Source organism: Salvia hispanica, chromosome 5 (genome assembly GCF_029641045.1).
Source record: "Salvia hispanica isolate PSC_SH4W2 chromosome 5, Shi_PSC_v1, whole genome shotgun sequence".
In the NCBI taxonomy this organism is placed as follows: domain Eukaryota; kingdom Viridiplantae; phylum Streptophyta; class Magnoliopsida; order Lamiales; family Lamiaceae; genus Salvia; species Salvia hispanica.
The window spans coordinates 43,469,815-43,752,329 of NC_142696.1; the positions used below are offsets into that span (position 1 = coordinate 43,469,815).

Here is a 282,515-nt window from a genome sequence, read left to right on the forward strand (position 1 = left end):
GTAGAGGAGAGTCTTCTCTACATAATTCTTACTCTTACTTTGCTTTTTCTCCACTTCAACTATTTTGTATTATTTTGCTTCTGAACTTAATAAAATTCGTGCAAGATGTTGCTTTGATTTTATTTTCGAAGAGTTCTTATTTTCGCCAAATGCAAAATTCTCTACTAAATTGCCCAGTCTATGTTCTAGTTTAATTGCTTTCTTCTAATTGTATTTTATTTGCACTTTTAGTTCCCAATCTTAGCTTAAGTGTTATTTATATTTCGTACTTTAGTTCCTATCCCAAATTTAGAGCGTGACGGCATCGCCAAAACTTTTCTAAGGAAATACATAACGGATGCTACCGTTCTTCGTGGGTTCGACATCCTAACTTACCATATGCTAATTAATAGTATTTTGGAAAGTGGGAACTTATAAATCTTGTTGAATATGTAGGGACACGTGTCTACCACACACGTGCAAAACCCTTCTTAAAACCAAAATCTAAGTTGGAGCTATGAATACATATGTTGCACTGTATGTTGGCCACTTAACTCTTAGATCTAAAACCAATACAAAGACAAGTGAATAAAAGAGAAAAATAATTGTAGTAATACACTAGTTAGTGATTAGAGATAGAAGTAGGGAGTGGTTGTGAAGAAAATGATAGAGAAAAACTGATGTGAAGAATGACCATCAAATGACATGATTCACTAAATGACATTATGTTTTGACAAGAGTGCTAGTAATATTCTTACTATGTCAAGAATGATTGTCTCATGACAACAGACAAGGGTGCGTCCTTTATGCGACCATTCTTGACTTCATGATAGAGTGTCAAATTTAATCAAGAAAGTAACTATCAGTATAGAGTAACAACTTCAGTGGACTTCAATTTTTACTAAAATGCATTGCAACATTATGAGGAATGTTCTTAATAAGAATCTTTTTTGGTTTATTGCTGAAGATTCAGAAAATTAGTCTATATGTACAATTCAATGCAAAATTTGTAATTTTAGTAATTCTCTTATGATACAAATTGACATTAATATAGTATCTGGCCTATTTAACTTAGTAAAAAAAAGTCCACTTGGCCTGTTGTGTATGCATGCATTGATGTGCAACAACTAAAAGGTTCGTGACAAAAATGTTAAAGTAGCTTTAGATCAAACTGTTTAAATTAACACATATCTTCCGGTTTACATGTTTATTGATTATATGCATTTTCTGTGATCTTTTTCTGATGTGAAATCTCTGTTTTTCCTCATCCATAGTTACTAAAAACCTGTGTTTTTCTTGAGAGGACAATTCTGCTTTATGCACTACGATCTGTGAACTTCTTATATATATTTATAAATTGGATTTCTTTAACATTTCTCACTGTTCATTATGACTATTGGGTTTTACTATTTGTGTGTTGATTAGTTATGCCTTGTTAGTTTCTACATCTCTTTAGATGTTTGGTGTTGGTTTCTCTCAACTGTTTCTATCATCTGGACCATATAACATATAACAGATCATGCAATATATGAGATATCATCACAAATGGGCCTTTACCAATGGTGGCGAATGACGGGCTCCGGTTGTTTGGTACCAGGCTAACCAGCAGCTATCAGTTGTCACCTGGGCTTTTACTTGAAATCGAGTTGGAGAAAATGGAGCCCAATCAAGCCTGAGACATCTCAATTGGACCGGATGGCCCAAGCCCATAAGGGTTTTTATCATTTTGGTTTGGCCTGTTCCATGCATCTTGAAACTCCTTCGGGCAGAAAATCTATTGGCCCGAGCCCGGCTTATACTGGGTTAAATGAAGGCTTATTTGACCTAATGCGTTTTTATAATATTAGGTCATTGAACTTTTGTTAATAGGTTTTATATGATTTAATCATTTAATCACATCTTCCTATCCCATTTCATTTATGGTAGTATAAAATTATAAGTTGGTCACAGTGGATTGTTTTAACAAGGGGTGGTTCGGTACGGTAAACTGTACCGTGAGCGCCGTACCGTACACTGTACCAAAGTTACGGTATGACAAAACACCCTACCGATACCGTACTATATTTTTCGGTATACCAAAAATTCTGTAAGATAGTTTTTGATACCATTACCATACTGTATTTTCGGCATGTCGTACCACATTTTGGTATATCGTATTTTCTCGGTATACCGAACTGCAATACGACATACCGTTATACATGTTATACCGAATAAAATCTATTATACCCAAAAATATTCAAAAAAATAATTCCAGTGTTCAACTACTTCAAAATGTCCAAAACAATTAAACTTTATTACAATCAAATCTTGTTCATACGGTCATTCTTTTTAACTACTCTCTCCATCCCACAAAAGATGCCACACTTTTTTTTTTAGTTTGTCGCACAAAAGATGTCACATTTCCATTTTTGAAAAAAGTTCTCTCTCACATTAATATAAAAATTATAATTTCTCTCTTCATTTAACACACAAAATAAAACCTCCTAAAATCTCGTGTCATCCCACAAGTGTGATATGTAGTATATATGTAATAATCATTCGGTATACCGAGCCGTCGGTATATATCGACGATTCGGTATGCCGGTATATACCGGTATTGTCACACCTCAACCCTTATGACTTATACACGTACTATAAGTAAATTCAAAAATTTAAAATAAATAATCCACGTGTCAACTACATAAAATCCACATATTAAATCAGGTACATATTTCAAAATATTCTAAACTGTAGTGGGACCCTCTCACCACTCTATATACTACATTTATCTACATACAAAAATGATGAGGAGGAAAAAGTTGCCAAAATGCGTCAGCCGCCGACCCTTATAATAACTGTAACTCATGTCATCCCACGCATCATTGATATCTTATTTCTGAAAAATATTAGTGGTTTATATGAGCCACAACTCAGTGTATATAAACCTTACCTTTAATTCCACATCTCAAAATCAAACATATTCTTTAATCAATATATATAATAATAACCCACAAATATTGGAAACAATTTTATATACATATGCATATGCCACTCTGTTCAATTTATTATTCTGTGACTGGTCAAGCCTGGTATCTGCTCGGGATTTCCATTGTAAACGACCCAAAGGTCCCTTTTTATTATTTGACCTTTCCACGAAGGCCCCTCTTTGCATCTTGACCTTTCCACGAAGGCCCCTCTTTGATTTGACCTTTCCACGAAGGTCCCACTTTGCATATTTTCTTTGACCCGTAGGTCTATTATCATTGTATATGACCCGTAGGTCTTTTTCCATTGTATATAAGATCCAGAGCAAGACAGTCACATATTCTCTTTAATCTCATGATTCGAATAATTCCAATACCATACATCAAACATATCCATTGCACCAATTACATATACATATATTCCATCAATAACTCCAATACTATCAATAAATATATCCATTGTACAAATCACATATCCACATCATATTACACCATTGTTGGGAGTTTGGCCTAGGTTGTTTATCCTCGATGGTTTCGTATGTGAAATTGGAGTGTATCCAACTGATCAGGAAGAGATTCCCGACCCAGCTGAGTCGTTGATACGACGACCGAGACCTGACTTCAAACAAATTTCCTCAACCCACTTCTACTGATTAGTATAGCGGAGGTAAGGGTCGAATCCCACGAGGATGGACACGTTTAGATAACTGTGGTGACTTTCCTGGGTGTTTGGTTAGCTACCACGCTTGGGTTGAGATTTACCTAGACAGGAAACAAAGGTAGTACTCTACTGACTAGTAGGCGGAAAAAAATAACAGACATGTGGGAGTGTTCGTGAGAATGGGGTCAAGGTGTATCAGAGACATATGAAAGTGGACAGTTACTAAAAGAGGAAAGTTAGAAAACAAAGTGTATCTGATGGCTGGGGGCTTTCTGACAAGTCTGGATAGTACCTCTGAAAAGTAGGGAACAAAAGTAAAAAGTAACTTAAAAGTAAAAGTGGTTCAAAATAAAGTTGATTTTGACGTTTTCTTCTTCACCAAGTATTGACAGAATTCAGATAAACACAAACACCATGACAGAACTTCAGATTCACAAATTCAAACTTAAGATCCATCGATTAAAATGCTTAAACTTGAATTAAACGGTAAACTGCAACTTTTACTTCTACTGACTGACATGCAAGGTGGTAATCACGGTGCAGAAAAGAAACTCATGCACGCAAACTTGACTAACTTAGCTACAACTTCGAATCAACTGCTCTCGACAAGAAATAAAACTTAGAAATTGAAAGCAATGACTAAATCTAACTTTCCTAGGCAGAATGAAGCAAACTCAAACCAAAGTGACATGCGAAATAGAAACTTCATAACGTAGAAGCTGGAATTTAACAAAGTACTTCAAAAGAGCACTAACGATGAGTGTTTGCAAAAATAACTAGCGACGAAAACAAGTAAACTTTAACTAAGAAAGCGATTAAGATTGTTTGTGCCACTTCGGGCGATGATACTACTATACTACTGCGATAACTGGCTGGAAAGGCGAACTGATGACTTCTCCGGCAGACTCTTGGACGTCAAGTGACCATAGCTGTGGCGAGGAACGAGAGGTAAGATAATGCTGAAGGATGGATCTTCTAGAGAGAATTCTACTAAGTGTGTTTTTCAAACTCCGAACCGAACTGCGAACTCCTTCTCTCTCTCCAAGTGACTTCTTTTATAGGGAGGCTTGCCCTTGCTTTTAGGGTAGACTTCTCCCGCACTTTGACCTTTTTGCCCTTGTCAATGATCATCCCAGCTATCCTCCTTCTCCATCTCGAGCCTTTTCTCTGGCATGCATTCTGGTCAGTATCGCACCCTTCTAGTGCCCTTTTCACTTGCGTCACCCGAATCGTCGCCTACTGACTTGGATCCTTCAATCCTGCACACTTTAGCAACTGTTTTGCAGATAATACATGTATTTCACGACATACTGACCAGTAACCAAGGCTTAGAATACGACTTCATGTGGTAGCCTCTCTTCTTTTTTTTTTTTTTTTTTAAGTATTTAGTGGAAAGTGGTCCCACCTTAGGCTTTTAACTCACCTTATAAGAGGGCTTTCGTGTCTGACCTAAGGGTTGGGTTTTTCCTTTATACTCGCATCATCTATACTGACTAGGGGTTACTGGAGGGGGTGGTTTTCGTTTTCCGGCATGTCTTATCTCCCTCAATTCTCCTCACCGTCAGTTCGAGGCAGTTGAGTTTTAAGCCCATTCATAAAACATAACACATAATTCCTAGACCTAAACAAACCCTAAAAAAAACTAACATGTACTGACTCAAATAACACGTATATACATGTCATACTGGCCATTAGCTCCCCCCTCTCACTTCACAAGTGTCTGCCCCAGATACGGGCTGTGAGGTGAAAAGTGGGAATGGCTAGTATGACGGACACACACTTATAACAAACACATATTATATTTAAAAACTTCTCACACTTAGACTATGCAATAGGCTAAGTGGGAGAGTTTCAGATATAAACATAGATGTACAAAACAGAACAAAATATTTACAAACATGATATATAAACATATAAACTCCTCACACTTAGACTACGCAGTAGGCTAAGTGTGAGGTAACATGCTCACGACTAAATACAAAGGAAGACATAATAACATATGCACCAAAGAAAAACATAATAACATAATAAAAGAAACACTAAAAAAAATCAAAAAAGAAAAACTAACTGGTCAGTTGGGGTGGTTCGATCAGATGTTCCTCCTGCTCCTTCGTGGTGCAGGGTTCTGTGCAGGTGGGTCCGTTGGTTCTTCCTCAGCAGGTCCGGTTTGGTTGTCGTCATCCTTCTCTTGCTCATCATCTTCCTCTTCCTCAGGTCCGGTGGTTCCAGCATCTTGTCCTCCATGTCCGCTTGGTCCAGCTTCATTGCTTGCTTTTCCTCTTGCCAACTCCTTTAGTACGCTCTCCATTAGGGCTGTCAATTTCGCCATCTCTGCCCGCGATTGTCCATTCTCCTCAGCCAGCTCAGTCACTGCCCGCTCCAGATTCTCTTGCCTCAGCCTCTGCGCTTGGTCGATCGGGGCAGCTTGCACCTCCTGGCCTTGTTGTGCCCTTCCCCCAGGGGATTCTCCCATTGGGTAGAACTGAGGTACTCCTTCTCTGTAGTATACCAAGTTGGTGCGGACAAAGAAGGGTACATCAAATAGGCCAGGAGCGTCGACCATGTACATTGGAGACAAGTCCTCTGCCTCCGTTATGATTATGTTGTTGCGCACAAAAGCTCCCAAGATGTTGTAGAGAGACAAGTTTCTGGCTGGGTAGGTGGCTATTAGATGGCATTGGTAGGCTGTCCAAAATCCCAAGTGTAGTTTTCTTCCACGCTTAGCACACCACACTAGGTACAATTCTGTCATGGACGTTCTGGCGGCCGAGTTACTCTGCCCCAGCAGGTTGTAGCCTAAGTAGAGCTGCACCAACCGTAGCATGGAATTGTTGAAGTGGGTGGATCTGGATTTTGTAGAGGCGAACTGGCCAGCATTGGGGTGGGTTAACTCCTCCCAGGCTTCCTGGGGATCAAATTCTATATGACGCCTCGGTACCCCCCTCTCACGGCTTCTCCAGTCCGGCCCTATAGCCTCCTCCAGGCTACACATTCCCAATCTGACAGTCCATTCTATCAAACTCATCGACAGTTCACCACCGAATATCCTAAAGGAGATTGACACCTCGTCTAGGTCTGTGGTTACTTGGAACCTAAACGTGGTGAAAAACTCCTTCGCTAATCTCACGGATATCTCTGGGTCCCTATTATCTAACAGCCACTCAAAGCCCAATGCCTCTATACTGGCCAGGAAAGAATCACGAACAGACAACTCATCCAGAGAGGGTATATGGAGTATCTTTCCGCATTTGACTTGCTTGCTACTGTCATCTTTGTCGTCAAATGCATCTTGAAGCTTTTGGGTGTCGAAGTGCTTCATGTCCTCCATAAGCTCATCGGTGAGCGTTACCCTCCACCGCCGGTACACGATCCTTTCTACCGGAGGGTAGACTAGTTCAAGGTGGTTGTCTGGGAGCTGCTGCTCGTGATAGTCTTCTCCTTCCAGAGAGATATCACTCTCTGAGTCAGAATCCTCGCTGGAAGTGTAGTCTGTGTCACTTGATCTCTCTTTCTCTTCTGGCTCTCTGATCACTATGCTTGCATTGGCAGTGCGCTGCTTCTTCATCACTTGTTTCGTTTTGACAGGGGCTTTCCCTTTCCTCTTCCTTTCCTGAATTCTCTTAGTTTCTTCGACATCCATTGCCTCTGCTTCCTTGTTGGTTTGTGTTGAAGTGTCCTCCTGGGCGGTAGGCTCGGCCACCATGCGGGTACTAGTATCACTTCTTGCTGCCTCCTCCCGACCTACTGACTCTGATGCGAGGTCCAGACCCTCAGCCACCTTGTCAGTATTTTCCTCATGGTCAGTCGGCGTTGCTGATACTATCCCTGTTTCCAATTGGGCGTCCTCCTGGCTAGCATTCGAGGGCTTCTCCCCAGGTTTTGTAGGAGTAGTCTTCTCGCCATCACTCGAAATCTCCACTGCATCTGCGGCGGTGTTTGCTCCTGCCTTGTTGGACGTCCACTTTCCCAAACATCTCTGTGACACTCTTTGGGGTTTCTGCCTTTCCGCCTTGGGGTCGTTTTTCAACACTAGCCTCCTCTTTACTGGTTTGGGTTTAGTCACCACTGAGGCTTCCTCTTGAGGTGTTTCTGGGTCTCGTCTCTCCTCTTCAAGTTGTTCGGCTCTTTCCGGTTGTTCGTCTGTCTTCATCTCTACTGACTGGTGGGCTACCCCTTCCGACCTTTCCGCTTTCTTTGTTGCTTCCTCCTTCCCTACTGCCTAGGATGCGAGATCCAGTACCTCAGCCACCCCTTCAGGGTTTACCACGATCCTATCCCCCTTGCCCAAAACCGCTTGAAATTCTTCCTCTGTCATTATCCCTTGCTTCCTGGCCGTTTCGTTCAGATCTATCTCCTCCTTCGCTGCATCGATATCTGCTTCAGTGTCCCTAATCTCCTCTGCTTCATCCTTCTTGCTCTCGCTTGCCTTCCCTCCACCTTCCTCATCTTCCGTTCCGCCCCAGTTGGGATCTTGATAGGCGGAAAGAGGGCTGACGTCCAGCGGCTCTGTTTGGTGTGTGAGAGAAGGGTGGGAGGGTTCTGCTTGTGCAGCAATTGTTGGGGAAATATTTTCGGACGTCGGAATTAAGGTTTTTGGGGTGGTGGTGGGTGGATTTTCTGTGGTTATGGTTGGGGTAGGGTTTGATGTCGCCGGCACTCCTCCGGTTAAGCCAAATCCTGCTAGGGTTGCTGCCTAGTCTCTGTTGGAACCATCGCCGGAGTTTGTATCGTCGGCGGTGGTTGTGCTTGTTGTGGGCTTGGCGGCCTTGATTCGGCTGCTGTCTGGGGTTCAGACGAGGCCCCGCCGGCGGTAGATGCTTGGTTGACGGTTGCTTTCTTCTTTGCCATGGCTGTGCCGGTGTGGTTTGCGGTGGTTTCTGTAGTGGGTGGTGGTTTTTCGGAGTGGGGTGGTGGTTGTGAGAGAGAGAGTGTAGGTAAGGGTTTGTAAAGTGAAGGGGAGTAGGCGGTGGGGTGTTTTATAGAGGGGTGGGCAGTTGAGGGTTTTGACCGGTTGTAGGCGGTCGCTCGGTTGAGACGCTTCGTGTGGGAGGCGGTTGTGCTTGCTGGCAGCCGATTGGACGTTGCTTGTCACGTCCTTGCCTCACGCGCCTCCCAGCCTCTACACTCGCCTGCAAAGCTGCAACACGCCCAAAATTCAAACTTTACTCAACTCCCTCTTCTCAATTAGCTAGAAATAGAAAAAGTAGATAAATGGCTCTTTAATATAATTCAGAGTTTCACCCAAGTGGCATTCTCGTGGTCAGTACGAACTCCGAATTAATATTTAAGATCCGAAAAAAAATCTTTTTGTTGTTTTTCTTTCTTGACTTAAATTAAAATAACAATTATTTACAATATTTACATCCTTACTAAGGGTATTTGAAGTTTTACCCGGTCAGTAAGTACAATACTATGCCGCTGACCAAGTGAAACTTCAAACCCCTTTCCTACTGATCATTTAGACGTTCTTAAAGTGTAGTGGAATTTCTTCCACTACACACACTTCTTCATTTTCCCTATATATTTTTTATCTATGTCCATTAACGACAAAAGGTTCAGAGTTAGGGATACTCCCTGAAATCTCGACCGCTCCATTAACACGTAATGCAGTGATAATATAAGGTCCTGCCCATTTTGATTTGAGCTTCCCAGGCATCAGCTTCAATCTTGACTGGAAGAGTATTACTTTCTGGCCAGCTTGGAGATCCTTGGTTCTCAGATTTTTGTCGTGCCACATCTTTGTTTTCTCCTTGTACCACATGGCTGAGTCGAACGACTCCAATCTGAGCTCTTCCAACTCTTGCAGTTGCAGCTTCCTTTCCTCTTCACAGGCCTTAGCATCCACATTAACCTGTTGTACTGCCCAGTATGCTCGGTGCTCAATTCCTACTGGCAAGTGACACATTTTCCCAAAGACGATGCGGTAGGGGGACATCCCTATAGGAGTTTTGTATGCTGTCCGATATGCCCACAGAGCAACTTCCAACCTTATGCTCCAATCTTTTCTGGAGGGGTTGACTGTCTTCTCTAAAATGCTCTTTATTTCCCTATTTGAGATCTCTGCCTGCCCGTTGGCTTGGGGGTGGTAAGGACTGGATAGGCGGTGATGAACTCCGTACTTCTTCATCAATGTTTCGACCGTTCGGTTGCAAAAGTGAGTCCCTTGATCAGAGATGATTGCTCTTGGTATCCCAAACCGGCTGAATATATGACTCTTGAGGAACTTTGTGACTTCTTTAGATTCACAAGTGCTTGTGGCCTTGGCTTCTATCCATTTCGACACGTAGTCAACTGCCACTAAGATGTAGGAGTTTCCATAAGATGAGGGAAAAGGACCCATGAAGTCCATACCCCAGATGTCAAACACCTCACAAACTATTACTGGAACTTGCGGCATTTCATCTCTTGCGGAGATTCCACCGGTCAGTTGGCAACGGTCACAACCCTTGCAGAACTAGTATGCATCTCTATTCAGGGTTGGCCAGTAGAATCCGCTATCTAGCACTTTTCTAGCAGTCTTCCTAGGTCCGAAATGCCCTCCACATGCCGAGGAGTGGCAATGCGTCAGTACATCCCGTTGCTCCCAGTCAGGAACACATCTTCTAATGACCTGGTCTGCTCCTGCCTTCCACAAGTATGGGTCGTCCCAGAAATAATACCTTGCCTCGCTCTTGATCTTCATCCTCTGAGCCTTTGTTACGTTTGGTACCATTGGCAGCTCTCCTGTTACCAAGTAGTTTGCCAAGTCCGCATACCAGGGTTCCTGTCCCACTTTCTCCTTACCCTTGGTTGTTGCATCCTGACCAGTAAGTCTCATCACTTCTTCCCAATTGATCTTCCTTGCGGAGAAAATTACTTCACATAAATGCTCTTCCGGGAATCGATCCCTTACATCTTCACTGTTCCCTTCTTGTATTATTCTGCTCAAGTGGTCCGCTACCTTGTTCTCGACTCCCTTCTTGTCTTCTACCTCCCAGTCAAATTCTTGTAAAAGCAGCACCCATCTGATTAGTCGAGGCTTTGACTCCTTCTTCGCAATGAGATAATTGATCGCCGCATGATCGGTATAGACGATGACTCTGGATCCCAGTAGGTACTGCCTGAACTTCTCGAATGAATAGACAACCGCCAACATCTCCTTCTCGGTGGTGTCATAATTCCGTTGGGCTTGATTCAGGGTTTTTGATGCATAGAATATCACGTACCTTTTTCCGTCTATCTTCTGACCCAGCACGGCCCCCACTGCATAGTCACTAGCATCGCACATCACCTCGAAGGGGTGATTCCAGTCAGGAGCCTGAATGATTGGTGCATAAATCAATTTTTCCTTAAGGAGGTTAAAAGCAGCCCTGCAATGCTCATCGAAGACGAATTCCACCTCGTTCTGGAGAAGCCTGGTGAGTGGTTGGGCAATCTTGGCTAAATCCTTGATGAATCTTCGATAAAATCCCGCATGGCCAAGGAAACCTCTTATTCCTTTCTGATCAGTAGGGAAGGGTAGTTTGGATATGACATCCACCTTAGCTTGATCCACCTGGATTCCTTTTTCTGACACCACGTGTCCTAGAACAATTCCTTCTGTAACCATAAAGTGGCATTTCTCAAAGTTCAAGACCAGACTCTTTGCTTGACACCTTCCTAGCACCATATCCAGATGTTGCAAGCACGAGTCGAAAGAGTCTCCATAGACGGTGAAATCATCCATGAAGATCTTTATACAATCTTCAATCAAGTCTGAGAATATGCTCATCATGCACCGCTGGAAAGTACCGGGGGCGTTGCATAGGCCAAATGGCATACGCCTATATGCATAGGTTCCAAACGGGCACGTGAACGTGGTCTTATCCTGGTCCTCCGGGTTCACATAGATTTGAAAGTATCCACTGTACCCATCCAAAAAGCAGAAATACTTCCTCCCAGCCAGTCGCTCCAGCATTTGGTCTATGAATGACAGGGGGAAGTGGTCCTTCCTGATTGCAGCGTTCAGCTTTCGGTAATCTATACACATCCGCCAACCAGTAACTAGTCTGGTGGGCACTAGTTCATTCCTCTCATTCTTAATCACCTGGATCCCTGACTTCTTGGGGACCATATGGATTGGGCTAACCCATTCACTGTCTGGCACCGAGTATATAATGCCCAGTGAGAGCAACTTCAAGATTTCCTTCAGTATCTCTTCTCGCATGTTTGGGTTCACCTTTCTTTGAGAGTCCCTATGCACCTTGGCTCCATCCTCTAGCCTAATGTGGTGCATGCAGACGTCCGGGCTTATACCTACCAGGTCCGTAAGGCTCCATCCAATAGCCTTCTTGTTTTTGCTCAGCACGGTCAGTAGGCTTGCCTCTTGTTGTTCAGTCAACCCGCTGTTGATGATTACGGGGAATGAGTCTTCCTCCCCTAAGTAGGCATACTTAAGGGTTGCTGGCAATTTTTTCAACTCCACTTGCGGGGGTAGTGTGTCTGTAGGTAAAGGGTTCTTCTCTGAATCCTCCTCTTGTTCCTGTTCAGCATCTGATTTTTCCTCCCTACTGGCCGGTACCACGGCCCCTACGGATCCTGCTAGCTCTGACTTCTGACATAATTCCATAATTGCTTCCTCGATCTCTTCGTCAGTCAACCCTCGGCTACTGATCAGATCACACCATGCGGCTGCTTCCACGTCAGCCTGGGCTTGGAGCTTTTCCTGCAATAATTCGGTCTCAAGAAATTCTTGGACTAGGGGGTCAATTACATCAACATAACATAGATTTTCAGAATCTATTGGTTTCTTCATGGCTTCGTTGATGTCAAAGACAAATTTCTCACCATTAAAGTCAATGCATATTGTCCCTTCGGCCATATCCACAATTGTCTTAGCCGTTCTTAAAAATGGTCTTCCTAACAATATCCCGCTAGACTCCCTAGCTTCTGGTTCACTCATTTTAATGACATAAAAATCAGCGGGATAAGTAAAGTTCTGTATCCTGACCAGCACATTTTCTAACACACCCTCAGGGTTAATACACGACCCATCAGCCAATTGGATTAACACCCTAGTATTCGACAATTTTACCCCCTTTAACCGATTATAAATGGATAACGGCATAACATTGATAGATGCCCCTAAATCACACATTGCATGCTCGATTTTCACATCTCCAATCGTTATGGGTAGGGTAAACATCCCTGGGTCGGCTCTCTTGGGCGGTAGCTTCTCCTGTACAATGGCCGATGCTATTCCCTCCACCATGATCTTTCCATCTTCCTGGGCCGTCCCGACTATAAACTCCTTTATAAATTTCCCCAGGGGGGGCAGTCTCACGGCTTGGAGAAATGGTATGGTGACATCCAGCTTCCCAAAGATTGACATGAAATCCACAGGGTTTTCCTTCTTCCTTTTTGTCACAAACCGGTATGGAAACGGTTTTTCTCCTTTAGCCTCTCCAGTCAATCCTTGTGGCTTTCCCGTTTGAGCCTCCTGGGTTGGAGGATCCGATGTGGGCATTGCTCCTCCCGGTTGTGTTTCTCCCTCCTTTTCTTCCACCGCTCCTTGTCTAGAAACGGATCCTCTATCCGAGGCAGAGGTCTCGTTAGCTCTTCTGCTGGAATGACGTCGCTCAGCACCCTTTCTCCCCTTGACTCCCCGACAGGGTTCTTAAGCTGAGGTCCGTTGTAAGCTGTTCCTGACCGCAGTGTAATCTTGCTCACATTTGCCTTTTCCGGTATATGGACTGTAGATGGGAGTTTCCCTGAGTTTCCCTTCATTTCGCCCACTGAGTTAGCGAGCTGGGCCAACTGCCTGTTCATCATATCCATATTTGCCCTATGCTCCTTCTGGGCACTTTGCATTCCTTGCATTGTTTCATTACTGGACTGCAAGTCATTTTTAATGCTTTGCTGCGAGGCAAGCATCTCTCCCATCATGTCCTCCATAGACCTCCTCGACCTGTTTGGGTGATGGAATTGGTTCGAGCTCTGATGCTGGTTATACTGAGGTGGTGGGTTTGACTGGTAGCCTGAGAAATTCTGTTGGTTTTGGTTCGGTGGGCACTGGTTATACTGGGCAGGAGGGTTATAATGGTCGTTGTTGTGCTGGTACTGACTTTGGTTTTGGTGGTGGGTGTTATGTTGAGGCCCTGGGTTAAATTGGTTTTGGTTTTGGTTTTGGTTTTGGTAGTTTCGCTGATGGGGTGGCACATAGGCAGGGTTTTGGTTCGAGTTCTGGTTTGAGGATGCTGGTTTCTTCCTACCCAGTTAGACCGGTAGTCAGGGTTTGTTGGGCCACGGTTGGGATATTGATTCGGTTGGGGGTTGGGTTGATTTGGAGCCTGATTTTGGTTCTGATTCTGATTTCCATCCCCCCATCGGAAATTTTGGTGGTCCCTCCACGGTGCATCTCTTTGTTTCCCCGGAATCCAATTGCCGTTGGAATTGTAGTAACCTGCGGCATTCGCTTGCTCCACATCCGGCGAGTTGTCCGGTTGATCATACGGTAGTACTGGGGCTTCTTGGCTTCTAGTTGGAGAAGGCGGTGGAGTGTTCTGCTTGATTGCAGTCAGCAGTTCCTTCTTCAATTCCTCCATCTTCAAGTCCATCCGTTCCTCCTGGTCAGTAGCCGAAGCACTCGCTACCCTTTCTCTGCTGTACCCAACTCTCGCGTTATCGTACGTCTTCTTCGCATTCAAAAGCTTGCGTAGCACCTTTTTGGCTTCACTCACTCTCAACTGGGTGAAATCACCTCTAGACGATGAATTTGCCAGATCCTTGGTTTCTTTGTTCATCCCCTCATAGAAGGTGTGGTGCACCTCTATCTCCTTCATGCGATGGTTGGGGCATGACTCCAGAAGGCTCATGTACTTCTCCCAGTACTCGCTCAGGGTTTCATCATACTCTTGCCTTATGCACGATATTTTCCTCTTTAATGCACTTGTCTTCGAAGACGGGAAAAATTCAGCTAGGAATACTGACTTGAAGTCGGCCCATGTATTGATAGAGTCGGCTGGCAGGCGCATGAACCAAGTGTTGGCCTCTCCTTTTAGGACAAAAGGCAGGGCCTTCAATATGTAATCGTCCTCGCTCGCTCCTGCTGGCCGCCTCTGTGCCTTACAGATTTTGCAGAACTCATTTAAGAATTCGTATGGTCCTTCATAACTCTTCCCACAGTAAGTCGGTAGGATTGCAATCACGTGGGGTTTCACATCACAGGCGGTCTGGCCTGGGGTGACCACTATGGCTTGTGGGGGATCTCCGTCGGCATGTGCGGTAAGTGTCGCGAGCTCGGGATCGTCCTCACCAAGGTCAGCCATCCTCACTAGTGTCCTTACTGGTTGGGGTGGAAGCTCCGGGAATTGGTACTCTAGCTCCTCTTTTTCTTCGTCGCTACTCGTGCCTAGGTCGGACAGTGCTGTCGACAGGCCAGAACGAGTGGTAACGAGTATTGTTCCTCTGGGAAGTATCCTTGGTCTCCACTGGCCAGGAGCCGAGCCACTTCTCATAAACTGAAAACGAAAAGAAAAGAAAAATTATAAACAGTATGTACACCAAAATGATCACACACAATAACAGGTATGAACGCCATCCATCCCCGGCAACGGCGCCATTTTGTTGGGAGTTTGGCCTAGGTTGTTTATCCTCGATGGTTTCGTATGTGAAATTGGAGTGTATCCAACTGATCAGGAAGAGATTCCCGACCCAGCTGAGTCGTTGATATGACGACCGAGACCTGACTTCAAACAAATTTCCTCAACCCACTTCTACTGATTAGTATAGCGGAGGTAAGGGTCGAATCCCACGAGGATGGACACGTTTAGATAACTGTGGTGACTTTCCTGGGTGTTTGGTTAGCTACCACGCTTGGGTTGAGATTTACCTAGACAGGAAACAAAGGTAGTACTCTACTGACTAGTAGGCGGAAAAAAATAACAGACATGTGGGAGTGTTCGTGAGAATGGGGGACAAGGTGTATCAGAGACATATGAAAGTGGACAGTTACTAAAAGAGGAAAGTTAGAAAACAAAGTGTATCTGATGGCTGGGGGCTTTCTGACAAGTCTGGATAGTACCTCTGAAAAGTAGGGAACAAAAGTAAAAAGTAACTTAAAAGTAAAAGTGGTTCAAACTAAAGTTGATTTTGACGTTTTCTTCTTCACCAAGTATTGACAGAATTCAGATAAACACAAACACCATGACAGAACTTCAGATTCACAAATTCAAACTTAAGATCCATCGATTAAAATGCTTAAACTTGAATTAAACGGTAAACTGCAACTTTTACTTCTACTGACTGACATGCAAGGTGGTAATCACGGTGCAGAAAAGAAACTCATGCACGCAAACTTGACTAACTTAGCTACAACTTCGAATCAACTGCTCTCGACAAGAAATAAAACTTAGAAATTGAAAGCAATGACTAAATCTAACTTTCCTAGGCAGAATGAAGCAAACTCAAACCAAAGTGACATGCGAAATAGAAACTTCATAACGTAGAAGTTGGAATTTAACAAAGTACTTCAAAAGAGCACTAACGATGAGTGTTTGCAAAAATAACTAGCGACGAAAACAAGTAAACTTTAACTAAGAAAGCGATTAAGATTGTTTGTGCCACTTCGGGCGATGATACTACTATACTACTGCGATAACTGGCTGGAAAGGCGAACTGATGACTTCTCCGGCAGACTCTTGGACGTCAAGTGACCATAGCTGTGGCGAGGAACGAGAGGTAAGATAATGCTGAAAGATGGATCTTCTAGAGAGAATTCTACTAAGTGTGTTTTTCAAACTCCGAACCGAACTGCGAACTCCTTCTCTCTCTCCAAGTGACTTCTTTTATAGGGAGGCTTGCCCTTGCTTTTAGGGTAGACTTCTCCCGCACTTTGACCTTTTTGCCCTTGTCAATGATCATCCCAGCTATCCTCCTTCTCCATCTCGAGCCTTTTCTCTGGCATGCATTCTGGTCAGTATCGCACCCTTCTAGTGCCCTTTTCACTTGCGTCACCCGAATCGTCGCCTACTGACTTGGATCCTTCAATCCTGCACACTTTAGCAACTGTTTTGCAGATAATACATGTATTTCACGACATACTGACCAGTAACCAAGGCTTAGAATACGACTTATCAACCATCAATATCAAATAACACATAACTATTTTAGGCTCACATCATATAATTCAAATAATCACTCCAATTTAACACATAACAATCAATCACATAAAATATGTAAAATTAAAAGTGTGATTTATACACACCTGGTTAAGATAGATAAACTTATTGAGTTCCTGATTCCAACTCTTTGATTTATAATTCTCAAACGAAAATTTTCTCAATACTTCTGTTTTTCTATAAACTCTTTTTAAACCCTTTTTCTAAATGATAAACTATATGCATATTTGTACACATGTACGTCGGCTATTTTGCCTACTCATACTAACTATAATGAATTTCATAACTACAAGTGTCATGTCTTTGCTAACTACGTGACACGTCAACTACATAAATTGTAATACAGACTATATACTAACAACACATACATGCACACAATTCATACATGCATAATATATATTTATATATATACTATTTATATATATATATGTATGTATATAAGTATTAGTAACACATGCACATACACATTTACGTAAATATTTTACATATATATTAATTTATAATATAAACTATATATACACATTCATTTAACAATTTCTATAAATCAAAACTATCTATATATATTCGACTATATTGAGTCATCATAACAATAAATATATTCTCTATGACATGCTTAGTATCTCTATACTAAAAATGACAATATAATATGATAATATGTAAAATAATGCATGTTTCGAGTTAGGGATGTCACAGGTATACCACAGTATACCGCGGTATAGGAAATCTAATACCGTTACCGTACCGAATCTTTCGGTATGATATCATACCTGATAAGTCGTATTCTAAACCTTGGTTACTGGTCAGTATGTCATGATCTGCATGTATTATCCGCAAAATAGTTGCTTAAGTGTGCAGGATAAAGGGGTCCAAGTCAGTAGGAGACGGTTCGGACGACGCATGTGAAAAGAGCGCTAGAAAGGTGCAATACTGACCAGGATGCATGCCAGAGAAAAGGCTCGAGATGGAGAAGAAGGATAGCTGGGGTGATCATAAACAAGGGCAGAAAAGTCAATTCGCGAAGGAAGTCTACCCTAAAAGCAAGGGCAAGCCTCCCTATAAAAGAAGCCACTTGGAGAGAGAGATAGAGAGAGTTCCGGAGTTCAAAAGTCCAACCACCACACTTAGTTAGAATTCTCTCTCGAAGATCAGTTCCTTTAGCATTATCCAAGTTCTTCTCGTTCCTCGCCGCAGCTATGGTCACATGAAGTCCAGACGTCCACCGGAGAGTTATCATCCCACCGTTCCAGCCAGTTTGTTACCGTAGCAGTTTCCTCGCCCGGAGTGGCATAAACAATATTTAATCGCTTTCCTAGTTTAAAGTTTACTTGCTTTCTTCGTTGGATCTCTTGCAAACATTTAATCTTGTTGCCTTTTGAAGTATTTCGTTAAGATGCGATCGTTTTAATTATGAAGTTCTTATTTCACATCTCTCTTTGGTTTGAAATTGTTTCATTCTGCCTAGGAAAGTTAGATCTAGTTGTCGCTTTTAATTTCTAAGTGTTGCGCATGTTCTCGTTTGAGTAGGCTAAATCTGGAGTTGTTGATCGAGATTTCAAGTTCATGTTTCAGTTTAAGTTTTCGTGCATGAGTTTCCTGTTTTGCGTTGTCATCGCCACCTTGCATGTTAGCCAGTAGGAGTAATCTGCAGTTTAGCCGTTAATCTTTAAGTTTAAGCTTTTTAATCGATGGATCTTGTGTTTAAATTTGTGATCTGAGTTCATCCATGGAGTTTGAGTTCATGTAATTTCTGTTAATACTTGTTGAAGAAGAAAGCATCACAATCTACTTTTGCTTTAGACCACTTTTACTTTTTAGTTACTTTTTGCTTTTGTCTTTTACTTTTCAATTGTACCCTCCAGACCTGTCACAGTAGCCACCCAGTCACCAAATATACGTTGATGTTCTAAGTTTCCTAATTTAGTAACTGTCTACTTTCCACATGTCTCTGAGATACTTTGTCCCCTACTTTCACGTACACAACCACATGTCAGTCACTTTCACTCCCACTAGTCAGTAGAGTACCATCTTTAGTTTCCGTCTAGATAAAACCTCAACCCAAAAGCGTGGTAGCTAACCAAAACCTTCCCAGATTATTACCGCGATTATCCGAACGTGTCCATCTCTATGGGATTCGACCCTTACCTCCACTAAACTAGCCAGTAGAAGTGGGTTGAGGAAATTTGTTTCATACACCAGGTTCCGGTCATCGTGCCAACGACTCAGCTAGGTTAGGACTTTCATCCTGATCAGTTGGACGCACCACTTAATTTAATACAACACGAGATCAAAACCTGAGACTATCAATAACGTACCAAAAACTACGGTATACTGAAAAATTGATATTTTCGGTACGATAATTTTGGTATTCCCCACCCCCAGTTTCAACTGCATCTTTCATTGCAATTTCCGTCTTTATTCATTCCAGTTCATTCTCTTCGATTTTACTAATAATTTTCTTCGATTATACAATTAGAGTTTCGTCTATACGCTTAACAGTGAATCATAACCACATATATACTAATGCACAATTAAGAATGCTAAGAGTTGAAGTTAATAATTAATTTCAACTTAGTTTAATTGCGTCATGGCTTTTATTACGGCGTAACGAACGGAAAATATTATTTTTTCTGGACAAGGGGAAATATGTGTGCTTGTGCGCAGGCCACAAATTTATGGACCTCCAATATGTATAAGTGGGAGCAATTATTAACAATTCTATCTTTACATTTTATTCTACTAATTAGATATACTAATAATTTCTTTTCATAAACTTTAGTGTAAAATGTAAAATTTCGTTCCATAGAGTTCAAAAAGACCCTTCACTTAAAAATCAAGTGTTATTTACATTCTTGTTAAAATATTTATGATTCAAGTAACTGAATTATCTTTGCAATTCGTCACTGAGTTTTGATTTACTTCAGAAATCAGAATATTCACTACATGATACTAATATGATGCAGGAGTTTACCTAATCACACAAATTAGGCCATCGACATCTTCGATTTCGCAAATTGATTATGACTTGACTATGTAAAGTGTAAACTAACCTTGAACGTACCACATGAATATGTTGATGATCACGTATATATACTTAAATTGCGAATTGATTATTTTATTGTTTAAAATATGTAAACTTTAAATGATCATAGTGTTTAAATACCAATTGGGCGCTACTTTGGCCCATCTCAGCCAAACTAGAATATTACTAACATGAATTGACGAAGTGATGGAATTATTTTTTTGGATTTTGTATTCGGTAATTTTCCATATGATCTCATGAGCTTGCTAATTCTTGACTTCTTGCGTCTTTGAGTTGTCTTCAACTTTAGGGTTTCCTCCTTGGTCAAGGAGTTTGAATTAATTACAAGTTTGTTTCCTTCACTATAAAAAAAAAAACTTATCTTTGAATGATAAAAAAATAGATTTGCTTTGAATTTTTTTGAAAAATAATCCTTTTTAAGCAGTTCTATTTGTATTCACTAATATTAGTTGAGATATTAACAATAAAGACATTTTTTTTATTTATAGACACAAATTAACATTCTTAATTGCATTAAAAAATAACTTAGTCATATTTTTTGGTAGTACCTTCAAAAGAAGAAGAAAATTAAGGATCATATATATGCAAAAAATAAGAAACGTATGCAGTAGCTAGTATATCTGTGTATGGAAAGTTTTATGAAATATTAACGAGTGTGTTTCTAACTAATAATAAAAAGTTGGAACTGTGACTTAATAGTAGAAAATATTTGACTTTTTGTCAATTCAGATCATGCGATGAAAACAACGTTGAACAATTGTTTTTTCATAATTAAACTTTTCGTTGACGAATGGAGTCTTACAATCAAGCCTTTATTCCAAATCAAAATATATAATTGCAATTAGGAAAATAATAAGAATGAAAAGGGCAACTTAACCAACTTTGCTGTCGACTACACAATTTCGACGCCAAATAGTTTAAGGCCTTTACACCAAAGAGAGAGTACATATTCCTTCACTTGTACATTGTCAGTATCCATTCTCTCAATGACATCTACTGCCTTCATCTCCATCAACACCAATAGTATTTCTCTTCATAAGAAGATAAAATAATCCTATCCCTTGATCACAAACCTGTTCCAATTAACCCTTAGTTAACTCAAAGCTTTGGCTACTCTTCCAATAACAATATCGAATCTTCCAAGATTGCATAGAACGATCTAAGAACAGAAGCTCGATATCATGAACAACGCTATGTACCTCTTTCCCTACCTGACAGGGAAGGATTTTAGGACAGCAAACTTCTTGGGAATGACAAGCCAACTGAGCTTGCCAGCGTCTCTAGGCGTGAGCTTCTTCTCGAAGAGAAACCTCAACCTAGCCAGAGGCCCTTGGGTCGTGCAAGGATGCCACACCGATTACACTGCAGCTGTTGGAATCAGAGATTTCACCAAACAGATCTTTGGTATTACCACTTGATTCTTCCATCATAATCTATTCAGTCAAGCATCGCACTAAACTTGATATTAGAATCAATCAGATGATCATAACATAAAAGGCAGACAGTCAATCAAACTCAATTTTTCTCTCATATATATAAATAACAGTATTTGTGCATTGTACAAGGAATCAATCAATTTTTAAAAAAATGGATCCACTAAATAAGCCAAGCATGAGAAACCTATGTAGAGGAGAGTGAAGAATTAACTCAAATTAGATAATTAAATGTAAACAAATTGAGAGATCAAGTATGGAAGTAAAAAGTGAGACATCAAAATGCAGCATATTTCTAACTGGAGAATTTTTTGTTCCATTATTTTGTTAACTTGATGAAATTAAAGAAAAGCAAATCAGATTATGTACTAGTAATAGTGTTATCCTTATATGTAAAGTAGAGTAAAGATGATGAGGACCTCCCACTAAAGGAAACCCAGATTCATGTCTGGCTTGGATATCGGTGAACGAAAATATTAGTCCATCCAAAATGTATGCCGACTAGATCTCTTAACATAGAGCGTGGTCTTAGTGCACCGTTGAACGTCTCCTAATAAATACTAAACGAATATGGATAATGATGGTTTTTAAATTCAAACATATATAGTTCACAGACGATTGATAAAAAAGGGAAGATACGAAAACAAGTTCAGGTTCAAAACAACGGTCAATTATTAGCATATTGAAATTGGGTTCTATGCAGTTCAAAGATACTTAAGGAAACACAAGATGCTAGAATGCTTTATTTTTCCCAAGCAAGAGATTTTTCTAGAATCATACTTCAAACGAAAATAATAAAATCACCCCACACAACAAGTCCCGTCAACTCCAACTCCACGCCCTTCCTAACTCCATAAAGAACAAAAGAAACTCAAAATAACTCAGTGAGATCTGCCCGAGGCTGCAACAAAAATAAGCCTAACAACCTTAAAAGAAAATTTATACTTCAATCTTTTCCTGCATGACGCATCCATTCCATATAACAAATGATAAGATAAGCGACACAAGTTAAGATATTGTATTACCTTCTAAACACTAGCTCATTCAAAGAGAAAGAAGAAGAATAACAATTTAAGTGAGCCAGTGACGACAACAAGGTACACATCAAGTTTCCAACATAAAGCTAGTAAATATGAGTGCCATATATAATTGTACATTACATACTCGCTTATTCAGTTGATACGTTCTTTTCTAATATAAGAGTATATCCTTGAGGTGATGCATATCGATGAAAACTGATAGCTGGTGGATTACTGAGAAGACCAAGAATTGTACTACTCCATTTGATTGGGATAATGTGATTCGCTCTTAAATACTTCAGAGAACTATCCCAACCTTTGAAAAAACAATTTTTACAAAACTTTGTGACAAGCAAAAATTCTTCATATGTTATACTCCCTCCGTCCACAAAAAAATAGGGCACATTTACCATTTTTGGCCGTCCACAAAAAATAGAGCACATTCATTTATGGAAAGTTTTCAACAAATAATAACCTCACACATCATTCCACTAACACTACTTCTTACTTACTTTTTCTCCTTCTCTCTAACTTTTTTCCCTTCTCTCTTACTTTACCAATTCTACATTAAAAACTCGTGCCATACACCAATTGCTCTATATTTTGTGGATGGAAGGGGTATAATATGACTGAAAACATCAACAAAATTAGATGCTGAAAAAAAGCAAGATGTTGTAATAAACTATGGGCATCAAGATTTGATTTATGACAATCTTTAGGTATCCTCCACATATACACAAATTCATGGAAGCCTTTATCAAGGACGTTCCAGTTAGAACAAAAGCCAACATTAGGTAATCTTTTTTTTTCAATTCATAAGGGAACTTACTAGCAACACAAAAATTGATCAATGCATCCTAATAGTCTATAAAATTTGAATATCCATAAGAAACCTTATCCATCAGCAGTTTCTCTTCATAGGTTCTGAACCACAATTCAACCTATACATAGATAGATATCTTTATGGAGTATAACGATTAAATATACCAACAAACATAATTGTGTTCCAAATCTATCATGAAAGAACATGCACCAAATAGCAGGATAATAAAGCCAAAAAGATAGTTCAGTAACACACAAAAGAAAAATCAGTAACACACCCAAAGTGGAGCTTTAAAATCAGATTAGCTAGTTTACATAAAACAAACACTAACTAAGCAATTAACTTTCGGGAGTTTCTTTTTCAGCAGCATCACTTGCTTCCTACAAATCTCGAATATTCTGTGACAAATAGTAATAAAATTAACATGAAAAGAGAATACCTGGAAAATCAACTTTCAGCCTCCAGCAACAAGGGCTGTCCAAGAAATTGATTGCAAGAAAGTAAGAAAAAAATATAGAAACGGAATTAACCAAATCTATTAGAGGGGATTCTTGCAGTAAGGAAACAAAATAAATAAATAGTACTCCATATAATAAAAAGATCCAATATTCCTAACCTGTGTAAGAAAAATTTTCATTCTTGATGACACCCATAATTCTATGCGCATCAGCTTCACATATGAAATGGAGTACTAAAAAAACCTTTTATTTTTCTGGGCTGCACCCAAGCTTCATAGGAAAGGAGTGGTTACCATAACCAATTTCAAGAGAGAAACAAACCCAGAAAACCAATGTGGTTGGAACGAACAAATCACATAAAATATGGTAATGTAATCACAAATCCCATATTTTCTGTAGAGGCGAAGATACAAAAGAATCAATTTTTCTAAATCTAAAAGCCAAAAAAATCCAGATATTGCTCTCTAAGAATTAATTTGAACTTGGGTATGGCATAAATGTTGATTTTTTTGTTGATAAAGTATTTTAATGAGGAAAATGAGTATGGCTCAAATGAAACCAACAAACACTTTGCCGTTATTTCAGAACAGTGGCCAGGCGTACCTTACCAAATCTTCAACTCCAACAATGACAACATCAAAAGTCACGCCTCTGAGTATAAATTTTTTTTTAAAAATGAAAGTAGTAGCAATCTAATCACTGCATAACCTCTATCCTACAATAATTAATTATATACTACTACTACTTGTATTAAGATTCAAGACTTTGCTAATAAAAAAAAAAAAAAAAAATTCAGGCTTTAATTTCATTTTCTTCCACATAAAAATACAAAAAAAAAAAATTGTCAAAAAGATGATTTGAAGAAACATATACATAGAGGTAGTAAAAAGGGTTTCAAGATCTACAATTTATTTTCATGATTTGATACATATGATCAGAAATTTCCTCCAACATAAAAGAGAGAACAAAACAACAGTGAAAAAGATAATTTGAATAAACGATATACATTAGATAAACCTAGTTAAGAGGGCTTCATCAAGATTCAAACTTTTATTTTCAATTTGTAATCTAAGTCATAACTAGATCAACGAAATTTGCTTCCACATGAATTAATTATACAAAAAAGATAACTTGAAAAGACAATTTACATGAGATAGAGCTAAGAGGGTTTCAAGATTCAAACTTTCATATACATTTTGCGAAAATGTTCTTCTAAAAAAAAATCTCACTGTGTGTAGGTGTGTTTTGCAGAGTGAGGCGTGTGACACTTGAGATGTTCTGCCTATTTCCCTTGATAATTATCTCTTGAATTAATGAATAAACACACAGAAAGAGGCCAATCTTGAAATAGGTGGTGCAGTGAAAGTAGTAATGATGGAAAAAAGTGGGAGTGGAAAGTTTTATGACAGAAAGAGAAGTGAGCACACGTCTAAACAAATATATATACTGATTATAGAAATGCCTGCGTGTGCTCACTCTCTTCTGTCATGACTCTGCAAACTCCCCTTCCCCATCTCCTCACTGCACCACACACACCAATTTTGATCTCACGAGCTGAATCAATGGCTTCAGATCTGAGAAAAACAATAATTAGTATTAGGGTTTTGTGGAGTGTGGAGGTGATTGGATAGTCAACAATCATACACAATGTACTTTCAACTTTTCAGCAAAGTAATCTTTTTGCATATTTACGGCTATCATCACAATAGATCTCTTCTCTCTCTGGTTTTGTCTTTGCATGCTCTGCAAATTGAGAGCTGTTAGCATATTTATGTTTGAGGCGATATGTGGGTGAGAGAGTGACGAGGGCATGTGACTTTGCATCCCCACCACTTGATTGTTTTTGTAGTTGCGTGTCGATATTTTCTGGTCCATCAATTGTAGCGCACCAAAATAATTAGGACAAATCAGGAAATATACATTTTCTCTCAGGATTACTATTTCAACTACTACTACTATATATACTACTTATAAACGTATATAATTAAACTTACTTTTCTTTGTGTATGTTGAGCTTCATCTTAGCTAAATTTCGATTATTATTGTCAGTGTTTCGGTATGGATTTTAATAAATGTTATTATTAAATGTGTTAAGAAAATTAATAAAATGTAAGTCCTACTTTTATACTCCCCCTTCTATAAAAAATAGTTTATTTTTTCCATTTTGAGATTTCCACAAAAATAGTCTTATTTCTTAAAGTGAAAAATTCTCACACTTTTCTCACTTTTTCCCCTCTCTTATACTTTACCTATTTTTTCTCCCTATCTTTCTTACTTTATCATTTTTTTCTCCTCATCGCACTTACTTTACCAATTTCTTATTAAAACTCGTGCCGTATGAGACTATTTTTTTGGACGAAGGGAGTATATTAGGGGGGGTGTAGGGTCCACTAGTATATGGAGTAAAAGTTAGGGGAATGTCGGTCTTACTTTTATACTCCTTTTGTCTCCCAATGTTGTCCCACGTTGATCTGACACGGATTTTAAAAAATGTAACGAAAAATGAGTTGAAAAAGTTGGTGGAATGTAGGTTCTACTTTTATAGTAGTATTAGTTTTATAATAAAATGTGAGTAGAAATGAGTTAGTGGAATATGAGGTCCACTGTCAAAATGGTAAAAAGCGAATGAGACAAATTTTGTGGGACGGACAAAAATAGAAAAATGGGACAAACTTTCAGGGATAGAGGGAATAATAAAATATGTATGGTCCACTACCAAAAATAGTAAAAGTAAAAGGGGATAAATTTGGATAAATAAAAATAGAAATAAGTAACAAATTTTCAGGGTAAATAATATACTCCCTTCGTCCCACTTTAGGAGTACCAGTTTACTACTTTCGGATGTCCTACTTTAGGAGTCCCGATTAGAATATTTCATAGTTGGTAGGCCCCACATTCCACTCACCTTTTTCCACTCACATTGTATCATATAACTAATATATAAAAGTAGGACTCACATTCAACTATCTTTTTTCACCAACTTTCCTATATATATTTTAAAACTCGTGCCGAACTCAACCGGGACTCTTAAAATGGAACGGAGGGAGTATTTGTTTGGAAATTGTTTAACTCTTAAAAGTGCATTGTAATGAATATATACAAAATTGCCTATATTTTATTGGTGAAGTCTGAGATATATGCTTAGAGTAATTGATTTATGACAATTTTAATGAAACTAACAATAATGTCACTCATCCAACGTACGATGATTGAAGAAAGTTGAAAGCTATATAAGTATTGCACAATTTTAATTAGCGTGAGGTCTTTTGGAAAGACCCAAAAACAATCTAACAAATGATACCAAAGTCGAGGTGAATTGGTCAGGTCTTGGATGACCCATGTTCGAGTTGGGTCCAAATGAATCAAGTTCGAGTCAAGTCCGTAACGAAAATAAACAGAATGGACAATATTTTATGGATGGACTAAAATGAAAAATGTAGACATTATTTGGTGGATGGAGAGAATTTTTTTATGGAAAATTGTACTTCATTTTGTTGTATCAAGAGTATCTAGTCGTGAATGATTGGAAATTTTAGTTATAATGAGGAAGTAAATAGCATTGGAGATTCTACTGCTAATGTTGCATAAAAGTAATTTATCCAAATATTACAATCTATTATTTTACAATTATTACGTTAGTATTTTTTAAACATTATAATATGCTAAAGCGTGATTGTTTTTCTTTGTATTTTTCCGTCTTTGACTAAGTGATTTGATTTGAGATTTTATTATTTAAGTGAAGAGAATAAAATTTGAGAAATAATAAATTATGGAGAAAATAAGTAAGAGAAAGAATACCAAAAAAGGAAATGAACCACTCGTATTAAGACGTTGAATATGAATTAGAAAGAATAGTAGTATCTTAAGTATTATATACTGATGTTTCAAATTTTCAATTAATTTTCTGAAAAGTTATTTAAGCCATGCATTGTATGGAGTACTATATATATTATACAAATATGATTTTAAAATTTAAACAATGCGACATCTACTTAAAATCGATTGGAATGTAACGAGACAAATCTGGACTCTCGGGCCAACTGGGCCGCACCGCGGAATCCACCATGTGTCATCAGAATTTTTATAGTGAGACATTTTATGAGGAAGTTTTAACGTTGGTGATTTTTACAGTATACTCTATTAAATTAAATACTTAAAAGTTGGTGATTTTTACAGTATACTCTATTAAATTAAATACTTAAAAGTTGGTTATTTTTTACGGGAGTGTTTAAATTGTTAGAGTTTGTATACTAGAAATCACGTTTCGAGTGATTGAATACTGTAAAACTCTTATTTTATTTTTCAATAAATAAAACAGATTGTTTTTGTCATAATGTTGTTATGTTTTACATTTAATGGATGTTAATGCATGTTTAAATGTATAAGTTAACTTAACAAAGTCTAAGTCTTTGTTTTAGTAGACCGGTTGTGGGCGTCGTCCACTTTAAGGTAACACAGTCAGTTCTAAACAAATAAAAAGATGAATTTCACAACCTAGTTGGAATTTGACTATCCATCGAGAAAGGTTGCAATGTCAGTCCGCATATTTCTAAACCTTACTGAAATCAGATGACATTGGTGTGGTATAGCACTGAACGGATCTAACAGCAAGACTTGCCCTTAGGCTATCTACTGAAAGGCGAGGTCTTGATAAATATTTATTTCTTAATCAATGTAGGTTAGCATTGAGCATACGGTATTGATTATGCACTACTTTGACTTATCAAATGGTGTGGGTTTTTCGTAACCCAATTATCCTGATATATTGGGTAGTGGTGATCAATATCTAGCGGTGCTAGGATTGCTATTATATTGAATCGTGCACGAGCTGAGTCTCGTTTGATAATGTCCTCAAGAGGAGCGTGAAACAAGGTTTTATTATTCAGAACCTAGCTAGTTGGAGTTTGATTACTCTATGAATAATAAATAAGCGTTTCATGCTAAGTCCACTCTTGAAAATAATAAGAAGTTAATTAATTAAGTCAATAGCAGACATTAATTAATTAATTTTAATCTTAAGCACGGGAAATAAAAGTTAAACGGAAACCCGGATTACTTGTAATTTCGGATTTGGATGAGGAGAGTTCAATATTACTTCTGTAGTGGTTGCTCGTAATATTTCAATTATAACTTATATTAAATTGTGGGTTCAATTTAATTAGTAAAAAGTAAATTGGATGAGCCCATATCCAAAACCTTCCATAGATCCCTGTCTGGACCCAAAAGGAACTTAATATAAATAGGAGAATAAAGGAGACAGAAAGAACACAATTTTCATTATTGTAATTTTCGAAAATTCCCTTCCCCAGCTGAGGAGATTTTCGAATTCCTCTCCTATTCCCAAAAGGATTTATTCTGTCTTCTTTATTTAAGTCCTAGTATTCTAGTAAGATCAGCCCACACTGATATTGGGATACAGTTCGGGAACCAGAGAGAAGATTTGTGGTCTAGTACTCAAAGCATCACGTGGAGAAGAAGCTAGCCATCTTCAATTCTTTGGAGAATTAATTAAGTATTTTTCTGCTCCGTAGAAAAGCATGTTTTAGGTTTCAATATTCTTAAAGCATGATTAATTTAAGTTATGAGCATGATACATGTGATAATTACGCGAATAGATTTTGTCTAAATAATCTGCTAAATAGATCTGATTATTATGTGATTGATTTATGTGAGCGCTTCTGCTGCCAGTTCCAACATAAATTAGGGGCGTTTTCTGGATTACGCTAAAAATGGAGACATGTAGCACTATTAGTCACTTTTTACTAAAAAGTTCACCTCATACTGCTCAGAAATCAGATTTCAGTCATTGAATTGTGTACCAATAAATGTTAATATAAAATGCTGAAAACTAGATGTATTTGAAGTTAGAAATATTTTAAAACAAAATACAAGATGTGAAGCATAGATAAAACTCAGAAAAAGTTATAATGGACCGTGGGATTTAATTTCGTTCTAGTGCGGTCTGATAATTTTTTATAGTCGATGTGATCATGTGAGTTACACAAGATGGAATTATTAGCCAATACTCCAAAAAAGATTTAAAAAGGCATATATTTGGATGACTAAGACATCGATAGATTTTTAATATAATGTGGGCTGCCACCATGTTCCGTCGATGAAAATGGCCCATCACACTCTGTACTGTGAATTACAGACAGGCCCACTCGATTTAGCTATTTCATAGAAGGATATATGTTACTATTGATAATACTACTTTAAACAATTACATATATTTAAGAAATTATATTTGAGTTAAAATGTCACGGTTCGTTAGCATATTATGAAATTTAGTCCAACCCAAAACATATTCAAAACTACTAACTAATCTTCAATGAAGTTAGGCTTCAAAGGGAAGTAATTAAAGAAATAAAAATACGATGGCAGTGCCAGTGGCGAAACAAATGTGCACGAAACTCAATTACGATTTGAAAAGAAAAGTGGAGTAGCATATTTGAGGTAGGTTCTCCTCCACAAATGAGGGCGGAATGGTTTAGAGTCTGTGGCCTCGCCTCTCCGTTAAGAAGAGGTTTGGGTGGAGGAGGAAATGGAGGTGGCGAGAGAAATGGGCATGAGGCAAAGACCCTTTCCTTGAAGATACTGCATGGCAGAACCCATGTCCTCCTCTAGAAGCTTCGCCACCTTCTGCTCTGCCGTCGCCATTCCTTCCTTTTCAGCCATGTCGCCTCCGTTATCCTTCTTTCCCTGCAGTCATCACACCACCCAACTTTTAGCGTGTGCATATTTCTAGGCAAGTAGTAACATATATTACAGAAATAGGTTATGCTTATTGAGATATGTAGCTTAAATATGATACACAAGCCTGTTTCCAAATTATCATCTAGTGTAAACTGAATGTATGTTGATGGGGTAATGATTATGAGTGTTAGATTCCTTGTAAAAATTAAAGAGAATAAAATTAGGAAGTTTAACAAGTGGACCTAATATTTGGTGGAATTCATATGAGGTTTCGTGCAAATTCAGGATGTAACTAGTTGAAGTTGAGAGAGCAAAAATAGGGAGTAATATTTGAAGATAAAATTGGGTCAGATTTGTCACTCCAAAGTGGGGAGAAAGGGGTTTTGGTATGAATAAAAAAGGCGTTTAAAGGAGGGGTGAGAATATGAGGTGGTATCTGAAAAGTGGCACGCGTGCTACCTTTTGGTTTTGTTGTTTTCTGGTTCAACATGGAAATGGAGATAATTCAAATTTATTTTAATACGTACGGATAACAACCACTCGTGGGGTTGGGTTTCTTTATCAATACATATTTTTTGAAAGATGAATATGCAAGAGAAAGTATGGCTTAAAGGTAAGTAGAAACACCTCCAAAATAGTAACACTCACTACTCTTAATTGACCTTATAAATGTCTGTTACATCTAAACTAAAATATAAGTAGAATGGTAATAAAGTATTTCTGTGAATTATATAACCTAGTACTAGCTTTTAGGAAATGTAATGATTTTATACTAAGCTTGTCAAAATTTACAACAAAAGGAGTGAAAAACTTCATCAAAAGTTCTCCTTTTGTTCAACTAATCAAGTGTAAGAATACCAATTTAAACATAAAAGTATTAATCATTTTATTAATGAGATTGTGTGCGGAATTTTGTCTTAACACGTGGGGTTTTCACTTCATAATTTTGGAAGATGGGGATTTTCAGATTTTCTATGGCTACATCTGCTTTTTTTTGCTTTATATAATGCTCTTTTCCCCAAAAGATTACAACTTCTAGCCTAAGACACGCAACTTCTTTTCTTGTCACAGTTATTAAATACGATAACGCAATTTCATTTAATTCGTCCAACTCATGATAAAACTTTTAGCCTATATGACGACATAACTATTTAAATCTATTAAATAGCCCCTTCCCCATATTCTCCAGAATAAGACCATTCCCTAATCACTTTTTCATTTCAACTAAATCATGTTTATCTCTAAATAAATGTATTTTACATTACCTGAGAGGATGCATCACCAATTAATGGGGCGACAGCTCCAACCCCGCCTAATCTGCTCGTACTCAGTACCTACACGTAATAACATTTGGTTAAATACATCTATATTAAATTATTAATTAAAAAATAATCTTAATCAAAAAAGTAATTTGCAGATTGAGAGAGAGAGAGAGAGGAGAGGTACTTTGACTTGGAGGCGTAGAAATTTGACATAGTCGATGATCTCATCCAACATGGAGGCTTTGTCCGTCTGTCAACCAATAATGTAAAATTAATAAAGCTAATCTTTCAGTGTACCAAAGATTATCATCTCATAAATTATTCAAAAATCTTCCTACCCAATATTCCAAACAATTTTTTATCCAATTAATAATTCCTTCCTCCCCTATCCCGAGGCTTATTAAATCATAAGCCCCATCATTATTAAAGTGATTAATTATTAACAACTCCCCCTGAGTCAGCATCAGCTGATAATGATTTCCTCTGCCAAACACTTTCTCCAATCGACACGTGCCACATGTGACTTCTATGCTAATCATTCACAAAACAGCACGTGCCGCTGGATTGATTTAACCAGATTAGCGTCTTCTCGAGAGTAAGAAGAATTTTCAAAATTTTAAAAAATGGGTTCTTGTTAAAAGCTGTCAGCTTATCGCTCGCCACACGAAGTTTCTTCCACATACAGTGATATGGAGTAAAATATTTATTTACTTTTTTACATGTATTTATGTTAGTTAATGAATGGAATTCCGAAACTGAGTCGTGCAAGAAAAATAAAATCGAGAAAATATTTGGTTTCAAATAAAAAAGAAAAATGAAAGTATTACCCGGTTAGCATTGGGTACAAGCTCCTGTAAAGCCTTCATTCTCTCCGCAATTCGCTCCCTTCTCAACTGCCCATATTTGGTTTCACCGGAAAGCAGGAAAAATCAAAACCAAATATTCGCTCAACAAATACCAGAACACATTTAATAATTTAATACTACTAATTATTATAAAAACGACAATAATAATAATCCAAAGGAAAATGATTTTTTTTTTAAAAGTGCCTTCAACAAACACTCACCCTTTCGGCTATACTGTGAGGGTCGGTGGCCTGCCCTCGCCTGGCCCTCACCCGCTGCCGCGGCTGCCCAGTCGCCGACGGTTGGCTTGGCGCCGCCGCAGACGCCGACGCACCAAAACTCTCAGCCTGTAATAATTCGACGTTTTAGTAATTTATATTAGTAGAGGGGGGAAAATAGGATCTGAGAAAATGATAAAATTGGATTTAGATCAGTTGCCAATTTTGCATAATTATTGACTGCAAAAGGAAATTGTAGGGCAAACCTGAGAGTGAGTGAAATGCTGATCCTGATTTGTAGTCTGACCTAGGGAGCCGGTGAAGCCATTGAAGAGAGCTTGAATGGAGGCATCATTTTCCTGCATCAATTAATAAATTAATCAGCATCAATTTTGTCAACGACGCGTAAACAATTAAAAAAGCCGACCGCGATATCAGGCTTGAAGGAGGGGCCGTCAACGACGTCGTCGCGATCGCCTCGGGGAAGGGGGAAGAAGGCGTTGGCGGCTTCCGTGGGGGAGCGGAGATCGTTGGCGTCGGCGAGGCTGCGGGAGAGGAATAACTGCTGCTGGAGCATCATCGCTCTAGCGCTGATCTGGTGGTGCTGGTCGTCGGCCCAGGGGAAGGCGGCGGCGGCGGGGGAATTCATGGATAGCATTTGCTGGAGGAAGTCGTCGTGCGAGGGGGGCGGATCGAATTGGGAGTCGTCGTGGAGAGATGACATTTGCTGCTGGTTCAAGAGAGAGTTTAGGTTGTTCATGGAGTCAATCGGCGGAATCTGAGTGGGGATTGGAGTTGGTGAGAGGGAAGTCAGCGAGAGAGGAGACAGGGAGCAGAGTATCAAGTTTGGGGTTTGGGAATTCGGGAATGTTTTGTTTTTGTGCAAAAATGATTTGGAATCCAACTGGGCCTAACAAATTTATAGACTATATTCACGGCCCATATACTTCTTGTTGGCCTATTTATTGTGAACATTTAGGAAAACCACTTAATGTGATATTTCAAATAAAATAATTAAACAATCATTTATCTCGTGGTGGATCCATAAATTTTAAATTGGGGGTACCGGTTTTATTAAATAAATACTTAACACAATAAAACTAAATAGTAGTAGTATTTAATTGTATATCTTAAATACTCAAATTCAAAAAATTCTAATAATATAAAAATATAGGTGTGATAAAATATAAAAAAACAATAAAATATAGTACTCCATAAACTACCTATGTACTACTGTACTTAAAATCCACAAAATATAAAAGTTAAAACCAGTTATATAAAAGTACAATGAGAATACAGGGGAGTGAAATTCAAACTCTGGTCAACGGCCGAGAAATAACATAATCTACTACTAGACCACCAATCCTTTATGTAAAATTTATGTCATATCTACATTAATATATATGGGGTTATAATTGTACCCTTTTATTGACCGTTGGATCCGTTCCGTCAGTGTTAGTATGTGCACGGCCATGCAGGCGAAAGACTGCCGCACTGTGTGTCTGTGCATGGTGTGGGCTTCTTCATAATCCAAACTTCGTCCCAAGTCCGTTTACTCGACTCTCCACCTATGAAGGGAAATACTACATGTTTATTGTGAGTATAAAAACATATGAAAATGTGAAATTATTTTATTCACATCAATATTAAGCTATTAAAGGTGGCATATGTGAGAGGATGATTCTAACTCAGTTATAACCATTCAAACGTTAAATGAGACACATGCTCAAAACTTACAAAACTCAGTTTTGGTCGATTATACTCTATAAAAAATACTTCCTCCTCCTTTAAAAGATACTATCTCATTTTTATTTTTAGTTTATCCAACTAAAAATGTCACATTTTCATCTTTAAAAAAATTATCTTTTTTGTTAATATAAAAATTATATTTTTTATGTCTATTTAACACACAAAATAAAACCTTCTAAAATTTTGTATTGTGATTTTTTTATGTGACGGAAAAAGTAATACTCTGAACTAAAATACTTTTAAGTTTTAGACAAGATTATAGTGACAAGTTACATGTGATTGGTTAACCCAAATAAAATGATGATCAAACCTTAGTTAGTCATTGAAATTCCAAATAATTTAATATCATCGCAAGTCTGCGAAATGCTACACAATTAATATGATTATATCAATTATTTAATTTAAATTTCGGAATTCCATGTTATAAAATCTGTTATAATTCTATAGTTTGTAATATTCAGTTCTCAAATTATTTTGACAGGTTACATGTTATAGGAAATTTAAAATTCGTCTCATTGTTATTAGTCCAAAATTCGTCTCATATATTGTTTATTAACTCCCAAATTTTTCGTATTTGCTGCAATTTTATTTAACTTTTGATTTGATGCAATGCAATTTTCAGCAAATCTGGGTTACTCGTCAATTGATATAGCAAGATTTAATTAATGTCATGAAGTGATAAAACATGTATATTTAAATTCTTTGGTCAATAAATAAGTACAATATGATCAGTTATTATCTTGAAATTATTAAGATATTATAAGAATCAATATTATATAGTAGTACTAAACTAAAGTGGATACTAATTTCATGTTAATGTGTTGTCTAAAACACTGTCATAATAGTAAATAGTAAGTAGGAGTATATCTTTTTATTGAAAGTATCATTACAATATATTTACAAACGCGAACACCAAAGTAGATGAATCAACCACAACATTAAGTGGCTGTCAAACTAGTGTATAGAAAATGATGAATTTAAAAGAATTACGTTTATAAGTTACGTGGATCCAATTTTAAAATATTGGTGTAGAATTAAATTTGATGGGCCAAGGCTCGAAGCCCAACACAGGAGTGGCATAACTTTCATTTTTCCCACATCGAACACTCACAAGCTTTAGCTGAGGTTTATAGTTGCGAAAACAGCAAGAAGTGTTGTCCCTTCGGGGACATCCGATAAAATTGGAACGATACAGAGAAGATTAGCATGGCCCCTGCGCAAGGATGACACGCATAAATCGAGAAATGGTCCAAATTTTTTTTTAATTAGTGTTTTCGGATTTGTATTTTGCCCTTTTTTGCCCTAAGATCAAAAAAATCTGGAAGAAGCGATCACTGGCAGCGATTCAGCATTTCCCCCAATTTTTAGAACCCTAACGGTATGTGCTCACTCCAATTTCTTAACGGCGTTTCAATTTTGTGTTTCTTCGAACATGTAAAATTATGTGTGTTACATAAGCGAAGGAATTATGTTCCTTTAATGCTCAAATCCAGCCCCAGTGTGAAGATTTGGGTTTTGTATTTTTGTGTTTTTATGAAAATTTGATGCGGTGTTGGACTACTACTTGGCTATTGAATCGTTTATGCATCCAATTTTATGATTCTGGTTTGCTTCTACAGATTAATTGCGTATTTTAGTTGTTGAAAATGAACAAAGGAGGAGGGGGGATGGGAGGTGGAGCTGGCGGCGTTGCTGGGCCGACTGCTGCTGCCGCAGCTGCAGCGGCGCAGAAGCAGAAAACCCTTTTGCAAAGGGTAGATACAGATGTTGGAGGTCTCATCGATAATTTTGGATTCCTGGTTAATGTAGCTCGGGTATGCTTAGTCTAATATCTCTACTCATGGATATGTCTGTGTTTGTATGCTTTTTTCTTTGCCATAGGAAAATAACATATTTCAACTCCGAATTCAGATTCGTTTTGTATGTTTATCCTTCTAGGCTTTTTGCAGCTTCATGTATCCAATATATCCCTTTGTAGAGAGTCGGGATCATTTAAGTAGTGAAACAGTGAGCAGAAATTTGATTCTAGATGCTAGACTTGGATTAATTTGCTTTCCATCCAAAATGCTGATGATCCCTAAAGAATTTTGTGAACCAGATGGACAGTAATGATAATTGACTGGTATATCACTGCAGAGTTGATTGTTGTTATTATTGTTATTGACATTGAAGATATCGTGTCTGCCTAAACTTGATGCACCGCCTAGATATTTGGAAAAACAGTATGATCATTTACCGGTGTATCTCTGCCAGTTTAGCTGGTCTACTTGAGGGCTCAGGTTCTTACACCTATTAGTGTTTTCTCTCTATCAATGTAGGCAACCAATTTGCTATGGAGTGTCTTCAATAAATGGATTGGTACAGTTGGCAGATCTTCTGTAATACATATCTAGTTTATGAGGAATCACTCATTTTTCTTTTTACCATTTCAATAAAAAATCAAGTTTAGTGTGTTGATGAGTCATGAACCCGTAAATAGACAAAAAATTGGGAGAAGTTAGACTCCTGCCCTGGAAAGAAAATATATAAAGATTTAGGAACCTTTTATTCTGTTTAAAGAAAATGGATATATGGTTTTGCAACTATTATTGAGTTCCTTACATACACTTTAATAAGAGGTTATGTGGTCGACTAACTCCATAACTTTGTTCTTTCACACTTTACTTTACCTTACCCCTTATATAAGTCTTTTTAGATTTTTGCCATGCCTCTTGCTCAAATACATTTGAAATTTGAGAATTTGATTTAGCTAAAAATTAGCTTTTGCGATGAATGCACATGTGATGGAAATCATACACTTCAGGTTAATGATCCACCAGTGCGAAACTCCCAAGAATCTTTCATGATGGAGATGCGCGCTGCCAGAATGGTAAGGGATATTGTTAGAACTACTTCCCTTATAACGTCAGTGTTGTAGATTTCTGATATCCATTGTTCTTCTACTTAAAATGCTAGAGCATGCCAACTGGTACGAGCACCATGACTCTTTGTGAACTGAAATTTTTAAGAAATGCTGCAACAGTAGTGCTTTAATACGTAGTGCCAAAACCCAAATGAACAAGATTTTCCAGGCACTGATATTCTTTACAGTATAATTATTCGGTCATTTTTTAGTTCTTCCATGAAACAACATCATTAAGTATACAGTGCCATATTGAATAGTTCTATCAATTCCTCACCATTTATTCTCTCTTCCGCTTGCTCTATGCTTGACTAATTGGGGACACAAATGTCAGGTTCAAGCTGCTGATTCTCTGCTGAAGCTGGTGTCCGAGCTGAAACAGACAGCAGTCTTCTCCGGGTTTGCGTCTCTTAACGATCACGTAGACCAAAGAACTGATGAGCTCAATAAGCTGACGGAAGATACAAATAGCATATTGACTAGAATTGGAGAAGAGACAGCTGCTAGCCTGAAGGAGCTCGAGCACCATTACTACTCTTCCACAATTAGAACGCCTCAACCTTGAAACAAGTCCTCGAAATGTATGTTGTATGAGAATTTGGCTGTAGCATTTTTATTGATTCGTAGCATTAATTTTGGTGCAAGTGCAGGGCTTAATTTTTATGTATGTGAAGGTGCAATGATATGATATTTGTCTATAACCTTTACATGTTCGATTTTCATGCCCATATATTCAAGCATATGTTATTAATTGGCCGAATTTCATTCTAAAATATGTTTTCAATTAAGAGTTCTTTTAATCATATGAACATTCTTTTCTGTCAATACATGGTGAAATAAAAGTGCATACTCATTTGTTTTGTAACAAATAAGTGGAAATTAGTAAGTGGAAATGACGAGGCTGAGATCGTCATTTCCGATATCCAGTTGTTCTTGATGAATTATCCTTGCCGATTCAACGAGTGAGTCCAGGCACTGCCCTCTCACCTCAATCATCACCAGCGGCCCGATTTCTCCGATTTCGGTTGGAATCTCTTCCAGATTGGGGCAATAGCTCAACACTAATTTTTGAAGCTTAGGGAAATGTTCGGTCGATTCCACCTTCCATTCAGAGATGCTTATTCTATCCAATTTCAAGAATCTAAGTTGTTGGAATTCACCATCTCTCGTCTCCCATGCTTGGCCCACCATTGCCCAAGATCGCAATTTGAGAACTTCTAGCTGTTTAAGTTTCCCAACTATCGACATCTTCTCACTTGAAAACTTGGAACCGTGTAGGCTCAGCTTCCTGATGTTGTAGGGGAACTCAAATTCCTTCATATTAGGCCAGAATCTTGCCGTGAGCGAGTCGAGGTGTGCGAGGAAGCGGAGATCGAAATGCTGGTACGCGTCGTACCAGCATTTGAGTCTGCTGAGATGGGGCGAACTCTTGAGCATCTCTTGGTGCTCGAACCTGCTGATCCGCACACGCGACAGGGATTCTATATTGTTCCTCTCGGAGCTACTGCAGTGTTTGTCGTATATTGCTTCGGTGTTGACGTGGATGCATCTCAACTTGAGCATCTTCATCACTGCGGGAGGAAGGTGCACTTCCTCCTCTGTCTCCACGCGGAGATACTCCAGATTGGTAAGCCTGCCTATAGATGGCGGCAAGTAAGTGATAACCAGGTATCTCAAGTTCACTAGATACTGCACTCCCATAAAATATATTGGCCTATAACAATAGTAGAAACTCAACACTCGGAGTGATCTCATGTCACGAACATAGAACGTCGAGATTAAACCGCGTCCATGGAAAGACCGTACGTGTTGGCAATAGTAGGATGTCGACGAGTGTTGGAGCGCTTTAAGACGGTAGCCTCTCTCGCTTATTAAGTTATCACTGATGAGAAAAAAAATAAGGCTTATAAACAACATAAGCACATATTATGTGCAAAATTAGTTTTAAATGCAGAACGCATAACTATAATACATAGGTCATTATTAGGTAACACATTGTATTATATGCAAAATTAGTTTTAAATGGAGAACGCAGAACTATAACACGTAGGTCATTGTTAGGTAACACGAAGTTCATCTAAGTTTGTTTGTAGTACTAAAAATAAACAAATAATGAACTACTGTCCGTTATCTAACAATGACCTTCCGTGTTTTGGTTCAAAGTTCTGTATAGATGAAGAGACTTACTTGCTCTTAACAGATTTCAATAAGTTATCTTCAGTAGATCTTCTGAAGCACAAGTCGCGCCATAAATCATGTAGAGTACAAGATTTGACTCCGCCGTCTGATCTCCGTTTAGCAACCATGACAAGACTTTTGTCAACTAACTCAATCAAATACTCCTCAGCAATATCCTCCACACCCTTGTCACCTACCTTATGAACGAATCCTTCAGCCACCCACAGTCTCGTCACCTCTCTAACTGAGATTTCTTCGTCTTCTCTAAATGCCCCAAAATAAAGAAAGCATGCCTTGAGATGCTCTGGTAAATGCTTGTAACTGAGCTCCAGAACTCGCATTACTGAATTGCTTCCACCATCAAAAATACACGAGGCAACATTTCCTCCTACTCGTTCCCACGCTTGCTCCTCCAAGTCCGTGGATGAAAGAATCCCAGCAATAGCAATTACTGCGAGTGGAACTCCGAAGCAATTAGCTGCAATTTTCTTTCCAGCCGCTCGCAGTTGAGGAGGGCAGGCTTTGCTACCCAACACTTTCTTCCTTAAAAGCGCCCAACACTGGTCCTTCAGCAAACAAGGCATTGCATAAATCGTGGTGTCGGGTGGAGCTACATCTCTGATTCTACTGGTAAACAATATCCTGCTTCCATTCCTATCATCTGGGAAACATGTCTGCAAATCGTACCACACATCTGGATCCCATACATCATCCAACACAATCAGGTACCTACGGCTCTTCAGAGTCTTGTATATGTGCTCCACTAGACTTTCCTCTTCCAGCTGCAAGACCAACTTATCATCTAGCTCGGTCGCTATATCAGTCAGAAGCTTAATCAACACCTTCTTTTTATGAAATGTTTGACTAACTACGCACCACGAGAGCCTGTCAAACCAACATTGAACTGAGGGGTAGTTGTACAATTTCTTAGCTAAAGTAGTCTTGCCAAGTCCAGCCGTTCCAACGATTGAAATAACTTGTCGGCCTTCTGACCTACCTAGTAAATGATCTAACAGATATCTTGTCTTCTCCTCACAACCAACTACAACATCATTGACCTCGATACTACTCTCTTCAGGTTGTATCACTGGTTGCTTGCTAAGACACTGGACAGTTCTGAGTCTCCAAATCATGGTGATCTCGTGAAGCTCGGTCCCCATTTGCTGAATCCTGTTGTTTACATCAGTGAGCCTCTTGGCAATGTACCAAAGGGGAGCATCTCCACCCAGAAAAGAGATTATCAAATACTCAGCTTCATGAGCCATATCTCCAATTCGCATCAGCGGATCTCTAAATTCTTCAATTTCTGATGGCCGTAGCGCCCTTATATCTTTGAAACAAGACTGCAGAGAGGTGAGCCCCTGGTGCAGCTTTTCGATGTGATCAGCTATCCCGTTGTCCTCCGGTTTCATGGAACCCTCCTTGAGATCGTAAACTAGAGAATCGACCATATGGAGCGAGTCGGCCACACAAGTCCCTGGAACCCATCTCCCCATACAAGGCAAAAAATTCAATAACTCACTGATTCCAGCTGCCATGACTTGAACATTGTCGAAAAATGCAGCAAGCCCCTCATCCAATTCCGCAGATTCGAAAAACAAGGAATGCACCAAAGCTCCAGCTTCATTTGCGATGGCTTCAATTCCGGCCAAGAGTTTGTGGAATTCTTGACGTGCGTCACACAACAACATCAGTGATGTGTCGGAAAGAACGGTGAGGAGAAACCTCAGCTCCTTGTCAAGACAGTCAAAGCTAGCGCAGTTTGAGCAGAAAGACAAGTCCCTTCTTAGGTGTAGCAATTGAAGAAGGAAGCTCACAAAGACTTTCAGAAGCTGATGTCTCTTAACGTCGGTGTGGCCATCATACAGCTTTTCAAAGCTGGGCACCGTGAAGAGATGGCGAAGCTCTCGTGTGAAAGAAGCGACGATGTTGGTAAAAATGGAGGCCTCTCCCAAGTCGGAGGTGCTTGAGAACTTAGAGAAGTAGTTGCGAACAACTGAGAGATGTAGATCGTTCCAGTTGCAACTGTTTTCGGTGGCCTTCCTCCACCGTATTATCATTTGAAAAAGTCCCAACAAGTTAGATCTTGATGAACGCTCCATTTTCGTTCGCCCAAGAGATAAGGAGCGCTGGCTATTTGGTCAGGGAGGCGTCGGTGCTGCACACCACAGTGTAGTGTGTCCCTTGACCAAGTGGAGTATTATTTTCGATTCAATATTCCATCTAGAATACTCCCTCATCCACCGTTACAAAGTCATATTGACTGGATACGAGTTTTAAAAAATGTAATAGAAAATGAGTGAGAAAAAGTTAGTAGTATGTGTACTTTCCATTTTTTTCCATCCCACAAAAATATGTGCATTCAATTTTTGGAAAGTTATATCAATTTAATAATATAGGTCTCATTATCCGTTAACACTACTTTAACTATCATTCTCATACTCTCTCTTACTTTACCTTACCAATCCACTCCTCTTTCTTACTTTACCAATTTTGTCTTAATTTTTGTGCCATATCCATTGCCATATTTTAATGGGAAGGAGAGAGTATTAATTTTAAATGATACGCGAGTGAAGTGAGTTAGTGGATTGTAGAACCCATTTACTGTTTACGGTAATTATGAAAGAGGACTTCTATTCGCGAATAGAATGAGTATTAGTTTTATAATGAAATATGGGTGAGATAAAATTAGTGGAATTTGGGGGCCATTACAAAAAATGGTAGTAAAAGATAAATAGGACTAGTATTGATGGATTGATAAAAAGATAAAAATGGAACGTTTATTAGTGGACGAAGGGAGTAAACAAAACATATTCTCCATGTTCTTTTTTGTTTTGATAAATTCCCCATGTTATTAACTCAATCGCATATTGGATACATTTACTGGGTTTACCCTTAGTCAACCCGATATCCGTCGGATATTAGTTGAATATCCGATATCTGATTTTATGTGATTGGATAATCCTAGAATTTAAAAATTATTGGGTATTGAGTATATCCGGTTAATACTCGGATTACTTTCTTTGTTTCCTACAAGAAGAAATTCTTTTTTTATGACCGCTCCTAAAAATAGAAATTTTATTTTTAGAAAATTAATTTATCTCTAATGAGGTGAGATTTATTTTCCACTAACACACTCTTCTTCGTATCTCTCTCTTACTTTACCAATTTTACATTAAAATTTATGCGGTTTCAAAAATTTTATTTTTAGGGGATGAAGTGAGTATTGTTTAAAGCTCTTTCGTCTATACAACATTAGTCACCATCGAATGGAATCATTTAAATGAGAATTGCACATAATTAGAGTGTGTGATACTTTAGATACTTGATGATTTATAATTAATGACAGAAATGTCAGGAACTGTATCACTGTTACTTCTACTATATGTTAATCAGATGGATAATCACTTTTGCATTTCGCATAGTCAATTCTAGTAAAGTCACTCATGTGTTTTAAATTGAACGTTTCCTTTTTTTTAGTTTTATACTACTATAAAATACTCCCTCCGTCCACGAAAATTCGTCCCGGTTTGACCGGGCACGGGTTTTAAGAAATGTAATGGAAAGTGAGTTGAAAAAGTTGGTGGGATGTGGGTCCTACTTTTAAAGTATTAGTTTTATAATAAAATGTGAGTAAGAATGAGTTAGTGGAATATGAGGTCCACTACTAAAAATGGTAAAAGTGAAATGGGACAAATTTTGGGGGACGGACGGAAATGGAAAACTGGGACAAATTTTCGTGGACGGAGGGAGTAAATGTGATATATACATATTAGTCCATTTGAGTATTCTACATATTCACATTAATTTTAATTTATTTTAAAATAAAAATGAACACAATAATTGAATATTCTGAATATTCACATTAATATTAATTTATCTTTTCCGGTGTTGTATTGTATTTTGTTTTATTTGGGTCCCAATTCACCATGTTTAAATATTCGTGTTGCGTATGTTTGGGTATCCCTAATGCACTTTGGGTCAGGTTCAAGTATGCACTTTAGACAAATCTTTTGGATATGAGTATTCAATTTTTGCGGGTCAAGTAAACGGCAAATATCTGTATTCTTACCATATCTCAATTCATGATCTAAAGCGATGTTTGATATAATGGAATAAAATAAAATATATGTGAAAATGAAATAAAAAGAGGATATTTCTCTAGATTTTCTTTATATATTTATATAATTTCTACATACCAAGTAAATAAATAAATAAAATCACATTTCATTTCACCATCCCATTTCATCATAAAATAAATAAATAAAATCACATTTCATTTCACTATCCCATTACATCATATAACATGAAGTGGTCTAAAGATAAGCAATAATTAGCGTGAGCAATAGTTGAATACAACAAGATGTGCCCACGGTTCCGGAACCAGCAGTTACAGTTCGGAACTGTTGGTTCCGGTTTTGGAAATTGCGGAACCGGAACCGAACCGCGCGGTTACGGTTCCGGTTTCAAAACCGTCAGTTTTGGTTTCGGTTCTGAACCAACGGTTTTTTACGGTTCTGGACTGCCTATTTTTTTTGCGGTTCCGGCTTGATTTTACGGTTTTTCGCAGTTTTGATTTGGAATCGTCTGGAACTGGCACGGTTTCAGTTCGAAATTTTTTGAACCTAAACCGAACCACGGTTCAAAAATCGACCGTTTTAATTTGGATAAATTCTCACGGTTTAGGTTTGGAATAATAACCGACCGTTACGATTTTGGTTTTAACTATTGGTTCGATAAACATTGAGCAAGTCTAAATACAGCCGAGTGATGTTTATCATTATTGGTGAAAGTGGTGATACTCTAGCAGATTATCATTTGTAAATGGGTCAATAAAACAATAGTAACATATTTTTGCTCGAATTATTCGCCGCCATTGCAGACTTATAAATTAATACTCATGTTATCACTATCAATGGTCCCATGGTATATGTTGTAATCTGTTTCACATTATTTCTCAATTGCATAATTATATGTTAGCCGGCAATTGTAAGTCAGCTAAGTAAGAAAAAGGATCAATAAAACAATAGTAACATAATTTTGCTTCAATTATTCGCCGCCATTGCAGACTAGTAAATTAGTACTCCCTCCGTCCCAAGGAAGATGACCCCTTTCTTGGACGGCACGAGATTTTATGCAAATTTATTTTGTATGTTGAGAGGAGAGAGTAAAGTACGAGAGAGAATAATATAGAGATAAAAGTGTTTCCATTTTAAGTAATGAATCATCTTAGTTGGGACAAACTAAAAAGAAAAGTAAGTCATCTTTAATGAGACGGAGGGAGTAGTACTCATGTTATCACTGTCAATGGTCCCGATGTATATGTTGTAATCTATTTCACATTATTTCTCAATTGCATAATTATATGTTAGTTGGCAACTGTAGTCAGGTAAGTAATTAAGTTTGCTAGAGTTTGTCAGAGCATCCACAGTGGGGTGGATGATGCTTCGGACAATGCATCGTCTGCTACTGTAGGTGGGCGGATGATAGAAAATCCTTAGAGCGCGCCTAATCAATTGTCCGCGGACTAAGAGGCGAACGATATATCGTCCGCCCCATTGCTGAGGTGCAGACGATAGATCCGAATGATGTAACGCGTTTTCCATTTTTTTTATTTTTTATATATAAATATAAGTCTTTTCCATTATTTTACACATCACTCTTTCTTTCCCCAACTCAATTCTCTCTCACTCTCTTAAAATGAATCTCAGCGACGAACCAAACATAATAAATAATTACAAATATTTTATACTCCACTACATGGTCTTTTAGAATATTCATTGTATGGACATGGACCGCACTCCGTTTTGGGCCATTGTTTGACACCTATTTCGAGTGGGCTGGCCCGGCTTGAGCACGACTATATGCATATCAGCCGTGTTATTTGACACCCAAATCTTCTGATATTCTATGTGGTTTTCTATGAATTACTGTATTAGTAAGAATTGAATAGAATTTGAGAGCGTATGTCCAATTCGTGATTCTGGGATTGAGATGAGCTACGGCAATCTTAAAGTATGGCGACATAAAGCCCTAATTCTTGTAAAAGGGGTTAGAAATTACAGCTCAAATTCGCGTCTGAGCGTGAATCTGGAGAAGCTGGGGCCTTTGATAATGAAGCGAATCGCGCAAACCAAGAATGATCCCCTCAAACAGACGCTTCCGGTGGCGCGTGAAGTCCTCCGAGCACGAAACGCTCTTTACGACGGCGTATCAATCCTCATTCGCCACATTCCGGTCTGGACTTGCAAGTACTTATACTAATATTACCCATCTTCTTCTTTTATTAAAATACAAATGAATTTGCAGCTCATTTCTGCGCCTCTTTTCTCCTTAACTATTATTGGTCTTTGGGAGATTTAATAGTGACTTCTGATTAATTGATGAATCAAATTGGTTGTCTCCCAATAAAGTATTTCTATTGACAACTAAGATTAGATTGATTATGTTGGATGACATTAAAGTATGACTAAATTGTTGTTTTTCTAGTTAAGATAAACTGATTGAAAATGAACTTGTTTGGTATTGTCCGGTTCTAAAATCTCTTACTTGCATCCGCTGCCATATTTTGCTGTCTCTGTTACTTGTATTGAAACGTTGTGGATGAATTGCATTTATAGCATTTCACATTACTCCCTATGATTCTAATCAATCGTGTAGCTATATTCTGAATCACATTCTCTGATTATTTCAGTTTGTTTGTGTTTCTATTGTTGGAGATTGGTTGCATAATTTGACATGTGAAGCTTTAGCTCTCAACTTCTATTTGTTGCACAAGAATACATTTTTCAGCTTGTTTTAGTATTGAACATAGAAATTGATTGACTAGCGGTGGAAGAAATTGTTTCGTGTTAAAACCAATTTACTTCTCCAATGCAGTATAATTCGCTGTTCATTCTTATAGGAGTATTTTCTTGTGGCAGATATTGCCCGGAAGTTTATATAGGCGAAAGTGGTCACTTGATCCGAACATGTCATGGCTACCGGCATCGTACAAATAAAAAGTTCCACGAATGGGTAAAAGCAAGCATAAACGATGTTATAGTCCCTGTAGAGGTTCTCCATCTGCAGAAGAAGATATTCCCGGATGTCAATGAAAGATTTGATCATCAATGCATTCCTGCAGTTGTGGAGCTTTGCCTGCAGGTTGGAGTGGATGTCAACGACCCAAGTACTACTTCATCTAGTCTGATTACTCCACCATTTCCACATTATGGTCAGACACTGATAGCCCGACAAACCATGAATGCATGGGAGGTGCTTCGGTCTGGAGTCCACAAGTTACTGTGTGCTCATCCGGTGAGAGTGTGCAAATTCTGTAAGGAAGTGCAGGTTGGGTCATCGGGGCACAGAGCACGAGCATGTGGGGTGTTGAAGGATGAGAGTTCTCATTGGTGGAAGAGGGCGTTTGTGGAGGACTTAGTCCCGTCTAATGTGGTTTGGTCCAGACGCCGACAGGATGCAGCTGTGCTCGTTGATCAGGGTCGCAAGTATTATGGTCACGCCCCTGCTGTTGTGGATCTGTGCAGTAAGGCTGGTGCATTGGCCCCATCTAAATACTTCTGCATGATGAAAGTTGATGGATTCACTGCTCCCCCTAAATCGTCTGTGTGATCTTATATTCAACTACCGTGGCCGGCGACGATATGGTGGTTGATTGATTGGCGTGATTTCAAACAGTTTGTTAGAACTTGGAAGAGAAGAATTGAGAAGAATGAGGGTTTTAGAGTAGAAATTGGGATTTTTTTTACCCCAATGGTTGGTTTATCCTATAGTGATTTTCTGCAAAACATCAAGAGCAACAGTTTTTGTATACAGTATATACCAGACTACCAGTAGTACCCTCTGTGTCATTTCGATCATTAATTATTTTTAGGTGTAATTTGAAACTTATTATTTTTTAACTTTGTTTTGATTTATTCATCATGCCACCTTAGACCATATTTCACCAATTACCACCCTAATTACGATTTCAGCAAAATTCAATTTTATAAGAAATTAACTACTCCACACTAAATTATTTACTCAAAATTGGTGTTATATTTTTTGGGTTTGAAATGAGTGTGCTATGCTTATGAGCGAAGAGATTGGAAACTTTGTCCACAAGATTCAAATTCCTTTAAAATCATTATTCAGGAAAATATTCGAGTAGGTTCTCAATTATTCAAGAATGTTGATAGAGTATAATCATAAGGCTCTCAACGCTCCACGTCCTCTTTCAAAAAACCCTATCGACAAAATATATACTCCTCCTTCCCCAAATTCACAAAACCCATAGACATTAGACGCAGAAGTAAAATACAGTCAGAAACAATGGCGACGAAAGAGATGCAAGTAGTGAAGGGGCTGGACATCGAGAGATACATGGGGAGATGGTACGAGATCGCATCGTTCCCGTCGAGATTCCAGCCGAAAAGCGGCGTGGACACACGCGCCACCTACAGTCTGAACCCCGACGGCACGGTTCACGTGCTGAACGAGACGTGGACGGATGGGAAGAGGGGCTACATCGAAGGCACCGCCTACAAAGCCGATTCCAACAGCGATGAGGCTAAGCTCAAAGTCAAATTCTACGTTCCCCCCTTTCTGCCTATCATCCCCATCACTGGTGATTATTGGGTTCTCTACCTCGATGCTGATTATCAGTATGCTGTAGTTGGCCAGCCCTCCCGCAATTATTTATGGGTATGCTCCTTCTTTCATTTTTCTGCTGTAGAGCAACACAAATGCTAATTTTTTAATTTTTAATTACGAATATTCCTTGATTGTTTATAATAAAACTAGTAACTAGATCTGGAATTTGGGCCCCCCTTGGAAATCGGCAATATATAAGATCAAAATTATTTTTGGATTGGATAGAGAACACAATTTAAAAGAGTGTGATTTTTAAGATCGGAAATGTACCAGAATTCGCCTAAAGTTTATGGTTTTAGGACCTATATTACCAAACATTAGTAGTGTGGGAGGAGTAAAAGGATTAGTGAATTTGTGTTGCAGATTCTGAGCAGGAAGGCTCATATTGATGAGGAGACATACAATATGCTGGTGGAGAAGGCCAAAGGGGAAGGATACGATGTGAGCAAGCTCCACAAAACGCCTCAATCTGATACCCCGCCCGAAACTGAGAACGCCACCAACGACACTAAAGGCATCTGGTGGCTTAAATCCATCTTTGGAAAATAGGATGTAGTATAAGATAGTACTCCATGTTGAACAAGAAGACTATGTATTCATATTAATATTTCGTCTTATTTCCTCCTTGTGCATAATATAACATGCTAAGAGTTTTTATCTAGTACTCCTACTTACTATGCTCTTTTGATAAGTGGCTTACAAAATGGTCCAAATTGTTGAATGAAGTTCCACCACTAGTGGTTGCATCTTGTGCAACTTTGCTCAATGCCATCGCACGAGCCCTTCTATCCATCCACTTGTGCGATGTAGCTTCGAGTACATGTCGTGCTAACCCATCCGAACTAAGCAAGGCCTCGTCGCCTACACATACCTGAACCCCAATATCGAGTTCGTTCTCTATTAATGTCGCGTTGACAAATTGGTCAGCGCCCATAGGCCATGCCATCATCGGCACTCCAGCAGTGATACTTTCCAATGTCGAGTTCCAACCACAGTGCATGAAGTAGGCACCCACCGCTTTGTGTCTCAATATCACAACCTGTGGAGCCCATCCCCTGATCACAACCCCTCTCCCCACAACTCGGTCCTCAAATCCAACAGGAAGCACTCCATAATCACTCTCTATTTTATCCTTCACCACTAATATGAACTTGACTCCACTTTTCTCTAATCCCAAGCATAACACTTCCAATTGCTTGTTACTCAATAATGTCTGGCTTCCGAAACATACGAACACCACCGTTCGATCTTGACACGTGTCGAGCCACGCGGATATTCTAGAAATGGGTACCGAACTCGATCCGCCCCGGCCGACTGCCCCAATCTCAATAGGAGGCAAAAGTGGCCCAATGGGCCATATCCGATTATGGCCCAACGCCTTAGCCAAATAGTCCAAGTAAGCACCCTCCAACTCCGTAAACGTATTCAAAATCAGCCCATCACTAACTGTATTAGCGCGGAAGGAATCTTTAACGAATTCCAAAACTAGGTCTCCCTTCACGTAGCTCTGATAGAGAGGGCTCAGCTGCCACCAGGGGTAAAACGGGGAATTTGGAATCTTTGGAAACCGAATGACCTCGTGGTCGTCGTCTTGGTTTCTCCTCGTCGGAATCTCACACCAGAGTGAATTGATGATGGAAATGGCGAGAGCGCCGCAGGGGGAGAAGACGTAGCGGGGGATGCTGAGCTGGGAGGCGAGGTGGTGGGTCCACCCGAGAAAGAGGTCGGAGATGATGGCGGAGGGCGGGGAGGGGTGGCTGCGGAACCAGCGGAGGAGAGGGTCGTGGAGATCGCCGAGCGCGTGGAGCATGAAGCGGAAGGCGTCGGGGGGGAGTTGGAAGAGATTCTCGACGCCGGCGGGGATGGCGGGGTGTGGCGGGAAGGGGAGGGAGAGGGCGGAGATGGAGGTGGGGTGGGCGGCGAGGAGGCGGTCGAGGAAGTGGAGGTTTTTGGGGGTGACGACGACGGTGACGGTGAGGCCGGAGCTGGCGAGTTGAGCGGTGAGGTCGAGGAGCGGTATCATGTGGCCCTGAGCAGGGAATGGGAATACTAGCACGTGTGTGTGCATTCTGGATTTTGATTAAACTTAGACAAGAATTGAATGAATTTGGTTGAACATGTGAAGTCTGATAAGCCAGTATTTGTACATAAATTAATTGGAGTTAATTACATTTAAAAAGTATTTTGCGATTGACAAATTGTGATTGGTAAACGTGTTGGGCACGATTATCACCACCGACTACCTAATATAAATACAGTTCTAGTTGTATTATGATAATCGAATTTGTTAACTTATATATTTTCAATAACTGAGAGTAAAATTCTTAACAAACTCTATACATATGTACAAGCAAAATTTCTAACCGAAAATTCTAGATCCTCATATTAACTACTTCGTGCTGGGTCAATATAACTCAAGGGAATCAATTTCATTGCGATTCTTCACATCTTAAACGATTAATTATAAACACTCTTCCAATTGCTTATTAGTCGATATTGTTTGGGGCATTTTAACATGCAGAGGGCTCAGCTGCCATCAAGGGTAAAATGGGGATTTCGGGAGCAGTATCATGTGCCCTGCCTAGAACGTGCGCATGCATGCATGTGAGAACTTAAACAAGAACATCAAGTTTGTTTTCTATTTTTACACATTAATCTAATGTGCTTTAGAAAACAATTAATTCATATGCAATTGATTACTGGTAACATAAGTACCCTTTTATACTATATATCAACTGTAATACTCCATCAATTAATAAAAGTAAGCTGATTATAGCTATAAAAAAGAACAACAGTGTTGCATTGTGATATTACCAACACTGCCAACGTGATTATAACCTTTAAACAATGTGGTGACAGAGAGGAGGAGCAACCAAAGATTTGAGCCTCAAAACAGTATACAAGCAATATAAACACTGCCAAACTTCACATTTTATCAATTCATCAACACAACTTAGCCACGTATGAGATCATCCCCTTCTTTCTGAAGCATTTACAGTACAGTACAACATTGATTAGTCTTCTTCGCCTGCTTATAAAACATCTGTTTCGAAATAACTTGCATCAGAATGATCAGCAAAAAAAGAACTTCACATTTATCAATTCTTTAACACATAACAAGTCGAAGAAAAGAACACTTCTAACTACATTAAGCATCTCATTAAGGAAAACCACCATGTCTACCCCATCTACACCAAAGAATAAAAACTTAACTGATAAAGTCAAAAAATTTACAACTCCCAGAAAGTTAAAGCCGGAGGAGCAAAATGAGCTTAACTTCATTTGGGCTTTTATAGGGTCATGTACTTTTGAAGATTACCTTAGATATATAAAATTGGAAAAACTAATCCCTAGTTTACTTTGAACTTTGAAGGATTGGAGTTTTTGGGATATCCCAAGGGACCTTGATAATTTCTATCATTTGAGTTTATTTTGTTTGATTCATATCTCATTCATGTAGAATTGGAGAAATCCTACAAATGAGGATAAAAATTCCCAATCTATCTTTAATAATCATGAAAAGTAAATGCCCACTAAGAGTATTTTTGCTTATGCTCATCACCAGTAACCATGATGACATCATCTTAGGGAAAAATTCAACCACTGCTAAACTTATTCAACATTTGATACAGTGCAACTTATAGAATTTTCAATACGGTTTGAGATCAAAGATAAGTCAGGTGGGGATGGCAATGGGACAGATTATAAAAAAAAACAGAAAAAAGGCCAGGTCGAGGTGGGTCTAGAGTCTCAACTCGGTCAGACAGGTCCCTAGAAGGGTATGACTCCAGTCAAACAGGAACAAAACGGATCTGGGGTCAGTGAATTTTAGCAGACTTATTCCACATATTTTAATCATTTTAATACATATATTCATTCTAGACACTATCCAACCACTTCCCTTCCTTTCCCTTCATCACATCACCACTTCTCTAATGCATATACATGCTACATTTCCCTGTGACTCTTCTGTCATTACATTTTCTGAGAGTCTCAGCAGCTACGTCTGCCCAAATTCTGCACTTTCACCCATGGACACACCCACCACTCCAGATGCTAGTAATAGACACCATGAGCCCTCCTCATCCCTGCCATTGGTTTTGTTCCCCTACATATTCCTCTTCTTCCCACTTTAAAGTCACTAAATATACTGACATATTAATGTTCTATTTTCTCAATTTTCTTCCACTGCCATCAATGCAAGAAATTCTATTTTCTTGATTTCTACTATTGATTTGTTTACTTCATTCTTGCAGATCGGCAAGTTCTGTAATCCAACTTAAATTGTGAATGTAAAGAAGAACCCTATTTTAAATAGTTGAAAAATAAAGGAAACAGTAAACTGGGGGTGCAGCAGACTAGACACGCTGGGTTTCATGACAGGGCAGGGCCAGACGGGAGCTACTGAGCTGGCCCACATGTTTCCCAGGCTGAGTGGATCCTAGGAAAATCCCATCCCATCCCAGACCTCCCCATTGCCATCCCTAAAGCCAAGGATACTATATAACAATAGTATAACATGCAACTAGACTCATTAATAAAATATAAGTACATTTTAACGTTATCGATTTTCTTCAGGGGGAAAGATAAATGTTTTTTCTTTTTTCAATTTATTAAAACATATCCTAAGAAATCAAATAAGGATGAAAGGGTGCTCTCGGTGTAGATCGTGTGGAATCATATGCACTGTAGAACACATACAACAGATTAATGGTTCATGATTCAATTATGTCAGGGAAATAAGAGACCATTTGCTCTTGGAGATTTATTTTAGAGGCACCAGATGATCCAACAATAAACAAACCTGAGAAGCTGCACTGAGATCTGAACTCTTCTCAACCAAGCTATCAAGCTTCTCACCTCGTTCTAGCACACTGTCAATAGTTTTGTGCTGAGACAAAAACCAAATACAAGTATATCATTATAAAAAGGTTAAGATAGAGGATCAGGTGAAAATATCACAAAGATCTTAGTGTATTAACTTGGAAGCTTAACTAAACCAACAGTATCTAGCATTACGAAAATTCTAAATACATGCTAGAGTAGACCGTGCAGAGTAGTCCCCGTACAGGCTTTCAGTAACTACATGGTACAATCTTCTAATCTTCAATATATCACACGAAATGAGAAATGTGAATTTAAAATCTCAAATTATGAGGAGCATAGTTGAAAAAAACAAGTGAAAGAAAAAAATACACCTAAGTAGTTAGAATGTTGAGAAGTTAGCAGAGTTAGAAGAGATTGGTGACAATTTGCAACTCAGGTGGAAATGTGCTTCCCCTCTAACTAGTGCATTGTGAGTATGGTGTGTGTGAGTTGTAAGCTGTAACTCAAAAAAAAAAGTTATAAGAGATTACTTACAAGAATAATTTTAGTTTCATCCAACTCCCGCTGGATTCTTAACAGCTTGTCCGCCTCAGCGGGATCCTGAACAGTTACAGGGGTACTAAATTAGTAAACTACAATACATGGAGAGAAAAAGAAAACAATGTTCACTGAGAAAAATTGCAATTCTTGACTAGCATACCTGAAATTTGGTAAGTGCCTCACTTAGATAAGGCCATTCTTGACTGTTGTCAGCTTGGGCTGTTTGCCATGAATCACCAAAATTCTTTAGATATTCATCGAAGACCTGCCAAACAATAAAAAGTTCATTCAATTTCATACTACGAAAAAGGTCTTTTTCCTTGCAAAGTCAAAACATTTTCACTGTAGCATGAGCCAAGAAGATTATGGATACCTGGTTGAGCAGTGAAAATGCACTTCGAACAGGATAGTGGTCATCCATAAACCCCAATACACACAAGCCATTTCGATTATAAGAATGAACCTTGTATTCTGATAAATAACAATCAAAGAAGATGTTAATTGATTGTATCTATTAATAGACTACCTTGCATAACAAATTGAATAAACAAGCAACTACATGTTCTGCGCACAGCATACACATCAAAATAAGTTATCAGTAATCAACAACAAAGAGAGACAAAAAACATAAACCAGCAATTCGAAAACAAACTTGAGGGAATAATACACACCAAAGTAAAAGATAGTGTATAAGCTAAACAAAGCGCAAAGCCCCTCAAATCACTAAAATCCGCACAATCCCTAGACAAATCGAACCAAAAACTAATCAATCAACAAATTGATGAAGAATCGTATGAGACTGACCTTCATGCTGCACCGATTGGCGTTGTCCGGGCGGCGTCCGTTTAGCTACGGTCCGACCAACAAAAACAATGAACTCCTTAACGCTGTGGCGTTGGAAAAATCCGAAACTGCTTAGATCCGTGGCGTTTGCCAATATAATCGGATCCGCGCCCTCCGGGATGCATTTCAGTACCGTCAGCGCCGTGATCTTCACCATTCTCTCTCTGCGGCACTCGTTACGGAAGGCGAGAAACCCAAATTTGGTGTAATAAAAATTTGAAATTCTATATTCTCTTATCGCAGAATTAAAAAAGTGTTTATGATGGGGGATCTGATGCTCTTCACTTTGCATTTCTATTTTCTTGCAGCAAATCGTTATTGGATTTTTGCATTACATTATTTTATTTCTTTGTTATACTACGATGTCGATTGAAGTTATTCCTTTTAATTTAATTCAATTTTTGGTTTATGTTTCATAGTAGTATTTCTTCATTATTTTGTAGTAGTATTGACTTTATCACAAAGTTTCAATGATATGTACATATTTTATTTTGAAGCAAATGTTTGCTAACTTAAATTGTAGTAATTTATTTTGATGATTAAATTGAATGTGTTTTACCATTTCAAAAAGCAAAATATTCTAACATTAAAAAGGAAAGGAGTAAATTTATGTTACACATATTTTATATTATTACAGCGCAATTTTTTTTTAAAATATTAAAAACTATAAATTTAATTATCAAAATGTCATAGTATAACTAAAAAGTTTAGCAAAAAAAAAATTTAATAGTCATATTACTATAAAATGTAGGACTCATATTTGATTAATTTTTTCATTATTTTTAAAATCTGTGAGTTAAGACTCCTATTCTAAAATGGAAAAAGTATAATTTGAGAATAATATTTTATAATTCAGACAATCAGTGAAGAGGGAAGGGGTAAGTAGATCACGTGAAGCGTAAAATAATTGGGATCGAGTGGAATTAAAAACATGAAATTAAAGGAAAAAGCAACATTGAAAAGAGGACAGTCGCTGACATTCAGACATACATTGTTGGGCTGGCATCAGTTCACTACATAGCCAAAATTAAAAAAAAAGAAGAAATAAGGACAAAATAAAAGAAGATTGATTCATGGATTAATTTCCGCATCAGACGGTAGCAACTATAATCAACTACCCGACTGCATCGCAGGTTCGCAATATTAAAGAAAGAGTAAAAAGCAGTAACTCACCACTGGTAGTGCTGCTGGATGAGTTGAGAGAGAGAGAGATGAGTGGCGGGAGAACAGTGAAATGGAGTTTGGTGATTCTTGCTGTGGTGTTATCGCTCTGCGTTTGTGGGCCAGCTCTCTTTTTTAAAGTGAAGAAGGGTTTCAACTCCAAGGGGATTTCTGCTTCTTGCGCTGAATGCATTTGCCATTGCTCCCCACCTCAATCGCTCTCACAGATTTCTCCTGGTTCGCCATTCTTTCCTTCTGCTTTTTTGCTTCTATTTTGATAAAATTGAAGTCTTGATAATGTTTCTACTCTTTTTTACTATGAATTCAGCTCTGCGTGTTTCAGCATTATTTGCCCTTTTTCATCTTCAGCTCTGTTTACTCAAAGGTGTTTTTTTTAAAGAAATGGAATAAAGGTTAATTTGATTGCGACAACTGATACTATTGGGGAAAATATAAGCATATAATGCCAATGGAAAATTTTGAAGCACTCTTTTTAGTCTCAATATACACGAGATTATCTTCATCTATTCCTATGATCTATAGCAGCGTGCGTGTATATGTGCTTGCTGTTATTGTAATTTACTCCAAGTTCTGTGTTAGTGTATGGCTACATGAAGTAAAGAGGTTATGCTGATTGACAGACTGTGAAGCTCTTTTCTCCAGAAATAAGATTATTTAGTAAATTTGCATTTTGGAGCATGTTTAAGGCATTCTTATTCCTGAACCGAGTTGCTGTGCTGCCTGAGCTACCTGTACAGTAACTTTTCCAAGCCATAATGTAGGAGGAAAGAGTGAAAATATATTGTTTAGATGCTGATATACAATGAGGGGAACCAGATCCTTGGTTGGTTTCACCTTTCCAATTGCTCCAAGGCCTTTAGAACTTATTTTCTCTGTCTTCTATTCTCTTGTAATTATAATTCTTAGTTTTTTAGTGATAATTTTAAGATCAAAATCCTAGGTGCTATTCGTCTGATTAAGGTCTTGAGCAGGTTTTGTCACAGAGACGAAAAAGTTGTTTGAACTCTTCTGGTTTGTCTGCAATATTGCTATCACCTTCTCCTGTCCAAGTGTACACCAATTTTTAGTCGCATTTGTTTAGTTCTAATTGTGTATTTCTTATTGCCTGTCTTCCCTTTCCCTTGTCATATCAACAAGAGGAAAGAGAGAAGAGCAACACGAGAATGAAATACGTTAGTGAAGGAAGATGCAAATGAACCGTTGAGTTAGGCCTTCTTTACCAACAAGCTATTTCATCCGTTATTAACTAGTAGTAGAAGTTATTTGTTCTCTGTAGAAACTTTTGGGTACTTTAGATTTCTCTTCATTTTCATATTCTTAGATTATGTTTGCTTGACTCTTAAAATGGAGAGTCACAACAATTTGTAGCTTGGAAACTCAATTTTACTGACCCTTTATGAAATTTTATAACTTGTGCGTTTTTCTGTGGTGTTTGCAGGCTTGGCTCACCTCATTGTTAAAGGTAAGAATATTGGACTGAATTTCTCTTAGTGAACATTTTTTGTGAATTTAGTTAGCATGAAGAAATCATGGTGGTCTGGCAGATTGTGGAAGAGATGATCCTGATCTCAAGGAAGAGATGGAGAAGCAATATGTGGACTTATTATCCGAGGAGCTAAGATTGCATGACGCTGTAGGCAAACAACAATCGCAACACATGAACATCACTTTGAGGGAAGCAAGGAAGTCGGCTTCTGAATATCGCAAGGAAGCTGAGAAATGCAATGTTGCCACAGAAACCTGTGAGGGAGCACGCGAACGAGCTGCCCTGCTACTTACTCGGGAGAAGAAGATAACAGCTTTGTGGGAACGAAGAGCTAAACTTCTTGGTTGGGAATAACTGTAGCAATGATGCTCTGTAATGAATTGTTTAGGTATTGTACAATGTTTTAAAGTTTGCAGAAATCTCAAAATTCTGCTGCAGCTAAGATTACAAGTGTCTAACAACAAAATTTTGAAACTTTCATCCAAAAATTCTAAACTAAACAAAATCCAAATTTCTCCATGCTCATTGTAACTGGGAGTTACAAGAAAAAAAAAAGTAACAGTACTAGAATAAAGCTTTGCTAGAAGGGATCTATCAGAAAAATGATAATTTTGAATATAGATAACCTTGAAGAGAAGCTCCTACTGCGTGCCTGCGCCAAACGAGTGATTAGCAAACGCAAGCTCATCATCTGGCACAGCTTCATCTTGTTGCTACAAATCAAGAAAACATGATAAGTACTATATATTAGTAACATATATGTATATATCCATAATCCTGCTTCTGAGCAGAAAAGAAAGAAACAAAAAAATGCAACATAATTATGGCCATAAAGTTGAATGGAGGCATCAAAGTTTTCTATGTTAGTATAGCACAAACTAATGATAATCTACGATAGTGCAGAGGAAGTGTGATATAAAAAGTTAAGATAGAGTCGAATGATTGCCTACCGGCTTGAGCATAACATTCACCAGTTCATCCATCGGATCATAACCTTGAGGAGTATATCCTGGCAGTAACTTTGGTTGCTCGGAGAAGAGCAAGTCCTCGTTAGAACTTGATCTGGATTCTGTAGCCAGCTTTACATTCTGCTGCACAAGAGCTGAAGCACCAACGCTTGATCCGCCACCAGTATGCATATCCATCTTCTGGTTCAAGACCCCACTACCCTGCCCTTGTTCTGCCCAACATTGGGCCATATTCTGCACATCGCCCGTCGACCCTACCTGGCACTGCATTTCTCTAGAAACTTCGAAGCCAGAAGAAAGAACAATAGGGTTGTTCTGTAAATAAGCCCCTGAAGAGTTATTATCACTGAAAACATTTAAAGGCAACTGACTGTGAAAAGGCTCAGCAGAAAGCAGAGGATTTGGGTGCATTTCAGATGCCTCGACTCTTTTCTGCCAATGAGAAACACCATTATTGATGGATTCCAAGGCAAAGGAAGCCGACTGATTAATAAACCCTCCACTACTCGCGTTTCCATGCAGCATCTGCGGATTATTCATGGGACCACTCGCCAAGTTGTTCAAGCTGCTTAGAGCGGTTCCAGTTGAACTCCATTTCCCTTGTTGTGTTGAAACTGACATTCTCGAATTGTTGAAATTTGCATTTCCCTTGTTGTGTTGCAACTGATCCAGTTCCAGAGACGGCTGAACTCCATGAAATAAACTCGTATTTCGATTGGAAGTTGGAAGGACGTAATGCATTTCCCCAACTGAATCGATGGAGTTGCTCACGTTTTGAACTTGACTTGGATGGACTAGAGTGGAATGAGTAAGGTTATGAATATTCACACTGGCAGGACTGTTTACTCGACCAAGCATGCCCCCCGTGCAAGGTGATAATGCAACATTAGTTGGTCTTGCTCCACTAAAATCTCCAAATCCATCCAATGAACCCATATTCATGACACCGGGATCATTATCCATGCTTGCTTGTTCGGTTGCAGGATTAATTTTTTTCAGGTAACCCCTATACTTCTGCAGGACAATAAGTAACAAGAATTACGGAGTATTAAAAGAGAAGATAATTTTCTTTGCATCTAAAATAGGAGGCTATTCCATTAGTTCATGATTTTATTCACTAAATGGTTAGATGTAATTTTCAAGGATGCAAATACTTTCATAGGCAAAGGAAATATTATTACCTGGAGATGGCTCGCCACATTTTCGCGGGTAATGCCTTCGACGTTCATTAAGTTCAATATTCTTTTGGGAACGGCCCCTGCAATGAGAAACATAATCAAAGGAAATTAGACATTAGGAAGTTCAATATCAAAAGGAGAAATTTGTGTAGAACTCACTTTCAATTCCCAACTGACTAATTGATTGGAGAAACTTCATGTGAAGCTCTTTAGTCCAGGTAACCCGGCGTTTCTTGCGTGGCACATTGTCTTCTTCATCTTCATCATCATTACCATCGTCCTCATCTTCATCATCCTTTTTCTTTCTATTACATTTTTCATCATTTTGGTCCGATGAAGACCCATGACCTTCTCCAATTGCCTGAAGAGCTTTGGTTTGATTATTCTGGTTCTTAGGCTTGCACTTCATCCTCCTTACTACATGCTGCCAAATGTTACTCAGCTCTTCAATCCGAATAGGTTTCACCAAATAGTCACAAGCTCCATTGTTAACCCCTTTAAGTACAAGCTCGGGATCACCATCTGCCGACAACACTGCAACGACATAGCATCAGAACAAGTTACAAGCTGAACAAACCACCATAATAAACACAAATTTAGGTTGAGGTGCACTTACTGATAACCGGTATATCCAACTTAAGACCAACAAGTTCCAAAAGCTTAAAGCCATCCATGTCGGGCATGTAGACATCGCTAATCACCAAGTCGAATCTGTCATTGTCTTCACTGATCATCTCCCACGCAACCCTCGCCTGGCTCGCTGTAGTGACTGTGGAAATAATAATAATATGTCTTATTCATGAAAACAGTGGATTCGGCAGTTAGTAATTTAACCAAAAGAATCAAAATCCCGGATTCATTAAGGGGTCGTTTGGTTGCTTTGTTTACTCTCGACTCGTCAAAATTTTATTGTATCTCGTGATTAACCATTTATCCCTCCCTCTATGACTTCAAAAAAATCACCAAACATGGTTTCAACAACAGAATTCAGGAACACTGACAAAACAACATAACTGAAAACGCGAATTCGACAAACCAAATTTCCATAGGCGACCAAGTAACAACTCAAAATTCAAACTTTTCAAGAAAAAACAAACCATTATAGCCGCATTTTTTGAGTAAAGTTTCCAATAACTTCAAGCAAGTTGGGTCATCATCAACAGCAAGAACACGCATCCCCGCCGGGAAATTCTCATCAATAACAGTCATTTTTAACAATTTCAAATCAGAGTCTGAAAATCAAATCTCCAACACAAAAAAGTTAGTTGCTTTAAAACTCCCGCCAAAATCCCACATGAAAAAGAGCTTCTTTTAACATCCTGTGAAGCATTGACTGAGAAGACAGGAAGTTATCACAGACACAAACAAAAATTACACAGCGTGTGCCAGCAGAGTGAAGAATTAAATCCTGTCTCCTCTCTGTCTCTCAACTAAGTGATTTGTTAGAGAATGCTGATACAGTCTCTAACACGAGTATTTATATAGGACTTGTGAAAATTATTGTGTTCCGTAGATCAAAGTTAACAACTTAAGATCTTCACCGTTGGATTTGCATCAACCAATATTTTTGGTAAGTGTTTATGGGCCTGGGTCTCAAAGTTAAATTAGGAAAAATTTTGCTCTTTTTGGAAATTTAAAAGGTTTCCTTAGCCATATTTCTTCCCTGCGCGACTGCAACCTACAAATGGTTGTTTGTGACATATGGTAATTGGTTACGGCTATTTATAGACGTTGTTATCAATTGAGAGTGGCTCCATCTAGTTATTCAGAATCGTTAAAATTATTTATAACTTGAATGCTTATTATATTACCCTTTTTCCTTTTCTGAAAATCATTGGCATCTTTCAGCACTGCAAAATTACCCTATTTTGAAAAAGGAAAGGTTATTAATAATGATATCTATCACCAAATTTAAAACAAAATCTCTTCATCTTATTTTTTTTTACATATATATCAGTTGGAAGGGTATGAATTCAAGACTCACAAATATTGTTTCTACTAATTGATTTTAAGATACAAAAAGGTACTAGTACTATGAAATAATGAAATCATTCACAATTGTAAACATCTGAATTTTCTTATCAAAAAAATTAGAAAATCTAAAAATTCTATAACGTGACTCATTTGCACTTTGCAGAGTACTGATTTGTTTTCATTTTTCAGCCACTTTACTTGTAATCTTTAAATGGCTATAGTATTCTATTTTGTAGAACTTTTTTTTGTTCCCATACTAACATAAATTGAAGCAATATAATTATTTTGGTCTTGTTACCATGTGATGATTAAAATCTATTTTAATAGAATTAAAATTTGATAATTCATAACAGGAAAAAAAGTTGACCATGTTTGTGCTTTATTTCCATTTTGGTGATTAATAGGTCAAATATAATTATGCATATGTATAAACTTTCGTAGTTTTTACTTTTTAGCTCCAATTTTATGCGATTTTAAGTTTGTAGTATTATTTACTGTATTTATGTAATCGCGATAAAAAATTCGATATATACAATGGTTTACAAAAGGAGCATCAATTTTTCATAATTCATAATGAAAGTGTACAACTCGAAAATACAGATACACATGAAAAACAAAAAACCTTCAATTTCCACTGTCCCATGTCATGGAGGCTGCAATACAGAAAACAGTTTATGACCATTATTCCAAAGATGATTTTACTTAAAAGTCTGATAAACCATATAGAAAAGTTAAAGACTGAATATTATATATACCTGTCTTAGCAAGAGTCCAGTTGCTGTCATCACCAAGTGCCCAAAAGAAATAGCCTCCAAGCCCCTGAGCCTTAGCAAACTTCACCTTAGCCGCTATCGAAGTAGCATCGTCGTATCCAACCCAATTCGTCCCAGAATACGAATACGTAGACACTGTCGCGTTGTCGAAAACCACCGTCGCATTATTCCCAGCGTTGAACTCCACAACCGCCGAATAAACCAGCACGCCGCCGCCCTGGCCCGCTCCGACGGCCGGCGCCCCGATCCCGTGCTGATCCGGATCCTTGAGCATCCACGTCCGCCCATACGCCGGCATCCCCATCACTATCTGCTTCGATCCCACCCCGCCCCTCTTCCACGCCGCCACGCCGTAGCTAGTGCTCACGTTGCTTTTACTATCATACAGCAGCGCGTGCGCCGCTGTCGCATTCGGCTCCCATCCGCCGTGGTAGTCAAAGCACATTGGACTTAAAATGTCCACATACCTTAGACGACGTATTGCCAGAAATAGTAAACATAAAATGAGAGTAATATTCTAGATTTATGGAGAAAATTAGGTAGAAATATGAAAAAAATATCTGTATCATACCTCCTGATGGCGTCCCCGGGATAGGCGCGGGGCCCGGGGTACGACAGGTCTGGGGAGTAGTAAACGGCGGCCGAGAGCAGCAGCCTCAGCTGGGCCGTGGCGAGGGACTCTTGGTTTAGAAGGGATCGCCATTCTTTGAGGAGGAGTGCGAGGTTCGACATGTCTTGGGCGTTGCTGGGGAATTCCCAGTCGAGGTCGAGGCCGTCGAAGCCGTGGTGGCGTGCGGCGGTGATGGAGGATTGGATGAAGGCGGAGCGGGAGGCGGAGGAGCTGGCCATGGCGGAGAAGGTGGCGGGGTCGGCCCCTGCTCCGCCTATGGAGAGGATAGCCTTGGATTTAGGGGTGGAGGCGTGGAGGGTGGAGGTGAAGGCGTGCATCCATTGATCGTCGTTGGGGTTGAGTAAAATTTGGAATGTGTTTGGGTCGATTAGGACGAAGGCGTAGAATAGGTGTGTGAAGTAGGCGGTTGGTATGGATGAGGGCGGGAGAGACTCTGCCTGCCACGACGGCCAGTATGCGGCTTTTACGCCGCCACGGTGAGGTGGTGGAGAGGGAGAAGCTGCAATATGATGGGACGATGCATAGAGAGTGGTGATGAGAAGAGAGAGAATTTTATGATAACCCATATTTTAGTTTGTGTTGTTGCAGGAAGTAACTATGCTGTTGCTTGTATATATAGATAGGTGGATAGATTTAGCAGTGTAAACGGAACGTTGGATCTAATTAGCATGATGTATGTTTATGTTTATGATGCCTATGAGGACATTCACAAGAACACAAAGCTGTGTGTTTGTTGTGTGCGTCTTACTATGAATAGATTCTTGTTTGAGGCACAATTTTCTTCAACTTGTTAATCTGGTGTTTTGATTTTGTAGTTTAAATTGTTGTTTGACAAAATATTCAGCTAAACAAAGGGTCAAAATCTTTTCAGTTTTGTGGTTGAATATTGAAGATACAATATAGCAGTCAATTCCTTCTTATCGAGGCATTTTTACATTTAGAAAGTTTTTTTTACAGTTGAATCAAATCTCTGAGTCATTTTCATATATAATACAATAACTTTTTACTATTTTTAACTTTACTCTCTCTTACTTTATTACTTTATTCACTTTTTACTTTATCTTTTATACGTTTTTCTTTTTTATTTTTTTTATCTATTACTCCGTAAGGGTGTCTCCAATGGCGGAAGTCCTGGTAGGACGTCGCCGACGTCCGCCGTAGTGAAGGGGAAGGGCGCCCACGCCCGTCCCATGTGCCTGTCCCATGTCCTCACCCCTCAGCCCGACGTCATATCTGACGTCCGCCACTGTGGCTTGGGTAGGACGTCCCACCGAAAATTAATTTAAAAAAAAAAAAAACTCTATAAATACGGCTCGTGTCGAAATTTTAATTCCATAAATTTTAATTTTAATTGTGAATTTATTAATTTTATTGCGGGAAGTCCTAGTGAAATGGGAAGTCCTAGTGATGACGTGGCATGAATTTTGTGTGGGAAGTCCTAGTGGGAAGAGCGCCACCGGAGACACCCCTAAGTATTTCCTCAATATTCCTTTCTTATTTTACACTCCGTGTCGAAAAATTTCACATCAATTATGAGAAAACGGAGGAAGTAACATTTTTTTCACACTTACTTTACAATGCATTGACTTTTTGGCATTTGTTTTTCAAAATTTTAACTATTTATTATGTGTTCAAAAGTTTTGCCTCAACCATAAAGTAACGGGGATTTGCAGTCCAATTTCAATCTCATTAATTAATTCGGAGCAAATATCATGAGAGAGTCGTATCACATTCATATGTCTGCAAAAGAGTCTGATACGTATTAATTCGAAGAAATACTTGGAGAGGGAGAGAGAGTAGATAATAGATTGGAATTTCACTCTTGTGAAAAACATTAAATTCTTCATTATTTTATTAAAATATTATAATATACTACTAATTCTTCATTTTTTATTCTAAGAAAATATTTTACATATATTTATAAGATATGGTATGTAGAAAGATATTCTAATAAACCAAATCAAATCATAACTGACTATATAATAGATCAAATCAATAATAATATATGAAGATTATAAAAATGAATTGTATTCTAACGGATAAGGCAATGATTAGATAATTAGTCATATGTTTCAAATTAATCTGAATATGCACGAATGTACCCGGAAAGGTTATAATAATGCCTGTAAATTACTAATACACCCCTGTAATCATTCTCCAAATGCAGCAAAATCAGTCTCAAGTTAGGGGCAAAACTAACCCATAGAATTCAGTCATCCTAGTATAAAATCGCTCTGCTACCCAAGCTCAACAACCCAGATCATCCGTAAGTATTTCCTCAATTATCTGTGTTATCTGTAATCCAGGTCAAAGAGCTCGAGTGTCAGAACTCTTTCTGTCTCCGTGCATGTGTGTGTTTTGGGATCTGCATAAGTTTTGAGTAAGCTGTAGGTTTTGATTAGAAACTGAAAAGAGTGTTGAGTCAAAGGGATTTCGAAATTGGGGGCTTTACAATTTCATCTTAACAATCAAGAACTAATCTTTTTGTGTGATGATCGGTCACTAAAATAATTGCATGTTTAATTGCTTTCAATTTTTTCTAATTCCGATTTTGTTGAATCGCTTACTAATTTCTAACTCTGGTGCAGTATTATTCTGTTTTATGAGAAATGAAAATGAAGAGCGTCAAGTTCTTGTTGTTGCTATCATCCCTAATTGTGGTGGTCTCTTATACAGCGGTAGAGTTTCTGTCTTTTTTCAGTTTGTAACATTTTTCCAATACGATTAGTTATGAAATGAATGAATGTGTGTGCAGACGGCTGCGCCGCCGCCGACTTGCCCTGCTGATGTTTCAAGTGATTGTGGTTCTGGTGAATGGGAAGGGGACTTCTTCCCAGGCATTCCAAAAATTAAGTATGAGGTGAAATTTGTGATAAGTTTTTTCTTTTCCCAATAATAGTTACTGGAATTGATGAATATGGTGATCATGGTTATCCTTTGCTAATGTAGGGTCCTACCAGTAAGAATCCTCTTGCCTACAAATGGTATAATGCCGAAGAGGAAATTCTTGGCAAAAAGATGAAGGTGAGAGTTACATTGTGGTTATGCTAAATGCTTTTCAGCAATCTTGTTTGTAGAGGATTTGTTTTGGAACCTAAAATTTTAATTTGACCTAGGATTGGTTGAGGTTCAGCATTGCATTTTGGCATACATTTCGTGGGACAGGTGGTGATCCGTTTGGTGCACCCACAAAGACGTGGCCTTGGGAAGATGGAACTAATTCTTTGGCAATGGCAAAGAGAAGAAGTATGGTTTAAGCTGCTAGTATTTAGTTCTTAATTTTGATTTAAAATGTATTTATTTTATCTGATGTTTTTGGAATTTGATTATTCAGTGAGGGCGAACTTTGAGTTCCTTGATAAGCTTGGACTTGATAGATGGTGCTTCCATGACAGGGATATCGCCCCAGAGGGTAAAACGATTGAGGTTAGTTGTTGGTGCATAAATTCAGTTAATCTGATAGACTGATATCTTTCTCCCTTTGAAGACAGTAAAATAGAGTGGAAAATCATAGCTCTTTTGTTCGAAAAAGTTACTATCTTATTAATCTGATGCAAACTTAAAATTTCAAATATTTGAGTTTGCTTATATTTGTTTGTGATTTTGTAGGAATCTAATGCTAACTTGGATGAAGTGGTTGCTCTTGCCAAAGAACTCCAGGTAGCTTTACGTATTGCCTTTTAAAAGATAATAACAAAGCAATAGCATGGCAATCTCAATTTTGATATTCATGCATATGAAGTTGAGATCATCACAATTTTCTCTATAAACAATTTGAAGCTTTTTATTGAGTACAAACTTTGTTCAAGTGTGCATTGAGTACAAACTTTGTTAAGTGTGCTCATAGACACTTTCTTCCAACATTCCTGTCTGTAAACACTAGGGCACAAGGATTCGTCCTTTGTGGGGTACAGCTCAGTTGTTCTTCCATCCAAGATACATGCATGGAGCTGCAACTAGGTACACGACCGTATATGTTTGTTCTATTTGATGACTCATTATTGAATGTTCACCGCCTGCCTAATATTCTGACCTTTTTGTTATGCAGTCCTGAACTAGGAGTGTATGCATACTCAGCAGCACAGGTCAAAAAGGCAATCGAGGTTGGTGATTGAATCACTTGGTCACAACCCATTAATACATAATATAGAGTTATACTCGACATCCCTTATTTTGCATTATGTTTGACATTCCATTTTGTGCCTATAGGTTACGCATTATCTAGGTGGAGAAAATTATGTCTTCTGGGGTGGTCGTGAAGGCTATCAATCTCTTTTGAACACAGATATGGAAAGAGAGCTCAATCACATGGTGCGATCATTATGCTATGTTATCTTTTCATGCCTATACCTGAATCATTTCACGTAGATTTCTATTTGTGTGCCTTGTATGTTTGCTTCTAGTAATTTTTTTGCTAAGGTTATGAATCAAACGATTGTCATTTTATTGCAGGCACATTTTTTTGAAGCAGCTGTTGCCTACAAGAAGAAAATTGGATTCAATGGTATTTTTATATATTACTTTGTGTAGACATTGACATTTATTTCTGAGTTGCAACACTAATATGAATGGTTGATGGTAGCTCCAACTCGACCTCATTCTAAATTTGTGCTTTACCAGAAAAATCGAACCATTAACTGCAACACTAATCTGATTGCTGTCGTTGACAATCGTTTTCAGGGACGCTGCTCATTGAACCTAAACCCCAGGAGCCTACAAAACACCAGTATGTTTCTGTCAACGGGTACATACTATGCATAAAAATATTCAGCTAACATGACATATCTCAAAACTTGCCAGGTATGATTGGGATGCTGCAACATCAGCTAACTTCCTCCGTAAATATGGATTGATAGGTAAAAGTTGTGTCCTTTACTCCTTTATGCATAGTTCTATCTTCACCGTTTTACAGAAATAATAACGGGTTTATTTAACAAGATTGACATTAGAAAGCAAAGTTGTTACTCGAGTGGAGTTGGATGAATTGATTGTGGCACTGTTCTGATTCAGCTGAACATGTCCTTTGCATTTATTTTTTTCCTCAAATTCTATGCAGGTGAGTTTAAGCTGAACATTGAGTGCAACCACGCAACTCTCTCAGGTCACAGGTATGCTGTGTTCTGTTTCAGAACTCGTAATTTAATGACATTGATTGTTTCCCACCATTCACACATGAGTGATGAGTGAATTTAGTATTCCTGACACCCAGTTGTACACTGCAGCTGCCATCATGAGATTGAGACTGCTCGAATCAATGGCATATTGGGTAATATTGATGCAAACTCCGGTGACCCCCAAGTCGGTATGTTTATTAGACTTTTCTGCTCAGTCTACCACACCGATGTTAATGCATTTTGTTCTATTTCAGCAATTAATAATATGAGTGAGGCCATGTTGTGCAGGTTGGGATACCGACCAGTTTATGATGGATGTTGGAGAAGCAACACTAGTTATGCTCTCCGTTATTAAAAATGTACGTGTATTAAGTAGTTTTTCATGCACAATGAAAGAAGTATTAGAAGTATATAAATCTAATAAACAATGTTTTTTTGTTTTATTTATGCATCACAGGGAGGGTTGGCACCCGGTGGGTTTAATTTTGATGCAAAATTGTAAGTTTTCTTTTCTTTGCCTACATTTGGTTGCAGATTGAAAATCCAATACTATATTTAAAAAAAAGAAAACTATATTGATCTGTTTTATGTTGATGTATTTGTAGGCGGAGAGAGAGCACAGATGTCGAGGATATCTTCATAGCTCATATCGCGGGTATGGATACCATTGCACGTGGGCTTCGAAATGCTGCCAAGCTAATTGAGGTAGTCATTTCTTCATTCTACATAGCTTCTTTCTCCAAGCCTTTCCATCTTATGTCAAAAATTGCGCTGTCTGTGTACTCGTGCAGGGTGGTTTGTTAGATGAACTAGTTCGCAAGAGGTATGCAAGTTTCGACACAGAATTGGGAGCCCAGATCGAGGCAAGTTTCACCGTTCCGACCTCTTTTTTCGTCTATTTTTTGTATTGTTCCATCCTATGGTTGATGATTGAATAATGCAAACAGGCTGGAAAGGCTGATTTTGAGTTACTTGAGAAGAAGACTATACAATGGGGAGAGCCCAAAGTTGGTTCTGCTAAGCAGGTAACTGCAATTGTAGATTAATTCAATTTTTGGAATGCATTTTGTAAGTTTCTAAAAAATATGTGTGGGAATGGTGGTTGCAGGAGTTGGCGGAGATGATATTCCAGTCTGCAATATAGAGTCGACCATTTCTTAGTGTTTTTTTTTCTCGTCTACTTTGGATATAGCTTCTTCTATTTTGCGCAACGGACTAAACTTTAATAAACTTAGAGACGTATACTCTCTTTCGTTTGTGATATAATTCGATTTCTAAGGAGATTGGTGTATTTGAAGTTCAGATATTTAATGTTACATTCGTTTAGATTTGACGAACTCAGTTGTAAAAGAACCCAAGTACAAAATCTTTTCTCATAATTATCCGTTAAAATAATAGCATAGAAAATTTATTGTTCTCTTTAAAAATGAACCATTAAAATAATAGCATAGAAAATTTATTGTTCTCTTTACATTAAAGAGACTATTTAATTAAGACATTTCTTTTTGGCCAAGTAATACCAAAATTAAATTAAATAATTGATCAAAATAAGTTGATTTGATTTGATTTTGGTAGTAAATAACATAATTAATACCAAAGGCAATCATAACCATATATATTCTTGACTAAATTAATGTTGATCAAGACATTATATAAATATCAATGTTCCTTATTAATAATAGGAAACATAGTACTTAGTCAACAATTAATGACTAATTAGGAAATTCCTCATTCAAATAATGTGTCTTGTACCAAATTTATGTATTATGGAATATATTAAAATTAAATTTTATTTAGGATTCTATCATATGTAACATATGTGAGACTTAAAACATATTACGCTTATCTTTTGAGTTGAAATTAATTCCAGCAATCTCTGAGTATTTTCTATTGTTAACCCTAAAATATTTTTACATCTTTCATTCTATTTTAAATGCCTTTTTGACATGGTTACTTAGGAGTAAGTTAATTAATTAGAGAGTGACATTCTATCCCATGTGTAGGAGTGTAGAGTCAAGAAAGAGCATATGGCACACAAATAGAAGGAAAATGAGATATTTCAAGTAACACGTTCATGTGGTCTATTACTAGTACAAACAATTTGATAGTAGGAGTACAAAATTAATGTCATATGAAGCCTGCTAGATAATTTTGCAAATAATCGCTACTATTACTATATACTACGAAATGACAAAATTACTAATCATGATGAATATTGATAAGGTGTTTTTACAACAATTCAAGGACGTTTTGCATCGATTAATTGTTTTATAGTATTTCACAAAATTGGAATGATATAAACATGGCATCGTTTCCAGTTAATTTTTCTTCCATGGTTTACCATTTTGCTTTTTCACTCGCTAAGAGAAGGAACTGCCGACTGCCATTTTGGTAGATATATTTGGAGAAAGAAACAAATTGGATTTTAATACCTTAAATATAAAAAAACAATTCTATGTTAAATGTAGAGATCAAGTACCATATCCTGGAGAGGCAAATCAGCCTAAAAAACCGAGTCAATAATCGATACCATGAGACCATTATGAGTGATGGTCTACCATAAATTTTTCAATCAAAATAATAGTAGTAACGAAAGCACTATGTTAAAAACGATGAACATGCAAATCACAAAGAACATATCAATCAACAAATTATCTAATTAGTTTTTCAATGGAGCGTCAAAAATCTGTGTATTAGATTAGTACTTTATGCAGGTCGCAGGATAACACCATTTTCTGCAAGCACAACATTGATGGCATAAAACCACAAAAACATTACCCTCAATAGGAAAATCAAAATAGAGAAAGAAACAGAGATAATCCATAGTTTCAAGCCTTTATCTTAATAAAAAAACACCATTATCTAAAAAGATAGGTTACAGTCTACAAATGAAGACTTAAACCTAAAACCAATTAGCATAAAGCAGTAACAAAAAAATTCCCAAGCAGCACCTCAAAACCCTAGCTTGGTACGGCGCCAATGCCTGCGCTTCGCATTGTACCTACAAATAACAACAACACTCTGCTGAATTTCCCCCAAAAATAATTATATTTCAAAGTAACTGAAAACTAGCAAAAGCAAAATACCTGATGGTGTTGTCCGTGCGCATACGGATCCAGTAAGGAATTGGCCTATTTTGCCTCTGCTTCTTCGCCAGCTTCTTCTTAATCATGAACGTCTTGTGCGACGGCTGTTCACAATTTCGTTCCGTTATTTACAAATAATGGAAAATAGATCAACAAGCTATTTACTCTATACGAAACACATATGGACGAGAGAGAGAGAATGGTCACCATTTTCGCCTAAAGATGTTCAGCAATGGGCGAAAGCCTCTGGTTGAGATGGAATAAAACCCTAGATTTGAAATAGGGATTTCGTCTAAATATGTGAACACACTATAGGAATGGGCTGAGTACTTCTGGCCCACTTAAATATGGGCCTTTACAAAATGGATATTAAAATGTGACTATTGGATCGGATCATCGCATCTAAAATTGAACACATTTTTTTGAAATATTTTTTTATCATTAATCACCTAAAAAATCCGAAGTAACAATATCCACGAGCTATATATGTTGGCCAAGTTATAAATGTGCAAATGGATTCGAGTACTAAGAGCATCCCCATCGCCATGTCCGTCCGTCCGTGCCAGCGGCAAGGAGATCCCCGTCCGCCGCTGCGAGCCGTCCGTCCGTACCGCTGAGCAGCACACACGGCGCTCTCTAATTCGCCAACGGCATAGCTGTTGGCAAAATTGATTTTTCTTTTTTTTTTCAAAAAAAAAAATTCGGAAATAATTCAAATAATACCAAAAATTAAAAATATATATTTTTGGATTCCCAAAAAATAGAGCCGATTATGGACGTTTTGGATTTTTTTTTAATCTCAAAATCATCTATAAATAAACATATTCATCATCCACTTTTCACATCAAATTATCTCTCATTCATACTTTTTCATACTAAATCATCTCCATCTTCCTCTCTCACTCAAACCCTCTCTAAAACATTCAAAAATGGATTTCACCAATCTCATTGCGGAAGCGGAGCGCGAACTGAAGGAACTGGCAGCGGAAGCAGTGCGACGGATTAACATAATTTAACAATTATTAATCGCACAAATAAATCACATAATAATCCGATTTATTTAGCAGATTATTTAGACAAAATCTATTCACGTAATTCTCACATGTATCATGCTCATAACTTGAATTAATCATGCTTTAAGAATATTGAATCCTAAAACATGCTTTTCTACGGAGCAGAAATAATACCTAATTAATTCTCCAAAAAATTGAAGATAGCTAGCAGCTTCTCCACGTGACGCTTTGAATACTAGACCACAGATCTTCTCTCTTGGTTCCCAAACTGTACTCCGATATCAGATGAGCTGATCTCACCAGAATACTAGGACTTAAATAAAAGAGACAGAAAAACTACTCCTAAGAGGAGATGGAAATTCGACCAACTCAATATGAGGGGGGCGACATTTTCGAAAATATTAAGAATAAAAATTGTGATGATTCTGTCTCCTTTATTCCCCTATTTATATTAAGTTTCTCTTTGGGCCCAGACATGGATCTATGGAAGGTTTTGGATATGGGCTCATCCAATTTACTTTTTACTAATTAAATTGAACCCACAATTTAATATAAGCTTAATTGGAATATTACGAGCAGCCACTACAGAAGTAATATTGAACTCTCCCCATCTAAATCCAAAATTATAAGTAATCCGGGTTTCCGTTTTAACTTTCATTTCCCGCGCTTAAGATAAAAATTTCCATTAATTAATTAATGTCTGCTATGGACTTAATTAATTAACTTCTTATTAATTTCAAGAGTGGACTTAGCATGAAACGCTTATTTATTATTCATAGAGTAATCAAACTCCAACTAGCTAGGTTCCGAATAATAAAACCTTGTTTCGCGCTCCTCTTGAGGACATTATCAAACGAGACTCTCCTCGCGCACGATTCAATATAATAGCAATCCTAGCACCGCTAGATATTAATCACCACTACCCAATATATCAGGTTTCTTGGGTTACGAAAAACCCGCACCATTTGATAAGTCAAAATAATGCATAATCAATACCGTATGCTCAATGCTAACCTACATTGATTAAGAAACAAATATTTATCAAGACCTCGCCTTTCAGTAGATAGCCTAAGGACAAGTCTTGCTGTTAGATCCGTTCAGTGCTATACCACACCAATGTCATCTTATTTCAGTAAGGCTTAGAAATATGCGGACTGACATTGCAACCTTTCTCGATGGATAGTCTAATTCCATCTAGGTTGTGAAATTCTTCTTTTTCTTTGTTTAGGACTGACCGTGTTACCTTAAAGTGGACGCCGCCCACAACCGGTCTACTAAAACAAAGACTTAGACCTTGTTAAGTTAACTTATACATTTAAACATGCAATTAACATCCATTAAATGTAAAACATAACAACATTATGACAAAAATAATCTGTTTTATTCATTGGAAAATAAAATAAGAGTTTTACAGTATTGAATCACTCGAAACGTGATTTCTAGTATATAAACTCTAACAATCTCCCACTTATACTCAAAACACTTTCGAGTATACAAAAAATGTGCTAATGTCTAATTCTCCCACTTACACTGAAAGCGAATTGAGGTCTTGTATTAGTCGAACTCTCATTCCTTCAACATGACTCTCAAATGGCTTGACCGCTAATGTCTTCGTGAAAGGATCTGCCAGGTTGTTTTCTGACTCAATCTTGACCACTTGTATGTCTCCTCTCTGCACTATATCTCGAATGATATGATACTTCCTCTCTATGTGCTTGCTCGCTTTATGAGCATGTGGTTCCCTCGAATTTGCCACAGCACCAGAATTGTCACAATAAATGGTGATGCTCTTGGGCATATTCGTAACCACACTTAAGTCCAGAAGGAAGTTCTTAAGCCATACAGCCTCTTTTGCAGCCTCCGAAGCGGCCACATATTCGGCTTCCATGGTAGAGTTTGCAATGCATTTCTGCTTTACACTCTTCCAAATTACAGCTCCACCTCCTAAGGTAAACACATATCCGGAAGTTGATTTTCTCGAATCTACGTCAGCTTGAAAGTCCGAATCTGTATATCCTAAAGGACAGAGCTCGGCTGTATTGTAAACTAGAATATAGTCCTTAGTCCGATTAAGGTACTTGAGTATGTTCTTTACGGCAGTCCAATGTCCTTGGCCGGGATTTGATTGATATCTTGCTACCATGCCAACAACAAAGCAAATATCGGGTCTAGTACAAAGCATAGCATACATGAGACTACCAACAGTCGAGGCATATGGTATCCTTCTCATCTCTGCTATCTCAGATGTTGTCTTTGGACACATCTCTTGAGATAAATGGATGTCATGTCCAAAAGGTAAGAAACCTTTCTTGGCATCTTGCATGCTAAAGCGTCTAAGTACCGTATCGATGTAAGATTCTTGGGATAAGCACAACGTTCTCTTTGCACGGTTCCGAAGAACCTTGATACTGAGAATGTGTCCCGCATCACCCATATCTTTCATCTCGAACTGGCTGGACAACCATGTTCATACTGATGACAACATCTTTTTATTTTTTCCATTTAGAAGAATGTCATCTACATACAAAACTAAGAACACAACATTTCCCTTTTCAACCTTCTTATACACGTAACTTTCATTGGGGCATTTTTCGAATCCAAACTTTTGAACAGTTTGACCAAAACACTAGTTCCATGATCTAGATGCTTGCTTAAGGCCATAAATGGTTTTCTTAAGCTTCCAAACCATGTGTTCCTTGCCCTTTACTACATAGCCTTCGGGTTGTTCCATGTAGATGGTCTCCTCAAGACCGCCGTTTAAAAACGCAGTCTTAACGTCCATCTGCCATACTTCCCAATCCATGTAAGCTGCTATAGACAAAAGAATACAAATCGATTTGAGCATGACCACTGGGGAGAAGGTCTCATCGTAGTCGATGCCTTCCCTTTGGGTATACCCCTTAGCCACTAGTCTTGCCTTAAAGACTTTAACTCGTCCATCGGGTCCACGTTTACGTTTGTATATCCACTTACTCCCAATTGCAGTACAACCTTCGGGTAGGATAGACAAATCATGGGTTACTATGGTGTAGCACCGGCGATCGACTTCACCGTCAACGGAATTGCATACCACATGGGTTACTATCTCGCTGATGGTATCTACCCAAGGTGGTCAACTTTCGTGAAGTCATTCAACAATGCGCATGACCCGAGACTGATTCTTTTTGCGCAACGTCAAGAGTCTGCTCGGAAAGATGTCGAAAGAGCTTTTGGGGTCCTTCAAGGCCGATTCAACATTGTGAAGGCCCCGTCTCGGCTGTGGTATGTTAGGAATATAGCCGACATCATGTACACGTGTATTATCTTCCACAGCATGATTATAGCTGACGAAGGACCGATGGCGGCTAACTTTTACGATGATGAAGCTGGAAGCTCAACCGCGAGGTCTCCCCCACGACGAGGTGTGCATACGTCGGTGAACGAGAGGATCGAAACAAAACACACAATGCGCGATACAAGAACCCACGTTGAGCTACAAAAAGACCTAATCAAACACATTTGGGCGAAATTCGGTAACGAGTAGTGGGTCTTTTTAATTTTATGAATTTAACTATGTATTTTTTTTATTTCCAAGGATTTTAATTATGCATTTTTATTTTTTAGGATTTTAATTATGCAATTTTTATTTTTTAGGATTTTAATAATGGAATTTTTAATTTTTAGGCTTTTAATTATGTAATTTTTATATTTTAATGTATTTTTATATATATTGTAGAAATGTTTTTAGTAATTGAAGTAATTAAATTGAATAATAGAATGGTGGGACACTTGAGCTTGTCCTTATGGAAGAGCACGGATGTGGGTGTTGTGCTCTTAGCTAAGGACAAGAAGTAAAAGTGGGTCCGGACTCACCTCCATGCTCTTATTTAAAAGCACGAATGTGGATGCTCTAATACTGTCTCAGACTCTCACGAATAACACAATACTATTATTTAAAGCTATTTATTTATATATTAACAATTGAAAAAAGGGCACTTTAGTAAATACCAAAAGTTGTGTATTAAAATTAGAGATAAAAATGGTGGATCTCTTTGCTTGGTGCGTTGACACAAGTTTTACCAAAAAAAAATATGAGAAAGATTGGAAGGAGCGGCATCGTAGAGAGATAAACCAATAATTGAAAGAAGGCATATATAAAGAGAAGATGTGAGAAGCAAAGAGAGGGAAGTAGCGCTAGAGTCTCCCTCTCATCTATAATTTGTTCCTCTCTCTTGAGGTTATATTTTGCATGGGGGGCAGGGACATACATCATTAATCCCTTCGTGTGATCACAACCTTTACCATTGCTGGGAGGACAAGAGAGAAGAGTTTGAATGCTCTTGATCTTTCTTCCCCAACCCACGTCTCCTTGTTTCCTTCAAGAATAATCTACAAATTAATATTTGGAATTAATATCCATGGACGCCATTAATATTAAAGATGTGGACCTTGTAAGTCATCTCCATATCTATAATTATATAATTTCAAATAAGATTCCAACCCGTGACATCGAAAACAGGAGAAAATCCCCATTGAAGAAGTTTTCGCGCATTTAAAATGTTCGAGGGAGGGTTTAACGTCGGCAGAAGCTGCAAAGAGGCTTGAAGCTTTTGGCGCCAATAAACTTGAGGAGAAGAATGAAAGCAAACTTCTCAAGTTTTTGGGATTTATGTGGAATCCTCTTTCATGGGTTATGGAGTGTGCTGCTATTATGGCCATTATATTGGCACATGGAGGGGTAATTAATCCAAACAAGTTACTCCATCTTATTCTACAATATTGCCCTATAATTTATTTGAAACTGGATGAATAATCCATCTAGGGCAAGCCTCCGGACTGGCAAGATTTTGTCGGCATCACGGTGCTGCTAATTATCAATTCCACCATTAGTTTCGCCGAAGAAAATAACGCTGGAAACGCTGCAGCCGCCCTCATGGCTGGCCTTGCTCCCAAAACCAAGGTACATGTTTTTTTGTTGCATAGCTAAACATTTGAAACGACACGGATTTTAATGCATAACTGGTAAAAAATACAAGAGATGGAATCAAAAAGTGAAGGAAAATGAGTCTCATCTCATTAGAGAGAAAAAAAGTTTCCTAAAACAGAAAAAGCGTAATTCTAATGATCCACGAAGTAAAATGAAAATAGTACTGATAAAGTGTGTGTTTTGGTCTATTCGATAACAATATGCATTGGTGATTAAAAAGGTTTTAAGAGATGGAAAATGGAGTGAGGAGGAGGCATCCATTCTAGTTCCGGGAGACTTGATCAGTGTCAAGCTCGGAGATATCATCCCGGCTGACGCCCGTCTCTTGGATGGTGACCCTCTCAAGATTGATCAAGCAGCTCTCACCGGTGAATCCTTGCCCGTCACCAAAAACCCTGGGGATCAGGTCTACTCCGGCTCCACCTGCAAGCAAGGCGAAATCGAGGCCGTTGTTATCGCCACCGGCATCAACTCCTTCTTCGGAAAGGCGGCACATCTCGTTGATAACACCAACAATGTGGGACATTTTCAACAGGTATATGCATTTTCTCCTGATGATAATTGATGTACATATATAGCTCAACAATATTTTGAGTTGTTGTTTTTTTGTTAATTAGGTGTTGACTTCGATTGGAAACTTCTGCATTTGCTCGATTGCTGTGGGAATGCTGATCGAGGTCATAGTGATGTACCCTATTCAAAAGAGAGGGTACAGGCAAGGAATCGACAATTTGTTGGTGCTCTTGATTGGTGGGATTCCGATCGCCATGCCAACCGTATTATCCGTGACTATGGCAATCGGGTCCCACCGGCTGTCCGAGCAGGGGGCCATCACAAAAAGGATGACCGCGATCGAGGAGATGGCTGGAATGGATGTGCTCTGCAGCGACAAAACCGGAACTCTCACTCTCAACAAGCTCACCGTCGATAAAAAAATGATCGAGGTCTTTCCAGGCGACTTGGACGCCGATGGCCTCCTCTTGCTCGCTGCTCGAGCTTCTAGGGTTGAGAATCAGGGCGCCATTGATGCCTCCATTGTTAACATGCTCAAAGATCCCAAAGAGGCGAGGGCGGGGATCACGGAGGTGCATTTCTTGCCCTTTAACCCCGTGGAGAAACGGACAGCCATCACCTATTATGATTCCGATGGGAACTGGCAACGCTCAAGTAAAGGTGCTCCTGAGCAAGTAAACACCAGCTAATCCTCAACTTCATCACATATATATTTATATTCCTAACTCAGTTTTTGTAAGGAGAAATTGCATGTTTTGATTAGATTATCGAACTATGTGAACTTGAAGGAGAAGTGTTGAAAAAGGCTCAAACGATCATCGAAGATTTTGCGAATCGCGGTCTTCGGTCTCTTGGTGTTGCACGGCAGGTGAGTCATTGATAGCTAGAAAATATTGATACGGGTATATGTTGTGAGGGTTCATCGATGCATATCCGAACTCATATTAGTATGACATCTTCCAACAGGCCTTATACTACTATTGCTTGCAATTTTAATTATTTTCCGTGGTTTGCATCACATCATATGTAATAAACTGAGTGATGTTCAGAGTGTGCCGGAGAAGACGAAAGAGGGCAAAGGCGGAGCTTGGGAGTTTGTAGGGTTGCTACCGTTGTTCGACCCTCCGAGGCACGACAGCGCAGAGACGATCAAAAGAGCTATTCAACTTGGCGTCAGTGTGAAGATGATAACCGGCGATCAGCTAGCCATCGGCAAGGAGACGGGCCGTCGCCTTGGGATGGGCACCAACATGTATCCTTCTTCTTCCCTACTTGGTCAAAGCCAAGACGCCTCCTCAATGTCCGTTGATGAGCTCATTGAAAAAGCAGACGGTTTTGCCGGAGTCTTTCCTGGTAATTCAATTCATCAATTAAAACCATCTTTTAAAATATTAAAATCCATATTTGTATATGTAGAGCACAAGTACGAGATCGTGAAGAGGCTGCAAGAGAGAAACCACATCTGCGGCATGACTGGAGACGGCGTGAACGACGCGCCGGCGCTGAAGAAGGCGGATATAGGCATCGCCGTAGCGGACGCGACGGACGCTGCCCGGGGCGCGTCCGACATCGTGCTGACGGAGCCGGGGCTGAGCGTGATCGTGAGCGCCGTGCTGACAAGCCGCGCTATTTTCCAGAGGATGAAAAACTACACCATTTACGCGGTGTCGATCACAATCCGCATCGTCGTTGGGTTCATGCTCATCGCTCTCATCTGGAAATTCGACTTCTCCCCGTTCATGGTCCTCATCATCGCCCTCTTAAACGACGGCACCATCATGACCATCTCCAAAGACAGAGTGAAGCCTTCGCCCGTGCCGGACTCGTGGAAGCTGAATGAGATCTTCGCGACGGGTGTAGTCCTTGGGACGTATATGGCTGCCATGTCCGTCCTCTTCTTCTACCTTGCAGCTCACACTAACTTCTTCTCAGTACGTGATAGGATCATCGACTGCACATTTGTTTGATATTGTCCAAGTCTACACAGATTTGCTTTTGGAAATGCCTCAAACTAATTAGGATTGGACAACACTTATATATTATTGCTTCCAACTTCCCTCGTTCTCCAATGTGCAACCAGAAACAATTATTGATGGTCTAAATGTTTTGTAGGATATTTTCGGTGTTAGGTCGATCAGAGGGACGACGGATGAGCTGACGGCGGCGCTCTACTTGCAAGTGAGCATTGTAAGTCAGGCTCTCATCTTCGTGACTAGATCGCGAAGCTGGTCATTTGTGGAACGACCAGGGGTCTTGCTCATGACTGCGTTCGTCATGGCTCAACTGGTGAGCACTCACAAAATGGTTTGTGGATTAATGTGATTGATTTTGAGATTAAATTAAATATATGATTGTGATCAGTTGGCTACATTGGTAGCGGTATATGCGAATTGGGAGTTTGCAAGGATGAAAGGGATCGGATGGGGATGGGGCGGAGCCATTTGGGTGTACAGCATCGTCACCTATTTCCCTCTTGACATACTCAAATTCATCATTCGCTCTCTATTCGATCACAAGGTATCAAACCAAACCAAACAAGTTAAATTTAATTTACCTTGAACTGACTCTACCTGAACTCTCTTAATGTATACAACCAAGAACAACAATGGCGATGCCGAAAAGAAAGCGAGAAGCTCCCTTACCGACCGCCTCTCGGCTTCCGACTTCTGATGATACTGCAAACATAAAATGGCACACAATCGCAAGGTATCATATCTGTCCTAAACATAAAACATCTTGTCTACTCAAGCTTAAATTTCTTATACTATTAAAGTTGGTGTTGCAGTTTCATGGTTTGGACAGTGGCCAATGTGCAAAATTCCAGCAACACTAAAATTTGGTCCAAGAGAGAGAAGCAACCAATGTATTGGGAGATGAAACGTAAATTTGAACAAAAAAGTTGGCGATGATGCGATGGAATGGGCTGTCCAGTTGGATGTTCAAAGCACGTACTACTGGGCACTGGTAAGAAAACCATATTTTTTCAATAAGTTTTGGATGATGTAATGTCAATCGATGGTTGTAGTTTAGAAGGAAAATGTGATTCTCAAAGAGTAGATATAAATTCAGTTTATGAACATTTAATCTATCTGTATATAAGTTTTCTCATCTTTCACATGTTTGTTTGTCTACGAGCTTTGAGACAAGTTTTTGTCACGATCCTAAATACTAAGAATAGATTGTTACAACAAATTAATTCAATCTTCTGCAAACCCTACTGGAAAAACATCTTCATAAACATCTCTAAACGACACCGGAAGAGTATATGAAATCAAATGAATTACTATTATAACTCAAAATATATTATTACAAGAAGAAATAAACAATGGAATGAACAAAAAATAATACTACAAGTTAATCGAGAGACATCTCCATAACACTGGCTAGTCTACTTGGTCCGGTTCTTGATTTGTTGGGAACACCTCTCAGTATTTTCATCGATCCTTCTTCATACATTGTTATTAGTGCATTTTATGCTTCCATGAGGTTAGCTCCAACGGAAGCAAATCCTCGTTGCAGGAAAGCACGGCTCGAACCAACAGTTTTCCAAGCCAAGCATGGTAGAGCAGACCCCTCGCTCCGAGGCCAGTAAACAACCAGTATTTGCATGAATGTCTACCATCAATGTACTTATCTATGCAACCCAGGAGAGGAAGTGATCCGTTCGAAGTGACAGGCGGCATCCCCCTCAGCCCTCCAACAGTTCCAGTTACGTCCCACTTTTCTATGGGTGGATATACGGAACATGCTTTTGGGAGAAGCACTTTAACTGCCTTGGAAGCTTCATCAGCTGTGACGCCCCTCGAGTAATTCCTTGATTCCCAGTCCCATGTCGATCCCAAATCCATGTGTCGAGCACCATGGACAGCAAGCCAGGCATCTGACAGAATGGAGGGACTGTGTTGTGGATACTCTTCCCTGCAATAAACAGGCAATGAATTTTAATACGAACTTATGAAGTTTAGAAAGCTATTAACGCCCGAACCTTTCATCCAATATTATTCTTGAAATAAGCCTATGAATGGGTAGCATTAAACGTACCTAACATCATCAGGAAGTTGCAGCTTAGCAATGATGCCTCTACAGACTCTCAGAGGCAGTTTTCCAGAAAGCTCCGGAAGAAATGCTGCCTGGGCTCCAAAGCAGATAATCACTGCATCGTACTCCCCTGAATAATATACAATCAGATCTTATTACTATTGAGGGTCAACCGGATGAATACAATTAAAAAAGACTTCAAGAAACACCATTAACTCAGTCACTCAAAAGCTTATAATCTTAGTGTATGTAATTATTAGATTATTCCTTACATTCATTAGCAAGAAAATAATGTATGCAAAGTTGTCAGATAATAATTCATGAAGTTATGTGAGAAATTATAGAAATATTTACCAGAAAGTTCTAGCAGAGATGGGATGGATTTCTGGTAAAAATTTAATTCTTTGTTCGTATGGCCCAAGGTTAACACGCCATTAGCTAGATTTTCACATGCTAGGTAAAGACCCTAGAGATGAAAAGATACGATAGTCTCAAAAACCATGTTGAACAGAATCCAAACACTTCACTTTTGCTCTTTTTTTCTAACCTTGAGGTAACGTTGAGCATCAACATTCAGAGCTTCAGGCATGTAAAACGCCACGTCCAATGGTAGCGATAAATTTGGGACAAGCTTTTGAGCAGCATCCTCATGGATGAGTTCTAGTCTGCAATTGGCAAGATAGTTCTGAGCATTCTATTCATGAAAACAAAATAAGTATGCATCAGAGAGAAATCAAACTAAACGTATCACGGTTAGAAGGTGTTTAGCTGAGCTTAAAAGGATGAAAACACGTTAAAGGTGAAGGAGTATAATATTCCAAAATTATCTTTACTGATGTACTAATCTCAGTACTCTAATTTATGTAAAGGCTATGATAGGTTCAAACATCATACTATGAACTACATTAGCATCTTCAACAATATAGGAGTTTACAAGATAGTAGTTTTAAATAAGCTTAGCCAGACACCCATTCGATTTGGCAAAACTCTTACCTCTGACATTATATTCATGCTCTTTATATTGACAGCTGGCCTCAAGATCCCCCTACACCATACAAGTGAGTGTCAGTTCGAGAGCAAAGTAATTCTTAATGTGAACTAAATGGGAATAGCGTACGATGTAGTGAAAAGTCTTAAAGTAGAACAACCACATGCACCACAATAGATCTAGGACATGCAACTACAAGGTATAAGAAGAGGAAGAAGAAATAATGAAAAGAAAGAACAAAAATTTACAAAACAAAATTTCCAGAAGAAGAGATCCATGATTAAACACCAAAAACCTGACCTACGAGAGGATTGCTGAAAATGGTTAACATGTAGGAATATAAACTAGCAACCATACCTTCCAACTTAGGTACGCACTGTAATAGTTATAAACAATGAATGGTATCTAACACAAAAGATCACCAACATGCTCCAAATTACATATTTAAACATGAAAGCAAACACATGACAAGGAACAAACCTTCTCCTAACTATAATAGATTCGCCATCTTCCACAATTTCACCTTTTCCCTGATTTACTACATTAAGAAGTGCTTGTTCAGCAATATTTAAGAGACTCAAACTTTCTTCCCAGCACTCTGCACCTTGCCAAAGAAGCTTGACTGCAAAATAGTGAACTACTCAGCAAAATAACATTCAAAGCATTTAACCATTTAGGTGCCAAAACAGTAAAGAACCGAAGACTGACTCAAAGAAAATATGGACCTTTAGGCGAGTATGGATGCAAAAGCCCACCAGCAATTCCAGATGCACCTCCGCCAACGCCAGCTTCATCATAAATATCAACAGAAAGATGGGAGTCCTTGGAGCCATGCTGCAAATACACACTTCCAGAAATTAATGCATTAATTAACAAAGAATTTTAAAATCTTGAATAACACATGCAAAGCATTGCAGCAAATAACAAGCATTTGAAATCTAAGATAACACAAAGGAAATGGTTCTCTTTTATTCTAGTTCTAATTCTAGTGCTTCATTTTATCTCCTATAATCCTAGTCCTAGTGATACCTCAAGCTAAATTTGCCCCATATAGCTTTTCATAGGAAAAAAAGGGTTGTTGAAATCATGAGGTTAATATTCCATTGTTTATTCTCTTTAATTTACTCTTCCAAGATCACTCCTTCTCTTCTAGCACTTAGTCTCGAAGACTTCCAAGTTCCAATACAAATCCAAAATTTGAACTTTGAGAAAAAGATTTCATTTGAATGACAAATACTACGTCAGAAGAGGAAGCAACACCACCAGATAAAGTATGCAAAAATTACTCGAAGCAAATTCCAAGCCACGGATAAGCCAGCAAAGCCCGCGCCAAGAACTGCGTATCTGCAGATTAACCAGAACAGGAAAAGAGATCTCACTCAAAGTCAAAACAAAGGACCTATTTTTTACTACTAATATACAGAGAGAAAGTGGGGGGAGGGGTGCACCTGAGGGGTCGTGGGGATACAGTTGAAGAGCAACGCACATACAATGAAGTGATGGGTGTTGAAATTACTGTTCTTCTCCAATTGAAGGACAAAATTCCTTGGTTTTGCGCCAATATCGCTCCCATCATCGATTCTTAGGCTATCAAGACTCATACTGACTACGAGTATAATAAAACGAAGGTGATCCGGATCCGGATCCGTCCTTCCTTATGGGTCGGGCCACAACTACTCGTATGTTTTTTCTTGAATAAAATTGTTTTTAAAGATTATTATAGGTAGTATTCTATTTAATCAAGGTACCGTAATATTAACATTTATGGTAATTATTATTCACTGATTTTAAATGTGGTATTGTCACATTCACAATGCTCATTTGTGCCACAATAAAATGGACCATTGTTTGTCGATCGACGTGAATTTAATTGAAAATTGATGGTTTTGAGTTCTCGAATGCGTTTACTGGTCCACTTAATAATTATATACGGTAACATGACAAAATATATCAATTTTTAGTAATGTAGGTGATATAAATGGTATACATTAATTTGCACTCACCGTGGATTCTATTCCATAGCTAATGGAATTAGTTAGTTTTTCTTAGTTCGAATCCGAAGGGTAGATTATGAATTAAACATGCTTTCGTTAATTACCCTTAGCTATGTAGTACAAAACAATTTCAATTCAAACGAATTAGTTCATTTTTTAAATATTGGAAAATGCACATGATATTGTATCATCAATAGAGTCTGATATATTCATAACATTTAGATATTGAACTCGCTAAGTTTCACTATGTCCTTGCGAAAGTAGTAAACCATATCGATTTATATCCTTCGTTGAAGAGATACAGAGCACAAATAATAAATTGAGAAGATAAATCTCATCTCTGCATCTTTCAACAAACATTCTTCTACAATGGAAGATTGAGCTGCATGAGTTCAGTTCTACCTTGCTATGACTTCAAGCTTTACGGACTATCACTCGTCTTTCTCGCTTGTATTCCACTTCTTCTCTTTGATGCATAATCAGTAACGCTCTTCTAACCTGTAACAAGCTCACACCACGTACAAGAAGATGTCAGATATATGATATGCCATTTACTAAACTTATTGTAAGTAGTATAATGGCTTTTGACCCTACAATGGATTCATTCAATCCCATTCTAGAAAGCTCATCGATGAGCCGCCTCTCTGAAATATGGCTTCCAATCCCCATCCGTCTCTTGATCTGTGTTTCCGCTTGCTGTCATTTCAAAAGAGTTAGCAAGGTGTAGTTGAAGATGGATTTATATTAGGGCAAGGCAAATTGTATCTGACCTTTATCTCATTTGCCATCTCAGGAGTAAGGTTTATATGTTGATTTAATCCAGAACGTGCAGCATCCATTGTAGAGTTGTTGAATAGCCTGATGGCTTCTAGGACGTGGTTATCATTCGCCACGTGAGACCTAGCATCACAGAGAAGATTCAGCAACAGCTGTTTTAATTATACATGCATATAATACTCTGTTACAGTTGCAATAACACCAAATACATCTATAGCAAACATTGATTTATCATCTTTGTATACTTGGTATATGCTGAATGTTGTAGCAATATAATCCATTAATTACCAATTGCAACTATGGATTATGATTACGCAGACCAACGTGAAGCATGGAGTAGAGCGTCAACTTACAGAGTCATTTTTGCAAGTGCTTCACTTAACCTCACTATAGCCTCCAACTGCCTTACTGTAATTGGTATAACAGTAGCCTCACCAGTTTCATTTGCTTGCTTTCTCATATCCTGCAACAAAAACATACAGCAAGAGAAATTTATAACATTGTTTCAACTATTTGCAATTTTGCACAGCCATCAAAGTACATAAAACAGGACGAAAACCAATCATGAGTCATTAATAGATTTGCAGAAACAGTGAAACCTAATGGAACAGCTGCACTATAGGACAAAGGAACAAAGAAGGGAGAACAAGCTCGAGTTAGAAATTTTTTAATAGCAGTTAAATATCATCAAATTTAAAAGGAATACATAAGCTGATTGTCAGACCAAAAAAGCTATTTAGGAAAAACCAATGAACACACTTGACAAGATTTATCAGTGATTTAATAAGAAACAGAATTAGCCCTAGACATGTTTATGGTTTTGCAACAAACACCAAGAAGTTAATGGTTTTCCACCATCAGACTTAATTCAACTAAGGCCACATCCCAAACTTGTATGAGTAGGTTGGGATCAGCATGGTATCAAAACTTAATATCCGGAATACATCATTTTCAATGTTGAGTACCTATTAAAGTACATAGTTTTCGTACTCTTCCTATTTCCTAAAATAATATTATTACTATGGCTAATAATATTCATGTTTGCATCATTAAGATTTAAGACCAGTATGTCACCTACCTGTCTGATTTTTACGTAGCTCTCCTGCAATCTGGATGCTGCAGACTCTGAAAGACGAGGACGGCATTCAGTCCGACAATAGTTTATATACCTGCATAAGAAATTTAGAAACTTCAGACGATGAATATCCCAAAAGAAATCGTTAAGCTAGATATAAAGGATCTTGGTTAAAACCTTTTCAGCCAGTTGTCTTCTTTGGTAGTCCTTGTGTCGCTAGTGGTTCCATCAGCTGATGCATGAATTTTGATGATGTGGCTGGCAATATTCTGCAAAGGTTTAACATCTGTTAAAGCATAGCATTATTTAATTTGCCTTTCTCAGGCTGACCTCTGGTTTAACATTCTTAGTAACAATCCACCTTGATATTCAGCAAATATATTTTAAAGTTCCATGCATTTTAACTTTATATATTTCAGAAATCACATGTATGAGCATATATATTTATGCATGATAAATTTTTTCAAGTTGAACAGGATTTGAGAATATGCTGACTAAGTCAATCAGTAAATTTGTACCTTGTCCTGTGCATACATTCTGATATCTTTTACGATAAAAATTAAATCAAATCTTGATAGAATTGTTGTCTGTAAATCAATGTTGTCTTGAGCAGTCTGAAAAATAAGGAGATATGTTAGTTTAACCAATTAGTACATCACAAGCACTAACATAAAAATGATGAAAGAATAAACGAACAATCCACACAAACTAACTTTAAGGTCATCGTAACGCCCAGACGGAGGATTGGCCGCTGCAAGCACAGAGGTCCTTGAGTTGAGAACTGTTGTTATTCCTGCTTTAGCAATGGATATAGTTTGCTGTTCCATAGCTTCATGAATAGCAACCCTAAACAGATATCAATAGTTTGAGCTCTCAACTGGCAAGTGGAATCACAGAACAAGTATCTGATTCTAAGGTCAACCAAATCACAGCGCAATCACCTGTCTTCTGATCTCATTTTATCAAATTCATCTATGCAAACAACTCCTCCATCTGCTAGGACCATGGCACCTCCTTCAAGATAAAACTCCCTCTGTATTAAAGAGACAGAACCATGACAAAATGCTTTAAATTGCATGATAATTTTTTATAAAAAAAGCTGTATAGAGGAAATACATCTATGCCTTGCATAAAGATTAGGAGCTCAAAACTTACTGTGCTATTATCTCGAATTACAGAAGCAGTCAGACCAGCAGCAGATGAGCCTTTTCCAGAAGTATAAACAGCTATTGGAGCAGTCTTCTCAACAAACTTGAGAAACTACAATGGGGTAGGACAAAACTCAGAAACATTTTATACTGCCTTATTTGAAGCAATGAGATACCTTTTTTTATCTTTTAGATCTCAACATTATTCAAATCAGAAAAAGGTAAGTTTGCACAGGGTTAATGATCAAGCACAACATGCAATTGTAACATAGTACATTTCTCATATAAGGAATCGAGACCAACCTGGGACTTGGCTGTGGACGGATCTCCTAAGAGCAGCACATTGATATCACCTCTTAATCTTACACCATCAGGCAAAGTCTGCATTTTCAAAGGTAGAGTTTAATAATTAAACAAATAAATTAAAACTAATAATAAAACAAGCTAATATACCTTTCTTGAACCTCCAAACAAAAGGCAGGCAACTGCCTTTTTCACGTCTGCATGGCCAAATATTGACGGGGCAATCTTGGAGCATATTTCTTCATATGCATTAGTTTCTGATGCAAATTTTTTGAATTCTTCAATCTGAGATAGGTAGAAAGAGTTAGCATGACACCATACCATTGTCAATGTTGAAACAAGTTTACATTCAAGGTTGAGATTTAGTATTTTATAGAGCCATGAAAACCCCGGGCAATCACCTCATCTCTGGTGAAGTTGGTAGGCCCTCGAGAATTAGCCTCAGAAGTTTCCTCTAATCCAACAACACGAATATAGGGCTGCCTGACTGCTACTGCTCCTTTATGACTGCTCAAACAATTCAAAATACATTGATTAACAATCGACCAGATTACTTAAATTCTCAAATCATATTAGTGAATTCTTACGAAGCTGATGAGTTGGCAGCTTGAAAGACACTGTATATCCCCATGATTGTTAATCTTGTTCCAGGAACAATTGTTTGCACAAGATGGCGATCTACAGACAGAAGCATGTTCCTTGGTAACTCTCCAGTGGGGACATCCTTAAATTTCAAGAGTAGAAGACGTGAGTTACGCAAGAATAAATCTTTTGGAATAATCTTATTAGTCCCTGAAGTAATTATTCACCTCAGGATTCTCCTGCAACTTTAGCGTCTGTTGATCTACATACTTGCTTTTATCAGGAACCACGAGCCAAGGATCAATCGGGCATGGCTCTTCTCCAGGCTGAAAAAAGTATAAAGACATTAGAATGCAATTACGATGTTACTAACCCGAAGACTAAAACCCAGAAAGTGTTTGAGAAATACCTGAGGGGCATGATCACAAGAACGCGGGACAATTGCTCCACCAAGCCCTGGACGACATGGAACAAGCTTCACATTCTTGCAATTCTTACATAACAGTGTCACATATGTAGCTTTTGCCTTAGTCCTTGAGGCAGCTATAACAATCCCAGAGATCTTTACTAGTTTTGAAATATACTGTGCCTGCACACATTTTTGGCAGGATAAAAGAAATCAGTACAAATACGCACTCTAAACAAAGTAGCATGAATGTGAATGCAACATGACACATAAAAGGTGGCGCGAGGTGATTAACTAACCCCCAACGATCGCATTGATACAGGATCCTGTTCTGACTTCAAGAGCACTTGAACTTCCCCTGGCACCGGCTCCTCCATTTCTCCAGTATCTCCTTGAACCCTAGCTCTGAGACCTGCCAGAACCTCTGCTGCTGCATTTTCAAACTGGTTTGTTTTCGAAATAGCAATAGAGAGTTGAATAAGTCAGCCCACATATCTAAAGTATATATGCAGATGCACTGTCCAAATTTCAAAGTTGATGCTATCATGCAATAAGAGGAATCAAAGTTTCACATATCTCTTTGATTGTTGCAAATTGTTATGGATGCTTAAGTGAGACATACTGAAACTCAGTGTCACTTAAGCAGATTAAAATGGGAAATGCCTTGTATGCATAAACGTATCCTTGAAATACTGCCTTATGCTATTCATATGTGCATTAGTTGAAATTAAGAGGGATTTCAGAATCCAGATGAAGAGGACGAACCAGCGGGAGATAGTCGGCGGGATTGTGTCGAAGCAATTGGGGAAGGATTTGGTCGGGATCGTAGGAGATGAGGTCGGCGAGATCGACAAGCAGGAAGTTGGGGTTGGACAAGAGGGCCTCTCTGTAAGGGAAGACGTTGGGCTGGCTCTTGTGCTGGAAATTTCTTATGAATTCCTTGAATTTCTGGAGCGCTTGATGGCGGTTGGCGGTGTCCGCCTGGTCGCCGCCGCCATGGGGGAATTGCGCTTGATCGCTGTAGTATACTCCACCCTCGTCCCAGCCAGACATCTCTCTCCTGCTCTCACTTTCACTTTCTCTCTCTTGAAAAAGGGGAGAATGCGCGGTTGTGAGCAGAAGGCGAGGGTTTGAGGGTGGGAAGATGGGTATTTTTTGGCGGGAAAGAAATGGCGGGAAAGAGTGGAACACGCGTGCGGAGCAAAGCTGAAGAAAGGAGAGTGGAATTCAACTACACAAGCTCTGTTAAAAGTTAAATGGGCCTCAGAGAAAAGAAAAGCCCACAGTTCCTCAACTCAATAGCCCACAACTACAATATCTAAACAAAATTCCTCATTTCTTACTTAAATGGGCTATAATTAAATAGCCCACAACTTCAATATTTAAACAAAATTCCTCATTTCTCTCTAGGGTTTTTTACATCCACGGCTCACGAAAATGGTAATCCCTGTCTGTTTCTCGTCCATGATTTCTGTGTGTTTGTAATTTTTTGTGGTTGTTTTCTGCCATATTTTGTTCATCTTTTTTCCATCATGTGTAAATAACGGAACGAAATTGTGAACAGCCGTCGCACAAGACGTTCATGATTAAGAAGAAGCTGGCGAAGAAGCAGAGGCAAAATAGGCCAATTCCTTACTGGATCCGTATGCGCACGGACAACACCATCAGGTATTTTGCTTTTGCTAGTTTTCAGTTACTTTGAAATATAATTATTTTTGGGGGAAATTCAGCAGAGTGTTGTTGTTATTTGTAGGTACAACGCCAAGCGCAGGCATTGGCGCCGTACCAAGCTAGGGTTTTGAGATGCTGGTTGGGAATTTTTTTTGGATGCTTAGTGTTAATGGGTTTTAGTTTTTTTGCTTCATTTGTAGAGACTGAAACCTATCTCCCGAGACAGAAGTGTTTTTTTTATTAAGATAACAAGTTTGAAAATTATGGATTATCTCTGTTTTCTTTCATCATTTTTGCTTTCCAATTGACAGCGATGCTGATGATACTTACTCAGTTCTTATTTTCTGCCATTTCGTATAGTGCTAACTAACGTTAATGACGAGTTTGGTTAATTCATGAATTTGCTGTCATACGTTTGCCTGCTTTTATCATGCTGCTAAATTTTGATTTTGGGTTTAGTGAACTTTTTTTTTATCTTCAATACCCATCATTACTAACAGATCTAACTTTATTCGTAAATGGATAGTTAATTATATAGATTGCAATCAATATTTAATGTAGTAATCACATCTGAATCCTAGGCCATTCCAATTTTGCAATTTTCTACGTCTTTTGTTGTCAAATGCGGATGTAAACTGGCATTCAATAGAAATGACTCCATATATCATTGTAGGTTTAATTAAGTGCAGCAACAAGGCTGAACTGTTAATCAAAGCGATGAATTATGTAATGCTCATTGCTTGGGTAGATATTATGTAATGTTCATTGATGAATTATGTAATACTCATTGCTTGGGTAGATAAGTACATATAGATAAGTGCATCCTAATATGTACGTATGCACATTTATACATTTAAATATGGATGCAACCTCAAGATAGTTGGATACTACATTACCTTTTTCACTTGTCACGATTTCTACCCCATGTATACCCTTCATTTTCCAAGTACCACAGTGCAGCATCTGCTGCACTCTCGGCTGCATCTTTTTTCCTGGCCTGTAGTTCCCCATAGAACTCGAATGACTCATTTGGTAACTCTTCTATTTCCAACATGATCTTGAAACAGAATCTGCAAAAATTAAGAATATGATGAGATACTCTTTGAAGCAACAGACAGGAGGTGAGGTTGAACACACTACAAACATGAAGCAATGGAGTTCATTTGAAACAAACAATATTTGCAATTGAAGGATGTCTCAGACACAAAACACAGAGAATTAGTGAAAAAGGCTAAAAGTTGTTACCAACCTTTTTAGTAACACAATTGAACAAATAATCTTATATGGGATAGCATCTTTCACACAAAGGAAGTTAATAGTTAAGTACAGAAACAGAACATTGTAGCAACTTACTCTTTTAAGTGGCTTGGTCCGATCTCTTGGCAGCACTCAAAGACGGGTGGTCTCCAGCAGTTAGCAGTACATAATTCATATAGACGTGATTTTGCCGATACATTGGTGGGAGCACCTAACAGAATTAATTTTGAGTAAGATGTGACACGTAGAAATAGAACTCCATAAGTCACATGTTGGTACCTTTTCCATTCGAGTTTGAGCCATTACTTAGTTTGGCGGCAGGGAGATCACTCTGGAAACTACTGCTTGGGGGTTGTGTAACACAGACTTCTGGAGACTTGCGATGCGAAAGAAGCTCTGTAGGTCTGGAAATGGACTTGGGCTTCAAAGTTGATATATTCCTAACTTCATAATCTTGTGCAACATCATCACTACCAGAATCTTCTACGCCAACAGATTTAGCAGTTCCAGTAGAGGGTGTCTCATCATATCCAATCAATTTGGCTGCCCTCACCTCAATCTTCGTAAGAACTTCCTTCAGTGATGGTGACTTTGTCTTGTAACCTTGAGCCTGCAAGATAAAAACAGAAGAGAAAAAAAGGGGTAATAATCAGAAAATTACATTGTTACACCTTGTGTAGAATGAATTTTGAAATCTACTTTTATCCGAGGTACACAAGTTGAAGTGATAGAAGATCTGAATCTCCTAAGATGCAGAACTATTGACCTATCATCCTGTCATCTAAGATGCATAACTATAGACCTATCATACTGCCCTTTATCTGATATCAGGCATCAGCTGACGGTCATAGCTCTGTGCTGGTCTAAAAGACATTACCATATAATCAGAGATTTCAGCCAGTCCAAATTTGTGCAGCTAATTTCTCATTTTAGATCTGCTAAAAGTGAGGCCTATAAATCCATCCTTAGTCCTTGGCTCTATATAACATAGTATTACAGAAACAAATCACGTATTAAGGGAAAACAGAAGAAAAAGCAACTAGATTTGTTTTAAAAAAATGTATTTCTAAAAGATTGATTACCTTCAAAGATTCAAATAACTGTCTTGCAGCCACTCTTTTAGCAGCTTTTCCACTGATGTTGGTAGCCAAAGCTGAGGCAGAAACATTTTTATCATCCACTTTAGCTTCAACTGTAAATTTGTTGTCTTTCTTTGATGAAGAAAACTGCAGGTCCCAGTTATAGGATTGGCAAAGTTCATAAATTTCTCTCAGTGGATTGCATTGCAGCTTCGAAATACTAACAATAGGGTCCAGCAAGAAGAGCATCGTCTTCCAGACGAGTTCCAAATTGAACCCTGTGTCAAGAAATAGGGCACCTGTAAAAGACTCCACTAAGTCGCCAAGGGCCTGAAGAATTACCAATTAAGGCACAGCTATATCAGTTCCTGTTTCTTCAATAAATACAAGGATATGTATAGTTTCATAAGAAAACAACCACTATACCAATTGAATTCATCAAATAATATTGAAGATTATGGTATAGAAAGATAATAGTGTAACCAATTTTTATTCTTCGTTTAATTAGAAGCTATTTCAGTAGTTTTCCATACGTTGCAAATGATTCAACAATCTAAAGTTTGGAGATTCTCAATTTCTCACCATGCTACATATTGGCTCAGCTCACAAAGTAATGTAAGAGGATATCATACCATTTCACATACATCACATTGTCAGACTTATACTTAAGAAATTTCTTTCAGATATGCATGCTACAAATTTGAGAAAATAACAGTTTGAGAATTACCATCCAGATGATATCATGGGGCTTTTCAATACAAACTCATAGAAGATATGGCCCTTTTTTAAATGGTAAAAAGTAAAGTAACTGATTAAAATATTTGAACAAGTTACTCTCAGCATATGAGGCACTGCTCAGGAACAACAGATAGAAGCAAAACCCTCGAAGTGAAGTTAGACTCTGTTCTGAAAACCCACAATGCTAACCCCAAATTAAGCGTACCCCAGAGAATTTCTAAACATTCCTTTCTATGCTTGATGATTCTTCTATTTCTTTCAATCCAGAAAGACCTACACAGCTCACTAGTCGATGGAAATACTGTTTTGTTTGCTAACTAAGCTCTCCTGATTAGAGAGAAATAGATCAGTGATTGAACATTGCAGTACGCATTATACACCCAGCTCCATATTAATATAGAAAAATGTATATCTGCATACTTTAGCCCATCATCTTTCACCTTATCTTACAGATATTTACGATTACAGCTTTACTCCAAGGAACTACAGATCTATTAAGAATGAACAACAGTTATTCAGACACAGCTAAGGAACAAGAGGATTACGGAATAGTGGAAAGCATGCATAAAAGCTATAATAGTTTCTTATTCTACATGCATAAGGATAAAAAAACCACAAACAGAAAGAATGACAACCTTTGGACATGCTTTCTCTTCTATATGCTCTTTCTCTGTTCCTGATTTACCAATGTTAAGGTATTTGGCTATTGCTTCACGGAGAACACTAGAATCACAAATCATATATTTGTGAAAGGACCATTTTCCAGCTACATCAGCAAATGAAGTGTTGTTCACGCATGCTGATCTCAAATCTGTTAAATGGCCAGGTTTTAAGCTTGGATAGACAGAATACAGATAGGAAGTGATCAAATAATCCAAGACAGCATCTCCAAGGAACTCAAGTCTCTGGTTGAAGTAAATGCAATATGTATTAGCACCAAAGATTGAAAACATAAATGAAAAATTAAAACTTTACTGGCATTGACAGTGGAGTGGACATCGGTAGTACCTGGTAGCAACCTCCCAAAAGATTGTTGAAAGATGGATGAACAAATGCCTGAATAAGCAAACCCTTATGGGAAAATTTGTAACCTACCAGATTTTCAAGGGCGTTAACATCAATCTCACTCGAAAGAGGAAGAAATGACTCACTGGCAGAGCAGATATTATCAATTTTTGGGAGAGTAAAATCTACTTCTACGCCAACCCAGTTAAGAAATGCAGTTGCTGATTTAAACCCACTATCTACTATAAAAGCTCCTGTAAGTGCCTCAAGAGCATCAGCAATTGTCTTGTTGTATAACCAGTGATGACATTTGTTGCATCTAACTCCAGAATTTTTGTCATTGTTCGTGCTATAATCTGAGTGAATGTCCTCCTGAGTTTCCTTTGTGCAATTTAAAGGGCACGGACGACCAAATGCATAGAATGTGTCAGGCTCAAATGATTGATCTCGAATGTAGACCTGGAGTTGTAGTTTCAAATGCAAAAATGTATTCAGCATAAAAAAAATTCTTGAAAATTTATTGAAATTATAATTTGAACATGATAAGGACACATTAATGAAATTGTTATGGCTACTTAAAACAATTAACCCCTTTTAACAGTCAAAGTATTAAAACTTTGAATGAGTTGGTCAATCAACTGTCTACTTCCAGATTCATCTTATATGATTTAGAATTTCTCGGCAAGCCCTTGTACCCACAGTAACAACAGTTTTTTTTTCCTTCTCAATATGGGTAGAACTGGAAAAAAGGTACCAAAATGGGATTTCTTTTTAAATCTGGGTAGACAAGTTTGTAACTCGCATCTCTTCTTGAGTGAAGACGTGAGCCTTAGTCGCGTCTTAGGGTAAGACGCGAATTGGACTCGCGTATCTAGCTAAGCTTTGCTGCCAAAAATTCATACGCGACGCATGACCCTTGCCATGAAGCGCATGGATCGTGCGTGCACTATAGGAAAGACAAGTTTGTAACTCGCATCTCCCATGTCTTGAAACACATAGCATCATCTCTTCCTCTCATTTCATATTTTGTATTTCATCTCCAAAAAAGATTCCCAAACCCAACGCAAATTTCAGAATTTTAGGTATGTTGGATGCTATTTTTCATATTACCTATATATTAGTAATTTTCACCCTGAAAGCTCTTTTTAAGTTCACCACACAGAAACACCTCCTTTCCTCCCCTTCTCCAACCCGACCCCCTCAGTCTGCCCCCACCATACAGCACACCAACTCCAGTAACATCTTTTAATTTGAATTGCTCTGGAACACAAAAAAGCATAAAAAAGTAGATTGTATCCTACTACCTATTCTATAATATTTCATTGGTGGCTCTTCAAGTACAGGAGTTTTACAGATTTCATGCAAGAGTCTTCCGATTATCTAAATAGTAAATAATCAAAGCAGTTCTGCCAAATCCTGGTTTCTCCAGTTCTCACTAGTTCTACTATGATGGCTTTGATTGGTTATTTTTCGTTAACTTGCAAATTCAGTAATATTGATTTATTTGACTGGCCAATTATTGTGCGAGCTTAAAATGGATACTCTTCTACATCAGTTACCTGTAACTTCTTCATCGTTGCAAGCTTGAGTAGATTAGAATTCTTCACGATGTTGGAACGCTTTCTAGTTAGTTGCCCTTCATCTAAAGCATCATGCTTAAGGAATAGACATCTGCCCACCGCAAACTTAAGAAATGCATCTCCAAGCACTTCAAGTCTTTCAAGAGAAAAGCTTTCAGAGCATTTCTCTGTTGTGAGTGCTTCAAGAACCTGAACCAGTTTTAAAGAATTATTAGCACATCTGAAATATAATTATGTGTTTCAGGGAAACTGGATGTGATGCATGAAAATAAATTTAAATGTAGAAGTGTAAGAATGTAACTACGCGGTCAAAATGGTTCAATGATACAACTAATTAATCCTGTAAATCCTTACACGAGCAGTGGTAACTTCAGCTCCCTCTGGGAAAGACTCAGCTAATTTTTCCTTCAACTCAATGGCCACAAGTAAGCTTTCAAGCCGATGCATGACTGATGGTAACAGAGACAATGAACTCCCGATATCTTTAGAGAAACCAATAACTTTCAACTGACAAATCTCAGGAGGCAATGCAACAGAGTGTTCCTCCTTTTCTCGCCATTCTTCTGAAATTAAGTGAGCAAATGATTCAACATGTTCAATATATAAGTAGACAAAGGTAAAGAGGCAAAAAGCAAAGAAGTCAATACAGAAATGTGAATGCACATGACTGTCAATTACTTTTTACCAAAGCTTTTACAGATTGATCGTGTCTTAAGGATGTATCATCTTAACATATGATGGTGATAATTCTTATTTGTATAGATATTTTTACACATATAACAAAGCTACCAGCACAGCCTAGTTCTACTTCTATTAAAGAAATCAAACAAAGCTCTAGGTCAAGCTATCATAAATGTCCTTCAGTACAGATATCAAACCACACAGTTACGCAATTCACCGATCCTTAAGTATATGATATGAGATTGAACTATAGTCAGAACAAGCATGAGAAGTCACATGCTGTAGAAGCCTACTCAGACAAGCAGGAATGCAAGTTAACTTTCCCACCTTTTGGCTTCTAAGACTCTTCTGCTTTTGTCAGTAATCAGTATACTATATACACTTTAGAACTCCCCACAATACCATAAACATATTGACCCTAGAGAAGAAAAATATAATACAATGAAAGGACAAAAAATTTGATGTACTCCCACCCATCAACAGTCATAAGTCAAATAACATAATCAAACACGGAAAATATGCCAATACAACTAAAATGCAAATATTATTTCTTAATGGGGCTTAACTCAATTCAGGGTACATAACAATGAATTAGATATATATAAATGAAATATACCTGTAAGTTTTTTCTTTCTCAATAAATTCTCCAAGACAAAAAGTTGTTTGGCTTTCAAAACAGGTTGATCAGGGTATGCAAGATGAATATCAAACCTATAAAGTTAAAGTTGACCAGTTACATAATCAGAAAACTAAAGAACAACCCTTAGAGCACATAGATCATGCAATAGTTCAACCATGTTACGTCTCATATAGAGATGGGTTTGTACTCAACAGAGATCTAGAATCAGAACAAGCAAAAACATTGAGATGACCAGAAAAAAAAAATCATCTAGCTATGCTCAGTTATCTTCAGGCATGTGAAAATTTATCTACGGATAGCGTGAGAATTGTGTGCAGGCAAACCCTCAACAGAGTCCTAATTGGTAGAAGATGGTTTCATAGTAATTCATCAATCTCAAGCCTCTATATTTGATCACCTAGTTGTGACGAAAGTTGACATAGTAAATGGAAATTATTTGCAGATGACTATAGCTGCCGGCCACTAAGTTACTAAAATACACTTGCGATGTGATTTGTTGTACAATTTCCTAAACCATTTACGAAGAAAAAAAAAAGATGATGTTTGAAGTTGGATACACTGAAATGTAATTGAATAAGTTACAGCACAATCACCTCTAGAAGGATCTAAAGAGTTCACATTCCTACTGTTGATATGGTGAACTATGTAGAACAAAATTGAGTTTGGAATATCATTATTTTTCTCAGTCTGATATATAAGCTACAATTTGAGTGGCAACATGGAATTTTAATCAAACAAGATACTAGCATTTACCTGACATCCAGACTTCATAAACAAACTAGGAGAAAGTACTGTAATTATTCGGAAACAAGACAGGGAATAACTTACTTCTCCTTATAGTGCTGCACATGGTCCTTTGATACACCATGTAAGCTATATCCATTCTTCTCCCAGTAAACTTCAGAAATAAAGAAAAATTTATGATTGCATGGGACATACACCAAACTGTTCACAACATCGTCTGAGCTAAAGTGACCATTGGCAAGATGCAAGTACTTGCTACTTTGAGAAGTTTGATCACCCACATCAAGACGTGGAAGTTTGAAAATTGGAGATGACAAACATCTCTTAATTAGTGCCCAGTCCACAGAGATGCTGCCATGTTCTATTGGTTCTATAGGAAGCAATAGGTAGAATGTTGCCGAGCTTGAGTTATAGACATCATCATTTTTTAGTGACACATATTCAGATACAAATTTATGCCTGTCAAGAATAATTTGGAGGAACATTTTCTGCACCATTTCAGCTGCGGCAATCTGTATAATACAAATAATTTAGCCTGGCATGAACTACTCAATATCATCACTTACTTGTATATAAAGAAAGAAGACTACCTCATCTTTATGAAATCTAGTAACTCCGTATGGAATAAGCTGTGACCTCACCATTCTACCACGAGCCAAACAAAGTTCAACCTTCATTTGTCCAGCCTCGTCTGGGAGGGGATCCTTCATGAAAAGACCAAACCTTCTGTATTCTCTATCTGCTGGAGTAGGACAAATATCAATGTAGTAACAACTAAAGCAAGTTGAGCTCTGAGCTTCTGTCCATGGTTTCCTAAGGGCAGCTGGAACAAGCATCTCATGTAATTCTGCTCGTGAATCCTCTTCTGCAGTGAATGAAAAAACTAATTATAAACCTAATAATTGGTATAAGAAATCTGAAACTTATTTCTATATAATACACCAACCACTGCTGCCATCAGAATCAGATAAATCTTGAGTCAATTCCTCATGTTTATCATCTTGCTCCGGCAAGAGGTAATCAGTCAGTGCTCCAATTTCATGTAGAGCCTTGCATGCTCTCAAACAGGCATCTTTCTTAGCTGCATCCGCGGAAGATTGAGGTGAACTAACAATTTGATGAATTGGAGCATTGGCTGGGAGAATTATGGTGCAAACCATTCCATCTACATCATCAAAGTAGTAAATCTGGGGCTTTGGTTGAAAGTACCTAATACAGATTTCATCAGCAAAAACTTTGAAATAAGGGATAATAGCTACGACTTCTGTTCAGATGGTAGACAATATAACAAGAGAGTAAGATCATACTCATCATGAGGCAGTTTTGAACAATAGTGATGCAGCAATGAGATGCTCATTATAGAACTAATTGTTGCCCCAGTAGTATCCACTTTATAGGTTCTCTCTTCAAAACTAGTTATCTGATTACTAGATTTTCTCAATGAAATTTCTTCATTCATCAGTGCTTCATCCTTTTTAAAGTGTTCGATCAAACCGAGTTCCTTCAGGTTGCCCCTGCATAGTGGAGAGTTTTAGACATTTGATTTTACTCGCAGAATAAAACTAAAATGTATCTTAATCAAGCTCTAAATGAAGCACCTGTCCACCAAAAATGCATATTCAGACTGGGGCATACGTGCACGACCTCTAGATTGGATAAAACTTGCAACTGTTTCTGGAAGATCAAAACGTATTACAAGGCAACATGTCTGTATATCAAGTCCCTCTTCGCCCACTTTTGTTGCAACTAATAGATTTAGCTGCCAATATAATTTGATAACAAGAACTATTATATTATTACAGCTTCAACCAAAGTTTGGTTATAAGAGCAAGGAATAAAGAGTTACAAAAACTAGAACACAATATACTGAAGAGGGAAATACAAGCTGAAGACAAGTAAATAGTTATTTCAAATTGTATGACCCCATGATCCCATTACAAACGGAAGATACAAAAAGCAAAAGAGAGGGGCATGTCATTATAATCATAATTACCTCTCCAGATCGGAACTTATCAAGAATGATATTTGTGTTTTTACGTGATACAAGTCCAACATGCACTCCCACAAGGAAACCACACTTCCAAGCTGATAAGAACTTCAAGTTTCGAAGAATATGTGAGAGGGATCTTGCAGTAACAATTCTATTAACAAATACAATGCATTTCATATTGGGCTGTAACCTGTTAAGAAAAAACGGTCTTTGTCATACATGCATAAACCGAAGCATTCAATATAAATTAATTTTGATATAAAAGATTCCTGATAATAAAAGTTAATAATAGTCAAATTGTGTGAAATAAAGAATCAATCAAACTCATAAAAAAGTTTAAGATTGTATCAGTCCATCAAGAACAGTAACATCAAACACATAAGTACTTTGTGTGTGTTGGCCTAGTGGTAGAGTGGTTAATGTCTATGGCCTCATGTTCAAGTCCACCATGGTGTGGTCCTTGAATTCAATGTTGCAATTACCAACATAAAAAACAGGGTATTGTGCCACTTTAAAATCTAGAGAAAAAAGATGACAGGAACTAGGAATCAAGAAGAAAGAGAAAAGTCAGAAAGATTGATACTGCAATTGAACTCATTAAGAAATAGACTAAAGTCCAAAATTGGTCCCGTACATTTGCTCAAAAAAACTTTTTGGATCTACACATTAAGTGTGTCAGTTTCTAGTCATAAACAATATGTTTTGGTCCATATTTGATAATTCCGTCAAAAAATAACAATCAACCACATTTTAAAGTCAAAAATTGGTCCTGTACATGTGCATAAAAAATTTAGGTCCTACACATTAAGGTATTAGCTTATGGTCCTAGACAATATGTTTTCATCCATATTTAACTCATTAGGCAGGTCAAATTATCAAATTACTCATAGTGCAATATCATGTACTATGAAAATTGTGTAATAATACCCAAAGCATGTTACAAAACTTAAGAACATTATCTCGAAACATTTCATGACTACAAATTTGTGATGTAGGTGTCTGCATAATTTCTTTAGTAACAGTTTATTATGACAGTAAACATAGGTGTACTAAGAAAGACATACATAAACATCAAAGCTGGCCTAGTAACTCTTGAAACAAAAAGGATTACTCCATTATTTAAAGCCCTAAACCTCAATATTGATAGAAGATGAGACCAAAAAACTAAGCTTCCAAAAAGAACATAAGCAATTAATTGGTCTAGCTGCTTTTATATTAGGAAACAAACACAAATTTAAGGCTCAAATTACATGGAGAATCGTAGACATTCTAGGAGAAGCATTTTAACGACAATTGGTGATATGACATTATAGTGCGACTTTCATGGAAATATGCAATTATAAAAATTATTAGGGTAATTATTACTCATGGAGCCTATTTTACTAGGAGATGACACAAATCCTTTGTGCTTTGCATACTAAATTACAGAGAAGCCATGAAAAGAGATTCGAAGCAATTACTTCACGACTATATGTCAGTTGTCAAGTGCCAACTGTGTCTGAAAGGGTTGGCCTCCTGATAGACATTATCAAGTTCCACGATAATAACAACGAGACATCTACCATTTAAATAAGTCAAATGCATTTCCAAAGAAAAGATTCTGGTTGAAAATGATTGTCTAAAAACATAAGAGCAAGCAAAAACCAACCTAAAGTTGGATAATATTCCAATAAGCCGTAAGAGCTTTTTTGAGAAGTAAGGCTCTTTCAAAACTTCAACAGTGGACAGATCAGCTTCCTTACCATCTGCATGCATAATAGGATATTATTGCTGGCATTCAAAGTAAACAAATCCCAAAAGGGAACTAAATTATACTCCTTCCGTTCCCTCATAGTTGAGGCGGAACTTTTCGGCACGGAGTTTAAAAAATGAATGTTGAGTGTGTTAAATAAATAGATAAAAAAGTAAGAAAGAGAAAAAGGTAGAGAGAATAAAGTAAAAAGTGAATAAAGTAAGGGAGAGTAAAGTAAGAAAGAGGAAAAAGTTACTATATATGAAATGACTCAACTATGAGGGAACTTCCCGAAATGGAAAAATGACTCAACTATGAAGGAACGGAGGGAGTAGTAATAAAAGGGAGTATATTAATCTGTGTTCCTAGTGAAGCAAATACATAACCAGAGAATGCAAACTGTATAATATAAGGTAAACAATTTATATTGATATGTCATAGGGAAAAGGGAGCAAATGCATATATATCTATCAACTTAGAAGGGCAGACATGCAACATAATAAATGGAATCAATTGTAATATTTTGGAATTTTGATATACCTCCAGTGCAATCAGAAGCAAGAACTGATACAACCTGATGCAAATATTTGTTGCACAAGTTACTCTCACTTGAACTCTCTTCTTCCACAACGTCAGTATTCTCAAAATGATCACCCTTCAGGAAAATATGGCTGGCCTTTGACAAAAGCAGGAATAAATTAGAGACGAGCAACCTTTCAATGGAAACTCTAAGTAATACCCTTGAAGTAGGGGTCTTAGACTGAAGAAGTAAGAAAAACAAGGTGGATTGCAGTATCCATTGTTCTAGAACTTAAGTCGTAAGATATGTTAGGATTTACAACAACCCAAGCCCTCAAATAACATATTAGAACTACAAAAAAAAAAAAAAAAAAAAGAACTGATGCAGACATTATTTGAGATGTATAGACCAACTACAAACCACCTCTGACTGGGGTGCATTCGTTAGATAAAAACATATTTTTTTCGATAATTTGCAAAGTAATCCTTTGGAAGTCAAAAGTAGACTTCTGCCCAAAGTCAATGTGAAATTTAATTCGTGCAGCCAAATATGAGGTGCAGTCTAGAAAGCAGTGGCGTAAGACAAATATGTCTTGTCATCAAATAATGAGTCCTCACATGAGAGCTATGGATTAAAACATGACTACCCAAACGTGAATCCCCAGTGTATTGATAAATTTTACAGGTACGCAAAAAGAGAGAAAATGAAAATAAAATACACGTGCACCAAAACCTAACTGACAATCTTCAATGTCACCAAAGCCAGACTAACTGAAATAGTGAAAGTATGTGTTAATGTGTGATTTCTCTCCATGACGTTCATTCTCTCTATGAGAATTTGATGGAGGGGCCAGCAGACTGTTCAAACTTCAAAGTACAGTATGAATGTAACTCAAATGTATTAATTAGGAAAATCATATCATCATTCAGCAGTTACCTAAATGGGCATATCAGCACTAATTAACCTAGTTTGAAAGAAGTAGTAGTTTGCAGGCCCAATAACATTATACACCTAAGCCATGTTTAAAGGTTAAAATGCATGTAGATTACATCCATCAGTATCTGGTTCAAACTATTAAGCACTACTCCCTCCGTCCCAGCCTAAGCGAGATGTTAATTTTCGCACGTGGTTTGGAAAAATGATAATAAATAGTTAAAGCGGAGAGAACTGAGAAAGTAAAGTAAGAGAGTACTTTCTCTCCACATTAACTATTTATTATCATTTTTCCAAACCATGTGCGAAAATTAAACATCTCGCTTAGGCTGGGACAGAGGGGGTACTATTTAATAAATCAAATCCAAGCACCATATATGACTGTTTAAAAGGTACCGAGTGATTAAAAATTGTGATCTTTACCTGTAATGCTCCCCATAGTCCAAGGTTTTCTAGACAAAAGATCAAATTGCAATGCAGCTTTTGAAGCTGCTTTTTGGTGCTCATCAGAGTACTCTGATCAAGTGAATTTATTCGGAGTGCTGACATAGACTGTTATGACAAATAATATTAGTTTAATTATGGAATAAATTTTTACAAACTAAATTGTTACCTTGCAATACCTGATTCTTTATCTCCTCAAGTTTCCTAGTGTAAACAATGTGAGGCAAAGACGAGCCATCCTCCGAACTATAATAATACACATTCACCTTGGGGGATGTGACAAATTTTTCCAGTTCATCCTTGTCTTCAACAGTATAAACCTAAGAAATATAGAAAAGGATAAGTGATCAATATTTGAGAGAGGATATTCTTCCGATTTTTTGTTGGTTTGAGTGGGGACACTGGAATTGTAATATTTGGTGCTTTCAAACTACAAAATTTTCCAATTTATAGTTTTATACCCTTTCTTGAATCCCCAAAAGCCTAAATCCATAAACACTTAAAATCATGTTATTAGGTTACTTTATGTAGAACCTTAGTCCTTAATTGACTGATTCCGACAGAACCCCTGAGCCATTACTTTTCTGTCATTCTATTAAGGTTCCTTGACTCTAACAGAAACGGATTACGGATGGACAAATTAGATACTGAAACCAGATAAAGTGTAACATAATTGTGAGATAACTAATTTTTAACCTGTATGAATTTACCACATCAAAAGTGGGGCAAGGCCATACTCAGAAGGACAAAATTAAACTAATTTTTAAAGGGAAGTATAAGTCTCCTAATTATTTGCCTTGTGTAATTGTACTATTTGTAACAAACGTTCTAGTAAATTAAACTAAAGAGTGATTGAATATGCATTTTTATCCTAGAAACACACCTTTGCTCGCAGCAATGCCTCAAGACCATCTATTGAGCCACCTAAAAGAGCATGAATTCATGTCAAAACATTAATTAGTCGATTAAGAACATAAACAAACTCCTCCAGGTGAAAAAAAGCCATAAAAATTTCAGCAATTTGTCATGAACAAATACTTCATTTGGAAACAACGGTATTACACGGAGATTCAAACCCAGTAGGTCATGATAGAAAATATAAATGGCTGCTATGAGTTGTTCATCAAACCAGATTCAGAAGGACGAAGTGACAACAGAACAAAAGGAACAAAACAAAGAAGAATCAGTTGAGAAACAAATGTATTAACCAGATCAGTTTTCTTCAGGGATGGTTTGAAAAAAGTTCATTGTTGATTGTGGAATCTGGACGGTTTGAGAACAAATGGAATGATACTGTTGATTTCGGTTTGTTTGAGAAGCTTCATTCTAGAATTGAGCTGCATCCCCGTTATAAAATTGTCTCAAGAAGATAATGATAAAAATGTGAATCGCCAGGATTGCATGCAATCCGCAGAACATGTGGAAAATAATAATCTTGTATTACTTGTGTGCAATGAAGATGTACAAATGACACCATTCAGTTACCTTTTCCTGATTTTGGAGATGCAGTCATGCCACAAATACGAGGAAGTTTCACGATATCTGTTTTGTAGAAGATCTACAGCATTTTCATGAAAACCCTCAATTCAAGAATCAGGCAATAAAATTCGACACTATGTGTACTGAAGTCCAGAATGATATGTGAATTCAATATAGTACCTTCATAATTTCAGAATAAGGATGATTGCTATCAAGTTGCGCATAATGGCACTCATCAAATATTAGAAGAGCAATCGCCTCAATGTTGATAAAGCAGTGAGACAAATTGTGCAGAAGTATCTGTGGGGTCATAACAAGGACCTGCATGGTAGAAAAATCGGTATAAACTAAGATATCAAGTTCCCTACAGCTAGCAACCCTGCTCAACAGCACTAAACAGCCGGTGGATATATTAGTAGTAAATCAGCATAACTACATCAAAGGACAAGTTTTCACATGGAAAAACAAATGCAGTGGATAGGACTCCAGCTCTATGATGCTACTGACAAAGAAATCCTTTAATTCATTGATCTTGGATGCCCATAGTGAGACATTAACTACATTTCGGATCATTCCTAAAATATTACCCAAGCAATCCACTCCCATTAAACAAGATCACTGTACATTCACCACCTACTGGAGAGATGAGATATCTAGAGTTTGAAATTTCAGATGGGTTAAAAAATACAATCTAATTATACAGTTGGCAAATCACGAGAACGTACTATTAAGGGGAATCAAAAGAAAATTGAACTTTAGTAAATGTTAACTAAGAAATATCGTCACCTTTTATAAGAAACAAATTTCTTTAATACTAATGTAAACAAGGATATAGTTCAAATAGAAGACTGATGTGCACCAATCTGAGAAAGAATGCTCTCTGTTCTTAAAACTTCATAATAAAAATTTACACCAACCTCATTCTCCTCAACTTCCTTCTTCCAGTAATGGGGATTCTTTACATGCGCTGAGCTTCCACAATAGATCCCAACTTTGAAGTCAATAGAATTTGCTATGACCTTTGCTTGCTGTTAGATCCACATGAGAAACCAAATGTAATTCTAACTAGCATGATAACAATAGTGGAGGAGTACTATTTAATAATAATAATAATAACGGTAATATTTAATAAAGTAGAGAAATAGTACAGTAATGAGTTTATTCTGCCATGCTAAATGCAACCATGAATGCAGGTCCAGCACTTAACTGTTCTAGGACAATATATTCAATGGAGTATAAATGAAGGATATTTAAGCCTCAACTTTTTTAATATTAATAATCTGAATATGTTTGTTGATTGAAAAAATCTGTAACGGTGTTCCCTATAGAGGTCTCTCACCAAATAAGGCTTTGATCAATAATCTTGACCAGATTTAGGTTCCTTCTCAAGAAGTTATGATAATACCTAAAATGCAAGGTAGTCATTCTGGAAGAAATTAGTTCGCTAGACAAGAGTAAGACAAGGGAGCTCATAGTCATTGGAAAACAAGTTGCTGGTTGTAAATGGATCCTCGTAGGCAAACACAAAGCAAATGGAAGAGAGGAAAGGGATAAAGCTTTTCGCATGACTAAGGGGTTTACTGAAGTGTATGGGATTTATTACAAAGAAACATTTGCATTAGCAGTAAAGCTCGACATTGTTCGTGTCCTTCTCTGATTAACACCTAACCTGGATTCGTCTCTTTACCAGTTATATGTCATAAAAGCATTTTTCAATAGAGATCTTATGGGTTATACCAACATGGTTATTCACCCAAAAATTGAATCCCCAACAAAGACTAAAAAGGTCAGCAAACTTCAGTCCTTATATGGATTGAAATATTTGGTTTAGCTTCCTGAATTATAAAGAAATAGTACAAATATAATTAATTCCAGGCAAATTGGACTCATTTTCAATAAGTATCTCTCTTGTAAAACATGTGCAAGCAGGCAACATTCTTTTAATAGGAACTCACTGTGGAGATTAATAGTTGATGCAACTCAAAGCTAAGGATTTTGCAGCCAAAAAAAACAATACACAATCCTATATATTTACTGGTAATCCCTGAAAAGCAAAGGCATCATGTCACTCAAAGAAAATAAGCGGTGGATCTCTCAAATCAACTGTAATACTAAGATATAAATGTGTTGAAACTCCAGTGGAATTAGCAGTAAAGCACGGTGCAAAAAGGATCAGTAGACTTGTAGACGAAATTTGTTATCAAAGACTAGTAAGAAAACCATGCTACCTTCTCCAATACAAGATTTAACATTGTTTTCAGTAAATGTGTCAAGTCAGTTCACAAACAACCATACTTGGAAAACATGAAAGAAGTTTATTGGATTCTAAGGTGTCTCAAGCTTACACTGGAAGAAGGGCGGCATTTTCCTGAAAAGCTTAGGTAAAAAAGAGTTATTCACAGATGTTGAACGGGCAGGCTCTAACATCATATTAAACGTGTATCACTGGACACATTAGTTGATACCAGTAGTTTTGTCGCAGTTCTTGTGCTTTCAAAATACAGCCAAAAAGTAGAAAACTAGGCAAAGAAAAAGAGAATGTAGGAAAGCGAAGGAACCTGCTGAACCAAAGCAACTGTAGGAGCAAGAAAAATGCATATGTTCTTCTGAGGTTTCTTAATAAGGTGTCCCATCTCATATATAAGTAGAACCGCAATATGAGTTTTCCCACAACCTGTTTCCAGATATATTACTACATTCTCTTCCAATGCCTTTTTACAGAGGTCTAACTGGTACCTGACAGAAAATAGTGAAGTCAGTGATATGCTAAATATTTAGGGTCACATTCATCAGAATTATAAAGTATCAGGAGATCAGTGATAAAACAGATCGGACATAAAAAAAAACATAAGTTGGTTAAAATCATGAATGTTATGAAAACATGAAATGATGCAGGAATGTAGATATGAAGAATTCAAAAATGTCATAGTTGAAATGATGCAGGAATGTAGATCTGAAGAATTCAAAAAAGTCATAGTTGAGTTCTAGGAAGTTATTCATTCTCGGAGAGCTAGCATATGCTATAGTTAAGCCTATTTCATATCAACCAGATTTTAAAGCGGTATCCAGGGGTTGTGCGCATCTCCATTCCCAATGTAACTTAAACAAATTCCCTAATCGAAACAGATAAAAAATTTCATTCACCCGAAAATAACAAAAATTATCAATTATACAGCCAGTAAAATTACAGAACAACATAATGTAAGATATAAAAGCAAGCTCTCTTTAGGAAGGGTTTTCTTATACAGATTCTTAACTAAACAAGTGTTGGTTGAAATAATGAGGTTATCAGAAAATGAACTGATGCAGGAAATTCACTCCTGAATAACTCTGAACTCTCGCATATGATACAATACATATTCGCAATGCAACTCAAACAAGCTTCACAATCGTAAGAATAAAACATTTAACTCACCGCAAAATAGCAAAAGTTCATCACCTAAACAAGCAGTGAAGTGAAATTACAGAAAAACAAAAAAACAAAACGAAACAAAAAACAAAATGCAGTTGCATGATTAGGAAAAAAAAAAAGCGCCGATCAGCAAAACAGAAGCTGAAAAGTAAAATGAGAAGGCGCACTTCCTAGCGATCTTTCTCGGGTCTTTCTCCGGTTTCACTGGAATCTGTTCTTCCTCGTCGCCGTCGATCGGTAGAGACATAAGCCGCTCCGATATCCCGTTCACCTCGGCGGAGAAGGAATCGCCGGCGTCCATGACGGTGGTAGAGAGTGAATTGACCTGCGATTGACTGGCGAGAAGAGAGTGGAGAGTGAAAATTTACAGAAAAGAAAGCGTTGGCGCTTTGATGACCTGTGTCGTCTTCTCACTTTCCTGCCCAATAAGTACTTTCCTTTCACTGGAAGTTAATTTCGATATTAAGCACTGTTATTAATAGTCTTTCCATCCAAAGAAAAATAGAGCAATTAGTGTATGGGTTTAGGGTTTAACGTAGAATTGATAAAGTAGGAGAGAAATGAATAAAAAAAAATAAGAGAGAAAAGAAAAAGTAAATGAGAAGTAGAGTCAGTGGAATGATGGGTAGAGTTATTATTTATTGAAAACTTTCTATAAATGAATATACTCTATTTTTTGGGACGATCAAAAATAATAAATGTGTTTTTTTTTTTTGGACGGACGGAGTATTATTTCCTTTTATTTTCTTGGGAAAAGTTCAGATACCCATTTTTATGAAATAAATCAAAATTGTAAATTCTGTAATTTGAATCAATTATTTTATGGTTGGATCACATGCTGCAACAATATACTTAGATTGATTCTCACGTACACAATAATACCACTGTCACTTTGCGGTACTATTTCTTCTGTCTATCCATTTTCAGTTTTCACACTTTATTTCTGTTCTTCTCCAATCACTCCATTTTTATTTTATTTTTCACTCGTGGCATCCGCACAAATATGTCACTTTTTTTTTTCGTTTTTATATTGGGATACGTGTGATAGTAGTACGTTTTTGCTATCCAAAAAATAAATATTTTCGCATGATGTGCACAACCATATCATATTCAAAAATCAAAACGATAAGCCCTAGGATCATGTATTTGATTTTTTTATCTATTGGTTTGCAAAAGAATACAGTTGTCGTTAAACAATATTGAGTGAAACATATGATAAATATCAAATGAATCACAAAAAATTATTTCTCACAATAAAGAAACTCCAATGTATTTTCACACTACATGACACTGATCAAGAAACCGAGTGAAAAAATGAAAAGAAGTGAAAAACATTTTTAATATCAATTGTGAATAATTTCACTATATGAACATAGTGTTGCATTTGTATGTCATATATCACACATTTAGATCACATTATGCGGCATCAAGACACTGCAGAAAATCATCATTCCTCACCTCACATAAGACAATCCATCAAAAATTGAACACCAAAAAAACAGCCAAAAATTTTACAAACTAAAAAGAAAACCCTTAGATTCTCTACCTTACAACAGCAATATGTTATTTGACACAACCAGAAGTAGCACTTATCAACACAGCCAAAAACAGCAGAAATCAACTCTATTTACAAGTCGAAAACTGAAAATGGCGAAACCTAGTGACGCCCTCTGGTTTTTGGCCCTGGCAAGAGCTTGATTGCATCTTGCATAGTAGGCCTATGAGATGGGATACTCCTCGTGCAGAGAAGCGCAACCTCAACGACCGACTTCATTGCCTCGTGCAACGGTGAGGAGGGAGCAATGCCGTTGTCATCTCCAACTAGCGTCATCAGATCCTCCCTTTGAAGGCTCTGTGATGCATTCCCCACTTTCCCATTTGTTAAGACCTCGAGAATCAGCTCCCCGAAGTTGTACACATCCATGTCCAGTTCGTCCCTTATCGATGTTATGAAACCACCTACATTACAAACACGTTTACACACACAAAGTATTAACAATCCTAAAATAAGAACATTGCAACAGATATGAAATAAATAAACAACCAGCAAAAGTGTATTTTATAGAACTATATAAGCAACTAAAGTGCATAAGAAATGCTGCATTTTATTGCAGAAAAAAAGTCATATATATACCTGTCTCTTTTCTAATCTTTGCCGGTAGGGGATTTTCTACTGATTCAACTATTGAACTGAGTCCAAACTCGGACAAACGGGGCTCCATGTTTTCATCAAGAAGCACGTTCCTCGCCTTGAGATTCCCATGCGGGATAGCAGGAAAGCAGTCATGATGAAGGAAGCACAAAGCCTTTGCAACTCCATGAATAATCCTGCACTTGGCCTCCCAATCTCTGCTCATCCCAATCTTCTCGGCTAGGTTTCCATTAGGCATATAGTCATACAACAAATAAGCAAGCTGATTGTTGTAGCAAATACCAAGCAATCTTGTCAAATTCGCATGCCTAGTATCACCAATCCTAGTCAAAAACTGCAACATCTCCTTCATCTCCTTCGCCTCCCACTCGATCTTCTTAGCTGAGACAGTGATCCCCGTGGGCAGAACCACTTTGCAGATTGAGTCTGGCAAAGCCGTGGCTTCAACACAGTTAAAGCTCCTCAAAACATCATTTGCTGTGAACTGAGGAAGCCCATCAAAAGCAACCACTTTCCACTGCCCTTTACTCCCTCTTCTCAAGTAAACTATCCCGAAAACTGCAGCCATGATGAACAAAGCAGTCACTGCACATAATATGAGAACCCAAGCCAGCTTCTGAGCTCTCCTGCTCCCAAGCTGGAGCCCGTTCGAGATCCCATTCCCACTAGGGCATGGTCTCAGGGGCGCCCCACAGAGCTTCGGATTGCCAACAAACGCGCTCTCGTCCATCATCTTGAACGTGTTGTTAGAAGGGATTGCACCCGAGATATCATTATAGGACACGTTAAGAAGCCTCAAACTCGAAGAGACCCCAAATTTGGCTGGGATGGAGCCAGTTAAAGCATTGTGTGAAAGGTCTAATATGGTGAGAGCAGGGAGAGTAGCAAGCTCCATAGGTATTGAGCCACTCAAATTATTACTAGCTAAATCCATAACCACAAGCTGCTTACAATTAGACACACTTTCTTGAACATTTCCAGATAAATTATTCATTCCCAATTCAATTACAACAACAGATTTACACCCTTCAAATGGAGGGATATTCCCAGACACACCACAGGAAACCATGGAAAAGTTCTGCAAATTAGGCAATGACCATAAATTCATTGGAACTACGCCGCCTAGATGTGGATTACCAGACGCATTGAAATACTCAAGCTTTAAAGCTTGATCAATATCAGATGGAAGACCTCCTACAAACAAATTCGTTGACAAGTCCACATATGAAACATCAGGAAAATTCCCAAAATGCAGAGAGATTTCACCTGAAAACCGGTTGTCTTCAAGTCGTAGGCGAACCAGAGACGAACAATTTGAGAGAGATGGAGACAGCCCTCCGGTGAAATTATTCGTAAACAGAATCAGCTTCGCCAGCTCCCCTCCAGCACAGATACCAGCAGGAATGTTTCCCACAAACAAATTAGTTGAAACATCGACATGTTGCAGCTTGGAAAACCTGCCTAAATCCTCAGGCAGTGAGCCAGTGAAGTAATTGCTCCATATTAGGAGAGTATCAAGCTGTGGAAGCTTAGCAATGCCATCAGGGACAGAGCCAGACATCTCATTATACATCAAGCTCAGCAATTTGAGGTTTTTCAGCTCAGAAAAACTGTCTGGGATCGGCCCAGAGAGCATATTATCTGAAAGATCCAAGCTTTTGAGGTTCCAGATTCTGCTGAGCTCCCATGCAATCTTACCACTCAACATATTCCTAAAGAGGAAAAGGGATTCAAGCTTGGTGAGGTTGCTGAGTTGGGATGGGATGGGGCCTGAGAGCTTGCAATCTGCAATGTCAAGATAGGTGAGCTCACTCATATTCCCAAACTGCCACGGAATCCCCCCTTCATATAAGTTGTAACCAATCTCCATATGAGAAACCGTCTTGAGCTTCCCCAGCTCAGGAGGTATGTTTCCATTGAGAAAATTCCCAGCCAAATGAATGAATTGGATCGATTTGAAGGATCCATACTCTGATGGTATCGGCCCACTGAAATAACTCCCTGCAAAATTCAAGATTTCGAGGGAATCAAGGCTTGCAACATCTCGGGGGAGGGCCCCAGAGAAGCTGTTGCTGAAGGCATCAAGAACAACAAGATTGGTAAGATTAGAAATCCCAGGTGGGAAAACACCAGAGAAATTGTTCCTGCTTATGTCTAATGATGTGAGGCCTTTGAGGTGGAAGATCCCAGGTGGGAGTTTGCCTGAGAAGGAGTTGTGGCTGAGGTTGAGATCGACGAGATCGACGAAGAGATTGAACTGCTTTCCGGAGAGGGAGCCGCCAAGATTCTTCATCGAGAGGTCTAAAGCTGTGATTTTGGTGGAGTTGTGGTTGCATTTGACGCCGGTCCATGAGCAGGCGTGGATTTGGGGGGAGGGGTGGGGTTGAGAGGGGAGAGACCAGTCACTCAAGGTGTTGGAGTGATCAAGAATCTCGTATTTTAAGTTTAAGAGGGCGTAGGAGAGGGGATCATCTTCTGCAAGAAGTGGCTGCATCAACAACATCAATGGAGTTAGCAGAATTAGGTGGAGAATCTCCATTGGAACTTGCATCTCTCATTTGCAGAAGAAAGATGGTGTAGTGAGAGAGAGGGGGAGAGAGGCTGTGGGGTGTGTCGCCTTATATTAGTATCATGAGAGTGTGTGTGAGAATGCAAGTGCATGGGGACTGGAGAAACAAGAAAGAAGGATTGATGGAGATGGAGTGAGAGAGAAACAAGCACAGTAAGATTGATTAGTTGAAATCAAAAGATAATTGGATTGCTTTTTGGAGCAAGTGGGGCCAGAGGGTGTTGTTAATTAATCAGATCCTTGTTTGGCATTATCAAATAATGAATGTGCATTCTTCTTATCTCAGAGGCATCTCCTTTTCTTTTCTTCTTGTCATTTTTATTTATTTTTAACAATGGCCAAAAATTCCATCAGATTCTTGTGATTTCTGAAACTGTAGAATGGTCAAAAGTGGTGATTTATTTGACAATCAACCCCTCAATTCTTGATTATAGCATCAAGGGCCAATGAAAAAGCCATATAATTAGTAGAAAACGGTGGGATTAGGGAAACTGGTGATGAAATTGAAAGAGAGCAGCAGTGGATGGGTAAAAAAGAAGAATATAATGATAAAAGAAGTCATCTTTCTAGTTGCTTTATAGCTTTTGTGCCTTTGAAGCCTTGAGAAAATACAAAAGCTTGAGTCTTCAATAATGGCTACCATACATACATGATACATGCAATGATCTTCACCAAACTAAACTATTAATTTCACACAATTTCATAGTATTGTGTAGCCCCATCCCACTTTATTTTTCACTCCTCTTTTGTCATTTCAAGTTTCTTACTTTTATATCTATAACTTTTATACATTGATTCTTTTCCATTTTTATACTATGACACCGAAGGAAAAAAAAAACAAAAGTTTCTCATTATTACGGATATTAGCGAGAAAAAGTTACAAATTCAGGGACCGGGTTTTAATTTTCAGAAACTTTAAAGTCAATAACGTAATTTAATTTCCCAAAACTCAACGAGTATGATGTACTTAATTTAAACCTCGATTTTGGTATAGTTTATCTTTTTAAAATCAATGTCGTTAAACTGTATTTAGTCAAATGGGCAAAGTACGAAGTTATTCAAAATGTCTAGTTACTACTTGTAAGTTTAGTGTTTAAGATGAATGTTGGATTTTTTTAAGATGTGGACATTTGCTTCTTTAATTCAAGTGCATTGTCACAATCAATATTTATGGACACTCGCTTTTCTTTCCGTTATAGTGTGTCGTCCTAAAAAATATGTGCGTTCATAAATTTATCAATGATATATACTCTATAATTACAATCCTATGCAATTTGGTCAAAAATAAAAAAATTCAAGCAATTTCTCTTCTTTTTCCCTATTTTGTTGTTGAATGTGCATGGCATAGTAAATTGGTGTGGGTTTGGCATGGAATACATTAAGACAAGTGTGTTCAGATTTCAGAAGCAATTCAAGAAAGCTTCTGCAAATATTTATTAGACAATAAATTTGTTCACAAGGTTTCCCGGTGGTACCCTCGTGAACTTGCATATTTGTTTCATTGTCCCCATCTTTATTTTTGAGATAGTTTTGTTTTTGGATTTTCGAATAATTCATGAAATTTCCATACTTTGAATTTTTGCAATGAAAAAATTGATGACCACTTTAGCCAGAAGCCTTGATATTAAATTAAGTCCCAACTCCCAACTAAATTTTCATTTTTAGAGAAACTCATTTGCGTCTTCTAAGGTTTTTTATGATTATAAAAAAGGACAGTTTAGAGAAGCTGCCAAAATCCCACGTTAATTCTGGGAAAACTCCATGAAAATCTCATACCTCAAAACATCTAGAAAATAATGGAGCTAGTAATGACAAAGTTTTCTTTTTAAAAGATGTCAGAGTTGTTGCATTAATCTAATCCCAAATCAGCACACCAGCTTTTTCAGCACAAATTTCTATAGCATTTCAACTAAATGCAGCTTTCCTAAAGTTGGTTATTAAATTTCTCAATATAGTAATCACGAGGAAAACTAGTTGTTAGTTAGCACTTAGCAAATCAATTCAATTTCAAATTAAATCACCATACATATCACAACAACTTTAAACTCATGCTAATCCGTTCACCAAAATTTATCTCACTTTGACCCGACACAAGTTTTAAAAAATGTAATGAAAAGTGAGTTAAAAAGTTAGTGGATTGTGTGTCCTACTTATATATTAGTTTTATAATAAAATGCGAATAGGAATGAGTGAGTGGAATATGAGGTCCACTACCAAAAATGGTAAAAGTGAAATGGACAAATTTTGAGGGACGAATGGAAATGAAAAAATTGGACAAATTTTGGTGGATGGATGTAGTAGTAGGACTTATTTTTATTTCTTCTTTTAAAATGTTTTTCGATTGCATTTGTCTGTTAGATGAAAATGAATAATTAAATTTATAGTACTAATTAAATCTTGAAAATCGTATAATTTAAATGTTTAAAATAACATTAATAGTGATAGTATTAACTTCAAATTAAAATACCTTGGATGAGCTATGACTAAATTTCTTGATGAGATGTTGCAGGAGATGGCCATGAAATTGTTATTCACGAACATAAGCGTGTCAATGTAGAACTTCTTCATGTCAATGTAGAACTTCTTCAAATTGAGTGGCTCTAACAAATTGTGATGGTTTAAAATTGTATTTATAGATGAAAAATGAATAAAAATCAAATTGTTAAATAAAATAAAAGCTTAAAAAATTGGGCGTTATAGTGTGATTCCATGCCCGGGTCGGACCATAGCTTGCACCCAATCTCCCACCTCCAAAACGGTCTAAGACGAAGTACATGGCCTCCACAAGGGGCAAATGCTCTACCTAAAAAAATTAATTTATACTTCTTTTAATAATTAAGTTTAGATTTTTTTATTTTTTTTAAATATCCTTATTTATGCTCCTTCTTAATTCATTAAAATGTCTTTATTATGTATATTTTTGCCTCACACATATAGAATTCCTGGCCCCGTTCTTGTCTAAGACCATGCCTCATCCTCACGTCCGCCTCCGCCAACGCATTGGGTTCGAACTGGACCGTAAATTCCAAGGTTCGGTTCCATTTAGTATGGGCAAGTGACGCTCTAATCGTGAAAGTCCAACCCCAATTCAAACCATACAATTAAGCTTACGAGACCAAGATTAATTTGAAATTTAAGAAATTAGCATGTGTTGGTATAATTTTAGCTCAAATATATCAAAATTTGGCTCCGTTACTCTGATTAATTTAAACTACCCTGAATACATATTTTAATTAAAATCCCCCATAAATGTTCGAGGCGAAGCTCGATTTAGCTCAAGCACCCCCAACAAGAAAATGATTTCTTAGACATATGAATCTAGTACTATTATTTTTAAAAAATCAGTTTCAGCGTAACTGTAGTAGAAATCTTAGATTAAAATTTAAAGTGCATGCATTCGGGATTTGTAAAATTGAAAACGAAATCCACTCTCAAATAAGGACTGATGACACGACTTTTAACGAACCAAAAGCATGAGGTAAGTGTCGTTTTTATTGACTGTCAAATGGGTAATACCATAAACATATTCGTTTTGATTAAATATCCTATAGATTAAATAGCTGTGATCATTGTGTTCCATTTCTTCATAAATTAGTAAGGTTAGAAACAAAAAACAACCCAACCCAACCCAATGCTACTATTTACGTTCATGTCGATAGAGAAAGGAACACAGAAACTGAATTCCTATGTTTCATCTTATTTTAGCAATAGTAGTCGTGCCATTATTATCCTGTTCGTGCATGGAACTGAATCAATTGATTTTTTATTTAATAAATCTAAAACAGTAAAATAAATACAAAATAAATAGTTAATGAAGTGTTTTTAAGAAAATATAACATTTTGAAAAGAAAAAAAAAACCTGACCACAGTGTGCTATAGAGTGCCGTTGAAGATAATGAGTTGCCAAATTGGAGACATAGGGGGGCAAATTGGTCTTTACGGATGCCGCTAATATAGGAAATTATGTAGTGGCACAGAAACAAATGAGACATATACTCAATCATGAAGCAAGAAAATCAACAGTCAATCATAGATTAATTTATAATCTTCCTTAATTACACACGTATGATAATGGTCATAATAGTACCCTTGCTAGTGGATGTAATGACGAGGGAAAAAGAGCTAAATAGTAGACAAATTAAATGCAATATTTAAATTCTTTAATGCAATTATTACCTGAAAATGTACTTTTTACTAGCTCCACTAACATATATTAAAATCAATAAACATATATAATTGAACAAATAGTCTATATAGATCAACCAAATTGGTCAAAAAGAACAGAAAAAGAAGATCGTTTGCGATGTAGCCAATTCATTTTGATTGGTATGATAATATTTATTAATGAAAACAATATTAATGGATTCATCCTGTTTATCTGGAAGAAAAAATGGTCCATAAAAATCCGAATTACATGATGATTCGAATATATGGAATATTTAAAATGTTAAGATTATTTGAATATTACTGGCTGATTGTTAAACATAGTAGTACTTGTTAAGAATAAAATCGGTGTCTTTGTAAGAGTGAATGGCAAGTACTATGAATCTCGATTCAATATTCCACCGCCTAAATAAAAATTAAAGAAAAATCATGCAAATCTAACCACACTCCAATTACCCATTCAAATTCAAAAGCAACCTCACTGTAATTCTTTATTAGTATCAAACAATACCCAATCACTTCTCTTTACAAATCATTGGCCCATCAAAGAAAATTTCTTTATGGACCACACCATTGTGAAGTCGACCTGCTGTGTGTGTGCACGCAAGCTGACTTGGCATACTATTATACTAGTAATGAATAAACCTTTGAAGAAGAACACCAAAATCAGCTTCAACTGCTTGTTTTAAAACATCACATTACCTTGTAAACAAAAAAAATGTGCACTATACACCAAATGTTTGAAATCAAAGTAGATAGAGATAGTGCTGTCTCATGAAAAAAATATGTAAACTTTGGACGTTGTCTCTATACATTCATAAGCAGACCTGCTGTAACAAATGAATCATGTCGGCAACAAAGATTGGTTTCATTAACCGGTCACTGATCTAAGTCGACAGCAGTATCAAGCTGTACACGGTTTAGCCTAACAGTTCCAAGAATGAATTCGGGCAGTTCTGCCTCTTCTTTTGCCTGGAATGATAGGGAAAACGTCACAATTAATATGCATGTTCAATAGAAAATCAATAACTGGGGATAATTGTGGAGAGATTATGCCAGTTATAAATAAAATCCTAATGTCTAAATTTATCAGACATAAGCTCTTCAATGTACAGAAGAAGAAAAAAACCATGGTGATAAGAGTTTAGAAGTTAGATTGCATTTCTCCGAAGAAACACATCTAACATTGTTATTGACTGAATTGCATATTAATTTAATAGAAATGATAAAGCATCAGGATCAGGTGAAGAAAATAATATACACACCTCGATAACTATGGCAAGATCAACGACAAGGCTTGTAACATATCCAAGAACGAGACTGATTACGCCCCTGGCTACAGACGATGAACCAATATCCACATCAATCTGCAGCAAAAAAGTATAAATTCATACTCCAATCCATGAGAGAGCCAAAGATCTCCACCAGCTTTATACTAAGGTGGCGTTCGGTTGCCATGACTAAGTATCATGAGACTATCCATCTAGGATTAAGTTGTGGGATTATTTTAGTTGGAGGGGGGAGGCTATGACTAATTATCATGACTATCCATCTAGGATTAAGTTGTAGAGTTTAATCTTATGAACCAAACATGATACATCTTTAATCATGAGATTTAATCTTGGCAACCGAACACCCCATAAGGGAAGTTAAAAAAGAATAAATGTGCATGCAACCATATGCTAGACTGACATCAGACAAATCAAAGTGGCAACGTCTATTTTCCAACAGGCATGCCATGTGTTTTACATTATTTTAAGCATTCATTCTCAATTAGGTACTCATTTGAGAACCCACACAGCAAACGTAAGCAGAGAAATCTACACAGAGATCCACACGCCAAACTGATTGCGGAACAATTAAAACTAGGATTTAACCTCGAGAAAGTTGTCTTGTCTAAGGTAATTGCACGTGACTGCTTTTCCAAGAATGCAAGCTTTGGTTCCGACAGCACGTTTTACCATCCAGTACCCCTGTGGTAAACAGCAATAAGAATTGTGAGCCTAGAGCTATAGAAGTTACCTACAGTTGAGAGACGAAAAGATTGCTACCTCAGTAATGCTTGGAATAAGTTTGAATCTTGAATCACGATACATGTCAGTGCCATCAATAAATTTTCCCAATAGTGAGCTCTTGATTACAGGCCTGTCTGCAGCATAATAGAGAACAAGACTATAGTTCGGTCTAGCAGGCACCTGATACAGTTAAAAACAGTTTATAAACTTCTCATTTGAAATGCTCTGAATTCAAATATTCCTAGAAAAAGGACAATAGAATAAAGTATAGTAAGTTAGACCATTATAAAGTTTCCTGGTCTGAAATGCTCTGGACTCGAATATTCCAAGAACAAAGAAGATATTTACGCTTTCTTCAACTCTAAAACACGTTGTTTCAGAGCTGATTATTTAATCAGGTAGTCAAACATAACTTCGTTTGATTTCCATCAAGTTAATCACTTCACATTTAAACTTTAAGCAAAAAATAGTCGCTCTCTTGGTAATTTGGCCCTTTTTAAATATGAATTCTTGTTTCTAGACGTTAAAACCAAAAGAGAGTAAAAACAAAACAGAAAGACTTCTTGAGAATATTAAGTATAACCTCCCAGATTGATATATAGAACATATCTAAAAAACTTATAACACTTTGAAAGGGGAGGCTACAGTAGCCACATAGACACACCTCAAGATTGATAATGAAGATGAATGGAAGCTTTTTCCCTGCCGCACTCTGCAATTAGAAATGACATTAGAAAAATTTATTTTTATTGTAAAAAAAGAAGAAAAATGTTATATTAAGGGACATAGAGCAATATTATGATCACTGGAAGAGCAAACCGATAGAAATGATAAGACTTCATGACATCAGAGCAAACAGAGAGAAGAATAACAATCCATGACATCAGAGCAAACGCAGAGAAACATAACACTTCATTAGACCAGTAACTTCCTGGCAAAGACTCCAATATTGGCACCGTGACATGGTAAGAGAGTACAGATACAACAAAAAAAAACCCCATAATAATGGACATCATGAACATGCATTATTCCTAAACCCTCTTTTTTTATGGGCAAATAAACATAAATTTTTTAAAGGCCGCGGCACGGTGGACCTGAACCCTCTTATTCTAGTTTGTCATAACACACTTACTTTTGTGAAAGTTATGTTTACTTTCATGCTATAACCTTTAAATACGTCTGACAGTGACGTTATTACACAAAACTTTATAGGTTTTCAACAGGGGGATTTAGAGAAAATTATTCAAATTGATGGAGAAATGGTCCACTTTTAGACGTCTTGAACGGGGGGTGGGGAACAGAAAATATATTTTACATTTTTAAATTCATGTGTTATAACTTATAGTAAGTAACTATTAAGATCCTACGTGCTTTGAGAATTTAATTGTGGCATGCTATGATACGGATAGTCTAGCCAAGTGGGTGCCAGCAGGATAGCTCCACAAATCTAGCTGATTGGTTAGTTTGTTCAAGCTAACTGATGGAGAAGATATGGGGAGAAGAAATAGGCAATCTTGTTAAGCTTGTTATTTTGATTTGTTTAGCTGCATTAATCGTCTATAAATATTAGATTATTAGGAGATAGAAATCATTTTGGAGAGATCAGTTTATTGGACGAGTTTTTCTCGTAGGCCTCCTTCGTGAGGATTAGGCCTCTGCGGAGGATTTCACTTTCCTGTTTTGCTATTCAGTTTCTTTCAATAAAGTCGAGCATTTCTAATTCCAACTTCTATTTTACTCTCTATGGTATTCTGTCCAGTAGTTAGTGTGAGAAATCTGTTTGACAGCCTTTACTCCTAACAATTGGTGCGGTGAACGATGGTGCCTCCGCGTACCACAGACACCCGTTTAGATGGTTTGGAGAAGGTTGTCGGCAATCTGGAGAAGAGGACGAAGACGTTGGCCATTGTGGTCAATGAATTGAAAATTCAATGCCTGAAAATGGACGAAAGTGTATCGGCGCTGGGGTCTCAACTCGAGAGGTTCAGGGCAGAAATGCGGGCTGCTTTCTTTTACGGGAATCCGAACAGCACTACTAGTTCGTTCCCTAAAGTTTCGTCTAACGGGCACGGCTCCAACATGAAAATTTCAGGTGGCACACCACCAATCACAATCCCCACATTCGACGGCTCCGATGCGATCGCGTGGCTCGCGCGGGCTGAACAGTACTTCCTGGTGTCTAAAATTCCACCGGAGAATCGCGTGAGTGTTGCCATGGAAGCCTTGGCAGGCCCTGCCGTACCATGGATCCAACTCCTTACGCGACGAATTCCCACTCTATCTTGGGACCGGTTTGTGCAGGAAATGATGAAATGTTTTGGTGATTCAGAAGCATGGAAACCCAAGAGCGTTGCTGTTCGCCAGGAGATACCAGCTATTACCCCGTCTGCAATCCACACTGATATCGACATTAAAGCGATCAATACAGTGCCCCTGCTCTTGGCAGTTCAACAGCCCATTCCACCTCCAGTTCTGGTGCCTCTACCATCTCCTACCTGTCCACCTCTACTAGCAACGGTGACAGCACCGTTGTTGTCCTCTAGTCCGCCTAAAACACTAAGGAGAATACTCTACACACCATCCAATAACCCCTACCTATACAGCAAACGTGCACACCTTTGGCAGCACAACAACCCATTCCACCTCCAGTTTTGGTGCCTCTACCATCTCCTCCTAGTCTATCTACACCAGCAACTACACCTACACTAGCACCAGTGACAGCACCGCTGTTGTCCACCTCCAACCCTTACATTCTGCAGTTTCAACCTCCATTCTCTTCCTTGCTGCGTTGTTTAGTTTCCGCTGCTAGCCACCAATCTATGCAGACGATGGTTTCCTTTCCGGGCTTCCCATATGCAGCAGTTGGCGCTCCTTTCTCCTATCTAGTCATGCTGCAATTCCTTCATATAGTGCGTCATCTTCAATGGTTTGATGCTCTGGCTACTAACGGGAAGCATGAGTTTGAACCTCCACCGAGAAAGTGTTGTGTTTCGATTTTGAGCTCAACCTTGAGGGCAAGGTTGTTTCGAGAGTGAGGCAGTTGATACGGATAGTCTAGCCAAGTGGGTGCCAGCAGGATAGCTCCACAAATCTAGCTGATTGGTTAGTTTGTTCAAGCTAACTGATGGAGAAGATATGGGGAGAAGAAATAGGCAATCTTGTTATTTTGATTTGTTTAGTTGCATTAATCGTCTATAAATATTAGATTCTTAGGAGATAGAAATCATCTTGGAGAGATCAGTTTATTGGACGAGTTTTTCTCGTAGGCCTCCTTCGTGAGGATTAGGCCTCTGCGGAGGATTTCACTACTTTCCTGTTTTGCTATTCAGTTTCTTTCAATAAAGTCGAGCATTTCTAATTCCAACTTCTATTTTACTCTCTACGGTATTCTGTACGGTATTCTGTCCAGTAGTTAGTGTGAGAAATCTGTTTGACAGCCTTTACTCCGCACCAATTGTTAGGAGTAAAGGCTGTCAAACAGATTTCTCACACTAACTACTGGACAGAATACCATAGAGAGTAAAATAGAAGTTGGAATTAGAAATGCTCGACTTTATTGAAAGAAACTGAATAGCAAAACAGGAAAGTGAAATCCTCCGCAGAGGCCTAATCCTCACGAAGGAGGCCTACGAGAAAAACTCATCCAATAAACTGATCTCTCCAAGATTTCTATCTCCTAAGAATCTAATATTTATAGACGATTAATGCAACTAAACAAATCAAAATAACAAGCTTAACAAGATTGCCTATTTCTTCTCCCCATATCTTCTCCATCAGTTAGCTTGAACAAACTAACCAATCAGCTAGATTTGTGGAGCTATCCTGCTGGCACCCACTTGGCTAGACTATCCGTATCATGCTATCTGTGTGACAGGTGAAGAAGTGCTCTCATTATTATTAATAGAATAATAGTAACACTTTTTTTGGACAGTTGAAGAATCAGAAAATCTATTTCCCGTAGAATGTTAACCTTTTTGGAACAGATGATTATATACCCTTCATCTGTCCCTCTCTCTCATAAGATTCTCACCAGGGTTGATTCAGAGGATTGTGTTTATCAGATCATGATACGCAAACCCCATAGTTTCAATACACAGCACTCATCTTTAGGACTAACAGCTTCTTCAATTGGGAAATAGCTGACTTGACACAAGATTCAGACAGACAACAAGATTTACTTGAAAGTGTTACATATAACTATGAATCGACACATTTTAAGGTTTTACATTTTTATCTGAAGTAGTGACAACTAAAGCTCCCAAGTTTATAATTCTAATTTCTAAGCACGGATTATGAACTGAGATACCCATAAGTAGAAGTATTCGGCAGTGAGTTTTTTATCAGTTGGAGTTTTGTGACATCATACACTAAGCATTACCTGGGCCAGGCTTTTAGGATGCAGTGCAACTTTTGAGGCACAATTTTCCACCTTGAACCAGTCAACTGCTACTAGCTTGAGAAGAGGTTCTCCCCCCTTCACCTAAAGGGCGTCAGGGCAACACAAAACATTTGAAAAATGAAACGGCCATAATTATTGAACGAGTATGGATCAAATAAAATAACCATGAAAAGGAAAACACTACTAGAAGCTGTCCTTGTAATAAGCTGTCTACCTTCATGCCATCTTTCAAGTATGTCTTCCCCCTGATCATGAATCCAGAACCATCAGGAGATGACCAGCAATTCTTGTCAAGTTCATCCTTCGCTCTCCTCATGGTCCCATGAAACTCATCTGAATCGAGATTAATCGGAGATACAAGTGTATTCAACACACTTGATTCTTGCCCTGTACCAGATGATAAAATTAATACTTTGCAGAATAGTGTGAATGACTAGTGCATAATAACCTATTAATGGTGGTAACATATTAAATAAAAAGTAGTAGATCGTCAATGAGATTTCGTGTAGAAAAACACCTGAAGCCCTTTTTGCTGATAGACCTGCTATGGCCCAGGATATGTTCCTCAGTTTAGTCTTCATGTCCTGACATAAAACAAAAAACAAAGAATTTGTGAAGTTTGTGAGAGCGACATCAAGTTTTTACTGCCATTGAACAAACTAAACCTTATTGACTTCTTTGTTGTCGTTCTCGTCGTCGTCGTCATCAGAGGATGAATCATCAGTTGCATCATAGAACTCATCCGCTCCTTCTGCATCCTCAAATTCACTGTTGGATCCAGAAAGATCAGATGATTTGGAATGAACTATTGTGGTGGAGAACACTGATGCAAGTGCTGGGTTTGCGCCAATATATTCCTTTAGACCTAAACAAATCATGATAACATCACAGAAAAAGGAATTACTTGACACCCAAATCACTTGAGGAGGAAAAGGAAAAAGAAACATGAATATGCATATTACGTGCTTAAAAAAAATAGCCTGCCACAGTTAAGTACAAGGCTCTATTCAGCAGTTTGGAGACCATTTGTACATTTTATGAAGACAAAAAGGCAAACTGTTAACTGTCATATAATGGAAGTTTACTAGATTAGAATTGCATTACAATCTATAAAAATCAAGTGAATAGCTGCTGAGCAGTGTTGCATCTGTCACTATCAGTCATGTCATACCCTAAGTGATGTAACATGAAGCACATAAAAGAAACATAACTTCTAAAGTAGATAAAAAAAATAAGAGTAATAATACCTAGCAGAAACAATGCTATAAAAAAACGATTCGGAAGCCTAAAAAAAGCTAACAACTAAGAATTCTTAAAAAGAGTAAATACATTAAAGTTCAAGTGAAAAGGTTCTATTATAATGATAATGCTATTTCTCATGAAAAATCTAGACAGGCCAATTTCTTATAATCTAATAAAATTCCATTGAAGGAAACTTCTCGATATAATGGCATGTGAATTTATGTTTACTTGTTTAGGATAACATCATAGAGCTAGAAGAAAAAAATTCAACTGATCAAAGTTTGCATAATTAAGGAAGATATAGTTTTTCCCTTAATAAGCATATAAAGAATAAAAAATAGACACTAAACTACGTCAATTGATTAATAAATTTAAACTTTGATAGTTAGATATCATGATTTTTTGTTTATGTACTATTCTGAATAAAAGGAATGCTTCATTAATGTTTAAGCACATTGTTTCTTGCACATTTGGAAAATAGATACTTCCCAGCTTTGTCGACTAGACTTCAAAGTATTACAAACCTGATACTTGACTTAGTAACGCATAAGGAACAGTCTTTTCAAACTTCGGACAGTGCTTATTCCTCCACTTGAACCAACCTTTGGGGTTTATTTCTAGTGTTTGTGTGATGAGACATCTTGCACCATTTGCTGAAGAAGATGTGCTTAAATCACTCATCTCCCATGTGGAAGCTACATGGAAAAAGGTTAGAGAAAAGAGTCAAGAATTATTTATGTTTTATAAACTTAAAATATAAAATACCGGTGAGTTACAAATACTCGACAAGCATTATGGCAAGAAGAACAATGAGAATGTACAAAATACATAAACTAATAATAGAATATGTAATTCATGTATGCTAAAACCAATGAGGATGAGCCAAGAAAGGATTTAGGCCCATTAATGTGCTTGTAAAGGCAGATTATAAGATGGTGAGAGTAAAATTGGATTTAAAAGTATAGAGTATCTCCTTAAGAGCAACTTTAATAAAAATTTTAATAGCATTTTTTTTTGGAAAAATGTACTGTAATTTGTACTTCAAGTTAACGTGGGAAATGCACATTCAAACAAAATGCTTCTGTTCAGCAGAAAATTTTCTTACGGTTAATTTTTGTGCGTTCGTAGCCGGATCTTGGAGGCCGATTCTTGTGTATAGAAGGAAACTGCAGGATTGCTGCACCAATAGATGTGCATCATATTGTCAATCACAAAACTGTCAGTTTTAGACCTCAATCTAGAAACTTGATCTGAATGTTTACCTTACTATTTGCATCAGGAAACAATTCATTTTATAGGCATCACAATCAGAAAATTACTAATCCACAATATTTTCACAGAACTATTAAATCTTAAACTACACAAACAGTAAAGCAGAAGAAAACACATATATAGTCTGTTTCAGCTATCTAGAATAAATGGACCGACGAAAAGCTCAAAGGGCTGGGCCACGAGTATTATATTTTCTGTTAAAATGATGTAACAGTGAGCTCTATACAAATACTGGTGAATTGCATGTGATCAAATAAGTTAAGGATGAACAATCTCACCACTCAAATGCCAAATCAAGAATATCACAATAATCAATTTGATATACTACTACATTATAATTTAGTAATTTTGACAAAATATTAAGTTATTAACTCTTTATCTTTGTATTTTGTCCAAGACACAAGATGGATTATTAATGTACAGACACATGAGAAACAGAATGAGTTAAACTTCTAAATATTGGCAAAGGGAAGCAGAATACAGATACTTACTGTATTTTCCATCTTGTCCGCGAAACCATTGCCTTGAAAAGACAAAGTCCCTCTTTGACTGCCACCTGCATATAGTAACATCTTTCAATTGGCAGGAAAAAAAATATAACCATAAGGAGCAAAGAGACAAATCCTTTTATCATTGCAGAATCGAACATCAATAGAAGAGAAAAGGAATGTAACTATTGAATAATGAGCCCAAGGACTATTGAATAATGAGCCCAAGGCTGTCACATGCACAAAATGCAACTATGAGATCAACTTACAAAAACCAGAACCTCAAAGATAATGTCAAGCCTATGGTCTGATTACTGACAAAGGTGCAGGTTGGTGCCAATTATAAAACCAAGAGAGTCGCGTTACAGTTTACAAAGAGATCATTTTAATTAGGAAAGATAGGTACATTTTAATTTTAATGAGTAAAAGTAGCCCTCCATCCCAACTCCCAATCCAATCTACTATGTCCCAAATAATAATTGAACAATACATGGGACTTGGGAGCTGCAAAAAATAGAAATCTTTGATAACTAACTTTACACTAACTTAAAATAGAAAGACTAAAACTTTAATTGTGCCATTGTTCATCTTCAAATCATTTAGCAGTTAGCACCAGAAGAGAAAATGATAAACCATGAATCTGATTAACTAGAATCACTCACCAAGTTAGATAACGTGGATCGAAAGTCCCATACACAACATCATAGTGTCCATTTATAGAATCAATCAACTCCAAGTCACCAGTCAAAGCATCCCACCTGTGAAAGAACCATCAAATTGAATTTAATTGGAAAAGCAGGCACAAAACAAAATCTGACACACTTACTCGTATCTCCTTTGTCGATCAGTATTTAACACAATTTCAAACACGGTATCAGCACTCGCATCTACAACACCAACCGCTTTGACCAGTACCCCTTTACCATTCTATAAAACAATGCATTGAGAAATTACAATACATAATCATAACTTTTCCATCAAACTTCAACCAAACAATTTTTATTGCTGGATTCAAACAACGCACATCACAGGACAGAGAGAAGTGGCAAATAAAGACCACACAATATCACGAATCATTTTCGACATCAACATTATTCTCCTTTTTGGCTTTCAAGCAAAAAAATTTGTTTATAATTGAGAGAAAACACATTTTATAATTTTTTTTCCCAATAGTGAAAGCAGGTAATAGGTTTTTCAATTACTGAATTACCGTGGAGCTGGCGACATCTTCAAATATTCTCACACCTGAAACCAAAAGTAGTGTTACAATAGTGGCTAAACTATGGTATTTTTGTAAATATAAAATACATGCAAAATTAGAATCCTATCAGAGCCTGTGGCCTGCTGTCATTAACTAAGATGGTCATCTTTGTTCATGAGTTGGATGGTTTCCAGAAGTCAAGTTCAAAATTATATCACCTACAGGGGTACAAAAAAAGAACTCCAACCAAGTTGTAAATGTACCATTGACTGTGCGGACACACCTCCATTCATGTGCTTCAACAGCATCGCCACCATCTGCATCATAATATGTCTCCAAACTATTCCCAGATAAGCTTGAGGCTTTGCGCACAAGCATTTCTGGCCCTGTGAAAAAGAGATTGAAGAAGTTTTTGTAGCAATAAGCAAATTAATAATAAAATACATATTTATATAGATACACACAAAACACAGATCTCCAACAATAATATAAGCAAATAAAAAAATCTCAGCAGTTACTGTGCATAACAGAGAGCAACCTCACCTTGTCCAATCCTTATTAGCTTTTTCAATCCATGAGCATAATGCCGCACTCTAGGCCGATGACCCTCCAGGTCAATCCTTATAAAAAAATAAAGAAAATAATGCTCAGAGTTTGTAGGAGCACTGCCAACTCTAAATGTAAAGAGAAGTTATTACACATTCAAAGTCACAGAGCAAAATGGTCCCAACTATGATAGAGATAAAGTAACCATTCTAAATTAACAAAGCAAAATGGCAAAAACACATGTAAAATAGCATATTCTGTGAGAAATTGTGGAATTACTGAAAGAACAAAGAGTAATGGCGAGCAAATGTACAAATTTCAATTTCTATGCCTCCACCTTGGGAAGGAGCTAATATGATATGCTACAGAATATGATACTCGTAACTCATTATACAAATGACATGCAACATTTACACAAGAAAAAAGCAAATTGGGAACATTTTATCACTGAAGTAAAATTATATAAATACGAGATATACACATACTCATCCTCCATACTCAGCTTGTTTCTCACACTAGCACCTCTTGATAACTCGTATTCTACCTACAATTCAAAATAGTGTGAGCCATTGGAGCAGTGAAAGATAGAAATATAAGCCAGTTCTGTTTTTTGTTATAAACTTATCTGAGGTCAAGCTTAAATGATATCATCAATAATGTCTGTTACTTAATGAAAGGGAAAGAAGCATAAATTACTCAGCGGAGTAGATGGCCGAGTGAATGTGAATAAACCAAAGGAAAAACTTAAACAACAGAACATTATACACACTTCCAGCCAAATACAAAGAACATAAGGTTCTTATCTGAACAAATGTAACCATAAAGTACTAAGCCAATCTGGTTATCAATGGCAAATGAAGAAAAGAAAATTCTAAACATATTTTATTTGGAAAAAAACAAATAATAAATGCCATATTTTGTCACTTTCTCTTATACCACTTGTTTAGCGTGATCAAATGCTTCCATCCATTTTCGGGCATCACCAGCTGTAGTACAAGCAATCTGCAACAAAAAAGAATCAACTTGGGTAACTTCAATCATAACAAAATGTCATATCAAACAGAGGAAAAGCCAGAACAACTTTTGGCTAAATAAGGAGACATTGTTTAGGTTTTTATAAAAATGCATTTATTATATTCAGAGATGAATTTAAAAGAGATACAGAAACTATAGTTTCACACAGTTGTTAAGTGCATTGTTAACTGAGAGTAATAGATAAGGTTAGTTACCCTGACTTGAATATACGATTAGAAATCAAGATAGCATTACATGATCACATCAAAAGCGAACGCAAGTGAAACTACAGACAAGGCTTAACCACTCAGCTTATCAGAAGATCACATATAATGATTTTATCACTTACCTCACCCTTTTTTTCTTCGTCCAAACGATTGTAGAACCTTAGCGCATACATATCCTACAAAATGAGCAAAAAAAATTCAGAGAGAAACCAAACTTTTATCATTGTTAAGCAATATAAGTTACGAGTAACTTGAACAATACGCTAATACAAGGATAATAAAATACGAGGACACAAAACAGTCAAAATATAAAAATCTGAGAATTATAATTTAAATGTAAGAAGATTGAAGGAAAACTGCAGAGCCTTACAATATTGTTCACCTTCCGTCGACCCAATTCCTCTACCATAAGTGTGTGTCCTATGACACCCCTTCGAATAGGTTTCTGCCACAATTGTATGAGCATAGTTATTGGATATCAAATGACCTTGCTTTCAGAAATTAATTTCATCTATACCAGATAAGTTCTAGGTGAATCATCAGAGACATGATGCATACATAGTAATAAGTAGTACTCCATTTAATGAATTATCAACACAAGAATATGGAAGGAGTTCCTCCTTCGTAGATTCAGTTTTGGAGAAGGTCCACCTAGATCAACGTGGGATAAGAAAACATGTGGCTCCAATCCAAACATGAGGGTAGACTAACTCAAGTTGGTTCTCTTTTGTGAATCCATCTTTTGGGAACAACGAGCATCTTCATTCCCCCCTCCCCAAGCTAACCAATGCTAAGAAGTGCATGAAAGATTTACGAGTGCCAATTTTAGCACACTTAATCAAAGAGGATTTCACACTCCGACGCGCCTCTCTTTTTCTTTAGACAATTTAGTAACTCAATTGAAAAAACTAGAAACCAAAAAGCATAGCCGAACAGAAAATAATACTACTATTGATCAAAACGTGTAAAAAACAGTAACCAATTGATGCATGAGTCCAAGATCAGTATTGACAACAGACACCCAGCGTAACCATCAAGCCAATCATTACTAGAAAGATGAGAAGAAGGAAGGCTACCCCACAGTCCAATCTAAGAATATGAAACTGAATTAAGAAAACGTAATGATCATCCATACTATCATATTCACAGCTCAGAATAAAACATAAATTTCAATAAAACGCCTCACGGAAACTGAAACGCGGAGAGAGAGAGGAACATACAGTGCCGGGATTGTCATGAGGATCGCGTTTGTACATCTCCAAATACTTGCCGCGTATTTTGAGAAAGCGGAAGTGGCAATACTCGCGCCCAATTTTATTCACACCGAGATGAAAAACCCAGCCGGAATACTCAAACCTGTCGCCGCTGCCGGAGCTGTGGCTTCTGATAGTGGTGTCGTAGCCGTTCTGCTTCACGGAATTTTTCGCCGGCGGCGAATTCTCCTCGGAGACGGACTCCGACGCCACAGTAGCGTCGCCTCCGACCTTGTTGAGTGCGGGGCTGGAAGCCATTGCCGAGAATCGAGATCCGCAGGAGTCGTAGCTGCGAAGACTGGAGAGAGAGAGAGAGAGAGAGAGAGAGAGAGAGAGGGACAATGACAATGGAGCAGCCTGCAGAATTGAAATTGCCGAAGTGGTTTAACGAATTAATAAATGTCAAGGAAAATATGGTATATGTAATTTTAAGTCAAGATTTGGAGTCCAAGATATAGTTTCACGCAAATTTAGTTAATCCTGTGGATTTGTCGATACTGAAAAAATCTTAATCACGCGTAATCGTCAATAAATGAAATATTAACTAATGTCTCAAAATTAAGTCATATAAGTAACTTTTTTTAAAACAAGATTAATGTGTATCTCGTTTCTTTTATATCCAAATAATCAAACTAAATAAAATTGAAATTGAGAGAAATCAAAATCGATTACGATATACTACACTCAATTGGATCTTCGGAACCTGCTTTGGTAATCCATCTAATAAATAAGAGAAATATGATTTAGCTATGGTAATCCAACCATATGTAATTTTTATATAATTCAAATTATTATTCAATTATTAGTTAATAAACTCAAATTCAGTACTAATCTGTGAAATAAGCAGTAGTATCAAACATGGGAATAAGCCCACAAAAACATCCACTTTCTTGTCTCTTTCATTTCATGCCATCAAACACGTCCTTAACGCGTACAATTTTTAATTATATACAACTCCACTATTACTGCCGTTATGAATATGTCGACGTGGCGTCCTCAACTTGACAGCTATAAAAGCATACACTCGTTTATAGATTTTGAATAAAAGAATAAGTAAAACATAATACTATGACTCTGCGAAAGAATAAAAAGGATGAGAGATATTATTTGGACGTTAATATCAACTTAGAAAAGTGTCTTATTATTTCATGGTGATGATGTTGGTGACTGACCTTTTATCTGTATGGGCAGATAATCAGAGATGATTAATTAAACTTTATTTGATAAATGTTATTCGAGGCATGTATGTTTGTTTAATTAAGGGAATTTATATTTTGATTTGTTAAGGCTTAGATCATCCACGTTAAGAATAGGCGTCAGCCACTCTCTCTCCATGCCACGTCAGCAGCATTAAAAATCCACCTGTCACGTCATCATTTACTCAAATAGGCCAGCTATAGGCCAGCCGCAATAAAAATAATTCAAAACAACTACATTTACGGAATTAAATTTACGAGACATATACGGGAAAATTCATTAATTGCATTAAAAAAATACATTCATTTAAAAAAATAAATTACATAATAAAGAAAAAAAAACTATCGACGTGCAGTCTTCCGTGCCCACAACTCTTCAATTATATTCTTTTGGAGTTAAATATGAGCATCCACTTGGCGCATGTCGGCATATTCCTGGAGGCGGCCGACTTGATCGTGAGGTACCCCACGTCGTACGCTAGGGGTGACCGTTCCGTGGCTTGGACCGGCTTCATCGTCATTGGCCCAACTAGTCAGTTGTACGCCTTCGTCTTCGACGATCATGTTGTGCATGATAATGCAGGCGTACATTATATCAGCAACACATTTGACATCCCACAAACGCGTTGGACCCTTAATTACCGTCCATCGAGACTGGAGCACACTAAATGCGCGTTCCACGTCCTTGCGCGCCGACTCCTGCCATTCCGCAAAGTAGGCCTTCTTGTCATCCGCCGCGTGCCTAATCGTCTTCACAAAGACAGGCCACCTAGGGTATATCCCATCTGCCAAGTAGTAGCCCATATCATGCCGGTTGCCGTTGGCCACAAATGAGACGGCTGGACCGATGCCCTGACACTTCTCGTTGAAGAGGGGCGACGAGTTGAGGACGTTGTTCGACCTGGCTACCCTAAAATACGCATGCCAGATCCACAGCCGGTAATCAGCTACGGCCTCGAGGATCATCGTGGGATTCTTTCCCTTGTAGTCGGTCGTGTAGGCCCCTTTCCAGGCAGTTGGACAGTTCTTTCACTCCCAATGCATACAATCTATGCTGCCTAACATCCCGGGGAACCCATGCTGCTCCCCGTGCATCTGCATCAGATTCTGACAATCTTGGGGGTAGGGTTTCGAAGGTATTGCTCACCGAAAATTTGAATCACTCCCTGACATAAAAACTTCAGACATTCCAGAGAAGTCGTCTCACCGATGTGGAGGTACTCATCCCACATGTCTGCTGCGCCTCCGTAGGCCAACTGCCTGATTGCCGTCGTGCACTTTTGGATAGGAGTGTGGCCGGGTCTGCCAGCCGCATCGTGCCTGAAGCAAAAATAAAGATATCGACGCTCCAAAGCGTCAACGATACGCATAAACAACTCCCTGCGCATTCTAAAACGCCGCCTGGACATGGTTGTTGGAAACCGCGGGTCCGGAGAGAAGTAGTCGTCATATAGCCGCTGATGTGCAGCTACGTGATCCCGATCAATCACTGCTCGGCGGTGGACAACCGGTGGAGAGCGAGGTACCGCATGCTGTTCGACCCTTCGCATGTACCGCTCTAGCTCGCGGTTCATGTAGGCCTCCATAGCCTCGTTCATCTGCCGTTCGTACTCCTCAGTATCCCCACCACTACCACCACTGCTACCACCCGCGTAAGTCATCGCTCGATGTTGCTCTTGTACAGAAATTTAGAGAGAGAGAAAACTTGTTAAAACAAGTGGTGCAAATGAAAATGAAACTAAAATCGCGTATATATAGGTTTTAAAAAAAAATTAAAAAAAAATGAAAATTGGCGTTGGCCGATCGCTGGCCGATCGGCACGCCACAATGGCGGCCAACACACGCGAATCGACTAGCTCACACCGATTTTCTCGCCGATTCTCGGCTAGCCGACCGGCTAGCAACGCGAATCGGCTAGCCGCTATTGTGGATGCTCTTATAAACTAAATGAGTAATTGCTTCTTTAACTATGAATTTTGCTAGCCGGTCGGCTAGCCGCTATTGTGGATACTCTTATAAACTAAATGAGTAATTGCTTCTTTAACTATGAATTTTACTATGGTATTTTACCGCTTTTTCAATAAATGTCACAAGTAAACTAAGAATATTCCGAGTCAATGAGTGTTGGGCTAGAAGCCTAGAAATTTATTAATGTACACTATCATATGATAAAACTAAATAAAAAATGAAGATATGTTAAAATTAATCGTCTAAATTCTGCCACGTATATGTATCCTATTATATGGATATAGAGTGGTGATGTGTTAGATTTAATTGCACCGTGACCTGGAAATTTGACAGTTAGCGAAGCAGGTGCAATTAGATATAATTAAAAATATTTTCAATACTACTATGATTTTATGTTTGCCATCTGGCCGAATGTCAATTATTTGAAAAGTAAGTTGCATACGATGATACTAATCTGTACTTTTATTTGAAATTTTAGAATTAATTAAAATTAATTACTAAATTAAATAAAAATTAAAATATAATAATAAAATGATAAACAAAGGTCGTGATGGATGATAGATTTCAAAGGCTTGTCATAAAATTTGATAGTAAAATATTTAGAGATTGAGATAAATTCGGTTATTTGTCCTAGTTTATCGTGTGGACTGGATCGGAGTAACCAAAGTTTTGTTTCATTTCAATTGTAAAATAACCACAATGTTGAGATTAAAATTCACGCTCTCCAGTAATCAATATTTTACGCCAAATAATACAATTTCTAGAATTAATACTATAAAAATCTTCATGGAAATAAATGGTAGGGCTTTAAAATTTCATAAATCATAGTATAAACATAAATTTTTGCAAATCATTTCGATTATACATGGAGTGAGAGATTATATATTACCCCATATAATGATTTAAATTAATCTAGTATTTGTAAACTCTTTATTCACATCAATATAAAATACCCCATAATAAATACAACACTATAATGAAGTTGAGGCTTCTACCGACATATAGGGAGTACTTATTAGACTTTACACGAATGGTATAATTTTAAGAATATATGATGTTTGTACTCTTCCATTGCAATATTCCATTAGTTGTAAACCTCTGAAATTTCAATGTCACAATATATGCTTTGCACTTGGACATATTGAATTTAGGTCCATACTCTGTTATCACTCATTCTAAGTTTATACTTCTATTACAATTCTAAATTTATGCGGTTTCGACAGAAAATTTAATCAATTTACTTTATAATTTATTTGATTTCGACATATATAGTTAGATCAGTGTTAATAATTTGCATTGTTCAGTTTTGATGTCCCTTAAGCAATTATGATAATTCAGAAAATTGGGTTGGTCAAATATGATCAAGATTACTTAAAATAATTTGACAGAATCAGATTAATGTTACTTCTAAATTTATTTGATTTCGACAAAATTAAACAATGTTACTTATAAATTTATTTGATTTAGACAGAATTAAATTAATGTTAATTATTTGCATTATTCAGTTTTGGTGTACCCGCCGCATTTATAATACTAGTAATTCATAAAATTGGGGGCGGCGAAATATGATCAAAGACTACAATAAATACATAAATTAATATTCAGCCCCTAAAATTTATAAACTTTGCATCAATATAATTTTTGTATTTCCCATCAAATATATAGAGTAATAGAGGTACCAAGTAGTGCAAAATTAATTATCGATTAGACTATCTCCATCCGTGGCACTCATCCAATCCAACCTCAATCAAGTTTTTAATAAAATATTCATTTCTCTATCCTCCACATACACAACCCTCACTCAATTCAAACCCCATCAACTTTTTTACTTCCACCAGTGACCCCAACCCAACCCAACCCAACCCAACCCAATATTTTCTTTTTCATATATTTTATATTAATATTTTGATTTATAATTAATTTAAATATATTAAATAATATCTACAAATTATAATAAAAAAGTATATGATTCAAATTTAAAACAGAAAATATTAGATATTCAAATAATTAAAGCACAATATAATAATAAATTACACACATTAAAAAATACAATATGATAATAGAAATAAATAAACCAAAATACAAATGAAGAGTGGAAAAAAAAAACTAGCTTAAACAAGATAAACATTAGTACATATTTAATTGTTTGTGCCAAATTTATTCCAAATATGCTCAATCAAATCTTCTCGAAGAGCAATATGAGCTTCTCTATTGCGGAGTTTAGCTCGTTTAGTCATATATGATGACAAGCTCCCGATCCGTTGAGTGGAATAGCAAAAGGCTTCAACATTTTCTTCATGTACTCTTGTATGCGTATCTTCAATAAACTCAGTGGCATCATAATAATTTTGATATGTATCACGTTCATCTTCTACTATCATATCAAGTCATCATAATTTGTCCCATCAAAATCTTATCCCATACAAGACACGGCCGTCGCAAAAATGCGAAACGTGCTTGTAGGACTCCAAATGCTCGCTCAACATCTTTTCTAATGGACTCTTGGTGTTGAGCAAACAACTTATGCTTTTGAGTTTGTGGAGAAGTGATTGATTTGACAAATGTAGCCCATGCAGGATATATGCCATCAGTAAGATAGTATGCCCTATTATATTGATGACCATTCACTACATAATTAACATATGGTGCTCGACCTTCTAAGACATCATCAAAAACAGGAGACCGATGGAGTACATTAATATCATTGCACGAACCTGGAGTCCCAAAGAATGCATGCCATATCCATAAGTCGTATGATGCCACAACTTCCAAAATGATCGTTGGTTTTCCACTTCTCCCTGTATATTGTCCAGCCCATGCGTTAGGACAATTTTTCCACTGCCAATGCATGCAGTCTATATTCCCTATCATGCCTGGGAAACCACGTTGATCTGCTACATATAGAAGTTTGGCTATATCTTGTTCATTAGGTCTTCTAAGATATGTGGCACCAAAACATGAAATAACACCATCAACAAAATGCATTAGAGAATCTCTTGTCGCCGTTGAACTCATCCGCAAATATTCATCGACGACATCGGATGATGTCCTATACGCCAACACCCGCATAGCTCCTGTACACTTCTGTAAAGAGGATAAACTTTGTCTCCCAGTAGCATCGCGTCTCTCCTGAAAATACTCATCGTTAGCAGTCACAGCTTCTACTATCCGAAGGAATACGAATTTGTGCATGCGAAATCGGCGTCGGAACACCTCTGGTCCGTACGTCGGGTTGGGACCAAAATAGTCATTGATCAAACGCCCAGCACCAATCTCGCATTGCCTTTCACAATACCTTTTTCTTACTCTAGAAGCTTGGACCCCTGCAGTTAGATTGGGAATGTTAGATAACATATTCTCAACAATTGTATAAATTTGATGATTTTGTTGAGAAACTCGTTCTTCCCATTGATTGAGTGCAATGGTATTTGAATCATCAGAACTTGAATCTGATGAAAGTGATGAGTTTTCACTGGAAGACATTTTTTGGAATTGGAGTAAGTAATTGGTGTTATCTTCAAAAAGAATTCACAAGCTATTTATAAACTAAATACTATTTACAAGTGGCGCAGAATTCATATTTTCACCTAGACATGTGATAGACACATTTGCAGTAATGCATGTGATATATCAATAACTTTAGTAGTATAATGCATGTGATATCTGACTCATATTTCCAACAAGACATGTGATAGACACACTTGCAGTAATGCATGTGACATATCAATCACTTTTTCCAGAACATGCATGTGATAAATAAATTACGCTTGTGACATAATAATCACTTTTTCCAGAAAATGCATGTGATAAAGAAATTACGCTTGTGACTTCTCAATCACTTTTGCCAGAAAATGCACGTGACATATTGTTTCTGAAATCCCACTTACTTTTGCATGTGATAGAGAAATAATGTTCCTGACATCTTAATAATTATTTTTACTAGTAAATGCATGTGATATCAAACTCATATATGCAAATCCATGTGGTAAAATTTGAAGTTTGTGACATCCCACTTACTTTTGCAGAAAATTCTTGTGACACTAATTTATGTTACATAAATTTATGTTACATAAAGTGCAAACAAAGATCACACCAAATGAAGTAAATTAAGATCACACAAAACTAACATTACATAATTAAAAGCACACCATACAGATATTACAACAACTAAGATTACACCAAACTACTATTACATAACTTGTTCTCACGCCAAACTCATCTCAAACTAAAAGCATTTATTTTCCAAACACAATCTCCGTTAGGTTGCGTTTCATGTCTTGATCTTCTGGGGACAAGTGCTCTTTCTCCAATAATTTAAGCAACATTCTTTGGTACATCTTCATAGAGGGCTTATCCAGCTTTTCACGTTCTAGCTGCAGTCGAGCCCTTGCTATTTCGTTCTCATTATCTTTAGCTAGCCTAAGTGCATGAAGATCTGCAGCACATTGTGCATTAATAGAATCAGATTGTGTTACCTTGCCTTTTCCTTTCCTTTTTGCCTTGTCTCTGCCTATAGGTCGGGAAATAGTTGAATGTACAGATGTGGGAGTTTCCGGATTTGAAGGGATAGTATACTCGCCGGATTCAGAAGTCTTTGTCCTCTTTGAGCTGCTGCCATCCTGTTCATTAGCAAAATTTTCATTGTCAGGAAATACATGTGTTGCATCATGAACACTCCACTTCTCATGTTTACTCATAACTTCATTAAACACTATCAAATCTTGAAAGCCGTTGCCTCCGTCGCCTTTGTAGATGCTATGAGCTTCATTCTCAACATCCTGGTCGCTCATGCCACTCCTTTTTCGGGCGTTGGCAGCTCTGCAAGCAGCCACCCATTTGTTGGCGTTTCCGTTAAGTTGTTTCCATTGACCCTTCAAAGAGTCCATATTTCTTTTGTTAATTTCACCTGGATTTTCTGCTTGGCAGACATGATACAATTTATGGACATTTAGCCATAATGTATCTCCCTTCTGATTTTTACCACGCACACTATCTTCGCTTGCGTAGACCCAAGAAGACATAAGTGCTATGTCTTCTTTCATACCCCAACTTAGATTTTTTGAGCTCCTCTGATTTTTGTTCGCTTGTTGGTAGGGGTGAGCATTCGGATTTCGGTTCGGTTTTTCGCCCAAACCGAACAGAACCGAAAAACCAAAATTTTTCTAATATTAAAACCGAACCGAAACCGAAAAACCGAAACCCGAAAACCGAACTACAGAAACCGAACTAAACCGAAAAACCGAAATTATTAATGATTTAAAAAAACCCAAAAAAAGAAAATTCAAAAATACATACAAATGTGTAAACCGATAAAATACGTACTAATCTAACTAAATTACTAATCAAAATTCATCTGTGTAGAATACATATTGTACAATTAATCTGTAAAATACATATAATGCTATTGAAACAATAAACTATCAACTACTCAAAATTAGTGTTATCGGTATGAAAATACAATAAATCTATGACTGGGCGACGGTGACGGACTGGAGTTGGAGGTGACGGTGACGGCGACAGGATGGAGCTAGCGTGGGTGGACTTCTGGAGGCGCCGGCGTAGTACTAGAGGCGACGGCGTGAGTGGAGAGCTGGAGGCGTCATACCGAAGCTGGCGTGGCGTGGGTGGACCTCTGGGGAGGCCGACGTTGATGGATGGAGAGCATGGGTGGACGGCTGGATGGCTGGAGAGCATGGGTGGACGGCTGGAGAGTTAGAGAGTGGAGGGAGAATGGAGGCGGCGGAAAGTTTGATGTGTATTTTTAGGGTTTAGTTTTAAGGCTAGTATATATATATAATATATATATTATTATAAAATATAATTCAGTTTTTCGGTTTTTTGATTTTTTTTTCATCCGAACTGAACCGTACTGAAAAATCGAATTTTTATTATTTTCAAAATCGAACCAAACCGAAAAACCGAAAAAACCGAACCGAATTTTAAAATTTCGGTTTGGTTCGGTTCGGATATTCGGTTTTCGGTTTTTTTTGCTCACCCCTACTTGTTGGACATCTCCGAACAAATTGCGGGTGATATTTCCAGACGTGGAAATTTCAGTAGATGTAGGAATTTGGCTTAAATTTGGAGAAAATTCAAGGTTTTGTGAATACTCCGGATTTGAAAAACATTGGGAGTTTGGATATTCTGATAATTGTTGATAATTTTGGGAATTTTGATGGTTTGAGAAACAAGGACGATAGTCTGGATAATTTGGATCCATGAAATCAAATTTATCAAAACAAGAATGAAAAGAAAGTTATTTGTTTGTGAAGAGTTTTGCATGCTTAGTGGGATATATACAGAAAAAATGAAGCACAATAAAAAAGTAGCAAATAATAAAGAAATAATAATAAAAAAAAACAATTAATCATAAATAAAATGAACTAGTTCACGTGAATTTTTCAGAAAAGGGGCTGACATGAATGTTTGGAAGAATAATTCACATGAGTTTTGAAATGATATATAAAGACAAAAATAATAGTAATTAAATAAATTAAAATTAATCACTTAAAGTAATAAAAATTTCATAAATTCACAATATTCAAAAAGTATTTAGATTTCATATTTATAGATTACAATTCTAAGACATGTACATTATTAAATAAAATAGTGATAATCAATAATTAATAGTAGTAAATAAGAAAAGTAAAAATAATAATACAGGAAACCAATGAAAATTCGACATGTGTCATTTGGCCTTCACTTTTGTATGGGCCGGCTGACAAGCCTTGAAAATGAGGGTTGGGTTGGATAATTTTATTTTTGCTTTATTTTTAATACTTCCTATTTTGTCTTATATGCTCCACCCCCATCTCATAGTCACTGATGGGGGTGGTCTTATAAATTCTCACGATTCATCAACAATATATAAAACCCGATCTTTCTTTATAGCATTTCGAATCATGCTTGTTAGGGTGAGGGTTATGGAGAGAGTGATACTGTGAGAGAGTTGGTGAGGGAGACAATTGTAAGAATCAAGGGCGGATCTATATTTACTCAATCTCTTAAAGAGGGGCAATTGCCCCACCTCATGTTTTCTATTACATGTATTTATATACCTATTTTAAATTTATTTATTTTAATCTTCTACTAAAAGCCCTTCCTCAAAATTTTAAAATTTCTTCATATGTAAATTTGTCCTGTTTTCTACAAATTTTTAGCTCCGTCCCCGGTAAGAATGGTGAGCCTTAGGGAGGAAGTTATATCCCATCTAGGCATAGCTGTGACCATGTCTATGAATTAGTGCCAGAAGATGAATAGTGCACCCAAGTTAGGGAAAGATTAGGACAATCAAACGTTAAGAGGTAAAAGTGATGATCTGTTTAAGCGAAATGTTGGTGTTCTTGGAAATAGTAGTATTAGAACCGAATGTGGTCATTAAGACTATGATGAATCTGATGACTGATGAGGAATGAGGATATTGTCTCTTAGTATTCCACAAACGAGGAGGATGAACATGCAAGGCTGCAAGAAATACGCTGAAGACGTGTGTACAGGGAGCCACCTTATACGAAGGTGGGGCAAATGTCCCTCCTCAAATATGTTTATATATACTACTTTATTATCCGATTTTGCAAAAAATTAACTTTTCTTGTATTTGCCATTTTTCTAATTCTCAAGTTTTTCTCACATATAATTTTGCCCATTTTCATTTATAATCTTAGCTCCGTTTCTGTGTATGATCCAAGATTCCAATGTGTGATCATAAGACATTTATAGTGAGAGATCGAATGAGACATTTTGGATTAATATATCAAGTTTGGTGCATTGAGGATGATTGGTAAATACATTTCAAAGGGCAAATAGGCTACAATTTGGAAGCTAGTTGTGAACCTTCTTGCTAGTGGAGGTGTTATCACAGTTAAATTAAGAAGAATAGAGCATTTTTTAATATATGCTCGACATCAATACATATATATGTAAAGCAAAATAGTGACATCCATTTACATGAGATATACCCAATGCAAAGAAAAAGATTATTCACTTGTTGGAGTCAGTAATATTGACTAAAAAAAGTCGCCACTCATACGTTTTTAGATTGACAGGTAATTAATAGTTAGCTACGCGCCAGGTAGGGGTAGAACCTACGACTTTCTGCTTAGGAAACAGACGCTCTATCCACTGAGCTACAGGCGCCGTTGTTGTGTAAAATGCATTTTTGTTTCAATATAAACTAAGACCTATTTGTTGTCTAAATTTAAACCCACACTCTTGAGCCTTGACACCCTCTTGTACAACTAGGATCCGAATAAGATTTCCAAATAACTAACAAACCGTTGATCTTTCAAAAATGTTAGTAATTTTAAATTTTAAATTTTTTATAAACATGCATGAATCAAAAGTTTTATGTGCTATAGTTACCATCAAGACAAAGTGAAAATGTAAGGAAATTAAGACACAATTAAGCTTAAGAACCCAGGGGCTAACGGCATAAGCAAATTTTAGAAATCATAAAGATAAAAATCAATAAAAATCCTTGCTTTAGGCGGGAAGTATGATGTCTAAAATTATGTTGCTCCGATCCTTCACTGTTATTTTTTTAGATATTTTAGGGATTTACCATATCTTTTCCATTTATGTTAGGATATGATTTGATTTGTATCCACACACTATGGATATGCGTCATTTAGATTAAGAAGTCTTTACCTATATGAAAGCTATCGTTTACATATTCTCGAGAACTTAAAAGTAATTAATGACCTATTAAATAATGCCGCGGGAAGACTGGGATCCGTAAGACCTAAAACCATCAACATACAATGCAAAAGACGGTGAACACATTTATTCACTAAAATTCCAAAGCAAAGAACAAATGCTAATGACCAGTCAAGTCTTTTGTTCTAATTTACAACACTAGTATTAACACTTGTGCTACAAAATATAATAAGAAAAATGTTTTGGAGACATAATGTCGGAGACATAATGAGGTTAAAGTAGTAATTTTATTTTACATTTAATTTTAAATTAAATTTAAATTTTATATATGTACTTTGTTGCCCCTGCATTTATATATGGAAGTAGTATTAATTAAGATCTTGATAAGGTTAATTTGATTATTTGTAAAATATAGAGTTCTTAACTAAATTTAATGTATCAAGAAAAATTAAATTATATTTCAAAATATAAATAACTTTAAATTATTATTTTTTTGCATCATTGTTAATGCTAGTATTGACCATAATTAATATTTATTTTTCTTTATTAAATATTGAAATTTTACTATATCATGTAGCAACAAATTTGGAGTATGCAATTTTGATTTAAATTTTTTTAAAATTGTAATATTAATTCTTTACATTTCATTTTTACTATTATTTCTGGAATTACAACTCAAAAAAAATAAATCACATGTTCTTAACTAATACTCTTATATTTAACATTTTAAAGCTATATATTTAAAATCTTCTCATTTTCTTATATTAAAATTACTAACTAAAAAAGGATACTACTAATGGAGCTTATGATTCTTAATTTTCTTAATTCTTAATATAATTAATTGATGTACGATATATTAAATAATCTAAAATGAGAAAAGTTGATTCATCCAATTATTTTCGCATTAAAATCTAAAATAATTTTTTATTTTTGAAACATTATAAAATTAATTTTCTAAGCATAATTTTATAGAGTCGAAGGCTAACTAGTACTTGTCAATCAAAATATAAAAAGATACATGTGATAAAAGTTAAGAAAATTAATACAAAAATACAAAAGATAACGCAAATAAATGATTCATCATAATAAGACCATCTCCAACCATACACCAAAACTCATTTTTGGTGTAGATAATTTCTCCAATCGTACACCAAACGCAAACCCATTTTTGGGTTTTTGAATGGATTAACACCAAATATGGTGTTTACTCCAAAATTTTGTTAGACAAATACTCAAAAATGGTGTAAACATAAATATGGTGTAAATGGTTGGAATAAAACTACTTTTTTGTGTGACATATACTCAAAAATGGGTTTGAGTTTGGCGTGAATGGTTGGAGATGGCCTAACTACTACTATTATTTAATCATACAATTCAAATTTGAATAAGAAATTTAACAAAAAAAATAATAAAATTAACCGGCTATAAAAGTATAACATAAAAAAAGAAAATAACTCATAATTAAATTATCAACTGATTAGATAAAAATTTATTTGAAAAAATAATAATATATGAAGTTATCAAATTATTTTATTATTAAATAATAATTAGTATGCATTATAGTAACTAATTTATAATCTGAATTCATAATTTTTAAATAAATAAAATAGTACAAAATTAACATGAAAAAAATGGCATGTAAACATATAAAAAGTTTCGAGCATGATTGTAGCTTATCTCCAATCAAATCAATAAATATGCATTTAGATAAACATATTTCATTTGATTTAATATTCCTTAATTAGATTTGTATCCATTTAATATGATATTGGGTAAAGTAGTCATTATAAAAAATATATCTATGTCAAAATGCCATAAGGGTATTATGGCTTGGAGACATTATGTCTCTAAATCACTACTCATATAATAAATATATACAAATTATAAATTCTAATTAGTGTGAAGATTTAAAAAAATAGAAATGTATTTATCTTGTCTAACTCTAAATGACGAATTTACTACTCCCTAATGAATGAAATATCTATACATTACAATTTTAGTTTATAATTTAAATGAAGTTAAAACAATAAAAATTAATGACAAAAAGAAGATGTGTAACTATGTTCAAAGAATATGACTTAATTAGAATAAGATATACTATTAAAGAAAATATGTGTGAGTAAAAATATTTATTGATAGTGCTATGATAGTCATTAATCGAAATAAAAGGTAAATTAGAATTTAATAGCTTAATTAAAAAAAATTAATTGAAAATTTTTCAGGAATATTAAACATATCCACATTAAATATATGAATAAATAAAATCATAAAAATTTAAAACTTCTTAGAGAAGTCAAGTTAAAAAATTTGTATTATCCAATAATCACACTTTAGTTGATTGTTTATTTCTTCTGCTTAACTTCAGACCATGGCATAACTTGATATACATGGCCAAAGACTAAATGAATTTTTAATATTAGAAAGAATAAATTTCTTACTTCCCACCACATATACATACAAAAAATAAATTATCACTTAAAATAACGATAATATTTTATGCATCTTGGTTGTTTTGAATAATGTGACAATTTACACTACTATTTATATTAAGAAGTCATACAAACTTTATAGTAAGTCAAATTTAATTTTAAATATATATAATTTCATCTTATTCCGTAATTATGTACACTAAATTTAAATGTAAATATATTTATATAGCTTTAATATTAAATATAAATAATAAATTTAGTTTTAATATTGCATACGATAATTTTAATATCTAAAGGATTATAAAGAATATTTAATAAATCAGTTATTGAATTAAAATAAATTTAATTTTAAAAATACATACTATTATAATTGTTCCAAATCTTGATTGGGAAGCTATCATTTAATTGGATTAATTTTCTATCAAATAGTTGTCATTTCTCAAAATTACCAAAAGGATAAACAAAATAGCTTTATATTTTCCCTCAAAAAAAGACAATATTGACTTTCCATCCAACTCTCCATTTTAGAAGTATAGATAAGATTCACACTTCAGTACTCCCTAGGTTTGCTTGAAAGCGTGTCTCGGTATCAGTATCACCGCAAATCCGAAACACATTCCTACATCACTGAACAATTTTGTTATGAAAAATATATAGCTCCACGTGCACTTGAAAACGATTAAAAGTGGGATATATACCATGCTTAGATTATGTAATCACTTAACTCAAAATTACGGAGAATGAAATGCGAAGAATATAAAATCCTCGTGTTTCAACTACTTTTGAAGTAATTGTATAACTTTGATAAATATCTTTTCATTTGTATTAAAAACTGTAAATAAATAATACTATAGCTTGCCAATTGATAAAGGGTCATATGCCTCATGAAGCCATAATTTTGGAACATTTAGATTTTCTTTAGGTAGAGATTTCGTTTATTTTAAGTTACGAATCCGCACTATCACATTCAGTTTGCACTTATTGCACTTACACATACTAATACGTAAAGTAAACTATTCAAGAATCTCATTATATCTCATGATAAACTATCACACTTTGCAAATGCAAACCAATTAGTTCGAAATTCTTCGCACAATATCTACATATATCTTAAATACTGTTACATCAAGAAGCATTATTTCCATATTAATACATAAACTATATATGTGTGTGGTTTTGATTTTTTTTGAACTTATTTATGAAACTTTATGTTTTGACATTTCAGTTCGAGAAATGTGTGTTGCGGGTGATTTTAGATTTTTGCTGAAATTTTTATAAGAGCCATTGTTAAACAATTCTGCAAAGTTCAAGCAATTAGAAATTGAACTTGGGGTTATACATTAAGTAAATGCTAGAGTTAAAAAGCTCTACACTATATACATTTATATTTTGAAAATGAGGTTATTAAAATAATAATGATATTAAGAAAAGGATAATGATGATGATGCATAAAATTCAAATGAAAATTTAAGACTAGATATACAATTTAGTTGATAAAACATTCAAAATAATTGAGAATTGAATTTAAGTGGAATTTGATTCTCTGTGTGACTGTGTGGTAGGCAGATTAGTCCTTTTTTTAATGCGATGAGAAATTAGTTTTGATTAAGAGACAATCTACATTTTTGACATAAAACTACTACACCACTACATGTCAATTGTCAACTTTCTTTTTCACTTGCTTCTAACATACATAAATGTTTCTTCTCCTAACTTGTAGTATAGGTGTGTGATCAAATACTAACTAATTCATAGTAATAACTAATATCAATTTTGTATGCCAAAAATATCAACACAAAAATATAAATTTATCAATATTCGTGTGTTGATAAATTTATGTCTTTGTGTTGATATTTAAATTTACATGTTGTATTGATATAATTATGTCTTTGTGCTGATAATTTTTATACACAAAATTAAAAGTTATTAGTTACTATAACTGTAAATTAGTTAGCACAATAATGCAACTAGTATATATTTATTATCTACCACACTTTCGTGCCATATGAATAGATGACTTGTTATTAATTTTTTTCATACAATAACTTTTGCCTTTATTACATTACACGGTTTGGTTGCTACATTATTAGAGTGTAAATATTCTTATTTGTTCCAAAGATGTAATGTCTCACAATCTCATTACTATATAATATACTGATCGATGAGATTTTGCAAACTATTCTTTGGTTGGATAGATAATACTGATAATAATGATCTACTAGTATTTATTAATGTTTTATGATAGTAAATTTTGCAAACTATTCTTTGGTTGCAAGAATTAATTAATTAACTATACTCACATCAACTTATACCAGCCTAAATTATACGAATGTTTAGGGAATTTAAATTATGGTACTATATACTAAATCAATACATTCTACTTCTATCAAACAATTATGTTTTAATACATTCTACCAAATGAGCTCGTATACAACTTTATGACTACGAGGATATATAAATTCAGAGTGATTATATTCTTAATTAGTGTACAAACTTTCACTCATATAAATGTTGAAACGTTAAGTAAAATGAGAAAAAATCTAAAAATCTGAGACTTACACGAAAGAAAAGATCAAAATTATAAAAATATATCCGTCCAACTTAATGTTATATCGCATTAGTTAACAATAAAATCAATCAGGATTCATCCAACTTCACTTTCTACTTTAAACGATTGCATTTACATTTTTGAGGGATAATGACGACATTCCTCCCAAACTGAAAATTCTTTACGAAAATGTCGATTTGCCACAAAAAGATATGCACCACATTGCTAACCATATAAATGTTTGAACCTCCATAGGATATACATAAGTATTACTACCATCAATTTTAATATTTAATTAATATACATAGTTCATTCACATTGATTTAGTCGAAATAAAAAAGAATACTCCTATACTACGGGGAGTGATCAATTGCTAACTCATCACTTAATTGCTAACTACAACTAATTTAAGGTCATAGGATTTTAGAAAACGTGTGGTCTACAATTTGTCACGTGTAATTTTTGTTTTTATTAATAAAATAAAAAAAAGATAAATAAAAACGTCAAATTAGGGTTTTAGATGAAAATGTCAATATAGTGTTTCAGAAATATCAACACAATACTTTGAGAATGTCAACACAATGCTTTAAGAATGTTAACCCATTGCTTATATTGACATTCTACATATATTATATTGACATATTTTATATAGTATGTTGACATTTCTGCTTTACGAAAAAATTGAAAAAATTTTGATTTTTTTTTCAAATTTTGACGTCGGGACATATGCATGTATGATATCGTTGGAATCCTTATCAAAATTATCTTTAATTTGATATATGTTATATGAATTTAACGTTTTGGGATTTCTTTTAAAAGTTAGTTATAACTAAACATATAGTTAATTGACATTAATACCCCTATTGATATTTTATGGAATTAATCATATGCCCTTATTGACGTTTTTTGTTGATCGTATTGACATTTCGTGGTTGATGATCTAGGCCCTTAATTTGAATATCCAATAGCTATTATTTAGTTGTAGTTAGCAATTAGGTATTGAGTTAGCAATATAACACTCCCCACTGTACTACTATATAAAAATATTGGTAAATCTAATTTTGAGCCAGTAAAAATATTGATAAACTCACGAGATTACATACAAATCGATCTACTACACTTTTTTGTGGAGTCAATTTTTAATTAAGAATTGGCCAAACGCCTAGTTTTAGGCTTCACTAAATCTTGATAATTTAATTTTGTACAGTTATTAGTGCTCTCAAATCTCAATTAAGAAACAATAATAATAGTGGTTAAAATCTATCTCTCTCTTCTAAATGGCATGACGTCAGCCACCGACGCTGAAATTAAACACAGCACATATATAGATAGTCGTGCTTTCCATCAGTCAGCGTATTTCTCTAAATTTCGGCATCTACACGTTCTCTGCCGATGTTCATGTAGCTGTTTTCAATCCCGATTCTACTTCAAGGTCAGTTTAGATCTCTAACATTTCTTATTCAAATTCATTTCAAATGTTTTCTTGAATGTTTCCGTCACAAGTTCTGTTTCAAAATTTCAAATTGGTTTATCTTCTGTGCAATTTTTTGAACTCATTTTGATCTGAAACACCTACTCTGTATAAGACCTCTAAAATTTGTGAATTGTTGCGGCAGATCTTGAAATATACTGTGTTTTCTAGGAAATCATCGTCGATTTCTTGATCTGGGCCGTCCAGATCTGCGACAGTGACGGTAAAGATGGGATCTTTTCACAGTTTGAAGGTGTCGGTCTTGCTTATCGTGTTAGTGATTTCTCAATTGAGCGAAGGGTTTTATCTACCCGGTAGTTACCCTCACAAATATGAAGTCGGTGATTCCTTGAATGTGAAAGTGAATTCTTTGACTTCAATTGACACTGAAATGCCCTTTAGCTATTATAGTTTGCCATTCTGTCAACCCAAAGAGGGTATTAAGGATAGTGCAGAGAATCTCGGTGAGCTTCTCATGGGTGATAGGATTGAGAATTCGCCCTATAGGTTCAAGATGTACACTAATGAGACCGAGATTTTCCTCTGCCAAACAAAGCCTTTGTCGGGTCACGAGTTTAAGCTTTTGAAAAAGAGGATTGATGAGATGTATCAGGTCAATGTGATTCTTGATAACTTGCCAGCAATTAGGTACACTAAGAAGGATGGGTATATGTTGAAGTGGACGGGTTACCCGGTGGGTGCCAAGGTCGATGACGGGTACTATATCTTCAATCACTTGAAGTTTACAGTCCTTGTCCATAAGTTCGAAGAGAACAATATGGCTCGTGTAATGGGCACTGGGGATGCTGCTGAGATGATCCCGCCTGAGAAAAACCAGGGATCAGCTATACCAGGGTACATGGTTGTCGGGTTTGAGGTGGTGGCTTGTAGTTTCCAGCATAAGGATGAATTGGTTAAGAACTTGAAAATGTATAACAAGTACCCAGCTTCAATTAGCTGTGATCCAAACGCGGTGGCCATGCCTATCAAGGAGAATGAGCCGCTTGCTTTTTCGTATGAGGTCTCTTTTGTGGAGAAGGACATCAAGTGGCCTTCAAGGTGGGATGCGTATTTGAAGATGGAGGGTGCTAAAGTGCATTGGTTTTCGATTCTGAATTCGCTCATGGTGATCACTTTCTTGGCCGGTATTGTGCTTGTGATCTTCTTGAGGACTGTTAGGCGGGATCTTACCCAGTATGAGGAGCTCGACAAGGAAGCTCAAGCTCAGATGAATGAGGAGTTGTCGGGTTGGAAGCTCGTTGTTGCTGATGTCTTCCGTGCCCCTTCTAATCCAGCGCTCCTGTGTGTGATGGTCGGTAATGGGGTCCAGATTCTTGGAATGGCTGCGGTGACAATTTTATTCGCTGCCCTCGGATTTATGTCCCCAGCGTCACGGGGGACTCTTATTACAGGCATGCTGTTTTTCTACATGGTTCTTGGAATTGCAGCCGGGTATGTAGCTGTTCGTTTATGGAGGACGATCTTCTGTGGGGATAACAAGGGATGGATTGGTGTCTCGTGGAAGGTGTCTTGTTTCTTCCCCGGTATTTCATTCCTGATTTTCACTCTCTTGAATTTCTTATTGTGGGGTAGTAACAGCACAGGAGCAATTCCTTTCTCTTTGTATGTCATCCTCATATTGCTGTGGTTCTGTATCTCTGTTCCCCTCACCCTTGTTGGTGGCTACTTTGGTGCGAAGGCGCCTCATATAGAATTCCCTGTTCGAACAAACCAAATCCCCCGAGAAATCCCACAGCAGAAGTATCCATCATGGCTGTTGGTTCTTGGCGCTGGGACCCTTCCCTTTGGCACACTCTTCATCGAGCTCTTCTTTATCATGTCGAGCCTCTGGATGGGCCGTGTGTACTATGTTTTCGGATTCCTCTTTGTCGTGCTCATGCTTTTGGTGGTGGTTTGTGCTGAGGTGTCGCTTGTTCTTACTTACATGCATCTTTGTGTGGAGGACTGGAAATGGTGGTGGAAGTCTTTCTTTGCATCTGGTTCAGTCGCTATATACATTTTCCTTTACTCCATCAACTATTTGATATTCGACCTCAAGAGTTTGAGCGGGCCTGTCTCTGCAACGCTCTACTTGGGCTACTCGCTCTTCATGGTGTTCGCAATCATGCTTGCAACTGGCACAGTGGGCTTCCTCTCCTCGTTCTGGTTCGTGCATTACCTGTTTTCATCTGTGAAGCTGGACTGAGGTGCGATGAGTGTTGGTGAACAGGAAACAACTTTTGAAGATTATCTAATAGTTTCTTGTTTTCTGATGAAGTAGAGAATGTTGATCCACAAAAATAACACCACGAAGTTTGGTATTTTTTGGTATTAGATACTCCACTATACTACTCTTTGCAGTCTTTTTTTCCTTATATACACGTATAATTTTCATCTTTTGATATGTTTTCTTGTCAATTTCTGTGGCTGTGTAGATTATTGATGCTAGTATGCTGCTCTGTTTGATATAATTCATGCATCATTTGTCTTCGTCACAATTCGAGAAGAGATGTTTTTTTTATGATATTATGCTATTCTGTTCTTAATATTTCACAATACCATGTTTTCTTATGCTGTTTTTAGACTCCAAATATTCGTTTTTGAGTCTCACTCTCATCAAATTTAAATCCCCCCAATACCTTTTAGAGTAAAATGTGTGAAAATATCGTAAAATTTTTTTAGCCCAATGTGAATTTTCGATACAATTTTGATTCAAAAGACTAAGTAAACCAAATGTGCATTGATAGTAAACCAAATGCCATTATGAGACACTTAATTTTAGTACAGGTTTCTGCCAAATATAAGTCAAGTTGCGCATTATTCACTTTAGGGATTATCTACTTCACTAGAGATTAGAGATCTGTTGTATTAAGAAAACTCATCCTCTAAGGCCCATTTGGCAGTGGTAGGAAGTGAAAATTATTAAAGCAGTTTATGAGAAGATACGAAATGCAGCAGCAGAGATGATGCTTTGGTATGTCTTTGATGGAAGCCTAATCGTGCATACCTTATCATCGCGACTGAAGTGTGCATTGCATAAGGACAAAGGCAAATGCACTCTGGTTCAAAACATAGCAATGTGGCATTTCCAAGAAGAGAATTTGGGAGCAGATGTTTGTTTTCCATTCTGTTATCTGTTTTCAACTTGTTACATTCATGATTTGACTAGATCCTAGAGCTCGTGTCTTAATTGGGTAATTCAACCATACTCGGTAAATCGGTATATTAGACATTAGAGCATCTCCAATAGCGGCTAGCCTACTGGCTAGCCGATTTGCGTCGCTAGCCGGTCGGCTTGCCGGACCATTGGAATCGGCCAGCGCGTTTTCGGCGAGAGAATAGGCGAGCGCACGCCGATTTGTGGGCGCTCGCCGCCATTGTGGCGTGCCGATCGGCCAGCGGTATTTTTTATTTTTTGAATTTTTTTGAAAAACTATATATACACGATTTTAGTTTCATTTTCATTTGTACCACTTGTTTTATTTAGTTTTCTCTCTCTAAATTTCTGTACAAGAGCAACATCGAGTGATGGACAACAACAACGAGTCCAGTCCGGTGACGAGCGGATCTCAGACTCCCACGGTACCCGTGGGATCTGGATGGGGCCAGATGGGCGGGCAGATGGGCCAAGGGTTTAACGTCCCTTGGCAACAGTTGATGGGGATGATGGCGGGAGCGCATGGGGGGATGCCGGGCGGCGGGCAGGCAACGCCGGGGTGGGGAGGTATGCCCCAATGCAGCAGCAGATGCTGCAACAGATGATGGGGATGATGCCGGTATGGCAGGGAGGGATGCAACCCGGTATGCATCACGGGATGCAGGGGTCACCGGGGGGGGGGGGGGAGGACATGGTCTATCGTCCCTCTCTTGATTTTTTAACGGCTTCGTCTCACACGTCGACCCCAGTGGAGACGCAGTTCACTGGGGATGACCGTTTCTCATTGCATGAGCTGGGGATCGATATCGGGGAGGCGGACACTCCCATTCCAGCGGGTCGGGCCGCGCCGAAGAAGAAGAAGACTAAGGGGAAGAGCAAGGTGGTCGGCGAGTCGTCGCAGCCGGCTGTTGACGACAGTCCCACGCGGAGAAAGTGGACGGAGGATGAGTACGTCGCCCTGGCCAAGACGTGGTTGTCGGTTTGCGACGATCCGCTGGTTGCGAACAATCAGCGGATCGTCAACATGTGGGCTATGATTAGAAGGTACTGCTTGCACGGAAAGGACTACAGCGAGGAGGAGTGCCGGAAGGGGTGGGAACGCATCAGGGCTGCGGTCGGCCGATTTTCAGGGTTGTACACCAACACCCTCTGCATGATGACTAGTGGGCAGACTGAGGACGCCCGGAGGGTAGTGGAGAGTCAGTTCCCCGTGAAGGGGACTTATAAGGAGTTCACCATCTGGGAGTGCTATCTGGTAATGAAAAACTCCGAGAAGTTCCGGGCGGGGGTCGAAGCTGGGTGGGCGAAGAAGCAGAAGCTGAACTACTCCGGCGATTACAGCGGCAGCAGCGGCGGATCCCACGACCTCCCCCCGGATGCTGAGGAGTTTCCGACCCCTCCATCGTTTGCTCGTCGCCCTCGCCCGGTTGGCCAAAAGCGGGCGCAATGGGCAGCGAGGGGATCCTCCCCACTATCGCCCCAGGAGGTCATCTCGGCACCCCCCACGCGCGTACACCTTATTCTCGCGTCAAAAAACGGAGGAACGGATGTACAAGGTCTTCCAAGAGTGGAGGGCCGCAACTGACCCCACAGAGAAGAGGTTTCTTCGCTCGATGCTCGACAACATGCAGGTGGATTTGGATGCCACGAGGGCACTGATGGGGGGCTCAGACGCGGGCTCAGATGACACCGATGTGGAGGTCCCGGGTGGCAACGGCAACGGCGGCGAGGACGACGACGGCGATGAGGAGTAGAGAGAGGCGGAGCTCGTGTGTGGAAGCCCGTTTTTTTTTTGTCTATGTATCTTTTTTTTATTTAAATGAAATGAATGCATTTTTCCGTATATGTCTCGTAAATTTAATTCCGTAATTTATCGTAAATTTAATTGCGTAAAAATGTAGTTGTTTTTGAATTATTTTTATTGCGGCTAGCCTGTGGCCGGCCTTAGGCTAGCCTATTTGAATAAAATGATGATGTGGCAGGTGAATTTTTAGTGCTGATAACGTAACAGGGAGAGAGAGTGGCTGGCCTATAGCTGACCTATTGTCATTGCGAATGCTCTTAATAGTTCGATAAATTGTACCTTCGGTTGACTGTGTCTCATTAAATATTGATCATCAACTCAATTTTTATTTGTCCTGCCTTGATTGTTGGGCTGTTACAAGTGCACAGCTTTTCTGCATTGTGAAAAGTCCATGTGTACTAATCTTAGTATAATCTTAGTATACATAGATGAAACTGCATGTTTTAAGGCCTACAATACAAGTCTTTTTTTTTTACTGATAAAAAACAACCATTTTTTAACTCACATCTGGTATCATATATACAAGAATCAGCTCAAAGTGTAAAAAAGACAAATTTGAGACAATTCTAAACTCGAGTTTCTACATATATGCAAGATTTGTTTAATTAGTAGGTAAGCATATTTAGAGTAATCTCAAAATACCTAATGTAGTTGTATGTTGGAGCATTATTAAGTGATAGGATTTTTATTAAGTTTTCAACAACCAAAGTGAATTTTGTTTAAAGAAAATTGTTGTGGGTTAGAAGATTTGTTTGAAGAAGCAACTCATAATTTCTGGGCCTTAAGAATTTGCATGGACATATGAGACTGTAGCAAGTGTCTTTGGTGTTCAATTAATCAATTTAACGACAGGTATCATTTAGTATGTGGTACCACCACATAAATCCAAATTAACTTGCAAGTCACAATAAATGGTCACATCCAACACTTTGCAAATATTACAACACAAGATTTTTCTCTTTGGTGACGTCAGTCTTCACAATACAACATTAACACCATCTTTACTTATGTACAAAATTATATACATGTAAACATATTTCATGCGTTACTTAAGATAATTTTGTACATTAAATTTATATTGTTAGTACATAGATAATATTAGTAGATACTACTACATAAATATTACTCCTACATTGATTCTAGTTTGACGGAGTAGGAGTTTATTTTATTGGATAAAATTTGTTCTTGAGTTATGAAATAATGGATCTGGTTAAATTGTAAATGAACAAAGGAAATGTGAATATAAAAGAATGTTATCATAGGCAGAACTAATTCTTAATGCTGAACTGTGGAACTACAATATAGTGTATTAGTATTAGACAACACATAGTTTAATTCAAAATTATTTTAGTTCAATCTTTCTACAATGAAGATTATAGTAAAACGGTGATTTCATAAAATATGCAAATTAGATGATAGTACATCATAAATAGTTCGAAAGTCAACTGCTACAGAAAAGTAAGTTGGTTTGAATTTATAGATTAACAACGTTTCAATATAGTGGTTTTATTTTTTTAATATAAAATGGGTAATTCAGTAATTGGAATTATGGGTTTTCCAGAGTATAGATGGGTTCTCAAACTTTAATTATTTTCAGTGCTAACATATGATTAAATGTTAAACGAATTCTAAAATATTAGGTATAGGACTAAAAAGTGAAATACTCAATGAATATTCATGAAGTCGCCGTCAACATCTAACTTTTGAGTTTTGACCATCATAAATGTGAACATTTTGCATCATTGTGATTATATAATTCAATGCTTGCATTAGTAACTGCAAGTTCACCGAAATCCGATTCCAATTTTGGTGGAATTTTAATTTTGGAAAATTATGAAAAGAATTAAAATTATGAGTTAAATCAAATTGGACTGTAGCATACGAGTTTAAAGCCAATCAGCTAGTCCATGTAAAAACATTAATGTAATTTCTTGAAACTTCTCAATAGTAATAAAAAAAATATTTTTTATTGGGATGATTTAATGGTAATGTGGATATTTTAGAAGTAAAAGAAATCTCAGAGTTGAAATTCGACGATTATTTATAATTACATCATCTGGTTTAAAGTTTAAACTAGAGATTCTATTACGTACTATAGTCTTTTGTGCAATCTAACTTATCACAAAAAATATTTATTTATCACACAAAAATATTTTTGGGATGAGAGAGGAATGAACGTCATGCATTGAGCATTTTAGGCAAATAAAGGGGTAGAGTAGGAGTTACTTCATTAAATCTCCATATTTCCATGCAAAAAACTGGGAATCTTGATTAGGATATGCCATTTACAAAGATAATGTTTTTGGTTGAATGAAGCATCAATTTCCAAGTAATAGTTACCATACGTGCAAGCATGAACCATAGGCTACCTTAGCTTTCAATACTCAACAAGCAAGCTCTTATGTCACATTAATTAATTAATTAATTAATTAATAACCATTTTTATATATTCGTATACATACGCATATACAATCTCCCTCTCTTGAATTTATTTGAAGAAGGTTATACACAATTTAAGTACTAAATTAAAGTCTAGTAAGATCACTGGCCCAACTGTGGTGGCGTACATGCATACAATGTACTCCCTCCGTCCCCGATTAAGAGTCACACTGTTCCATTTCGGTCTGCCCCCAATTAAGAGTCACACTCCATTTTTACCAATAATAGTAAGTAGGTCTCACATTCCACTAACTCAATTCACTCACATTTTATTATAAAGCCAATATAAAAAATGGGTCCCACATTCCACTAACTTTTTCAACCAACTTTTCTTTACATTTCTTAAAAACTCGTGTTCGGTCAAAGTGTGACTCTTAATCAGGGACGGAGGGAGTAGAAGATAACTAATTAAGTTGCAGATTCATAAAGGAAACTGGGAATATTCCAACAGCTAAACTTTTCCTCTTTCACACTTTTGTGTTTAAACTTGGCTAATAATTTCTTAGATTATGTTGTAATTTTGAAAGTCTAGTGTGTGTGTGCTAGCAGAGACCAATAATTGTGAAATGTTTGATGATAAAGTTATGGCATGTTACTGATAGCCTGGATTATTGAGAGTGTAACACTATTAACACCCTTGATTTGTGATGGACAGATAAATTTGATTAGACTCTAAGCAAGAATCTAATCAGTTGAAATCTCTTGAGGCATGTTTGAGCATTAATTGATTGCGCCTACATTATCCATTTCAAATGCATCTAACTAATCAACTAGAGATACTTTTTGATTACTCGATCACTTGGTGATTTTCTTGATTCTTTCTATGAATTTACATGTGATTTTTTTCGACATTTATAGATTTTGGTTCTCATCTTTGAGAAATTGTGGTATTGTTTTTGCTATAATGTTGGTAGATCGATTGTGTTTGTTGAATGAACTAATGCTATTACACGTTTTTGAATTCGCACAAGGATTCACCGATTGTCCGGATTGATGAGGTAATTGAGTACAAGGTTTTAGGTTCGAATCCTGACAACGTAAATGTGGGAGTTTTATCCATTATTATGGGGATTGGGGACTCATTTTGCGCATTGGGTACAGAACTATTTCCTCAATGAATAAATTGAGATTAAACCGTGATTTACCCCCTCACTATTCTGTCTAGTCCGGAGTGTGAGGACCATAGAGATGAGAGATTCGTTCTTTTAGTAAAAAGGACAATAATTGTGATGGGCTTGATTTCGAAGTCTCTAGTTCATTTGCATCTATGCTTCAATTCGCAACCAATGAATTACTATCTTAAAAATTGAATTTCATTTATAAAAACTTAGTTGAATTTCACACTTCATATTTTAAAATATTTTATTAATTAGTATGTTCCAAATAGTAATATAATGCGATCAACAAAAATATCATTAAAAATTATGAAAACCTTTTTGTCGAGCCGGGGATTTAACGCTTGCTAAAATTTAATTAGGTTCTACAAAGTGTAATATACTAGCACCATTTGCGTACATTTTATGCTAAGAAAAAAATAAACAGAGGCAACTAATAGTGTTGTGCTTAAGAACTAAGAATAGATATATTTTAAATACTATAAAGAAATTCAAAAGTCTGAAAATTATTACCCTGGAATTGTGACTTGTGAGGATGTTGGAAATAAATTAGGATGCATGGGAAAATAATGGGGAACTGCCCCCACCCACCACTACAATTCTACACTCAATTAGATTGACTTATTAATTTCACAAAATTAATAGGATAGAAACGAAATATCTCGACTTATAAATATATTTATAGAACCATAATTTTTTATCATATCTCAGTATCTCACTAATCAATTTTCTAAATATGCAGTAGAAAAAAAACTCTTGCGGGAGTCTTTATAACTATATATATGTGAATAGATCGATGCATGTGTCGCCTACCTTAAATCCATTTGATTTTATAACTATATTAGAAAGTCCAGAGTTGGAAATTAATGTCTAACCACTTCCTTGAATACAATGGCAGCTGTTTACGATTAACAATATTGTTGACCAATACATATATTGCAAAACTCGATCCCCATTTAATTAATAAAAGTTTCAAACTTGGTTCACTGCCTTCTTCACTAGCTTGAAACAATATACACTAAAAAAAACTGGGGAGGGGAGGTGGGGAGGGCATGGGCCGTAAGACACATATATTTAGTTCAGATAAATTGCCAAACAAATCACAAAATATTATCAATTGAAACTAAACATCTCAAATCAATGCCTATAGAGAACTGAAATTACAATATAAGTCTCATGAGATTCTTCTATTACCAATTGATTTTAGGATGAAATCCACAAATTTTTATCAAATATACTATATCTATATGAGTAAAATTTTGGTCATTTTACATTTGTCAAAAAGTTGAAAATGAAATTATAAAAGATGAAAATTTCACAATTATTTACTTGTATCACCAAAAAAACTAAGTTAACATAGTCGTAACATTTCTACATGTTTAAAACCGGTTTCATTATTATTGCCTATTTTTCCATAGATGAAATAATTGCAAAATATTCACCTCTCGTGATTTAATTTTTCAAATTTCAAAAGATGTAAGAGTGACCAAAATTTGACCATCGTGATTTATTGGCAATTTGTTTTAAGGTTCCAGTAAATACTAATAGTAGTAGTAGTAGTTCACACATGTATTACTGAAGACAGACAAAAGTCGAAACAAAGAGTTAATTCATTACTGAAAATAAAAGAATGATGATGAGAACAAATATAAATATTGTACATGGCTCACAATCTGTGTTAGCAATAGTAGCAAGTATAGATACCATTTCCTAAAATGAAAATGAACAATCCTAACGTTACAATAACAACATAATCAATAATTAAAACTATGTACACGATGAAGCACCTTCTTGCATGACTAAAACACCGGCGTTGAAGGGTCGGGTCGGGTCGGGTCTAGTATCTCCAAAAGTTCTCCATATCTGATATATCTGGGCTAAAAGCAAGAGCTTCCAGCCCTTGTTCATCATCCTCATTAAACGCTGCTGCACTCTTCGACGTTATCTCGTGATTCGCTGCGTTTTCGGTGCTAAGCCCAGTATCCTGTGAACGACTCATCACAGAGGCGTCGAAATGCTCCATTTTGGGGTGATTTCCATAACCAAGCATCGATGGTGGCGTTGGAAGGGCATTTTGGGGAGCGTAAAACTGCGGCGCAGTTGAATACTGATCATATTGCTGCTGAAACTTGTGATTTTCCCAAAATACCCTTTGATCAGCCTGCTCATTGTATTCCGTGAGCGGCGGAAGCAGCCCCGTGGGGCTCTCCGCCGCTAGTAGATGATCCACCAACGAGTCCACCCTCGTTAGCTCCACGCCGGGGCTCCTTCTGATCCCGCTGTTCTTGTGGAACACGCGGCACACCACAAACTCCTCCTGCCAAATCACATAACCAACCATCAGATCATGATACGGCAAAACATGATAAGAACCGTATACTATTTTAAGTCATTTTAGTCGGATAACTCCAAGATACTGGACTTTCAAACAGACCCTTACATAGATAGATCGATAGATACCTTAGCGGCTCTAGAGAAGTTGTAGGTGGAGAAGTTGCCCTCGAGGCGAAACTCGTGCATCACCCAATTAGTCTTCTCTCCTTTGGGAGCTCTACCTTTGTAGAAAACAAGAGTTTTCTTCATTCCCACCAGGCAGTTTCTGCCTCGGTGAATCTCCTTGTCTTTACCGGTCGCCTTCCAGTAACCGGACTCAGTTGCCCGGTTCGTTCTCATTCCGGTCGGATACTTCCGGTCTCGCTGGCAGAAGAAGAACCATTCCTTTTCTCCCATTTTAGCCTTTTCTGCAATCATCGGTAAACCACTAATTAATTATAATTAAAACAAAATTTTCAAAAACGTGACTTAGATGTCTTGGATCTATTAAATGGAGTATTAACATCGGAATGTTCCTTGTCACGATAGAATACAAGAATATTACACGAAATACAAATTCCGTGATGTTTACAATCATCTCTTTCTTACAAGCTACGTGTCTCGGTTATTACACTGAAATAGATGATCGATCAAAATTAATTTGATCTAATTAATACTCCTACACACCTATTTCATCATAATACAATTAAAAGGTAATTAATTAACATTAGATATCTATGCATGAAATAATTATAGAGAGAAAAAAGAATTACTTGGTAAATCCCACGGTTCACACTTGTTAAGATCGGCTTCTCCGATGGCCTTGGCGACGAAGCGGCGGTCGACGACCTTGAGCAAGAGGTAGTGCATGATGATCTCTTCATCAGTGGGGTGGAATCTGAAGCCAGGAGGCAGCTCAACTAACTCCTCATCTTCTTCTTTACTGCTCTTCACCATTGATGGACCTGCTCCACCTAACCCTAGTTCCATTTTTGCCTCTCTCTAATTATCAAAAATTATTTTTTATATTAGTAGCTAGAAGCTAACTAGTTCAACCAACTATGTGGTCTAATGGAAAGGAGGCGAAAAGGATGAGTAGCAAATGAGAAAGAGGAGAGATGGATAGAGGCTTCTTGTTTTATAGAGGAAGATTGAAAGGGGAGGTGTTGAAGTTTCTTGGGGAGAAAGGAAGATGAGAGAGAAAGAGTGGTGGGAATGGAATTATATTGCTAATAGTCGACGAAACCAGTTTATACCTTTTCATTTAATTATTATGTGTCCAAAATATAGTGGGAATTATTGTATTCTGCTCTAAGTTTATTTGCATTTAAGATTACTAAATAACCAACGCTTGAATGTTTCAAATTACTATCTAAGTTAATTTAATAGTGTTTTTAATTAATTTTGCAGTGCAAATGGAGGTAAATGGTGATGGTGAAGCTGACGTCATGCTGATGGTGACGAGATAAGGGCTGGGGTGTGTGGGAGACGATACACGTTTCGCCAACGCGGAGCACTGCGGAAAATGCCTGGATTTGTTGATGCTGAATTTAAATAAGTGAATGGATGTGATTTTAAGTGATAACGGTCAACATTAATTTGTACTCCTAATTGCATTTACTAAATCATACTACTACTACTACTACTTATTTTATTTTTCTAGAATTCATGTAAACTAAATTCTTATTTCTGAGGAGATTGTTTCTACATTGGCCGTAATATTGATTTCGTAATTGTATGTGCACTTGGAATTTTTATTTTTCATGAATGTGTCTTGGTCAATAAATACGTTGATTAAATTAATCGGAAATTTGATGGAATTATGAATCATTCACATGTACAACGGTATTCAAAATTTTGCTATGCGTTTAATAAAAGTGACTTTTTATTGTTAGGAATTAGGATAAAACCATTGAAGTTATTACATTCGCAATGAATTCATTAATTGCATTTCCAAAAAATGAATTAACTGCATTACTTGACATACCATTTCCTCGAAATGACTATGTAATTTACAATATTAACTAGTACGACTACTATTCTTAGTAATTAATGTTCAAATTATGAATTTTCCTCGCCTCCTTTAGAACGGATTTATGATTAATCCATGGTATAATAATTTAAAAAATAGGGTAGTCAAATTCAAGATACGGAAATATAGGGATTCCGATAATTGAACAAATTAAATAGATCTGACAAAGAATCAATCAACTGATCATACTCATTATATTATTTCAAGTCTGAATAAAATTACTAGTACTTAGATGATATAGTATATAATTCAACAACTTCGTTGGAAAGAACAAATTCCATTTTCTCATTGACTTTTAAAGTCTTGATGAAAGGGGAAGAACCATAACCAAACAAAATCGTTAGTTGACAAAGATCTAATCACACAGAAAAATGTTTGGACGGTGAAGGAATGCAGTTCCGAAAAATGTTAATTTATAAGTATATAATTAACGACGAATTATATGATACAAAATCGTTAGTTGACAAGTGCTGATCTCATATTGCATAACATTAGTGTATATATAAATTTTTTTTAATAGAATTATATATTAAAATATAAATTTAAGAGTACTTTGTAATGAATATATAAATTGATTAAAAATATTAAATCAAATAAATGAGTTGGGGTTTTGACTTTAGGAAGTTGTAAAAGCATAGCAAATTGAGGATTAAGCTTCAATCATCGTTTTCCTAGAACTCAACCGGGACACGCATGACGTCACCACACGTCACCCCTTCTCAACCCAGCTGTAAGTTTTATATTCAGAAATTGATTGTTAAAACTTTAATGTATCAAGTTTTATTTCAAAATGATTTTTATAGCTTGTCTTAAAAGTTTTAGATGGGCTACGTAGAACAAGGAACTAGTCACTGCCAGATAAGAGATCTTCAATAATTCAATTTGCGAATTTTCAATTTTTTAGAAATTACATTTCAATGTTTCTGTTGGTTTCTGATGTATAGGTTTTGGTTGAATTTTGTTCCCAGCAAGGAGTTAGAAACCATGCTTGTTTTCGTATATAACAAAATTTTGTTGCTCCTACATCGAGGATTTCTGTTTGATACATTTGATATGCTCATGTAAAACACAAATTTATTGTATATATGGATTAAACAATATTGTAGCTCGATATTTATGGGCTGACTCAAATAGCCCGTTGAAATGAAAGGGTTAGAGGTGAAAATCTCTAGCACAATAAAGTTACAGTTTGATTAGCATCCGCTTGATTAATTGGCAATATGAATATAATTGATCCGGAACTGATGGGCTAACCATAAGTTATAGAGTGAACTTAAAAAATGGTCCCTGGACTATGGGTTTATCTCGAAAATAGTCCCTGGATTTAAAAATATCACCAGTAGTCCCTGGACTAAGGGTTAATATCAAAAACGATATTTTGAGACGAAAATGCCCTTTTGAGGGGTTTTGGGGTTTTGGGCAATTTGGTCTTTTTACACTTTTAACATTTTAAATCTGATATTATTTTAGTTATGTACTAAATCTGATATTATTTCAAAATTATCATTCTTCTTCCCTTTTGTCATCCTTCACTTAGTTTCTTTATTTCAATATTAGATTTAATTTTACAAAATTAAATTTTAAATTTCAGTTTTTAAATATCAATAAATTTTTTTAATTATAAAAATTATTAAATAACAAAAATTATTAGTCATAATCAATATTTGATAGTGTCTAATATTTAATCAATAAGATATAACAACGTCTTAGTTTTAACCAATATTTAATAGCTTTAATCATAAATAGACAATATAACACGATTTATTTATAGAAATAAATATGCGTCTAATGTAAGACTAATATAATTTTCGTTTATTAATTTGAAAACAATCAATCAAAATGACTAGAAAATTTCAACAAAAATACTCCTATACAAAATTTTTAGTCGACTTCATAATATTCAATTACAAGCAATTATAACAACCGAACGAAGGCTAAATAGAATAGCTCTTATTTTTCCATCACGATTAATATTATTTTTCTGTAATTCTTCAATTCAGCTTAATATTATATTAAATAACAAAAATTAATAGTTTTAATCAATATTTATAGTTTCCATGAATTAATAGTTTTAATTAAAAAAATTTATTGATATTTAAAAATTGAAATTTAAAATTTAATTTTGTAAAATTAAATCTAATATTGAAATAAAGAAACAAAGTGAAGGATGACAAAAGGGAAGAAGAATGATAATTTTGAAATAATATCAGATTTAACTAAAATAATATTAGATTTAAAATGTTAAAAGTGTAAAAAGACCAAATTGCCCAAACCCCTCAAAACCCCTCAAAAGGGCATTTTCGTCTCAAAATACCGTTTTTGATATTAACCCTTAGTCCAGGGACTACTGGTGATATTTTTAAAGTCCAGGGACCATTTTCGAGATAAACCCATAGTACATGGACCATTTTTGAAGTTCACTCTAAGTTATACTCCTTCCGTCCCACAATAAGAGTCTTATTTTTTCATTTCTGTTTGTTTCACAATAAGAGTTACTCCCTCCGTCCCACTTTAGGAGTCCCAGTTAGAATATTCCATAGTTGATAATAGGCCCCACATTCCACTCATCTTTTTCCACTCACATTGTATTATAAAACTAATTTATAAAAGTAGGACTCACATTCCACTATCTTTTTTCACCAACTTTCCTATATATTTCTTAAATCCCGTGCCAAACTCAATCGGGACTCCTAAAGTGGGACGGAGGGAGTATATTTCAATTTTACCATAAATGATAAGTAGATCCCACATTACACCAATTTATTCCATTAACATTTTATTATAAAACTAATATATATATATATATATATATATATATATATATATAGATATATAAGTGAGACCACATTCTACTAACTTATTCAACTCACTTTTCTTTATTTCTCAAAACCTGAGTCCAAACCAAATAGGAATTCTATTATCGGACGGAGAGAATACTATTGTCTATTATCCCACCTTATTTGGCAACTGATTTAATACTTCAACAACGATTTTGATCAAATGAACGGGAACACATAATAAAATAAACTTTCATATAGTATATATGATAATGATTAATGAATAATTAAATCCTATTGCAGACAAATAAGCTACTACTATTATCTTCGATTATAACTATAGTCTTCCTTTTTCTATTTGAATATATCCACAAAAAATATCTATTTTAATATTACTATACAATTTATTTCTATCTTACTTTATTAATTTCATATCAAAATTAATACTATCCATTATTATTTCTAATGATTTCCATGATATTACCGAGAGAAAGTATTGTGCTTGTGTTGGATGGTTTGTGTTCTCAGTTTGCATTCTACTTTGCGGGTTGCAGCTATGGTCGTCAATTGTATCTTATTACTCTTTTTTTTATATCCCCCAATTAATAGTAGTAGTACTTTTTATACTACTAGTTCTTTTTCAAGTTCAAAGTCTTATACGTTGATTTAATTTTATAATTATTAATTAGTTTGTTATATCCAATATTACAATACATGCTTAATTTTACAGCACTTAATAATCACTACTACTACTAATGAGTTTCCGGTCATTATATTTACAATTCGAATTATAGTTAAGATAATTTAATATAACTAACCCCAAATTTTTTTGTGTAGACTCTTATATTAATGAAGTAGTACTAGTACTAGTTTGGAAATGGCAACACGACGAAGAGTCATTAATGTGAAAATTCTTGAAAATTACTACTGCAAAGAGTCAAGTTTATTGACTTCATACAGTTATCAAATTTTTTACTACTACCAAGTTCCTTATTGGCTATAACTGCTCTCCAACTCTTTAACCGCCAAATTAAATATAATTACTTTTACCACCTTTTTAGTTTTTATCAACATGTAAACCTTTTTAAAACTGGATATTCCTTGTGATCTATCATTATCATTGAATTTCTTTACTCTCTTGGCGAATTATTTTATTAGTTTATTTTCTTAGACCTTCTAGAATAAAGTTATTTTTTAAGTTATGTTTATTCTCTTCATGGTATTGATAACGGCTCGTTACTAACTCTCAACTACTAATATATACATATATATTGAATTCTCGGCTACTATTATTTTAAAAATAATGTTAAGACATATTTCCACCGATAATTTGTAAAAAGATTAAAAAATATTTTATTATTTTTAATCCAATTATTTCTTCCACCGTCCATAAAAAAATTATTTCCTTTTCAATCTGTCCACAAAATATTTATTAAAACTCATGTCATTCATAAGTAGGCAAATTTTTCTAGAGAAATCACTTTATGTTTATGCAAATATTTTCTATAAATTAAAAGGATGGAGTATTAAATATATAGTACTACTATTGAATAAGATACAAGGATGATTAGGTGAACAATACACATATTTGGGCTTGATTCCTCCAGCTTCGTAGCTAATATAGAGAAATTTATGATGTAAGCCCAATAACATTTGATCCATTCAATTCACCAGCATAAAAATAAATTTCATTTTATTTTTCACAACATCCATATAGGATAGGAGTATTTATTACTAGTAAATTTTATTTAATAAAAAACAGATTAGCCTACATGGCTTAATAAATGATTAATTATAGAAAAATGGTGAAAATAGTTTGATAAGTTGGAGAAAACGTACTGATTATAATATCATTTGTCATAATTGTAGAACGTTTTAAGAAAATGACCATCATATCATATGATATAATGCATCACATTCCATTTAAAGGAGTTGTCCGCTTTACGATAGTTTTATATTCCAAAATATCGTAATCTCAAAGATGTATTATCACATAACATGTACTCCATACAAAAGTTATTTTTTAAGATCTTTTTCTTTATTTATTCCAGATTTCAACAATATTAATAATGAACTTTTAAATTTTGATACAAATCAATGCACAACCCCCTAATTTCGAATACTTTAAATTTAAACTAATATTGCTATAAAATAGATAGGCCTGATTTGCTACAAATTCAAAAGTGGGTTTTAGTTGCAACAGTACTCCATGAAATTGTGCTATTTTAGTATGAAAATATGACGTCCTATATTATTTGTTAAATGATATTATTAACACCAATAAAAAATTGTATTTAAAAATGCTATATATACCTTGTATTTCTCAAAATCCCAATGGGGCCCAATCCATCAGATCTCCCTCCCATTCATGGTCGGACCAAAGGGATGTTTCATGAAATTGTGACAGATTTAAAAATTCATTAGTGACACAGCTAATATTAACAAATTTGAAATATACATATTAATATAAACTCATCTTAACATGCATGATGCATACTTCTTTTGTTGTAGTGGAAATGGTGAAAAGGGATATCTAGTTGGACCAAAATAAATGCTATATGTTAATGAATAAAGGGATAGATAGGAATAAATCCATTGCACCAAAAAAATGGTCCCCCACATCAATTTTACCAAACTTGTTTTCATTGCACACATCTCTACTCCCAACAAAAACAAGAGAAAATTAAATAAAAGCTCTCTTGTTCAGACAGGACCACTGATATCATGTATTATTTGAAGAGATTCCATCATCTATTCTTCCATCTTTATTATTTTCATTTTCATTTATTTTTCTTTATCCTTTGAAGGTTGCTATCTTGAACACTCAAATTGCCAAATCATTACTTACAAGTAATTGATAAATTTGAAGTCCAGATGCTGATAATTTGCGAATTGAATAGAAGCGAAGTTCAACTTATTGGGATGACGAGATTTCTTTTAATTATCATGTGTAGATTTGTAAGTTTTATATTTTTATGTTTTAGATTTTAGGGAAGGGAGTAATAGAATTTGAACACGCAACGAAAGATAACTTTTTTTTTTTTTTTTTTATTATAGTATATCTAAATGCGGATGAAGGTATTGAACTTACATAAAATCATGATCTTGTATTCCTTTCTTGGCCTCTTATTCAGTTTCACTTTCAACATATCTATGCGTTAGTGTTACTAAACGAATTATAAGGACATATATATCTAGATTTAGTCAGAACTATGGCTAACGATTTCAAAACAAAAGTAAAATAAACATGTAAATCCCCTTACTCAACATATGGACATGTTTGATACGTTGGTGAATGCATAAAAATGTGACACCGCTTATTCGGTTTTAAATTGATCGAATAGGGGCTGTTACAATATTGATATACATCGAGTCAAGTCAACATTGAGTTTTGGATAGAGTTGTTAACTAGGCCAGGCCGACCTATCCCAACACGGCTCATGTCCGTCCCATCAGTGACACAAATCAAACTTGGACTGAACTCATTCGTTGAATTGAGCTCCAGTTGGACCATTTTTAAACCCAAGCTCAGCTTAGACCAAAGTCTATCAGAAGCCCAGTCCAAATAGACCTATAGGCCCATTTGAACATAAACCCAACACAACTTAGACCCAGACATAGACTAGACTAGCCAAACTTATAGAAAGAGACTGGGGTCCAGTCCCACCCGCTTCAGTCTCAGGTCTAGACTGAGGCGGGCATGTCCAACTCATTTGACGACTACAATGTTATTGTAATTATGGTTCGAGATGACATTATTTTATTGGTGGAAAATCAATATTCTCTCTGTCCTCAAAGAATATACACTTTGGGTTCGACATGAGTTTTAATGCAAAATTGATAAAATAAGAGAGAGCTAAGCCTAAAACTCTATAAAACCCCACAAATTATTACACTCCAAATTAAGAGATGTGACAATACATTACACATACATATAATTAAAACACTTGCATTTATTGTTTTTGATAACATTTCTAAACATGCTCAATGTTGGACACTCTGCTCTAGTATTTGCATCTGCAATGTGTTGTTGGTTGGTAATGGACTATTCATATAGTTGTATATAGGAGTACTTTTTTGTAACTATTACAATAATTTATACACAGTTTAAAAGGTGAGCCACGTAAATGTTTAGTCCAAAGGTTCCATAATACGTGGAACATAGGGCATCACTACAAAAACAAATACTAGTACTACACTTGTTTTTTTGAAATTAATTCTAAATATTAATTAGCTATGATGAATCCATGATTGTGCTACCATTTAGTACTATTTGATACTGTGGTATAGTGATTCCGTAGACTTTATTGATGAACATTTGTAATTTTTCTTATAAGAATAGAAAGCAAGAGGAATATTGGGAGGCCTAGGGAGCATACATCACTCAATTACAATATAGTCAAAACGTTGCCTAATACTACTACTATTGTATTAGTGATAAAATTCGTCACACAAATAAAATTTAAATGATATACTCCAGTATATACTACTGTAATTTTCATTTTTGTCTTAAGACCACAAAAATTTATGGTGAAGATATCACCTTGATGAATAAATGCAGATCATGAATTTGAATTCGAGAGGTGGCAAAAGTTTTATAGTACAGTTATTTTTTGGTGCAATTAAAATTAATGGCAAATTTAGTAATTTTATATATTTATGGCATGTTTGGTAGGGGTGCTAGCTGATAACTCATCTAGAGATGGAATTTGGCTAACAAAAAAGTTGTATTGTTCTTCTTATTGAAATTATTGATTAAGAAAAAGTTATAGAAAATATTGATTAGGAAATTTTCTTCTTGTTCTTATTGTTAAAACCATGTATTTAAGAGTACATACTAAACCAACAAATATAAGTATATGACTTTGACATTTATGTTTAAATATGAGCAAAAAGGTTGATTCTTATCGCCAACAACTAGATTAAGAATTTAATGGACAAATATTTCTCGTTTGTTTGCGGGGTTAAAGTCAAATGACAGGTAATTAACATATTAAAATATCCTAATCATGGCCACACCTAACATTAATTCATTTTTCATAAAAAATTAAATAATTGTAAAGATCTTCATCTACCTATACAGATTAGTATGTAAAAATATTATATTCGTGATTAGAAATCCGTGTTGGTGGCTTGAACCTATTGGCCAAGTGATAAAGATGACAAATGTAATCAATTTTTTGACTAAAAAACCTTATCTCCAAACACAATTAATTTATTTGTAGACCTAAATATCTCCAGCTTTCATATGATGTCTCAACATTAGTAATAAAACCCTACTTTAATATAAGAGTGCACAATCAGCTCTCTGTCAGAACCATAGAATTATTGTCACCTTTATGATCTTTTGTGATTAAAGTAATGTTTGTTTAGTGAAAAATATGTTTTAGAGTTACACTAATCATGATTTGGCACCAAAAACATAGGACGGGGGACAATGTTGTCACTTGGTTGTCTGATTCCAAACACATCATATACCCTTTTCCAAATTATTATTAGGGTTAATTTAATATCAGATTATAACCCTTTTGTATTCTTTCGTGGAAATTAGTACCTTTGGGATGCTAAATGGTCTAACTTTATTCATTAGTATTACAAGTAGTTTGTTTAAAAAAGATCGTGGTTCATAGTGTAATTCAAATCAATTAACTAATAGTATATTCAATCAATGAATCGAATTCCAACATAATTAGATTTCTAATTATTTACAAAATTTACTGTGTTCTGTTTATTTTTCGTACATTCAGCTATAGAAATTACTACTGTTTATCACAAGCAATAATATCCTATCCAAGAAACATGATAGTATTGCTAGCTCACTTGACACATCCATCAATTTCCTTTTAAAAATAATACAAAATCCAAAATCACATACAGATAAAAACATTTAGAACTGAATTTTGAAACGAAGGAAAGTAATGTGTATATAGTCATTGAAATGGAACTTCGTCAGCATGTTTCATGGAAAATAATACACTGCCACCAAACTCATGGCTATTTTCACCTTTTGCAACTATTTTTTACCTCTAAAATTTGCAAGTAGATGCACACCTTGAAAATTTTAACCTTTTATTCTACCCAATATACGCGCTTTATTTTTCATTTTTTTTATTCAGCAATCCACAATAAAATGTTAACGTTTATACAATGTAAATCCTAAAAAATTACTACTAAATTATTATAAATACATACAAGCAAGAAATCAAAGTTTTAGGTGACATTAGATTTATCAGACAATACTCCTTCCATCCACAATTAAGCTCACTTTCACTCTGCACAGATTTTTAAAAAATGTTTGACCATGTAACAAAAGGTGGATGAGAAAACATAATAGAAGTGAAAATCATTTTTATAATATAATACTAATTTATGATAAAAGATGGTAATAATGATTAGTAGACTATCTACTAAAAAAAAATAAATAGTAAATGTGTAATTTAATTGTGAATACCCAGAATAACAAAAAGAGTCATTTAATCATGGACAACGTGAGTATATTAATGAGATTTTATATAATTAAATTAATACTTATAAGAATGATGAGATAGATAAAGGCGAGTATAGTATAATCTTGCTTCATTGTGTAAACGGACCATGATATGGAGTATTATAAAAAATTAAACATACATAAAAAAATACTAGTAAGAAGATACGCGCATAAGTATATAAATTGTGCAAGAGTGAAATTGTGTTACTTACTAGAATAAATAAGGTAGGAAAGTGAATAGTGAATTCTAGTATGTGAGATGTGGGTCCCAGCGAAACATATCATCGTCGATAATTGCGCTAAATAGACAATGGTTTTTGAGTGGTGGGCGTCTGCTACTGTTACGTTCTCAAATTGGAAAAGGCTGGGAAAATTCGCAGGAGGGAGGGGACCAACCTACAACTTCCTTCCTAACTCACACTGGGCCCCACTGGCGTGCACATCTCCTGGGCCCCACCCTTTATCAACCCCCTGCCCGCCGCCGGCGCTGCTACCACAAGTGGTCGCCATGATTCATCAATGCCAACAATCGCCGCTCTTATTCAGAGAATTTTGCCAGTAACAATATCATTTTTATTAATTTCAATTAATTTATATTTTGCTCTGCCGGCTTCTGCCAACACTAAAAATTGCACATGTCCCAAAAAAGAAATCCCGGAAGCCATTTACAATTTAAACAATTTATTAAATTACGTTCTCGTTAAAATCCATTCGATAAAAATCCATGTAAAATTTCATACTCTTCAAAATTATTTTCGCAATTTGCAATAACTTATTCTTTAATCACGATTTTGACAATTACTAAAACTTTTGCTTGCGTATTCTTTTGGCCTAGTTTTGCTGAAGTTTAGAACTATGGCTATTGGCTGGAGATGGTAAAGTTAAATGCAAATCTATATACACTATAAAGTCTACAATAATAAATCTATTGTGATGACTTTTGCATTTTTCGATTTTTTTTTGGTCAAAAATGCCGTTTAATCTTCAAAGGCTATTTTAGTCAAACCTTTAAGTTTTATCATTCCTAACCTCTCTTGCCTATTTTTTTTCACTTAAACAAAATAATGGTTAGGGACATTTATGGAATATTAAATAGTAGAATAGTAATTTATTTTTACTAAAAGAGTTCCACTTCATATTTTGGCTAGATGAATCATTTTGTCGTCGATGTTTGGATTTTGGCCTCATAATTTTTTGCATGTCTATGGATCTCGTGAAGGGGGAGCCTCATGCAAAACGATTTGAGGGTTCAAAATCTTCAAACAAGCTATGGCAACATCTCAAATTTATAAATATATGTATGGATTCAAAAATATTCCACAATTATTTTTGAATTTTTGTGCTTTGGATAAACGGTGACATAATTCAATGCCAGTGTTCTAGACTGAATTCTAGGGGGAAAATAGTACTGTGACAGTGGTTGTGGAGAAAAAACAAAGGTAAATCTAGACTTTTTAGCTATTAATAAAAATAATAAAAATAATTCATATTGTATAGTACTGCATTAAAACTAAGAAGGAGTAATATAAATTGACTATAACTTGACATGGGGGAGTACTATTCTTTTTAATCAATTTTATTTCAAGCTTTTGTGTTTTATTTTTTAGGGCATCCGCATCGCGGCTCGATGCTGTCTCGGTCTCGTCTCGACGAGACGAGTTGGCATCGAGACGGCGATGCGGCATGCATCTCGTCTCGAAGAGACGAGCCAGCTCGTCGCGCGTCGCGCGAGGAAGGGGTTGGCCTCGAGCTGTCTCGCCAAGCGCGCGGGCCACGTGGCGCGCGTTGGTGGATGGACGGCGTGACGCCCACTCGCCAGCCCGCGAGTGGGCGTCGAATTATGACGTCATAATTTTTTTTTTTTTTTAAATCCGAAAAAAAAAATTAAACAGTAAAATGATAGTTGCAAACGGTCGAATTTTTCATTTTTTTTTCTTTTATTATTCTATAAACACTTCATTCCTCTTCCTTTCTCCATTTTACACACAAACAATACACTCATCTATTCTTTTCTCTCCAATTGTTGAAAAAATGTCTGGCGATAGAAACTCCAGCGGTGGCGGCGGTGGCTCGCGGCGCTCCTGCGGGTTCGACTTGAACTCGTTTGACGATTGGGCGAGCATGTACAACTTTTTGAGTACTCCCGGTTCGTCGCCGGGCACCCAAGGCTCGACGACTCCGCCGGCGTACCAAACACCACATTTTGATGAGGATGCATACTATCATCCCCCCCCCCAGAGGTACGGGCAATCGCCGGGATTATCCCAAATTCCGGAGAATTTTCCGGCTGAATGTACTTTGGAATACCGACCGATAGGTGGAGGCTCCGCCAGGATCGGCGTCAATGCCGAGGAGGAAGAGGGCGACCACGAGGTTGTGGGGGATGGCACCCGTCATCCATACAGCCAAAAGGACACGTTGGCTCTGTACGACGCTTGGATCAGCTTCTCGTACGATCTTGTCGTCGGGAATCAACAAACCCACATGTGTTTCTGGAAAAAAGTCACCGAACTTTACAACGCACGAAGGCTGAAGAAGACCTTTGCCTGCAACGTGAAGATGCTCCGCAGTCATTGGGACCGATGCGACAAAGATGTCAAAAATTTTTGCGCGATATACAGGGCAGAAGAGGCGAATTACCAAAGCGGAGCCAGTGGAGCCGACATTCTGAGAGCGGCATTGCGGGTCTTCAAAGACGACGTCGATAAAGATTTCAAGCATGTCGATGTTTGGTCGCAAGTCCACCACCTTGAAAGGTGGGCTGGCAGTGTCGAGTCGGGCTCGAAACACACGAAGCACACGGCGCGTGGCCACTACTCGTCTAATGATGGCGGCGAAGACAACACCTCACAAGAGGGCACGCCAACCGATGATGCAGGGGGGTCTTCCGGTTCACGACGTCGGCCCCAAGGGACCAAGGCGGCTAGAGCGAGGGGGGAAGGGAGGGGGAGGGGGAGGGGCCGCGGCGAATCAAGCCAGGCGGGCTCGGGCTCCGGCACGGGCTCGAACATCCTAATGTCCATGTACCTGCTAGACACGATGACTGACACTTCAAAAATGAATCCTCACCAATTTGAAGCCCATATGGACAGAATTGAGCATATGAAAGCTCAACTTGGTATTCGAGATCGATCTAACTTGGGTGCACCGCCGACTTCGAGGGATGATTCGCCGGCGGAGTAGTTTTTATAATTTAATTTAGAGTATTTTAATTATGTATTTTTAATTTTTTTTAGGATTTTAATTATGTACTCCCTCCGTCCACGAATAAGAGTCCTGTTTTTCTATTTTGGTCCGTTCACGAATAAGAGTCCCGGTTCATAATTACCATAAATGGTAAAGAGACCCCACATTCCACCAACTCATTCCACTCACATATCATTTAAAACTAATATATACAAGTGGGACCCCTATTCCACTAACTTTCTTCCACCTACTTTTTTTAACATTTCTTAAAACCCGCGCCATTTAGAAATGAGACTCTTAATCGTGAACGGAAGGAGTATTTTTTAATTTTATAGGCCTTTAAATTGTCATTTTTATTTTATTTAATGAAGTGTGTTTTTATTAATTGAATTTGTTGGAATTAAAAATAAAAAATAAAATTAAATGAATAGTTAAGGGATGAGATGGTTAAGAGATGGAGGGATGCATGCGCTGTCTTTTAGTTAAGAGATGAGGTGAAAAGTACAGTAGGGCCCATGAATAATGAAAAGATGAGACGGTTAAGAGACATAAAAGACATGGATGCGGATGGCCTTAGGCCTTGTTCGAAATGTTTATAAAAAAGTCCATGTGGTGTATCACAACTGAATAAATAGTGAATTATGTAATTTTATTATAGAAAATTAACAAAATCAACGGGCCCTAACGAGCCATTTGAAATCAAAGTAGTCATAGATATCATGCTAATCGTATGTTGTCTTCTTCTAATTGTTGTTAGAGCATCCACAATAGCGGCTAGCCCACCGGCTAGCCGATTCGCGTCGCTAGCCGGTCGGCTATCCGAACTATTGGAATCGGCCAGCGCAAAATCGGCGTGGGCTAGCCGATTTGAGGGCGCTGGCCGATGCGCTGACCGCCATTGCGGCATGCCGATCGGCCAGCGCTATTTTAAATTATTTTTTTTAATTTTTGAAAAACTATATAAACGCGATTTTAGTTTCATTTTATCCGGTTGCATTTTTTTAAATAGGCACACATGCTAGGCCCAGTACAAAATTAAGACCTAAAACAGAAACATGTCGTAGCGTCGGACCGGGGGCAAACTATAACGGATTCAAGGCATACTAACATTTTCTAATGTATTTTTTTTAATAAATTAGTGAGGAGTAGAGTGGGGCGGTGGCTCGTGTGTGGAAGTCCGGATTATTTTTTATTATGTAATTTTTTTTTATTTTTAGTTAATGTACTTTTTTTATTTAAATAAAATTAACGAATTTTTCCCGTATATGTGTCGTAAATTTAATTCCGTAATTTAATTGTAAATTTTATTCCGTAAATGTAGTTGTTTTTGAATTATTTTTATTGCGGCTGGCCTATGGCTGCCCTAAGGCTATAGCCTATTTGAGTAAAATGCTGATGTGGCAGGTGGATTTTTAGTGCTGATGACGTGGCAGAGAGAGAGAGTGGCTGACCTATTTTTATAATGGATGTTCTTATCTATTGTTTTGTTTGAATCATTAATTCATTTTGCAGACTCTAGCTATGAATTTGGAGCACAAAAATCAACACTCTATAGAAAAATATTGTAGGTGACTATAGCAGCACAGCATTACCTACCTAAAAAATCGCAGGGTGTCGGAGCAAAGAAATGTGGTAGGTTTCGACAAAAGGTAATTGGGATATGATTTAAGTAGTTATTCATGTTTGAATTTGAAGGCCAATGGGTCCGAAATTAACATTATATAGGTCACCATATTTATTGCCAGATGTGAAAGTCAATCAATTAAGGTCAACTTAACAATGCGAATGAAATCATATAATCTTCCAATTCTTGTAAATTAAACCATAACGTTACTATAAATTCACAATTAGATCATGAGACTATTTATCGACCGAGTGGTATGGAGTCGAAATTGGTTTTTTCTGGAATGGAAAAAATGCTAGTTCTTCACAGCATTATAGGTAGACTTGAACCAAAATTATTTTCATTATTTAATCAATTTTAAGATTTTTTTCTTAATTTTCATAATTGATGTTTCAAGGCTTTGCTATTTGTGGCTTACAGTTTTTACTCATGACTCTAGTTCGCAACTCATCGTTGCGTAGAAGTCAGAACTAAAATCAAGAAATTCGCAAGTTTAGGCTTAGCGTTTGGATTTTCCCTTAGGAAATCTGCGAATTACTATCATATACTAGTATACTCCGTTCGTCCCATTTAGGATGACCACCTTTTCTTTTTTGTTTGTTCCAATCAAGATGACCACTTTCCAATTTTAGAAATAACTTCATCTCTCCTCTCTCCTCATTAAAATATTTAACTATTTTTTTCTTTTTATTTTATTCCACCTAACAACACTTTCTAAAATCTCATGCCACTCAAGAATGGGGTCATCTTGAGTAGGACGAAGGGAGTACTTTATAATATATAGTATAGTTTAATTTGCAAGCAGGCACGTATATTCATATAACCACACATTAATTATATAAATATATTATTACATATAACAATGCCTTCATGAAAATCCTAACGAAGAAAATGTTTTACATACATAGAAAATTTAGTGTTCAAAGTCAAATTATAGCTTTTTTTAGGTACAAAAGTAAAGCAAAGAAAAGATAGCATGATCTGCTCGTATTCCTTATATGACATCTGATGACACAATCAAATGAAAGACAAGAATGATTATATAATCATGCCAATATGTTTGTGTTGCATATACATATACACATATATACATCATTGAATGCGACCACATAATTCTTAAAACAAGGCCTAAGTAAGAGGGCGAAGAAAGTAGAACAACGATTACGGCAAGAGATATAAATTGGCCTTATACAAAATTACAAGTTTGGGAAAACGAAGGGATAAAATAAGACAAATAGAATAAACAAATATGAAGAAGAAAAAAACCTTTTAAAAGATGAAGAAAAAAAAGACAATGAAGGAAAAATAAGGATCCATTTGCTATGCGAAATTGGAACTGAACTGAAATTAAAATTTTATAGAGATGAATTTGCAGAAATTATATACTAATAGGAGTAGTTTGTTTGAGTGTGCATGTATAGTAGTGTATGTGCAAGTTTGTGTGTTGTGTGTAACAGTGTCAAATTTTATAAACTAAGTAACTATTTGGAATTTCATTTATTGTCAAATTTTATAAACTAAGTAACTATTTGGAATTTCATTTATTCACTTTTAATATGAAATTTAAATTATAGAATTGGAAGAAATTGAAATTGAACTTCAATTCTAAATCCAAATATCTTTACAACTACCAACCATTAGATTTAAAATTAAAAGCTTCATTTCTAATTTTGCAAGTCCAATTCCATGAAACGAAACAACCTAAAGGAACTAATAAATGAACATACAAATTACCATCCAACTTTTCATTCTTTTAATTGTAAAATACATTCAATATAATGGTTGTGTGCGAGAGTTTGGTGTGTGGTTTGAGTTCAATTATAAATTAGAGTGAACTACATATATACAAATAAATTGTATCTGATCTTTCAATTTCGCACATAAATGATACTTAATTTTTATTTTATATCATTTTTGGTACCTTGTGACAAAAATAACCTCAGGTACTAAACATGTGATTTTTTTGTTATGGAGGATGTTTTTGGAAATTTCAATTAAATAATACTCCCTCCGTTCCATAGTAATAGAGGCGTTTTTCCATTTCCGTCCGTTCCATAGTAATAGAGTCATTTCCCTTTTTAGTAAAAATCAACTCATTTTTCCACACCTACTTTACCCTCTCTTACTTTTTTCTATCTTCATCTCTCTACCTTTTTCATTTTTCACTTTATTCTCTCTTTACTTAACTCACCTAACACAATTTTTCTTAATCTCCGTGCTGAAAAGTTTTGCCTCCATTACTATGGAACGGAGGGAGTACCAAATATGTGATTATTTTTTCTTCCTTTCTTATTTCTTTTTTAGTTTATTCTTCATTCTTTTTTCTTCATTTTCTTCCTTTTTTTAGTATTTTATCTTACTTTCTTCTCTCTTTTTTTCTCCTTAGTTTATTTATCTTCTTCTTTCTTTTTTTTCTTTTATCTTCTTTTTCTTCTTTCCTTTTACTTTTTTATACATACATCAATTGCATTCATAATAAAAATCAAGAACAAAAATGTCTAATTAAATTAATTATTTAAAATAATTAAATCAATTGAATATTTTTTTATTAAATTACTTTATACTCATTTTAAGATTGAAACACCCAACTAAAAATATTCAACTCTTAATATCATTATGAATACAATTCACAATTATTACTACATAATATTATATGATTCATACTCCCTCCGTCCCAGATAATTCGTCCCAGTTTTCCATTTCAGTCCGTCCCACATAATTTGTCCCATTTCACTTTTACCATTTTTGGTAGTGGACTCCATATTCCACTAACTCATTCCTACTCACATTTTATTATAAAACTATAGGATCCACATTCCACTAACTTTTTCAACCCACTTTTCATTACAATTCTTAAAACCCGTACCCGATCAAAGTGACCCGAATTATTCGGGACGGAGAGAGTAATTTATATAATTATACTATAATTATTTATTAATTACTAATAGTTTTTAGTATTATAACAATAATATTTTTATAATAATTAAATATAATTATAATTAACTATATTTAAATGATATTAAAAATAAATTAATTATTAATTTATAACATCAAAATAATAATATTAATATTGATTAATAACAATAGTATAAAGAGTGAGGAGAATGAGAGAAGATATTACAATATCACTTTTGCTACTAATTTTATGTATACGTAAAATATTCTTTATGACATAAATGAGAAAATGTATTTGTTTAGAGGGTATTTTGGGAAGAAAATTGCATCAGGTATCAAAAATGTGATTTATAGGTACCAAAAGCGATATAAAATAAAGATCAGATACCATTTACGTGCAAAAGTGAAAAAGATAAGATACCATTTATTTAGTTCACTCTATAAATTAATTGTTCCAAACACGAAATAGGAAAAAGAAAATGGGACATCATATTAATATGAATTGACGAATGTAGCCCTAGCCGAGGCTAGAAAAATTTGTCAAGATTTTTGTTTTAAGCAAGGCAAAGAAAAAAAAGCAGCCTCAACTTCATCGTCCATACTCCATTCAACACTTGGAACTCCATTTCCCTCTCTCTCTCTCTAGAATTGGATTACTCCTATTAATAGCTGAGAGAAACAATAGAGACTCCTATCATCAATTCATTCATTGACGCAGCGCAGGCAAGGCATGGCCTTTGAGCAGCAGGACCACCACCACCCCTCCCAAGAAATGCCCCTCCACTACTCCGACCACCACCACCCATCCTCCACCTCCACCTGGCTCAACCACCACCACTGGCCCAGCCCCACCGCCACCAGCGATCACAGCGGAGACAAGAGCAACTCCAACTCCAACTGGGAGAGGGACAAGTGCAAGGCCGACATCCTCTCCCACCCCCTCTACGATCAGCTTCTCTCGGCGCACGTCTCCTGCCTCCGGATTGCCACTCCCGTCGACCAGCTCCCCAGAATCGACGCCCAGCTCGCCCTCTCCCAGCAGGTCCTCGCCAAATACTCCGTCCTCGGCCACTCCCACCACCCTCTCGACGACAAAGACCTCGACAATTTCATGGTAATTTCACCAATCAATTATCACGTACTAATTCAATTCATCTTCTATAGTCAACTCTGAAGAATTGGAATCGGTTGCTTAGCTTTTGTGATGCTTTCAATCCTTAATTAGCTTGAATAACTTAGGCGGTGCCGATGAAGTCGTCGTGAAGAGCATAGTTTAGGGGAATAGTATCATTCAATTTTCAGCACCTCGATCTGATGATATTTGTGGAAGTAGTGATTCCTAAAGGAATATAGCTGGACTTCCAACTCTTGTAATGTGTGTAGGTATATCTGTTTGTCGCATCAAACTCGGAATCTCTTACTATCTCTACTCTAATTATTGGAACTCTATATTTTAGTGCTTTTGAGAATCTTATTCTTGATGTAGCTCCACTTGTGACATGCTCTGCAATCTGCATGCTTCTATATGATTTCTCCACTCAATGGACAACCTATAAACTCTTTCAACTTAGGCCCTCTATCCATTTTGTCTAATTTCACCTGTGCTGACATTGACATTGATTTGACTAAAATTGGAGTAATAATCATTCATACTTTGGTCATTGGCTAGCATTTAATGGAACAATTTACCATTTTTCTGATTGGAATATATTATTCAATGGCCTTCAAAATTGCTCTTGTGATAGATATTTGTGACCCTAAGATATGCTCTTGAAGCACTCCTGACTCCAGCTGAGATGTTCCAAAATGTTAATCATTATATTTGGGAGAAGTGGAAATCATAGTATAATCAATTATGATGTTGCAGAATCCCTAATTCTTAAAATTTAACTTTTTGCAGACACATTATGTTCTATTGCTATCCTCCTTTAAAGAACAACTGCAGCAACATGTCCGAGTTCATGCCATGGAAGCAGTCATGGCATGTTGGGAGCTTGAGCAATCTCTGCAAAGCTTGACAGGTTTTCATCTGATTCCATGTTTCCAATTCTAGTTTAAAATTGCAACCATTTTCAGTTTATGATCTGTTTTTCATACCCAAAACTCCATAACTTAGTCACAGACCATCTTTCTTCGTTCAGTCATTTCCAAAAATTTGTGGATGACTAGAAACTACCCTATTATCAGTTCAAGGGAGTAGTATGGTTTTAAAAACTACACTCACTTCAATTTTCAAAATTCTTGTGTAGGGCAGACCCATTTCCTTGATTTTTTTCGTGTGTAGAATTATTGTGCTATGCCTTTTGCTCCGTGCTTGATCTTTTATACTACTAGTACTATTTTATAGTCATTCTTTTTGGTTGGTTTCCTGGTTTGGAGGCTACACAGCTTCTCTTGTAGAAGTATCATTTCCTCCCAATTCTGCTGAACCTACCTGCTTAGCCCACTGATAATTGTCTTTGGCATAAAGGTTATTCGTTATCCATCTTGATTTGCAACCACCTTCCTGTTAAATGTATCTTTATATGCACCAACTATATACACGTTGGAATTACCTTATTGACTTTCGAAGTGACAAAGGACTAAAGTAAGTAGTAGGTCTCTTATATCACATAAGTGACCACTCAATACTCCCTCTGTTCACGATTTTCCACGTTTTGGATGACACGACCTTTAATAAAATAGTTGGTAGTGTGAGTGAAGTAAGGGTCCAACTTTAAGTACATGGAGTAGTGTGGATCCTATTACTATAAATGGAAAGTGACAATATTTTGCGGACGGATTGAAAAGGAAATTGTGGCAATCTTTTCGTGGACGGATGGAGTAGTTGAGATTAACTTGAATGCTTTTGAAATGAAAAGATCAAACTTTCTGAAAGACTGCTACTGACTTCCAGCTGTTGATATGAAACCACTATTTGATTCTCTTTTATTTGTTGCCCAATTACAAGCTAAAGTTAAATTGCCATATAACCTTTTCTCGTTCTGTTAGAGCATCATACATGGCAGATGCTACTTTATTGACTTGCTTTGTCTAAATCATTCTTCATATTTCCCTGTGCACCATCATTGATCAGACCCAAACATTTTGAATTAATGTATTGGGTATGTTCTCTACAGGTGTAGCACCGGGAGAAGGTTCAGGAGCCACCATGTCTGATGATGATGAGGACCAGGCCGATAGTGAGACTAACTTATTCGATGAAAGCCTTGATGGAGGAGACAACATGGGATTTGGTCCCCTGGTACCAAGTGAAACCGAGAGATCCTTGATGGAGCGTGTGAGGCAAGAGTTAAAGCACGAGCTCAAACAGGTGAACAAAAACTTCAAACACACTGCTTCTCCCTTGAGTTTAAATTTATCTTTTTCAAAAAAAAAGAGAAGTTTGAATTAATTTTAAGAAGACGAGCTTTCACTTTCTAGGATTATAAGGAGAAGATTGTGGATATCAGAGAAGAAATACTACGAAAAAGAAGAGCAGGAAAACTGCCTGGTGATACCACGTCAGTATTGAAAGCCTGGTGGCAGTCACATTCTAAATGGCCGTATCCTACAGTAAGCTCGTCTGGACCTCAAACAACTTCTTTGTGTCAAATTAAACCTTTATTCATCTCGACTCTTGATATTGTATAATATGCTCTCCCAGGAGGAAGATAAGGCAAGGCTGGTGCAGGAAACTGGTTTGCAACTAAAGCAGATAAACAACTGGTTCATCAATCAACGGAAAAGGAATTGGCACAGCAATCCCTCTTCTTCATCTACTCCAAAAAGCAAGCGAAAGAGGTAAGTTAGTCTCCCATATTCCCAGGTCTGAAACTTTTACGCATCCATCTGCTTGATTCTTCGATCATACAGTGGCACAGGTGCTAAAACTACTAATGAGCGATTCTCGTGAAGAAGCAACAGACAGATATATTCTTGGTCTTGTTGATCAGAAGCCCCCCCCCCCCCCCCCCCCAACATCAATAGCTATGCGCAGTGAAGAACGGGAGAGGGGAACTACTGCTGTAGCTGTATCGTGGTATTTTTTGGCATCAGACGAGAGGCCGAATCCCATAATGGATTATATATTGCTTGAAACCAATATGAATTATAGGCTTGTATATCATCTGTGGTGTTAAATACCTAGTCTATACGAGTAGAATCCTTGCAAAAGTTTTGTCTTAAACTTTGTTTTGTATGATTTCCCACGACTCAGTCATTCTCTCTGTTTTTGTTTATAAAATGTTGTGGTGCTTATTAGTTATTACTTATTAGTATAAGTTTCGTTTCGATCATTTTCTTGAATCGCAAAACAGAAAATGAAGTTTAGGATTAATATAAAGTTTCCAGGTTCCACATAATAAACTATTCTTCAAAATTTGAAGTTTGATTACTACTCCAGTTTATATATACCATTTGGGCCGATAAGTCTAACAGCCCACGTATGTGAAGAATATGGCCCATTTAATGAGCTACCCGAAACGCCGTCGTTCAGCTCAAACCAAGAGTTTAAACTTTAGAACCCCAACGGCTAGTTTCTAACTTTACATTCAAAATCTCTTTCAGCTAAAAATTACCAGAAACGAAAACCACTTCTTCCTGTCTCAAAATAGAAAGTAAAAATCAGATTGTGAAAATTCCATAAATCCGAGCAGCTTCGATCTCAATACAGTTAGAACGAAAATCCCACAAAATTATTTACAAGAAAAATGGTGTACACATACACTCCCACCTACTACACCTCATTGCAAGACTCCATCACTTCGATTTGCAAGACAATCCTCCCCTTCTCCTTGAAGAAGAGGCGGCATCCGGCCATCGCGGCGGCCGAGCAACGCCTGTCCAAGCAGCAGTCAGATAATCTCAAGTGGCAGCAGGATTCATTCCACCATATACTCAACTTGATAGGACTTTCTAAAGAAGGCATTGTTCCTGCAAATGAGGTCTCTACTTTTAGAACACACCTTCTCGACACCCTCGTTGCCTCGCCTGCTGATCACGAGCCGCCATCGATCTTGAGGGATAAGTTGATCTTCTTACAGGTCAGTCATTTACCTGCTTTCTGATGGATTTGCTAATCACAGTTATGATTTAACTAGGTTAGTTATATGTGAGTTCTTAGCTGAGATTATGCAATTTGGAGGTGGGCTTAAAGATGAAATCTTGATTTCACATTGTTACTATAGATGTCTCAAATTAGAGAAGACACGAGGAAGAAATCATGTTGTTGATATGGATTTTGTCCTAATAGGAGTTGCTCTATGCAAAATGCATATCAGAAGAAGAGTATCATGCATCAAAGAGGCCTTTGCTGCAGAGGCTTGCAGTTCAAGGAGCTGAGATCGAGGCACGGAATGTGATAGTCGGGGTGCTGCACAAGGAGACTACAAACGACGAATGGTCCGAAATAGATCTCAAAGATGACAAAGGCTCTGCCAATCAACAAGTTATCTCAGCTTCTAAAGGAGGCTTGAGAGTGAAAAGAATGAAAGGAGTTGCATCTGTTTTAGGTCTTGCATCTTTGGATAAACATGGGAAGTTGAAGGAGAATGACGCAGTTAATGCAGGCTGCAGCAGTAGATCGGACGAGAGAGGAGATGGTTTTAAGTCTATTCTCATGGAGGAGAGCTCGCCATCACCGGTGGTTGATGAGAGGAAGAGGAGTGTTAGCGGCAAGGTGAAGAAGGCGACATTGAGGGCCGCCCTTCAGAGAGAGGAAGAGGGAAGCGGTAGCTGTGGCCTACACGAGGCTAAGGGCAAAGAGAAAGTGAAACTGGGGAAGAGGGTGTGGGGATTTGATGGATTGAAGAAATGGAGGAGGATTGAACCCAGGCACGAAATAGCTCAGTTTTCATCTGTGGATGAGGAAGAAGGTTATGGCGGGAAACTCGTTCCGAATCCAGTCGGAGAGGGACCAGACACCAGGCAGATCAAGAAGAAGTTGCATCCGAATGGGGCGCCAGCTGATTTCTTCGTGGATAAGGTCTGTGATTTATACACCATTTCTGTAGAAAATGTAGGCGATGCTGAGCTTGTTTGCTTGAAAATGTGGTTGTAGGTCGTAGCAGAGAATATAAAGAAGCAGCTATCGCGAATCAGAAGAGACACAGGCGCTCATCTAACGTAAGTTTCCCAGTTTCAGAATCGATACACCATTGTTGTTTGTAGTCTTAACAAGCATTTTGTCTATTCTATCATGCTCAGAGATGATGAGATTGAAGCCATCTCGACGAGGCTTCCTGCCGACAAGGCAGACTTGAACAAGCTATTTCCAAAGTAAGGCTATCTAGTTTCATTTTTACAGCTAATGAGAAAGGTCTTAATAGTTCAATTCTTTTCTGGATGATGCAGATCATGGTGTGATCAACATGGCGAAGTCGTTTTAGACGTGGTGAGGAAGGAATTCAAGGAGCACATGAGAGAGATGGGGAATCAACGACACAACAAAATTGATGATGAGAATTCGCATCCAAATCTTAAATATTAGTAGTAGCATTGACATGTAGACATGGCCGAAATTCCTTAATCGGCCCAAATGTGTTGTTACTTATAGAATGTGGATGCTACATTCCATTCTTTGGATTTTTAAGTTATATGCACTCTCACCAGATCTATGTATACTACACAACAACTTAACAAACCATAGAGAATAGAAAATGAAACACAACTGCAGAATGGATAGATCTTATATGATTTCAGTACAAAGATCATGCGTCTTACCACAAACGGTGCAACTAGACAATGGTCATCTTGGCTAAAACAACACACCATCCCAGTACAAAGATCACACAATCTACTACATTTAATATACAGGACTGGGAAACAGTGACTCCCAGTGTAAGAATGAAAAATTTAGTACAAGCACTAACATAGGATGCTCAACTCATATTTCGATTTTGCTATTGGGTCAGCAATGATCCCAGAGTATAAATGGAAAATTGTTCCATCAAGATACATGGTCCTCAAGACCCATCTTCTCAAACAAATATGTACAAAACTAACCACCTCAAACGAATCTTAGCCCTTTGTGGAACCCAAACTCACATCTCCCCTGCAGAGTGGGCACACACTGATGCACCAGAGATGAATCAGGCATTACAGTTGAAAATTGCAGAGACACACAGATAACAGGAAACGACAGGATAAAAACAGGTGAATATGTCCACACTCTGTAATGATCACATACCCGTGTATTTCTTTAAGCCATTTGTCCACACAGGACGCATGATACTCATGATGGCATGGCAGAACTCGTATTTTGTCTCCTTCCTCATACTCAGCCAGGCATATATAACACCTGCATTGCAATTTCATCATACACAAGAACAATCAGAAGCAAAGCTCATATCAACGAAAATAACCATTTGTCATGTCGAGCTAGAATATACTATCTGGACACTCTACAAATAATGCCATTCTCTAATTGTTCACATGAGTTTTGACTTTTGAACCCATTAGTTATGGTTCCCGCTTTCTGAAATCTATCACTTTATAACTGCAGTAGTATCTATCCAACTTTAAACTGTATTACAAGTGGGGTGAGTGCAATGATTCATTTTAGGTAAGCTATTCCATTGGAGTCTAATATACATAAGAGTGATATGTGTGGTTATATGTCCAAATTTAGGATTCTTCCCGTTACCATATAGTCTCGCCTAAATTTGAACGATAAAATGAATGGAGAATGAGAATGTATTTGGATGTTTTGGTTACAGATACAAACAATCGATCAAAACCAAATATGAAATATCTTTCCATCTTGTGAAAGAAAACACCAAAGGCGATGTATTTCATTCTTTTAGCCTCAACTCTCTCTCTCTCTATCGTATTTACGAGCATAGTAATAATTTTCCATTCATAAATTGATAAGGAATGAAGAAAGAAACACGCCACCCAGTTCTAGAAAATTTCTCTTTTCTACTTAGACGAACATTGCAAAAGGAAGGACAAAACTTACTGTGATACATCATCTGCACATTCCAATTTTTCTGACTTCCCATGTGTCTTCACCAGAAAAGAATCAACAACTGATTCTGGAGCAGGAACTGAGGTCACTGACAAGGAAAGCGACAGCGGCTGTTGATGAATTTGATCAAGTACCTGTTTGACAAAGTAACCATTATGATGTCAATTATTAGGATAAATCAGAATGATGTGAACTTAAATAAGGATATACACATCAATTGAGCCCTGTTGCTCTTTGTAACATCTTAAACATAAGTTTTTACTAACATGTTTGTATAAAAAACAGTTTAGAAAAATCGGGAAACAAACAACATAAACTAATCAACTGGATCAGTTATTTCAGATCTATATAGCTATGTCTGATTTCAATTGGAGGCTTAGGTGCAGAGAATGTGGTAGTTCATTAAATTTGCAATATGAAGCGCTCTATTTATCAACCTTTAACATGGCTTATTGACTTCCAACTTCATCTATCCAATGTCACATAGTCAACAATTCCCTCTACTTACACATGTATAAATATTTATGCAGCATAAGAGCATGCATTACCAAGTTTGAAGATTATAAGAACTATGACAAAGATTACCTCAAATAATGCTTCTGCCAGCATAACTATGCGAGAAATGCCAGTGCGTGGACCAGATTCCTCAGCTAATGAACTGGACTGGCACAAGCATGAACCATCAGCATGTACTCCTCGAGGACAAGCTGGGGGTGGATAATAAGTTGAATCAAAAGTATCACCTAGTCTATCCCAGAGCTGTACAGAAAATCAAATTAATCAAATTATAACTGGCCTACTCAGATACTGAACCAAAAGACATTATGATATTCTCAGAGGCCCCACATGAACAGGATCGACACATTGATCCTGAAGTTTTCTAAGAACTGGAAACAAAATGAATAAATAAAAAAGATACAATAAAAGAATAAATCAATAAACCACCCATCACTCAGTATATTTTCAAATTATCCCCCGAAATGCAAATTTTAGAAAGAGTTGTATGCGTACCTCATGTCTGGGCATCAAATTTTGATCATTACTGCCTGGAGATCTACTTCTATGAGAACCTAAATCTCCTACAAACTCATCATCACTAAATCCACCACTAAAATCAAGGAGCTGTCTGTCAGGAAATCTCAAATGATCAGAGCCAGCAGACGAAAACAAATATGTTCTGGAATTTGTACGCCTCCTAGAACCACGCCTTGAAAACGCATCCCAAAATAATCTTCTGCTATTCCTTCTAGCCTCATGGCGGTTTATTTCAGCAGAATTAGCAGTCAAAGTATCTAATGTACTCACCACGTCAACATGATGTAGATTCTCATTTTGTCTATTTTGTTCCCTTTCTGATACCAGAAAATCCAAACCTGAAGGTGCTGCTTCCTGAGGAATATTGCCTCTCGATAAATGGAATTCCAAAGGTGAATCAGAAACAAAAGAAGAGCCAAAGTTCGAATTGGAGTAATCTATTTCCCCAGAGACATTATTTCCAACTGAAACTTCACCCAGAAAAGATTCTCTAAGAACATCACAATATACTCTGCTTGTGTTATTGAACCCTTGACCACTTTGAGATGCATCACCTTTCACGTTGCAATTTATGCCACTGATATGACCAATACTGGACATTTCATTTCCAGACAAAAGAATAGGAGATGGTTGATCTCCATATGAACTACTAGCAGTTCCATCACATCTTGAGGTGCCTATGGATTGATGAGAAGGAACCAACTCCCTACTTTCATGGAGCCATTTCCTTCTATCACTAGTATCATCATGGCTTGAACCAACTTCAAGAATAGAATTATCATATGCACCCAAAAGTCTTCTAGATGAGACCACACTTTCACTTTTGACGCTGATCAGGTCATCTCCCTTTCCCTCTGACGAATCAGAATTTCTTCTTGGCACTTTCAACTTCTTTCTACGACTATGTTCTGCAGAACTTACCAGTAATTCAGCTGGATAATCTTCCATCTACAGTAAAAAATGGCAAGCCGTATAAGTAACACCTAATATACCCACTCCTGTCAATAGATGCATATAAAACATTTAGGTGAAGAAACAAGCTATACGCATTCCCCAATAGCATATGAAAGAACAAACCGTTAATTGACCATTTAACTGAAGCTCTGAAGAGATTATCATAACACGCAGCCCATTCTTAGATACCAGAACCAAATCGGGTTGAGAACGGACTAATGTTGCTTACCAGGTAGTCCTGATAATAAATACAATGATCCTAATAAACCCAACAAGTTTAATCATTTAAAATGGATGGATTTCCAGTGCATTAATTGACATAATGAATTAGTAATTGTTCAAACACCTTTAGTAGCATTCGTTGATCATCAATCTTGTTCGAATTTGAATATTCTAAAATCCACAATTTCTGGTTTTGTAGCATTAGATTTAATCTAACCACAAGGAAGGGGCTTTCCCCCAATTGTAAATTTAATCTAACCTTATACTAGTACATTTCAGGAATGAGGGTAATTGAAGGAAACACAGATAGTAAAAAGAGTAAATCCAAATTCAATTAGCGTCCTTTTGGAATTCACATTTCATACCTCGGTGGGTGAGGAGGAGGAGGCGCCGCATATGAGAAGTGAGGAGATAGAGCGCCTGATGGTGGGGCGAGGGAATTTCCGGGGGGCGGGGCGAGAGTGGGAGGCCGAGCACGTTCGGCTGATGCCCGATCCCATCTGGTGATGATGATTCTTCTCCGTTTCTGTTCCTCTCCAACCAAAGAAAAGAAAACAAAGGTTTGTGGGGATTGTATATATCGATGATTGAAAGAAATGGCGAGGAATGAATGAGGACTCAGCTAAAATGGTGATGTTAATCGAAATCTGTCTGTCTCTGTTTGTGCGCGCGCATCTGTCGACTGTCGACATAATTTCGACTTTTATTTTATTTTTATTTTTTAAATATTTTATTTTAAATCTATATATACGGTTCGTTGCACTTCATTTCATTCATACCACTTGTTTTAATGAATATCTCATCGAAATACAAGAATTATCTGGAGAGCCTCATCGATGATATGAGGCGCGCTTTGGGGATGAGGGTCGACGACCGCGGCGAGCCCGCCACTGGAGATGCTGCTGGAGATGTCGATGCCACCAAGGATGGCCAAGAGGACTTCGACGAGTGAGATGGGGAGGGCCGCGTGTGTGAAGCTTTTAGATGTATTTTTTATTGCATTATAACTTTTTATTTTTTAATTGACCTATGTATTTTTTTAAAAAAATTTATGAGACTATCATTGCACTTTCTCCATATTTGTGTCCAATTTTAATTCTGTATTTGTGAATTTATTTGCTTGGCTAGAGTGTCGGCTGGCCTATTGCTATGCGGCAAGAAGTCCTTGATGACGTGACAGACTATGGGAAGTCCTTGATGAAGTTTTGTGGATGAGTTTTGTAGCTTGCCTATTGCTAGCATATGAGAAGTTCGTAGCTATTGTGGATGCTCTTACATTTGGAGGAACGCCTAAACCCAAATTAAGTAAAAGTATGAATTTATTTTCCTAAACTCTTTCAAATGTATGAGTCCCTTCTTTATTTTTCTTTTCATCCTTCTTCTCTACTTGATTTCCTCGGAATAACAATTTCAATAATAATTGTATCCGGTCCACGTCTAATAGGGTCAGTAAATTCAAACACACCCTTAGGGTCAGTAAATTAATGGTACATCGCTATCCATGGATCAGTAAATTAAAAGGCCTTCCAAGTAAAGTTAAGTGAAGATGAAATTTCTTTTAAGGTCATTATCAGTTAAATTAGATGGAAAATTACATTTAAATAACCATGGGGCAGAATCGATTCACTTCCATCCAACCGAAACGACAATAAATTAACTGCATGTGATTCAAGGACAATTCAATGGACACTATTTCAATTGCAATTTAATGGACAATACATGACACATTTTGTTTAGTTGCTATAATAAATAGTACTACTGCTTTTAATTAGGAGAAAACATAAAATATAACTATGGGGAATAAAATTAAGAGCATTATGAGTAGCATATATGATACAACACATTATGTAAAAAATCCCTTCCCTTTTTATACTAGGCACAATCAAATATATAATGTAAGGTACAATCATGGCGACATTGTCGTATACACAAAATTTGAGCAGTAAAAGTTATGCGTAACAAAAATATTCTTGTAAAAATGACAAATTCTTAGAAGTCAAGCTTATTGGTTGAGATGTCTTCAAATAAAATGAAGTAATTACCAAATTATAGTGACATGTTGCTTCAAAAAAAATGAAAGAAAAGAGAAACACAACATTTATTGTGGACAAAAATTTCTGTTTTATCTTTAGTCCAAAAAAATAGTTTTATTTTTTTGTTTTTCGTCCGTCCATCGAAATTAGCTCCATTCTAAAATGGAAAGTTACTCTAATTTGTTATTCACTTTTTATCCTTTCGTCTCCTATTTTATCTATATTTTCTCTTTCTCTCGTACTTTTTATCCCTTTCTATTTCATATTAATTAATTTTACATTAAAACTCATATTGTACATAACTATTTTAAATGGACCGAGGAAATATTATTTATTCGAACCTAATTAGTAAGCGTATAGTAGTAATCGATTAAAATCGATGGGCCAAACCGGGCCTAAACCCTCCCAAAGAGGAGACAAACACCATTGTAAATACTCCCTCCGTCCCAAGGAAGATGACCCATTTCTTGGGCGGCACGAGATTTTATGCAACTTTATTTTGTGTGTTAAATGGAGAGAGTAAAGTAAGAGAGAGGGGATAAGGTAGAGATAAATGGGTTTCCATTTTAAGTAATGGGTCATCTTGGTTGGGACAAACCAAAAAGGAAAGTGAGTCATCTTTAATGGGACGGAGGGAGTACATAGGAGTTCAAATAGGATGATTTTTATAGGTTATAATTAGAAAAATAATAAATATAACTAATATCTAATTAATGATTTTTATATGAATTGATCCAGTTTATGATGTTTGTGTTAAAGTAACAACATCGTGACGTCACATATCTAGCAATATTATAAACGCTCCACAACAATAGTATAAACGCTAGACAACAATTTATAGATTGCTGTATAGCGTATTGGATATTGCTGCCCGAGAAAAATTGCTGTCTAGTGTATTGAATATTGCTGGCCGAGAAAATTTACCCTTGATCATTTTTATGATTGCCACATGGCAACTGATTATTCATCCACGTGTACAAATGATTGGCTAGGAATTGTGATATGATGTTACTTTAAGAGATGTTGTCATTCTAACGTACCCCTAACCCCTATATTATGTTGTACTATTATTTATTGTATAGTTAAAAAACATGGAGTACTACATACATACTATGTATATTTTGCTGACGTGTTAATATGTTTATCGATGATTAGCCCCACAATTGTTTATAAAAGGGGTTGCTTTTTTCTACATTTAATTTAAAAATGACTGAAATAACACACTTGCATCAATGTGGTGAGAAATGATACTTACTACATATGGTGCACTGTAGTCGGAATTCCAATTCATATAGAAATGATGAACCTTCAAATTTCTAGACAGTCAATGCATATGCATTTAATACTCTTATCCATGTAATACAAGGACAACACATGGCCAAATGATACATACATTATCATTTAATTTATCTATATTTATTATTCACACACATACACACCTTGCATTCATTATGATTCATTATGTGCAGTAGAAAGCACCTATATTTATTGCACATGACACATACACATCTATTTATCGTTTTGAACACTTCATGTCTTCTATGTATGCCTATGTGCGCGCAATATGGTCCTAATTTAATGCAAGAATTTTAATCATAGAAATAGATTCACTTTTTTTTTTTTCACCAATTAATATCACTTGTATTGTACCAATGTAGACTCTTCATAACTAGCAATTATTTCTCATGTTTCTTTTACATTAATATAGAAAATGTATACGAGTCAGTACGACTTATAATAAAAAAAAAAAAGAAATTTAGTAGGAGTACTTCTTGTTCTACAATAAGAAATACAAATAATGAAATCAGTTCAGTATACTCAAATAAACACGATATACTGAATATTCAGTGTTTTTACGGTACCATAAGTCTGATATATCAATATTTTGATATTTTTCATATTCAGTATTCTAACACATGAAGATCATTATTTTGTTTTCTTATACTAGTTGAGTGACGTTCATCACATGCACATACATAGTTAATTGAATTTTGACATGTACTAGTTGACTTTAAAATTCAAAATACATAATTTGGTTGTGCCCTTAAATTGCTTTATGTCGTTGTATGTGGACCGTGCATGATTAATGTTATTATGCTGTTTGCTAAAATTATACAAGTTCTACATATTCTTTATAGAAAAAAACCGATGTTTATCTATTTATTTGCCTATTCTTCATTACAATAGCTAAATTTAATTTGTATAAATGGGGATTAAAATACAAATATGAATATGAGACACATACAAGATTTCATGTAAAAAGATTGTGGCGGCTACAATAAGCACATCATGAATTACATATACTATTATACTAATCAGCATTAAATTAAAGTTATGAACTACAAAGAGTCCGATAATTAGATTGTGACAAACATGCATCCGATAAACTAATCATGCATTCATCATATTTTTGTTTACAAAATCTTACTAGCTAGTTTCTAACCCAAAACATAAGTGGCAATTAACATACTGTATTTAATTTCTACCTGTTCACAATATAGGATTGCTGTAGCTAATTTACATATGCATAGTTTAATTATTCCATAGATTGATATATGAAGCTTAGTTGTGAATCGGAGGTTTTCTTCTTGCCTGAGAATAATCCATTCCGGCTATGTCTAGTATACCCGGATATGTCTCGTCGGCCGCCATCCGTTGCTCAGCCATGGATGATGAATTCACTTTTGTAGCTGATTTTTCTTTGTTGCTGTTTTTCTCATTCTGTACATGAACCACAAAAATCATCTATCTAAGGTCATTTTTCTCCCCACTAAATCATGTATGGATAATTGAGTAGTATATTTCATGTGTTTAATTTCAGCATGTGATTGAGAAACTAACCAACCTTAGCAACGGTTGCGGTCGTTGGAATCGGAGATGTGATCATTAGTTTTCTAGCTCTTCCTGCAAACAAGATTGGGTTAAACCAATTAATAATAGTAACAACGCTAAAATGTTATCTTGGTAACTGTACAAAATAACAGACATTCTAAGGCTCAGAAATCTTTATAACTATTGCTCAAGATAAGCTTTATTTTCTTCTTTTCTACCTGAGAAATTCTTGCTTTCCCACACGCTGTTATCGACATCTTTGTCAGTCTTTTCCTCGAGAGTTTTCTGTAGCACAAGAGAGAAAAAAAAGAGAGATTTTCTTTATTAATCAAGTCTGCTAAGTTATGAAACCCAATCAAATTTATTATGTGACTCAAAGTAGATGAGAATTAAATACTTACATGGCTCATGAATTGCTGACTACTATGAGTTAAACTTCCTTTTCTGATCACTCCCATACCTTCACAGTATATAACAGCAACAAATTTCAAATATATGAACACGAAACGAAACTCGAGAAGATGATTAAATTAATGTTAACACACCTTGAGCTTGATGAATGATGAGAAGTAATAGAAGTAGCAGAGATATGGCAGACTTCATAATTGCTTGTTTAGGAGAGAACAATAATTTTATAGGACAGTGTTCGGATTTAGAACTATCTTAAATGAATCAAGATTTGGAATGTGGAGGAAGAATATGTCTTACACCTTCAACATATATGACAAGAAGCCAGGCTCAGATCTTTTGTTTATATACACAAACATGTTACATCGCCAAATCAAAAATGTGCAAGACCACAATGGTCCCATTCTAGTTCCTCGATGATATGACATGGTTTTAATGCTATTTGGACTCATATATATCATTCTTTTTTATTAATGTTGTTAGAGTTATTGTTCAGTTGATTAGTCTTACTTTGAAAAGTGACACTAAATTAGTGAGTTGAAAATTCCTGATAAGGTATAGTTAACAACTTAATGTTGCTTCAAAGTCGTTTTCTTATGTGGACAAAACTGAGATTGAGGGCTCCATTCCCTTTGAATTTGCAAATATTTCATTAAAAATCCCAAACAAGAATGCTTGTTGTGAAATGAAAAGATGGTACCAGCAATAATGCCTGAAATATACCTCAATTTCATAAGAGTTACTTTCTATTACCAACCACATATTGGTGGAGATGGTTCATGCAATTGGATTTGAGTCTTGACCCACCGGGCTTCATCTAGAATATATGCACTTCAGACTTCGACACGCAAAGACAAAGAGTTTTATATTCACTGGGGCCTGTTTTGATACCATATAGAAATGAGTTATTCACCACCTTAAAGGGCCTAACAATAGGGATGGTTAATAAATAAAATGTAGATGAGACAAGATCATCATCAAGTCGATGTGGGACAAGAATTGAGAATTTTCAATAACGCGTTTAAATGTAGGAGAATCTTATGTCAGATTGTTTGACATGTATACAAAAATAGGGCATGCAAGGCGATATGAATTTGGATTGAAATATGAGTATAGTAAGACGATCCGACAAAAGCCACCATCATGTAAAGCTATAATGGCATCATTCATCTCCCTCTCACTTTCTCTCTCTTGAGCTAGGGCACAGGGTAATTTGCTTGTCTGTTCAACGTAGCTGGCAAACAGGAATGGGCAATGGGTAGGACCCCATCCAACAACAACATGTTTGAATTCAATGGTAAAGCAGTATATAGCACAATTTGGCTTACTTCATATTGAGATTACTTTTGGAATAATGAACATTTCATTTAGGCGTGGTGCTATATGAAAAATTACTGTATTAAAAAAGAAGTGGAGTTTACCGATCGATTTATTTCAACATAAATCTCAAAGGTGATACCCTTTAATTATCTATGAAGAACAAACGTCTTAACAAATATTGTCGCTACGAACGAATTTCTCTGTCCGCTATTAGCATTTCCATTTCATGACGACATGGGTTTTAAGAAAGGTTAAAAATAAGTAGCTGAGAAAAAAGTTAGTAGAATATGGGTCTCATTTGTATATAGTTTTTAAATGAAATGTGAGTGGAATAAGAGACCCTATTACTATTTATAATAAAAATGAATCGAGATTTATATTCGTGGGCAGACTAAAATGAAAAATGAGACTCCTATTCGCGGACGGAGGTTGTATATATTACTCTCTCGGTCCATAAAAAATGTCACATTTTTCTTTTTTAGTTTGTCCCACTAAAGATGTCACATTTTTACTTTTAGAAAAAATTATCTCTCACACTAATATAAATAGTATTATATTTTTTCTCTCCATTTAAATTACAAAGCAAAACCTCTTAAAATTTCGTATCATCTCACAAGTAGGACATTTTTTTTGGGACGGAAGGAGTACCAAATGGCGGCTTCCGTTGGTAAGTTTTCATCCGAAACTATCATTACAACGATGAAGTAGTATGTCGGTAAATAATAAACATTTATTGAAGTCGTTTACCGACAAATTAGTATTCATCAATAACTCAGCTTTGGATTTTTTTTACTCCACTATTTTTTCGTCGATGATTATAGGTTTCAATTTTATGTTTCATTTCTTATTTTGTTATTTATTTTAGTATTCCCTTAAGTCTCTTAATTTTTGTTACAATTTGATCAGATACATTTTTGTTACACTTTGATCAGACACGTGATTTAAGAAATGCAATGAAAAATTAATTGAAAAAATTAGTGTAGAGTGAATCCTATTTTTATACTCCCATCCCCAAAGAATATGCACTTTGAATTTAGCACAAGTTTTAATACAAAATTAGTAAAGTAAGAGAAAGGTAAAAAGAAAAAGTAAATAAAATATTGTTAGTGGAAAATGAGTCTCACCTCATTGGAGAGAAAATAGTTTTCAAAATTAGGAAGTGCATATTCTTGTGGGAGGACTAAAAAGGAAAGAATGCATATTCTTGTGGGACGGATGAAATATATATTAGTTTTATAATAAAATGTGAGTTGGAATGAGTTAGTGGAATATGTGGTCCACTACTAAAATGGTGAAAAGCGATGTGACAAATTTTACATGACGGACATAAATAAAAAAAATGTGACAAAATTTAAGGAACTGAAGGGTATTTATTTTGTACAAACTAATAATAAAACAACAATAACAATAGTTCAAACAAAATGTATCACTCTATGATAGATATGCAATTAAAGGGGAGTGTTATATTGCTAACTTAATACTTAATTGTTAACTACAATTAAATAATAGTCATTAGATATTCAAATTAAGGGCCTAGATCATCAAGTCTGAAATGTCAATACGATCAACAAAAAACGTCAATAATGGTATTAATGTCAATTTACAATAAATAAGTTGTAACTAACTTTTGAAAAATATCTCATAATTTTAAAATACATATAACTTTCTCGATTAAAATTTTTTTTTTGCACAACATATATCAAATTAAAGATAATTTCATAAGGATTCTAACGAGATCTCACTTGCATATGTTTGTTTTTTTTTTTTTTTTTTTTTTTTTTTTTTTTTTTTTTCAAAAATTAACTCCTACCTGAAGGAAGATATTATATATAAACTCCTAAGAAAGGAGGAAATTACAACTGAGGTTAAGAGGGCTCGAACTCGGCACCTCATACATTGATGTCTAAGCTGCTTGCCACTAGGACAAAGGCTCTGGACATCTCACTTGCATATGTTCCGTTGAAAAAAATTCCGAAATTTTTTAATTTTTTCGTACAACATAATATATGTATAATGTCGATATAAGCAATGTGTTAACATTCTCAAAGCATTGTATTGACATTTTCAAAGCATTGTGTTGATATTTTTGAAACACTATATTCACATTTTCATCCAAAAAACTAATTTGGTAGTTTTTTTCTTTTTCTTTTATCTTTTTTTATTTAATTAATAGAAAACGAAAATTACACATGACAAATTGTAGACTATAAATTTTTTAAAATTATATAATCTTAAATTAATTATAGTTAACAATTAAATAATGAGTTAGCAATTGATCACTCCACTGCCGTTCAATTGATAAAAACGTTTTCCACTTTTAAGGCAAGAGTTCGAATCATCACGACATAGATGCTAAACCATTTTTAAGTGTATAAAAAATGCTTCAATACATAAAAGAAGAGGTGTTGATGGAAATGCGGAACTCAGACAACGTAATAAATGCGACGATGACGTGTTGGGTGTGGCATCCCATCTTCCACGTGGATGTCCACGTCCTGGTCCCACATCTGCCACGTGGCCAACTGATAATATGATATAACTGCGCTGTCCCAAGGGAACACAAAAACACCCCCACGTCACCTTGCCACCTTAATGCTTTTATCATCTTAATTTATACTCCTATAAAAAATATTACTCTCTCCATCCAAAGATATCCAAAGATATTAGATTCATATATCATTTGGAGTGTCCCAACATACTTGAGCCATTTCTATTTATAGTAAAAATTTACTTTATAAACAACATCTCCTAAATTCCTGTACCCAAAAAAAAGTGGTTTAATATCTTGGGACGGATGGAATATAATTTTATTTTTTGTTTATCTCATAATAATATTTTAAATTTTTATTTTTTTAAAAGAAATTCCCTCTGACTTTAATATATATTTATATTTTCTCTTTTCACTTAAAATATAAAATAAAATCTTCTAAAATCTCGTACTATAACACATGTGTAAAATTTTTATACAATGATGGGAGCACTATATTCAAAATATAGGTAATAATTAACTCGCCCTCGTAATAATATCATTTTACTACTTTAATATTTCCTATTTAGTAGCTACCGCCTATGCCCTACCGATTGCATATTTGGATGCTTAATATACATTGATGTTGTTACTATAATACTACCTCCGTCCCCCAAAATTTGCTACACTTTGACCTGACACGGGTTTTAAGAAATGTAATGGAAAGTGAGTTGAAAAAATTGGTGGGATGTGGGTCCTACTTTTAAAGTATTAGTTTTATAATAAAATGTGAATAGGAATGAGTTAGTGGAATATGAGGTCCACTACCAAAAATGGTAAAAGTGAAATGTATCAAATTTTCAGGGACGGACCGAAATAGTAATATGTATCAAATTTTCAGGGCAGAGGTAGTATTTTACTACTATAAATAGTTATTAACGACTACATCTTTCTCAATTCTCACAATGGAATACAACTTTTTTTCCCCCTCTTATAGTAGGAGACTATTAAAGTGTTATTGAATTATGAACAATGCTTGTACTTGATTAATTACTGAACCTATTTAATTTGGATATCGTATTTGTTGGAAGATTAATTACTGATCCTAAATTAATGTTAAAGAGTGATATAAGTATCACAATTCAAAAACTAGCATATGGGCAACTAAACAGAAAATTACACAAACAAAATTACATGCTAAAATCATATAAGTATTTGTCGTATAAACATTCGGTTAGAAGTCGATAACTATATAAGAAAACATAAGACAGTAATAAACAACATACTACACTTGGTTTATATGTAGTCTGTAGTAATCCTAAAATACTAATCCATACTAATACTTGTTTCTAAACATCTCAAATTCACACTCTGAAAAGACACACTATCCATGTCTACATGAAACCTCTCAAGCCCAATCCCATCAACACTCACAACGCTATGAGATGAACGATGAGTCATACCACTTTCCCACCCATCTCCACCCGTTGATACCGCCGGATCGTCTCGTGGAGGGTGGTCTGGGGATGCCTCCTCGGCCGCCTCCAACGCTGCTTCCAGTTCTTGCCTCACCTGAGTCATTGTAGGCCTCTCCTTGGGCACTTTCACCACACATCTTAGACCAATCTCTCCCATTTTCAGCATCATTTCCATGTTGCAACCTTGCACTAGAAGATTTGTGTCCAAGATATCCATAATCTTTCCCTTCTCAATGCTCAATCTTGCCTACATATAATCATAATCTTTAATGATGTCACTATAAGATATGATTTATTTCAGAACTCTTCTCAAAATCAGAACACAAAACTATATTAGTTCACAAATGTACATTAATATCAGTTGACATCCCATAACATATCAATTTTGACTCAATATCAGTTCGCTAATTCATGAATATTAGTTCCTGACTCAATATAAGGAACTGATATGCTTTGTGATACTAACTGATATTCATATATCAAAGAAAATTATGACCTCAATAGACGTATATCTGCATAGTAGCTAGGATATTGAAAGTGTGACATACCCAATCAATGATGTGAGAAGTAGAATTAGTAGCCCTAGCAGAATCAAGTGCAGGTCTAGCAGTGAGAAGCTGCAGAAGTATGACTCCAAAGCTATAGACATCAGTGAATGGAGAGAGATGAAAGCTTGTGCAATATGCAGGGTCAAGGTACCCTAGTGTTCCCTTAACCTTGCTGGTCACATGTGATTCATCACCATCTGGCCCTGTTCTAACAAGCCCGAAATCCGACACCTTCGCCTCAAACCCCTCTCCAACTAGGATGTTGCTCGGCTTCAGGTCGCGGTGGATGATGCTCGGGCTAATCCCTTCGTGCAGATGGCCTATTCCTGGCATCACCAACAACAAACATGTACAGATTTGCTGCACACAAAATGTTGAGGCTGTCGTTGTAGGGGATCGCGGGCGTACCTTTAGCTGCTCCAATGGCTATTTTCACTCTCTCCCTCCATGTTAAACTCCTCCCTCCCCTCCCTAACAAACACATTTTGTTAAGATCAGTTGAAAAGTTTGGATATTTGTGGCTGATTAAGGTATTTCTTGACTTAATTTATTACCAATGATATAGTCTAGTAATGAGCCATTAGTCACATATTCATAGACCAAGATTTTTGCTTCCTTTGGCCCTGCAAGAAATTAATCATCAAGTCAATTAATGAAATCAACTAATACAACAACATTTATTCATCTTTTCTTGCCTGATTCTTCACAGAATCCCACCAATGCAACCAGATTGTCATGCTTCACTTTTGACAGCAATCTCACTTCTGCCTCCAAAAAAAATTAAAAAAAATCAATGACTATAGATACTTTAATAAATCAATAAATTTACCATTTCTGAAATCTTCAATGCTTGTGTATGCCTCAGAATGAGGCTTCTTGATTGCAAGAGTTCCCTCCACAGGAAATGTACCGCGATAAACATTAGCAAACGATCCACGACCAATCAAGAATTCTTGGCTGAAATTCTCTGTAGCCTTCTGCAGTTCTTCCAAACGAAATCGCCTCAACTTCATCTTCTTTGCATCTAGTTTCCCTGCTTGCTCACAAGGACTAGAGTGACCTACTTTGTTTACTAAATAACTGAAGATTAATTTATGTATATAAACAAACCTTTCTGCTTCCTGTATAGCCTGAGATTGGCATACAGCTTCCTTTTGAAACAAAAACACAACCAGCCTGCAACAAACACTAGTATAATGGCAATCAAAATTCCACCTAATATAGGTTTCTTGCTTGATCCATTTCCATGGCTTAGAGCTACTAAAGGTGCAGAAGCTGGTGAAAAATATTGTCTATTTGCCATGTTTTATCTTCTAAGTACAAGAGCTTTGAATATCAACTACTTGATCATCTTTCTCTTTTTTGCATGGAATTGCCTATTGTTGGAGTAAGAGAAAGAAGAAATGTGGTTGGTGTTGTTTGAAATGAGAGAAAAATTGGAGAAAAATGGTCAATTTACTTTGTATAGCCGGCCAACTGCATGTTAATAATTACCATTGTTATTAAATTTTGATTAGTACATAGACTTAGTCCTTAATTAGTCTAGCGGCACAAAAAGCCAAAAAAAGACATGTTAACATATACTATATTATACACAAGACACGGCATTTTATCATTTTATGCAATTTTTTTGCACATAAAGATAATTGATTGACATGTCCATACTTTTGCTGCAATGTGGCCATAACAAAATCTGGATTTGTTACCAAACAAAAGAACAAAGAATGAAACAAAAAAATTCAGAAGAAATATTTTTGGGTCTTTGACCAAGCTTTCAACATTAAGTGATCATGAATTGATAGGTACCCCTACCATTTGTTGTGTGATTATTTAGTCGCATATTAAGACAAGATAACTACCTAATAATATGTTAATCTCTTTTGGTAATATCATATTCCACTACTTAACAAGGATATATAGCAACAAGTTAACAACAAATGGATGAAGATAAGGTTTGAAAGAGCTCCCCAAATGTTCCAGCTTGACGCCATTAATTTAAGGGGTGGGGTAAAGCTCCAAAATTTATCGAACAAAATGTTAGTATAGAAGTTCCTCTGATAGTGTATATCATGTTTCATTGTGTATTTTAATTTATGTACTATTACTAGTTTATAATTGTACAACATCCTTCTTATAACTTTTAGAAAGATTAGGTCTTTTCCGTAAGAACAAATTACCAAATAAATAATGAAATATGGTCAAATTTTAATTTATCTCACGCTTTTCCAAATGGATTTTTTGCAAGAATTCCATCATTCCCTTTTTCGGCGAATCACGCACTAATGAGGCAGCCGATTTTATACATGGACAAACGTTGCCTCCAACTTAATAATCAGACACTTCATATGAAACAATAGAAGAACACGAAAACTTATTAATCCAATTCTATGAACCGCATACATTTATGGGCCTCGAACTGCAAAACAATCTTAGATTGGTGACATAAATATTGGTGAGGATGGTTTTGAGAGTACTATTGGGCTTGACCAACTTAAATACAACTACTAATTATAATGGCTTTATGAAGTCAAAGAGCTAATTTAGCCCAATTAACGGTAAATATCATCGAGTTATTACAAAATACAATTGACCTCGGCAAATATAAGCATATCATTCAAAACAACATAATAACTTAGTAAAATCTAATTCATGAACCAGCTACATTTGTGAGCCTCCAACTGAGAAAACAAACTAGTAGCATGATTTACACAATTAAGACTCACAAACAGTGGCGGACCAAGAAATTTTAAACTGAGGGTCCAAGTCACAAGAAATGATTCTATCACTTATCACAAGCCCAACCGTGCTAAACCAAACTTTATGTATCCAAATTATGTAATATATATATAGTTAATGTTGAAATAGTTGGGCGTTCCAATGGCCCCCCATCCATACACGTACGTCCGCCTCTGCTCACAAACACAATACACACTATCACAAGTACTTAAACTCCCTATACCCTCACCACCTCAATTGTAATCCTGTGGACCATAAGGCTGAAACATATCTGCAAAAAAGCCCTTCTTTCTTCTAGGATTAATACCAATGTCTCTACATATTTGATCGTTATACCATATGTGCAATCCCCCAACACACCTGCTTCTGTATTTCCCGTTGCCAGAGTACGTCTTCATGTACCTCTCCCACGTCTCGATATCCTTCTCCATCTCCTTGATGCTTGGCAACTCCACCGCCTCATCAAGAAACTGCGCCACCCATTTGCACTTCATCTCGTACGTAAACAGATTTGAGAACGATCCCGAGTAGCCTATCACTGCCAGCTGTGGAATTCTAGGATGAATTATCTGTCTGCAATATACAGCACCAGACAACTCCATTAGTATGAGGCCTTTTGGAAACTGTCCCAAAAACAGAAAATCGTGAGGGCTTAGTCCAAAGTAGACAGTATCATACTAATGTACCTGTAGAGACGGATGGTGGAGGTTGGAGTCTCTAGGATGTAGTTTTGGAAAGTTGGAGATGCGAAGATGTTCTTGAGCTTCTCGTCGCCTTTGTATCCCGTTGCAAAGATTACTATATCTGCTTTTACATGATGTTCTCCATCGATGATGAGGCCGTCTTCGCAGAAGCTGACATTCTGCGATTTTTTGAGAGCAAGGCTTCCGTTTTCGACCTTGTCGTAGAATGTTTCAGGGAGCATGTAGATCTGGCAAGACGAGATTTCTCCGAGGAAACTCTCTTTTGGAATCATTCCGTACTTCTTCAAGGGAAGCTTCCATCTTACGTAGCTCTCCACGAACTTGGACATCGCCCATCGCTAAGTCATCTCAATAACATTAATAATTAGCTAACAAATCAAGTCGTGTTATATCCATATTTGAATTTGGATTAGATTAATTACCAGGGGTGTAAGTGAGGTGGCTAAGACGGTAGAGAGGAGTCCTTGGCCTGGTTTATGGACCATGAGCTCCATAAAGCGCGTCGCGAAGATGTTACCGTAGTTGACACCCCACGCATATGCATCCGGAAGTGCCCAATGCACCGTTCTTTGGATCATCGTGCAAGGATTTTCGGGCCCTAATCAACAAATATGATCGAGACTAAGGGTGTGTTTGGTACCATGAATCGATTAGACATTTAATTCGAAAATAATTTATGAGCTATATTTTTATAATAACTGTAAGTAAAATAAGTTAATGGAACATGAGGTACATTTATCAAAATAATAAAAGTGAAATGAGACATCGAGTCACTACAAATTTAGAAAATATGGGACCCAAAGGAATAGTAGTATTTCCAAAATTCATCACGTTTCAAATATTTGAAGGTGTACTACACACATAGTAGCACCCACACCACACACACGAAGACCCACGGACGGATAGGTGGCTTTGAATGTATGGTTTCGTTATCTTTAGACTTCAGTGTTACGGAAATGAAAGTCTAGTTGGTATCATTAAATATAGTACTATAAAGTTTCATTAATAAAACCATCAATTAAAAGTAAATATCAAAGCTTGATTAGTTTTCACTTGCATTGAACTTGTGTTAAATTTGAGAGTTTAAAATTTTCAAATGCAGTATACTATAGTAGTTACCATTTGCAGTGGCGCATTCGAGGGCAATGTCGGTTGCTGATTTGCTGGAGCCTATAATAGCAACTCGTTTTCCCCTGATGAAGTCTGCAGCAGCTGCATTGTCCATCCCAGAGTAGTCCATCGAATGCAACACTTTGCCTGAAAATATCTCCGGCCCAAATCCAGCTCCAAACTTTGGAATGTTTGGGAAACCACTGAATCTCCCAATGCAGATTATCACAAATTCAGCTTCATACTCCTAATTAATAAGTTCAATTCATAATTAGCTCACGACATATATACTAAAAAATTTAACAAAATTTAGTACTCCTAGAAATTAAGAAATACCTTAGTGAAGTTATCTTTGGTGTGGATGACTTTGAGAATCCACTTTCCTTGACATCCAAAAGCTTTACCCGTGCCGCCCCACAAGTCCCAGGAACGAATCTGGTCATCAGATTCGCCCACGTAATTAATGCTGATCACTTTGGAGTTGAATTTTATGTATGGTAACAATCCAAAATGGTGAGCATATGATTGGAGGTAGTCCAAAACTTGAAAGTTTGTGGGGAACATGTCTTCAACCGAAGAAGGCCATGGGAAATCAGAGAACTCGAAGGTGGGCCTCACATTCTGCAGTCTGGTGGACTCAATGGTGTGGTTCCACACACCGCCGACGTGATCCTGAGCTTCGAAAACAACGGGTCTGAAGCCTCTGGCCGCCGCGTATTTGCAGGCCAGGAGGCCGCTGATGCCGGCCCCGACGATGGCAACCCTTTTCTCCATGGATAATAATGGTTGGTTTGAAATAATGCAGCCTCAAAACAAGTACACTATTTATGGACGTTCATTTATAATCCTTGAGCACTAAAGCCTTAATACTAGTATACAATTGACATTTCCATCTTCCATGATATTAAAACACAAAAAAAGACAAAACGTGGGGATTGTGGAGATATTACGAAACAATAGACATGTGGAGAAAACAGTAGACATTTTTTCCATCTTCCGATATTAAGGAAATATTACAGAACAATATAGACATTTCCATCTTCCGTACGTGATATAAAAAATAAAAACAAAAAAGTGGGGACTGTGGAATAATTATGAACTATATAGACATTTTCATCTTCAGTGCTACAGGTATATCCACATAGAATATGACAATCAATATGATAAAATAAAACAAGAACTAAATATGCAATGCTAACAAATTTTATGTCATGGTTTTGCTTGCGAATTTTCTGGAGTTGGAGCTGGAGCTGGAATGCTGGAACCGGAGCAGCGGTGGGCGGTGGCAGTGTTGAATAAATTGATTTTCATCTGAATATCGGATTCAGAATCAGCATTGTTTTTGGAATTTTTATGTTATGGTTTGGGAGAGTGAATCTCCAAAACAACATCCAAAATTCCGCTCTTCCCTCCCAGTGATATTTTACTTTCCGTTACTATTAGGTATGCTACATAATAAAAATGGAATCTATATAGATCAAAATTATCTAACCAATGAAAAAGGAAATTGGATTTTATTGTGTTTATCAAGACAAAATAAAATCCCATTGGTCAATGATACGTTTATTATTCCATTATTTAGTTAGATATTTGGGGAGTGCATATCTTTTCCATATCTTTTGTCTTGCTCGCTAAGTTAGTATCCCTATTATAAATAGGTCCATTGTTATTCTCTTTATTCAATCAATGAAATAACATATTTTGCTTTACTTTTTTATTGTTTATTTTCTTTCTGCAAACTCTAGTTTATAGATTGATCGACGAGGCTCGGTTTCCTCGCGACTTTCTCCTATCTTTCTACTCGATAGGGGGTTAAACCCTTATCAGGCAAAGTCAAAATTATCCAACTAAAGAAAAAGGAAATTGGATTTTATCAAAGCGCTTGGAAATGATGAAAAATCCATGCATGGAAATATGGAAAATATGTGGAAAATTCCATATATTTCCAAATATGGAAACTAAATGGAAATATAGAAATATATAGATAATTCATGCATATAAATATGAAAACTTTAAAATATGGAAAATTCTAATGAATGAATTTTTATGCATGGAAATATGAAAATATATAGAAATTTTGAGAAAAAAAAATCAATCACCCACCCCACGCCAGTACCCCTCCAGAACCACCCCCCACCCACTCTACGTCATGTCACGTCCTCCCCTCCCCATCCCCCAAACAGCGTCGTGGAGCATCCGCACTGTGTCGGGCGACGCTCCTCCCCCATCGTAACACACTGCGCCTCCTGTCGCAGCTCCCCCCCTTTTGAGTTGTGAATGCTCTCAACACTAAAACCTTAAACACGGAGTAGTATGCTAGTCACGTGCACGGAATATTATTTACTCACAATCATTAAGCACTAAAGTTGGGGCACTACACTAATTATCGATTTTCTCAATTTTTTAATTTTATTTTTAAGTATAGCTTATAATTAAATTATTTTATGAATTGGTAAAGTTTTTACAAGCCCAATTTTATTGTTTGATGGTTGAATTTATAAACGAATCACCTCACGACCCTGATGTCTAAGGAGTGAAGCCCAATATTGTTAATTAATTTTTTGCCATCCCCTTTGTCCTAACTAAGGATTATTTGTGATCTTCATAACGAAATTTGGACACTTATTTGTGATATTTTCCTAACTAACAATGATCTGTGGATCACCTCCGATAAAGATGAACACATTTGTTCATCACTAACTAATTATTTATCTAGTATTATTAAAGCGCACGTTATACGTGAAGGAGGATCACCCAAATTTTAGTGACGCTTAATTACAAAATCAATTAATAATCAGAGATATACTCCCTCGTAGATGTTCCATATTTTGTGAGCTTACTTGTTAAATTATTTGACTTTATGAAAAACCGAAATATTAGTATTAACTAGTATCTCGCCATGCGATGCACGGTACATTGAACTATTTAAAAAAATAATATGGTAAGTAAAATTTATCTAACATATATAATATTTCTAATTATTTACTAAAGCTTATGCATAAATTGTGGGTAAAATTTATAGTACATTGACAAACAACTGAAACATAAATTTATTTATATGGAGTATATTTATTTTGTTTCCATATACTGTTTATTTCTCCATGTAATTTTAGTCACTGAGGCACAAAATAACAACTCAAATTCTCCATATCTGAAAGTAGTACTGCCTTCTCTCTCTATGCTTGACACCATGAAAGAATCAACAAACATCAACATTCACGTGAATTCAACCACAAGTCTTTATTTTTATTTATATTCATAATCTCATTCCTCTTTGGTATCGAGCACAAAGAATGAGAATGCATAGCACTTGTAATCCGTCACCCTCGTAAAACTTGTTTTGGAACTCCACCCACTGAAGTCTCAGTGCGTGCAAGAAGGCACTCAAGGTTCCATCACCAAGAGTAGGCCAACAGTGGCACAAATAAAGATAATAATGCCAATTATAAGGATGAATATATTGTTGTATCTGCATATATATGTTCAAACATTCATCAGTTTCTTAGTCAGAAAAGTAAAATAATAAAGTCTGCAGATAAAAATAATAATGCAAATATTGAAATGTTATAAACATCTATAGGACTTTACAATGAAAGAAATCAACTCACCACCATACAAGAAGGAAAACTTTCTCATAGAACACAATGGATAACTCAGTGTGCAAGGCTGAAATCTCTAAAAAAAAAGGAGCGTTAGAATGAGCTGCAAAGTTTAGTTATTAAGAAACAGAGGAATGGAGATGCTTTTTTCCTAGCATTTGTTCAATATCTAAGCTTTACGGTAATATAAATCTTCAAAAACTGAAAATGAAAAGTGAAGTTACAAAGAATTTCTTAGCTTCTGGCACAAACTGAAATTACTCATCCCAGTATTAATTCAAGGTTGCAACTTGCAAACACAAACGAAGATAAGAAGCTGTATTTGAAACAGCCCCAAGAACAGATTCGATTGTGGGTATAAACTGATGTACAAAAACTTGACTGAACTCAAACTCCTCATGACCGTGGCCATGGCCATCATTGTGGTTTGCCCCTGATTGAAGAGACTCCTCTGTCCTTGGAAGGGGTGCATGTAGATCATCACATGGTATAAATCAGCTTGGGATCTAGTGCACCACTTGACAATGATAAGGAGAGAAAAATAGCCAAACAGGTTGTTCAAGAATATCATCTGGGGAACAAACTGAAACCTGGAATGGAAATGGGAGTAATAAGAAAATGATACTTGGACGTACAATAGTTACACTATTTGTGTTGCAGAATTCAGAATAACAAATAGAAAAGGGTACATATTGATCCCAGTGATCTTATATCTAATTATCAGGAAAACAGGGCATTAAACTTACCATGTGTTTATGCTATTCTTGAAGAACAGGGCATTATTATTCCCAAGTTCATCTGTGCAACTCCAAGCAATATGGACATTTTCATTTTAAGTGAGTTTAGGAATGGATAAGTGTCTCGTCCTTTGATCAAGCCAATAGTGGAAGCCTCACTGCATTAAGAACGATCAGCATACAAGAGGAAGCATGCAACAGAAAATGTTATATTCAAGGTCAGTCAGATACCTGCAAGTTGCATCGCGACATACGTATGCCGACGACGGACCAAATAACTCAAATGGCACGGAGAACAACTCATTATAGATTAATCCAGAACACTTTGGTATTAGTTAAGTTGTTCGAGGTTCCAAAACATCTAAGCAACATCAACACCCAAAAATAACTTACCTATTAATTAAATCTACAAAAACACATTTAATCAGGCTAGGGATCAATATGGCAGATTAAAAACATCTGTTACCAATTCTTGCAGATTACAGATTTGTAGAGTCTAATGTTTAGGCAATCATCAAGTACTGTGTTATATCATGCTGGCCAAAAAAAAATTGAAACAACTGATGCATTAAAATAAAGTGAAATGGTGTATTCAGGTAGAGAATAGCAGACTACAAAACAACGAATGTAACTGCTATACAAGTTGTGAGTGAAGGAGGGGTTTAGTGGTGGGCGTGGGTCCAAGCGTGGTAGTTGTGTAAGTATTTGGATAAAATCGAGGTAGATAATGACGAGATTTTTGTGAGGTATCAACAAATATGCGATTAATATTTACTACTACAATTCATTAAAAAAAGAAAACAGTTTTATTTAAATAATATATTTTAAAAGGACAATCTCTAAATACCCAAAAAGAAAGAAGTTGAAAGATTGAGAGAAAATGAATGGCATGAAATCGTGGGTAATAGCATTATTAGTTTTTCTCAAAAATGTTTTCACTTCCCAATTTTTATTAAAATATCACGATGGCCTTTTGGTTAATTTTCCCAAAACTTCCCTTTTATATATTTATAGATAGATAGTAGATGTTCCATATTTTGTGAGCTTACTTGTTAAATTATTTGACTTTATGAAAAATCGAAATATTAGTTTTATATAATAATTGTGAGTTGATGGACTTAATAGAATGTAAAGTTCACATACAAAAATTAGTAAAAGTAAATTATATAACATTTATTGAGACTGTCCAATAAAAAATATGAGACATATAATAAGGATCGAAGGGGGTAATACATTAAATATTTACATCAACATATTCTACTATATTTTCATTATGGAATAACTAACACGTGAATATCTTAACAATGTCAAACCTCTCCAGGAAAACAAAAACACATGAAAGCAACACAAGATCATCAAAAGAATTTAAATAAATTCAATTGTCCTTTATTATAGTGACCAGGGAGGATTAAAGAGCGGGGAAGAAAGGGAAAATATCGATGCGTGAGAATCATGAGTCGGAATAATTAAAAATTGAGTGGAGGAGCTTATAGTTATAGGTGGTGGTAGTCGGCTGGGCCATAATGCTGAAACATCTCAGAAAAGAAGCCATTCTTTCTTTTGGGAGTAGACCCAATGTCTCTGCATATTTGATCATTGTACCAAATAGGCACCCCACCAATGCAAGACCTTCTAAAATTCTCATTGCCTGCATACCTCTTCATGTATTTCTCCCACCCCTCAATCTCCTCCTCCATATCTCTTATATTCGGCAACGCGAACCCCCCGTCCAGAAAATGCGACAGCCATTTGCACCTCATTTCGAACGTGAATATATTCGACAGCGACTCTGAGTAGCCTATCACCGCGAGCTGCGGGATTCTTGGATGGATCATCTGCCTATAGAGAGGGACAATGGAGTCTCGAGATCCAAATATGTAATTTTGATAAGTGGGAGAAGCGAACATGTTCTTCAGCTTCTCCTCACCCTTATATCCCGTCGCAAGGATGACCACATCTGCAAGGATGGAATTGCCTATAGTAGAAAGAAGAAATGTGGTTGGTGTTGTTTGAAATGAGAGAAAAATGGTCAATTTACTATTGTATAGCCCGCCAACTACCAATTTATTAAATTTTGATTAATATGTTACACAGACTTAGTCCTTAATTAGTCTAGCGGCACAAAAAGCAAAAAAAAAAAAGACATGCTAATCAACATATATATTATACACAAGACACAGCATTTTATGTACTGTAATTTTTTTTGCACATAAAGATAATTGATTCACATGTCCATACTTTTGCTGCAATGTGGCCATAACAAAATCTGGATTTGTTACCAAACAAAAGAACAAAGAATGAAACAAAAAATTCAGAAGAAATATTTTTGGGTCTTTGACCAAGCTTTCAACATTAAGTGATAATGAATTGATAGGTACCACTACCATTTGTTGTGTGATTATCTAATCGCATATTAAGACAAGATAACTGCCTAATAATATGTTAATCTCTTTTGGTGATATCATATTCCACTACATAACAAGGATATATAGCAACAAGTTAACAACACATGGATGAAGATAAGGTTTGAAAGAGCTCCCCAAATGTTCCAGCTTGATGCCATTAATTTAAGGGGTGGGGTAAAGCTCCAAAATTTATCGAACAAATGTTAGTATAGAAGTTCCTCTGATTGTTTATATTATAAGGAAAAAGTAAATTTTCATGTTTCATTGTGTAATTTAATTTATTTACTAGTACAACTTGATAATTGTACAACATCCTTCTTATTATAACTTTTAGAAAGATAAGACCTCTTCAGCAAGGGCAAATTACCAAATAAATCATAAAATATGGTCAAATTTTGGTTTATCTCACCCTTTTCCAAATCTGAAGAATATATAACCAAAAATGGATATTTTTGCAAGAATTCCATCATTCTCTTTTTCGGTGAAACACACACTGATGAGGCAGCCGATTTTATACACATGGACAAGCGTTTTCTCCAACTTAATCAGACACTTCATTTGAAACAATAGAAGAACACGAAAACTTGGTAATCCAATTCAATGAACCGCATACATTTACGGGCCTCGAACTGAGAAAACAATCTAAGATTGGTGACATAAATATTGGTGAGGATGGTTTTGAGAGTACTATTGGGCTTGACCAACTAAAATTCAACTACTCCCCCGTCCTTAAAAATTTGTCACATATTTCCTTTTTCGTCCGTCCCTAAAAATTTGTCACCATTCACTTTTACCATTTTTAGTAGTGGACACTATATTCCAGTAACTCTTTTAAACTCATATTTTATTATAGAGTGAACTACATCAAAAGTCCCTGACGTTTCCAGTTGTGACACTGCAGGTCCCTCAGAAAAAAAAAAATATCCCACATATATCTAACCTTAAAATTAATCACGTATCTTGTTTTTGTAGCCAATTTTCGGACCAAAATACCCAAATGCCTTCAAGGGCATTTCAGACATATTACACTCAAACTGCAGACCTACTCTGCCATCATCTTCAGAACTGCAAACATATTACACTCAAAATACCCAGTCACTTTTGTCAAATCAAAGTTGATATTTCCCACGCTGTACCTCTATTTTAATGGTTTGACATTATAAATTCATTTTATCTCATTTTCTTTCGTTTAATCAGTATACGCATTCGCTAAGTTTGACATAGCGATTTGGGTAACTTGCACACTCTGTCCGCTGTCTGACTGGTAAGGTGAATTTGGGACGATTTTGCATCTGAATTTGGGTGGATTTTGCAGCTGAATTAGGGACGATTTTGCATCTGAATTTGGATTTTGCAGCTGAATTTGGGTCGATTTTGAATATGAATTTGTGTGGATTTTGCAGCTGAATTTGGATCGATTTTGCATCTGAATTTGGGTGGATTGGGGTTGTATAAAATTTAGGGTTTATGCGTATAAAATTTAGGGTTTATTCGTCTAAGTTTTTAATATGTTGCATCTCATCTCAATTTTCAGGTGCTTGTTGTTGTAATGTCTTCTTCTAGTTCTCAATCGTACGGATCAAGCTTTAATTGGAATTGGCCTCGTCCAGAGAGTGTGAACTGCAACCATGATCTTGAGGCCGAGCTAGTGATATCTAGGACTACTGCGAATCCTGGTCGGCGTTACTATCGTTGTCCAATATGGAAGGTATCGTATGGCACAATCACGAAGAAAATGTCCTTTTACATAAACGACATTCCATTGACTTTTTTTTTTAATAAATTATGCAGGAAGATGATTGCAGATTCTTTCGCTGGGTTGATGTGGATCTTTCCCCAAGTCAAGACACTTACTTTCAAAAAATCAAGCTCGAACGAGATAACTTTGAAGAACAACTCCGATGCAACAAAGTTATGCAAGGTGTTCTTGAAGAAAAATTGCGTTTGAAAACTGATGAGTTTGAAGAGCTGAAGTTAAAATTGAGCTTGAAATCTGAGGAGTGCACACGTCTTAAGTTACAAATTGATAAAACAACCAAAGATTCCCGCAATATGAAGATTGCGATATTGTTGTTATGTGTTGTAATTATTCTCCTTATGTAATTAATTTATGTAATGTAAAATGTGGAACATTTTGTTTGTTGAGATGTGTTGGGAATCACTAATATTGTTGTTTGGCGTTTTGTTTTGTTCAATAATATGATGACACCTTTAATAAAATCACTAATGAAATACCAAATCTTTAATACAAAAACGAATGAAGTACCACACATTTAATAAAATCACAAATGAAGTACTAAAAGGTTTAAAAGGTGTTAAAAGGTTAAACCTGTAATAAAATAACGAATTAAGTACCTCACCTTTTTAGATAATCACGAACCACGTACAAAAAAACTAATACGCAGATTAGTAGTTCCAAATATGAGATAGATCCTACCTAGTTAATTCATAATTCATATCATACGCCAAACAACAAACATTCAACAGCGCATAAAAAACCATCAAAATATTGTTACATCAAAAACCATCAAAATATTGTTACTTCTGTAAGTCATAATAGCGTAGCATAGTCATAAACATTGTTTGACCAAAAATACCAAAAGAAAGGCTTCAAGCCATGCCAAAAAAACCACAACATTGTTTAGATTTTACATCATCCAATCTTCTTAATCTTGATCCCTGCGACGGCCACAACGCTGCGGATTAGCCATAGTCCGACGACTTGAGGTAGGCCTCGTCGGATTTGTCTACAACAAACAACAAAGCGTGAGGATTGACGCGCAGCGGTTTAGATATGAAATATATTGAATGGATAATTCTACCTCTACGTCCTGTCGTGTGCGAGGCCGTCCCCTCCGAGGTGCTGGAGCTGGAGTGTTCTGTATCATATAAACAAACATTATAATAGACGTCCAACGGGTGGGGAATTCATATATTCGTAGTGAATACTACCTCTTGGTTTTGACGAGAGTTTGAAGACTCTGCACTGTTATGGGTAGCCGATGTAGATGGGTCAGTGGCCTGTGACGAACTCTGACGAACTTCAATACGAGCATCTACTCGGGGATCATTGGTGCAAGTTCTCCTGTTATGATCCTCTGTTCCGCACCGGCGACATCTTAGTATATAGGTTCGCCTTAGTGACTCTGCTCCATTCTCGTGATGTCGAACCTGGGGCTCCTCGCGCCTGAGTTTCTTTGGCCGTCCACGTTGTCGCTTCGTCCTTGGAGGCGCCAATTCAAATCCAACAGCAGAAGTCTTCGGCCAATTATCCATCCCATTGATTGGGTAGAGGACATTCTCGTACAACATCGACATTGTGGACCTTAAATAATAACGGGAGACGTAGTCTGATACATCCTGCCCATTCTTGTTGATTGTTGTGATTGCATAAGTGCAGGGGATCCCAGTCAGCTGCCATAATCTGCATGAGCATGTAAATTCACGCATGTTGGCTACATACTGGCCAGACGGTCCTGACACTTGGTACGAATCCTCTCCATTCCATGTTGATCTCCAAGAAGAAGCCCTCGTGTAGAACTTATCCACGATCTCTTTGATAACGGGCGGCAAAGGGTGATCATAGGTCTTGACCCACTGACCTGTAATTTGAATCCTCTCCATCTGATTGGTCCGAATCTCCTCCAACATGGTGATAATTTCCAACTCTCGAGCAATTGCTATTTTTGAATTGAAGGTCTCACATATGTTATTGAGGATAATATCACAACAGACATGCGTGGAGAAATATGCCTTCACCCATTTTTCTTTCAGGGCAACATGGAGTACGTATTCATGTGCTTGGGGATATGTACTCCGCAACTCATCCATCCAGTCCTCATATTGCTCGTTGGTTGTATTGGACGCAAGCTCCCACAACATCTCTTTAAAATCTTCCCCAATGAATTGCTTCTTGAAGTTATTGTATATGTGTTGAACACAAAACCGATGCTCGCTCTATGGGAACTCCTGAAGAATGGCTTTTGCGAGGCCCTACAAATGGAACACAAACAAGACAACATTCAGTTAACAACAACACATGTGTAAAAAAACTCTACATTTTATAATCACAATCGAAGTGTTAATGTATATACATACTATATCCACAAATGTAGTAATTCAAAAATCACATACAAAGTATTCATGTATGGATTAAATTACATACAAAGTATAAATAAATAAAAAATCACATTTGAAGTATAAACGTTATAATGAAAGCACATAGCACATACCTTTTGTTGGTCAGACATGAAGACGTATTTAGGGGCATTTTCATGCAATTGTAGGTCCTCGGCTAGGTAGGAGAGAAACCATTTCCACTGAGCGTAGCTCTCTGCCTCAGTCACCGCCCACGCAATAGGGCACCAACCGTTGTTGGGATCAATTCCAATAGCCGTCATCAGTTGGCCCCTATACATAACTCCCAAAAAGCAAGCATCTAGGAAGATAATTGGACAGCAAAAACGCATCCAACCCTTTTTCAAAGGACCCAAGCAACAATAAAACCTAAGGAATTTGGGGCCTACAGTGTCAGGGTCCCTGAAATTCTCATAGCGTAGGTGCACACTTGAATCAGGGTGTGTCCGCTCCAACTCGGATTTGTAGTAGAACAACTTCCGGTATTGGAGTCCCGCCTTCCCGAAAATGCCTTCTAATGCGGTGTCTCTTGCCCGATATGCCTTCATCCTACCAACTTTAAGGCCGAACTCCTCATCCACACACTGGCGTATTGCAGACAATGGAATGTGAGGATTGGCTTTGATTTTCTCTAAGTAACGATCAGCCAGCCACTTCGCCGTGAGCCATCTTTGTTCCAACACTTGCGAGCACGTGTGAGCATGATCCCGTTGCATATTCACAACCACGTAATCAGTGTTGTTGTGGGTTTCGATTTTTCTTGCATACACATACCACTCACAGGACTTTCTTCTACAGATGGCACGAAGTCTCTTTCCATCATTTTGTCTCACATGCACTGGTCGTCTTGTCATAATCGCGTACTGCCGCATGACCTCGTAGAAGAAATCTCGATCCTTAAAAAGATCACCAGGCTTCCAAACTGGAAGCTCCTTCGTCAGCTTGAAAGGTGTGTACTTTACACCCCACCTCCTCAACCCCTCCAAATCCTCTAGTTCTTGTAGATCTTGAAGCTCATCAACAGTTTCTTGCTCACACAGTGGGTTTGGTTCGGAAGACAAGTTATTTTTGTCCACAACAGCTGAGAACTTTCGCCGTTTGTTGGACCCTGACCCTCCACTGCCGCCACTGCCTGCACCATTCTGTTCTAGAGGAACCTGTCGTCCGGTCTCCGGCTCGTCACCCTAATGCTGTTGTGCCGGCTGTTGTGGCTGACATAATGACTCATAGAATGAGGTAAACAACTGTTCATCTTGACACATATTGGCTAACGATATAAAATGGCCAACCTCATCGTCTTCATCTTCAGTCGTATATCCCTCATTCTGAAGATGACATCCATCCGGAGCATACTCGAAAGCATGACAGTATAAATCATCTTGGAAAAACTGTCGGGGAGCTTCATCAACTGTTTTTCTCGCAGCTTCAGTTGGGGCTGATCCTTGCACATGTGGGTCAACCTCGAACATGAGCAGTTCATCAGTAATGTCCTCAACAATCGGAAAGAATTCATTGTCAACCCTAATTTCTGACTGTGGTTCACACCCACCATCCATGACGGGTTGGTATACATCTTCTTCATGGACATATGCTCCGGCCCTGTTCGCATCAGGTTGATCCACTACAGCTTCAAATTTAGTAGGATGCTCGTCAACTACGACACTTGGACCAATCGGTGTGGAATGTTCAACACATGACGGTGTAGGTGCATCCTAATTCATATACAAATGTACACGAAATCAAAATCATAACTCATTACCTCTTGTACGTGTGCACGGAAATCTCCTCCTCCAACATCTCCAACATCTCCTCCAACTCTTATTATTGATTCTGCCACAGCTTCTGGTACCACATCTCCAAGTTCTGGTTACAGCATAACATTAAGAGCTTCTGGTACCACATCTCCAAGTTCTGGTTCATATGCTGGTTCAAATGATGTTGCCTCACTAACTTCTTCCGGCTTAACTTCTTCCTCATATGCTACTGCTTCAACTGGTGTTCCATCCGACAGTACTGCTGTTTCCCTAACTGGCATAGCTTCAATATCAGATGCTACAGCTTCAGAGGATATTTGTTGTTCTGCTGCCACCTCTTCAAATGTTTTCTCCAAATTTTGACGAGCTATCTTATCCTCCCTCTTCCACTGAGCATGCTTATCTTCTAAACTTTTAGTAACATATTCCTCAAACTCAATATCCCTATCATACCAGCCAATCATCAAAGGCTTACTCTGGTCCCCTTGCACATGATCCTCCTACCTCTTCTTCCTTCTCGGTTGACGATTTGGCACAATTGGTTCGCTTTCTTCAATTTCTTCAATGATGACTCGTGGGGTTTTCAACGCTCTGAATCTGAGAAGTTCCTCAGCTTTAACTTTCATTTTTTTCAGTAAGGCCACTGCCCGGGTTAGCTCGACAACATACATGTGAACTAGCTTTGTCGAAGTAGACGCCACTTTGAGGAAATCCTTTAGATGTGGCTCCTCAATAATGGGCATCAAAGGGCCGCCTATTAAAACCCTTTGCAGTCAGCACTGTACTTTGGATCACAGTAATAGAACTCACATATCATCTTCATATCATACTTCAACTTTAAGATCATGGTCGAGAGGTATACGAGGTCGAATTGTTCTATGTTACAGAAGTCGAAGAAGGTCCAATACCCCCTAACATACTTTTTTTCCTCCTTGGTAAAGAAAAAAGAACCACCGTGATGGAAAGCAATGGAAAACGATCCTAGATGTTCCTCTGTCAATGCACAAAAAGACCGAAGAAATTAGAAAATTAAAACCCTAAATTCCCAAAATTATCGGACAAACAGAAACAAAAAATAAAACCAAAACAAGCAAAACAACAATAAAACCAAAATAACAAAAACAAATTCACAAAAAATTCAAATTTGGAGCCCTAAATCACAACAATAGTCAGTATATATACGATTGAATTAAAAATAGAACATACTATATTCCTCTTCCGGGTGGAAAAAATCTAGTTCAGGATCTCGGATATCCCATGTTTCTTTATCCACATCTATGATCTCAGGTGCATGTCTTGGTGGCGGGGGCGGTGGCAGTGGGGGTGGCGGTGGCGGTGGTGTTGGTTCCTTTTTACGACGAGATGACTTCCGCGAAGATGACTCGCCGGTGCCGGAGGTACCAGTGCGCTTCCGCTTTGGCGTCATTCATGCAAAGAGAAGAGGGTTTGCAGAGGTTTAGGCGGGTGAGGGAAAAGTGAATGATGGTGTGAAAATTTTGAATTGAGTATTTAATACATAAACACACACTCTATCTATATATTTGAGATAGAGACAGAGAGAGAAGGAGTTGAGAGAGAGAGGAGAAATACGAACCGCCGCTGCTACATGTCAAATCGCATCAGGTTAACAGTGACCGATGTCAGCATGCAGCAGGCCGTCACTGCAAATTCTCAGACATTATGTTCATGCTCTGTCCAAAATGCCCTTTAAGGGCCGAAGGGTCTTTTAGTCACAAAAAACAAGATACGTGATTTATTTTAAGGTTAGATATATGTGGAGATATTTTTTTTTCTGAGGGACCTGCAGTGTTACAACTGGAAACGTAATGGACTTTTGATATAGTTCACTCTTTATTATAAAACTAATTGATACGCTCGGATTTTGCACGGTTTTAAGGCCATTATTTGGCTCGTTTTTAAGGTCAAAGTTGCATTACCTGTCCATTATTTGCATATTTTATCTATTTTGGTATTTTGACATGTTTTGTGAGAAATGTGCATATTTGAGCCTAAAAAGGGAGTAAAAACGTGAAGTAGGAAATCTAGAACTTCTCCGACGACCGCCGCAACACTTCCGGCGACCGCCGCAACACTTCTGGTGACCGCCGGCGCTTAGCGGAGTCACGCCCGGCGACCGCCGGGAAGTGCGTGGCGACCGCCACAAGGAGTCAGAAGCTACTGGACTGCGCGCGGCGACCGCCGGCCAAGGTGCGGCTGCCCGCCACAAAAACGCGGCGCACTACAGCTGTCTTCAAACTCATGTTTCTGGCGATCCTGAAGTCCGATCAGAGCGTTCTACACACCATTCTCTTCGTCTTGAAAAGAGATTCAATATGGTTCAAGAATCAACCCAATCGAAGTTCTGTGGAGAGGGTTATGACCGTTCTACCAAAGTCGCGCAAAGCTGCCAGCTGCAGTCTATGCGGGAATTTGAAGAAGGAAAGAAGATCTTACCTTGTGAAGCCAAATCTTTTCCTTCTACTATAGGGAACGAAAATTACATATTTCCTAATGCTTGGAGGATACTTATTACAAAATTTAAATCCTTCTAAAGCCTATATATACCCCATAACCTCATTCATAGAATTCAACCCTTCCATAGCCCCCAAAAGGGGAGTCTTCATGGCTCCCCCTCCATCCTCCTTCTCTACTCCATAACCTAAGGTATGTTTCTTCTTTCCTTCTTTCATTCTTTTTTTTTCTAACCCCTAGCATCCACTTTCTCCACTCTCTTTAAATTCTATTTCTCCACATTATTCACACACCCACACTCCAAATTCACATCACTCAATTAAGTTCTTTGGATTCTACCGAATTGTTCTTGTGCTCAATTGTCAACCAACGCAAGGTACGTTCTTCTTATAATTTCTGAGCTTTGATCTTGAATACTTTCATTGGATGACTTTGTTGTTGGTATATATTTTGGTAGTTTACCATGGAGTTTGATGGGGGATGATATACTTTTGATAATTTGTTGGTGAATTTGTGAGTAGGATTTATTAGAATTGATCATTGTTGGGTGTGATGGAATTAACTTCTTGTTGTGGATGAAATTTGAATACCCCGTTGATTTGATTGTTGATACGCATAGTTCATGTTCATAGCATTGTGAGGCTATTTTATCTTGTATGACTTGTGTATATTCTTGAGCTTATATTGTTTTGCATGTCTTGGTCTATTGTTGAAAATTCTTGCAAATTAGTGGGGGGTAGAGATCTTGATGGGGGATGGTTTTTGAATCAAGGTGGATTACTTGGTCTTGCATGTGATTATCTTACACCTTGATTTGGTTCAAGTTTGGGGGATTGCTAAATACTATGTGTTGTATCCTACTATAATTTTTTTCATTCTATGCTCACATTGCGAATTTGTAGGTACAAAGGCATCCCAAAAGAATTCCCACGATGGGGGATAACATGAGCTTCAAAGAACGTCAAGCTATAGACGAAAAATAAGCGCTTGTTGGGAGGCAACCCAACCATTTATTTCCAGTTTTTGAATACTTTTGGTTTTTGTTTCGTTTTCTGCTTTGAGAAATTTTTTCCGCAGGTTCTGACCTTTACGTGGCGACCGCCGCATGCGCAGCGGCGGTTCGCCACCTGAACGCTGGAAGAATTTATTCACGTGCGGCGACCGCCGGCCAGGCCGCGGCGGCCCGCCACCTGGGCACAGTATCCAGCGCGATTTTTTGAATTTTTCGAATTTTCGTCCCGTCAAGCCTCTACGCAAAACTTTTCAAGGTATGCTTTCTTTTTAGTAGTTCACTCATGTCCATACCGACTCTACAAACTTATTTTACACTTTGTTGTAAATAAGTTTGGGGGATGAAGTGGTGGTCCGTGAGTTTAGGTTTTTGTTTTAGGGTTTTCTTTTTGTTTTAAAGTTTTTTACTTTTGTTTTTCAAAAACCCGTAGGAGAATCTTGTTGTCTAAAAATGTTTTCTTGAATCCATCTCGTGAACTTAACATGAAGAACTTAGAAACACGCATGTTTAGGGACACACTTTAGATCGAGTTGCCAATGATATTACATTCCATCTATGTTTAGGTGTGGCTTAATGTTTTGATTTGATGGTTTGGTAAAAAGGTGCGTAATTAGTGAATTGCTTGTTCGCCTTGAATCATGCTTTATACCTTGTGAGGATTTGAGCCTATATTTCATTCTTGTGTGATTTATCTGCATGCATGTATATGTTTCTAGAACTTGCTCCTAGTTTTGCCTAAGTTTACATAGTGTTTAAGTTGATTTAGGAGGATGATTGGCCATCTTTTCTTAGCCTACTTTTATCCAAAATTTTGACCCTCTCAAAAATTCAAAATTTTTCCCTTTGGAGCAAAGTTTGAGCCTTTAAGCCTTTTCTTTGGAAGCCAAAATAATGGGGACAATTCCTTGGGTTAGTTAGTTTTTGCTATCTTATTTGTAAAGGAATTGGAGAGATAAGGGGAAAGTATAAAAGTAGTGTGCTTAATGTAAAGAAAGTACAAGTTGTGAAATTAGGAAAGAATGCAAACGTGTGCTTGGTCTTAGAAAAAAGAAAGAAAGGATGTGTAAGAAAAAAAAAAAAAAAAAAGAAAAAGAAAAGAAAAAGTGTGAGAGGTTGTAAAAAGAAAAGAAAAGAAAATTAAAGGATTGGAAAGTGAGTTGAAGGAGAAAAATAAATAAAGTGTTAAAAGTGTCTTGGGTTTAGAAAAGTGGAGTTATCTTTACTCTACTTGGGATATTTTTATTTGAGTCACTTTTTAGCCAAATATTCATCACCTACCAAAGAGCCTACATTACAACCAAAGATAAAGACCTTTTGGACTTTTGAAGCTTAATCAGATCTAGTAGAGGAGGGATTAGACTTTGAGCAAGCCTATGGTAAACTTTGCGTGATGCATGATTTGAGTGCTTATATACACATTACCTTCATACACTTTGAGAGTGAGAGAACACTTCCCATCTTTGGAAGTTTGCCACATGTGAGTGCGTGAATTCAAGGTGTTCCACAAGTTAGTAATGAAAGTGCACTAATAAGTCTTGCTTGATTTGATTGCGTTAATACATGCTTAATCTATTCTTTCATTTTTTGAGGCAATTATGACGTCTAGTCCTTGTGCATTCCGTGCGTCTATTTTGTGTCTTTACTGTTTTGTTTGAGGACAAACAAAAAAAGTTTGGGGGAGTTGATACGCTCGGATTTTGCACGGTTTTAAGGCCATTATTTGGCCCGTTTTTAAGGTCAAAGTTGCATTACATGTCCATTATTTGCATATTTTATCTATTTTGGTATTTTGACATGTTTTGTGAAAAATGTGCATATTTGAGCCTAAAGGGAGTAAAAACGCGAAGTAGGAAATCTAGAGGACCTCCGGCGACCGCCGCAACTCTTCCGGCGACCGCCGGCGCTTAGCGGAGACAAAGACACGCCCGGCGACCGCCAGGAAGTGCGTGGCGACCGCCAGAAGGATTCAGAAGCTACTGGACTGCGCGCGGCGACCGCCGGCCAAGGTGCGGTGGCCCGCCACAAAAATGCGGCGCACGATAGCTGTCTTCAAACTCAATTTTACGGCGATCCTGAAGTATTATCGGAGCGTTCTACATACCATTCTATTCGTCTTGAAAAGAGCTTCAATATGGTTCAAAAATCAACCCTATCGGAGTTTTGTGGAGAGAGTTATGGCTGTTCTACCAAAGTCGCGCAAAGCTGCTAGCTGCAGTCTATGCGGGAATTTGAAGAAGGAAAGAAGATCTTACCTTGTGAAGCCAAATCTTTTTCTTCTACTATGGGGAACGAAAATTACATATTTCCTAATGCTTGAAGGACACTTATTACCAAATTTAAATCCTTCTAAAGCCTATATATACCCCATAACCTCATTCATAGAATTCAACCCTTCCATAGGCTCCCCCTCCATCCTCCTTCTCTACTCCATACCTAATTCTTCCATCATTCTTGGAGATTGAAGCAAGGCAAGAGGAGCATGAAGACTTCAAGATTCATCCTTGGGTTTTGTTTGTTTATTTCATGTCTCGTACTTTAATTATTGTTTTAGTTCATCTGTCGATGGATTGCTAAACAATAGAATTTTGTGGTTTGATAGTAATTGACTTTTATGTAGTTCTTTTTATGTTTAATGTTCAGAACTCGTTTCAACTTGATTTTTCTTGAACTTTTGTTCGACTAATTGGCCGTTACCTTGATTATTGTCAATCTTTGATCGGTGATAGCTTTGATTGGTTTATCTTATATGTTCATACAATAATTGTGACATGAGTATTGATGCATGATAAAGAGAGATCGTGGTAAAACTTGAGTCGGATGAACGTAGAACTAATTAGAATAACTAAAGAGTCAATGAAATCATTATCCTTGAAATTCCTCTATTTGCCTAATTCTATCTTCTTTGCCCTTATCGTTTTACTTTATTTAATTTTGTTTAGTTTCAAACCCAAAACTTTTGTTTCTCTAGATAGTATTTGACGCTTAGTACATGATAGTCAGTTGCAATTATATTCCATGTGTTCGATATCCCGGTACTGACCTTTAGCTATACTAGATCTACCATGTATACTTGCAGGTATTTTTAGTGCTAATAAAAAGTGCATCACTAATATATAAAAGTAGGACCCATGTGTCATCAACCTTTTCAACTCAATTTCTATTACATTTCTTAAAACCCGTGTCGGTCAAATGGTGACGAATTATTAGGGACCGAGGGTGTACTAATTATAAGGGATATTAACATCTAATATCATGAAACTTTCAAAAAGTTGATTTTCCCACGAACTTTAAAATTGACAAATAATATCACGAACTTTACTTCGGGTTTGTTTTTTCCCACGAATGAAAAATTTCATGTTATTTTAATAGATTGAAGAACAATTTTGGAGGGTGTGCTTCAAGAAAAACTATCTTCAAAGATTAAAAAACTTGAAACTCTTAAAATTGTTGTCGAAAAACGAAAAAAATCCGTATCATAATATTATTTGTGGAAATTTTTTCTGTCACACCTCAACTCTTATGACGTATACACTTACTATAAGTAAATTCAAAATTTAAAATAAATAATCCACATGTCAACTACATTAAAACACACATTTATCTACATGCAAAAATGATGAGGAGGAGAAAGTTGCCAAAATGCGTCAGCTGCCGACCCTTATAACTGTAACTCACATCAACCCGCATCATTGATATCTTATTCCTGAAAAATATTAGTGGTTTATATGAGCCACAACTCAGTGTATATAAATCTTACCTTTAATTCCACAGCTCAAAAATCAAACATATTCTTTAACCAATATATATAACAATTATCAACAAATATTAAAAATAGTTCCATACACATGCACATGCCACTTTGTTCGGTTTATTATTCTGTGACAGTTCAAGCCTGGTATCTGCCCGGGATTTCCAATATGCCAGTATGATTTGACCCCAAAGTCCCACTATGATTTGACACGTAGGTCCCACTGTGAATTGACCCGTAGGTCCCAATATGATTTGACCCGAAGGTCCCAATATGATTGACCCGAAGGTCCCAATATGATTGACCCGAAGGTTCCATTATGATTGACCGAAGGTCCCATTATGTCCACTATGATTTCAGATCCAGGACAAGACTATCACAAATCCTCTTTAATCGAATGATTCAGTTAATTCCAATACCATATGCAAAACATATCTATTGCATCAATTACGTATCCATATATTCCATCAATTAACTCCAACACTATAGATAAACATATCTATTACACAAATCACATATCCACATTATATTGCACCATCACCATCAAATAACACATAACCAGTCTCATATCATATAATTCAAATATTCACTCCAATTTAACAGATAACAATTAATCACATAAAATATATAAAATTAAAAATGTGATTTATACCTGATTACGACAGATGATATAATCGAATTCCTTGATTCCTTAAGCTTCATCTACAATCTTTAATCCAAATTAATGTTCCTCGGATAGAACCAATGTTTTAAAAACCGGACCGGACCGGCCGGTTCGACCGGTCGGACCGCGAACCGGTAGGTAGTCCGGTTCACTCCTTTAAACCACCAATGCATTGAACCGCTGTGAACCGGCAGAACCGGCTGGCCGGACCGGTTGGACCGTGAACCGGAAACCGGTTCAATATTGTTTTGTTTAAAAATGTTTAAAATTTGTTGTTGGTAGGAGTTGAACTCATGACCTCTCTTCTACATAAGAAGACCTCTACCACTCCACCACATGAGCTCATTGAACAATTTGAACATCAAATATTTTTATGCATTAACCATTAAATTTTTATCTACAAAAACTAATAATTCATTTTCATTTTATATTATTTAATATAATTGTTAATTATAATATAAATAATTATCATCCTCTATATTTTAATGATGCTCTACTTACCATCTATATTATTATTAGTACCATATAAGATTCATTATTTACTATAAATAAATTTTTTATATTACATAATTAATTTATATACCCTAGCTATTGACATCAATGAATATTTTTATCTAAACTTAATACCTAATTCGTATTTAATTATAATATTATTTTACGAAATAAATTTTCTTAAATTAATAAACATCATCTATTTTAATACATAAAAATATTAAATTTGTTAATAATATTTAATATATGTGTTTATTATATATTCCGGTTCAACCAATGGTTCGACCAGTGAACCGGTTGAACCAGTGAACCAGTAACGACGCCAGTTCACCGGCCGGTCCGATTTTTAAAACATTGGATAGAACTCACTCTCTCTCTCTCTCTTCCTAAATAATTTTAATCCAAATTAATGTTCCTCGGATAGAACTCACTCTCTCTCTCTCTTCCTAAATAATTTTAGGTTAGTGATTTAGAGAAATAATGTCTCCATGCCATAATACTCTTATGTCTCTATGCCATAATTATATTTTATATGTGGACAAATATAACCAAAAGCTATTTTTGGATAAAATCAATTAGCATGATCATTAGGGGGTGATCTAATTTCTATAATAAAGACTAATAAAGCTAACGGTGAAATTCAATAGAGTATATTATATATTTTACATAGGAATAACATAAAAATAAATACTAAAAAATCAAACTAGAGTACTAATATTAAAAAATACATAAAATTAAAATAATAAATTCAATTAGTATTATATTTATTTTGACTAAGGTTCGACAATAATTTTCCAAAAATTAAAAATTTGAAAAAATTAAATTTTCAAAATTGAATAATTTAGAATAGTAAGTGTGATATAAAAAAACCTACACCCAATTAGTATTAATATATTATACATATTTTCTTAATTTTATTTCATCATATAGTGAATTGAGCTAATAACTCAATTATTTATAAAGCAAAAGAGAAAATGCCTTGTAATTATTTATTTGATCGAAGTTCGATTGCAATGTTCTAAGAATAAAAAATTTAAATAAATTAAAATTTTGGAAAGGAAAGAAGTAGTATAAAAAATTACAAAATTCTTAAAATAAAAACTATAAAGTCAATTATTATTATTATTATTATTATTATTATTATTATTAATTTATTTATTGATATACTGAATGGAGCTTAAAACTCTAATATTTTATATAAGAAAAAAGAAGAAAATAATATAGGATTGGTATTTTTATAAAATGGATTCATAATTTATTCATTAAGTTCAAGTCTCATAATTTATTCCCTTAGTTTTGGAACATTATGTTGAATAAAATATTTATGAATAAATCTCCCATTTCTCTAATATTCTACTTCTTTAGGTATATATTTTAATTTTAAATCATATCTTCCACATTTATATATATTCCATAATTAAGCTACCACATCCTTATTTAAGATGTAAGGGCAAAAAGGTAGATGTAAAAAAGTATAGATTTAATTTAAAATATAATATAGTATAAGATTACAATTTTAACCTCATTATGACATTATGGCTTGGAGACATTATGTCTCTAAAACATTTTTCATAATTTTAATCCAAATTAATGTTCCTCGGATAGAACTCACTCTCTCTCTCTTTCTTCCTAATTTATTTATTTTTTTCTATCTCTCCTTTCTGATATTTATAATTTTAATCCAAATTAATGTTCCTCGAATAGAACTTACTCTCTCTCTTTCTTCCTAATTTATTTATTTTTTTCTATCTCTCTCTCTTTCTTCCTAATTTATTTATTTTTTTCTATCTCTCCTTTCTGATATTTTTAATGTGTCCCCCTGATTCCCTTTGCAACATATCATTTATTCACAAAGTCAACCGACTTAGTGTGTCAAGCTTCTGTTATCCTTTTCCAAAATATTTTAAGAATGACACTTAGCTGCTTGATTTAATACGTGTCCGTTGCACTACTATTTAGCATAATGTCATTGCATTGAAATTATTATGGTATAGTTTAAAATTATCCATTCATTAATAATAATATGTTTTTATAACACCCTCATTTCCTCTCCATTAGATATACATGCTATTGATTTCCAAATCAAGGTATATAAAATGTTTTAACTAATTTCCACAACAACTTCGATTCCTTCTTATTTTTATTTTTTTTACACATAATGTTATATTGACTTTTAATCAGCAAACACACACATACACATACACATACTTATGTACAGATACGTATATATTTAATATCATGCACAATCACACACGTTATTATATATATTAACCCTTGAAATCACTATTTAATATTGAAAACAAAATATAATTTTTATACTATAAATTTGTTACTTTTATAAAAAAATAATCTTAACTATATATATATATATATACAGGGATGTGATCATATCATAACCCATATTTATGGTGATAACCTAATAACCCTCATTTTATGGAATAGAATATCATTTTATGGAATAAAAGTATCATTTTATGCATGCTGAAAAAATATCATTTTATCGTGTATAAATCACTTTTGACCCATAAAATGGTAGAGTTATTAGGTTATCACATAAATATGAGTTATGATATGATCGCACCCCTATATATATATATATGCCTATATTGAATTGCTAGAATTTATTAAATACAATCTTCAATGATATTCATTAAATATATTATTATTCGGTAATGTGCAAATAAAATACGAAAATATGCAAACCATTCATATTCTGGGTCATATATGTTACATTTTTATTCATGAGAAAAAACAAACCCGGGTAAAGTTCGTGATATTATTTGCTAATTTTAAAGTTCATGGGAAAAATCCAACTTTTTGAAAGTTTCATGATATTAGATGCCAATATACTTTATGATAGCCCAATTAATGGTAAATGTCATCGAGTTATTACAAAGTACAATTGACCGCGGCAAATAAAAGCATATCACTCAAAACAAAAGAATAACTTAGTAAAATCCAATTCATGAACCAGCTACATTTGTGAACTGAGAAAACAAACTAGTAAGATTTACACAATTAAGACTCACAATTCAAAACAAAATACACACCTTACCTTAGACTTAAACTCCATCATATACCCTCACCACCTCAACTGTAATCCCGTGGACCATAAGGCTGAAACATATCTGCAAAAAAGCCCTTCTTTCTTCTAGGATTAATACCAATGTCTCTACATATTTGATCATTATACCATATGTGCAATCCAGCAACACAACTGCTTCTGTATTTCCCGTTACCAGAGTACGTCTTCATGTACCTCTCCCACGTCTCGATGTCCTTCTCCATCTCCTTGATGCTCGGCAACTCCACCGCCTCATCAAGAAGCTGCGCCACCCATTTGCACCTCATCTCGTACGTATATTTCTTGCTAGAAGCATCTTCTGCCATATATTTGGCTTCGAGGGAATCCCACAATTCTTTAGCAGATTCAACATTTTGATACACATCAAATAGGGAATCAGACATACCGTTTAAAATGTGACCCCGACAAATGTAGTCATCGTTCTCCCACTTCATCCGCCTCCTCGTCTGTTCCAGAGTTTCATTTTCAACAGCCTCGGGCATGGGAGTACTCAGAACGTACACCACCTTGAGATTTGTCAGCATGAAATGCATCTTCTTTTGCCAGCGTCTAAAGTCCTGGCCAGCAAACTTATCCAACTTCGCGAAACCTTTCGCTCCTTCCTTCATCGTTTCTTTGTTCGACATATTTGATTATGTTGGATATTTTAGTGTAATTGGATTAACTTGATTGATCGGTTATTGTTATAATGATACATCATTTAAGTATGGAGGTGCGGAGTGCACGCTTATTTGATTTCATTATGATGTTAGGGGCGAAGCCCCTAAACAGATGAACGGGGGTCCGGGGGCAGCGCCCCCGGGTAGCGGGGTCCAAGGGGGGCAGCCCCTGGCGGGGTCCAAGGGGCAGAGCCCCTGACTGGGGTCGAGAAATTTTTTATTTCCAACGAAGTTGCCGTTTCAGAAATTCATCCGAAAATGTAATTTCTGAAAATCGAGGATTGCACTATAATTAGTTAATCAAGGATTGCACTAAAATAGGGGAGGATTGTTGGATTTTTTAGTGTAATTGGATTAACTTGATTGATCGGTTATTGTTATAATGATACATCATTTAAGTATGGAGGTGCGGAGTGCACGCTTATTTGAATTCATTATGATGTTAGGGGCGAAGCCCCTAAACAGATGAACGGGGGTCCGGGGGCAGCGCCCCCGGGTAGCGGGGTCCAAGGGGCAATGTAATTTCTGAAAATCGAAGGACTAATTTGCAATTTCGGAAACCTTTGAAAATTAGTTATTTTCGGTTAATTTTCCCAACGGATGCAATGTTTCGTCAACAGCTGCATCGTTTCATCTTCTTCAAAATCTGATCAATTCGTCTGGTTCATATCTCGAATACATATATGAATATTCTGCATTCTCTGAATTTTATCCGATCAAATAACTTTGGTAGAACCACCGAAATTGATTTGATCTGAAAGTGTTTTGCACGACTTTCAGATATCCGTTTTTCTGTTCTCTATATTGAATCTCCCTAACACTATTTATCGGCAAGTATAAGTTCATCTATGACCACTATTTAAATACTACTCCTACTACTCCATACTACTCCCTTTGTCCACGAATAGGAGTTTCGTTTTTCCATTTTAGTCCGTCCGCAAATAGGAGTCTCGGTTCACTTTTACCATAAATGGTAATAGGGTCTCACATTCCACTATCTCATTTCACCCACATTTTATTTAAAACTTATACTCTATTCAAGTAGGACTTATATTCTATTAACTTTTTTTTCCACCCATTTTTTATAATATTTCTTAAAATCTGTGCCAAAAAAAATGAGACTCCTAATGGGGGAAGAGAGAGTAGTATACAATTGACATTTCCATCTTCCATGATGTTAAAACACAAAAAAGACAAAACGTGGGGACAAGTGGAAATATTACGAAACGATAGACATGTGGAGGAAACAGTAGACATTTCCATCTTCCCCGATATTAAGTGGGGACCGTGGAAATATTACAGAACAAGACATTTCCATCTTCCGTGATATAAAAAATAGTCAAAACAAAAAAGTGGGGACTGTGGAATAATTATGAATTATAGACAATTTCATCTTCCATGATATTAAGGAATAAAAATTCAGTGCTCTAGGTATATACATATAGCATATAATAATCAATATGATTTGCGATGTGCAATGATAAAATAAAACAAGAACTAAATATGCAATGTTAACAAATTTTATGTTGTGATTTTGCTTGCGAATTTTCTGGAGTTGGAACTGGATTATCGGATTCAGTATCACCGTTACTATTAGGTAAGCTACATAATAAAAATGGAATCTAGATCAAGATTATCTTAACCAAAGAAAAAGGAAATTGGATTTTACTTTGTTTATCAAAACAAAATATAATCCCTTTGGTCAAAGTCAAAATTATCCAACTAAAGAAAAAAGAAATTGGATTTTATCAAAGCGCTTCCTATGAGTCAATTTTCATCATGGAAATATGAAAAATCCATGCATGGAAATATGGAAAATATGTGGAAAATTCCACATATTTCCAAATATGGAAACTAAATGGAAATATAGAAATATATGGAAAATTCTAATTAATGGATTTTTATGCATGGAAATATGAAAATATATGGAAATTTTGAGAGAAAAAAATCAATCACCCACCCCCACGCCAATACCCCTCCAGAACCAACCCCCACCCCCCAAAGAACAGGCGCCGTGGAGCATCCACACTGTGTCGGGCGACGCTCGCGACGTTCCTCCCCCATCGTAACACACTGCACCTCCTGCTGCCGCTCTGCCCTTGTGAGTTGTGAATGCTCTTAACACTAAAACCTTAAACACGGGTAGTATACTAGTAACGTGAATATTATTTAATCACAATCATTAAGCACTAAAATTGGGGCACTACACTAATTATCGATTTTCTCAACTTTTAGTATTTTTAAGTACTGTATAACTTATAATTAAATTGATTTATGAAGTGGTACCAGTCCTTTACAAGCCCAATTCAATTAATAAACAAATCATATAGCTATTCTGACGGGCCTCTCACGACCCTGCAATGTAGCTGCCTAAAAGGAGCGAAGCCCAATATTGTTAATTACTAATTTTTGCCATCCCCTTTGTCCTAACTAAGGATTATTTGTGATCTTCATAACGATTATTTGGATCTGTGGTTCACCTCCGATAAAGATGAACACATTTGTTCATCACTAACTAATTATTTATCGATTATTAAAGCCCAGGTTATACGTGAAGGCGGAATTTTAGTATGCTTAATCACAAATTCAATTAATAATCAGAGATATACTCCCTAGTACATGTTTCTTATTTGACTGGTGCAAGTTTTAATAAATTGTTTGACTTTATAAAGGACTGTAGTGAAGAAATTAGTGAAATGTGAGCTACTTATTAAATTGTTTCACTTTATGAAGGACCGAAATATTAGTTTTATAATTGTGAGTAGATAAAATTAATGGAATGTAAGGTTCACATAAAAAAATAGTAAAAGTGAAATGTACTAACATTTATCAAGACTGTCCAATAAATATGAGACATTAAATGAGGATCCAATAGTAACACATTAAATATTGCATATATTTTCATCATGAAACAATAACATGTGAATATCTTAACAATGTCGACCTCTTGAGCAATTCAAAAACACATCAATGTTATAGGTGGTGGTAGTCAGCTGGGCCATAAGGCTGAAACAGCTCTGAAACGAAGCCATTCTTTCTTTTGGGAGTAGACCCAATGTCTCTACATAATTGATCATTGTACCAAATAGGCACCCCACCAATGCAAGACCTTCCCTTGCCTGCATACCTCTTCATGTATTTCTCCCATCCTTCCATCTCCTTCTCCATATCTCTTATATTCGGCAACCCGAACTCCCCATCCAGAAAATGCGACAGCCATTTGCACCTCATTTCAAATGTGAATAAACACGACAGAGACTCCGAGTAGCCTATCACTGCCAGCTGTGGGATTCTTGGATGGATCATCTGTCTGTAGAGAGGCACAATCGAGTTTGGAGATCCAAATATGTAGTTTTGATAAGTGGGAGAAGCAAACATGTTCTTCAGCTTCTCCTTTCCCTTATATCCCGTTGCAAAGATGACCACGTCTGCATGCAACGGGAGAGCTTCTCCATCGAGGATTAGACCCTCTTTGCAGAAGGTGAAGGTTTTCGATTTTTTCATCAGAATGCTGCCATCTTCTACTCTGTCGTAGAAGTTCGGCTGCAGGAAGTGTATCTGACAAGACGAGGCTTGTCCGATGAAATTCTCCGTTGGAACCATGTCATATTTTTTAATGGGAAGTCGCCATTTAAGATAGATTTCCACCAGCTTGTTCACAACCCATCGCTAAAACAGGGGCAAAAAAGTTGACACAGGACGGAAATGAGTCACTATCATTAGCAAACATTAGCAAACGATCCACGACCAATCAAGAATTCTTGGCTGAATTCTCTGTAGCCTTCTGCAGTTCTTCCAAACGAAATCGCCTCAACTTCATCTTCTTTGCATCTAGTTGCCCTGCTTGCTCACAAGGACTAGAGTGACCTACTTTGTTTAATAAAAAAGCGGAAGAATAATTTATGTAAATAAACAAACCTTTTCTGCTTCCTGTATAGCCTGAGATTGGCATACAGCTTCCTTTTGAAACAAAAACACAACCAGCCTGCAACAAACACTAGTATAATGGCAATCAAAATTCCACCTAATATAGGTTTCTTGCTTGATCCATTTCCATGGCTTAGAGCTACTAAAGGTGCAGAAGCTGGTGAAAAATATTGTCTATTTGCCATGTTTTATCTTCTAAGTACAAGAGCTTTGAATATCAACTACTTGATCATCTTTCTCTTTTTTGCATGGAATTGCCTATTGTTGGAGTAAGAGAAAGAAGAAATGTGGTTGGTGTTGTTTGAAATGAGAGAAAAATTGGAGAAAAATGGTCAATTTACTTTGTATAGCCGGCCAACTGCATGTTAATAACTACCATTGTTATAAAATTTTGATTAGTACATACACTTAGTCCTTAATTAGTCTAGCGGCACAAAAAGCCAAAAAAAGACATGTTAATCAACATATATATTATACACAAGACACAGCATTTTATGTTGTTTTTATTGCACATAAAGATAATTGATTGACATGTCCCTTTTGCTGCAATGTGGCCATAACAAAATCTGGATTTGTTACCAAACAAAACAACAAAGAATGAAACAAAAATTTCAGAAGAAATATTTTTGGGTGTCTTTGACCAAGTTTTCAGCATTAAGTGATCATGAATTGAAAGTTACTCCCTCCGTTCCATAGTAATAAAGTCATTTTGCCATTTTGGTACGTTCCATAATAATAGAGTCATTTCCCTTTTTAGTAAAAGTCAAACACATTTTTCCACACCTACTTTACTCTCTTTTACTTTTTTCTCTTTTCATCTCTCTATCTTTTTCATTTTTTACTTTATTCTCTATTTACTTAACTCACCTAGCACAATTTTTCTTAATATTTGTGCCGAAAAGAAACGCTTCCATTACTATGGAACGGAGGGAGTACCATTTAGGAATGTCAGTCTAGCCCGAAACCCACGGGTCGACCCGAATTACCCGGTAAAATCATAGGGTTAGGGCCGAAAAATCGCAATCCATATTCAGAAGCGGGCTACACGGGCTAACCCGTTCGGATCGGCGGGTTATGCAGGCTGGCACGGTGGGTTGCGGGTTAGCCCACAGATTGAGCATTTAATATAAAAATATAATTAAAATTTTGGATTATATACTTATATGAAGTATATTTTGTAATATCAATATTAAATATAACATTGATATGAAGAATATATGGTAATTATGTCTTCTCTCTCAAATTGAAAGTTAAGGTTATATGAAAGACATGATTTCTAGTTAATTGTAGTCCGATTCATGTGTGCTATTAATTAAACGATATGTTTAGAATATCATATTCATGTGTGCTATCAATTGCTATTATTTTCTTTTTTTTATCACTTTGATAATACTTTACTATTTGTGACAATCTGCTTTTTAATAATTTAGAATATTGGATTGGATAGAAAGTAATATATAAGATTACTATTGACCCGAATAGCCCGTGGGTTAGCTCGAAATCGGAAGATTTAGTGTTACGACCAAAAATTTATAACCCGAAAAATTCACAGTCTGAATAACCCGCATCCAAATAGCCCAACAACCCGAGTGGATTGGCCCGAATCCGAGCGGGTTAGTCCAATTGACATCCCTAGTACCAGTACCATTTGTTGTGTGATTATTCAATCGCAAATTAAGACAAGATAACTACCTAATAATATGTTAATCTCTTTGGTGATATCATATTTCACTACTTAACAAGGATATATAGCAACAAGTTAACAACAAATGGATGAAGATAAGGTTTGAAAGAGCTTCCCCAATGTTCCAGCTTGATGCCATTAATTTAAGAGGTGGGGTAAAGCTCCAAAATTGATCGAACAAATGTTAGTATAGAAGTTCCTCTGCTTGTGTATATTATACGAAAAAGTAAATTTTCATGTTTCATTGTTCATTTTAATTTATATACTAGTACTACTTGATAATTGTACAACATCCTTCTTATATTTATAAGGAAGATTAGGCTTTTTCAATAAGGGCAAATTACCAAATAAATCATGAAATATGGTTAAATTTTTGTATCTCACACTTTTTTGGCGAATCACACACTGATAAGGCAGCCGATTTTATACACATGGACAAACGCAGTCTCCAACTTAATCAGACACTTCCATTTGAAAATAGAAGAACACGAAACTTAGTAATCCAATTCAATGAACCACATATATACATTTGTGGGCCTCGAACGGAGAAAACAATCTAAGATAGGTGACGTAAATATTGGTGAGGATGGTTCTGAGTCTATTGGGCTTGACCAACTAAAATTCAACTACTAATTATAATGGCTTTATGAAGTCCAAGAGCTAATTTAGCCCAATTAACGGTAAATATCATCGATTTATTACGATTGACCTCGGCAAATATAAGCATATCATTCAATCTATACATATAGGGGAGTTTTGGGAGTATTTATGAAATTACAATTTTGAACTCTAGAATGATTAGAATAAATTTAATTTTGTTAATTAATTTGTAGTATATATCTCAACCGGCAGATTGTGCACTATTTATTATTGCACATGCACATTATTATTTCAGGTATATATTATAATTAAAAGGCTCCAATTGAAAATGAATATAAAATGTCATTATTCACAAAGAATATGGAAAGCCAACAGACTCCAATTAAGCAAGAAACGCATGCACTATTATTTTGGGAATTAAAGCTAAAACTTTTAATCTACACCATCTTGGCTCTATATAAATAAATGGATTCAATATTGAAACAGAGAGTACCCAAGAACAAGCACAAGTAGATAAAGAAAAAAGATAAATGGCGAATTCTAAAGTGAGCAGAGGCAACCGAAAACAGCCATGTTTGCTCATCCCTCGACCACCGGCTTCATTCCGAAGATGATGAAGATCAATTTGTTTTCTTCCATTTGTGTGTGAATGTGCATAGCCGGATTGTAAAGGCTTCAATACTATTAGTATGTTTGTACAAGAGTTATAATACTATTCAAATACGTTGTTAGACTGCTATAGACTTGAATACTATTCAAATACTATTAAATTTTTGTAGATTATCATTTTAGTTAATCAAATTCAAATACTATAAATTTGGTCTTTTTTTTTAACATTTTTGTATTTAAACTCAATTTCTTGACACTAGAATGAAATTCTCACGAAAATTAATTAGCTTCTGCCACATGAAAAAGTGCTATAATTTCTTATATTCTTTGACATAAATGACATTTTTTAATTCTTAGTTTGCTTAGTTTCATTCAGAATGTGTAGTAATAATAGTTCGCTCTTTTTAATTATTATTTCATTTTTTATTTGTGGTCATTATTAATTTTAATGGTTAATTCTGATTTATTGTAATAAGCAACACATTTTTATTAAATTTATGGTAATTCATGTATTTTGTTCAAATAATACAAGGGAAGTTTTGAAAATATTTAAAAAAGCTGCCTAACTAAATTTAAAATTATCATCTAATTTAGTATATTTTAAAGTTAAGGGTTTATAATTTAGGTTTCAGGGATTGGGTTTTTAGTGTATAGGGTCACTATATTGCAATGAAATGAAGCTCGACTAAGAAGTGTCTCACCGGTGCAATATTATTAGTATGTTTGTACAAGAGTTGTAATACTATTCAAATACGTTGTTAGACTGTTATAGACTTCAATACTATTCAAATACTATTAAATTTTTGTAGATTATCATTTTAGTTAATCAAATTCAAATACTATAAATTTGGTCTTTTTTTTTTTTTAACATTTTTGTATTTAAACTCAATTTCTTGACACTAGAATAAAATTCTCACGAAAAATAATTAGCTTCTGCCACATGAAAAGGTGCTATAATTTCTTATATTCTTTTACATAAATGACATTTTTTAATTCTTAGTTTGCTTAGTTTCGTTCAGAATGTGTAGTAATAATAGTTCGCTCTTTTTAATTATTATTTCATTTTTTATTTGTGGTCATTATTTATTTTAATGGTTAATTCTGATTTATTGTAATAAGCAACACATTTTTATTAAATTTATGGTAATTCATGTATTTTGTTTAAATAATACAAGGGAAGTTTTGAAAATATTTACAAAAACTGCCTAACTAAATTTAAAATTATAATCTAATTGAGTATATTTTAAAGTTAAGGGTTTATGATTTAGGTTTCAGGGATTGGGTTTTTAGTGTATAGGGTCACTATATTGCAATGAAATGAAGCTCGACTAAGAAGTGTCTCACCGGTGCAATCTTAAATTATATCTTTTGATACACAATATCTTAAATTAATTTTACATTTCATATGCTACAAAGTTGGGGATTTTCAGTTTTTTGGTAGTATATTTTAGTCATTTACCAAAAAATGTTCTAATTTTTGAAATAATTTTATAAAATAATTATTATTGTTGGATATTTAGAATATATCTATGTATACATATATAAAATGGTAGTTTTGGAAAATTTTAAAATAATGTTGTTTTAATTAAAAATTAATTAAAATTATTTTTATTATTTGAAAGGTCAAATAATTATAACTCCATATATAAAAGGAGAATTAAATTTTTTTTAAACAATGTCATTTTAATTACAAATTTATATATCAATTAAAATTATTTTTATTATTTGAAAGGTAAAATAATTATAACAATGTATGATTTTAACCCATATAATAATATTATTTTTTTTATTTCAAATCAATATTTTATATTTTGAAGAAAATAAAATGGACCGTGCATAGTACGAGCGTGATACTAGTTCCATATAATAACTTAGTAAAATCCAATTCATGAACCAGCTACTTTGTGAAGTAAGAAAACAAACTAGTAATAAGATTTACACCATTAAGACTCCCAAACACAATACACACCTTACCTTAGACTTAAACTCCCTATACCCTCAGCACCTCAATTGTAATCCTGTGGACCATAAGGCTGAAACATATCTGCAAAAAAGCCCTTCTTTCTTCTGGGATTAATGCCAATGTCTCTACATATTTGATCATTATACCATATGTGCAATCCAGCAACACAACTGCTTCTGTATTTCCCGTTACCAGAGTACGTCTTCATGTACCTCTCCCACGTCTCGATGTCCTTCTCCATCTCCTTGATGCTCGGCAACTCCACCGCCTCATCAAGAAGCTGCGCCACCCATTTGCACCTCATCTCGTACGTATACAGATTCGAGAGCGATTCCGAGTAGCCTATCACCGCTAGCTGCGGAATTTTAGGATGAATTATCTGTCTGCAATATACATCACCAGGCAACTCCATTAATATGAGGCCTTTTCGGGAACTGTCTCAAAAACAGAATCGTGAGGGCTTAGTCCAAAGTAGACAGTATCATACTAATGTACCTGTAGAGACGGATGGTGGAGGTTGGAGTCTCTAGGATGTAGTTTTGGAAAGTTGGAGACGCGAAGATGCTCTTGAGCTTCTCGTCGCCTTTGTATCCCGTTGCAAAGATTACTATATCTGCTTTTACATGATGTTCTCCATCGATGATGAGGCCGTCTTCGCAGAAGCTGACATTCTGCGATTTTTTGAGAACAAGGCTGCCGTTTTCGACCTTGTCGTAGAATGTTTCAGGGAGCATTAAGATCTGGCAAGACGAGATTTCTCCGAGAAAGCTCTCTTTAGGAATCATTCCGTACTTTTTCAAGGGGAGCTTCCATCTAACGTAGCTTTCCACGAACTTGGACATCGCCCATCGCTAAGTCATCTCAATAACATTAATTAGTAACAAATGATCAAGTGTTATCCATATTTGAATTTGGATTTGATTAATTACCAGGGGTGTAAGTGAGGTGGCTAAGACGGTAGAGAGGAGTCCTTGGCCTGGTTTATGGACCATGAGCTCCATAAAGCGCGTCGCGAAGATGTAACCGTAGTGGACACCCCACGGATATGCATCCGGAAGTGCCCAATGCACCGTTCTCTGGATCATCGTGCAAGGATTTTCGGGCCCTGATCAACAAATATGATCGATACTAAGAGCATCTTCAACAAGGAAAGGTAAATGAAAGAGGTATATCATCTATTTACGTTTTCAAAAAGTGAAATATGTCATTCTAAAAAGTAATACTCCATTCCAAAGGAAAAAGGTATATAATACTATCATTTAAAAAAAAATAGTACAATATGCATTAAAAAACATAAAGTGTAATACCTTTTCAAATACCTTCCCCATTCGAGCATGAAAAACTTCCCCATTCGAGAATGATTTTTCATGAAAAGAAGACAAATATGGTTGCTATAAGATTTTACCTTTTCCATTTATTGAATGGTAAAGATACTTCTTCAAAATAGGAAAATGTATAATATCTTCTTGAGTATCTCTCCCTTTGGAGAATGATTTTTTTGAAAAAATGGTAAATGTTGTAGTTATGACTTTACCTCTTCATTTACCTTTCCCTTTGGAGATGCTCTAAGGGTGTGTTTGATACCATGAATCGATTAGACATTTAACTCCAAAATATTTTATTAGCTGTATTTTTATAATAATTTTAAATAAAATAAGTTAATGGAACATGCACTTATCAAAATAATAAATGTGAAAATGAGACATCGAGTATTTATTTGGGTAAGTACAAATTTAGAAAATATGGGAGCATAGGAATAGTAGTATTTCCAAAATTCATCACGTTTCAGATATTTGAAGGTGTACTACACACGTAGTAACACGCACACCACACACACGAAGACCCACAGATATGTGGCTTTGAATGTAAATCTTTGAAATATTAAATCTGGTTCTACTCTCAATTATTTTTATAATGTTTATGATCTTATATGGTATCATTAAATATGTAATGTTTCATTAAAAAACCATCAACTGAAAGTAAATATCAAATCTTGATTAGTTTTCACATACCAATTAATTGGTGTTAAATTTGAATGTTACAAATTTTCAAATGCAGTATACTAAAGTAGTTACCATTTGCATTGGCGCATTCGAGAGCAATGTCGGTTGCTGATTTGCTAGAGCCTATTATAGCAACTCGTTTTCCCCTGATGAAGTCTGCAGCAGCTGCATTGTCCATCCCAGAGTAGTCCATCGAATGCAACACTTTGCCTGAAAATATCTCCGGTCCAAATCCAGCTCCAAACTTTGGAATATTTGGGAAACCACTGAATCTCCCAATGCAAATTATCACAAATTCAGCTTCATACTCCTAATTAATAAGTTCAATTCATAATTAGCTCACGACATATATACTAAAAAATTTAACAAAATTTAGTACTCCTAGAAATTAAGAAATACCTTAGTGAAGTTATCTTTGGTGTGGATGACTTTGAGAATCCACTTTCCTTGACATCCAAAAGCTTTACCCGTGCCGCCCCACAAGTCCCAGGAACGAATCTGGTCATCAGATTCGCCCACGTAATTAATGCTGATCACTTTGGAGTTGAATTTTATGTATGGTAACAATCCAAAATGGTGAGCATATGATTGGAGGTAGTCCAAAACTTGAAAGTTTGTGGGGAACATGTCTTCAACCGAAGAAGGCCATGGGAAATCAGAGAACTCGAAGGTGGGCCTCACATTCTGCAGTCTGGTGGACTCAATGGTGTGGTTCCACACACCGCCGACGTGATCCTGAGCTTCGAAAACAACGGGTCTGAAGCCTCTGGCCGCCGCGTATTTGCAGGCCAGGAGGCCGCTGATTCCGGCCCCGACGATGGCAACCCTTTTCTCCATGGATAATATATAATGGTTGGTTTGAAAGAAGGATAATGCAAGTACACTATTAATGGACAAGTATAAGTTCATCTATAATTCTTGAGCACTAGAGCCTTAAATACTACTACTCCTCCTCCATACTACTCCCTCCGTCCCGGCTAAGATGACACATTTCTTAGCCGGCACGGAATTTTAGGAGTAATTGGTTAATGTGCTTAATTGAAGAGAGAAATGGTGGGTGAAAGTATTAAAATAGAGAGAAAGAAAGGTGAATATTTTAATAGGGGTGGGTAGAAGTGGTTGAGTGTATTAATTGGAGAAAGAAAGTTTCCAAAAAAGAAAATGTGTCATCTTGGTTGGGACAAACTAAAAAGGAAAACGTGTCATCTTAAGCGGGACGGAGAAAGTAGTATTATACAATTGACATTTCCATCTTCCATGATATTAAAACAAAAACAAAAAGACAAAACGTGGGGACTGTGGAAATATTACGAAACAAAAGACATGTGGAGGAAACAGAAGACATTTCAATCTTCCGATATTATGTGGGGACCGTGCATGGAAATATTACAGAACAAGACATTTCCAACTTCAATGATATAAAAAATAAAAACAAAAAAGTGGGGACTGTCCGACTGTGTAATAATTATGAACTATAGACATTTTCATCTTCCATGATATTAAGGAATAAAAATTCAGTGCTATAGATATATCCATATAGCATATAATAATCAATATGATTAGCGATGTGCAATGATAAAATAAAACAAGAACTAAATATGCAATGTTAACAAATTTTATGTTATGATTTTGCTTGCGAATTTTTGGAGTTGGAACTGGAATGCTGGAACCGGAGCAGCGGCGGCAGTGTTGAATACTCCCTTCGTCCATAAAAAATAGAGCACATTCATTAATGAAAAGTTATTAACAAATAATAACCCTACACATCATTCTCTTATTTTTTTCTCTTCTCCATCACTTTACCAATTCTACATTAAAATTCGTGCAATACACTAATTACTCTACTTTTTGTGGACGAAGGGAGTATAAGTTGATTTTCATCTGAATATCGGATTCAGAATCACCATTGCTGGTTTGGGAGAGTGAATCTCCAAAACAGCATCTAAAATTCCGCTCTTCCCTCCCAATGATATTTTACTTCCCGTTTCTATTAGGTAAGCTACATAATAAAAATGGAACCTTAGATTAAAATTATCTTAACCAAAGAAAAAGGAAATTGGATTTAATTTTGTTTATCAAGACAAAATAAAATCCCATTGGTCAAAGTCAAAATTATCCAACGAAAGAAAAAAGACATTGGATTTTATTTTTTTATCAAAGCGCTTCCCATGAGTCAATTTTCATCATGGAAATATGGAAAATTCCATATATTTCCAAATATGGAAACTAAATGGAAATATAGAAATATATGGAAAATTCTAATTAATGAATTTTTATGCATGGAAATATGGAAATATATGGAAATTTTGAGAGAAAAAAAAAAAAACCAATCACCCACCCTCACGCCAGTACCCCTCCAAACCTCCCACCCCAAACAACGGGCGTCGTGGAGCATCCGCACTGTGTAGGGCGACGCTCCTCCCCCATCATAACTAGGGGTGGAAATATGGGTATCCGTGGATACCCGACCCGAAAAAACTGGGTATCCAAACCCGAAAATCACCAAAATGTCTATCCACAACCCGCCCCGATATATTTTCGGGTACTCCAATGCCCACCCCGGGTATCCATACCCGACGTGTCGGGTACCCAAATACCCGACTCTTTACACATGTTAATAACTAATAAAAAAATTGAATTTTATATATTAATGGAAATATAGAAATATCTAAATTGACTAATGTCTTTAATGTTTCATTTATTTTGTAGTATAAAAAAAATGGATCACTTTTATTTTAAAGTATAAGATTGTTTAATACAAAATGACTAAATCTAATTTAAAATATGCATAAAATAATAAATTGGATATTCGGGTAATACCCAATATCCATTCGGGTTATCCAATACCCGATTTATCTTATATTTCAATACCCAATCTCAAACCCAATCCCATAAAATTGGATATTGGGTATCCAAAATCTAGCGGATATTGGATCGGATACGGATAAATCCAATATCTGATATCCATATTCCCAATCCTAATCATTAACACACTGCACCTCCTGTTGCAGCTCCCTCCTCATGAGTTGTGAATGCTCTTAACACTAAAACCTTAAACACGGGATAGTATACTAGTCACGTGCACGGAATATTATTTACTCACAATCATTAAGCACTAAAATTGGGGCACTACACTAATTATCGATTTTCTCAATTATTATTGTTTTTAAGTGTAACTTATAATTAAATTGATTTATGAATAGGTACAGTCATTTACAAGCCTAATTTATATTGTTTGATGGTTGAATTTATAAACAAATCACCTATTCTGACGGGCCACTCACGAGTCACGACCCAATGTAGCTGCCTAAGGAGCAAAGCCCAATATTGTTAATATTTTTGCCATCCCCTTTCTCTAACTAAGGATTATTTGTGATCTTCATAATGATTATTTGGACTTATTTGTGATATTTTCCTAATTAACAATGATATGTGGATCACCTCCGATAAAGACATTTGTTCAGGGGTGCATTAAAATAACAACACTTTTAAAATAGCAATATGACATCACGCTAGACTGCAATATTATATATGCTAGACTGCAATAGTATAAACGCTAGACAACAATCTACAACAATCTATAGATTGCAGTCTAGCATATTGGATATTGCAGTCCGCATCACCTTGCAGTCTAGAGTATTGGATATTGCAGTCCGCGTAAATTTACTCTTGCGAATTTTTTATGATTGCCATATGACAGCTTATTATTCGTCCACGTGTACAAATGATTAGCTAAGAATGATGGTATAGTGTTATTTTAAGAGGTGTTGTCATTTTAACACATCCCTATTTGTTCATCATTAACTAATTATTTATCGATTATTAGACCATCTCCAACTATTTACATCAAACTCAAACCTATTTTTGAGTATACGTCACACCAAAAAATAGTTTTACTCCAACCATTTATACCAACTATTTACATCAAACTCAAACTTATTTTTGAGTATACGTCACACCAAAAAATAGTTTTACTCCAACCATTTATACTAAATTCAAAATCTACACCATATTTAAGTTTTTGTCTCACAAAATTTTTATAATAACACCATATTTGATGTTGTTTCACAAAAAACACCAAAAGTACATGTTAAACGTGAAGGCGGATCACCAAAATTTTAGTGACGCTTAATCACAAAATCAATTAATAATCAGAGATATACTCCCTCCAATACTAGTAGATGTTTCATATTTGACCGGTGAAGTTTACATAAATTAATTGACTTTATAAAGGGCTGTGGGAAAAAAATTAGTGAAATGCGAGTCCTACTTATTATATTGCTTAACTTTATGAAGGACCGGAATATTAGTTTTATAATTGTGAGTAGATAAACTTAATGGAATGTAAGATTCATATAAAAAAGAGTAAAGACCAAAATTGATCCTGAACATATGACTATTTTATGTTTTTGGTCCTAAACATTATCTTTTGGATTTTTTGGTCCTGCACATATGGAAATTTGATAATTTTGGTCCCCCGTCAACATTTACGTTAAAAACTAACGGTCAATGAGTTTAATCCCGATTTTGACCAAATTAAACTTTTAATTTTGATTTTTTACTCCTTGATTATTTTTATAAATAATTATTTCTCCCTAATTGAAGTCACCATCTATTCATCTAAGCCTTCATCATCATCATAATTATTTCCGCTCCTTCGAATGCAAGCTCATCAAGACCTGAATCCATCTCATCCACGACTGCGGCGCCGCTCACCACCGCGATGATTACCAGCCGGAGTGCCAAGGCGACATCCTCGGCGTCCTCGACAACATTCTCCGATTAGGTTTAGAAGTGGAGTGGGATGAGGATGAAGACGAAGATCTTTATTTCTCAAGCTGCAAATCTTGCAACGGATTATGAGGTTTCAATTCCTCCGATTCGAGGAAGCAATTCATCTGTTTCTCACCAAAGGCAATCATCCGCCAGCAAAGCCCTCACAAAATTGCGATCCTCACCATTCTCTCCTTGTTTGTATGCTTATTGATTGCGCTCTCCGTCACCTTCATCGTGCTCCGCTCAAAGAGAAGAGACGCAGAGGAAGATCCAACCATCATTTTCCTCCACCGCCACCGCTCCGCCAGTCTACTCCCGCCGGTATTCACCTAAGATGATAATTAGGGAATTAATTAGGGAGGAAAAAATCAGAATTAAAAGTTTAATTTGGTCAAAATCGAGATTAAACCCGTTGACCATTAGTTTTTAACAGAAATGTTGACGGAGGACCAAAATGATCAAATTTCCATGTGCCGGACCAAAAAACCCAAAAGATAATGTTTAAAACTAAAAACGTAAAATGGTCATATGTTCAGTACCAATTTTGGCCTTTACTCTATAAAAAAATAGTAAAAGTCAAACGTAATATTTATCGAAACCGTCCAAAATAAATATACATTTAATGCGGACCGAATGGGTAACAGATTAAATATTTACATTGGCATATTTAACTATAATTTCATCATAGAACAACGAATGTGTAAATATCTTAACAATGTCAACCTGCAATTCAAAAACACATCAATGTTATAGGTGGTGGTAGTCAGCTGGGCCATAAGGCTGAAACAGCTCTGAAACGAAGCCATTCTTTCTTTTGGGAGTAGACCCAATGTCTCTACATAATTGATCATTGTACCAAATAGGCACCCCACCAATGCAAGACCTTCCCTTGCCTGCATACCTCTTCATGTATTTCTCCCATCCTTCCATCTCCTTCTCCATATCTCTTATATTCGGCAACCCGAACTCCCCATCCAGAAAATGCGACAGCCATTTGCACCTCATTTCAAATGTGAATAAACACGACAGAGACTCCGAGTAGCCTATCACTGCCAGCTGTGGGATTCTTGGATGGATCATCTGTCTGTAGAGAGGCACAATCGAGTTTGGAGATCCAAATATGTAGTTTTGATAAGTGGGAGAAGCAAACATGTTCTTCAGCTTCTCCTTTCCCTTATATCCCGTTGCAAAGATGACCACGTCTGCATGCAACGGGAGAGCTTCTCCATCGAGGATTAGACCCTCTTTGCAGAAGGTGAAGGTTTTCGATTTTTTCATCAGAATGCTGCCATCTTCTACTCTGTCGTAGAAGTTCGGCTGCAGGAAGTGTATCTGACAAGACGAGGCTTGTCCGATGAAATTCTCCGTTGGAACCATGTCATATTTTTTAATGGGAAGTCGCCATTTAAGATAGATTTCCACCAGCTTGTTCACAACCCATCGCTAAAACAGGGAAAAAAAGTTGACACAGGACGGAAATGAGTCACTCATCCCCTTAAAAAAACTGTATAAAGGGGAGGATTGGATTATCCATTCAAATATAGAGGAGTCGGGATCATCAATTTATCGATTACCAGGGGAGTGAGCAAGATTGTGGCGGCGGTGAAGAAAAAGCCCTGGCCGGGCTTGTGAAGCATGAGCTCAGCAAAGCGAGTGAAGAACAAAAAGCTGAAGCTTAGCCCCCATGGCTGGGCGTCGTGGGGTATCATCCAATGGATTCTTCTTTGTACCATTGTGCAAGGATTATCTCTTCCTGCAATGCTCAAATTCAGAATAATCCTTTTCAAAATTCAAAAATAGAATGCTTACCATTTAGATTGGCGCACTCGTATGCAATGTCAACTGCTGATTTCCCAGAACCTATAATGACGATACGTTTCCCCTTGATGAGTTGAGCAGCAGCAGCATTCTCCATTTTGGCGAGATCCATGGAGTGCATTACTTTGCCAGAAAACGCATCGCTCCCATATCCCGGAGCAAAGTCCGGGATATTTGGAAGACCGCTGAATTTCCCAATGCACAGAACCAAGAACTCTGCTTCATACTCCTGCATTCATATGTTTATGATAAAACAGAAAAATTCAAAAAAAACAGACTTGTGTTTTATGATACTAATACCTTGATGGAGTCATGATGATCTCCTGAGTGGGAAACTCTGAGAATCCATTTCCCTTTGGATGCAAAGGCTTTGCCATCTCCACCCCAGCAATTCATCTCTTCTTTAGACCCTCCCACGTAATCAACATCGATTACTTTGGTATTGAATTTGACGTAGTGCAACAGCTGGAATTTGTGGGCGTAGGATTGGAGATATTCGACGAGTTGGGTGTTGTGGGGGCGCAGTTCTTGGACAGAAGAAGGCCAGGGGAAGTCTGAAAATTCATACAACTGCTTAGGAACTTGAAGGGTGGTGGACTCCAGAGTGTGATTCCACAGCCCGCCAACCTTGTCTTGCTCTTCCAAGACCACCGGAGTGAAGCCTTTCGCGGCCGCGTATTTGCAGGCGAGGAGGCCGCTGATTCCGGCGCCCACGATGGCTACTCGTTTCTCATCCATACCTGATTACTGGATAAGATGGAAGCGCTTATCTACACAATTCTACACGTGTATCATTGTTACTGGAACTCAAACACACCAAATGCCAACACCAAACACAATCTTGTGCTAATGATTTCGATTTTCGAATTTTGTAGCAATTTGGCGGCCTCGTGAAGATATTCTCATCAATAAAATACAAATTTCAGCTCGACCACCTATATATCTTACATTGTTGAAAATATTACATACTCCTATATTTTATCTGGAACTTATCTTGCATATGTAATGATTTTTTTTACTATCTTATTTTTATATATATATGTAATGATTTTGAAAATTTTATTGCAGATTGTTGATAATTAGGACTTTGTTAAATCAAATTCATCTGTTATAATTAAGGAGGCTCAAAATTTGGATTAATATAAAACTAAATTATTAACAATTTGTGCTTCGCAAATGTGTTAAACAAGTACTCGAAAATAAAACCTTTGCAAAAAACAACATTATATGTATAAGCTATTTTTTGATCGAATTATTCAGCATTGGATAATGGTTCTATCTTCTAATTCTCACATTAATTATTTGTATGATTAATTCCTATAACAGTTATTGTGTATCAATCAATAAAAACATTTCATTTAATTTCTGATCTTTTCATTTTGTTAGTTTGATTTCCCACTCTTATCGTTTTTTGTCTTAATTTCCTCTTGATTTCATCTGGCCTCATTTCAACACTCATATACTCCCTCCGTCCGCGAATAGGAGTCCCGATTCACTTTTACCATAAATTGTAATAAGGTCCTCCCACCTTCCACTAATATATACAAGTGGGACTCATTCCACTAACTTTTTTCCACCCATTTTTTCTTAAAACCTGTGCCGCCCATAAATGAGACTCCTAATGACGGACGGAGGAAGTATTCAATTAGATAATTGGACTCTAGCCATTGAGGTGTTTAATGGATTGTTTAGGTATTAGTTTCAATTCATATTCAGGAGCTATTTCAATTTGTCATTGGTAATTCGGATTCATATAAAGGAGCTACTTTTATTCATCATTTTGATAGTTTTGGCTCATACTATAAATAAGCTTCTTCATTTAAATTTTGGATCATATCAAACGAGCTTATATATTTTTCTTTGATGTTTTGACTTGTACCAAATTAGATAATTTCTCCTCGTGTCTAGGAGCTAAGTTGGGCAATTTTGCTAGTGCCTAAATAAGAGTTAATCTATAATTTTAGTATCAATAAGTTGATCATTGGTAATTTAACCTCGTATAATGATAGTAATAGTTTTATATTTGAGTTTTATAAAGACCTAAAGGGTGTTGGGTCTTGTTAAAATCCCAATTTATATTTTTTGATGGTTGAATTTAATAAACAACTCATATTGCTATTCTGACGGGCCATTCACGAAGCCTATAGAGCGAAGCCCAATATTATTAGTTAATTTCTGCCATCCCATTGTCCTAACTAAGAGTATCCGCAATGGTCGGCTAGCGACCGGCTAGCCGATTCATCGCGCTAGCCGATCGGCTAGCCAAACCATTGCGACCGGCCAGCGCGAAATCGGCGAGCGCATCGGCGTGGGCTGGCCGATCGCTCGTCGCTAGCCGATCCGCTGGCCGATCGGCTAGCCGCCATTGCAGGGGCCCGATCGGCTAGCGATCGGCCAGCGGTGTTTTCCGATTTTTTTTTTTTTTAAAACCTATATAAACGCGATTTTCGTTTCATTTTCATTTGCACCACTTGTTTTAACGAGTTTTCTCTCTCTCTAACTTTCTGTACAAGAGCATTATCGAGCGGCGATGGATCACAACAATGAGTCCAGCCCAGCGACGAGTGGATCTCAGACTCCCACGGTACCTGTGGGATCTGGATGGGGGCAGATGGGCCCGGGGTTTAACATCCCTTGGAATCAGATGATGGGGATGATGGCTGGTGCGCCGGGGGGGGGGGGCGATGGGGGGGAACAGGGGGGTATGCCGGGCGGCGGGCAGTCAGCGCCCGGGTGGGGGGGTATGCCCCAGATGCAGCAGCAGATGATGCTGCAGCAGATGATGGAGATGATGTGGCAGGGGGGGATGCCGCACAGTATGCATCCCGGGATGCCGGGGGGGCTGCAGGGGTCACCAGGAGGGGACGCGGTATATCGGCCCTCGCTTGATTTCTTGACGGCTTTGTCTCACACGTCGACCCCGGTGGAGACGCAGTTCTCTGGCGATGACCTTCTGTCATTGCATGATATGGGGATCGATCTCGGGGACGATGATATTCCCGTTCGAGCGACGCCGGCCGCGCCGAGGAAGAAGACGAGGGGGAAGGGGAAGGGCAAGGCGGTCGGCGAGTCATCGCAGCCCACTGCCACCGGCCGGAGGAAGTGGACGGAGGATGAGTACGCCGCGGTGGCCAAGGGGTGGTTGGAGGTGTGCGACGATCCACTGGTTGCGAACAACCAGCGGGTCGTCAACATGTGGGCGAAGATCAGTGCTGCCTATAAGAGGCACTGCCCGCACGGGAAGGACTTCAGCAACGAGGAGGTCCGGAAGGGGTGGGAGCGCACCAGGGCCGCAGTGGGCCGTTTTGCGAATTTGTACGCCAACGCCCTCCGTCAGCTCAAAAGTGGGCAGACTGAGGACGACGCCCGGAGGATAGCCGCGAGTCAGTTCCCCTTGGAGGGGAAGTATAAGGAGTTCACCTTCTGGGAGTGCTTCTTGTTGCTGAAGGACTCGGAGAAGTTCCGGGCGGGGTGCGACGCTGGGTGGCCGAAGAAGCAGCGACTGAACTATAGCGGCGACTACAGCGGCAGCAGCGGCGGATCCCACGACCTCCCCCGGATGCTGAGGAGTTTCCATCCCCTCCTTCATTTACTGGTCGCCCCCGCCCGGTTGGACAGAAGCGGGCGCAGCGGGCTGCGAGGGGCGGATCCCCCCTATCGCTCCGCGAGGTCCAGTCCTCCGCCCTCCCAGCCGCCCCACTCGAGTACGCTCTCCATTCGCGTAACCAAACGCGGGCTCAGATGTTACAGGTCTTCCGAGAGTGGAAGAACGCCACTGACCCCACGGAGAAGAGGTTTCTTTACGAGATGCTCGAGAGCATGCGTGCTGATTTAGAGATGGCGAGGTCACGGCTGGGGGGTTTCGACGTGGGCTCAGATACCACGGGTGGCGGCAGCGGCGGCGGAGACGGCGGCGGCGACGAGGAGGGCGACGGCGACGGCGATGAGGAGTAGAGAGTGGCGGGGCTCGGGTGTTGAAGCCCTTTTTTTTAAAAAAAAATCATGTACTTTTTTTTTAAAATCTTTGTACTTTTTTTTTAATGGAATGGATTATTTTTTCCGTATATGTGTCGTAAATTTAATTCCGTATATCGCAATTTTAATTCCGTAAATGTAGTATATTTTGAATTGTTTTTATTGCGGCTGGCCTATGGCTGGCCTAAATCTGACGTGGCAGGTGGTTTTTTTAGTGTTGCTGACGTGGCAGAGGAGAGCATGACTGGCCTATGACTGGCCTATGGCTGGCCTATTAACCATTGCGGATGCTCTAAGGATGTCTTTCTAGCGATTATTTGGATTTGTGGTAATTTTCCTATCTAACACTTACTCAATGAATACATTTGTGGATCACTAACTAACTTATTTGTCGATTATTAAACCGCGCCATATATGTGAAGGTCGTCTACATTTTAGTGACTTCATCACAAAATTAATTAGTAATAAGAGAAATAACACTTATACCCTCCATCCAATTTTTTAAAGATTTCTCGGCTAAAATAAGTCATTTTCCTTTATTAGAAAAAAAATAATTTTGTCTCTTTTTTAGTTTTATCTTCACTCATCTACTTTTTTTTTTCTTTCGTACTTTACTCTCTCCACTTAACTCTGGTAAATATCAATTTCATAAATCCCGTACTTAAAATAAGTGCCTCACTTATGATGGACGGAGATAGCCTGAATATTTTCATTGACATATTTTTACTTTACATTTGCAACACAAAACAAGTACGGTAATATGTGAATATGTCAACATTGTAAACCTCTCAAGCATAACATAAACACATCAAAGCAACACAAGCTGTTGATCAGAATTTATTTCAATTTGGTTGTTCTTTATTGTTTTTTTTTTCTGATACTACTTTATTTCATTAATCAAACTATGTACTACATGATAGCATTAAGGAGATCAAATATAAGAAGCTAATGCATGTTTGTTTGATAAAAAAGATAAATAACCAAAACATGATTTAATAAAAAAAACACCAGGACTATATTGAAAAAAGTGTGGTACTACCAATTAAGTGGACTACATTATTGTTATTATAGGTGGTGGTAGTCGGCTGGGCCATAAGGCTGAAACATCTCAGAAAAGAAGCCATTCTTTCTTTTGGGAGTAGACCCAATGTCTCTGCATATTTGATCATTGTACCAAATAGGCACCCCACCAATGCAAGACCTTCTAAAATTCTCATTGCCTGCATACCTCTTCATGTATTTCTCCCACCCCTCAATCTCCTCCTCCATATCTCTTATATTCGGCAACGCGAACCCCCCGTCAAGAAAATGCGACAGCCATTTGCACCTCATTTCGAACGTGAATATATTCGACAGCGACTCTGAGTAGCCTATCACCGCGAGCTGCGGGATTCTTGGATGGATCATCTGCCTGTAGAGAGGGACAATGGAGTCCGGAGATCCAAATATGTAATTTTGATAAGTGGGAGAAGCGAACATGTTCTTCAGCTTCTCCTCACCCTTATATCCCGTTGCAAGGATGACCACGTCTGCTTGCAACGGGACACTTTCTCCGTCGAGGATCACACCCTCTTCGCAGAAGGTGAAGTTTTTCGATTTTTTCATCAGAATGCTACCGTCTTCTACTCTGTCGTAGAAGTTAGGCTGCAGGAAGAGGATCTGACACGACGAGGCTTCTCCCACGAAGCTTTCCGTTGGAACCATGTCATATTTTTGAATGGGAAGTCGCCATTTGAGATAGATTTCCACCAGCTTGTTCACAAACCATCGCTGAAACATGAAAAGAAGTTGAAACATGATACATTTCTCCAACTGAATTTATAAGAAAAATATAGTATTGAAAAGAAGTTGAAACATGATACATTTCTCCAACTGAATTTATAAGAAAAATATAGTATTGGAAAGAAGTTGAAACATGATACATTTCTCCAACTGAATTTATAAGAAAAATATAGTATTGAAAAGAAGTTGAAACATGATACATTTCTCCAACTGAATTTATAAGAAAAATATAGTATTGGAAAGAAGTTGAAACATGATACATTTCTCCAACTGAATTTATAAGAAAAATATAGTATTACCAGCGGAGTGAGCATGACTGCAGCTACGGCGAACAAAAAGCTCTGGCCGGGCTTGTGGACCATGAGCTCAGCGAAGCGAGTGAAGCACAGAAAGCCGAAACTTAGCCCCCATGGCTGCGCGTCGTGGGGTACCTGTTGACAAATGAAAGAAAAATAAACATAACAATATCTCACATCTGTGTAAAAGAGAACTGAAACCACTGTATCAGTACCATCCAATGGATTCTTCTTTGGACCATTGTGCAAGGGTTATCTCTTCCTGCAAATCAACCATAAGCTCAAATTTAACAAATCTTTGAAAAATAGAATTAATGCTTACCATTTAGATTGGCGCATTCGTATGCAATGTCAACTGCTGATTTCCCAGAACCTATAATGACAACTCGTTTTCCTTTGATGAATTGAGCAGCAGCAGCATTCTCCATGTTGGCGAAATCCATGGAATGCATTACTTTGCCGGAAAACGCATCGCTCCCATATCCCGGAGCAAACTCCGGGATATTTGGAAGACCGCTGAATCTCCCGATGCACAGAACCAAGAACTCTGCTTCATACTCCTGCATTCATCATATATTTATCACGTTGAAGTTCAAACCATCCCACATCGGAAAATTAAAAAAAAATGTGCAAGCAATATATAAGTGCAACTCATACTCCATTAGTATACGGCCTTTTGAAGAGTGTCTAAAAAACAAAACTGTTACAGCTTTGCTGAAAACGGAAAATATCATACTAATATGAGTTTGGGATCGGAAAAGAGTATACTTTGATACCTTGATGGAGTCATCTCCGGCGTGGGAAAGTCTGAGAATCCATTTCCCTTTGGATCCAAAGGCCTTTCGATCTCCACCCCAGCAATTCATCTCATCTTCAGACTCTCCCACATAGTCAACATCGATTACTTTGCTCTTAAACTTGACGTAGTGCAACAGCTGGAATTTGTGGGCGTAGGATTGGAGATATTCGGTGAGTTGGGTGTTGTGGGGAAGCAATTCTTGGACAGAAGAAGGCCAGGGGAAGTCTGAAAATTCATATAGCTGCTTAGGAACTTGAAGGGTGGTGGACTCCAATGTGTGATTCCACAGCCCACCAACCTTGTCTTGCTCTTCGAAGACCACCGGAGTGAAGCCCTTCGCGGCCGCGTATTTGCAGGCGAGGAGGCCGCTGATTCCGGCACCAACGATGGCTACTCGTTTCTTCATTATTGGATGAGATGGAGCTTCAAGCGGTAATCTATCTAGCTACACAATTGTACACATTTATCTTAGTTATAACTTACAAAGTGCTAGAAAACAAAAAAATGACACCACCAAACTCAATCTTCTACGACTACTCTAATGATTTCGAGATTTGTAGCAATGCATCTACACCGCATAAGTAGATAGTAGTTGGAAGCCTCGTGAAGATATTTCGCCAGCTATGATGGGCTTCATCCAACAAAAGATGTCACACTTGTGGGACTCTATAAGATTTTAGAATGTCTTATTTTGTGTGTTAGATATAATAAAAAAATATAATATTTATATTATTATTATGAGAGATGGCTTTTTCTAAAAATGAAAATGTGGCATTTTTAATGAGACAAATTAAAAGAGAAAGTGAGACATCTTTTATAAGACGGGAGAGTACATGTTATTAATTCAACAAGCAGATCACATCTACGTACTTACGTGCACACATAAATACGGAGTACTTCTCAAGTTTGATTGCATGGATGGGAATATTTGGTTTAGCATAGAACTTTAACTCTACAATCAGTAAATTAAGAAAAAAATAGAAAAAAAAAATTAAAGTATGATTAGACGATAATGAGTCTCGCCTCTTTAGAAAAAAGTTTTTCCAAAATTAAAAGTTCCTTTTAAGAACAGATTAAACGAAAATTTTCATACATTTAGGAAGGGAGGAAGAACTACTATTTGTGGTGGTTTAATTGATTTTATTAGTTCTAGAAGTAATAATAAATTTTTAGTGAAAATATTATTCACCTGTCATTAAATATCTCATAATATCGTTTTTGTATATGTCCAGTTAGGTATCCGCAAATATTGAACCCAAAAAACGGTATCTGTAGTATTTCTATCTCCCCGAAATATTTTCGGAGTGCCTATCCAACTCTGAATCCAGCTCCATATATCCAAAAATCCGATTTCACGATAAAATTTAGAGTTTAACATAGTACTCCTTTCTTTATTACAAGTTCACGGCCTATTCCAATTTCTAAATCACACAACATTACAAAAATTCACAAGTCATGACATCCATAATAACATCCAAAGCCAAAAAATCAAATCACACAATTAAGTCAAGCATTCATAATAACTAATGAGAGAAATAACATCCAACAACAACACCATAAGTCCATAACATCTGAAAATTCAAATCACATAAATAATCCTTCGATCCCATCATTCTTTCATTTCATGACTCATCATTCATCTTGTTTGTGGCACGGTTTGACTTTGTGTAGTGGTCGTTGAACAAGTTCTTCAATGGTACATAGCTACTACATATAGATACTTCCTCCGTCCGCGAATAGGACTGTCTCATTCTATTCCGGCATGGGTTTTAATAAATGTTAAGAAAAGTGAGTGAAAGAGAGTTAGTGGAATGGAGGTTCCACTTATATATATTAGTTTTAAATGATATGTGAGTGGAATGAGTTGGTGGAATGTCGGACCTTTTTACCATTTATGGTAATTATGAGCAGGGACTCTTATTCGCGGACGAACTAAAATGGAAAAACGAGACTCTTATTCGCGGACGGCGGGAGTAAACAACGACATTTTTATAATGAAATGAAATTTAAAAAATTTTACTTACTTGTAATTTGTAGTTTTCTTCAGAGATACCTTCTTTTTCTAGGTTTTCTTCTTCTTCGATATTCCTTAATACTCCTATATATAAAAATATCTTCGAAATATTGTTCACTGTAAAATGTTGGTACTATCTTGTTACGTGTTCAAATACTATGATGGAGCTGATGATGGTGGTAACCTTTAGATGAACTTTATTTGAATCTATCATAAAATATCCAATTATTATGTTTAAATTGGACAAGTCTCTATAAATAGATAGGCATAATCAAAAAGCCACACGACTGTCCAATACTATCAAATGGATAGCTATGAAAGTGACTTTTGAACCGCCCTGATCTCTATAATTAGGCCCTAATTAAATATAGCAAGTACAGTTATCCAATCTAATTTTAACAAAATTGATAAAATACACGAGAAATTGATAGAAAAAAATTATTGAAATGTTGGTAGTAGAAATAAGACTCATTTTTCTTGAATGAACTAAAAGTAGATATAGACTGATTTTAATGACAATAAAAAAAAACATTGACTATCACTCCTCCGTTCCGGATAATTCGGGTCACTTTAACCGGACACGAGTTTTAAGAATTGTTATGAAAAGTGGGAACGGATAATTCGGGTCACTTTGACCGGGCACGAGTTTTAAGAATTGTTATGAAAGTGGTTTGAAAAAATTAGTGGAATGTGAGTCATACTTTTATATATTAGTTTTATAATAAAATGTTAGTAGAAATGAGTTAGTGGAATATGAGGTCCACTCCCAAAAATGATAAAAGTGAAATGTGACAAATTATGTGGGACGAATCGAAATGGAAAACTAAGACGAATTATTTGGGAGCGAGGGAATAATTTGAGTTGTCCAATTAAATGGATAACTCTGAATTAACACCAAATGCAACAACATATGGAATTAATTAGCTTTCCATTACATATCATGAATGGTGCTATTAGTTTGAGAGATTTAATCCAGACGTATGAGTGGAGTGGTGCAATAATACTCATTCTATACAACAAAATCATAAATTTGGGACATTGAATTAATCCGGACGTAGGATATTATTGTTTTTTACTCGATTCAACCCACTCGGCTGATTTTATCGAATATAAATGAGAAATTAAGCATGGCCCGTATGTAAAAGTCTGATGGGTAGCACGTGGGTTTCTGATTTTTTTTAAATGGCTGATCAGGCCTTCAATTTTGAAACTTGGATTTAAAATGAAGCTGCTTTATGAATTATGCATTTGACAGAGACAAATGTCGCAAAGGAATGAGGACGCTGGAAGGCTGAGTTTAATTGTAGAAAAAAAAAGCTTACCGTTCAAGCTAGCTTACAATTAGGGATGTCAATCTAGTCCGAAGCTCGCGGGTTGACCCGAATAATCCGATAAAATTATAGGGTTAGGGTCGGAAAATCGTAACCCAAATACAGAATAGGGCTACACGGGCTGATCCGTTTGAGTTAGCGGGTTATGCAGGCTGGCCCGGGTGGATTGCGAGTTGGGAAAAAATAATTAAAATTTTGGGTTATATACTTATATGAAGTATATATGGTAATTACAATATTAAAAGCAGCGTTGATATGAAATATATATAGTATTACAATATAAAAAACAACATTGATATGAGTATATATAGTAATTATGTACCCTCTCTCGAATTGAAAGTTAGAGTTATATGGAATATAGATATAATTAATATTTACTCATATTAAATGCCGCAATCCGTCTTTCCTCTCGGAGACAATGATCCGGCTGAAGCTTCAAAAGTTATTGATGTAGAAGAATGTCATTCAACTCCATGGAATTTATTTTTGATAAACTACTATCTATACTATCTTTTTTTAACTACTTAGAATTTATTTTTGGGTATATAATTAATAATGTCATTCAACTCCTTATAAATGCATGATTTTCATTTTTTTTGTCACATGTGCTACTAATTAGCGATATGTTTATGTATCTTGTTATCTTGATCACTTTGATTATACTTTACTATTTGCCACAATCTGTTTTTTTTTTCTAAGTTAGAATATTCGATTGGATATAAGATTACTTTTGGCCCGAATAGCCCGTGAGTTAGCTCGAAATCCGAAGATCTAGGGCCAGGGCCGAAAATTTATAACCCGAAAAATTCACAACCTGAATAACCCAAACCTAAATAGCTCGACAATCCGAATGGATTGGCCCGAATCCGAGCGGGTTAGCCCAATTGACATCCCTCCTTACAATAAACAAATCCGGATTCTTAGCTTTTTTTACTTGTAACACATTCGTTTAATCTTTAATACTCTTTAAAAAGCAAATTAATTAATTTGAGTTAGCATCAAATTTAAAATTAATTAAATTAAATTAAAAAGGGTTCAAAATATTTGTAATTTGAATTTGAAAGGGTAAGTCGATACCAATTAACACTAATCAATATCTTAGACTTTGACTAAATTGAAAACTAGTATATACTCCCTTCATGGTAATATTACATTCTTTTATTTTGTCAAAAAGATACTTATACAGATCGAAAAACTGATTGCTAATGGGCCCTTTAATATAAACTTAAAAAATGGGCTGAAAGCCGATTTAGAATATCCAATAAGATAGAGTACTAGTAATGAATATGGGCTCAAAATGTATAAAATTAAAAACAAAATGCTCGCCAAAATGCTATGCAAAGGTACTAAATATTTAACTCGTAAATCTTTTTTTTTTTTTTTGGGTATTATAATGTTAACGTTTTTAGTGTTTGCCATGGGTATTAACTATTAAGCTTAAGCCAATTGATGAGACGCATTTTTTATGGACCTCTATGAGTCATAACTCATACTACTAATTAACATACTAATATATCAGAAAATCTATACTATAAGAATTATTTTAAAGATTCATCTAGAATTTTGTTGCAATTTAGAGATTGGTTGAGCCACAACAGATATGGAATCTTTGATTGTAATATTACTTTTATGGTGTAGTAGTTAAACTAGGTACAAAATTTCTAATACTGCATGTCATCCTTAATAATGAAGTAGTTTTTGTATTGAAGACTTTAATTGTTCAAATGACTAAATTTGAACTTCTAGAACGAGCCTTATTATAAACAAGTCCTCAAATTGTATGTATTTCCGGTAAAACCGTAAAAAATAAAATGTAGGAAAATGAATGAACAAAACCATACATAGGTTATAGTAGAATTGTGATATATGTAGAACTAATTTCTTGTGTTGAACCGTCGAACTAACAAAGAGTTTATTACTACTCCTATTAGATAACACGAAGTACATTTTAAAAGATTGTTTTAGTCCATTCTTTTTGGAATAAACTAAAAATGAACTCTGAATAAAATGAACTCCGTGTTATCTAACAATGTTCGAAAATGACCTAAAATAAACTAAAAATGAATGGTTTGGCGCTAGAAATTAGTTCGTCATTGATTATAATTTGGTTATGGTATGTATTATACTGTATAATTTATATTTTGGCAGTGAGAAAAGTATAGTTAGTCTGATTCAGTAGCTAGTTTTAAACTGAATTAAAATTAAATAAATGAGAAAGATGAAAGATCCCCCCTCGTGCGCCTCAAACGCTGATCCACTCTGTTAGTTCTCCATCTATATTCTATCTCCTCCATTATATTGCACCTTTGACTCTTTCACTTTCATCTTTTTAGTAGTCTATATTTATAAATTATAATTGGGATAGGATTAACTCGTTTAGATAAATCATGAAATTTGATCACATTATAATTGATTTGATAAATGAAATATTAAATCAAAATTTTTTAATTTTTCATTATTGTCTCATACGTAGTATTCTAAACGATGTCTTTCGGTAATGCTTAAAATGATGTCAGCCACATTACTATAAATTCGTTCCCATTTTGAGATCGCTCAAATTAGTTTATTAGTATACTTCTTTTTCCACTTTATATCAACCTAAAACTTAAATTTGGTTCATCCTTCCAATTTTTACAATCTATTGGATTATTAATTAATAATTAACACAGTTCGATATCGAAATCTCTATTTTGCGGAATATAACTAGTTCCAATCAAAAGATGACTATAGAAAGAAATTTGCAGAGTTATTCACGTGTGTGTTTTAACTTGCAATAACTTTTTATATGGAATAATGGAGGCTTCATCAAGATAGACTTTTCAAAAATTGCTTGAATATTTTCAGGTATGTGTAATACTTGAAGTATCTATTGTACCAAAATAATTTTGTGGAAAGTCGGAAAGTCAGAAAGTCAAAATAAGTTTTAAGTTATTTGATTATTAATAACCCATTTGCCCATACGTAGCTCTTAAATTTCAGAAATTTTATAGGGCACGTTCGATAAGTAGCCAACCAAAACTAATAGCAAAGGTATTTTATTTAATCACAAAAAAAAATAGAAGATGATAGTAGTATAAAAATGGATAGGAATATTTGGCAAGTCCAAGGCAAAATCACACGTTTGTGAGAGTCAGGGTCAGATCCTTTGCACGTGAGCTTCATTACTCACTGCTTCATCACATGGTTATGGGACGATATATATTTTTTGAGTTCATCTTCGAACTTTTGCCCAATACTTTCAATTGATGGCCAAATATGAAAAAAGAATCCATAATATGTACCTGAAAAATATGAACCATTGGACAAATCAACTTGTACGACCACTTGGTGGAAAAGACTAATCCAAGATAATCACTACTTGTTGAAAGAGATATAAAAAACTATGAATACATTATATATCTTCATATGTCTGTTATTTCTCTCTAAGCTAAATCACAGATATCTTTATTTAGATACTTAGATGCTTTAGGAGCATTGTCTTCTCAAATTCTCGAATCTAAGTTAAATTCGTCGCCACCAAGCGATCTTGAGATATTTCTACATGCTAGGAGCTATGTGTGATTTGTGAAGGAAGAGCGTAGGCTTAGGGGATATTGTCTTTGATTCATCTTACAACAAATAGTGATCATCTTGAATTTGTCTTCTACTAAGTGGCTATCATCTCGGATTTGTCTTCCACAAAAGTGGTTATATTTATAGATGTTGATTTTTCGAAGATGAACAAAATCCTTCGGAGCGAGACAAAGCAAACCCAGAAAAGACCTATTTGCCCCCGGAGTGGAAGAGAAGTTGAATGGGAAAAGACGCCCTTACCCCACCGAGGCAAGTGTATAATAATTGTACTCCTACAAGTTTAAATAATGAAGGATGATTTCTGTGTTGCTCGGGATTTTGACTTACTAACAAAATTCGAAACAACTAACATCACCCGTTTAACTAAATCTAACACTCCCTCATCCCCCATTTTCATTCCAAGGTAAAAAGCGCATAAAAAGGGGTAAAGAAAGTTTAAGGAATGGTCCGATCTACTGAAACTCAATATATACTAATTAAATAATTACTGATTTGTAACATTTTTATGACATTAATTATTGTTAAAACAGTTAGTACATTTTTTATGACCTAAATTTCGAAATATACAAAGGAAAAGATCACTCAACACTAAGGATTATCAAGCAAGTTAATAATAATGGAGTAAGAAGGGAGTAATGAAGCTTGGATCTTTTGTCCTCGTATTTGTGGGGACGAGAATATGAATGGATACTTATGATTGATTTATATAGTTCTCCATATATTTTGTAATCTTATAAAATTTAAATTTGGAATTGAAATCCATTAGCAAAGGAATCAAGGTCAATATCTTTTGCCAGTTATATGAACATATTTTAATTTTGAAGAGCAAATGAAATTGTGCCACATCAACTCTAATCTCTACATCCCCATATTGTTTCTCCCTACAAGGCTACAAGTACAACTATAGTTATGAATTTACCTGTCTTATTCTTTCGACTAAACATAAGTGTAATTATAACCCAAAGCAGTAATTCCGACTTCTTTATTCAATATCCAGTCTCCATTAATAGTCTTTTCTCTTTGTGCGTACGTGAAATCTGTAATGTTGTTTGTAAAAATAAATAAATTATTGTCTTACTAAATACTAATGATACTTTTCCATGTTTAACTTGCATATATAATGGTATATGGCTACATTGACCATGGTAGGGGAGTGTTATATTGCTAACTCAATGCTTAATTGCTAACTACAACTCAATAATAGCCATTAGATATTCAAATTAAAGGCCTAGATCATTAATCAAAAAATATCAATACGATAAAAAAAACGTCAATAAGACTATAGGATTAATTCCAATAAAAATCAATAGGGGTATTAATGTCAAGTTAGTTATAACTAACTTTTAAAAGAAATCCCAAAACTTTAAATTCATATAACATATATCAAATTAAAGATAATTTTATAAGGATTCCAACGATATACTACATGCATATGTTCCGACGTCAAAATTTGAAAAAAAAAATCTAGAATTTTCGTATTTTTCTTACACAGGCTAATGTCAATACAGCTAAGATAATATGTCAATATAAAGCATATATAATGTCAATCCTAAATTTGTGTTGACATTCTCAAAGCATTGTATTCATATTTTCGAAACACTATATTGACATTTTCATCCAAAACCCTAATTTGGCGTTTTTTTTTAATTTTTTTCGATTTAATTAATAAAAATGAAAATTACACGTGGCAAATTGTAGACCACACGTTTTTTAAAATCATGTGGCCTTAAATTAGTTGTAGTTAGCAATTAAATGATGAGTTAGCAATTGATCACTCCCCGACCATGGTATATATATATATATATATATGGTCATATTATAATGCTAATAACACTCTAATCCAAAATCAAGACCCAATCTCCACTCTTAAATTTTAAAATGAGTGGATTAGATTAAATCTTACGAATCTCAATAAATAGTAGACAAAATATCAACAAAAGGGTAATATCGTCATTATGTTATCATATGATAATTTTCATGAATGTTTTTTTATATCAACATAGTGTATTACAAATATCAACAATATGACATAAGAATATCAACACTAGTACAAGAAAATATCAACACATATTTATTGAGATTTTTACATGGTTTTATTGAGATATTTTGATGTATTTGTTGATAAAAATCTGGTTATCAACATTTACGTAAACTAAAATAAAAAATATCAAATTTCATCATCCGGAACGTCGTCGGAACATATGCAATTGAGATCTCGTTGAAGTGTGTGTGTGTGTCTTGCGTAGTAGTGTGTTCAAAAGGAAATAACAGGTCCCCTAGGTCCAGCAAATCCACTAGATCACGCGGTCTAGGAACTCGTTGGTCGCAGGAAATCCCGGTCGTCGGACACACAGAGCACTTCTTTAAAAAACCCTCAACCACTTTACTAAACCTAGTATAGAGAAGTAGGGATCGATCCCACAGAAAAGAATGCTTAATACTCATGTTCAAGGATTTGGGTGTGTTTTTGGTGTTGGCTGCTGCCACGCATTTTTTTTTGGGTTGAGGAAAACAAATTAAACTTGACTTTTGAATCTTTAAAACTCCTAAGCTAACAGCTAGACCTAGGCGAAATTATAAGAGAACGTTGCAAAGGAAATTAACTGCTCAACACTTGATCTAAGAAAACTACTTCACTTACTAGACCTAGGAAACAAACTGACTGTGGGGGCCATGACTGAAAAAGCTAGGTACGAACGAAAAGCTGGCAGAATAACTAACTCTCGTACTAACTAACAGCGACATCGTCTTCTACAACCTAATTGCGTAAAACTCACAAGAAATTCAACATGAACGAAATCAAAACAGAGCAAACTAATTTTAAATCAAATTAATGCATAACCAACGAAGAACTGAACAGATCTGCAGACGCTAGACGAAGCAAAACAGAAAACAAGAAGAAATCATCAAATTCATCTAACAACTTTCTTTTCTCACTTCGAATCCAACCTCAGACGCTAATCCACTCCGGATCCAAGCGTCCAACACGAACTCCAACCAACAGAAACACTTCATCACTTCAGATTCGAACAAAAACCTCCAAACAGTCAATAAACCACAGATCTATCACCAAATTCCCATATCAAACACCACAACATCAAAATAAACAGAGATCGACATAATACTTGTAGAAATAAACTACCAGCAGAGAGATCTACGTAAATCGACTTGAAATTCAACTGCTAAACGCAAATCAACAAAGCGGAAAGACAATAAGTATCATCAACAACCAGGTCGACTCCCAAAAGCGAAGTTCGACAGCAAAAAAACGAGCAAAACAATTGAAATTAAAAGGAATTGTATCTTCGTCCATACTCGGACGGTGTTACCAACCGCGAAACTTCTAAAGAAAGTAACCTTTCGTACCCGACTACCCCAGATCTCCCATTCCCAAGTGTGTGTAATGTGTGTGAGCTAAGAAGAGTGAAAAAGTGATGTCTCCCTTTTGTGCGCTGCATGCTCTTCTATATATAGGCGTTGGAGTGGGGCCCATCGAGGTATAGATAAGACTTTGTTGCCCTCAGCTATTGACTCCTCTGTCACGCCTTCTTTTCTTTTAAATCCTGCTCACTTCGTTCCTTTCCTTTGCTAGACCATCTCCTTCAGCACTTCCTCGATCTAGCGATTTTTCTTCACACACCTGGCTTAGGAAACGTGTTAGACCCAGCAAATTATAACATTTTTCACATATAACCGATGCATGAAATTAGCCTTATCAAACTGCTCACACTTAAACCATACTTGTCCTCAAGTATAAAGACAAGAAAAGAAAAAGAATAAGGCGAATTTCAAGCAAGGTTATCTCTTGACCGACTCCTAGATCTAGACACAAAGAAAAACTAAAAAAAATAAGAAAAACATACGAACACATAAACACATATACATGAGCTAGCTTCAACTTTTAGGCATCTGTCCCCACAAGATTAAGGTCAATTCAATAGGTTGCACTCCTCCGAATAGGCCCTTTCCCTTCCTTTACCTAGCCAATCTGTCAGCTTGTCAAGATAGCTTTCTACTTACCCGATTGTTGGATTCACTTGATATAATGTCAAGTGTAATATATTTTAAATTTAAATAATTATTAATTAAATTAAAAGGGTCTTAATGTCAAATCCTATATGTAGTAATTATAACTAACTACTTTCTCTCTCCTCAAAATCATCTCAAATCTTTAAATTTACGTAACTCTCTCAATTTAAATTATTTTTTCGCAAAAAATATATCAAATTAAAAATAATTTAATAAGGATTCCAACGAGATCTCAATTGCATATGTTCCGACGATGTCCGGGTGATGAAATTTGATAAATTATATTTCAATTTTCGTACATGTTGATAAGCAGCTTTTATCAACAAATGCAACAAAAAATCTCAATATATTGTAGGCAAAATCTCAATAATTATGCATGTCCAATCTCAATAAAAATGTGTTGATGTTTTCTTGTCCTTGTGTTGATATTCTAATGTCATATTGTTGATATTTGTAATACACAATGTTGATATAAAAAAACACTCACGAAAATTATCATATGATAACATAATGATGATATTACCCTTTTGTTGATATTTTGTCTACTATTTATTGAGATTTGTGAGCTTTAATCTCATCCACTCATTTTAAAATCCAAGGATGGAGATTTAGTCTTGATTTTGGATTAGGGTGCTATAAGCATTAGAATAAGACCCTCTATATATATATATAAAGAGAGAGAGAGAGAGAAAGAGAGTTGTAATCAATATCGAACCCTTCTTAAAGACCGAACTAGAGACCAAATCTGGGCCATTAGATCTAGTTTTTTGATGAGATATGCTGCTGTGTGAAAATTTTTCGCTCTTCATTACAAGCCAATTTTACTTCATTGTATAGGTTTATTACTTCATTCTGTACGTAATACATTGAAACTACAACATGTTTTTACTTGCTCCAAGTAGGTTTTGAAATTATTCAACATATGCTTCATTCGAATTCATTGACATGAGATTTTACTTTATTCACATTAAAAAATGCAATTTATTCAAGTGAGTTTATTACTTCATTCATAAACGTTATTACTTCATTGGATAAGGTTTTTACTTCACTACAGTGGGACTTCAAATGCTTCTACACATACTTCATTCAAATAATTTATTATATTATTCCATGTGTTTATTACACCATATCAGCGTCGTAGCGGTGGTGATAGATATTGTGGAGAGAAAGAACAGCACGCGACGGCGAAGTTGCATTTACCTACTAGAATGAAGTAATAATCCTATTAGAATGAAGTAAAAACCTACTGAATGAAGTTAAATCTTCGTAACGTGTTAGTATGACTTATTTACCTTCGGATGAATTAAAATAGACCGGTGATTAAGGAGAAAATAATTTATAAATTTGTGAATCTCATCCATAAAAAACTAGATCTAAAAGCCCTAATTTGGTATGGTTCGGTGTTTCAGTCTTTAATAGTGGGTTTGTGGATAATGGGACTATATATATATATATATATATATATATATATATATATATATATAGAGGAGTGATCAAGGTTTAACTAATTTTAAGTGTATAACTAGAGAATAAATCTCAGCCACACATCTTGTTACTTTAATTTAATCTTAAAGGTTAAACAAATTTTCAGATTTTTGTTAAAAATAATAGCCCAAGGGCATTTTTGGAAATGGTATATCAACATCTCAAACTCAAGCACCGATTTCTCCCAAATTCAAAGTGCAATTTCTTCCAAAATTCAAGCGTAGATTCCTCCAGAATTCAAGCGCCGATTTCTTCCAATCTTAACCAAATTTGTTCGCAAAATATTAACGTGAATTGTGTTGCATGATTTCTAAACCAAATTCAGCTTCCTGTCCAAATTCGTTCACGTTTGATCGTGACGTCGCTTCTCGGTCGAATTGCGACGTCTGGAGTCGGGACTAATGGCGGGCATCATCCAATGGCCGAAGCAAGAAGGACAGGATGGCGTACCGGCGGCTGGCTCAAATGCCACAGCCAAGCTTCGTCTCTGATTCGCAATGAGGCAGAAGACCAACACCGTGCGCTGCCGCTCACCAACGACGGTGACGGTGTCGACTAGGCCTGCGGTGAGGTCGAGAGAGAAATAGTGATAGAGTGAGAGAGAGGGCAGTCGGGGAAAGAGGAGGGAGACGCCCGCACCGCCACACGTCAGTGACGGCGGTGGTCCTCCGCGACCAGGTGAAAGAGAAAAGAGGCGTTGCAGCGGCTGTTGTGAGAGAGAGAGATAAAAGTTTGGGCTCATTGTTAGGAGTTTAGAAATATACTTCACTATATGAACAATATACTTCACTGAAATGAAAAAACGGTATATTATAAGGCATGTAAAATATATTTCACTATAATCATAATATACATCACTATATACACAATATACTTCACTGAAATGAAAAAAATGTTACATTATAAGGCATGTAGAATATACTTCACTATAAGCACAATATACATTACTATATGCTCAATATACTTCGCTGAAATGAAAAAATTGTACATTGTAAACTATATTCTTCGCTGAAATATCAAACATCATATTTGTAGTTCACTTCTTACTTATTTTTAGTTCACTGTGTACATATTTTAGTCCACTAAACGTGAGTTTTATTTCATTGCCAGCTTATTTTTAATTCACTTTTTACTGGTTTTTAGTTCAATGCGTACATGTTATGTACGTGAGTTTTATTTTGTCGCAAACTTGTTTTTTTTTCACTTCTTACATATGTATAGTTCACTGCGTACTTGTTTTAGTTCACTACTATAGTTGTTCACTTCGTACCAAAACTTATCAGATTACAATTTTAAGTTGTGAACTATATTTTGTTAAATAATTAACAAGTATTCATACGTGAACTAAATAGATTGGACATAAAGTGAAGTATATTGTGCATATAGTGAAGTATATTGAGCATAAAGTGAAGTATATTGCGCATATACTGAAGTAAATTGAACATGTCTTATAGTTTACTATTTTTTCACTACAGTGAAGTATATTGTGCATATAGTGAACTATTATATGCTTATAGTGAAGTATATAATAACTATTATATGTTCTATAGTGAAGCAAATATGCTATACAGGAAGTAAATAGTCTAACATAATATTGAATTTAATTGAAAAGGATGAGCTTTATATTGAACTAAATGACACATATTATGAACTATATCAGTTTCATACAAATGGTCATGAACGCTTGAAGTTTACAATCATTTTTTCACATCTATCTCCATGTTGTTGCTACATTCTCGATAATGTTTTGATGTTGTCGTCAAGATATTCAATGACTCATGGTATGTTTCCAACAACATTAATGCACTGCAATTCTTTGCTCTTAGCCTTTGGAGTATTTCCTTGCTGCTTCTTTTAGGCAATACATTTCCAATCTTGTTCCCGCTCACCATAGTAACAATCATCATATACTTCACTCTAAGGTCTATTCACTTCACTGAAATAAGAAAACACAAAACACTGTAAGACATACATCGTATACTTCACTCTAAGCATAAACTGAATCACTGCAAAGGTAAAACACTTCACTCTTAACATTTATTAGTTCACTTTAAGCTCTATACACTCTAATCATGAAATACTTCACTCCATGCACGTTTTACTTCACTGAGATGAAAAAATAGTGCACTATTAGCAAGGATCACAAACACTTCACTCTAAACATGAAATACTTCACTCTATGCATGTTTCACTTCACCGAGATTAAAAAATAGTGCACAATAAGCATGGATCACAAACACTTCACTCTAACCATGGAATACTTCACTCTATGCACGTTTTACTTCACTGAGATGAAAAATAGTGCATTATAAGCATGGATCACAAACACTTTACTCTAACACTAGAATACTTCACTCTAAGCAAGTTTTACTTCACTGAAATGGAAAAACAAATCACTATAAGCATGGATCACAAACACTTTACTCTAACACTAGAATACTTCACTCTAAGCAAGTTTTACTTCACTGAAATGGAAAAAACAAAGCACTATAAGCATGGATCACAAACACTTCACTCTAATACTAGAACACTTCACTCCAAGCAAGTTTTACTTCACTGAAATGGAAAAACAAAGCACTATAAGCATGGATCACAAACATTTCACTCTAACACTAGAATACTTCACTCTAAGCATGTTTTCCTTCACTGAAATGGAAAAACAAAGTACTATAAGCATGGATGACAAACACTTCATTCTAACACTATAATACTTCACTCTAAGCATGTTTCACTTCGTTGAAATGGAAAAACAAAGTACTATAAGCATGGATGACAAACACTTCACTCTAACATTAGAATACTTCACTCTAAGCATGTTTCACTTCACTGAAATGAAAAAACAAAGCACTATAAGCATGGATGACAACACTTCACTCTAACATTAGAATACTTCACTCTAACATTAGAATACTTCACTCTAAGCATGTTCCGATCAGAAACCCTAGATTCAATAATTCCTCATCCGATTTGCCGGTAAATAATTCAACTTGAGAATTAGAAGATGCAGTTCGATTGACGCAGACAGAAAAACTAGAGGGAAAAAAGGAGAAATAGAATCAATGAAACAATAGTCGTTTAATTTAACGAAAAGCTTCGAAACTCAAAAATATCAGTGAATGCTTGTTAATCAGAGTTTTACTGTATTAAAGAAATGGATTGAACTCGGAATGAGAAATATAAATCAGTTGAAGAAACCAGTTAAACAACTCACATTTTGAAAAAATATTCTGATTTGAATCCACCTGTTTGACGACATATTGCAGCGACGGGAAGACGGCAGCGATTGCAGCGACAAATTTTTGAGAATGGAGGAGAAGATGGGAAGAGGAGTGATGGCAGGAGATGAATTGTGCAAATGAGAAATTAATTCAAATGTTAACCCTATTTTTATTTGTGAAATATCCATTATACCCCCGTCTTCTTATAGTGAAGTAAATATGTGATTGAGTGAAGTGATTTCTCCTTCAAATTCAAAAATCACATGAGTTAATACTAGCCCTTGATTTTTTTTATCTTGTGACTGTGATTTGTTCTCTAGTTATGTACTTAATGGGCACTTGCCCTATATCACTACTCTATATATATATGTATATATATATAGGGTTGCGTTAGTGTGCTAACTAATTTACAATAATAACTTATAACTTTCAATTCTGTGTACTAAAATTATCAACACAAAGACATAATTACATCAATACAACATGCAAATTTAAATATCAACACAAAAACATAAGTTTATCAACAAAAGAATATTGATAAATTTATGTCCTTGTGTTGATATTTTTAACATACAAAATTGATGTTAGTTATTAGTTATTACTATAAATTAGTTAGTATTTGATCACACACCTATATATATATATAGGTTTGTGTTAAAATGACAACCCCTCTTAAAATTACAACGTGACAACGCTTATACAGCAATATTATAAACGCTTATACAGCAATATTACAAACACTACACAGCAATCTATAGATTGCTGTATAGTGGTCGGATATTGCTGTACAAAGACCAGCATATTGCTGCCCGTCTTTTTTCAGATTTTTTTTTTGCCACGTGGCAGCTTATTATTCGTCCATGTGTACAAATGATTGGCTAGAAATGGTGGTATGGTGTTATTTTAAGGGGTGGTGGCACCCTAACATGCCCTATATATATATATATATATATATATATATATTGTTTAACTTGAAAATAATCCCAAGAAATAAGTAATATATAAAGCCTATAAAATCAAAGAATTATTTATATATAGGTCTTGATAAAGGTCAGAGGCACCTCCCATAACAAGGAATCCAAAAAATTGGGATTTAATTAATTATTTAAACTATTAGCACATTAATGTGACTAATTAGTGCGCTTAATGAGTTGGGTTTTCTGTCTGCCAAACCCTTTTAAGCAGAATAATTTCCACTAATTTAGACAAAAAAATTTAAGAAAAATAATTAGTGGAGTGGTTGTGGTTTGGTTGTTGTCATGTTGAATATCCCAGGAACCCAATTTCCTCTTACATGTCGTGTCTTTACTACACCATTGATTTAGTGATGAATTCATTGCTCAATTTTAAGACATGTACTTGAATTTCCTTTATCACCCAATTGGTTTTACCCTTGTAGTATATTTTTTTTTCAAGATCATCAGCTACATTTGGGATTGCCATCATTGATGAATTTCCATCATACATTTAGTAATGATCCATCTGCATAGATAAACCGATAAACTAATGCTCTATATATGTTTAAGCTACTTGACACAATTATTCTATAAATAAACTTTTAATGATAACAATTTACTAATATAGCTTTTGTTTCTCACTAAGATTTGCAGTCAAACAACTTTGAATGACCAATATTATAATATAGATGAACTTAAAAAATAAAAAGAAATTCTGCAAACTTTAAGGAGAGGACGGCCAAGAACATGGATGAGTCAAAATATGGGCGAATAACTATGTATTTACGACAAAAGAGAGTTACAGTGTTGTGCACATTTAAAAATGGACAAATATTACAAGGACAAGATGAGGCCTTGCTAGCACACATTGGTGAGTGGTTATCGAGAGATTAGAATCCATAAAAAAGGATAAAAATGGAAGAACAAAATAAAATAAAATAGGAATTGCAGCTGTTTCAAGAATGGGTCATTTAGTTTAGCATTAGAGCACTTAACACTAGGTGATGAGAAATTAGTTTATTGGGCCATTTTGCGACACGGGAACAGCGCCCACGTTCTCCTCCTCATATCTTACTCCTTTTCAACCATTTTTTTCTTTTTAATTCAACTATACAAAAACCAAATATGTAGATAGTTTTTTGTAAAACAAATATTTAAGTCATTTCTTAAAATTAACACCCCAAATTAGTTTTATTTAAGGATCAACAATTGTTTCTCATTTGCCTATTTTCGTGTTGACTCGAACCCCTGTTATTAATTGAAGAGGAGACGCCTTATCAACTAATAAATTGTGTTTCATCGTTAACATCTCAAGTTATAACACAATTCAAGAAATCGATACATCAATAAAACATGAACTGCAATTAAATCAAGACTTTGGAAACCTAATCAAATGAAACCTACTCGGCCTAAGCTTCTTGACAAAAATCCCAACTTCATTTTTGTTTATGATCATCACTTCAAATATCTAATATATCCCCAATAAATGATTTATGAAATACTATTAATTTTGATGCCACAATGATTAATTAAGCGTGTCTACCTCCATAATTTGTATGCGTGTGCAAAACAAAAAAAGATGTATAAGTGCACACCAAATGATGATGACTGTAACACTAGTATGATTTATACATGATTTGTCATAAAATAATGAATAAAATAAAATTCACCCCTTGAAAAAACTTCCATAAATAACCGCAACAAGCATACCGTTAAGCCCTCTCTTCCTCGAGCTCTCATTTAATCCACATTTCCACAGCTCATCCCTCCACTCCACAAATCAATTATACTAGCTACTTCATTAATTCTCTCGATCATCATGGTGCGTACTAATTAACCCTGCTTAAAATTGAAGGAAATTTTGATCATAATTAATTAATTGTGTGTTAATGATCTGAATTGTGCAATAGGGAGGTCAGAAACCTGCATGGTTGGAGGCTCTCTACCTGCAGAAATTCTTCGCCCCGTGCTCGATTCACGACGCTGCCAAGAAGAATGAGAAGAATATATGCTGCTTGGATTGCTGCACCAGCATCTGCCCTCACTGTGTCCTCTCCCATCGCTCCCACCGCCTTCTGCAGATTCGTCGCTATGTCTATCACGAGGTCGTCCGCTTGGAGGATCTCGAGAAGCTCATGGACTGTTCCAACATCCAGGTTTCTTTTTTTTTTTTTACATAATTAATTAGCTGAATTTTGAGTTGCTTGATTGTGATCAATGTGGTAAAATGAAATTCAGGCGTATACGATCAACGCTGCGAAGGTGTTGTTTATAAAGAAGAGACCTCAAAATAGGCAGTTCAAAGGGTCTGGAAATTACTGCACATCTTGTGATAGGAGTCTTCAAGAACCTTTCATCCATTGCTCTCTTGGTTGCAAGGTAGGTACAATTCAATTTCTTTTTTCTTTTTTTTTATAGTGAAATTCATTACTTAATTCTCTTAATTTTAAGTTGAATTGCATGTTTTATGATAGTACTCAATTTTGAATTCAGCTTCCACAGCTAGTATATGTCAGTGAATTACCATTGAAATTGGAATTATTTGAATTTTGAGCTCACTCTTCATTATTAGCATAGTTTAGTAGATTTTGATGGAAGATGGAAATATTATCTGAATTTAGAGTTCAGTTTCCACAATTAGTATGGTTTATTAATTATCTGAGTTTTGGAATGATATATTAAGCTCTAATTCAAAAAAATCACAATTGGCATAATTCTAGTGGCATGAATTAGGGTGCTTTTCAGTCTAGGGTTTTGACCGCTGTAATTATGAATATTTCTATGCTGGCATATCTTGACTAATTGAATCACAAGATTGCCGTACGTGCTCATAATTTTAAATTATGTGAAAAAAGGTGCCCAATAAATTTCTAATCTCTTGATTATAATAACATTATTAGGTGGAGTTTGTGCTGAAGCACTACTATGATCTATCCCCATTCTTGAGAATTTGCAAGACTCTCCAACTTGGTCCGGACTTCTTCATCCCACAAGACATCGGGGACGACGAGATGACCAACGAGACACCTCGTTCCACGGTGGTGGACAGCAGCGACGAGCCCCTGAGTTCGTGCTCGGGCTCATCAGGGTCCGACAACATGAGCTTCTCGTGTACCGGGTTTGTGAGGAAGAAGAGGAGTGGGCTCTATGTGTGTGGGCGATTAGCTAATAAGATCACAGAAGAGGACATGGCCACTAGCATGAGTAGAAGGAAAGGAGTTCCTCATAGGTCACCTTTGTGTTAGGAAAAAAAAACAAAGGAATAAGAATAATAATTAATCGTTAATGATTATTAAATTACTAATTTTTTTGGGGGGAATTAATCGAGATCATATTGAGTTTCTTGAGACATTTTGGGTTAATTATTAATTAAAACACTTTGTCCGGTGGGTTTGTCTTAATGGCATCACGTGGTGTCCCAGTTCCCAAGTTAGGGTTTTGTACATTTTTGCAAATTTAATTCTCGAAATAACATTTTTGTATGGTGATTGTATGGAGTCGATTTGGGTGTTTCTATGCATCTCTTGTCTCAAGCCTCGAACCACCGAAAAAAAAGAATATGACAAATTAATGAAAGGAATATTACTTATATTCTACCACTTGTTCTTATTTGGTGGATGCTTTTTACAGTTTAACTACCATATGTTGAGCAATTTTTAGTACTCCTACTTCTTTTGTTTTTTCTATTTTTTTTTTTTAAATTTCCGCATGTATAGTTAGCACAAATGAAAAATAGAGGAGCTAATAAGTATACTTACAAAGTACTAGAGTTTATAATTCACAACTGATGATTCGTGGCTATCAGCATTAATTAGCTAGTTGGCCTGGTGATCTTATTGAGTTTCCATGGTAAATCATGATCACTATATATATTATACCTATAAGTAAATAAAATTAATTTCATATTTAGAAAATTACTTTACATTATACTACTAATTTATATGTAAAATTTGCAATAATTTCATAATTACTTACGTTAATAGTCAAATCACAAATGACATACTTAGCTTTCTCTATACTGCTGCACATTAATTGCCCATCCATAGGCCCAATACGTTATGTCATGTAAGTAAGCCCATATTATTTTCTTTTGCTTAGGCCGGATTATAATTTATACTCATACACTGGATCGACTCAAAGGCCCAAGTTTACGTGCCCAATTTGTTATTGGCGTAGTTAATTTATGTTCATTTATGTAGAAAGAGAAATAATATTACTACACAATTGAGGAAATTTAAACTATATGTAAAGACTTCATCATTGGGTCACAAGCTGGATAATCTACGTACGAACTATACATCGTCAAAAATTTCGCAAACTTCCATTTCATCTTCTTGAAAACTTTGTCCTCAATTCTGCCACTTCATGGCGGTGTACCTAGAATAGAATTTCTTTGCTTGAACTTAAATTTATTTCAAGCACATACTAGTGCTAACTCCAAAAAGAAAGAAAACACAACCAATAATATTTCTCGTAAGTACCATGTGCTCCAGGAGCCAAAAATTTATAGGGAGAGGGACAAATTTATATATGAGGAAATTTTAAAAATTTGAGGAGGGACATTTAGTGGGAAATTGGAAGAAATAAATGATAAAATATACAATATATACATGGATATGAAAATATGAGGTGGTGCAATTGCCCCTTTTTCTACAAGTGCAGATTCGCCCCTGATGTGCTCACAAGGTGTATTTTCCTTGCGAGCACGCATATGGTGCTTGCAAAAAATCATCTATGAGCACCATTGTGCCTAGTAAATCTCCGAGCACCACGACGTTATATTTACCATTTTACATAATTTACGATTATTCATAGATGTGCTCGGAAAATGCTAAGAGTCAATAGTTTTAATGTTTCATTAATGTTGTCAGAAATTTGCAAGCACTCCCGGTTAGGGGTGGCAAATCGTGCGTGTTGTGTCGTTATCGTGCCGACACGATAACGACACGACACGATAACAACAAACACGAACACAACCCGTTAAGAAACTCCAAACACGAACACGAACACGACCTGCTACCCTCAGACACTAACACGACACGGACCCATTAACGACACGAACCACTTCGGGTCAACACGACACGATAACAAAAAATATATGACACGACACAATAACGACACTATAATAATATTATTATAATATATAAATATTATTTCTTATATTAAATTTTAATTTTAAAATTTAAAATTTTAAAATAAATAATAAAATAATAATATTATAATATATTAATATTATTTCTTAACGTGTAGCACGAACACGACATGAAGTTTTCGTGTCCTTATTGTGTTGACACGATAAGGACACGAACCCAATAAGCCTTGACACATACCCATTAATTTCGTGTCGTGCCAAAAATTGTCAGCCTTACTCCCGGTGCTAGGTAGTGATACTGGAGCTTATTGTTTCTTTTAATTAGTTTTATTCCACACAAACACTTATACAAATATTAGATTTATTAGCGGATAATTTATAATTCTGTCCTAATGAAGCTTAATTTTATGGATGATTCATTTCTCTTTCTATTTGTTTTAAAATTAATATCAAGAAGATATAATAAAAAAATACTTAATTTATTCTCGTAATTAAATACTTACTCTATGGTTTTAAGAAGTTTATAAGCTCGACCAAGCATACTAGCCATTTAAAAAACAAATTCCAGTTACATCAACACTGTATTGCATATATAGCTTACGCACAATTAAATTCTCCGATATGTACATCATCTAAATCCCCTTTTTTCGCCAAAAACTGCATAGATCTATGAGCCTGTTTTGGGAAAACAAAAAAGGTTAATAGTTGTATATCTGGAGTGTGTAATGAGGTGGAAAGAACTTCACACACGAAATTCATGGAGAGACTCTTGGAGAGCACGTGCTCGACTAACCCTAGCATGAGCCTCTCTCATGCCATTCTTGTGGCCTCAACTTCAAAATTCTTCCTCCTCTGCCCTACCATCATAGATATTGCAGATTCCAAATACCCACTCTTCAAATTACACACACCTTTACCACAAAGTGCTCCAAACAATTTAACTTCTTCACACCCTTAAGGCCTTAGAGAGATGATTGTATACGAATACGATACAGACTCCGCGAATAACTTAAATTCGATGCTGTGGGTCATCGCTTATTTGCATTCTTCATTTTGAATTCTAGGGCTTGAGCATAATTATAGTGTAATGTTGATGTTGAGATCTGAGGAAAAATACTATAAATAGGGTGAGAGTTTTTCCCCAACCCTTAAGAATTCGAGCCATATTACAATAAAACTTGTGTTAGCTAGTTCATTTTTTGTCCCTCAAGATGGTGATTGAGATTAGTCTCTTGAATCTTGAAAACCCTAATTTTGTATTTGGGGAATTTGGGGCTGCTGCAGCTTGCGATTTGTGCATATGTAGAGAAGGAGACGACAACGATGATGATGACGATGATGACGGTGATGACACCAAAAAATTGGCGCCTGCAGCTTGAAGCTACATGAGCAGGTGTATGTGATGTGAGTGTTTTTCAACACAAAAAAGATATACTCATGTAAGAGTTATTACATGTATAGATAGTAGAGATAGAGTAAGAGACTGCTACTATAAACATAGTCTCCTACATAGTATGTAGACGCTGATTAATCTCAATAAAAAGCTGCGGAATTTCTACAAATAACCTTAACCAGGTTATTATGATATAACGCAGAGTTCATTATTAGTTTGTTTGTAGTTCATTATAGAAAATTCGAATTTTTTAACAACACAGAATTCGAATTTTCTATAATGATCTAAGAACACTTATATATACTCCATAAACTCCGTGTTATCTTACTATGATTTGTTTGACGTTATGCGTTTAAAACTAGTTTGGTATTGATCACACTCCTACTATATATGCATATACATATACCACCACATGAACGCCACATTTTTATTTGTATGATTGCCAAATTAATCAATCGCAGACATAGATAAAAGTAGAATTCACTTGTTATGAGATCAATTTACATATACACATATCTCAAAACTATATTACATTACAAAACGTTGACAACACTATGTTACAAGAAAATACTACCTACTATCACAATCAACAAGCATACATCGTGTTTCTTGAGCCATGTAGCAAATTACATAAAATCTCCCAACAATCTTCAACAAAATAAGAGGAATATTATTAAATTATTAATTGTTATAATTATATTTATTCCAGATAAAATGGGTTAGGTTCTTTCTTTTTGTTGCACTTGAGCTTGATCCAGCTCCAGCCCTTGGTTGCCCCCTTATTGACCTTCTTGGCCGCCGTCTTAGACTTCTCCTTCGACATCTCCGCTGCATATTTCAGACGGTCCGCCAGCTTCGGCGGCTGGCCCAGCCGCTGCGGCTTCTGTGGCGGCGGCGCATACGCCGCGTCCACCCACGGGTTGTCGTACATATATTGTGATTTGTTGATTTTTCTGATATATCACCTCAAGAAAAGACCGGTGGTTGGCGGTCTTCCTTGAGAATTTCGTTTTTTTGTGGGGGCTTCTTGTTTTTGTTTTTTTTACTTATTTTCTAAATGCTGGATTCGGATATTCATGATTTTCGTATTGGGATGTTATAGGAATGGAAGGTGGCACGTGAATCTTGCCCATGCACACACTGATTTACTATGTGTAGTCATTTTTTCCTTTTTGTGTATTAATTGAGTTGCATAAGTAGTTGGGGTATATATTATTTAACGATTTTTTTTGTTGATTTTGAATTTCTTGGCATGATTAGAGCTTTTTATTTATCCCTGACTTGATTTGTGTTTTTTTCCTTCTTCTAATTTGGAATTATATATTTTCTACTATTGAATATCTTTTGTTATGGAAAAGATATAAGGTGTTGTAAATTAATTGCATTGGGATGGGGTTTCATTTTGTTAAGGATAAAATGTCTATTTATATAGTTAAATTTTGAGTTTAGTATTATAAAGCAATTGGGCCCAAATCCAAGCCCAATCACTTTAGGTGCAATGCTGATTCTCGATCTTCGTTTTTTTATCAAATATATCGATCAGTCTATGTATTTCTCAAGCTTTGTATCTTTTTGACTAGAATATCAATCTAAGTGAAAAATGTATAGAGTATATCACTCTTGTTGTAAAAGGCTTCGTGGCTTTTAACATGAGAAAATTCTATTTTCTGGATTCAAAATAACCTTTTTAAACAAATTAATCTATTGTAATTCTACATGCAGTTACTAAAATAATTTTGATACAGATCATCTAATCATCTACAAGATGAAACAAAGTAAGCTTCAATTATTGACAAGAGATTCAGTCTAATGTCTCCCCCGTTCATTTAAGGCATACTATTGTATAATCATCTTCATTAAATTAATCATATTTTGTATTGGTTCAAAATTATGAGCTACCGCTTTTTATGAGTAACAAGCAACATAAAATATGAGTATAGCTTTCTATGAATTACAAGCAACACAAATAAATGAGTGGTAATGTTGCAAATCAAATCAAATAGATAGTTTACTCATCAACTTTATTTACTCAAAATATAGTTGATTCTTCATTTTATTTTTATAAACACACCCCAATACATATATTAGCTATCTATAACTTAATTTGTATATAAAAAACACATCTTATCTGTGGACAATACAAATTCCAAATACAAGTAGTAAAATATGGAAAAGAAAGAGAAGAAACGGATAAAATAAATAAGAGAAATAAAAAAATACTCCCTTCGAATCATCCCTTCGTCTCAAGATAAGTGACTTGTATTCCTTTTTGGGTGTCCCAATATAAGTGACCTATTTTCATTTTTAGCAAAAAGTTATCTCTATTATTTTATTCTCCACCTACTTTATTCTCCCTTCTCTCCTCTACTTTTCCCTCACTCATACTTTACTCTCTCCACTTTAACTTATTTAAATATCATTCCTTAAATCTCGTGCCCAAAAGAAGTAGGTCACTTATCTTGGGACGGAGGGAGTACTTCTTTATGTCTATATTAATAAAGTCATTTTTCTATTTTGGGATATTAATTATTTAGACTGTTGACAAACTCGTATTTTAGTGTCATGATTGGTGTGTTGATATGCTTAATTGTTGAGTTTTTGTGCTCAAAATGGTTATTTCCAGCCAATTACTATATGTTTTGGAGTTCACGTGTTTATTGAGTGTTTTAGGCAAAATAGGCAAAAAAAAATGGGGTGAAACAGGGTCTCACCCGACCGGGTGAGGTTTTGTGCAGGAAAGCCACCCGGCCGGTGGAGTTTAGAAGCCTTGAAGTGTCCAGAGAGTACCGAAGGAGTCCCACCCGGCCGGGTGATTTTACAGTACAACAATTGTACCCGGCCGGGTGGCGCGATTTGGCTTGCGAGACTCCAGAGAGTATCGAAGAAGTCCCACCCGGCCGGGTGATTTTACAGTACAATAATTACCCGGCCGGGTACGTATTTCTGGCGATTTTCTATTTGGAAACGCGATTTTTTGGAAAAAGGGGGATAAGAAAGAAAAGTTAGGGCAACTCTACTCATTCTCTACCGCCGTAAAACACACAAACCATCTCTCTCAAGCACTCTTGGAAGAAGATTGAAGATTCAAGCTTCAATTCCTCCGCCAATTGTACTTCGTATCATGTTTTCCATTGTTTTCTTTAGTTTAGACTTGTTTTCTTCCATGAATATGAGTAGCTAAACTTCTTTTATGTAGAATTCTTGGTGAAGATTCATTGATTCATAGTTTTAATCCAATTGATTTCGTTTTATCTAGCTCTTGTGATTGTTTGGTTTCCTGTGCTTTTTCCTGTCAATTGCTTGATCACCAATTGGTAGTGTTAGGGTTTCTTAGAGTAATCGGGAGGTGAAATAATTAATCTTGAAAGAGGAATAATTCACACCTTAATTCAATAAAACTCGGGAGAGTTGAGATTTTGAGTGGGGTATTTAATCTAATTGATCTATTGGGAGTTAAGTCTAAGAATTAGAAGGGGACTTCAATTGTTACACTTAATCTGCGGATTTCTCACCTTGGGAAAGGATTAAATTCATATCTGTGATTGATTCAGCAATTCTAGAGACTTTAAATGGTAATTTATTTTCAATTGGGTTAGGCTATGAGTTGTGCATTGGATCCTTGAATTCAGCATATTTCTTCATCTCTGTCTGCAACTTGCTTCTTTATTCTCGTGTTTAAGTATTTTATTTCAATCTCTTAATTTATATGCTTTCAGTAGTTGATAGTTTCAAAACCAAAATTGATCGTCTGGATAGTAGTCGAAATTGGTTCGTGGTACTTAGGTTTACAATTAATTATCTCTGTGGGATACGATATACTCTTGCTTGCTATTTGCTACAATAACCATGTACACTTGCAGGTATTATTTGGGTAAAAATAAAGTTGAGTCAAGTTTTTGGCGCCGTTGCCCGGGAACATTTTTGTGTTATATAGCTTGATATCGTGATAATAATCAAGATTACTACTTCAGACATTACTGCTTTATTTTTTTCTTTTAATTTTTTGGGTTCTCACATTTGTGTTTCTGGTTCAGGTGTATGCACACACGTTCTAAAGGCTTGCCTCTAGAACCTTTTGACCCAGAGATCGAAGCATGAAATCGGAAAAGAACCGCATATAAGAGGCTCACAAAGAAGATTCAAGCTTCTTCGCCTAACCGCATAGGAGCATCTGCAAATAGGAGGGACCTCTCACCTATTCGATCACCAGTTCAGGATCATCTTCAGCTTGATCCCGATTCTCCTATTCTGATGGAGCACGAAGAAGGGAACAACAACGGAGGCAACAATGGTCCACCACCCCCTCTTCCCACTAATGCTGAGCTTCTACGACAGCTGGAGGAATTGCGCCGACAGGTTAATCGTGGACCAGCCGTGCTGGTGCAGAATCAATATGTATACCACGGAGTGGCAAACCCAACTGTCTTCAACAATATCGCCGCCAACACCTTTGAGCTAAAACCAGGACTGATCCAGATGGCGGAAAATAATGCTTTTAGGGGCAAATCCTCAGATGACCCCAACAAGCATATTACCAAGTTCATTCAGATCTGCAACACGACGAAGATGAATGGAGTGACGGATAATCAGGTCTGACTGAGGTTGTTTCCTTTTTCTTTGGAAGACGCAGCAAAGGATTGGCTTGAGAGCTTGGCACCGAGGTCCATTAGAACATGGGATGACATGGTCCACAAATTCCTGGAGAAGTTCTATCCCCCTAACGAGGCTATTAAGAGACAACACGAGATCATTGGCTTTCAGATGACTCATGCAGAGACTATTAGAGATGCATGGGGGAGATTCAAAGCCTTGCTGAAGAGGTGTCCCAATCATGGGTTTTCCCCAAAGTAAAAGTCATTACATTCTTCAAGGGATGTATACCTGAAGCACAACGAGAGTTAAATCTTAGCACGGGGGGTAATCTTCTCAAGAAAGGAGTAAGGTGCATAGGGTGGCTTCTACAACGGATCATGATACGATGAGCACCCTATCTGACAAGATGGATTCCTTAACCATGAAGTTCGAGTGCATGGCGATGGGGCAACCGTCTCAAGAGCCCCAAGGAAACATGAAGGATGCGAATTATGTGCAGCAGGGGGGCAATAGGTATTACAACAACTCACGCCCGAACTTTAATGGTGGAGGATTCAACCAGTATGGGAACAAGGGGCATCCCAATCTCTCTTATGGGAACCCCAACAATGCTCTGCAGCCTCCTCCGAGATTCACAGTTATTGATGGGATGGTGAGAGACCCCAAGAAGATGACCACAGAGGATATACTCAAGTCCTTCATGCTACAATCTAACAAGGTCATGGAGCAGAACAATCAGAGGATGGAGAAGGTCGAGACGAATGTACAAGGAATGGCCACTCATTTGAAAAACATTGATGTTCAGATCAACCAGATTTCCCAGACTGTGAGTACTCTTACTCAACCGGGAAAATTCCCTTTTACCACCATTGTCAATCCCAAGGACTGCAAAGCTATAAACATGCGGAGTGGGACGAGCTATGAGGGACCTTCAATGCCCTCAGGAAATGAAGGGAAAGTAGCAGAGAAGACTATTGAAGAAGAGGAATTAGTTGAGGAAGATGAAACGGAGACGATTCAGGTCACCACTCTACCTAAGGAGAACGCAGTTCCAGCCCCATCTACAACACCTGCAGCTCACACTCCTACTGAAGTG

At 36.4% G+C, this 282,515-nt stretch overlaps 34 protein-coding genes, 3 long non-coding RNA genes, 2 other non-coding genes and 3 pseudogenes across 59 annotated transcripts; 13 read left to right on the forward strand and 29 right to left on the reverse strand.

Annotated features, from left to right (window-relative positions):
* Positions 1-1,421: 1,421 nt before the first annotated feature.
* Positions 1,422-6,931, reverse strand: LOC148926891 (uncharacterized). Its single transcript, XM_089059282.1, has 2 exons — positions 6,035-6,931; positions 1,422-1,472 (listed from the first exon to the last, which is right to left on the reverse strand). The coding sequence occupies exons 1-2, from the start codon at positions 6,929-6,931 to the stop codon at positions 1,422-1,424; spliced, it is 948 nt and encodes a 315-aa protein (XP_088915408.1).
* A 9,105-nt stretch (positions 6,932-16,036) lies between these two features.
* LOC148926892 (uncharacterized) lies at positions 16,037-16,924 on the reverse strand. The gene is made up of 2 exons (XR_016130212.1): positions 16,826-16,924; positions 16,037-16,626 (listed from the first exon to the last, which is right to left on the reverse strand). It is a non-coding gene; the product is annotated as an uncharacterized LOC148926892 (long non-coding RNA).
* Positions 16,925-20,517: 3,593 nt separating this feature from the next.
* LOC125190477 (uncharacterized) lies at positions 20,518-25,299 on the reverse strand. Of its 7 annotated transcripts, none has more exons than XR_007170921.2 (4): positions 23,671-25,284; positions 23,494-23,528; positions 20,991-21,212; positions 20,518-20,852 (listed from the first exon to the last, which is right to left on the reverse strand). It is a non-coding gene; the product is annotated as an uncharacterized LOC125190477 (long non-coding RNA). The 7 variants fall into 7 exon arrangements; XR_007170920.2 differs by having other exon boundaries at positions 20,991-21,232; positions 23,671-25,283; XR_016130817.1 differs by having other exon boundaries at positions 20,991-25,086; positions 25,166-25,299.
* A 4,443-nt stretch (positions 25,300-29,742) lies between these two features.
* LOC125186002 (bHLH transcription factor RHL1-like) lies at positions 29,743-33,418 on the reverse strand. The gene is made up of 7 exons (XM_089057978.1): positions 32,961-33,418; positions 32,800-32,892; positions 32,537-32,662; positions 32,298-32,363; positions 31,651-31,720; positions 31,474-31,538; positions 29,743-30,214 (listed from the first exon to the last, which is right to left on the reverse strand). Exons 1-7 carry the CDS (start codon positions 33,291-33,293, stop codon positions 30,029-30,031), a joined length of 939 nt encoding a protein of 312 aa, XP_088914104.1. The 5' UTR covers positions 33,294-33,418; the 3' UTR covers positions 29,743-30,028.
* Positions 33,419-35,389: 1,971 nt separating this feature from the next.
* Positions 35,390-37,891, forward strand: LOC125189226 (mediator of RNA polymerase II transcription subunit 22a-like). Its single transcript, XM_048086515.2, has 4 exons — positions 35,390-35,660; positions 35,902-36,096; positions 37,086-37,151; positions 37,519-37,891. The coding sequence occupies exons 2-4, from the start codon at positions 35,929-35,931 to the stop codon at positions 37,747-37,749; spliced, it is 465 nt and encodes a 154-aa protein (XP_047942472.1). The 5' UTR covers positions 35,390-35,660; positions 35,902-35,928; the 3' UTR covers positions 37,750-37,891.
* Positions 35,439-35,541, forward strand: LOC125191483 (U6 spliceosomal RNA). The gene has a single exon (XR_007171161.2). It is a non-coding gene; the product is annotated as a U6 spliceosomal RNA (small nuclear RNA).
* Positions 37,892-37,959: 68 nt separating the features above from the next.
* LOC125189225 (putative late blight resistance protein homolog R1A-3) lies at positions 37,960-41,548 on the reverse strand. Its single transcript, XM_048086514.2, has 2 exons — positions 39,372-41,548; positions 37,960-39,066 (listed from the first exon to the last, which is right to left on the reverse strand). Exons 1-2 carry the CDS (start codon positions 41,462-41,464, stop codon positions 38,064-38,066), a joined length of 3,096 nt encoding a protein of 1,031 aa, XP_047942471.2. The 5' UTR covers positions 41,465-41,548; the 3' UTR covers positions 37,960-38,063.
* Positions 41,549-45,254: 3,706 nt separating this feature from the next.
* On the forward strand, positions 45,255-47,266 carry LOC125188292 (APO protein 4, mitochondrial-like). Of its 2 annotated transcripts, none has more exons than XM_048085067.2 (2): positions 45,255-45,613; positions 46,286-47,266. In XM_048085067.2, exons 1-2 carry the CDS (start codon positions 45,357-45,359, stop codon positions 46,974-46,976), a joined length of 948 nt encoding a protein of 315 aa, XP_047941024.2. In that variant the 5' UTR covers positions 45,255-45,356; the 3' UTR covers positions 46,977-47,266. The 2 variants fall into 2 exon arrangements, with proteins under 2 accessions (XP_047941024.2, XP_047941025.2); XM_048085068.2 differs by having other exon boundaries at positions 45,460-45,599.
* A 339-nt stretch (positions 47,267-47,605) lies between these two features.
* Positions 47,606-48,657, forward strand: TIL (temperature-induced lipocalin). The gene is made up of 2 exons (XM_048085069.2): positions 47,606-48,047; positions 48,360-48,657. Exons 1-2 carry the CDS (start codon positions 47,676-47,678, stop codon positions 48,543-48,545), a joined length of 558 nt encoding a protein of 185 aa, XP_047941026.1. The 5' UTR covers positions 47,606-47,675; the 3' UTR covers positions 48,546-48,657.
* Positions 48,592-50,152, reverse strand: UGT89B1 (UDP-glucosyl transferase 89B1). Its single transcript, XM_048085066.2, has one exon. It carries the CDS (start codon positions 50,062-50,064, stop codon positions 48,664-48,666), a length of 1,401 nt encoding a protein of 466 aa, XP_047941023.1. The 5' UTR covers positions 50,065-50,152; the 3' UTR covers positions 48,592-48,663.
* Positions 50,153-50,748: 596 nt separating this feature from the next.
* On the reverse strand, positions 50,749-54,558 carry LOC125186096 (VAMP-like protein YKT61). Its single transcript, XM_048082413.2, has 6 exons — positions 54,168-54,558; positions 53,737-53,834; positions 53,524-53,628; positions 53,358-53,423; positions 52,801-52,887; positions 50,749-51,039 (listed from the first exon to the last, which is right to left on the reverse strand). The coding sequence occupies exons 1-6, from the start codon at positions 54,496-54,498 to the stop codon at positions 50,989-50,991; spliced, it is 738 nt and encodes a 245-aa protein (XP_047938370.1). The 5' UTR covers positions 54,499-54,558; the 3' UTR covers positions 50,749-50,988.
* A 633-nt stretch (positions 54,559-55,191) lies between these two features.
* Positions 55,192-57,316, forward strand: LOC125187537 (uncharacterized). The gene is made up of 3 exons (XM_048084147.2): positions 55,192-55,604; positions 56,827-56,850; positions 56,933-57,316. The coding sequence occupies exons 1-3, from the start codon at positions 55,418-55,420 to the stop codon at positions 57,226-57,228; spliced, it is 507 nt and encodes a 168-aa protein (XP_047940104.1). The 5' UTR covers positions 55,192-55,417; the 3' UTR covers positions 57,229-57,316.
* A 33-nt stretch (positions 57,317-57,349) lies between these two features.
* Positions 57,350-60,271, reverse strand: LOC125189282 (two-component response regulator ARR12-like). Its single transcript, XM_089058880.1, has 7 exons — positions 60,118-60,271; positions 59,637-59,789; positions 59,180-59,554; positions 59,024-59,100; positions 58,591-58,856; positions 57,825-58,458; positions 57,350-57,587 (listed from the first exon to the last, which is right to left on the reverse strand). The coding sequence occupies exons 1-7, from the start codon at positions 60,227-60,229 to the stop codon at positions 57,516-57,518; spliced, it is 1,689 nt and encodes a 562-aa protein (XP_088915006.1). The 5' UTR covers positions 60,230-60,271; the 3' UTR covers positions 57,350-57,515.
* Positions 60,272-61,618: 1,347 nt separating this feature from the next.
* Positions 61,619-62,965, reverse strand: LOC125189281 (class V chitinase CHIT5-like). Its single transcript, XM_048086573.2, has 3 exons — positions 62,339-62,965; positions 61,750-62,234; positions 61,619-61,647 (listed from the first exon to the last, which is right to left on the reverse strand). The coding sequence occupies exons 1-3, from the start codon at positions 62,962-62,964 to the stop codon at positions 61,619-61,621; spliced, it is 1,140 nt and encodes a 379-aa protein (XP_047942530.2). The 5' UTR covers position 62,965.
* Positions 62,966-64,534: 1,569 nt separating this feature from the next.
* LOC125190910 (xylose isomerase family protein) lies at positions 64,535-68,849 on the forward strand. Of its 5 annotated transcripts, none has more exons than XM_048088333.2 (21): positions 64,535-64,664; positions 64,987-65,076; positions 65,154-65,258; positions 65,348-65,422; positions 65,515-65,644; positions 65,733-65,824; positions 66,008-66,058; positions 66,282-66,358; positions 66,447-66,501; positions 66,608-66,709; positions 66,851-66,902; positions 67,079-67,124; positions 67,199-67,254; positions 67,455-67,506; positions 67,621-67,700; positions 67,801-67,871; positions 67,970-68,010; positions 68,118-68,217; positions 68,304-68,375; positions 68,460-68,537; positions 68,621-68,849. In XM_048088333.2, exons 2-21 carry the CDS (start codon positions 65,008-65,010, stop codon positions 68,654-68,656), a joined length of 1,440 nt encoding a protein of 479 aa, XP_047944290.1. In that variant the 5' UTR covers positions 64,535-64,664; positions 64,987-65,007; the 3' UTR covers positions 68,657-68,849. The 5 variants fall into 5 exon arrangements, with proteins under 5 accessions (XP_047944290.1, XP_047944289.1, XP_088914203.1 ...); XM_048088332.2 differs by having other exon boundaries at positions 64,658-64,778; XM_089058077.1 differs by having other exon boundaries at positions 64,662-64,747.
* A 1,479-nt stretch (positions 68,850-70,328) lies between these two features.
* LOC125190476 (large ribosomal subunit protein eL39x) lies at positions 70,329-70,938 on the reverse strand. The gene is made up of 3 exons (XM_048087798.2): positions 70,806-70,938; positions 70,599-70,702; positions 70,329-70,513 (listed from the first exon to the last, which is right to left on the reverse strand). The coding sequence occupies exons 1-3, from the start codon at positions 70,806-70,808 to the stop codon at positions 70,465-70,467; spliced, it is 156 nt and encodes a 51-aa protein (XP_047943755.1). The 5' UTR covers positions 70,809-70,938; the 3' UTR covers positions 70,329-70,464.
* Positions 70,939-75,883: 4,945 nt separating this feature from the next.
* Positions 75,884-80,198, forward strand: LOC125190646 (ATPase 8, plasma membrane-type-like). Its single transcript, XM_048087996.2, has 12 exons — positions 75,884-76,041; positions 76,110-76,328; positions 76,413-76,550; positions 76,798-77,112; positions 77,195-77,764; positions 77,854-77,958; positions 78,140-78,443; positions 78,507-79,021; positions 79,203-79,376; positions 79,452-79,607; positions 79,689-79,796; positions 79,876-80,198. Exons 1-11 carry the CDS (start codon positions 76,009-76,011, stop codon positions 79,758-79,760), a joined length of 2,601 nt encoding a protein of 866 aa, XP_047943953.2. The 5' UTR covers positions 75,884-76,008; the 3' UTR covers positions 79,761-79,796; positions 79,876-80,198.
* A 154-nt stretch (positions 80,199-80,352) lies between these two features.
* On the reverse strand, positions 80,353-83,698 carry LOC125191032 (FAD-dependent oxidoreductase family protein). Its single transcript, XM_048088492.2, has 9 exons — positions 83,565-83,698; positions 83,403-83,460; positions 82,842-82,950; positions 82,597-82,738; positions 82,122-82,173; positions 81,676-81,822; positions 81,483-81,594; positions 81,132-81,258; positions 80,353-81,008 (listed from the first exon to the last, which is right to left on the reverse strand). Exons 1-9 carry the CDS (start codon positions 83,690-83,692, stop codon positions 80,552-80,554), a joined length of 1,332 nt encoding a protein of 443 aa, XP_047944449.2. The 5' UTR covers positions 83,693-83,698; the 3' UTR covers positions 80,353-80,551.
* A 594-nt stretch (positions 83,699-84,292) lies between these two features.
* LOC125191031 (DNA replication licensing factor MCM5-like) lies at positions 84,293-89,680 on the reverse strand. Its single transcript, XM_048088491.2, has 18 exons — positions 89,167-89,680; positions 88,701-88,844; positions 88,405-88,584; positions 88,223-88,321; positions 88,001-88,137; positions 87,815-87,920; positions 87,564-87,698; positions 87,414-87,491; positions 87,118-87,222; positions 86,904-86,995; positions 86,676-86,808; positions 86,481-86,576; positions 86,140-86,231; positions 85,966-86,056; positions 85,241-85,350; positions 84,881-85,010; positions 84,705-84,806; positions 84,293-84,608 (listed from the first exon to the last, which is right to left on the reverse strand). The coding sequence occupies exons 1-18, from the start codon at positions 89,452-89,454 to the stop codon at positions 84,525-84,527; spliced, it is 2,202 nt and encodes a 733-aa protein (XP_047944448.1). The 5' UTR covers positions 89,455-89,680; the 3' UTR covers positions 84,293-84,524.
* Positions 88,710-108,734, reverse strand: DCL4 (dicer-like 4). Of its 4 annotated transcripts, XM_089058676.1 has the most exons (26): positions 108,474-108,734; positions 107,453-107,630; positions 105,812-105,922; positions 105,075-105,215; positions 104,901-104,973; positions 104,299-104,339; positions 103,595-103,735; positions 103,395-103,523; positions 102,059-102,194; positions 101,435-101,531; positions 99,790-99,976; positions 99,395-99,555; positions 99,104-99,310; positions 98,743-99,005; positions 98,387-98,661; positions 97,881-98,308; positions 97,029-97,123; positions 96,086-96,294; positions 95,711-95,920; positions 94,155-94,610; positions 93,782-94,051; positions 92,412-92,738; positions 91,609-91,939; positions 91,426-91,540; positions 90,969-91,142; positions 88,710-88,844 (listed from the first exon to the last, which is right to left on the reverse strand). In XM_089058676.1, exons 1-25 carry the CDS (start codon positions 108,605-108,607, stop codon positions 90,974-90,976), a joined length of 4,884 nt encoding a protein of 1,627 aa, XP_088914802.1. In that variant the 5' UTR covers positions 108,608-108,734; the 3' UTR covers positions 88,710-88,844; positions 90,969-90,973. The 4 variants fall into 4 exon arrangements, with proteins under 4 accessions (XP_088914802.1, XP_047944447.1, XP_047944446.1 ...); XM_048088490.2 differs by lacking the exon at positions 88,710-88,844 and having other exon boundaries at positions 90,838-91,142; positions 96,086-96,291; XM_048088489.2 differs by lacking the exon at positions 88,710-88,844 and having other exon boundaries at positions 90,838-91,142.
* LOC125191033 (large ribosomal subunit protein eL39x) lies at positions 89,720-90,343 on the forward strand. Its single transcript, XM_048088494.1, has 3 exons — positions 89,720-89,841; positions 89,966-90,069; positions 90,155-90,343. Exons 1-3 carry the CDS (start codon positions 89,839-89,841, stop codon positions 90,201-90,203), a joined length of 156 nt encoding a protein of 51 aa, XP_047944451.1. The 5' UTR covers positions 89,720-89,838; the 3' UTR covers positions 90,204-90,343.
* A 1,007-nt stretch (positions 108,735-109,741) lies between the features above and the next one.
* On the reverse strand, positions 109,742-113,169 carry MOL1 (Leucine-rich repeat transmembrane protein kinase family protein). Its single transcript, XM_048086327.2, has 2 exons — positions 110,441-113,169; positions 109,742-110,265 (listed from the first exon to the last, which is right to left on the reverse strand). The coding sequence occupies exons 1-2, from the start codon at positions 113,007-113,009 to the stop codon at positions 109,964-109,966; spliced, it is 2,871 nt and encodes a 956-aa protein (XP_047942284.1). The 5' UTR covers positions 113,010-113,169; the 3' UTR covers positions 109,742-109,963.
* A 4,688-nt stretch (positions 113,170-117,857) lies between these two features.
* LOC125188281 (protein ENHANCED DISEASE RESISTANCE 2-like) lies at positions 117,858-131,220 on the reverse strand. The gene is made up of 22 exons (XM_048085054.2): positions 130,816-131,220; positions 129,966-130,040; positions 129,718-129,771; positions 129,291-129,356; positions 128,840-128,898; positions 128,352-128,428; positions 128,072-128,194; positions 127,818-127,852; positions 127,434-127,534; positions 127,270-127,365; positions 126,611-126,675; positions 125,953-126,024; positions 125,372-125,542; positions 124,271-124,470; positions 124,123-124,189; positions 123,820-123,992; positions 123,585-123,686; positions 119,871-119,918; positions 119,243-119,386; positions 119,069-119,164; positions 118,457-118,558; positions 117,858-118,163 (listed from the first exon to the last, which is right to left on the reverse strand). Exons 1-22 carry the CDS (start codon positions 131,104-131,106, stop codon positions 118,071-118,073), a joined length of 2,310 nt encoding a protein of 769 aa, XP_047941011.1. The 5' UTR covers positions 131,107-131,220; the 3' UTR covers positions 117,858-118,070.
* Positions 131,221-136,117: 4,897 nt separating this feature from the next.
* LOC125189280 (uncharacterized) lies at positions 136,118-137,495 on the reverse strand (annotated as a pseudogene).
* A 727-nt stretch (positions 137,496-138,222) lies between these two features.
* On the reverse strand, positions 138,223-138,832 carry LOC125189279 (uncharacterized). The gene has a single exon (XM_048086570.2). It carries the CDS (start codon positions 138,800-138,802, stop codon positions 138,248-138,250), a length of 555 nt encoding a protein of 184 aa, XP_047942527.2. The 5' UTR covers positions 138,803-138,832; the 3' UTR covers positions 138,223-138,247.
* A 3,243-nt stretch (positions 138,833-142,075) lies between these two features.
* On the reverse strand, positions 142,076-142,148 carry TRNAR-CCU (transfer RNA arginine (anticodon CCU)). The gene has a single exon. It is a non-coding gene; the product is annotated as a tRNA-Arg (tRNA).
* A 6,779-nt stretch (positions 142,149-148,927) lies between these two features.
* On the forward strand, positions 148,928-151,519 carry LOC125188545 (transmembrane 9 superfamily member 11 pseudogene; annotated as a pseudogene). 2 transcript variants are annotated; one of them, XR_016130544.1, is made up of 2 exons: positions 148,928-149,076; positions 149,261-151,519. The product of XR_016130544.1 is annotated as a transmembrane 9 superfamily member 11 pseudogene, transcript variant X1 (transcript). The 2 variants fall into 2 exon arrangements; XR_016130545.1 differs by having other exon boundaries at positions 148,933-149,076; positions 149,287-151,519.
* A 7,703-nt stretch (positions 151,520-159,222) lies between these two features.
* Positions 159,223-161,148, reverse strand: LOC125198514 (NAC domain-containing protein 87-like). The gene is made up of 3 exons (XM_048096831.2): positions 160,717-161,148; positions 160,091-160,371; positions 159,223-159,947 (listed from the first exon to the last, which is right to left on the reverse strand). The coding sequence occupies exons 1-3, from the start codon at positions 160,931-160,933 to the stop codon at positions 159,468-159,470; spliced, it is 978 nt and encodes a 325-aa protein (XP_047952788.1). The 5' UTR covers positions 160,934-161,148; the 3' UTR covers positions 159,223-159,467.
* An 18,382-nt stretch (positions 161,149-179,530) lies between these two features.
* LOC125190545 (homeobox protein knotted-1-like LET12) lies at positions 179,531-183,193 on the forward strand. Its single transcript, XM_048087874.2, has 6 exons — positions 179,531-180,058; positions 180,845-180,965; positions 182,064-182,257; positions 182,368-182,499; positions 182,591-182,727; positions 182,800-183,193. Exons 1-6 carry the CDS (start codon positions 179,675-179,677, stop codon positions 182,837-182,839), a joined length of 1,008 nt encoding a protein of 335 aa, XP_047943831.1. The 5' UTR covers positions 179,531-179,674; the 3' UTR covers positions 182,840-183,193.
* A 122-nt stretch (positions 183,194-183,315) lies between these two features.
* On the forward strand, positions 183,316-185,515 carry LOC125190868 (uncharacterized). The gene is made up of 5 exons (XM_048088282.2): positions 183,316-183,968; positions 184,178-184,909; positions 184,985-185,049; positions 185,131-185,202; positions 185,278-185,515. Exons 1-5 carry the CDS (start codon positions 183,636-183,638, stop codon positions 185,411-185,413), a joined length of 1,338 nt encoding a protein of 445 aa, XP_047944239.1. The 5' UTR covers positions 183,316-183,635; the 3' UTR covers positions 185,414-185,515.
* Positions 185,516-185,594: 79 nt separating this feature from the next.
* LOC125186703 (uncharacterized) lies at positions 185,595-189,764 on the reverse strand. Of its 2 annotated transcripts, none has more exons than XM_048083126.2 (6): positions 189,469-189,764; positions 187,904-188,875; positions 187,478-187,651; positions 186,884-187,026; positions 186,113-186,223; positions 185,595-185,995 (listed from the first exon to the last, which is right to left on the reverse strand). In XM_048083126.2, the coding sequence occupies exons 1-6, from the start codon at positions 189,601-189,603 to the stop codon at positions 185,944-185,946; spliced, it is 1,587 nt and encodes a 528-aa protein (XP_047939083.2). In that variant the 5' UTR covers positions 189,604-189,764; the 3' UTR covers positions 185,595-185,943. The 2 variants fall into 2 exon arrangements, with proteins under 2 accessions (XP_047939083.2, XP_047939085.2); XM_048083128.2 differs by having other exon boundaries at positions 187,904-188,925; positions 189,469-189,596.
* Positions 189,765-193,514: 3,750 nt separating this feature from the next.
* LOC125191191 (uncharacterized) lies at positions 193,515-194,727 on the reverse strand. Of its 2 annotated transcripts, none has more exons than XM_048088689.2 (5): positions 194,514-194,727; positions 194,370-194,428; positions 194,187-194,253; positions 193,982-194,040; positions 193,515-193,881 (listed from the first exon to the last, which is right to left on the reverse strand). In XM_048088689.2, the coding sequence occupies exons 1-5, from the start codon at positions 194,569-194,571 to the stop codon at positions 193,699-193,701; spliced, it is 426 nt and encodes a 141-aa protein (XP_047944646.1). In that variant the 5' UTR covers positions 194,572-194,727; the 3' UTR covers positions 193,515-193,698. The 2 variants fall into 2 exon arrangements, with proteins under 2 accessions (XP_047944646.1, XP_047944647.1); XM_048088690.2 differs by having other exon boundaries at positions 193,515-193,857; positions 194,514-194,707.
* Positions 194,728-199,396: 4,669 nt separating this feature from the next.
* LOC125191206 (putative serine/threonine-protein kinase PBL28) lies at positions 199,397-201,591 on the reverse strand. Its single transcript, XM_048088714.1, has 7 exons — positions 201,300-201,591; positions 201,019-201,222; positions 200,885-200,953; positions 200,744-200,812; positions 200,598-200,660; positions 200,190-200,515; positions 199,397-199,888 (listed from the first exon to the last, which is right to left on the reverse strand). The coding sequence occupies exons 1-7, from the start codon at positions 201,490-201,492 to the stop codon at positions 199,490-199,492; spliced, it is 1,323 nt and encodes a 440-aa protein (XP_047944671.1). The 5' UTR covers positions 201,493-201,591; the 3' UTR covers positions 199,397-199,489.
* A 1,279-nt stretch (positions 201,592-202,870) lies between these two features.
* On the reverse strand, positions 202,871-205,600 carry LOC125186281 (putative flavin-containing monooxygenase 1). Its single transcript, XM_048082633.2, has 5 exons — positions 205,076-205,600; positions 204,749-204,986; positions 204,052-204,227; positions 203,612-203,967; positions 202,871-203,498 (listed from the first exon to the last, which is right to left on the reverse strand). Exons 1-5 carry the CDS (start codon positions 205,511-205,513, stop codon positions 203,159-203,161), a joined length of 1,548 nt encoding a protein of 515 aa, XP_047938590.1. The 5' UTR covers positions 205,514-205,600; the 3' UTR covers positions 202,871-203,158.
* A 2,360-nt stretch (positions 205,601-207,960) lies between these two features.
* On the reverse strand, positions 207,961-209,742 carry LOC125186436 (uncharacterized). Of its 2 annotated transcripts, XR_007170447.2 has the most exons (4): positions 209,307-209,742; positions 209,085-209,233; positions 208,348-208,928; positions 207,961-208,208 (listed from the first exon to the last, which is right to left on the reverse strand). It is a non-coding gene; the product is annotated as an uncharacterized LOC125186436 (long non-coding RNA). The 2 variants fall into 2 exon arrangements; XR_016130177.1 differs by having other exon boundaries at positions 209,085-209,742.
* An 826-nt stretch (positions 209,743-210,568) lies between these two features.
* On the reverse strand, positions 210,569-215,311 carry LOC148926893 (uncharacterized). The gene is made up of 4 exons (XM_089059283.1): positions 214,433-215,311; positions 213,836-213,840; positions 212,466-212,545; positions 210,569-211,032 (listed from the first exon to the last, which is right to left on the reverse strand). The coding sequence occupies exons 1-4, from the start codon at positions 215,309-215,311 to the stop codon at positions 210,569-210,571; spliced, it is 1,428 nt and encodes a 475-aa protein (XP_088915409.1).
* A 13,514-nt stretch (positions 215,312-228,825) lies between these two features.
* LOC148926894 (uncharacterized) lies at positions 228,826-229,470 on the reverse strand. Its single transcript, XM_089059284.1, has one exon. The coding sequence runs from the start codon at positions 229,468-229,470 to the stop codon at positions 228,850-228,852; it is 621 nt and encodes a 206-aa protein (XP_088915410.1). The 3' UTR covers positions 228,826-228,849.
* A 2,959-nt stretch (positions 229,471-232,429) lies between these two features.
* LOC125187770 (putative flavin-containing monooxygenase 1) lies at positions 232,430-241,203 on the reverse strand. Of its 2 annotated transcripts, XM_048084401.2 has the most exons (5): positions 240,689-241,203; positions 240,362-240,599; positions 239,216-239,391; positions 238,782-239,137; positions 238,161-238,669 (listed from the first exon to the last, which is right to left on the reverse strand). In XM_048084401.2, exons 1-5 carry the CDS (start codon positions 241,196-241,198, stop codon positions 238,330-238,332), a joined length of 1,620 nt encoding a protein of 539 aa, XP_047940358.2. In that variant the 5' UTR covers positions 241,199-241,203; the 3' UTR covers positions 238,161-238,329. The 2 variants fall into 2 exon arrangements, with proteins under 2 accessions (XP_088913987.1, XP_047940358.2); XM_089057861.1 differs by lacking the exons at positions 238,161-238,669; positions 238,782-239,137 and adding an exon at positions 232,430-233,172 and having other exon boundaries at positions 240,689-241,191.
* A 4,429-nt stretch (positions 241,204-245,632) lies between these two features.
* Positions 245,633-247,821, reverse strand: LOC125189272 (putative flavin-containing monooxygenase 1). The gene is made up of 4 exons (XM_048086565.2): positions 247,184-247,821; positions 246,875-247,112; positions 246,640-246,818; positions 245,633-246,508 (listed from the first exon to the last, which is right to left on the reverse strand). Exons 1-4 carry the CDS (start codon positions 247,619-247,621, stop codon positions 245,813-245,815), a joined length of 1,551 nt encoding a protein of 516 aa, XP_047942522.2. The 5' UTR covers positions 247,622-247,821; the 3' UTR covers positions 245,633-245,812.
* A 3,975-nt stretch (positions 247,822-251,796) lies between these two features.
* On the reverse strand, positions 251,797-254,273 carry LOC125189273 (putative flavin-containing monooxygenase 1). Its single transcript, XM_089058118.1, has 5 exons — positions 253,713-254,273; positions 253,259-253,496; positions 253,152-253,198; positions 252,940-253,071; positions 251,797-252,628 (listed from the first exon to the last, which is right to left on the reverse strand). The coding sequence occupies exons 1-5, from the start codon at positions 254,139-254,141 to the stop codon at positions 251,924-251,926; spliced, it is 1,551 nt and encodes a 516-aa protein (XP_088914244.1). The 5' UTR covers positions 254,142-254,273; the 3' UTR covers positions 251,797-251,923.
* A 17,790-nt stretch (positions 254,274-272,063) lies between these two features.
* LOC148926895 (protein RGF1 INDUCIBLE TRANSCRIPTION FACTOR 1-like) lies at positions 272,064-273,930 on the forward strand. The gene is made up of 4 exons (XM_089059750.1): positions 272,064-272,163; positions 272,252-272,497; positions 272,580-272,720; positions 273,242-273,930. Exons 1-4 carry the CDS (start codon positions 272,161-272,163, stop codon positions 273,584-273,586), a joined length of 735 nt encoding a protein of 244 aa, XP_088915876.1. The 5' UTR covers positions 272,064-272,160; the 3' UTR covers positions 273,587-273,930.
* Positions 273,931-281,804: 7,874 nt separating this feature from the next.
* The window catches only part of LOC148926896 (uncharacterized), a 1,451-nt pseudogene continuing 740 nt past the window's right edge, over positions 281,805-282,515 (forward strand).

Bases quoted from the DNA above. Each gene is read 5' to 3' on its own strand.
- LOC148926891 (XM_089059282.1), bottom strand. From the start codon at position 6,931: ATGGAGGACATGAAGCACTTCGACACCCAAAAGCTTCAAGATGCATTT. The intron at 1,473-6,034 runs GTGCAAGCTGCC...TATATGGTCCAG, and splicing joins GGGCACAACAAGGCCAGGAG to ATGATAGAAACAGTTGAGAG.
- LOC125186002 (XM_089057978.1), bottom strand. From the start codon at position 33,293: ATGAACAACCTAAACTCTCTCTTGAACCAGCAGCAAATGTCATCTCTC. The intron at 31,539-31,650 runs CTCTCCTCTCTC...ACGTGTAGGTAC, and splicing joins ACGCCTCCAAGTCAAAGTAC to TGAGTACGAGCAGATTAGGC. The intron at 30,215-31,473 runs GTAATGTAAAAT...TGATGACTGCAG, and splicing joins TTGGTGATGCATCCTCTCAG to GGAAAGAAGGATAACGGAGG.
- LOC125189226 (XM_048086515.2), top strand. From the start codon at position 35,929: ATGAACAAAGGAGGAGGGGGGATGGGAGGTGGAGCTGGCGGCGTTGCT. The intron at 36,097-37,085 runs GTATGCTTAGTC...CATACACTTCAG, and splicing joins TCCTGGTTAATGTAGCTCGG to GTTAATGATCCACCAGTGCG. The intron at 37,152-37,518 runs GTAAGGGATATT...CACAAATGTCAG, and splicing joins AGATGCGCGCTGCCAGAATG to GTTCAAGCTGCTGATTCTCT.
- LOC125189225 (XM_048086514.2), bottom strand. From the start codon at position 41,464: ATGGAGCGTTCATCAAGATCTAACTTGTTGGGACTTTTTCAAATGATA. The intron at 39,067-39,371 runs GTAAGTCTCTTC...TTTTCTCATCAG, and splicing joins TTGAAATCTGTTAAGAGCAA to TGATAACTTAATAAGCGAGA.
- LOC125188292 (XM_048085067.2), top strand. From the start codon at position 45,357: ATGAGCTACGGCAATCTTAAAGTATGGCGACATAAAGCCCTAATTCTT. The intron at 45,614-46,285 runs GTACTTATACTA...TTCTTGTGGCAG, and splicing joins ATTCCGGTCTGGACTTGCAA to ATATTGCCCGGAAGTTTATA.
- TIL (XM_048085069.2), top strand. From the start codon at position 47,676: ATGGCGACGAAAGAGATGCAAGTAGTGAAGGGGCTGGACATCGAGAGA. The intron at 48,048-48,359 runs GTATGCTCCTTC...TTTGTGTTGCAG, and splicing joins CCTCCCGCAATTATTTATGG to ATTCTGAGCAGGAAGGCTCA.
- UGT89B1 (XM_048085066.2), bottom strand. From the start codon at position 50,064: ATGCACACACACGTGCTAGTATTCCCATTCCCTGCTCAGGGCCACATG.
- LOC125186096 (XM_048082413.2), bottom strand. From the start codon at position 54,498: ATGCAAAGTGAAGAGCATCAGATCCCCCATCATAAACACTTTTTTAAT. The intron at 53,835-54,167 runs GTCAGTCTCATA...GTTATTTATCAG, and splicing joins CCAATCGGTGCAGCATGAAG to AATACAAGGTTCATTCTTAT. The intron at 51,040-52,800 runs GTTTGTTTATTG...ATTTCGAAACAG, and splicing joins ATCTCAGTGCAGCTTCTCAG to ATGTTTTATAAGCAGGCGAA.
- LOC125187537 (XM_048084147.2), top strand. From the start codon at position 55,418: ATGAGTGGCGGGAGAACAGTGAAATGGAGTTTGGTGATTCTTGCTGTG. The intron at 55,605-56,826 runs GTTCGCCATTCT...TGGTGTTTGCAG, and splicing joins GCTCTCACAGATTTCTCCTG to GCTTGGCTCACCTCATTGTT. The intron at 56,851-56,932 runs GTAAGAATATTG...GTGGTCTGGCAG, and splicing joins GGCTCACCTCATTGTTAAAG to ATTGTGGAAGAGATGATCCT.
- LOC125189282 (XM_089058880.1), bottom strand. From the start codon at position 60,229: ATGACTGTTATTGATGAGAATTTCCCGGCGGGGATGCGTGTTCTTGCT. The intron at 59,790-60,117 runs GTTTGTTTTTTC...TTATTTCCACAG, and splicing joins CAAAAAATGCGGCTATAATG to TCACTACAGCGAGCCAGGCG. The intron at 58,459-58,590 runs TGGGGAAATGCA...TTCGAGAATGTC, and splicing joins AGCAACTCCATCGATTCAGT to AGTTTCAACACAACAAGGGA.
- LOC125189281 (XM_048086573.2), bottom strand. From the start codon at position 62,964: ATGGGTTATCATAAAATTCTCTCTCTTCTCATCACCACTCTCTATGCA. The intron at 62,235-62,338 runs GTATGATACAGA...ACGTCGTCTAAG, and splicing joins CCCGGGGACGCCATCAGGAG to GTATGTGGACATTTTAAGTC. The intron at 61,648-61,749 runs GTATATATAATA...TCTGTATTGCAG, and splicing joins CTGGACTCTTGCTAAGACAG to CCTCCATGACATGGGACAGT.
- LOC125190910 (XM_048088333.2), top strand. From the start codon at position 65,008: ATGAAAATGAAGAGCGTCAAGTTCTTGTTGTTGCTATCATCCCTAATT. The intron at 66,359-66,446 runs GTACACGACCGT...TTTGTTATGCAG, and splicing joins ATGCATGGAGCTGCAACTAG to TCCTGAACTAGGAGTGTATG. The intron at 67,255-67,454 runs GTAAAAGTTGTG...AATTCTATGCAG, and splicing joins CCGTAAATATGGATTGATAG to GTGAGTTTAAGCTGAACATT.
- LOC125190476 (XM_048087798.2), bottom strand. The intron at 70,514-70,598 runs GTATTTTGCTTT...TGTTATTTGTAG, and splicing joins CGCACGGACAACACCATCAG to GTACAATGCGAAGCGCAGGC.
- LOC125190646 (XM_048087996.2), top strand. From the start codon at position 76,009: ATGGACGCCATTAATATTAAAGATGTGGACCTT. The intron at 76,551-76,797 runs GTACATGTTTTT...GTGATTAAAAAG, and splicing joins GCCTTGCTCCCAAAACCAAG to GTTTTAAGAGATGGAAAATG. The intron at 79,608-79,688 runs GTATCAAACCAA...TATACAACCAAG, and splicing joins GCTCTCTATTCGATCACAAG to AACAACAATGGCGATGCCGA.
- LOC125191032 (XM_048088492.2), bottom strand. From the start codon at position 83,692: ATGATGGGAGCGATATTGGCGCAAAACCAAGGAATTTTGTCCTTCAAT. The intron at 82,951-83,402 runs GTAATTTTTGCA...GTGTATTTGCAG, and splicing joins TGGCTTGGAATTTGCTTCGA to CATGGCTCCAAGGACTCCCA. The intron at 81,009-81,131 runs GTACGTTTAATG...TGTTTATTGCAG, and splicing joins CAACTTCCTGATGATGTTAG to GGAAGAGTATCCACAACACA.
- LOC125191031 (XM_048088491.2), bottom strand. From the start codon at position 89,454: ATGTCTGGCTGGGACGAGGGTGGAGTATACTACAGCGATCAAGCGCAA. The intron at 87,223-87,413 runs GTTGGTCTCGAT...ACCCCATTGTAG, and splicing joins CGTCCACAGCCAAGTCCCAG to TTTCTCAAGTTTGTTGAGAA. The intron at 86,057-86,139 runs GTTTTAACCAAG...TTTCTTATGCAG, and splicing joins GAAGACAACTGGCTGAAAAG to GTATATAAACTATTGTCGGA.
- LOC125191033 (XM_048088494.1), top strand. The intron at 90,070-90,154 runs GTATTTTGCTTT...TGTTATTTGTAG, and splicing joins CGCACGGACAACACCATCAG to GTACAACGCCAAGCGCAGGC.
- DCL4 (XM_089058676.1), bottom strand. From the start codon at position 108,607: ATGGACGCCGGCGATTCCTTCTCCGCCGAGGTGAACGGGATATCGGAG. The intron at 94,611-95,710 runs GTAACTGATGTA...CTACAACTCCAG, and splicing joins CAACGATGAAGAAGTTACAG to GTCTACATTCGAGATCAATC. The intron at 92,739-93,781 runs GTTGTCATTCTT...GTAATTCTTCAG, and splicing joins AAGAGAAAGCATGTCCAAAG to GCCCTTGGCGACTTAGTGGA.
- MOL1 (XM_048086327.2), bottom strand. From the start codon at position 113,009: ATGCAAGTTCCAATGGAGATTCTCCACCTAATTCTGCTAACTCCATTG. The intron at 110,266-110,440 runs GTATATATATGA...TTTGTAATGTAG, and splicing joins AAAGATTAGAAAAGAGACAG to GTGGTTTCATAACATCGATA.
- LOC125188281 (XM_048085054.2), bottom strand. From the start codon at position 131,106: ATGGCTTCCAGCCCCGCACTCAACAAGGTCGGAGGCGACGCTACTGTG. The intron at 128,899-129,290 runs GTATAAGAGAAA...TTTGAATTGTAG, and splicing joins TTGATCACGCTAAACAAGTG to GTAGAATACGAGTTATCAAG. The intron at 128,429-128,839 runs GTATGTGTATAT...TTTTTTTATAAG, and splicing joins AAGCTGAGTATGGAGGATGA to GATTGACCTGGAGGGTCATC.
- LOC125189279 (XM_048086570.2), bottom strand. From the start codon at position 138,802: ATGAGCGACCAGGATGTTGAGAATGAAGCTCATAGCATCTACAAAGGC.
- LOC125198514 (XM_048096831.2), bottom strand. From the start codon at position 160,933: ATGGAACTAGGGTTAGGTGGAGCAGGTCCATCAATGGTGAAGAGCAGT. The intron at 160,372-160,716 runs GTAATTCTTTTT...CGATGATTGCAG, and splicing joins TGAACCGTGGGATTTACCAA to AAAAGGCTAAAATGGGAGAA. The intron at 159,948-160,090 runs GTATCTATCGAT...GTGATTTGGCAG, and splicing joins ACTTCTCTAGAGCCGCTAAG to GAGGAGTTTGTGGTGTGCCG.
- LOC125190545 (XM_048087874.2), top strand. From the start codon at position 179,675: ATGGCCTTTGAGCAGCAGGACCACCACCACCCCTCCCAAGAAATGCCC. The intron at 180,059-180,844 runs GTAATTTCACCA...AACTTTTTGCAG, and splicing joins AAGACCTCGACAATTTCATG to ACACATTATGTTCTATTGCT. The intron at 182,728-182,799 runs GTAAGTTAGTCT...TCGATCATACAG, and splicing joins CCAAAAAGCAAGCGAAAGAG to TGGCACAGGTGCTAAAACTA.
- LOC125190868 (XM_048088282.2), top strand. From the start codon at position 183,636: ATGGTGTACACATACACTCCCACCTACTACACCTCATTGCAAGACTCC. The intron at 184,910-184,984 runs GTCTGTGATTTA...ATGTGGTTGTAG, and splicing joins CTGATTTCTTCGTGGATAAG to GTCGTAGCAGAGAATATAAA. The intron at 185,203-185,277 runs GTAAGGCTATCT...TGGATGATGCAG, and splicing joins TTGAACAAGCTATTTCCAAA to ATCATGGTGTGATCAACATG.
- LOC125186703 (XM_048083126.2), bottom strand. From the start codon at position 189,603: ATGGGATCGGGCATCAGCCGAACGTGCTCGGCCTCCCACTCTCGCCCC. The intron at 187,652-187,903 runs GTACGCATACAA...TTTTCTGTACAG, and splicing joins ATTTGATGCCCAGACATGAG to CTCTGGGATAGACTAGGTGA. The intron at 185,996-186,112 runs GTATGTGATCAT...CTGGTGCATCAG, and splicing joins TGGCTTAAAGAAATACACGG to TGTGTGCCCACTCTGCAGGG.
- LOC125191191 (XM_048088689.2), bottom strand. From the start codon at position 194,571: ATGAAGTCTGCCATATCTCTGCTACTTCTATTACTTCTCATCATTCAT. The intron at 194,254-194,369 runs GTAAGTATTTAA...CTTGTGCTACAG, and splicing joins GTCAGCAATTCATGAGCCAT to AAAACTCTCGAGGAAAAGAC. The intron at 193,882-193,981 runs GTTGGTTAGTTT...GACCTTAGATAG, and splicing joins CGACCGCAACCGTTGCTAAG to ATGATTTTTGTGGTTCATGT.
- LOC125191206 (XM_048088714.1), bottom strand. From the start codon at position 201,492: ATGGCAAATAGACAATATTTTTCACCAGCTTCTGCACCTTTAGTAGCT. The intron at 201,223-201,299 runs GTTTGTTTATAT...GTGAGCAAGCAG, and splicing joins GCTATACAGGAAGCAGAAAG to GGAAACTAGATGCAAAGAAG. The intron at 200,516-200,597 runs GTACGCCCGCGA...TGGTGATGCCAG, and splicing joins AGCCATTGGAGCAGCTAAAG to GAATAGGCCATCTGCACGAA.
- LOC125186281 (XM_048082633.2), bottom strand. From the start codon at position 205,513: ATGGAGAAAAGGGTTGCCATCGTCGGGGCCGGCATCAGCGGCCTCCTG. The intron at 204,228-204,748 runs GTAACTACTATA...TTTGTTGATTAG, and splicing joins CGAATGCGCCACTGCAAATG to GGCCCGAAAATCCTTGCACG. The intron at 203,968-204,051 runs GTAATTAATCTA...GAGATGACTTAG, and splicing joins CCACCTCACTTACACCCCTG to CGATGGGCGATGTCCAAGTT.
- LOC148926893 (XM_089059283.1), bottom strand. From the start codon at position 215,311: ATGGATGAGTTGCGGAGTACATATCCCCAAGCACATGAATACGTACTC. The intron at 211,033-212,465 runs GTCCGAAAATTG...CCATCCTTGCAG, and splicing joins GAAGGCATTTGGGTATTTTG to ATGTGGTCATCCTTGCGACG.
- LOC148926894 (XM_089059284.1), bottom strand. From the start codon at position 229,470: ATGTCGAACAAAGAAACGATGAAGGAAGGAGCGAAAGGTTTCGCGAAG.
- LOC125187770 (XM_048084401.2), bottom strand. From the start codon at position 241,198: ATGAACTTATACTTGTCCATTAATAGTGTACTTGCATTATCCTTCTTT. The intron at 240,600-240,688 runs GTATTTCTTAAT...CTTATTAATTAG, and splicing joins CCAAAGATAACTTCACTAAG to GAGTATGAAGCTGAATTTGT. The intron at 239,138-239,215 runs GTAATTAATCAA...GAGATGACTTAG, and splicing joins CCACCTCACTTACACCCCTG to CGATGGGCGATGTCCAAGTT.
- LOC125189272 (XM_048086565.2), bottom strand. From the start codon at position 247,621: ATGGATGAGAAACGAGTAGCCATCGTGGGCGCCGGAATCAGCGGCCTC. The intron at 247,113-247,183 runs GTATTAGTATCA...ATATGAATGCAG, and splicing joins ATCATCATGACTCCATCAAG to GAGTATGAAGCAGAGTTCTT. The intron at 246,819-246,874 runs GTAAGCATTCTA...TGAGCATTGCAG, and splicing joins CGAGTGCGCCAATCTAAATG to GAAGAGATAATCCTTGCACA.
- LOC125189273 (XM_089058118.1), bottom strand. From the start codon at position 254,141: ATGAAGAAACGAGTAGCCATCGTTGGTGCCGGAATCAGCGGCCTCCTC. The intron at 253,199-253,258 runs GTAAGCATTAAT...GTTGATTTGCAG, and splicing joins CGAATGCGCCAATCTAAATG to GAAGAGATAACCCTTGCACA. The intron at 253,072-253,151 runs GTACTGATACAG...ATTTGTCAACAG, and splicing joins AAAGAAGAATCCATTGGATG to GTACCCCACGACGCGCAGCC.
- LOC148926895 (XM_089059750.1), top strand. The intron at 272,498-272,579 runs GTTTCTTTTTTT...AATGAAATTCAG, and splicing joins TGGACTGTTCCAACATCCAG to GCGTATACGATCAACGCTGC. The intron at 272,721-273,241 runs GTAGGTACAATT...TAACATTATTAG, and splicing joins ATTGCTCTCTTGGTTGCAAG to GTGGAGTTTGTGCTGAAGCA.